General features: G+C 42.0%; 14 protein-coding genes across 22 annotated transcripts; 9 read left to right on the top strand and 5 right to left on the bottom strand.

The window, feature by feature from the left end:
• Positions 1 to 9,703: 9,703 nt before the first annotated feature.
• c1ql4b (complement component 1, q subcomponent-like 4b) lies at positions 9,704 to 25,232 on the bottom strand. The gene is made up of 3 exons (XM_084023786.1): positions 25,041 to 25,232; positions 23,134 to 24,534; positions 9,704 to 10,846 (listed from the first exon to the last, which is right to left on the bottom strand). Exons 2-3 carry the CDS (start codon positions 23,671 to 23,673, stop codon positions 10,667 to 10,669), a joined length of 720 nt encoding a protein of 239 aa, XP_083879912.1. The 5' UTR covers positions 23,674 to 24,534; positions 25,041 to 25,232; the 3' UTR covers positions 9,704 to 10,666.
• A 35,183-nt stretch (positions 25,233 to 60,415) lies between these two features.
• Positions 60,416 to 67,261, top strand: pfkmb (phosphofructokinase, muscle b). The gene is made up of 22 exons (XM_084020669.1): positions 60,416 to 60,602; positions 61,769 to 61,842; positions 62,310 to 62,387; positions 62,685 to 62,874; positions 63,218 to 63,383; positions 63,466 to 63,510; positions 63,761 to 63,869; positions 63,969 to 64,064; positions 64,148 to 64,240; positions 64,333 to 64,458; positions 64,598 to 64,662; positions 64,750 to 64,813; positions 64,928 to 65,074; positions 65,157 to 65,227; positions 65,350 to 65,437; positions 65,532 to 65,684; positions 65,789 to 65,953; positions 66,031 to 66,092; positions 66,198 to 66,309; positions 66,404 to 66,503; positions 66,589 to 66,694; positions 67,024 to 67,261. The coding sequence occupies exons 1-22, from the start codon at positions 60,518 to 60,520 to the stop codon at positions 67,163 to 67,165; spliced, it is 2,337 nt and encodes a 778-aa protein (XP_083876795.1). The 5' UTR covers positions 60,416 to 60,517; the 3' UTR covers positions 67,166 to 67,261.
• Positions 67,262 to 67,952: 691 nt separating this feature from the next.
• Positions 67,953 to 81,394, top strand: espl1 (extra spindle pole bodies like 1, separase). Its single transcript, XM_084024404.1, has 32 exons — positions 67,953 to 68,090; positions 68,243 to 68,331; positions 68,554 to 68,856; positions 68,974 to 69,723; positions 69,889 to 69,990; positions 70,092 to 70,203; positions 70,353 to 70,480; positions 70,586 to 70,779; positions 70,894 to 71,136; positions 71,330 to 71,474; positions 71,724 to 71,883; positions 72,030 to 72,169; positions 72,302 to 72,436; positions 72,523 to 72,639; positions 72,744 to 72,915; positions 73,033 to 73,164; positions 73,281 to 73,437; positions 73,940 to 74,049; positions 74,325 to 75,466; positions 75,564 to 75,966; positions 76,090 to 76,215; positions 76,532 to 76,745; positions 76,845 to 77,050; positions 77,391 to 77,518; positions 77,633 to 77,755; positions 77,929 to 78,078; positions 78,196 to 78,363; positions 78,532 to 78,636; positions 78,741 to 78,856; positions 78,959 to 79,042; positions 80,654 to 80,818; positions 80,902 to 81,394. The coding sequence occupies exons 2-32, from the start codon at positions 68,251 to 68,253 to the stop codon at positions 81,101 to 81,103; spliced, it is 6,513 nt and encodes a 2,170-aa protein (XP_083880530.1). The 5' UTR covers positions 67,953 to 68,090; positions 68,243 to 68,250; the 3' UTR covers positions 81,104 to 81,394.
• Positions 81,395 to 82,465: 1,071 nt separating this feature from the next.
• On the top strand, positions 82,466 to 84,372 carry pfdn5 (prefoldin 5). The gene is made up of 6 exons (XM_084024297.1): positions 82,466 to 82,573; positions 82,907 to 83,009; positions 83,206 to 83,237; positions 83,328 to 83,402; positions 83,513 to 83,618; positions 83,996 to 84,372. The coding sequence occupies exons 1-6, from the start codon at positions 82,508 to 82,510 to the stop codon at positions 84,079 to 84,081; spliced, it is 468 nt and encodes a 155-aa protein (XP_083880423.1). The 5' UTR covers positions 82,466 to 82,507; the 3' UTR covers positions 84,082 to 84,372.
• An 855-nt stretch (positions 84,373 to 85,227) lies between these two features.
• On the top strand, positions 85,228 to 96,830 carry larp4ab (La ribonucleoprotein 4Ab; the record flags this gene model as incomplete). 3 transcript variants are annotated; one of them, XM_084023713.1, is made up of 15 exons in its annotated part: positions 85,228 to 85,614; positions 87,497 to 87,635; positions 87,943 to 88,189; positions 88,431 to 88,567; positions 88,903 to 89,006; positions 89,342 to 89,452; positions 89,814 to 89,867; positions 90,652 to 90,861; positions 91,026 to 91,132; positions 91,712 to 91,927; positions 92,129 to 92,180; positions 92,349 to 92,513; positions 92,622 to 92,755; positions 92,847 to 93,348; positions 94,115 to 96,830. In XM_084023713.1, 15 exons carry the CDS (start codon positions 85,612 to 85,614, stop codon positions 94,472 to 94,474), a joined length of 2,541 nt encoding a protein of 846 aa, XP_083879839.1. In that variant the 3' UTR covers positions 94,475 to 96,830. The 3 variants fall into 3 exon arrangements, with proteins under 3 accessions (XP_083879839.1, XP_083879840.1, XP_083879838.1); XM_084023714.1 differs by lacking the exon at positions 85,228 to 85,614 and having other exon boundaries at positions 87,491 to 87,635; positions 94,118 to 96,830; XM_084023712.1 differs by lacking the exon at positions 85,228 to 85,614 and having other exon boundaries at positions 87,491 to 87,635.
• Positions 96,831 to 97,289: 459 nt separating this feature from the next.
• atf7b (activating transcription factor 7b) lies at positions 97,290 to 106,598 on the top strand. 5 transcript variants are annotated; one of them, XM_084023742.1, is made up of 12 exons: positions 97,290 to 97,401; positions 98,406 to 98,467; positions 98,986 to 99,082; positions 99,233 to 99,357; positions 99,494 to 99,619; positions 101,151 to 101,305; positions 102,289 to 102,382; positions 102,518 to 102,637; positions 102,807 to 102,956; positions 104,277 to 104,465; positions 104,569 to 104,674; positions 106,011 to 106,598. In XM_084023742.1, the coding sequence occupies exons 2-12, from the start codon at positions 98,420 to 98,422 to the stop codon at positions 106,244 to 106,246; spliced, it is 1,446 nt and encodes a 481-aa protein (XP_083879868.1). In that variant the 5' UTR covers positions 97,290 to 97,401; positions 98,406 to 98,419; the 3' UTR covers positions 106,247 to 106,598. The 5 variants fall into 5 exon arrangements, with proteins under 5 accessions (XP_083879868.1, XP_083879866.1, XP_083879870.1 ...); XM_084023740.1 differs by having other exon boundaries at positions 99,494 to 99,631; XM_084023744.1 differs by having other exon boundaries at positions 99,494 to 99,631; positions 105,984 to 106,212.
• A 2,028-nt stretch (positions 106,599 to 108,626) lies between these two features.
• On the top strand, positions 108,627 to 140,788 carry dip2bb (disco-interacting protein 2 homolog Bb). Of its 2 annotated transcripts, XM_084023693.1 has the most exons (39): positions 108,627 to 108,863; positions 120,823 to 120,894; positions 121,546 to 121,698; positions 123,611 to 123,736; positions 123,819 to 124,184; positions 124,386 to 124,532; positions 125,143 to 125,262; positions 125,927 to 126,124; positions 126,282 to 126,373; positions 126,476 to 126,586; positions 126,674 to 126,797; positions 126,945 to 127,054; positions 127,191 to 127,293; positions 127,399 to 127,463; positions 127,704 to 127,797; positions 127,918 to 128,037; positions 128,129 to 128,243; positions 128,565 to 128,704; positions 129,314 to 129,450; positions 129,557 to 129,637; positions 129,752 to 129,879; positions 130,081 to 130,195; positions 130,505 to 130,706; positions 130,836 to 130,948; positions 131,214 to 131,237; positions 131,754 to 131,834; positions 131,973 to 132,096; positions 132,179 to 132,300; positions 133,042 to 133,153; positions 134,067 to 134,176; positions 134,850 to 134,980; positions 135,090 to 135,258; positions 135,451 to 135,621; positions 135,727 to 135,788; positions 135,913 to 135,970; positions 136,068 to 136,142; positions 136,251 to 136,425; positions 136,569 to 136,692; positions 136,881 to 140,788. In XM_084023693.1, the coding sequence occupies exons 1-39, from the start codon at positions 108,779 to 108,781 to the stop codon at positions 137,131 to 137,133; spliced, it is 4,908 nt and encodes a 1,635-aa protein (XP_083879819.1). In that variant the 5' UTR covers positions 108,627 to 108,778; the 3' UTR covers positions 137,134 to 140,788. The 2 variants fall into 2 exon arrangements, with proteins under 2 accessions (XP_083879819.1, XP_083879820.1); XM_084023694.1 differs by lacking the exon at positions 131,214 to 131,237 and having other exon boundaries at positions 108,628 to 108,863.
• A 444-nt stretch (positions 140,789 to 141,232) lies between these two features.
• On the top strand, positions 141,233 to 147,688 carry atf1 (activating transcription factor 1). Of its 2 annotated transcripts, none has more exons than XM_084030621.1 (8): positions 141,233 to 141,422; positions 142,221 to 142,324; positions 143,774 to 143,899; positions 144,053 to 144,150; positions 144,234 to 144,358; positions 144,763 to 144,942; positions 146,449 to 146,606; positions 146,878 to 147,688. In XM_084030621.1, the coding sequence occupies exons 2-8, from the start codon at positions 142,226 to 142,228 to the stop codon at positions 147,016 to 147,018; spliced, it is 927 nt and encodes a 308-aa protein (XP_083886747.1). In that variant the 5' UTR covers positions 141,233 to 141,422; positions 142,221 to 142,225; the 3' UTR covers positions 147,019 to 147,688. The 2 variants fall into 2 exon arrangements, with proteins under 2 accessions (XP_083886747.1, XP_083886746.1); XM_084030620.1 differs by having other exon boundaries at positions 141,234 to 141,422; positions 146,449 to 146,602; positions 146,874 to 147,688.
• On the bottom strand, positions 147,332 to 151,188 carry LOC311027610 (uncharacterized protein). Its single transcript, XM_084031700.1, has 4 exons — positions 150,637 to 151,188; positions 149,820 to 150,051; positions 148,535 to 149,073; positions 147,332 to 148,076 (listed from the first exon to the last, which is right to left on the bottom strand). The coding sequence occupies exons 1-4, from the start codon at positions 151,165 to 151,167 to the stop codon at positions 147,840 to 147,842; spliced, it is 1,539 nt and encodes a 512-aa protein (XP_083887826.1). The 5' UTR covers positions 151,168 to 151,188; the 3' UTR covers positions 147,332 to 147,839.
• Positions 151,189 to 158,975: 7,787 nt separating this feature from the next.
• Positions 158,976 to 209,460, top strand: scn8ab (sodium channel, voltage gated, type VIII, alpha subunit b). Its single transcript, XM_084023798.1, has 28 exons — positions 158,976 to 159,106; positions 162,994 to 163,331; positions 172,430 to 172,548; positions 172,732 to 172,821; positions 172,907 to 173,035; positions 174,215 to 174,306; positions 178,600 to 178,818; positions 179,019 to 179,082; positions 179,681 to 179,822; positions 180,845 to 181,051; positions 181,133 to 181,417; positions 183,275 to 183,631; positions 184,925 to 185,057; positions 185,538 to 185,776; positions 191,072 to 191,245; positions 191,412 to 191,768; positions 191,878 to 192,051; positions 192,202 to 192,495; positions 193,790 to 193,907; positions 194,087 to 194,241; positions 194,914 to 195,087; positions 199,743 to 199,865; positions 201,786 to 202,070; positions 202,159 to 202,212; positions 202,305 to 202,442; positions 202,905 to 203,009; positions 203,104 to 203,374; positions 203,882 to 209,460. The coding sequence occupies exons 2-28, from the start codon at positions 163,050 to 163,052 to the stop codon at positions 205,045 to 205,047; spliced, it is 5,946 nt and encodes a 1,981-aa protein (XP_083879924.1). The 5' UTR covers positions 158,976 to 159,106; positions 162,994 to 163,049; the 3' UTR covers positions 205,048 to 209,460.
• A 7,944-nt stretch (positions 209,461 to 217,404) lies between these two features.
• Positions 217,405 to 230,311, bottom strand: LOC311029841 (fidgetin-like protein 2). Its single transcript, XM_084035238.1, has 3 exons — positions 230,107 to 230,311; positions 229,126 to 229,355; positions 217,405 to 221,339 (listed from the first exon to the last, which is right to left on the bottom strand). Exons 2-3 carry the CDS (start codon positions 229,148 to 229,150, stop codon positions 220,171 to 220,173), a joined length of 1,194 nt encoding a protein of 397 aa, XP_083891364.1. The 5' UTR covers positions 229,151 to 229,355; positions 230,107 to 230,311; the 3' UTR covers positions 217,405 to 220,170.
• Positions 230,312 to 239,287: 8,976 nt separating this feature from the next.
• On the bottom strand, positions 239,288 to 262,221 carry slc4a8 (solute carrier family 4 member 8). The gene is made up of 25 exons (XM_084020026.1): positions 262,085 to 262,221; positions 251,351 to 251,432; positions 249,819 to 249,971; positions 249,126 to 249,261; positions 248,493 to 248,653; positions 246,526 to 246,702; positions 245,861 to 245,940; positions 245,212 to 245,369; positions 245,030 to 245,117; positions 244,763 to 244,909; positions 244,524 to 244,624; positions 243,890 to 244,064; positions 243,651 to 243,784; positions 243,300 to 243,545; positions 242,946 to 243,051; positions 242,465 to 242,626; positions 242,235 to 242,348; positions 241,978 to 242,139; positions 241,374 to 241,625; positions 241,202 to 241,270; positions 240,639 to 240,812; positions 240,432 to 240,563; positions 240,241 to 240,341; positions 239,849 to 239,954; positions 239,288 to 239,675 (listed from the first exon to the last, which is right to left on the bottom strand). Exons 1-25 carry the CDS (start codon positions 262,151 to 262,153, stop codon positions 239,670 to 239,672), a joined length of 3,291 nt encoding a protein of 1,096 aa, XP_083876152.1. The 5' UTR covers positions 262,154 to 262,221; the 3' UTR covers positions 239,288 to 239,669.
• Positions 262,222 to 263,819: 1,598 nt separating this feature from the next.
• On the top strand, positions 263,820 to 269,009 carry ttll3 (tubulin tyrosine ligase-like family, member 3). Its single transcript, XM_084030061.1, has 13 exons — positions 263,820 to 264,075; positions 264,158 to 264,217; positions 264,293 to 264,411; positions 264,496 to 264,664; positions 264,955 to 265,010; positions 265,162 to 265,290; positions 265,411 to 265,525; positions 265,725 to 265,805; positions 265,871 to 266,051; positions 266,748 to 266,896; positions 267,206 to 267,449; positions 267,620 to 268,055; positions 268,164 to 269,009. The coding sequence occupies exons 2-13, from the start codon at positions 264,202 to 264,204 to the stop codon at positions 268,947 to 268,949; spliced, it is 2,481 nt and encodes an 826-aa protein (XP_083886187.1). The 5' UTR covers positions 263,820 to 264,075; positions 264,158 to 264,201; the 3' UTR covers positions 268,950 to 269,009.
• A 1,793-nt stretch (positions 269,010 to 270,802) lies between these two features.
• LOC311020293 (class E basic helix-loop-helix protein 40-like) lies at positions 270,803 to 274,281 on the bottom strand. The gene is made up of 5 exons (XM_084020262.1): positions 273,905 to 274,281; positions 273,733 to 273,796; positions 273,375 to 273,482; positions 272,813 to 272,936; positions 270,803 to 272,640 (listed from the first exon to the last, which is right to left on the bottom strand). Exons 1-5 carry the CDS (start codon positions 273,973 to 273,975, stop codon positions 271,733 to 271,735), a joined length of 1,275 nt encoding a protein of 424 aa, XP_083876388.1. The 5' UTR covers positions 273,976 to 274,281; the 3' UTR covers positions 270,803 to 271,732.
• Between the last annotated feature and the right edge of the window lie 1,675 nt (positions 274,282 to 275,956).

Below are 275,956 nucleotides of genomic sequence, written 5' to 3'. Positions count from 1 at the left end.
CAACAACAACAACTAAATTGCAAGTTAAAATCGGGCATCAAAGATTTCAGTCAGTTCATCACAGTCATGGCTTTCACTTTAACAGATACCACATATTCTAATAATACAATGCAATTGTGAGCAAAATCTTTTGGAGCCAAACAAATATTATATTGGACCACAAAAGTGGGGAACAGCAATACACACTGTTTGTGGTCCATATGTGTAAATTATTAAATGTATTTTTTTGTTGCTATACTCTGCAATAGGTCCGTTGCGTAAACAGTGACTTATTTTAACTTATAAGAAAATACATATAAGCTGCTTATAATACACATAGCAGCTCGTCAGAGCTTGCTGCATCTGTACCCACTTGAAAAAATGAAATGCTTTTCAGAATCAACAGGTAGTTTAATTGTTTACTAGTGCACAGTGAGTAGCAACTGAGAGAAACGTTTCTATTTTGAGTATAACGCAGAACGAGTATGATGAGAAGTATTAGCAGCGATCAAAGTTTCAATCTGTCATATGCTTCCTTGAGTGATGGTTGATTTATTGTCAATTCCTGGAAAATACCACACAATTTAAATAATCAAATAAAGCACTTAGTTGTTAATCTTGAAAAAAGTAAAAGAAAACATATTTTCTGCACTACAGCAGGCAGACCCATTTAATTCATTCTGCACCCACATATTGTATTTGCTAAAATGTGTATATATATATGCATGCTTTTTCAGACTTAAAAAATAGAATGATATATAATGACAATAATATTTGTTTGTTATTAAGAAATAATTGGGGGGATTATATTCCGGAAATTATAAGACTACAGCAAGTTTTTGTTATCCATACACCCAAATCAAGCAGACATGGGAGTACAGACAAAAAGAGCAAAATATAAACCATCAGACATATTTTATGTCCCTGACCTTTTTATTGGTTCTCAGTTAGTCAGAGGCTCAAATTAACCTTCATTAACAGAGAATAGGTGTGTGTGTGTGTGTGTGTGTGTGTGTGTGTGTGTGTGTGTGTGTGAATGTTACATGACCCAAGCTAATTTGTGAAACTCCAGCGACAACATTGAAGAGAGTACACAGCAAATGTGCCAGTGTTATTTTTTTAGTGTTGGTGTAAATTAATATATAATGTGTCATTCCATGTGAAAACAGCCAATGTCGGGGGACCATGTACATGGTACCTTTCAGATTTTGCCGAAAAGTGGTGAAAATATGCCTTATGTTACCAAAGGAGGGAATCTTCAGGTCAATATCTCAAACGGTTTGCCCGTGGCGTCCATTTCAAGTGCCACACCCCTTTTTGACACATTGGAATTTCAAAATGTTGGCATTTTTGGAGGCCCATAACTTCTGTTCTAATAGTGATAGAAGGCTGAAAATTGATGTGTTAGTTCAATGTAGTTTCTACTCCACAATTCTGAAGGCAGAATCAACATCCTTACTGTTTGGGTAAGAGGTGGGTTACCAAAATCAAATTTTTTTTGATGGCCAAAATTATTTAAAATTTTTTGGGTGCCCCTAGCACCATGATTAATGATCATATTTATTCTAAACAGGATTATTTGTTATATTTGGGAACTTTACTCTTGCCAAAATGAATTTGAAGGGTATGGTACCACTGGTGGGGGTTTTATGGGGGTCCAAAAACCCTTTCGGTCAGAGGTGACTCTTTTGGAACCCCATATTAGGACCCCCGAATGACCATGTGGACATTTGATGATCCTAATGGGATTTATACCAGATAAAGATACATATTTGTTCTTTCTTCTAATGAAATAAAACCTTTGACTATGAAGCTTCATCATATAAATTCTTCATAATGCACCATTTTGGACATTTTTCCAGAAGTCTGGAATGAAGATCAGGGAGAATTTAGTGATGATAAAGCATGAAAATAGGATCATATCATTGCTTGATACCAATTTCCCCAAATAAGATGAAAACATTATCACAGGATACAATATTCACAGATGTCGATGAAGGACAACAACCGGATTCAGAACACTTGGATACAGAACACTCGCAGTCAGATCAGCCACAAAACTCAATTTTCCAGCCGGGAAAATACATAGCCTGGATCTATGATGATGACTGGTTCATTGGAAACATTGTTGAATGTCCAGATGAACATGGTGACGTTTTTGTGAAATTCATGAAGTGTGTCAACAACATCCTCACATGGCCATCGGACCAAAGACAGATCCCCTGTTGGGTACCATTCCAACATATAATTTCTTGTGTCAGTGTGTCAGACATCTATGGACGCAGTGCTCGCCAATACAAACTGGACCAAAAGTACCATGACAAAATTTTGTCACTGCTTCCACAATTTCTTGGATAATAGTTCAAGACACTATTATCTATTATCCAAGAAATTGTGGAAGCAGTGACATAATTTTGTCATGGTCTTTTTGGACAATAATAAAATTGAGTTGAAATGAAAAACAGTAAGGAATAGTGAGCCTGCCTTCAGAATTGTGTAGTACAAACTACAATGAACTAACAGATCAGCCTTCTATCACTATTAGAACAGAAATTATGGGCCTCCAAAAATGCTAACAAATTAAATGTGAAATTCCAATGTGTCAAAAAGGGGTGTGGCACTTGAAATTCAAACCGTTTGAGATATTGACCTAAACTTCAGATTACTTTGTTTGGTAACATAAGGCATATTTTCACCGCTTCTCAGCAAAATCGTCTCACGCCCTCCACTTCAAGGGCTAGATAGTGGCACCCTCTTTCCTTTTTCTTTTTCCTCCTCCTCTTTCCTCTCTCTCTCTCTCTCTCTAGCAGGCGGAGGCGTGTTGCGGGCTCCAGGTGGACAGGTGCAGCCACTTCGTAATCAGCGGATTGATCCGTGCGGCGGGGAGGGGAGCGAGCTCATTCATTCACCTGCCGCCATAAAGCCAGACGCCTTCCACTACCCTACGCCGGACCGTAACTCGATAATCAGTCAATATTGAGATACCTCTTTCACATGTTTCTTGATCAACAATTACTGATCCCTGTCTCCGTCTCTGCCTCCAGTTTCCTTTCTCCGCCCATGCTCTCGGACCCGCCAGCTCTCCAGTTGCTTCCGCCGTGGTTACACCCAGCTCTTCGGATCCTCATTCCGGCTCTATCCAGAACGCTGCACCTGTCCGCCGTTCTCCGCCTGGCCGCACCACGCCATCGCCACCTGCCTCTCCCCCTCCAAGCCAGTTACCAAAAACTGCCCGGCTCACTCTCTCTCTCGCCCATTCTGGTAGTAGTAAATTCCAGCACCTGTCGCGCGCTTTTGCCGACAGCGCTTTGTGTTAATTGTTTGCTGCCTTAGTTCCCGGTTTGCCTGTGTTCACCTGTCTCGCGTTTTTTGCAGACAGCGCCTTTTGTTAATTATTGGCTGTCCCCCTTAGTTCCCCTCTTTAGCCTGTGTCTGCTTTGCATTTTTGGGGTTTAAATAAATACCTTGTGTTGAAACTGCTCTGGCCTGTCTCTTTGCCTGCACTTGAGCCTTGGGTTCTGTACCGTGACAAATCTGAGAGGTGTCATGTACATGGGTGGCTGAGTTGGCATGGAATGACCCTAATATATTTTCAGAAATGTGAGGGGTGTACTCACCAGGAGAAGGAAGCATGGTCAGGTAGATGGATGAAGGGTGTTTTTTTTATAAATATATACATACATACATTTGTATGTACTGTATATATTGTGGGAGAAACCTGAGCACCAGGCGAAAACCCTTTTACGTTGGCGGTGAGGAAGGACAGAGTGGAGGGAGATGGAGGTGACGTAGATGGATGAAGGGTGTTTTTTTACATACATAATATATATGTATATATTGTGGGCGAAACCTGAGCACCAGTAGAAAACCCTTTTACGTTTGAGGTGAGGAAGGACAGAGTGGAGGGAGATGGAGGTGACGTAGTTGGATGAAGGGTGTTTTTTTATATACATAATATATATGTATATATTGTGGGCGAAAACTGAGCACCAGTAGAAAACCCTTTTACGTTGCAGGTGAGGAAGGACAGAGTGGAGGGAGATGGAGGTGAGGTAGATGGATGAAGGGTGTTTTTTTATATATACATAATATATATGTATATATTGTGGGAGAAACCTGAGCACCAGTAGAAAACCCTTTTACGTTGGAGGTGAGGAAGGACAGAGTGGAGGTGGGGTAGATGGATGAAGGGTGTTTTTTTATATATACATAATATATATGTATATATTGTGGGAGAAACCTGAGCACCAGTAGAAAACCCTTTTACGTTGGAGGTGAGGAAGGACAGATTGGAGGTGGGGTAGATGGATGAAGGGTGTTTTTTTATATATACATAATATATATGTATATATTGTGGGAGAAACCTGAGCACCAGGCGAAAACCCTTTTACGTTGGAGGTGAGGAAGGACAGAGTGGAGGGAGATGGAGGTGGGGTAGATGGATGAAGGGTGTTTTTTTATATATACATAATATATATGTATATATTGTGGGAGAAACCTGAGCACCAGTAGAAAACCCTTTTACGTTGGAGGTGAGGAAGGACAGAGTGGAGGGAGATGGAGGTGAGGTAGATGGATGAAGGGTGTTTTTTATATATATACATAATATATATGTATATATTGTGGGCAAAACCTGAGCACCAGTAGAAAACCCTTTTACGTTTGAGGTGAGGAAGGACAGAGTGGAGGGAGATGGAGGTGACGTAGTTGGATGAAGGGTGTTTTTTTATATACATAATATATATGTATATATTGTGGGCGAAAACTGAGCACCAGTAGAAAACCCTTTTACGTTGCAGGTGAGGAAGGACAGAGTGGAGGGAGATGGAGGTGAGGTAGATGGATGAAGGGTGTTTTTTTATATATACATAATATATATGTATATATATATGTATAAAACACATCTTTATAGAAAGGCCTTTTAGCTAAACTATTTTTATCTGTTTTAATATGTTGGTTTTAATTATTTTTAATATGCTAGTATTCAATTATTTTACAATGTTTTTATCCTTCTTTTTGTGCACTGTAGCACTTTGAGGTCATTGAGTTGATGTAAAGTGCATTATAAATTACATGTATTATTATTATTATTATTATTATTATTATTATTATTATTATCAATTAAGGGAAAAAATAGAGAATAGGGAAAGAACATGGAATATGTGTTTGTTTGTGTGATTCCACTCTCATGGATATAAATGTGTTGGACAAAAAAAATAACAAATATTTGTGATGATTCAAATGTATATCTTTTTATCAAGATCTCTGAAATAAGCCTTAATTAATAAGTAATATGCCCCTCTGCTCCTTGAACTAGTATTCCTCAGGCTGTGTTTGTATTTGCTCTCTCTCTCTCTCTCTCTCTCTCTCTCTCTCTCTCTCTCTCTCTCTCTCTCTCTCCCTGTGTGTGTGTGTGTGTGTGTGTGTGCGTGCTGAAGGAGAGAGAGTGAAGCCTATTGATTATTTTAATCCTCCTATTTGTGAGTCTGTGATCCTCTCAGCTCAGCCTTCCACAGGGGGATTGCTAATGGGGCTGAACGCTTCCCTCCTCAGCCCTCTCTCCCTGTCCAATTAACTTAACACTGGAATCTGTAGGGAAGGAGCCCTGGGACTCAGAGGGTGGCTGTAGCGGTGGTGGGGGTGAGACTCAACCCCACAAACGCCACCCAGTCCAACATCTCACAACCTCTCGTTTGCACCAGCAAGAACTCCCTGTTCCAGAATAGCATTAGCTCTCACCTTTAATTAAAGATCCATCTGCTTGTTTTATTCTGGCGAGGTGAGAATTCCAGTCAACCTTCATGTTTCATTTTCACAGGGTGGCTTTGCAGAGGGCAGTGGTAGCAGCAGGTGAAGAATTACATTTTATAATGGGAACGCTACCTTCAAACAAGTCTGTCAGATCGCAGACATTTCAATACGCATTTGTCCAATTAGTGTATGTGTTCAACTCTCACTTGAAGCTAATTCAGGGACCAAACCTTTAATTATGGACCCGCTAATAAAGGAGTTTCTTGATTTCACAAAACTGATAATAAACCTGAGAAAGAGAGGTGGTGTCGATGTCCACAAAGTCACGTTGTTTCATCCCAGATGTCGGCAACCTTTTGTGATTTGATGTGCCATTTGAAAATGCCCTTGTTAATCAGAATCTCCAACGGACCTGCAATTTTATTCCATCTATGTAGGTAACTGCATAGCAACACAAAAAACTACATTTTTCTCCCATAATCAGAACATTGTAATTATATATGAGAGCACAAGACAAGAAGGCTGCCGTCCTTACGAAAATCCACATCTGACGTGAAATTGTTAACCCTACCAATTTTCCACCACTCTTGTTCATCGGCAATAAACTCATCAAGTTCTCCAAAACAGGCAGAGTACGGTGCATCTTCGCAGAATGCAGACGTGAGGAAAAATCAATCAAAGCACTGTGAAGAACAGGCAACTTCCAGTGAACGTGAAAACGCTTATTTGGCATGCAGAAGGGGCACGTTTAAAAAAACTCCCATGCACACTTATTGCTATTGTGTCATTGGTTAAAGGTAATATGCTATAAATTCCTAAAACACTGTATAGAAATCCCTGTCAATAATAACTTATGATCAACTAGTGTGTGGCGGTGTCTATCTGCAGAGATCCTGCCCTCTGCCTGTATTTTCTCGTTTCCTCTTGTTTTGCTGTGTTCAGGAACTTTCTCTGTCAGCATTTAAATCCCACTTGGGGTGTAACCCTCCAGCCAATTTGCAGGGTCCCTAAGGTTGCCTACCACTGTTTTATGCTGTTTAAGATTAAACGACTCCACTTCTCGAAGCAACATCAGATCTATCTAAATCCCAAACGGATGAAGCCACCCTCTTCCAAAATATGTATGTTTTGTCTGAAGTGTTATTCACATTAATAAAAAACATTCTGTCAACAATTATTTTGAAGGCATCTGAAGAACTTTACAGACTCTGCCAAGTCCCCCAAATATGTAATGATTGTCTCATCACCGCAAACATTTTCTGTTAACAATGTGGCAAAATGAAAGAAGTTCCAGAGCTGTAGAGCAAATGTACTATCTGTAAATCTGTTCATTTTAAGGAAATCTCTGTATTGTAATGTGTTTTCTGATTTTGGGGGCCTGTACAAGAAGTTAATTTTCAGTGTTTACTGATTCTCCACAAAATATACATAATAACATAATTATGGCATGTAAATTAATCAAATTAAAAAATGCATGATTATTTGAACACCAACATAAAAGAAAAAAAAAAAAAAAGTATAAATAAAAGCTTGAATGCCTCAGGTGGAAATGAATAAAGGAAATTTAACCAGAAGTTCTAGTTGCATTTGGCAATATTGCACCACCCCCTCTTAAAATTCAAGAAGAAATAAATAATAATACTGTACTAATAAAAATACAACTATTAAAAAAGGGTTATCAAGATTCAATGCTGCATATTGCATAATTACGAAAAAAGGAGGTTGCATGCAAGAGAAGGTTCAGGTGAAAATGAATTTAACTACTATTTTACTTTATTTTATAGCAGCACTCTGTTAGACATAAAAATAAAAAAAGTCAGCACAAATCAGGTAAAGCATCTCTGTTTCACCAGGATGGCCCTGAAGTGATGAACTAATCGCTCACTGTATCGTGATTATGTGTTGGAGATGTGTTTGTATTTACTATGTATTGAAATAATCTATCAATATGGCAGGTAAATCTACTACAGCATCGGTAAGGGAATTCTTAATTGTGTTTATTGTGCTCAGATGAGTCCATACAAATACCTCAAAGAGTTGTAAACTTGAGCACCTTGATGAAAATAACAATAATCAAGAAATAATTTTCAGGAGACAGATATTTTACTGCATTATACTTTATGTGCGAAACAAAGATATGGCAGGGTTATTGTTGGCTCTTGTTTGAAGTACTGGGACATATTATTTTCATATCTGAACCTCACTCAATGATATGTTTGGCAAATTCAGATCAGATCTTGGGATCTTTGCAATAATAAAATAAAACACCCTGAGCAGTCAGAATTGATCACAACATTTCAACGCCTGCTGACCTCTTGATTTCTCTGTAAAGTAAAAGGAGAGAATAAAGAATAAAGAAAGCATTGGTTTTGCTCTAACGCATTGATGGCAAAACCATCCTGAATATTTTTTTTTTTATTGTGTTTCATGGTCTTCAAGGGCAGAGAAAAATCTACGCTGATTTCATACATAACAAATACACACAACTCAGCCTGCAAAATACAGCGACAACAACGTATCCACACGGACCGTGAACAAAGGTAACAGTGCCAGAAAACACACAGCAGGATGCAGCATGACATGGAGGTTAGGTCAGCCACTCAGGAGGAACGTCTGTGTACAGTTACAAAAAAAACGTTGGGACCCTATTTCAATCACAGCACAAGAATGATCAGAAAAGTTCACATCCAAATCTCATCACGATCATGCTGTCGGGCTTCAAAGCCGGATCTCTTCTTCCACGGCACTACAACTACAACAGCTGTGCTCAAAAACAGTATTGTTTTGTACCCGTAATTAAATGTTAAATGTAATAATTTGGTTATAATGACATATTTATAATATTTCTGGATGCAGCTTTTTGAACAACACATGCTTTTTTGCCGTTAGTTCCCCACGTTTCCCACCGCACTGAATGAACCTTGGGCTCCATTTTGAGGGCTTTTATTTACAGCTGTGAGTTACATTCAGTTACATACAAAGATTCACAACCAATGTCCTCAGTTAGCATCTGCGTTTCTTTTAAGTGGTCGTCGGGTCGCCGTCCGTATCAGCTTATCACTTGGATTCAAGTGTCTCATGCATAAAAATGAAAAAAGATTGTGTAAGGCACAGAAAACCTATAGGTGTGGCATGTGGCAGTAACACATGAACAGTCATCTGCATATGAAAAACATCTTCACATGAGTATATTCACAGTAAAATGAAAGGAATACACTAATTTGAGTTAAATAGAACAATTGACACCACTCTCATATCCTTTCAGATATTATGCAGCTACAGTTAGCTTAGCTTAGGACAGAGACTGGAAATGGGGATCGAGCTACTGAAGCCTTCCTCTGTCCATAATATACCAACCAGCAAAACCACCTTGTTTTTACAGTAAAGTCTTTATATTAGTTAAACAGATGAGGTATAACATGTTATTTAGTGAGTTTTAAAGGTTCTGGCAGGTGGATTGTCTTACCTTTCGACAGGGCCAGGCTAGCTTACTCCCCCATTTCCAATGCTGTGTTAGCATTACAGCAAGCTACCAGTACGCCTCTTCAAAAGTGCTTGTCGGGCTTCCAAATAGCTTTAGAAGCCCCCTCCTTCCACATCTTTCTGGCCTCAGATCAGGGAGGCTGTGTTTTTAACATTTCTCTCCCATCTGTCTCCTATCTCCCATCTGACATTCATCCCCGTGACTGATTAGCTGTGCAAAAGAAAAATCTTTCATTTGATGCACAACTATTTCTGTCATGTTTAGACAGGCTATGAATGTCTCCCAGGAGAGACATGAAAATAAATATGTTCCCATAACCCCATATTTGAACATAATCACGTAGCCATCCCCTCTTTCTATGATTGGTGATTTTTCACTTGGTCTTCCAGCGTAACTGTTGATTGGTAACAATATTATTTTCTTGTGTAATCCAGCTCTTATGCTGTGCTGTGCTATTCTATGCTATGCTATGCTATGCTGTGCTATGCTATGCTAAACTAAGCTATGCTGTGCTATGCTATGCTAAGCTAAGCTATGGTGTTTTAGTGAATGCACGGATACGAGCGCGGCATCAATCTTCTCACCTAACTCGGCCAGAAAGCAAACAAGCGTACATACAGATGAGGTTGTAGAGAAAGTCTCAAGCTCATTAGCAGGACATGATGAGGCTCTGCCACGAGCTCAGGCTCAGGGAAAATTTGAAAGTTAAACCTCTGTATCGATGTACTGTGTGTGTTAAGGGACTGTTACCGACAACTTGACACAGAATGTGCAAGTCAAATTAACAGCGACGCGATGCTTTTTACTCCTCAACTCAAACTGAAAGTGTAGCACGCACATATGCTCGCACACTGCCATGAACACGGACATACAACACACTGGATTATGTTCATGGTGTTTGGCTGTATTATCAGCTGTGATCAATATATTCATGACTTTTCTTCATTTGGAAATCCATCTCACAGTGGAGGCGAGAGGCTGTAGCCAAGTGCACACGCTTCGATTTACAGTCGACATTCAGAGATCATTTCAGTCGATTTCAGACCAGTGTCTGAAATGGTCGTCTTGTCTCCGCGTGTCAGATTATACACGACGTTCACGTGAGCGCGCCTTTTGTGTGTTTATACAAGCCAATGTGTGCATGTGCAACAGATGTGAATCATGTGTTTTAGTCATGCATACACATACTGTACATGGCACAGAATATTGATAACACAGGTGTGTGTATCAGAAGTGAATGTTAACCGGTAATATGTACAATACTATATTCATTTTTACACTATCTCTCTATTTGTTAACTGTTATCTGGTTGTGTTATTACATTATTTGTGTACTGAATGCCATTGAAATGACAAATTACATGATGGAGGCTTGGTGGTGTTAAATGAAGAAAGGAGAGGAGATTTTTTTTGCTTGATAACAGAGAGAGAGTATATAAATGTGAGTATACTGTCAGTCAGGGTAGATGAGGAAGCCAGAGAAGGTGCTGTATTTGTTGGTGTTGCCGCCGTGTACTTTGCCCCCGTCTAGCTGTACACACACTTCGTCCCCCACGTCCAGGTGCAGGATGACACTGTTGGAGGCGTAGTCGTAGTTCTGATCCGCATCCTGAGCGATCGCACTGGCTCTCACCTGAGACAGAGACAGAAACAAGATGTTGATTAGTAACAAAGATGGAAAGAAATGGCTCTTTGCTTCAAAACAACGTCAACCATTAGACATGCTCACATGCCCATACATTCACTAAACGCATACATGGTTGGCCCAGTTATGTCACCAAAAAGGGAGAATTTCGGATAACAACACACACAGAGGGAGAGAGACTTCTCTGCTGTGGTAGACAGCACGTAGTTGTTTGCTGCTATATTAATGCTCTGAATAGTGAACCTCATTACATATCTTTACATTTTAGTTTTGAGGTGGTGAAAAATACATTCAACAATACTGAACTTGATGTGAAAATGCCCTCCGCCTGATATTATGCAGTTGTTTTAGGCTTAGCAGCTTTTTGAAGGTCATCCAGTTAGAATCTCTGGACATTCGACAAAAATGCAGGACGAGGAGAGAGAAGGTCCTTGGATTAAGTCGAACAGAGGAGGAATGTGGGGCTGTGTTCCAAATTTTGAATTTGGGGTGGTGATATGATTTTTCCAAATAGAATATTTTTAGATAAGCCGACAAAAATCATTCAAACTGACGCCACTGACACATTTTAGTCAACTATAAAAAAGGTGTTGTTGACACATGACACACTGTACAAACACTATTGGGCAATTTAATATTAAATTACGTTTGTGTTACTTTTGACATTGTTTTAGAATGTTAATGTCAAAAGAGCTCATTGAAAACAAAATGTGAATTATCGGTTTTTCGGATTGCTATCATGTATCTGTGATCATGGATGTATGGACGTCCCTTATTGTGTGTTGAAGATGAATGATTTGCACCTTCCAGGTTCCAATCTTTCATTAAGGGAAACCAATTTATTAATCTCATCCATGCGTCTCTACAAGCCTCTGCTCCTACAATCCTCTCAGCTCTTATTTGAATCACTGCTCCTCTCCTGTAGCCCCAAAACACTAATCATCACCTGCAACGGAGACATGTCCACTGCAGCCATCTAAATGTTAATGAAAATGTATTCATTTCTAAGTTCGACATGAAGAAAGCAAAAATGATATAATCCAGTGATCAAATCCAGATTTATTAATATGAATAATTCTCTAATCGTAACTGGACATTGCTTTCAAACCCAGTGTTTCATATTCAAGGCTGATGATTTTAATGAATGTATCACAGTTTTCACCAGTAATACTGGATGCAATCGGTGCCATTTGATTTCCAGTTTCATTCCGTCAACATAACAGATGCCTTCCTGTCCACTGGGTAGATGGATGGGATGTGCAGTGATCTTTGATCTAAAACCTCCATCTGAGAGCGCCACCTTTCTTAGCCGCTATCAATTTTTCCAGAGGATTGTTGCGCCTGATTCACCTGTTGCATAGAGGCTGATGGGGATTGCAAGGGTGGCATCAGGAAGGACATCAGTTCATTTGTCGAGCAATCACAGCAAACACAATGAACGTGCAGGCACAGACATACAGGCTGCTGATATGTGGACAGTTTTTGCAGCAGAACAATAACGATTGTTATTAGCAGATATTATGTGGCATTAAAGGTGGCATATTTCCACCTTTAAAGTTGGTATGTGAATTCATCCAGTAGATACCCAACATTAGGATTCATTCATATTTACGCAAAATAAATGTGAGACCAACATTCACTCTCCTCCCTTTTGGTCTCCACCAACTTCCGGGAAAAAATATCAGTCTCTCCAGCTGCTAAATGTTTCACAACGTTGACTCGCTGGTTGGCAATATTGGCTGGCTGCTGCAGCCCAAACTATATTGGTGAGAGTGAACCAAAAATGTTCTGGACACTAAAACCAAAACAACGAGATAAAACAAACTAAAATGTTCTGTAGAGAAGAAAATAACTGCAGTCAGGTGATAATTATCCACAGTGTGTTCTCCACTAATTATTGTTGTTATTGTTGTTTGCTTCGTATTTATTGGCATCTTGTGGATTTTCAGCAGTCGTGGTTGTTTTAATTTTGCTATACAAATCAAATTTGACTTGACTACTAGCAACCTGCAAAGTAATTTGATCAGTTGTTATTTTAAGGATATTGATCGTTGCAGCTTTGAGTGAGTCAGGGCAAAAATACATGACCCCGGAGAATGAAAATTGCCAAACAATGCTATCGACACTCCTATAACACCATTACAACAAGAGCTGGACATTATGAGCTTCATAAAACTTGCATTAATGTCTGTCACCCAGCAATTGCTGGTATTCAAAACCAACACTTTAAAGATATATTATCTGGTGTGAAGACCACAGAACGTGGAGCCTGACACAATTTAGAAAAGTAATACAGTCTGGTGAGTCATTCGTCACTCTTTTATCGACATCTGGACGGGTTTATGTGTGTGAATGTCTGATTAAACATGATGCTGGGTCTGTAATGGTATGGCCAGTCACTGAAGAGGAAGTCGTTACAGCTGACGATTACTGTACATGTTAGCAGTTAACACAAACAGTTAACAATACCTGCATATATATATATATATATATATATATATATATATATTACTATTGCTACTATACATGTTGCCATTAAGAAAAGAGTTTGTAATGTTTCAAACATTACAAACAGAAAGAGCTGTTTTTATGGCAAACATTATTCATTATCGAGGTGTTTTTGTTCAGTTCCAAGTTGTTTTTCCCCCCAGTAGGCAAATCTGCTTATAATAAATTGCGCTATCTTTGGGTAAGTAACCAACTATTCAAGCAGAAGATCCATTTAATAGTGGAAAATAAAGTACACAGGCACATACATATTAATGAATGCAAATATGATACCCTCACTCCATCCTTGTCGCCGGCTCTGGGTCTGACTGGTCCATCATCTCCACCCATCATCAAGCTTCCCCGACTCTTGGGATCACTAAGACAAATCAAGTAAGACTAAACTTCCCATTTCTCCTCATCTTCCATCAAACGATGAGATTTCCAACCCTCCCTCCCCCCCACCCATTTCATCAATCCAACTCAATATATTTCTCCATATGAGCTTTTCTTCCATGTAGGGAAGGTGAACATTTTTATTCCCGTCATCAAGATGGAAATTAATCGATACATTTCCTTTGTTTTAATTCTACTCACATCACTCCATTAATTGTTGTCTCTCCCTACACCTCACGCCCCTTCCATCACCTCGCACCCATTCGCTAGCCCATCGCTAGCCCATCGCTATCTCTTCATTCTGGACCCATCTATCCATCTTTTTGTTCCCTTACACTCCTATTAGATGCAGGTCACGCACACATTTTCTCTCCCCCGCCATGGCAGTGTTGGCGGGAGCAGCGACTAAGTGTGTCCCTGTCCAGTCTAAATCGGATTGATTAACGGCGTGCTGCTGTGGCAGGTCTCCTGAGGACCCCCCCCCCCTCCTCCATCCCTTCCCTCCGCCTCCATCCCATCCCCCATCGCAGCATCCCTCACCCCTCCCTGCCTCCAGATGCGTCAGGGTGGGCTATACATGGCTGCAGGCTACACTAATTGGTAGTCGGATAGCCATGGCAGCTCCCTGCCTAATAGGTCCAACTCCTCAATAACTCCATACAATCACAATAAATGGGGGCACAGGGTAGGCTACAGTGGTCAAATGGGCCCATGAAACACTAGCAGGAGGTCAGGATAAGAACCCCCCCCCCCCCCCCCCCCCCACACACACACATACACACACACACACATCTCGCTCTCTCTCCCTCTACATCAGAGGGGTTCTCTTTGTTTTTTATGAATCTCAAGCGAACACCTGAGAAAATCCATGCAGCATGCGAGACGTTTTGTTATTTTATACTGTTGGACTGTTTTGCTCTGAAGGGACTGAACGACTCCCCTGAGGAGACGTAATAGGTTTTAGGAAAAATATAACAGTAAAGTGATTCTGACATGTTGTACATCCAACATCTGTCTACATGGTTGAACGGCAGGATTCCCTTGACAGTATTGTCAACTGAGTTAGAGGCTGCACTTCGCTGCGAATAGAATATAAGAATGCCGTTAAGACTGGCGTACATCTCTGCGTGTGCATGGACAACATTATTACAATCTCTTCTATTAAAGTATGTGATCAAACTGCACGCAGCACATTTAAGACAGACTGCTGGATTCCGCCTGTGTGATATTCACACCACCTCACTGAGATGCCCGTGAAACATGAAAATCAGCTAATTACATTATCCAGCCAAAAGGCCACGAAGTTATTTATATTGTCTTTATGAATGACTTCCTTGTGAGACACGTAGGTTTACTTAGCCTCGACTCCACTAAACTGTAGAGATGCTGACATTTAATGTGCTATGTTTATGATTAATTCATGGATGCATTCTCCTCCAAATAGTTACCCAGTGGACACGTTTCCATATTGTATGCACATATTTTTAGTAGTGTGGCATTTAAAATATTATCACAGGCAACATCAATATTATGGCCCCAAAAGAATATGAGTTTCAGTCAACCGTCATACTGAAAGAACACATATTATATTAAATATGAATTAAAATATATTTTGATTGTATGCTACTTTATATACTTTTTCAGATTAAGATTTAATATTAAAATATATAATGCATTTATAAATAATGGTGCTTTTATATAATTAAACTACCCTCAGCAAATAAAGTAAAACTAGCTCCACCTCAAGCTACAACATTTAAATGCTTCTTATGAAATTATGCATCAGCATTGAGACTCTAATTCTTATTATAATAACATCATTCACAGGGGCTATTTTTGGAGGTATAATGTACACTGTAGGTATTCTATATAATCTGACAAACTGATCTTCTTTAAAATAAAAAAGGAAACCGGTTACCTTGAAACAAGTTAAATATAACAAATATTTTAATAGTGATTACTTTAAGGACGTACTTGTTCTTTCTACGTGTGCAACATATCTGTGATTTTATTCAAGATTTGGAGAGAAAGACTTTAACTTGTGATTTAATTTTTTTTTATTGTTATATTGCTTTTTTTTCTTCTTTTTTCTAAATACTTCCGTCACCACTTGTATATATTTTCTTGGACCAAGCCCGAGCTGGTGTCATTGCAGAGCTCTGTGACATTGAAACCAGCACAGATGAATCTGCAGGTTCGGCTGTCACTAACAATCACAGTGAAACCCTGTTTTCTTAAAGGCGGTGGGGGCTTGGGAGTGAAAACAAGAGGGAAAGGCAAATCAGGATTATTGTCAACAGCGGCGGAGATTGATAGCGACAAGGGAGTGAATTTCTGTCTGTTGGCTCAACGCTGTTCTGACTTGATCTGCTGCTGTTGGGGAAAAGAAAGACCCGCGGGGCAATAGAGAAGATTACACTGCCTCCACTTTTCATTAAGGGGCAACATTAAATGGAGAGGGAGACTGAAAAAGGGTGGAAGAGAGAGGGAGAAAGAGGAAATTGACGGCATAGAAATAATTCACAAACACTGCAATAAAATCTACATTTTCAACTGTGAACCACTGATTTGTGTGACATATTTAAGGGCTGACATACTGTATTTAAAATGTTTTTTTAGCAAAGGACTTTCATCATTTTTATGTGTATCGACCCAATATCAAAGAGCATGTTCATAATGTTTATGTCTGAGCTTTGTCTCAGAGAAAAATTATGTGAGGAGGGCGTCGGGTAAGGAGAAAAAAGAAGGGTAAGTAAAAAAGGAGGGTGTGATAGCAAAAACTTGGATAAGGACATACGGACGGTTGAGCAGCTGCATGCACTTTAACAGTCTGAGCACAGGATTCGGGAAGCTAAAGTAGAGGAGGGGCTTTGAGTGATGGGGGGGGGGGGGGGACTGTTGGATAACAAACTGATCAAGCATGCCTGCTTCAGAGGAAGGGGGGTATAAATGAGTTTGGGGTAGCGGGCTGTCCATGTAGTGTGTTATTTTTTCAGTTTTGTTTTGCAGGGGTGCCTTGATCCTCTGGTAATAAAACTGACAGGATTCATTCACTGTGATGTACAGACCTCTCAGAGCGGAGCGAGGCGATTGAGACGGGGTCTCTTAAACTTACCTGAGGGACCTCTGAGGGTGAACTGGGAGAGAGAGGAAGGGCAATTGAAATGGCCTCCTTTTTTTTGTAAAAGCCGCTGTGTTTTCTCTGCCTCCGCCCATGTGTACCAGGTATCTTGTTTCTATTATGCAGGTTGAAATGTAACCCTTCTCCTGCATTGCAGACTCACACACTAATTGGCACACTAAATGTTAATATTTTGCCATGACACTGCCAAGACCCAAACTGTCAAGATATAGATTAAAAAAAAATCTCTAATTGGCTGTAGACTGATACCTTTGAGGGTAGGAGATGCCTTAATTGGATATGAATGGGTTCTGTGGTACCGCCTACCTGCAGAGCACCAGCTAGACACAAAGCCTCAGCCCTGGAGTTAAATTCTATTCCTCGTCTCATCGTTACTCTGTGTATGTTTTACAAAGATATGTGCAGAGGGACACAAACAATAGACATTAATCATATAAAACCTGCCCCACTATAGAAGCGGAGCAACACTACTCTATGTGAAAGAGATCAAAACCCTACTTCTCTGATGAGGAGAAATAATGACATAATGGTGAGGCAAAAGGAAAGCACAACAAAGCCACGACAAAACACAGTAACAACCAGCCAAGTCGTTTTAGTTGGCAGAATATAATGGTCTCAGCCATTATAACAGAAACATATAGTCAAATAATGGCTGTGTGCATGAACACACTCTTAAATGTGTGCATGTGTGTGTGTGAGTGTGTGTGTGTGTGTGTTCCCATAGAAAAAGACAAGAAGAGAAAACAAGGACATGCTGCAGGGCATGAGAGGACCTATTATGTTGCCATCTGAAATGGTTGACTTTTATCCCTTAACAGAAGATTTTCCCCATTATAATTATGTCTGACACTAAACCAATAAACCACTGAGAAAATTAGTCATGATTATTAAATATACATCCAACACACACAACCAGAAAAAAAACATGATTTCCAAAAGGCCAAAAAATAAAAATAATTTGAAATTGCCTAATGAAGTGCCATACTGACACCTAATCTGACGTACTGTAATCAGCAGCTTCCACCTCCCACAGAGGCCACATCACACCTACCTCACAGACAGGAGGCAAGTTATTCCTTTTCCTCTAATTAAGTACACGCTTATCATCGCCATCTTGTTTTTTTGTAACCACAAGTGACCCCAGAGGATGGAGTACAACCGAACGCTAAGACATGTTTAGGGGGAACCTAAAATGTTAAAATTTTATTCTTCGGCTGAAAACACACTGTGAAAGGGTTAAAGTTGTAAGACGAAAAGATGGACAGACCAAACAAAGCCATGGTTACCTCCCAATCACAATGTAGTCACACCCTGAAGCACCCCACCTCCTAATTTTCCACATTGGCTTCATACTCCAGAACTACTCAATCCAAACCCTTATTTCTAAGAAGAAGACATTCACCCATGCACAATGGTTAAAAAAAATGCACCTTTACTCCGAAGTTTAATAGGCTACTCCACTTTTAATTCTTCTCTCCTTCAAACACCTCACACCTTACATTGTTAAAGCTGAGCAAAACAGTTTCCTCCTCCAACAAGTCAAATCCGACCTAATTCCACTGACGCATGAGGTCACCACGTGTCCGTAACAGGTGTGATGCTGGTGTGCTATTATCATGGTAATGGTAATCTCACCAAAACTATTGTGTATACAGTGTGTGTGTGTGTGTGTGTGTGTGTGTGTGTGTGTGTGTGCGTGCACGCGTATGCAGGCCCAACAGACCAACTGACCAGCTCGGTTTCTCCCATATTGGACCGACTATAAATATGCATACTCCCTCTCCATGCTCATCACTGTAAAGGGCAAAGTACATATTGGTGGTGAATTATATATCCATTGAAAAGGTCATCGACGCCAACACCAATCTTTTGATGAGTTATGGGACACGATGAGTAAAGAGGATTCATTACATTGAGTGATTCATCTCTGCAAACTTGGTGCAAACTTGCACATCAACTACACATTTCGTTAGCCAACAGCTGGCAACGTGAGTCGGATTTGTTTCATATGTCTTAGATATCTCCTCAACTCCTCCCTCCACCAGAGAACAGAGGCTGCTCTCATGTTGCCTTTTCTATCATCCTCCTCTGTCCACTCTCCGGTGAATATCTATCCATCCATCTCTCTGTCGGCCCACTTGTCTCTATCCTGCCTGTCCCTGCAGTGATCTGTCCTCAGGATGTGTCTTATTCTCAACTCCCTTTGACAAGACATCGATTAACACGATGCATATCAGTCTGACAATTGTTGTAAACACACACAGACACACACACACACACACACACGCTGCAAAATACCCCATCAATAGGTTTTAAAGTACTTGTATTTCATTTTGAATTTTAAGGTTGTAGGGTAAATATGTCGGCCTAGCTTAAGGCAGCAGCATAACAGTTTGGCAAATACCCTCGTTCACAGAAAAGCCAATTGTGATCTTTACAATACATTTTTGTACAAATGAAGCAAACCAGATAAAATTTTACAACAGTTTATAATTTGAAATGTAATGGCCTGTCTCTCACTCTTACTGATTCCAGAACGCCCGTGGAGAAATGCACTTCCCAATAACTCCACAACTGCTTCACTTACAGGCTGTGTGTCTTCTTAGTTTGCTCACACAACACACTGTGAGTCTCGAAGCTTCACAGAAAATGGGACTGTAGGAGTGCTAATGCTTGTAGTCAACAAGGCTAACTTTAAGCTAGCTGTTTACAGTCATTAAAAATATAAGCCGGATGCTACCAAGATGTGTATATGTGGGGGTAGAGGCTTTTGGAGTCGTTTTAGACACCTTCGTAATGGAAGTTTAATGTATGTTTCTGAGCAATTACTAATAATTACAAATTACTTTCACTTGTTTACATTTTCAGGGATCTTGCCCAGTGTTTATAAGAGGTGCTTCTAGGTGGGTTTTGTTGCCTTCGAATAGAGCCTCCCCCTGTTTCCAGTTTGTATGTTAAGCTCAACCAACTACTGACGTCTGTATTTAACTGTCCAGATGTGAGCGTGGTATAAATCTTTTCATCTAACTTTTCGTAAGAATGTCAATAAGTGAATTTCACAAAATGTTCTCACTTACAAGCTGTATGTATAATCTCACAGGGGGACAAAGTTGTCTTATAATGATAACGTTAAAATCTGCACGAACAAAACACCCATTTCTTACAAATAAAACTTCTTACAAATAATGACACAAGTAATGTCTTCATGAGTCTCTAAATCGACAAACTTTTTCAGTGTTATCCTCAAGGTTTCTCTCATTGACCTAGCTAGTTCACTCTGCTACGAGAGCAATTGTTTATTCAGAGAAAAAATATCAGGTGCAATGAAACTGCGAGGGCAAGATCAGCACTGAATTGGGTTAAATAATTTAGTTGATGGAAAAGATAATTAATGGGGAAGGAGTCAATAGCCAGTGTGGGCAGTAAAAGTGTGTGTGTGTGTGTGTGTGTGTGTGTGTGTGTGTGTGTGTGTGTGTGTGTGTGTGTGTGTGTGTGTGTGTGTGTGTGTAAAAGGAGGGGCACAGGTGGAGTGGAGAAGATCTCATCTAAAGGCTATGAAATATTAAACAGCAAGAGAAGACAGGAATGACAATGCCTGTGAAGGCATGCAAAAAAACACGTCCTCCAATTATATTTGGCATTTAGCTGCCTGTCCTCTTTACTCTGCACTTTATGTACATCCCGTAAAATCGATGAAACAGGAAATAACTGTTTTTATGGACTTGATCAGTCACAAAGAAGATCTATAACATAATGATGTGTGTATTTGGGGAGTCTATGAAACCAAACTAGTACAAAGAGAATATAATTTGGGACCTGACATTTTATTGATTTTACCATAGCTGCTCATGCATAATATCTCAAAATGTAAAATATGTCAGTTGGATCTGTTGCAGTCTACGGGACAATGGACGTGTGATGCTTTTGGTGCAGATTCGGGAATCTATCATTGCAAAATAAAGCATAGGGGAACATCTTGTCATGAACTATTGCACTTATTTTAATTCTAAGTTTGCACATCTATATGTGATTTGGTGCAGATCTAGATGCAGTGGATTGTGCAGACTTGTTAGTAATCCCAAATTTAAACAACTTTGGAAAATCGATTTCTCTGTATTGTGTCACTGTAAACTAAATATATTTGGGTTTTGGACAGTCAGTGAGGCAATATGAGAAATAACAACATCCAGATCTGCCCAATTGTGATATAATGTAATGCATGTGCCAGTAATGTTCTATTAAAAAAAATTAAAAACAAAATCATCTTGCTACCTTGCAATGTTAAGGAATTAAAACAACCCCCCAAAAAACTGTATAGGCCCATGCCCTGATTTTGACAAAATTTCAATTCAATGAGGTGATGTTTATTTGAGACATCGTGCTAACTAACAAATTGACCAGGGACCATGTGGTCCAGGGGTAAACCTGCAGTAAACCACTGCACCAAACACAGGTTTGATTCCCAGCAGCAGGCCCCATGTTCTCAGTGACGTCATAGCGCTGTTTTTAATTGCAATGATGGGAAAGCTAACAAGGGCAGCTGCATGTCCTTGTTGCTGCACTCGAGGCTCCTAACTGTGCTGAAGTGTAGCTGTGAAGCTCATCGATGGCAGGTGATAAGAACTGGCAGGTGATGCCATGTGTTCGGCTGCAGCTTTCAATTTGCCAACACTAGAGTTAGCAAGAGTGAGTGATTAGGACTGCAGGAAAATATGTATTGAAAAATTGAAGTTGACGCTGTTTTTTACTCAAACAGGGACCAGAGCACTCAATGTCCAGCGTTTGATTCAAGCTGTGGACCTTTGTTCAGTGTTTTATGCCTTCTGTCTATCTCTGCATCACAAAGACCTTAACTTAAAACTATAATGACAATTTTGCATGTTCACATAATATGGACCAACATGAAACTGGGCGTTTAGTGAGGAGTTTCAATGCAAACCGCAGGATCCTGTTTAATTCTAACTGGCCCACTTGCTGTGTCTAAAGTCTTTTAAGATGTAAAAAGAATCAGGGAACAGCAGCCCAGCGGTGCGGTGGTCTGCTCAGCAGCAAATTGCTGTGCGTTCATGTACCGTGTAAATTATGTGTTGAGAAACCGCTGCCGTACCATCAAACACTCTGACTTGAAACAATGCAAAGCATGTTCGTTCTTCTCTGGTAATCCCCAGGACGTCACTCTTCTGTTCTGCAGCACACATGTCAGAATTAGGGCCCCTCAACAGAGTGAGGGCTTAGTACTTCAAGCTTGTCACAGATCTCCAGATGGAAGCATTTGCGGCTTTTTGCCAGGCAGTTTGTACTTGTTTATTTATTAGTGTTAAAGTCAGAGTTCCTCAGAGGACAGTAGCCAGCTGTTGCATTTTGGCTTTGTTCCACCGAGACATGGAGGATTGTCATCCTCGTGATCGCTTGGCTGTCATTCTCTCTCTCTCTCTCTCTCTCTCTCTCTCTCTCTCTCTCTCTCTCTCTCTCTCTCTCTCTCTCTCTGTGTGTGTGTGTGTGTGTGCGCAAGTTATACAATTCATTACAGTTTTTCTTTTCCGTGTAAAGCTGTTCTTATGCCCACCTTTACCTCTACTTCTACTTTTGTTTCTTTTCTCTTCTTTTTTGTCCTCCAGAGAAAATCTACAACTTTTGGCAAACCTTTTAAATGTTTCTGAATAAGAATTATTAAACGGATGGTTGATTCTTCTTGGAGAGTTTTTCTTCACACAAGAGCTGAATTACAGCACCAGTAATTGTATTTGTATTTTAATAAGTATACCTTTTTGGGATATTTTGTGGAAACCTTTCCTAAACTTTTTATTGAGGCTCTCAAAGCTCAACTAAGAAACAATTCAACATGGTAAAAAACTGCTTCACCACTCCTCCTAATGCTTATGGGTTAAATGCAGCGGTCGGATTTCATTATGTAATAATGTGCCAATTGAAATTACGTTGTTTTTTAAAGATAAATGTTCTTTTTGTATTGTCCCAATTCAAATAAAGAACTGTGCCATGGTGTCGAGTCAGAAAACTATTTTATTTTGTCAGTGTTTGTGTTTTAGGATCTGTTCAGAAGACTTTGATATGTTTCGCTGTTATTATGTCCCCTGCTGTTGGTGGATTAGAGGGATAGTTAATCAAACTCTGTACATGACAGTAGAAAAGATGTTCTCTAACTTTGGTTGAGAGAGTTTGTTTCAAAAGATGGAGCTTTTAGATCACAATATAAGAGGGATATCACACACAAACACACAAACACACTCACCTGTCCGTTCTTCTTCAGGTCAGCCCACATGCTCGTCCCATCACCTCCTCTCATCAGTACGTGGTAGGTGAAGTAGTAGATGCCAGGCAGAGGGCAGGTGAACTTGCCGGTGCTCGGTTCATAGTAGTTCCCCACATTGGTCACCACGTCATCAAACTTGAGTATTTCACTCCCTTCGTGTTGTTTCCGGAGGCCCGCGTAGAAGGCGATTTTAGGACTGTAGAAGGATTGGCCGTAGCCACCGGGTCCAGGCCCTGGTGGACCAGGTGGGCCGGGCTTGCCGGGCTCACCGGGAGGTCCTTTTGGACCCTGAGGACCAGGAAGTCCAGGGCTCCCTCTGAACCCCTGTTTACCCCTGCGGTTCGATAAGTCCGGGGGCTGAGGGGAGACGGCTGTCAGCTCTCCCTGTGGGGGGGTGAAAGTGTCACACACCATCTTGCAGCTCCCAAGCATCTCGTAATGCGTGCCCCCTCCTCCGGACCCTCCCCCCTTGGTGGTGTGGACCAATAGGGGAATGGCCACCAGCAGGACCAGGACCATGGCCACGCCGACTCCAGCCCCGATGACACGTTTCTTGCGGCTGAGGCGGGAGGCGGCCAGCGTGAGGAAGTCCTCCTCCCCCTTAGCTGGAATGGTTGTCCCGGCCAGACTGAAAGCTGAAGAAAGTAACTACTGGATTGAGAAGGTGGTGGAGGGAAATATGGGATTGGGTGGGGCAGACAAAGGAAATGGAGGGCTATTCTAAGACCGGGACAGGCAAGTCTCAGAGAGAATCAGAAGTCGGGGGGTGAATAACAAATAGGTTTTTCCATTTCTTTGTTTTGTATCCTTTTATTTTTCAGTTTGTTCTGGTTGACAATGGCGGAGGGCTGTCAACCTATCTAAAGATAAATCATTATTTTGCAAGACAAAAATAACATAGATATTTTATATCTCTTTGTCAAAAATGAGCATCACTGTTGAGATGTTGGATTTCATGCAACAGCTTTTTCTTTTCTTTTCTTTTTTCAATCCAGCTCTTGCGAAGACTCCAATGAAAAGCTTTCAGTTGCTCAGGCGGAGAGCTGTCAGGTGGGGTCTACAGTATTCCCACTGGAGTTCATCTCACCCACCACATATGGGGAAAGGTGCTTCACTCGTCTGTCGAGGAATGAGGAGAGGACGGGAACGAGGAAACTGCTAAATCTCTGTTCTTTTCTCCCTCCTTGTTTTTGTTGATGGAGCCTGGATTAGATTTATCTCAGCAGTCTACTCCTCCGTTCAAAGTACAGATTTGCTACAGGTCATAAAAAGGCAAATTCTGAGGGAAGGGGCAGGTCAGACTGCAATGAAACTTGTTTTAATGACCGCTTGGATGAAGCAGAGAACATTTTAACGCAGAATCGAAGGAGACCACTGAATCTAGAAGGAAAAGAACACACACACACACACACACACACACACACGCACACACGCACAGACAATTAAATAGGAACCAGCAAAATCATTAACTTTTAACTGAAAAAGCACACGCAATTAAAAAAATGAAACGCCTCATTTTGTAATGAATTAATTTCAATTTGCATTCAGCAATTTAAACAATAATCAAATATTATCATACAGGATGCAGGGAGATTAAAATGCCTTTCTGTGAGTTAAACAGGTGTGTCATTTCTGATTTAAAATAAATCAAGTCTTGGGTAACCCCAGTAATAATCTAACAAACTGTGGGGTCACAGCCACATGTTGATATTATTACAGGCCTACATTTATTATGGTCTACAAACTATAAACAAATATTCTAATTGTATTATAGGATAAATCCTTATTCATAAAAAAGGTCACTTCAATTTTAAATTATTATTAATAAAAAAAATAAGAAATATGGGTTTCACCAGTAAACTTTTGAGCAACTCAGTTCAACTTACCCCGTTCTTTTCTCCTTTCTAACCGTCTCTCAGTGTTTTTTCATGCTGCGGGTTGAGGTGGAAACAGCGCAGGAGACGTGGTCCAGGACACCGGATGAAATCCTTCCAAGACTTCCTCTGTCGCATCGGATGAAGTTGCGCTCCGCTGGAAACTCACAGTAAAGTCATATTTAAACTTGCAGCATCGGATCCAGGATCCCGTTCAAAACCCTCGAAGCAGCGCTGACGGGCAGTCCGAGCCGACACGGGAGTGAATAAAAAAAAATAAAAGGAAGAAAGGAATAATACTATTAGGCTACAATTCAAATAAAATCACACGTTACTTTCACAGACTTTCGCCCTGCAGAAATCCCGCTGCAGAGCGACTTTATTTGCAGAGCAACAGTTCACTCACTTGTTGTATTTTCCGTCCTGCGTCTCTCTCCTCAGCATCTGCCTACTACCGCTCCCCCGCCCTCTCTCCGTATCACACACACACACACACACACACACACACACACACACACACACACACACACACACACACACACACACACACACACACACACACTGAGATTCACCCTCCCATCCTGCTTGTGACCTTTTCACAAATCAAAATGACTACATCTGTTTAATAGTTTAATCAAAGATTGTCATTTTCTCTTCACATATTGAATATGTATTTGTTCAAACCAAAATCATATTTATAGTGTAAATGTTTGATATTAATCTGGCCAATTACTATATATATATATATATATATATATATATATATATATATATATACTTTTTTTCTGATGTAATATTCCCCTCAATTTCTTTCTTAAACTTATATTCAGATTTTTAAATCAATATTTCACGAAGGCCATATTACTGCCTTCCTTGGCCAAATACAGTTTTTTCCCCGTAAGGTGTAAGTTGTGGAGCTATGTTTGGCTGAACAGCAGGTGTTAAGAGATTGGAGTGCGAGTACGAAACGTGGGCTGCAGATGTGAGACTGACACACATCACGCAGGATACTCAGTGAAAAGGATGATGTGAAAGGAGGAGAGTGGTGTTCTCAGGGTTGTTGTCGATGTCTGTGTTTCTGTAGCTTTCAGACCTCGTTAGAGATGAAAGATGTATCGCTGCTGACAACCCCCCTCCTCCTCCTCCTCCTCCTCCATCTCCTCCTGATCTCTTTCTTTTCCTTTCTCTCTCCCCGACTTTACATTTATATCATTTATAAATTAATTCATTCTTAATTGCTGTTTGTTTTTATGATATTAAGGGGTTCCTCTCAAATATTTTTGCCGGGTGTTTTATTTCTGTTGGACCACACTCAGTTGTATCATAAAACACAAACCTGACATTATAAACACTTGCGTCCTGAAATGCAGTATTTTTGCTTACATTTTTATCAAGACATATTGGTCCCGGGGCATTTACACAAGACAGTAAACCATTTTGGCAACCCCCCCGGTCCTCTAAGCCACAAGTGTAGTTGTATGTACTGTCAGTCTTGCTCCTTGTGTATTCATCTCCCAACTTTACTGAGCAGGAGAGCGAAGCAGATATTGAATATGGATCAATAGATCACTCCCCAGAATGCATACTGTCAGCCGACTGAGCCCTCAGGCAGATGCCAAGCCTCTGGTCACATTTGCATTTGGAAGATAGAAAATAACAGCTTGTCAGAAAGTGGGAAAACTGTAGTTTCTACAATTTAAAAAATGGCAAATCACATATAGAGGCGAAGGAATTGTCTGCGTTCATGGACATGTGCTTCTACAGTATACTCTCTGCCTACTATATCTACTGCATGCCCGGCCGCGCTTCTTTATGTGCCTTAATGGCATGTGTGTGAGTGCCTATATGCATACATATGTGCACACATACACATATCATTTACATGTGAGCTCTGACACACTGGTGGCACACTCAGAGGCTCCCTGCATTTAAATTATTATTGCCAAGAAGGGAGGACAATTTAGAGAGAATGAGGTTTTTAGAGCCCTATGAAATATTAACTAAGCCGATGAATATATCAGCTGTGAAGCGATAATGTCTGTCTCTGACTCTGTTTTCTCGTGATATATGATATTATGTTCTTGTCTCTAATATATCATCCTCTCTGTGTTTAATTAAAGCTCAAGATTACAGGAAGAAACACTTTGATCTTTTCCTTTGATTTGTACAATTCTGAATGTTATCTGACAAAATATTACTTTGTAACTGGTTATCAACACAGTTATGTGTCACAGCTTCTTCCTTGTCCTTGACTCTGACATCCCTTTTCTGACCTTCAGGTGTCTGAGCTGTAGAAATGGGATTGCTATAAAGGCTTTATAGCAACAACAGGCTGGAAGATCTGAAGACCGGAGGTTTACAGGGTTAAGTCTCAGGTGGGACATGGCTGCTTTTGTTAACACAAAGGTCTGCTGACTCAACTCTGTCAATAAGCCAGAAGCCAGGAAAAGAAAAGTCAAATGCTGGAACAGAAGATGCTTTTTTTCACGTGAGTAAAACTTGGTATGCCTGCGTGATAATTTGTCATTAAAATCAAAGAGTGGCCTTGAAGTCGAGTTAAATTAATTAAAAATGTTTTTAATCAGATTAATCACAGGGAAGCTATGGATTAATCACGATTATTTACCATTTGTATTTTTGTGTATTGTTGTGGGAACAGAAACACCAGAATTTGAAGCCTCTGGATGCACCAATACCACTTATTTTACTTTAAGTACGTACATTTCAGTACTTGCCGGTACCAAGTACTAATATGAGTACTTAATAATACCATTACAGTTCTGACAATAACTTTGAAAACACTAAAATTAATATTTTCCTGATACAGACAGAGCAGTGTTTGCAGTAGGGATATTAATAATAAACTGTTTCACCTGCTATCACTTAAACAGTTAAAAGAAAAGATGAAAAAGCTAAGAGACTCAGAGGAGCAGCTTGGCACTTTAAGGAGAGTAGTGCTGGTCCACCTTAACGGTCAGCCCACCTTATGTATTCCTGAGTTGTCACTAACTTCAGGGCTAACCCCCTTCATCTACAATATCAGCTGGATGAAAACAGCACGTTAGCTTGTGTCTAGTTGTAGCATTTATTCACCGACAGATAAGAGGACTGCACTATGTTCACGCTGTTATGTTACCGATGACTACTCAACATCACTCTCTCATTTCACAATTATGGATTATTGTAAACATAATACATCCTCTTAGGATATTTACAGCGTGTCTTGCTGAAGCTTCCCAACAACACAGTTGGGTGAACTCAGGTTTCTGCAGGCCAATAGGCTACTATGTTACTGGATGTGTGGTCATTTAAACAGGTTCCACATGTTGGAATGAGTCATTCCAGCTGATAAACTCCGGTTTTCCAGACAGCATAGATGACATGGATAAGGTTAGATGGATGTGATTTACCAGCAGGACAGTCATTCTCTCTGTTCAGAACAATCAGGAAAACCGATCAGGACATGAGCAGAGAGTCAGCATGTGATCAGAGAGGTTACCATGGTATTAACCAGCCCGTTCAAGGTGGGGGCCCAACACAGCGAGACAAGCCAAGTAAGTGGCTGCGGACAGGGCTTAACCTGACCTGCAATCTCACAGGTCAGAGAGCGAGGGACAAGGAGAGAGCGAGAGCATGGGAAGGATGGAGAATGGAGAGGCAGGATAATGGAAATGTAGGGGTCATAGCATCACATTGTATACAATAACATTGGATTGTTTGGTGTGTGTGTGTGTGTGTGTGTGTACATCTACCCAGTGTAAAGTGTTGTTTTAATTTTTTTCTGCATGGGTAGGCAAGGCTGTCCTCACCAGAAGTTATTTCTTCAAATACAACCATTAGGTTTACCTGTCAAGGACCCTTTGTGGCTGTGCAAATAATAACTCTAGCTGTGCATCAGGAAAGTAAAGGGATGTTGTTACAACATCTCTTATGAGGAAGACCAATGGCAGTTTGTTAGTGGAGTCAGTGTGGACCATGAAATAGTTCTTGGCAGACTGGAAAAGTGGGTGGGATTATGTGATACAGTCTTGAATTGGCTCAGATGATAAATGATACATCTGAGCAGATCACCATGACATGTGGAATCCTCTGGTGTTCGATTCTTGGGTCAAATCATTGCCTCACATATGAAGTAACTATGGTTCTTTAGACTAATTTTATACATGCCTAGAACACATAAGTCAATCCTCAGGCTTTTCTGCATTTCCTCATCATTTAAAAAGTGTGTTCTTGGTTTTAAATGTTCCATTATGGACATTTCTACAATCACACAGCATTTTGAGAATCCTATCCTCCTTAAAGTGTCCTTTTAGAGTTCAGTTTAAGGTTAAGAGCATAATAGTGATTGGGTTATGGTCAGGGTTAAATGTTCAGAATAGTTTAGGCCGGGGGGTTGAATGCTACTGTCGGTGTTCCTCGTAAGTGTGTGTTCATGTGTACTTGCATGAATCCCCTCCTCTCGTACATCTACCTCTGTCTGTGTGCAGATCTGATTATGGTCCTTGATTGCGAGTGACAGTGTGCAGATTGAGTTGCACAGCCTCTCTAATTCTCTCTATTAATGAGTTGCGCTCCACACTGCTGCCCCGGACCCCATCTATTAATCACAATTTGTCATCTGTCTTGTGCTCTCCACACCCTCCCTCCCCCCTTCTCGCCTCCGTCCTCCCCCCCAAACCACACTCTGCCTCCTCTACCTGTCCCTAACCTCCCAGCTGCTGATTCCATCTCATCCCTTTATCTCCTCCTGACTAACTTGTCCACACATTCCCCGCATAACACTCGCCTTTCAACTTGATGTCTTTCTGGGCGTTGTTCTGTGCTCTGCACCTGTTCCCTTTCCTGCCGTTTTTTACTTGCATCTCCATCTTCAGCTCTTGTGCTCCTTTTTCCCCCTCTTGCACTTGCGCCTTGCTCTCTTTCCACAGCATGGTCGAGCATACTGAGTGGGTTTCCCCCTGAAAATACCCATTTTAATTCTGCCAGCACTCCAAGGTTAAGTAAGCCCTCTCACATCGGTAAATAATGATTTATCACTCCAATTCATATCTGTATTGCCACTCTGTAATTAGATATTTTGCCATAGACATATGGCTGTTGAAAAATACTGAACAGCTTATTTAAAAGCCACCTCAGTTATGTTTGTATAACTGTATAACTGGTCTAGTTTTGATGAGGCTACATTTGAAAGCATGACTAACACAGCTTTGCAGTTTATGTTATGAAGTTGAATGATATCGATAAGAGAGGCAGAATAAGAGTACCATGTACAGTTCATTACTCGTGGATCAACAGTAGCACCCGAATCCCTACTGAGCAACTGTGTCAGAAATCCACCCCACACTGTTAACGTTAATTAAAGCTCGTCTGTCCCAAAAACCTGCTGCTTCCACCAGGAAACTGTGTCCTGCATCTCTTCAACATAGGAAACACAGAGAGAGACCGCACTGGGGTTCACACACGAGATTTGACCAGATGTGAAGCAATATTGAATGTTGAAACTGGGACACTTTTATACAAACAACAGAAGACAGTTTTGTTTATATATATATATATATATATATATATATATATATATATATATATATATATATATATATATATGATTATCTCAGTTTGGGTTTGGGATTGTTGTAATTACATTAAGATGTTTGCTAAATGCATTTGAACAAATCCTAACTCAAATAGGAATTCAGCTTCCATAGAAACACCCTTAGTGACGTTAGCATCATTTTGCTCAGGGTGACTTCCAGACTGAGGTTCCAGTACCTCTGCCGTTGGCTGCCATACCATTCTCAATCATTCTCCATCATTCTCAACCCTCCCCATATGATATAATTTTCCTTTTTTTGTGTTTTTCTTGCGTAGCAAAATAGGCCTATAGATTGATACAACTATGTTGAGATTTTTGTTGCACAATCCAGTGTTGTACAATGATAATATATGAAACCTTGAACCTTGACAGAATGAGTGCCAATTAAAGAAACACATTTACAGACATAGTTACGAGAGGATAGGGTACAGTAATTAATTTAGGAATTGCCTCTAATGGGAAGATATGATTTTTCCTATTTTGAAGCTGAAGTGAAAGCTGCATAATATGACATTGGGAGCATTTAATTGCCTCTCAACAGCTGTCAACATGGCGACACCACAGCCGGTGGCTGGTAGCCGACAGAACGGTGCTAACCCTGTTTATCTGAAGAGGAACTGGAGGTGGGTGGTAAGCTTCCACAACAAAGCTGTTGGTCATGGCAGCAAAAGGCGTGTTTCCAATCATGCATGCGCATGCATTTGCCTCGCATAACCAGGCATTCTGGGATAAAAACGTCAGAAATGCTGGTGATAACTTCCCTTTGCGACATGTCACATGGCTTTAAAAACTCGGGGTATCTCCAGGGTACGTCCCTCCGCATGCTTTTCTGTGCAGATGGTCTCAAATAAGTGCGGACATAAGACACTCCCCTCAACGTTGCCCTAGTTGGTTAGAATTACCACGTGAGAAAATTCCTCACCTTTGCTCCTCAGCCTCCATCAACAAGGGGAGTTCCAATGCCTCGAAATTCGTCCGCGACAAAAAAAGCCAGCGCCACTGGGTAGGCCATATTCTTTGTGCAAAGTCCGTGAAGTGCACCTGTGTGGTGCACTTGACGTGGTGGGAACTTGACGTGTTTATGACGAGTTCCGGCGGATCCTCTTAAGTCTCGTGCATGCATAGGCGCAAATGCATGCGATCCGAAATGCAGCCTTTATCGGCAGTATCCTCAAGCGCAGTACAGATTGGTGGCCCAGCTATCAATCAGTCAATCAATCAATCAATCAATCAATCAATCAATCAATCAATCAATCAATCAATCAATCAATCAATCAATCAATCAAAATGTATTTATAAAGCACGTTTAAAAACAACAACAGTTGACCAAAGTGCTGTACAATAAAACTGAAATGGCTAACAGTCTAAAGAGACAGCCTTAATGAATTATAAGCCAAAGAATACAAATTAGTTTTTAAAAACAGGAAGTGTGGGGACCTGCCGAACATCTAGAGGCAGCTTGTTTTAGCTATGTCAACAAAGCAAGGAGAAGCATAGATGGATGATAGAACAAGCAGTTATGCTATTCTGCTGTAATGAGGCCCCAGGACGTCTGAAGAGATTCATACATGCTGTTAAAACCCTGAAGTAGATCTACTAATCTCAACAGTTGCAAAAAGCACAAAAATCAATAATTGCTAATGCAAATGCATGAAACCTTTCGTTTTGATTTTGACATTGACCCTCTTTGTTCAAATTGTCCTTTTTTCTAATACAAAGTGTTTTGTAAGAAATCAAACCCTAATTTGTAATGCAACACATTTTACATAGAAAGTACAATAACCAACACTGTTGATTAGGTGGATACAATTAGAGCCTGATACCAGAGGTGTGTGTGCAGTGTTAGCAGGTTTGACACATAACTGAAAAATGACACCCTATTAGGTGTCATTCCAACTCATATGTGCAAAAACCAACATGACAGTGTTACAAAATTACATGGAACTTGTAGAAACGTTAGAAAAAAGACACACACAACAAATATTCCTCACAGCTGACGATGCTTGATTATATTGGCTGATTTAGATAATTATATGATTTTAATTTCTGATTTCTCCCAAAAAAGGATACCTGCATTTAGTTAATTTTCATCAGTGCCCGTACCTGTGAATATATAGAGTATAAATGTATTATTTACTTGTTACACAACTCATTTGCAGGTAGTCTGGCCTGATGCAGGACTCTGTGGCTGAGTACAGCCTCGGCAGAGCTGCTAGTGTGACTGAGGGCTCTAAAGTTCATGGACATTTACAGGGTCACATTCTTTTACAGAACATTGACTCGCCATATCGTTTCAGATAAGTGAACTGCACACCCAACCTTGCCCTGTATTACACCCAGCTACAGTACATAGATGTAGTATTATGGTATATAAGATGTCCGGAGGTGATATAGTGGAATTTAATCTGATATTCATTTGCGAGAGCCTGTCAGGAGATGCAGCCATTCTGTCACCAGAGATAGCAGCTGGGAAAACAGTCAACAGTTCATTTAAACCCATCAAATTGTCCAGACACCTCCCCACACCCTCACATTTCCACAATTTAAAAAAAAGAAAAGAGTTGTGAATAATTTAGGAGCAGTGATCCTCTCGCTGCTCGGAGGTCACAGCCTCTCTTAACGATGACAGGCGATGGATCCGGCAACTCCAAGCATGTCTTTTTTTTCCCTGGGACTGAATGACAAACCTGGACTGGTCTGGGACCCTTGTCGTTCTCGCACCGTAGCTGTCTCGCTGCCTTTACTTTCACAGTTTACAAACACTTCCTTCCGTGGACCGTGAATCCCGCACAAATAAAACCAGTCCAGAGGAGTTGAGTTCAACACGGAGCAGGAGAGGAGTGAGAGAGAAAAAAAAAAGAAAAAGAAGAAATGGAACACAGCAACCCGTGACGAAGGACAGAAAGACAGCCGGGGTGGAAGAGAGAGCGAGGGATCATCCAGCAGGGATGACAGGGGCAACAGAGAGAGGAGAGGAAAGGAGGGAGAGATAGTGAAGCGAGACATCGATGACCTTCTTTTAGCTCTTAAACCATGCTGTTCATGCCATCGCATCACTCAGAGACAAGAACACCTCCTATACCCTGCTGCTGCGACATGAACATGACAGGGGCTGTCTAATATACTGGACAATGCAGTCCAACACACACACACACACACACACACACACACACACACACACACACACAATTTTATTTTTGAGCTTTTGTGTGATTACATCTACAGTAAAACATCAGATGTTCATGTATTCCTAATTTGACTTGCCTTATTAGAACAAGTTATATGCTATAACCCCTAAATCATGTTACACACATTACTGTGGCTCGTCTTGCTTCAATTTGTCTACTATTCTTGAAAAATACCCCTACAGACATACTGCTGTATTATTTATTCTTTAATCAAATTTATTTATTGACGATCAAATTAACTCCACATCTTTTCAGTGCCCTTCAGAGGTTCTCTTTATTTAGAATGGCTGTATAGTTGTTGTTTTTTCTTATAGAGCTCGATAGTCTTTTTAACCACCGTCTGATGGTTTACTTTTGCAGGGTTTTCCAGATTCCAGTTTCTAAAAGTCCTTTTTTACACTCGCTTGAGGTGGTTTTTTTCCTTCGCCTTGTCAAAAAAGAGTTGATGTGCAAAAATGGATTATAGAAACCCCTTTAGCCGAGTAAATCATGGTGTAGTGAACATTTAACTCACATCACTGATCAGCTGTTTCCACGGTCGGCATCTTCTCGGATATTCTCTTGACATAACTTGACATAAAAGAACAATGTTGAAAGATCCCTCTCCATTTTCTCTTGTAGATGAGTTAGATGGCCGAGCCAACTTGTTTTTTTTCCTGTTAGCAATTTCTTTTTTTCTTTGTTTTTTGAGCGAATTTCAGCAAATTTGGTACCATCGTCGTCTTGCACTCAGAGTTGAAATAATTTGGTGATTTTTTTGCTTTGACTGAAAATGTTATATGCTAACTATGATAATTTCACACAAATGTCTAATAGGTTTAAGTTCTAATCAGTTATTAATACTAGCTTACTAGCCTCTACCTGTCTTCTTCGTTGCTCCAGACCCCCCCTCCCCCCCTCCACACACACACACACACACACACACACACACAATTTCTATTTTCCTCCCACACTCATTCGTCCTCCTTTCAAGCTTTGCTCTTGCTCGCTCGCTCGCTGTCTCTCTCTCTCTCTCTCTCTCTCTCTCTCTCTCTCTCTCTCTCTCTCTCTCCCTCTCTCTCCCAAACGTAAAGGCCTCATTTATTTTGATCCTGAGGTTAACAAGGTTTCATTTAGCCTGTGTTTGGATAAACTGGACCTCAACATCTCTCTCTGTAAGAAAAAACTTGTGCAGGAAATTCTCACAGCTGGAGCGTTGGTCGTTCAGATTTTAAAAGCATTACTTTTTTCAGCACTCTCAGCTTAATTGTGTGATTTAATCTCAGAGCTTTTGGGATAAATGGCTCCTGTGAGTTTATGACTGGTCATTGATCTTTTCAGATAATGAGTGGATGATGCCATCAGGCATTCTCATCAACTATCTAATGGTGCATTTTACTGTAGATAATGCGTTGCTGAGGCTTGTTTAATAGACTTATTGATGCCCTTATTGAAAAAGTTGGACAAACAGATGTCGATTCTTCACCCATGAATACTCACCAGGCTGATGAGACTCGCCATGTGAAGACTCCACTCACGTTCCCATAAAAGTACCCACGGAAATACAAATGACATACAATGTACAGGCAAATTAGTGATATCCCTACAGTAGTGGGCTTCAACATTCTTCAAATAAAATCTTGAGTAAGTCCTTCAAAAAGTGAGACCGATCTTGTCCAAAATTAACTTTAAGCATAAAATGTCCAAAACGAGGCATATTTGGTTGTTGACTCCTCCTAATACCTATTCATTTATCTAATCAATCTCATATCTGAATGAATTGCATTTCTGTCGTTTTTTTTTTATCAGGCTGAGGTGCAATATTTTTAGATTTTGTTCTGTCCCCCCCCCCATTTCTATGTAGTCTACCATTTGGTAATACACATCATATTAACATTTCCTCTGGTTCTATAAGTTGCTCCATTACTTGTTGCATTGGATCCTAATTTCGTAAAAACTACGGCTCAGTTTCTGAAAACAGTTTTGTTTTTTGTTTTTCCTAAATATTCTCATAAGGTACAGTTCCAAATACCCCCTTTGGCATGTTTTCCTAATTGTGAATAATTTTGAGGTCCATTTTCAAAACACAGTTATTTTTCAAATGTATTTACAAAGCAGGACGAGATGAGAAGATGTGGGTATAATCCTCATGGTTTCTCTGCAGCCCCTCAAGCATTTTGGTGTTATTGACTGATAGAATTTAGCTTGCTGAATCTTTTGAGTTGATATGCCAAACTTTGTTTGCAAACAGTTGATGTGTTCGCCCACCTGATGAATTCAAGTCTTAACTTTAACTTTGTTTTTGGTACCGTCTTTGTTTCTCAATTCCCCACCCTACGACTTACTGGTCAATGTTGTATCGTATACCGTGCATTTAAACATTTTCACTGACGACCTGTACCTTTCTGTGAGCTAAGCGCACTTTATCTAAGGAGGGAACAGGGGTTGAGTGATGTGTTGGAAAAGCAGAGACAAGATGGCCAGGGATTGTAAGAATATATCAAAGCTGCTTAGCTGGTGACTTATTATTTGCTGCATTCACAGCCGTGACAGTAAATCTCAGCTGACCAAACTCACTCCCTCTCTCTTTTTCTGTTCATCTATCTTTTTTTTTCCAGAGGCAGTCTCCCAACATTTCTCTCGCGCCCCTCTTTGTCTTCTTCTCTTTTTGCTTAATAATGACTATGCATCACAATTGCTTCATTCCAGCAAATTGCCTTAGTCATTATCTATTTAACCCCTCTCTTTGCGTTCTACAGATTTTGTGATCTATTGCAAAACATTAATTGTTTGCTCTTTATCAACAGGCTGGCTAGATGCTAACAGCCTGAAATTCAGCTCTGTCTTTGCTCAGTGTGAGTGAAAAGTGGCGCTGGGTACCGTAGGACCTGAATAATTCATGCCCGGCTCCAGCCATGTATTTTAAATACTGACTATAGACCAGGAAGCTATGAATCATTCATCAGAGGCGATTAAAGTCTGCTGTTAATTAACCCGTATCCTTTCACAGTAGTATGGAGGGGGTCAGTGACCGGCCCCTGCCCTGACCTCTCAGACCACCTGCTCCCTCACTCTCTCACTCCAGATTTCTACTATCTGTCTTGCTGGTGGCAGTGTGCCAATGTTCGCCTTTCCTTGGATAGGAAAGGTTGATGCAATTGAGACACGAGGAGTTGGTCCCATTCTGAATCACCCCAAAAATTCAGAGTATACTGTATTGTTCATTATAAAAGACAATCTGTATACATGTTTCAAGCGAGTAGCCTATGTTAACTGTTAAACGTGTGTACACGTGGGCGTGTGTGTGTATGTGGGTGTCTGTGTGTGAGGGAGTGTATGTGTGTGTGTAATTGCCGTGACGAGACAAGATGCTGAGAACTCAGCGATGCATGTCGTCAGAGCGCTTGAACGCTCCAAGGACGGCCCACAGAGAGGAGGCATGAAGGAGAGACAGAAGGGGGTAGAGGGATGAGAGGAAAAGAGAAGGAGAGACTGATAAATGAATAAACAATATTTATTGTTTAAACAACAGTGAACTTCACAGAGATATCAGAGGGAGTAGCTGTGATACTCTATGTTGGTTTAAGACATTGTGTGTGTTTAAGCACTCAGGTCAGACTCATTTCATTGGACCCAGCTCAAAATGTCATTCCAAATGTTAATTACCATACCATTTTTTTTCCAGTATACATAGGATATATAAGCTGTGTGTGTGTGTGTGTGTGTGAGTGTTTGTGTAATACGTGTATTGGAATCTGCATTAAGATTTGGATGAATTTATTGGCCTGTGAATGTGGCAAAGGCATTAACTTTATTTATTCTGTCTCTCTTCATTTTTCAATATATAACTAAATAAACAACTAAATGCAAGATTGTGACAACATGACTGGAGACGATGGAGTGAGTAAAGGGAGAAAGGAGATTTTAAAGTACAACAACTTCTTTCTCAGTTATTATTAGGCAGTCCAGTATATGGCTGGTGTAGTTAACATGATCAAATAAAGTGGAGGGGGTGTCAAATTGTTACTAGAGGCTCCTCAGAGATATTGACAGTGTGTCATATCATTCAGATTCTAGTTATGAGCAACTGAGTGAAACAGAGTTAAAACTCTTGGAAATTTAAGTACAAAAGTGGCAGTTCCATCTGAATAAATCTGATATACACACTAATAAAGTTTGTTAAGCTTATTCAAAATTAGCAATGCACTGTTTGTTTGAATCAGGTTTCACTTGGAAACAAACCGTAAAGGCAGAAAGGGTAATTTGGAAAAACCACAGACTTTGAACATTGCCAACTGAAAAAAGTCCTGCCCCCTTCGTTCAGATCTCTGTTCAAAGACGCTCCTCCAGAACGCCAAATGAGTGTTTGAGACTTGTTTGATTGGACGGGGTTTTCACAGTCCTGCCACGGCCACAGATGACATCTTTGTTGTGTCAGCGCATTTCATTTATTCATTCCTATCGGTATGTTACGAGGATTTTAAGTAATATAACAGAAGGTGTTTCTGAATAGAATCGCCTACTCAACATTTAATATGTTACCATTGGAAATTAGCTAATTTAAGGCATTTAAATATTTCCTCTATAGTGGAATTAAACATCTTTGATTAATCCGTAAATGTTCAGAAATTGGAATAACAGGAGTTTTTTCTTGTTAATTCCAGTTCTGCCCATGTTACATGAATGCAGCAGTCAAGGATGAAATGCCTTGCAGTGAATAAGCTAGTGAGTCTCACAGGAACTGAGGAAATATCTTCAGGATACAAACCAGTAAAGCAAGAGAGGCTCAAACAATGTCAACAATTTTAGTTCTAATTCGGCATCTAAACAAACTGTCAAAATAGATCTGTCATCAGTCTTTCATTTGATGATTTAATTATATGAAGATATTATATATATCTTCTGACTGTTGAACGTTATGTTCCTCTTCTTGTCTTACCCCTTTTGCCTCACCAAACACTCCCTTCAGCTCATTTTGCACAAGATTCATCTTTGAGAAAGAAAGGAAGGAGTAGTGTTGGAAAAGGGGAGTGGGAAGGAGATGAGGCCCCTGAGGACCCTGTTGATTTCTGTCAAGTGAGCAGCATTTTAATTCCTTGTTCCAAGGCCAGCAGACTGCAGATGGACATACACAAGCATAGTCTCATGTTTTTTTATGCACATTCCATTGGTCTCTCTCTCTGTACGGTGTTTCTCTCTTACACTCTCAATATACACCGCTCCAAAACATTAAAGGAATACTTAATCATCCCAGTACAACACAGTATAACAAGTCAGTTAAACTTCAAGGATATCAATCTGTCCACGTAGGAAGCACAAGTAATTGCAAATCAATGCCACGTGCTTTGGAGAACATTAAAGTGCAAGTGCCCAATGCTTACAATTACAAGTGCAACGGAGAGGCAAAAACAAGACAATCCCAAAAAGGGAATGGTTTTGATGTGGTGGCCACAGACTATTATTCTCTTCTTATCCTGCCTGACTGATTCTTCTCTAGTTTTGTGTTCTGCAAGTGCCCTTGTCACTACTTGCAGCATGAGGCAGGATCTGCAGCCCAATCAGGTTCACAGGTAGTCCGGCTCCTCCAGAATGGCACATACATGATGTCACATGAAGTTTTGTTGTGTCTCCTGCACAATTTCAAGAGTGTGGAGGAGATACCAGGAGACCGGCGGTTGCACCAGGAGAGTAGGGCTGTAGAAGGGCATCAACCCAGCAGCAGGAGTGGTATCTGCTCCTTTGTGTGAGGAGGAGCAGGGGGAGCACTGCCTTGTGTGGCAGTCCTGGATGCCATTGACTGGCCCTCATGTTCCCCTGACTTAAATCCAATTAAGCACCTATGGAAAGTTATGTATCGGTGCAACTGATGTTGCCAAGTACCACCACAGACTGTCCAGGAGCTCACGAATTCCCTGATCCAGGTCTGGGAGGTTGTTGGGAGGCTATACAGGCAGGCGGGGGCCATACACACTACTGAGTCACATTATGAGTTGATGTGCTGAAAGTCATGCACATTTGATCAGCTTGTGATTACATTTTTTTACTTGGATTTTCAGTGTGATTTTTGAATCCAGCTCTCAATTGGTTGAGGATTGGTTTCCATTGACCATTGTTACATTGTGTTCTCAACAAATTACCTATACAATGTACATCAGTTAAGATTTTCAACTTGAATATTCCTTCATCAAGATCTGACGTGTGCTTGAAGTGATCCCTTAATTTTTGGAGCAGTGTATCAAACACTCCACCTACTACATCACCAGTGCTGTTAACCTGCAACCTGTCCAGTTTCTATTCACCACAACAACCTTTTTGCAAAGGCATATAGCAGGTAGATTGGTGATTCTATGGACAGTATATCATTGACAGGGCCTGGGACTGATGGAGTGTGTGTGGGTGTGTGGGGGTGTGTGTGTTTGACTGTGTGTAGCTGGTGGTGGTGGGAGAGTGACAGGCAGTGACGGTGGGTACACAGCATAACCTTTAGAGGAGAGCCACAGGAGCATGACGGCCTGACTCTAAGGTAACAGTGAGAGACAACGAGAGGTGTGCGAAGTTGTTGGGAGGAGAGGCAGAAAGTCGACAGGTAGGGTGATAGAAACTTCAAGGTATTTGTGTCATCTGCTCTTTTGTCTGTTTGCTTTGCGCCGTCCCACTGCAAAACTGCTAGCAGCCAACAAGTTGCATTAAAAAAATGTCTGTCTTAATGCAATTCTCACATTTGTTAATGTGTTCACTTTTCTGTAATCATTTAATTCTATACACTGACCAAAAAGTGATCCTTTCCTAAAACAAATGCACTGTAAATGTAAATGATGATGGCAAAATCCACAGTCCTTGTTCTGTGCAAAATGCATGCTAAAGTTTAGCAGACGCTAATGCAGCACACAAATGCAACTGCTGCCCAACACCCACACATCTGATCCCACTCCTGTAGTCAGACATAGAGAGAGTGAGAAAGAGCTGCAGAGGGTGTGACAGAATTTCCTGGATTCCATTTTGCAAGGAGGAGTCTTAGAATGCCTTCCTGTCCAGGGGTGTATCTGAGTACAGGGGCACATTGGTGATTAGCATGTCTCTGCATCTTGGTGGAGGTGTGGTGAAAAGCAGGCCTGGCTCGTCACCAAATCCAAAAGCGACCACGCATATGGACTTGGACTGAGGGGACTGCCAACTCTTGATCCTGTGCAGGAAACAATGGGGGTTGGTGATCAAGAGAGCAAAGAAAAGGAGACAACAGGAGTCATTGGGCAAGGTGTAATTAACATATTCCACACAGGGAAGCGGGAACTTTGATTAGAAAGAGGTGAGACAGGGGAGCGCAGCCTCCATCTCCTGATTCATTCTCTCAGCCATTGGGGATGATACCCCAAAGAAAGACTGTTTGTGACCACTAGGGCAGCACAAAAGACTCTCCAGCATGATGTCATCCAAATATACAAACATGAACTTGTTAAGCATGGCACAGAGTATATCATTCACTAGCAACTGGAAACCAAAGTCAAACCAAAAGGTCTTACCAGGTATTCAAAGTGTCCCAGAAGAGTATTGAATCCTGTCTTCCATGCGTCACCCTCACGGATGCTGACGAGATGGTAGCCGTTAAGCAGGTCCAGTTTGGTAAAAATATTGGCTCCCTGGAGAGGGGCAAAAGCAGATCTGATTAAGGGTAGATGATAACGGCATAACTGGAGGGTTAGTCTGTGGACCGGCAGGCTGACCAGGACTTCCACAAGAGGGAAGCATGGAGCTGAAGACGATGGGGAGGAAGACTTGGCTGACCAATATTTCTCCGATTATAAGCAAGACAACACTTTTACTGGGCATGTGGAACAGGTGGCGATGATGTGGCCAGACTGGCCCCAGTAGAGGCACATCTTGGCCTAAGACAAGCCGGGCTCGCTCTTCACCAAGTGTTTGGCGGTTGTTGCAGATGGCTTAGTGGTGGTTAACTGATTGAAGTTTCAAGGCATTTTGAAAAGCTCCCTACTCAGCCTCATGATTCCACCCATTCACTGCAGCCAGGGGTCTGGAAGTCAACTACCAGCTCAGCAACACTGTAGGAGCCGTGCAGGAGGATTGGATTTGGAATGGCTGAAGGCTGAATGGGAAAAATCGGCTGGGTTGTGGCTGCATAAGTACGTTAGGCTATGAGAGTAGAGACTTGATTGGCAAGGCGACCGATTTGAATCATGCATGACCTGATTGATTTCAGTGAGGGCTTTTAAAACCTGCTCATGTTTGCCCAGGAGTTTTCCCAGGTTGGAGAGGGCATTGTGAATAAGAGACATGCCAGGGGTTTCCTCGGATTCTGGTTCTGCTGGGTCCATCTCATCAGATTAAGGGGTTAGTTATGTGTACTCAAGTGCAGACACAACTACTCAGAAAGGTGGCTGAGTAAAATGAAGGATTTATTTAACAAAAACTCTAAATTATTAATTGAGTCCTTAGTCAGGGGAGGGCAGGGACAGAACCGGGGAAATGGAGCAGGACAAGGAAGTTGATGCGGCGGGGGAAGAAGACAGGCAGAGTGAGCCCAGAAGATCCAGGAAAGGGAGAGTTGATGCAGAGAGGTCCAGAGATTCAGGAGTGGGTCAATGGCAGGTATTGGGCTGAACACGTGAGTAGCTGAGTCCATGATCTGGCAGTAAGTAGTAAAGTAAAGTTTCAGTCATGTTCTCTGTGTTGTTCTCTCTTGTTGATGACTTTGAGACGGCGCTTCTTAAAACAACGTAAAGCCATCTGGTGTTGCATTACGACATGATGATGTATATACAAGAGGCAATCGGGCCGTGGCTCATTTGGGCTGGAGCAGTGTGAGTGTAAACCAGCGGGGGACTGGAAAGGGGTGACGGATCAGTGGGAGTGGCCTGCGGAGCTGTGCATTGTGGGAGTTGTTGTCTTCCCTCCACATGTGCCAAAAAGTCACTGTGTGCCTTTTCTCAGTCAAGAGGGCATCAAATTCTAAAGTTATTTTAATTTTCGACTACATATATGATTCACTCTCAATACAGAATCATGTTTCCAACATTGAAGTATTCCTTTAAGCATGAGTGTGGATGTGTTTAGCCTGGCTTAGCATATAAATAACTAATGCAATAATGCATCCATTGATGCATACTTTATTGTAGCATCTCCAGTTATATCTGCCCTGTAAAGCCTGCAAGTGTGATAGAGCTGAGTGCGTTTCCCCTATTCCACCATGACTTAATTACACAGAGACTTAATCATTCCTCTTGTCCGGCGGCACTGATGCTAATTAGTTTCTCTGTATACACCCTGCACACACATGCATTTCAAGCACACACCCCCTACATATGTAATGACATGATGCCTATTTACACTTTACACACTCTGATGTGCACGCACTGACACGGCTGGGTGTCTCCCTGCAACATATTCTCATTAGGAACTCTGTCCCGTCAATCGCGGCTTGGTGAATAATTTATAGATATTGGAGAGAAGATAGTCTGCGGAGGATGTGAGTGTCCAGCCCAAGTCCCTGGTGTGAGTTTTTAAGCTTCCACAAGTCACGGGAGTCTTTGAGCCAATACTGTCCGCCAGCTAAGAACTCCTGTTCATTCACACCTGTTCATTCAGGCACACACACACACACACACACACACACACACACACACACACACACAAACACACACACACACACACACACACACACACACACACACACACACACACACACACACACACACACACACACGCACACTCGCATTCACCTTGCCTTTCTGCTGCATAATATTCCTGTTCTGTGTGAAAATATTCATTACAAAAAAAAATAGAATCAAATATTGATGTGCAAATTAATCAATAGTCAATCAATCAATAATTGACAAATACAAAAAATTGGGCATAGTTGCTACAGATGGACATTGCACCGCAAGAGTGAATATTATAAGAAAATAAATGAAATATTGGTGAATATTTAGCAGGCATGTTATATGAACATATTGCAACTTGCTGGAAACATTGTCAACAATATTTCCTTGCTATTTGAAGAAGTTGTGGGTCTATGTCTTGTTTGTTTCTGGTACGTTTGGTCGTGGTTGGTTTATTTTAAGGTGATTTTTGAGTCAGTTACAGTTTTATCAGATTGCTAAACGACAGCCGGCACAACTGGAGCCGCATGTGCAAAACTCTAACTACAGCATTACCAACAGTTCATGTGCAGGCCTACCAAACGCTAGCTTGTTTTTCATTGCTTGAACACAACAGTTTTCAAAACTCTTCACACTTCTCTCCCAACTTTAACCACAACCTGCACAACACTAAGGATTAACAGCACTTTGTTCTAAACAAACTGCTGTCAAAACTGTAAACCACACATTCAAACCAGAATGATTTCAGCCCGATGCATTTCCAAACACTGATAATTGTAATTTTAGCTTTGACAGTTTTAGACTTGTGAACACATATAGATATAGGGAAAGAGACGAAATGGACCAAGGATGATGGGTTGGTTGAGGGAGAAGAGTGGCAGGGAGTGTGCTACATGGAGGAAGACCTAGAAGAAGACAAAGAGCTGTAATCTTCAATGAAATAAGGGCCACAAAGACCATGTTGTAGTTTCTAGTTGTGGATCCTGGACTCTCATAGAGAGACTGGGGTTCAGGGTACAACCCAATCTGCAACAACAACAGTTTTTCCACCAAACAAACAGGTGAAAGTTGCATCCTTACAGTAAATGAAAACATTACAGGAACTGAATTCTGTATTGCAATTATAGAATATTTACACAGATGGTTTTTACTGTAAAATATATTTTTACAATTAAGGCTGCCCCTAACAGGAGGTAGAGAAAGGATCTGTTCAAATGAGCAGGAAAATGCTATTGTTAAGTGTTTCGCTGCACTGAGCCAGTTTTGTGTAAAGAGTTGTGTTGTTTGGAGTGAGTTTTTGTAGCTGATGTGAACTGTTTAGCTCAGGTGACTGTTGGTAATGCAGACTGTTAGAGTTTTGCACATGTAGCTGCAATTGTGCCCACTGTTTAGCAATCGAAAAAAACAAAAACCCAGATATGTCCACTTGTTATCATTTCCAATTACAAATAATTATGGGATTCCAGAAAACCGGCTTCTTATGCAGGCGTGCATAAAGAAATTGATACATTATACATGCATGTTCAAGCACATTCATATACAGTATATATTCATATGCACCTACCTCACACACACACACACACACACACACACACACACACACACACACACACACACACACACACACACACACACACACACTGCTTGGACCTAGGCCTGTGACTATGACAAGCCCTGCTGTCTGCCTCAGTCCTCTCCCAGGCTTTGGAAGAGGATGGGGAGGAATGCTAAAGAAACCAGGAGAAGCCAAGCATACAGTTCTACCATGGGGGTGGAGGGAGTTGGAGGCTTGAAGTAAGGGAGGAGGGGTGAGGATGCCGCTCACCACACCACACAGCTCCCTTTCTCTCTTTCCCCTTCCTCTCTGAGCATCCTCTCAGTCTGCAGAGACCCCATGTGTGTCAGCCAAGCAGTGGAGCATCCCTTCTGTCTATTTTACCTATTGTTCTTCTTGCTGTCTCTCTCTCTGTCTCTCTCTTTCTGTCTCTCTCTCTCTCTCTCTCTCTCTCTCTCTCTCTCTCTCTCTCTCTCTCTCTCTCTCTCTCTCTCTCTCTCTCTCTCTCTCTCTCTCGCTCTCTCTCTCTCATCCCCCTATTCTTGTGATCCCCTTAATATTTTTCACATGTACTTTTTTGTTGGCTAAGGACGGTGCAGAAGAAGAGGGAGAATGCAAGGAAAAATGAATGTCCTCTTCTCTTAAATATACTAAAAAATATATATCGTTCAAGACCATGATTGATTATTGGGTTTATTGCTTTAATGTACGAAAAAAAGAACACAATTGCAAAGAAAGAAAAGAAACATTGGTTCGAGAGAGGCAGCTCAAGTCATTGTCAGTGTGTGTGTGTGTCAGTGTGTTTCCTGTTAAACTTCTCCACAGCAGGTGTCAGCTGAAGAAGGAGGCTTAGAGGCGGAGACATGGAGGAAGAAGGCAATTACTGTTGTGGAGCGTTTTTGTTTTGTTTGTGGAAGCAGCATTGTTTGGCCTGCTGCTAATGAGGCACAGCGAGCTTGATAATAATGAATTGGGGAAAAAGGTGACGTGTGTGTGTGTTTGTGTGTGTGTGTGTGTGTGTGTGTGTGTGTGTGTGTGTGTGTGTGTGTGTGTGTGTGTGTGTGTGTGTGTGTGTGTGTGTGACCAAATCAATAACAAACAGCGCTGTGATACCACATTCAGCTGGGGGCCTATCAGAGAGAATGTCAACATTCTCTGGTGAGAGATCACACCAACATCGTCACCAACCCTCTATCTCTCTTTCTCTCTCTCTCTGTCTCACACACACACACGCACACACACACACACACACACACACACACACACACACACACACACTCACCTGTCCATGTCAACTGTGTTTCCTGAGATTTCCCTGTTTATTGAAAATGTTAGTATCGTGGGCGTGATTGGAACCTCCAGCATTGTTTTGAGGCAATGGAAAACAGCTAAAGCTCAAGATTTTAGTTGGAGCAAATGCAATTGGAAGCATCCTATATGAGTCAGTGATTAAAAGGTAGTTTGGAAGATAGGAGGTTCCCATGAGGACCTATGTAAAAATTGACACAGTGCCTGTATATATATCAAGCAGGCTCCTGTGATTGTGACAAGCTTTCTTTTCATTGAATTTAATTGTTGGGTCTCTGTATGATGCTACTTAGTATTTCATGTATTTTTGTGTTGAAATGTTGGTCGATCGATCAGTCCACCGCTATAGTCCTGACTGAAATATCTCAACAACTATTGGATGGATTGCAATAAAAATGTTACACAGACATTCAGGGTCCCCTGAATTTTCCTCAAGTGCCACCATGAGGCTGCAAAATGACATTCCCATCACTTGTATCCCCCATAATTTAATTCATCATTCCAGGCGACATTTTATCCATTACAGGATAGGTCTGTAATAGACATCTCACAGGACAAGCCAAATGAAGGATATGTCATTTGAAAAATACTGTGTGAGGTCAATTTGAGACAAAACCCCCTTTTCTGTATCCTCACATCTAAATACACAGACACGATACATACGTCATTCAGTGTCAACGAAGCGATTGAGGTGCCCTGTTTTACACCGAGCTTCACCATGTTTTAGACGATCAACGCTTTAAATATGTGCAAAACATGACAGGGGATGTGATCTAAAAGGGCATTCCTCATTTCATCTCAACTTTAAGAGCCACTACTATTTTTGGTAATTGTTAGACAGTGTTGAGCACCTGACGCTAGCTTTTGAAAAGCCTCCTTTCAAGAGCTCACATATCTTTGACTTTGTCATTTTGAACCTGTTAGCATGCTGAAGTTAGCCTGTAGCTCAAACCACCTCAGTGCCTATTCACAGCCTCACAATGCTACCAGCATGGCTGCAGACTATTTTGTGATGTTTACTCCTGTCTACTCGCTGTCATGTAACAACCTTTTCTTTAAAAATCAATACTTATGTTGTTGTTGTTTTTTATGCCCGTTTGTAACTGACCTCTAATCTTTCCCTGTTTTAAAACATTATTCCTCCTCATAGCAGTGGTGTTCGTCAACTCTGGGTAACCGTGAAGAGCAGAGGGATTTGGGCTGGATCTGGGATGAGAGCTGACCACTATGATAACAACACTCATTGCTACACACTCACCTGTTCTGTATTGAATGAAACAGTCACCTCTGCGTAGGTGTGTGTGTGTGTGTGTGTGTGTGTGTGTGTGTGTGTTTCAGCTGGGAGGTTGTGTCTACGTTGAGTGGGGGGTGGCGGGTGGTGGGGTTATTACTCCCTTCACTTTGGCGTCCAAACGAAGGCCCTTAGATTCCTCCAGACTAACACCTCCCTGAGGAGAGAGGATCAGACGGTCTGCAAAAGGAATGAATCTGTGTGTGTGTGTGTGTGTCTGTGTGTGTGTGTGTGTGTGTGTGTGTGTGTGTGTGTGTGTGTGTGTGTGTGTGTGTGTGTGTGTGTGTGTGTGTGTGTGTGTGCGCGTGCGTGTGCGTGTGCGTGTGCATGTCATGTTCGAAGGTTTGGTTAGCATGGACTGAAGACCACTGACAGCTTGGCTACCTCTCCTCCATTACATTTCCTCGCCTCTCTTTGCACTCCAGCTCCTCATTGTCCCTCTCCATCTTCATTGTGAATACAGCCTGATCCTTCCATTCCTCCTTTGAGTCTTTCAGTGTACCGTCCGACTGTTAATAGCCTATGTCAACACCAGCAGTCTTTTCTCCGGCTGTCTACTTTTCTCTCTCTCTCTCTCTCTTTACCCTTCCACATTAAAAGGTGAATACTTTCAGCACCCTGTCTGTTTTTGACACTTTCTCCCACTGCTTTATAAACCCTCTCTCTCTCTCTTTCCCCCCATGTCTTTCTTCCTCCCACCTCTGCGGAGACGGCGACCAAAATATACACTCTGGGTTTTAAAAAGCACACTTGTGTGTCTTCTCCCAGCTTTTCTCTCGTCTCATGTCTCCTTTCATTTCTCTCCCGTTCTTTTACTCATTTGTATCCGGCTGGCGAGAGCGGGGACATGAGGTGCATTCTCCTCCTAATTTATTACTTAATGTATTTGGCTCTTCCCATCGCCTTCTTCCCCTCTCTTATCTTGTTTCCACCTGACTAATGGACAGACGGATATTTTAGACCATCTTTGAGTGGAATGAATGTGTTCATTGTTCACATTCATGCGTATCTATGACTGTGACTGTGTGCTGTAACTGAGTCGAACATGGTGGTCTCTTGTCGAACATGAACCAACCCGAGGGGCTTCTTATTCTCTCTCTCTCTCTCTCTCTCTCTCTCTCTCTCTCTCTCTCTCTCTGGTCCCCAGACCAGCCTGTCCCTCTAGGGTGGGGCAGAGGAGAATCAAGTGGACCATTGCGGACCTTGTCTATTTTCCATCCCCCTCTCACCCGGTCCCTCTCTGACAACACAGACGGCCCCCCGATACCACGACTGACCCATCGGTCAGCTCTCATCAGCCGGATTGACAGCTGTCAATCAATTGTTTGGGCTGTGTTGTGACAGGGTGAAGCACTGACAGACAGGCGCTATGTTTGTACGTGAGTTTACACTCATCAATGGTATGCTTATTTAATATCATCTGCCATTCAGTAAAGTGAAAGTAAAATGTGTGATTATAAAAGTAATTATGCTATAGGGCTCATTACTGGGGCTTGTAGGAATTCAGCCTCTTTAAAAATAAAATCAATCTGATGTAAAAGATCTCCTCGGCTGAATTAAGCTTGTTTGATTTAATATTATAATGACTGAATAGTCATTAAAGTCAGTCAGGTCAGATTCAGCTTAGGAGTTTTTATTCAAACATGCCTCAGTAAGACACACATTTCCAGACGTTTGAATGTTTTGTAGCCGGTGGCAAAAAGCAAAGCCGTGAGGATTTCTCAGCTCGCCTCTCTTTGTTGTGTGGGAGTAGAAACATCCATTGTTTATCTGCATTATTATTCTCCATTGCCACCAAATCACTAATGACAGGGCATTCAGATCAAAACCCCTCTATGTATGGCAGCCAGGATGGAACGCAAGCTATATCCTGCAACTGTTTCAAATTAATGGCTGAACTGTGTGACCCTGTCACGTAAGGCAGGAGGAAAAAAATCCAAACCCTATTATCGTATTTTTCTACTACAACATTTTTCTTCTAACACCTGGAGGTGGATGAGAAGTCTGCGCCTTTACTTGAGAAGTTAAAACACTTTTTTTGCATATACAATGTCAGCTCTTTGTCAATCTTTTTTTATCGTCTCTGTAATATCAATGTCTCTATTGTGTTATTATAATGTTTCATTATAAAACTACACTTTATACAAATAAAATGTCTCTATAAATTACACCAGTGCAAAAAATGCCCTCAATCTTAGGTGAAATGCAGGAAGAAATAGTAATTATCACAATGGAAAAACCCTGCATTAAAAATTTCACTCAAGTAAAATTACATGCATATAATGAGCAAAATGTATTCAAAGAAAACGTCCTCATAATGCAAAATGCCCCCTTTCAAGAGAGTTGGCAGAGAAGGACCTCTATGGGCGACCACGGCATTACAATCTTGCCTTTTCCTGCTACCTGTGAACCTGAAGCATCAAAATCTAATTTCACACAAATTATTCTCTTTTTTTCCATTGACTGTTAAACATCTCTTTCCAGCCTCACATTTGGATGTGCTTTCCAATCCTGGCACGGCTGTGACTCGGTTTTCTTTGCTGACTTATTTTACGAAGATACATTATCATGTATATTTCTAGGCTTTTGCCTTAAATACTTCTCATCCTACCCTAAATTCCACTACCTGACACACATCATTCTTAAACTCAATCCAGATAACAAATGATTAATTTCTAAGGTGTACACTTTGATACAGGACTATGTTCCTTCTCATGGAACTACACCAGGGTTGCTTGGGAATCAGACATAAGTGAGGACATCACATATGAAGTATGGAACACCATCCTGAAATCAATCCCCCATCTTTCTGTGTATTATTTGATAAGTTGGCCAAAAAGTGTCCTTCAATTCACCCCGACTGTTCTAGATGCCACCATGCCCCATCTCAACATGTCCTGTCCCATCTCTGGCTGGCTCTGTCCACCATTTTTGATTCATTAATATGTACTAAACTGAACCCACTTACTTCCATCTTAAAGGAGTAGTCTGAATGGAGGTCGGCCTTTCAGGTCAACTGAGAAGTGCTATCTGGTTTGCCTCCTTGCTGGCAGGAAAATATTTATTTTATGTAATTGGAAGGCCTTTACTCTGTGGATCCAGGAGGTGATGTCAATTTTGAAGGTAGAAAAGATCAGGTATGTTATATGTAGATGAAGCAAAAGATTTTACTGTGTTTTTGTTTAGGTAGTTTTTTCTCGCCACTGTCACGCTGTCAATGCTTGCTCCTGGGTGATGTTGGGACTTTAAAAAAATTAGCATGTTATAGTCCTGGTCGATGTGTAAAATGTCCTAAGATAACTTTTGTTGTGATATGACACTATAAATACAATTTTATTAAATTGAATTGACAAAACCTTGTTTCTGTATGTTGAGGGCTTTTAACGGAATAAGTTATAAATGCTACAGTAGATATTCATACTGGGCCACTGAATGTAAATATTAAGTCTGGCAACATCTTGCATTGCATTATTTTATTGTTAATTAAGACGTAACAATTGATTGACAGGAAAAATGTCACCAAATATTTTGACATTCAATTGATCATGAAAGTAATTTTGTATATAATAATAAAAAAAAACTATAATGTCAAAGGATGCTGCTTTTAACCCTATTAGATGTTGAGATTGATTTCTGCCTAATTATTACATTTATTCATTTTGTATTATTAATATTATAATACTGTCACTCACCTAATTTTTTAACAAAGAAATAATAATATAGAAATGTTTGTGTTTCAATGATCTCTAAGTAGCTACTTGTATAGAAAATTACATTAAATCTGACATGGTCTTGTACTAATGTCCCTTATGTGCCACTAGAGGACTGTAAAAGCACAATTATCATGCATTACTGACAGCTGTCACCCTCAAGCTTTTGTCCACACATTCCTCATATTTAACATATAGGGAAGCAGTTAAAGATGTCAGTTCCCAGTTCAGGATCATCTGGGAAAATGAGGATGGGAAAGATAATTCCCAGCACCCCTTCTTGATGGCTACTGTGGAATCCCACTTGAACCAAAAACACCTAAATCCAGCAGCAGAAACCATCCAAAACCACCCAGGTGTGAATGGAATTGAAGAAGTATTGAGTTTAGTTTTAGCTCATTTAGTTGCACAAATATTAAAAACACAATAAAACAATAACCTCAAAAAAAGAAAAACTCTCAATCAACCTCTCAGTTGGTTTAACAATTCATCATTATGTGTAATGAAAATCTTATTATCTGAAGGCAGTACAATTAAGACTGTGATTTATATGACTGCAAATTAACATTTCAATAAGCCTTATAGGAAATGTCTCATTAATTAGTCATCCTTTAATTAGTCCTGAATGCCATTAGCACACTGTGTGTGTTAACCATTAATAATATTACCGCGCGACCCGGACCTGCATGACCAAGCTAAGATTAGTTTAACTATTGTTGCCATTTTAGCTGCTGCATGGTAATGTGTGTGTGTGTGTGTGTGTGTGTGTGGGTTATACAGTGTGTACGTGTTAAGTGCCTCCCATGCCCATGCTGATGCACAGGCTGGTTCTGCTTTGATCAATGGCGCCTGGTATTGGGGTGTGGGGGGGGGCTCGAGGTGAGTTGGGGGTTGAGGGGGGGTCTGAACCTCCCACTGGTGCTGATGAAGACGAATGAGCTAACAAGACATGACGGAATTGCTTTTGCAAAGAGGGGGGCTGAATGGTTTATCGTGATATTGTGTTGAGGGCGGCTAAAGGGGCAGGTTGATTTATTGTTTCAGCAGCAGATAGCCACCGTTTTACCTCCCCTCCCTCCCTACTTATTCACAGAGACCCTTCGGTCTTTAATTACAGCCCCCAACATCCTCCATTCTCTCATCCATGTCATTATGAGAAGAGTCATACCACACATCATACATCCACGCTGGCAGAGGACAACAATAAATACGAGACAAAGCCTGAGGGAGGACGGGAGGATCGGTGCCCCTAAATGTCATGGCCATGTTGATTTTGCATTCCGGCGCTTGTGGTCGGGAAAACAGGGAAGAAAACACAGAAACTGGGGAAGAGCAATGAAGCCAGGGACTGAAGGTCAAAGAGGCAACTAGAAATAAAGAAGGAGGTGGAAACAACGGGACTGGATGAAAATGGACCGATTAAGATATGTACATAATGGGGAAGAGGGATGGGGGGATGACAAATAGAGAAATAGAGCAATCCTCAGAGAGAGGAGGGGGAGTAAAGGTATGTTAGATTGTGCGGGAGGCCTGTGAGTAAGGTGGAGCATGGCGGTCCAACCTGATGAATTCATAAAAGGCCTTTGGAAAAAAGAGGACAGCAAAACAATACGAAAATGCAGTCTTGAAATAACAAAAAGAGAAGAGTTGGAGCATTATCAGTGAGAAAAAGCAGAATCAGCTGCAATGATTGCTTTGCTAGCAAATTACAGATTAGTCTGTTTGTACTGAAATTAATATTAATAATCTAATTATATAGCATAAGACTCCCCTGCACCAATAAGTGGACAAATAGCTGTACAGGTCTACATTAGTGATTCTCTGCAGCGAAAAGTCAAGAGACGGGGAGAGATAAGGTGTTGGTGGGGCGGAGGGGGGGGATGGGGACGGCTCAGCCCACACAATTTATCACTGCATTGCCATTCGCTCTCTGAAATATCAGCCTATTAAAACATTCATTGAGATGATTAAACTGCAATAAAATCTAAGAAAATTTGCACTGACACTTTCAGTGCATGATTTATTAGGCCAAGGCTTTGCATGTGCTTCTCCAGCCCCGATAAACACAGAGATGGGAAAGATCAGATGCTGCTGCCACCTGTTGGCTGACTGCGAGCTGAAGGAGCTCAGTCAGGTTGTCAAGCAGAATGTTTACTGAGGTAGAGCAAATGATTGACTTCAAAATGAATCTTTGATTACCTTTTAACAGTAACTTGAGTCCTTGTTTGGTCTGCTGACATATTCAAACTGCTTGTTTGAAGGCGTTAACCTTACTGTCATAGAGATGGCAAATGTTCATGTTTGAGAAGCTGGAAACAGTGATTTATTGTTCTTGAAAAATGGCAAAAATAATACATACAATATAATACATACATTTTTTTTTTATCTACAAATTGATTAATCTACTAATTAATCTCGTAGACCGAGATCCAGACTGGATTTGGAGAACCGAGAGCAGAGTCTTTTGTCATCCCCAAGATATTAGGTCGCATCTGTTGCAGCTACAGTATGTAACTCTAACAAGTTGTATGTGTGTGAGCCGATCCCAGCTGACATTGGGTGAAGGCGGGGTACACCCTGGACAGGTCGCCAGTCCATCGCAGGGCCAACATTCACACCTACGGGACATTTAGAGTCATCAATGAACCTATCACAAACCTGCAAACCCCCCTGGACTGTGGGAGGAAGCTGGAGAACCCAGAGAGAACCCACGCTTACACGGGGAGAACATGCAAACGCCACACAGAAGGAACCCGAATCCGACCCGGGAATCGAACCCACGACCCTCTCACTGTGAGGCGACAGCGCTACACATAACAGCCCTATCAGCTACTTGGCAAATATATTTACAAAGAAAGAAAGAAAGAAAGAAAGTGTAGAAGGCACAATGTATCATAATATAATGTTAGATATGCAGCTTCATATTTCTAAATGTCTCTTTTGCAAAACTATTTTCCAGTCATTGAGAACCGTGTTGCCATAATAGAAGTCATTATCTAACACCCCATTCACACAGTATGGTCTCATATCACTGACTGTATGGTTCACATAACTGGAGATTTGTTGGGGGGTCAGACTGTAACAATATCCAGTCCACATTTCACTGCATTAGCTGAGGTGGAAGTGTTTTGTGTTGAACTGGTGTCGTATTGATCCAAATGGTTTATTCCAGGCTGTGTTAGTGTTAATACTGTCCGGGAGGACAGGCTGAGGATTACCTGGAAATGGTGCTATTGATCGTGTTTGCCTCCAGAGAGAGCTAGACGTCGCTCAACCCACCAGAGGCACACAGTATTGGCAAAATGCTGCACAAACCAACACCACAGGAGACGTATGTTTATGCAGAGCTGTCTTTTGTCCACAGTCATGTATCTGCCTTAGAGGTCAGTTTGCGCGTGGGAAAGTGTGGCGTTAAAGGAGAGTCATGATGACCTTCACATATGATATGAGTTGATGAATCCCATCAAGAGCAAAGGCTTGTTTGTGAGTTTAGACTAGAATTAGGTCACAACCACATTGTTGCATAGCTCACTGTCTCGTGGCTGCAATGTTGAGCGGTGATTTAAATAACACTGGCGTCGGGCTGTTACCTCACACCATGGCTACATGAATGCTTTCATGTATAGTGTACCTGCACAGTAATGCAGTTCACCAAACGTTTCAACAAACTTTGTCAGTTTAATATAACTTGATTCGACTTTTCTCCCTCTGAGTGAGGCAAACCTGGAAGAGCATCAATGATTACTTTAAATGTCACGGGAAGTCTTAATATGGCATATTGTGGTGTATATGGGAGTAATACACGGACCACTCAACACAAATTTTGCCTGAACGGTATCTGAAGGATATCTTTATTTTTATCGAGCACAAAGACATCCATTATATATAATATAATAATATTGTGTTTTTAAGAATATAGAGTTGTTGATTCAATTGGGTTTTTAGAGTCGGTAGATTGTTATGTGGTTGCATTATGGTTAACAGAATACTTCACACTTAAAATATACCATATATATCAATTACTTGCCACGCTACCTTGAATGCTTCAAGCAATTCAAGGTACAAGGGTCAGTAATTGATGTACATGACATAGCTGAACATAAAATATAATGTTTATGTAATATACATGCAGAATGGCTATAATTTAGCATATAACATACAAAATGTAAAGGCACAATACTAACAATATAGTAAAATATTATTGTTTCATGGTGATGTTTCTCAAATGAAATAAGTACTTTTTCAATTGTAATTATAATTCTGGTGATTAAGGTCAAAGTGTTGAAAATTGATTGTTACAATGTGCCATAAGCCAAAAATCGGTACTATCTGAATATGTCAACATGCTCTTTATTATTCTGTATACAACAATGTGTTGTGTTACGGCGCCCTGCTCTACTGCCCTCCGATTATTACAGACACTGGTTGTATCTGATTACAAGCCATGCTTTAGTGATGAAGGTCTACTCCACAATGAAGTGGTGACATCAAAGCTATTAATACTGTTGGGATGTAGAATGGTTTCTCAAGAAGAGAGGTGCGGTGAGGATGTGGGACCCGGGCGTCCTCGCGGCCCAGTGGCTCCTCTCCGTCACACTGCTTGCCTGGCTGCTGTTCTGGCTCAGAAAGAAAAGTGGAGGTATGAGCACATCGTGGATTTGACTGTTTGTGTCTTTGTTTGTGTGTGATGGGTCATGTCAGTCTGTGCACCTATTTGAATGTGAACGTAATAGAGGCCTGTAGTTCATGAATTGCATTCCACAAGCTTATGGAAACATCCCGTCTTCTTTTGGTAAATATACATATTTAATACATATTTAACTGGTCGTGAATACACAGGCAGGACATGTTTCTGACATGTTCAGTTGTAGGGATGACTGTGCAGTTTCACAGTAATGGCGAAACAAGAGGGGAGGGGTTCCCGTGTGTTTTATAGATAGCCGCACGGTGTCTGCATCCAGACATTTTGTATCTATTTAAAGACAACTCCAGTAAACTGACAGCGAGAGACACACTTCTCACTCTCACTGATGTCGCATTGATTATTCCTTCTTTTTTTTGTAGGTGTGTAGTACTCATTTCCTATCTGAGCCATAATTCCAGGACAGGAATAATTTAATGTGGCTGCTTGTCGAAGAGGAGTCAATTCAAAAGTAAATGACAATTGTGTCCTGAATTGAATTCCCTCTCATATAGAAATGACCTACAGACACATTCAAATGTTCATGTGAATTATTGGCTTTGTGAGTAGGAACCATCTATTTATAATGCCCAGAGGTCTTGTTTGTGTGCAACCAATTTCATCTTCTAGCAAGAAATACAACATTAATCTTTATTGACCTGGACATATGCGATGCGCTGAATTCAGAGGAGACTTTTTGTTTCTTTGTTTTAATAAATGGAGATGTGTAAAATATGTGTATGTACTTATCTGGTCCCCATTCCCCAGTAACAAGCCTATCAGCTGCAACTCATAGCAAAAGACATGCTAAGGCCAGTGGGACTAAACTAACCTGCCTTTTCATCATATTGGACTTATTGTCATCACAAATGTGTGACATGAGAGAAAGGGCTGAGGAATCATTCTTAAGCATGCTGTCTTTTGTAGAAAAGGTCTATCATGTGAGTGAGTGGCTGCCTTGCACTCTGGTGCGCCTTAAGAAGAAGTTTTCTATAGCACCTCCACTTGAGTCTGGAGGCTGGTGTTTCATGTGTTACCATTCTCCCTCCTCAGTTGGTACTGACCTCTCAGCATCTGAATGTGACAGCAAGACGACCTTGAGCTCTCATCCTCCGGGAGATGCTGGTAAGCAGCCGCTAAGACAGTTAAAGAACTATCCCTGTCATTCTGATTACTTAGGCCTAAAGACTTAAACCTAATTGTCAGACCTTCAATGTCACTGTCATTTAATTAATGCTGTGACAGCAGATTGTAAATTATAGTATGATAGATACAACACTGAATCACAAGGGATGTTAATGGAACTTTTTGACGCCAATCACCAAACACCTACTTTAAAAAATGAAACAATTAAGAACTAAACTAGAACTAAATTAAGTGCCGGTGAAAAAACAAAGAATACACAATTTGTAGTCCCTGAATGGAGCTGCAATCAAGGTGACAAGTATTCAACATCCATCCATCCATCCATCCATTTTCTTCCGCTTTATCCGGGACCGGGTCGCGGGGGCAGCTGCCTGAGCAGGGACGCCCAGACTTCCCTCTCCCCGGACACTTCCCCCAGCTCCTCCGGGAGGACCCCAAGGCGTTCCCAGGCCAGCCGGGTGACATAGTCACTCCAGCGTGTCCTGGGTCTTCCTCGGGGTCTCCTCCCGGTGGGGCATGCCTGGAACACCTCCCGAGGGAGGCGTCCAGGGGGCATCCGGTACAGATGCCCGAGCCACCTCAACTGGCTCCTCTCGATGTGGAGGAGCAGCGCCTCTACTCCGAGCTCCTCCCGTGTGACGGAGCTCCTCACCCTATCTCTAAGGGAGCGCCCCGCCACCCTGCGGAGGAAGCTCATTTCGGCCGCTTGTATCCGGGATCTTATTCTTTCGGTCATGACCCAAAGTTCATGACCATAGGTGAGGGTAGGAACGTAGATTGACCGGTAAATTGAGAGCTTCGCCTTTCGGCTCAGCTCTCTCTTTACCACGACGGACCGATACAACGACCGCATTACTGCAGCCGCTGCACCGATCCGCCTGTCAATCTCACGTTCCATCCTTCCCTCACTCGTGAACAAGACCCCAAGATACTTAAACTCCTCCACTTGAGGCAGGAACTCCCCCCCGACCTGGAGGGAGCAAGCCACCTTTTTCCGGTCGAGAACCATGGCCTCAGATTTGGAGGTGCTAATCCTCATCCCGGCTGCTTCACACTCGGCTGCAAACCGCCCCAGGGCATGCTGGAGGTCCTGGCTCGAAGGAGCCAACAGGACCACATCGTCTGCAAAAAGCAGGGATGAAATCCAGTGGCTCCCGAACCAGATCCCCTCCGGCCCACGGCTGCGCCTAGAAATCCTGTCCATAAAAATAATGAACAGGACCGGTGACAAAGGGCAGCCCTGCCGGAGTCCAACATGCACCTGAAACAGGTCTGACTTACTGCCGGCAATGCGAACCAAGCTCCTGCTCCGGTCATACAGGGACCGAACAGCCCTTAGCAGAGGGCCCCCGACCCCGTACTCCCGAAGTACCTCCCACAGAATGCCACGAGGAACACGGTCGAATGCCTTCTCCAAGTCCACAAAACACATGTGGACTGGTTGGGCAAACTCCCATGAACCCTCGAGCACCCTGCAGAGGGTATAGAGCTGGTCCAGTGTTCCACGGCCAGGACGAAAACCGCATTGTTCCTCCTGAATCTGAGGTTCGACTATCGGCCGAATTTTCCTCTCCAGTACCCTGGAATAGACTTTCCCGGGGAGGCTGAGAAGTGTGATCCCCCGATAGTTGGAACACACCCTCCGGTCCCCCTTTTTGAATAGAGGGACCACCACCCCGGTCTGCCAGTCCAGAGGCACTGTCCCCGACTGCCACGCGATGTTGCAGAGACGTGTCAGCCACGACAGCCCCACAACATCCAGAGACTTGAGGTACTCAGGGTGGATCTCATCCACCCCCGGTGCCTTGCCACCGGGGAGCTTCTTTACTACCTCGGTGACTTCAGCCCGGGTAATGGGTGGATGAACCTCCGAGTCTCCAGCCTCTGCTTCCTCAATGGAAGACGTGTCAGTGGGGTTGAGGAGATCCTCGAAGTATTCCTTCCACCGCCCGACGATATCCCCAGTCGAAGTCAGCAGCTCCCCACCTCCACCGTAAACAGTGTTGGTGGAGGGCTGCTTCCCCTTCCTGAGGCGCCGGATGGTTTGCCAGAATTTCCTCGAGGCCGACCGATAGTCCTCCTCCATGGCCTCCCCGAACTCTTCCCAGACCCGAACCTTTGCTTCAGCGACTACCCGCGCTGCAGCACGCTTGGCCTGCCGGTACCCGTCAGCTGCCTCGGGAGTCCCCCGAGCCAACCAGGTTCGGTAGGACTCCTTCTTCAGCTTGACAGCATCCCTTACTTCCGGTGTCCACCACCGGGTTCGGGGATTGCCACCACGACAGGCACCGTAGTATTCAAGTATTCAACAACTTAATCTAAAAGGTCCAACAGCTACTTATTTCCAAAGATTGCATAATGAAGACAACAAATACTTTCAAACAAATCTAAGACATCATTTCTATGGCACTTTATATCTATCAGGGTACATATTTTTTAATAAATAAAAATATATAATATAGCAAAGTTGAATGTCCCTTCAGTTTAATGTAGTGAGTCAGTCTTACACCAAATCAAGGGACCCATCAGATTGACCACAGAGGTCACTCTGTGATCATTGGTGGATTGCATTCACAAATCCAAGAAGCATAGACTGTCTCCATGCTGACATTAATAATCCTCTGCCGTTTCATACGGGAAGAATATGTTCAGAAAATAAAATTATCATTGCGAACAAAATTACAATCCAAAGAAGTATCCCAGATAAAAGTAAGCAAAATATGCAAATACACGTTTTTAACATCATACATGTGAAAAAATTGACCAATAGTGGTCTCTGTGGTAACACAATCTGTGGAGTCACAGAATTTGATAAAACAAAAATGATTTAACGGATGTTGCAAAGGTCATAGAAAACCTGCTACCGAAAATGTAAAGCATATAAATGAACAGGGACTGATTAAAACAGCAAAACAATACCGCTGTTGGGACCAAAAGGCATGGGTTTTTTTTCAAAACATGTCCAAAATGACATCATATCTGACGATAAGACATTTTTTTTGACCAAGTAGAAGCTTTAAATTGTAACATTTCAACAAAATTACTTTTACTTATAAAATTACCAATTTTCTCATTTAAAATTTAGCAAAAAAACTAAAATGTTTGGGGGGGAAAAAGCCTAATGCTGCCTCTGATTCAAAGTTCAACAAGAAAATTTGAAAAAATGACAAATGGGGTGGGAGTTGAGGAGGGGGGTTGCATACTTTTAATAGGCACTGTGTACTTGTGCCCATCTAAATGCGTTTGTGAAACTATGTGTGTCTTGATGTCTGGCTGCCAAGAGGATAGTTAAGCTGAGCACTTTTGCAACTGGTATTACTTTACCTTCACCGTCAGGCTGAGAGGTTCCTTGTACTCCACACTGTACAGCAGGGACTCTTACACTCAAGGCCTCTCTTCCTCAGCCAGCTCCAGCTCCAGGACCATGGCAGAAACGGCTTCCATCGACCCTTCCAAGATGGGAGTGGGTCGGGCGATCGCCGTGCTGACCTCCGGAGGCGACGCCCAGGGTAAGAGAAGGGTTTTTTCAGGGTGGCATGAAATGTGGAGTGTCAATGCAAAGCATGTCTGCTGTGTGTTTGCCTCAACAGGCAGGTGAGATTAACTAGTGTGTGAAGTCACTACTTCACCAATCAACAACAGGTTTTCATCACAAAGAAGTATTTGAGCCCTAAAGTGATCATCCATCCATCCATCCATTGTCTACCGCTTATCCTGTATTCAGGGTCACGGGTAAAGTGATCAGAAACCTAGAAATATAGAATTTTGATTCCTCCTAATATGATTGCTTGTCTTTGACAAGCATTGCTGCTATGGCTCTGGTCTAATCAAGTCTAGCCCGTTTTAATGATCATGATGGCAGCTATCTGTTATATAAAATGTGACAACTCATATTGTTTTGTTATCACTAGTAATACTTTAGTGAGTCATGGAACTACCTTATGGAAAAGGGCAGCATGAATCCTTTACCGAAAGCTGCTATGACCACAGAGTGAGACAGCCTCTCCCCTGACCTTTAACTTGATGAGGAATATCGCCACTGTGACCTTTGGGAAGTGTGTCGGTGACCCCCACACAAGTCTGGGGTTTAAGTGTGTGAGACAGAGATCTTTTCTCTGTTTTTTCTGCCGATCGGAACTTTATAAGGCTTTGGTGTGTGTCTAAATGCAAAACTGCATAACGTGTTAACCCTGTTTTTAGTCACCATGATATCCTCAAGTATCCAGGTGTCTTGCTCTGATCCTTCTTCCTCTCTCTAACACTGTATGGGTGCTAATTTTAGAGGCATGACCTCCTTGCCATGCGTCTGTAAAGTGGTGAGTTGAATTGAGACGGCCGTCTTTTGCTCCGTTTCTCTCCTCTCCTCCTTGACACTGTAAGTGGAGATGATCTTGGCACCCTTGAAGCGAATCTATCCACATCGTGTCCTTTAAGCGACCCCCTGAATGTTGAAAGTCACCCACTTGCCTTTCCTGCAATACAAGCTTTTCACTATCACTGACTATTTAACTGCTGTCCACAGTGTCCAATAAAATTGTAGTATTATTTTTTAAAGGTTTTCTTTTCACCACCGTTTTCCCATAATTCCATTCAGTCATTCTTTCCTCCTGAGTTTAAATGAAATCACAAGGTCCTCATATAATAATATGGGCTAATGTGCACGCTGTGCTTACAGGTATGAATGCAGCTGTGAGGGCCACAGTCCGAGTGGGAATTTACACTGGAGCCAAGGTGTATTTTGTCCATGAGGTAAATACTGCTTTTGAAAGGTTTTTATTGTTCAATGAATAATTTGATCTGTCAAAACAAATACAAATGATAATGGCCAAAACCTCCACCATCAAGTTCCCTATGTGTCAGGTTCTATTTTCAGTTTGCATGTACTATCATGACTATCCAACAATCCAAAACCACAAAAGTTGCAGTTAACAATCATATAAACAGAAAAAAAGAACATTACCTAAAAGTTTGAATGTTTGCATGTAGCGTGAGAAATTACATATTATTAATAGAATAAAAGATTTACTCTGATCTACATATTGTTATCAGCACTATTCCATTGTCCAACACACTGTCAACTGTATAAATAATCAGCAAATCCCAACATAATTAACCCAAAACTCGTTGGACTGAAATGCACGTGGCAGAGTGAATCCTTTAGCCTGAAGCTTCTTCCCTGCAATGACCCCTTTTCACAGTCTTCTTTTTGTTGACAGGGTTACCAGGGTCTGGTGGATGGAGGAGACAATATCCGTCTTGCTACTTGGGAGAGTGTGTCAATGATGCTTCAGCTGGTGAGAACAAGCCAAGGATGGGAAAGCATATTTGTGTGCATGCTCCTCATCTCCACACTGATGTTTAACTTGTGATCAGTTAGTGGGGTATGTGTAACTCTAGTAACTCCTTAGCCTTTACAGTGCAGCTCTGTAGGTCAAACGGTCACTTAGCCTAAATGCCAAGGTTCATTAAATAGCATTAGATTTAATGGACCTTAGACATGACACGCGTAGGTTTCCGATTACCTAACCCCTGCTCCTAATCTGTCTCTGTCTAATTATTGTTTGAAACCCTTCCACCTTTCATAATGTCAGGGTGGGACTGTGATTGGAAGCGCCCGCTGTCAGGATTTCCGCACCAAAGAGGGACGCACCAAGGCCGCCTGTAACCTGGTGAAGCTGGGAATCACCAACCTGTGTGTGATTGGTGGTGACGGCAGTCTGACGGGTGCCAATCAGTTCAGAAAAGAGTGGAGTGAACTGCTGGTAGACCTGGTCAAAACTGGTGAGAGTCCAAAAACCACTCTAAGGGACCGTTCGTTATTTATTTTAAGACCCACCGGAGAGATTTTCAGGCCTCTGATCACTTTATGCATAACCCCCCCCCCCCCCCCCCCCCCGGCGATATATTTACTTTAACATGACCTGCAATCGACAACTCAGACTAACCCCCCCCCCTCCATTTTCCTCCGGTGGTCCATTCCATAAATACTGAACGGTCCCTAAGCAACAAGAATAAATGTCTACTTGCACATATGTGTGCCTTTAGTTAGCCATGTTGGTAATTTAGGCCCCAGCCACTGAGATTCAACAGTAGTATCTGATAGCGTTGTCACCTGTGGTCTCAGGTAAGATCACGTCAGCTGAGGCCAAGGGTTCCTCCCATCTCAATATCGTTGGTATGGTGGGCTCCATCGACAACGACTTCTGTGGCACCGACATGACCATCGGCACAGACTCGGCCCTGCATCGCATCATCGAGATAGTGGATGCCATCACCACCACGGCACAGAGGTATGGACGTCACCATTTATGCATTTATTTAACGGGCAGACCTGCCATATGTCATTTGACGTGCTTTGTGTTTGTTCTGCAGTCACCAGAGAACCTTCATCCTGGAGGTTATGGGCAGACACTGTGGGTGAGTACGGCCTGTGTGTGGGCATGGGGGTTTATGGGGGTTTACAAGTGATGCAGCTCACGTGCTCTCAATGACAATGCTATCATGGTGACGTTTTGCTGGTTAAGTTGTTAGCATGCTTAACAGCTGTACCACAGGGAACAGCTGAGGCTATGACAGAAGTCAAATTTATGATATGAAGCATCATCATCTTAGCTTCACAGTTTTAGAAAAGACTCTTGAACCGTAGCACATGACTCTTTACCTACAGCTACCTGGCTTTGGTGACAGCTCTGGCCTGCGGTGCTGACTGGGTGTTCATCCCAGAGATGCCACCAGAGGATGGATGGGAGGATCATCTGTGCAGGAGATTGACAGACGTAAATGTCTTGTGCTGCATCATCATCAATGACTAATTCTAATCTAGTTATTTAAAAGTCTGCTTGCTGATCTTAAAGATTTTTCTCTTTCTCTCTCAGCAAAGAAGTCGCGGCTCCCGTTTGAATATTATCATTGTTGCAGAGGGAGCGATGAACCGCAGTGGTACAGCTATCACATGTGACACCATCAAAGAGGTCTGTAATGGCAGATCACCAAATATACCAGCACACACACAGTGTCTTCATATGGGAATTAAAATCACAATCCCTCTGTGCAGCTGATTACAAAGAAGCTAGGCTTTGACACCCGCACCACCATCTTGGGCCACGTGCAGAGAGGAGGAACGCCTTCTGCCTTTGATAGAATCCTGGTAATACAAACACTGTCTCATCTATAAACTGGTCAAATATGCGTACATGTGTACATGCTCTAACTGTCTGCTGTTCAATCTTGATGATTCAGGCCAGCAGGATGGGGGTGGAGGCTGTGATGGCGCTGCTGGAGGCGACACCAGACACTCCCGCGTGTGTGGTCAGCTTGTCTGGAAACATGGCCGTCAGGCTACCTCTCATGGAGTGCGTCCAAGTGGTGAGTCAAATCTGTTTAATATCTAAATTAAATCACCTTTCTTTGGTTTGTGCAAAACATTTCTGATCCCCCCTCCCCCCCTCCCAGATCTGATTCAATTCTGAGTTTCCCTTGTGTTTTTGAACTTCTGTCCCATCAGACTAAAGATGTCACTATAGCCATGGGCGAAGGGAGGTTTGACGATGCCGTGAAGCTCAGGGGAAAGTGAGGCATGCGCCTCTCTGCATTATCTTTTAAAAATTCACAAGAGAGGTGTTGCTTTTTAAATGTCTGTACATTTCTGCACGCTAGGAGTTTTGAGAACAACTGGAACACTTACAAAATGCTGGCTCACGTGCGACCCCCAGACACAAAGGTCAGGAACCAAGTTGAACCATCTTTAGTGTGCATCCACCGTCTCTTAGTCGATAAGTCTCAGTGGAAAATGCATTTATCCTGACAAATGTCTCTGTGAATGTGCGCGTGCCAGAGTAATATCAACATTGCCATATTGAATGTGGGAGCTCCGTGTGCTGGAATGAACGCCACAGTCCGTTCGACTGTCAGGACCGGGCTCCTTCAGGGCCACCAGATGTTGGCCGTGCACGACGGCTTCGATGGCTTGGCCCACGGAATGGTAAAATTACACAAAATTAAACAAAAACAATAAAGCTTTTACTTTCAGAGCGTGATAGAGCATGCACTCTGTCCCTGCACAGATTGAGCCTATCGGTTGGTCTGGGGTAGCAGGATGGACTGGAAAGGGGGGCTCCCTGCTGGGCACGAAGAGGTGAGATATTTTTGACAAACCAATCCTGTCCATTGGGATAACAGTGCATGTTTCACTGTTATTAAAAGTGCTTTTACCTTAACATTTGGCAACAATTCTGTGTTTTTTCCCCCTTTTGAAAGGTCCCTGCCGAGTGAATTCATGGAGGAGATCAGTCTGAACATCGCTAAATTTAACATTCATGCTTTAGTCATTATCGGAGGCTTTGAGGTGAGTATTGGGAATACAGTTGATGCACTAACACTATAACTCAGCATGTAAATTACATTTGACTTCCTTTTGACTTCCTTCCTGTCTTCGCTAGGCATTTGTTGGGGGTCTGGAGTTGGTGCAGGCGAGAGAGAAGTATGAGGAACTTTGTCTTCCCATTGTGGTTATTCCTGCAACCGTCTCCAACAATGTTCCTGGATCTGACTTCAGTGTTGGCACTGACACCGCACTTAACACTATAACCATGGTAAACAAAAAAAGAAAAGGAAAGATTATAGAGCTCAAACACCAGACAAATCAAAAACTGAATCATAATCATTATATTCCTCCTTCTCTCTTTCTCTTTGTCAGACATGCGACAGGATCAAACAATCTGCTGCCGGCACCAAGAGAAGAGTCTTCATTGTTGAGACAATGGGAGGATACTGTGGCTACCTGGCAACCATGGCTGGATTGGCATCTGGAGCTGATGCCGCTTATATTTACGAAGAGAAGTTCAACATTCATGACTTAGAGGTCTGTCCTTTTGAGTATACAAAAGAGAGGCTAAGTGATGACATGCTTCAGTGGTCTGAAAAATTATTCGTTTCTAGATAAATGTGGAACATCTGGTGGAGAAGATGAAGACCACAGTGAAGAGAGGACTGATTCTGAGGTTTGTGGGTATTCATGTCATTTCTGTTCCTTTCTAGAATCTAATTTACACTCTACACCCTCACTGTGGCTCCATATCTCACCCAATATTCTTCTTTTGTTTCAGAAATGAGAATAGTAATGTCAACTACACCACTGATTTCATCTTCAACCTGTACACCGAGGAGGGCAAGGGTGTGTTTGACTGCAGGAAGAATGTCCTCGGACACATGCAGCAGGTGAGACGGCAAGATGCACATCTTCTGTTTGGAGTACGCAAACATATATTTGCCAGATTTGATAAACATGGGGAAATCTATCTTCTGTTATTAGGGTGGAACACCCAGTCCCTTCGACAGGAACTTTGGCACCAAGATGGGCATCAAGTCTGTGTTATGGCTGACTGACAAGCTGAAGGATTGCTACAGACACGGTGAGGACATGTTGCATACAATCGTGGTGTAAGAAACCCCTTCCTCCCTGTGCTAATTGTACTTTGTTTAATCCCAAACCTCTAGGTCGTATTTTTGCCAACACCCCGGATTCAGCCTGTGTGCTGGGCATGAAGAGGAGAGCCTTGGTCTTCCAGCCTCTGGCAGAACTTAAAGATCAAACTGACTTTAAGTAAGACTTTGATGCTATTCGGTCAATCTATTTCCTTGTCATTTGTGCTCTTTGGCTTTGTTTGTGAGTAAGTGGAACAGCAACAGGGTTAAGTCTTGCACACGAGTTTATAGCGAGGAAGAGGACTCCAATGTCACTATGGTTGTGCTACATGAGCATATAGGCAGTTGATTAAAGCTTAGTTGGCTTTGGAGTCGTTCTGCCCCCTAGTGGTCAGAAATCACTTATTACAGCTTTAATTGAATGTCTTGCAAACATTATTTGGCTGCCTAGTGTTTTGAGAGCGGTGTTGCGTTCCTCTTTGTACTAACAAATGTTGTACTCCACAGACACCGTATTCCAAAGGTACAGTGGTGGCTAAAACTGAGGCCCATCCTGAAAATCCTGGCCAAGTACAACATCGATCTGGACACAAGTGAAAAGGCTGCAATGGAACACGTCATCAAGAAGAGAGGCGTAGTTCCTCAGTAATCTTTGGATGTCTGACCATCTTCTTTTAAAAGCACTTTGTAAACTCTGCCTCTGATAAGTGTAATAGAAATAAAGATGATGATTATATTGCAGAGCCACACACCTCATTTTGCTGTCTTCATTCACAGAAGCTCTTTATCCATTGCAGCTATTGTGGTTTTGGTCTGTCTTTTGATCACGGGGTCTGTCTTGTGCTTCCCAGCCCCTCTATTTTTTTAACTTAATTGAATTAAATACTGCTATTCAGTCATTTCCAATTCAAGCTTCAATTAATCAGAATAAATATAATAATAATACAAAAAACAGTAGGTACATTTTGATGTGATTATGACTACCGGTAATACGTATTAAAATTAAGTGTAAGAGGGAGAATATCATTTATAATTAAAAATATAATAAATATAATAATTATTAATGTCTCCAAACCTCCATGTACCACCACTTTGTTACAAATTCAAATCCGTTTCAATCCATCTAAAAAAGACCAAATACAAGAAATGAAAAAATTATTGTATTTGAATTGGTTTACTGTTATTTCCGGGAGATTTTTAGTGTAGCCCGCTGGAGCCAATACAAATGCAGACAGATGCTTAAAACGTGTTTTTATTTCATGGACAACTCATTGATTTGACAGTTCATTGTCAAACTAATTACGCTTCTTGATTTTACGTGCGAGTGTGCGTGTATCAGCAGTTTGAGCATGATTATAAAACTACAATACCCATAAATCCTTGTATTTCCGGGTGAAAGCGGATGTGCTGTCGGATTGGTTAGCAATCGTCTTTCAAATACAATGCGCGCGGCTACAGTTTCCGTGAGTGTTTAGCAGCAACATTACCGCTGCTTGGTTGTGTTATTATGGACAACACGTCTGGTTTGTGTCCGCTGTGAACACAAGTGTATCCACAAGTGTCTTCTCTTTAAAGTAAGTCACCCTTTGTTCTCTGGAGTAAGCTAGCAAACGTTGGTTGAACAGTGTCATGTTGTGGCTGACGTTGACGCAGACGTTAGCTTAAGCTAGGCTCCGCGTTTTATTGACGTTTGGATTTAAACGCACTAACAATGTGTTTTCCACAGCTGCCGACATGAAGTGCTTGAAAGTGGACGAATACATCAAGCGGACCTCCTCCGTGAAAGACACGGAGCTTTTACTTCAAGAGCTCGAGGTTAGCATAGTCGTGATTTAAATGGTTCCAAACCACTTATTTATAGTTACGTCACACGTCATTATTTCACTTGTCCAGGATAACTTCTTCAAAGCACTGGCTTAATCCATAAAAACCTTCAAAATGATCAATATGCTGTGTTAAAATTAGGCAGGTTTTCATATATACACAACACATTACAGTCATCTATAAATCATTTTTTTTAATATTTATGTTTTGCAGAATTATGTGAAGAGTCGATCAGGCCTTCAGGGTCGGACACTGTGTGACAGGGTCATCAGAGCCTGTAACCATCAACTTGGAGTTGGATCACCTACATTGGACCATGTCAGTCAGTTGGTCCGGCTGGTAGAGCTTTCCCTTCAGGGCTATGATATTTCTGCAGCACTTGTTGCTCAGAGCAGTCCACTGTACATGGAAAAGATAATTTTCCATATTGTCAAGAAGCTAAGCTCCCTAGAAGCTCACAGTCTATGTAGCCATGTAGCTGGGTTGCTTTACATCAGGCTTTTCCCAGCCCAACAGGTATGTGTCAATATTTTTTTTAGTTTATTTACATTGGCTGTATATGCCACATTGCATTGCATGATTGCCTTTTCAGTGTCGGCATTAACAAGGTGACCACTGTTGTATGGTCTCTAGGCAGAGGACTACTGCGTTCTTGTACGGAGCTGCTTCTCGGTGCTTTGGAACGGACTATCTACGACCAAAGACGGGGAAATCCTGAATCCCCGTGACAAACTCCACTGCCAGATGCGAGCTCTGAGCTTCCTGATGTTGTTGGACACAGAAAGTGCAACCCCCTCTTTCTCCAAAGCCCCCATATACGCAGAGGTTGCCATCACTGCATTTGAGAGTAGCTGTGAAGCTCTGACCACGGACGATGCTTCTTTTCTTCTCCAGGAAATGCACACATTGTTCAACAGCTGTTGGACTGGCGTTCAAGGCTGTGAGGAGGACGTGTCCAAGCAGTCTACTAAGACATCAAGTCTATATACGCTTTCTGAAATAGTGATTATTATAGTGAAGGTGCTTTGTAAGTTTGGCCACTACGGTCTGGTCTCCACCTTTCTGAATGACACTGAGAGAAAGGTAAGAGACTGTGACTGTCGGTGTACAGCTGCAGTGCTTGCCAGATGGGCAGTAAAGATTCACTCTACAATGAAAGCTGGCGGGGAGTGTGCCCAAGCTTTGATAGAGTGTGCCAGAGCCTTGAGGTCTCTTTCAGCTGACCTGGGGGACAGAGAAGCTCATGCAGTCCTGGAAGGTTGTGGAATAGTGGTGTGGGCTGTTGAAAGTGGTTACAGCAAGGGATTAAGTGGACCTGGGCTCCTGGCTTGGTTTTCTTTTAGTGAGGAGCATCAAGACCTGATGGTAAAGATGCTAAAGAAGGTGAGTGTAATTACTGGCCTTATTCAGTTTTTTTGTGTGTGCGCTAATCGGGGAACAGTCTGTGAAATTAGAGCACTGTTGGGTCCATTTAAAAAGGAATATGAAAGCCACTTTTATTTTCTTGAGAATTCAAACAGATTTCTCACCTGCTTGCTTTATTAACAGGATTCGACATGCCAGCCTGAGGGCAGCAAGCTGCAACAGGCCCTTTGCTTCAGTATTTACCAAGGCTTCGTATATGCTTATGAGAGCATGCTTACATCACAGGTGAGGCTGCTTCTATAGTAACCGAAAAATAAGAGTCACCAAGCTACACAATGTTGCCATTGTTCTAGGTTTTAGTACTGATTGTGATTTGTTGTTCTCAGCTGGAGAACAGTGACACACTGAACAGAGTGCTGCTGTACTGCCAAGCCACAGCTGGACAGATGATGACTGAGCTGCATAAACTGACAAGTGAAAACCTTCTCATCAAAGCAGGTGATTATTGCACCTAGATCCTTAGTGTTCCCGGGTCTCTTGAGCGGTTCTGAAATGCTTACGTAAATGAGAATATGTAGACACTTAATATGTAATTGTTCTGGCATTTTGCTCATTTTAATATTACATTATGTCTGTGATATTTTCAGTGATTGCTTTGAGCAACTTGGCATGTGGATTTTTCAACCGGCGTCTCTATGACCAAGCCTTCACACTTGTTGAGATCCTCTGTAGGGATCTCTGTAAGAATTGCCCCGTCTCACTCTCTGCCGATAGGGTAAGCTCTCCAAGCGTGTTTTGTTTTATCAAACTAATTTCGGATCATTTAATTATACATTTTTTATACTAATCTGTATTATTAACATGGCTTTTGACTACCTAGTTGAGCCGGCCATTCATGCTGGCTGTACAGACGTCTCGGCGGTCTGGACTGCTTGAGCGAGCCCTGGACTGGGTGATCCTGTGGCTGAAGGCTCTGGGGGACAAGATCACCACTCATATGACTGAACCAGTCACTCTGTGGGTTAAAACGAAGACGGACGCTGCCCGTAACTCTGAGGAGGACATCCGTCTCAGGTATAGACAAATTCTAGTGAAGGGTTGTTTTTATTTTCTGACAACATTAAGATCTCTGAGAATGTATTTCATGGACTATAAATGGAAAAGAAAACATGTCTCATTCTGAAACAGGACATTACGTGATGGTTTTGGACCTGACTGCCCAGATGAGCAAGTAATGCTCTGCCTTCTGGAGGAAGAGTTGCGTGCCTATAAGGAGGTGACGGGAGACACGGCCCAGGAGCGTTACAACACACTCTGTGATCTGTTGGACATCTGCCATGAGGACAGCGCCCACACTCATCTGCGTGCTGTCTACCTCTGTGAAATGGCCCAAGTTGTCTGTTACCAGGACTTCAGTGAACAGACTGACTGGTAAGAACCTTTTTATTTGAATAATTTTAATCAGTGGGGCTCTTTGATCAATAAAAATACACCCTTTTTTATGTGGGTTCAAATTGTGTGCTATGGGCAAACAGTTGAAATTGCTAATCTGAAGCCCCGCTGGGTTGACATGGGCGGAAGCATACTCTGTCAGTGTTCATTATATTGATTTGTAACTTTACAGCACGGCAGTTGATTTTACGCATGAAGCTTTACGGCTACTTGAAGAAGAACCAGAGACTCCAGAGAACGCTGACAGACTGAAGGATGACAAGGCCAATACTTTACTTTGGCTCTACATCTGCACTCTTGAGAAGAATCTTCAGGAGGTGAGCTTTATTGTATCTGTCAGTATATCGTGTACTGTTTTAATTTTTTGGTTGTTGTTGTTGTTGTTGTTTTTTGTGAAACTGAAATGAGTAACAGTATGATGGTATTCATGTTTTTTTTTTCAACTGTAAGAAGTTATATTGGACTGTCTGACTGTTCATCATTTATTATCTGGATTTAAGTCTTAGTTTAGTACACTGACCCTTTGTCTTGTGATTAATTAATGGTGCCTGTGTGTTTTTGGACAGACCATTGAACGGGACAAAAAGATGCGGGAGTTGCGTGAGCAGACACAGTGTGTGGCTAATCCCATAGAAACCAATGATTTTGATTATGAAGACAAGCAAAAGACACAAGACAGCCTCCTCGTCTATGAAGGCCTGCATTTTAACTTGGCTGCAGAGAACAGTAAGAACCATTATTCATCTTTTAGACACCTGTATGATGATGGTTAAACTTCAACGATGACATGTTGTCCACCAAGTGCTATTGGTGGGTCCAAGTAACTTGCTGTCGTGAGATTAACAGACATTTTTTTTTTAAATTCCTTTTAGAGTTGTGCAAGCCTTTAGAAAGAGCACTCGATGAGTGGTCTGCTCTTCTGCAGAGTCAAGTCCTGCCTTCCGTCAGAAACCCCAAACAGACCTGTAGCTCCATTGCTGTGACTGCAGCTCTCTTTAAACTCAAAGGAAAGGTAATGACACAGAATGTGGTCAACGTCATTCTTTAGGGTGGTTTTTGAAGAGATTGCAGTTCGGGGTAACTAGTCTTCACATCATTGGTGATTAAATCATTAGTATTTATCAATTCTCTTTCTCTTATGTAGCCTCTAAAGGCTTTGGAAGCTTACCAACTTGCGATTGGACTTTCACGTCAACTTGCTGATGCACACGGATGTGCCAGCTCCCTCTGTCAATCAGCCAGCCTCCTCCTGGATGTGGGCACCCCTGAACTGGCTTTGGTAATGCACTTTTATAATCTGTATCTGTAGCAAACGTACACGATCTCATAACATTATCTAACTTTGATTATTGTGCTGTTTTTCAGGCCCAGCTAGAGCAAGCAGAAAAGTGTCTTCCTTCTGATATGACTGCTGACGGACCTTCTTCTCTGGCTATGCTGACCGTTCTGTTGAAAGCTCAGTACTGCTACACCACTGGGCAGGTAGGTGACTATCTACTAACTGTATTTTGTGCGTTATTTATTTATTTTTGGCTGGAATAGGTGATCCTATCAAATTGCCCCTTTCCTGTTTGACCATATGTCAGGTGGATCGTGGAGTATCTTATCTGTGTGAGGTGCTTAAGGAAGTGAACAAGCCGAGGCAGTCAAAGAGCTGGTACCTGCTTCGTGCTCGGATGCTCCAGACCTGCAGCTCCTACCTGAGTTTGGACACAGCTGCGCTGCCCCAAGCCCAGCGAGGCCGTATCACACAGAATGGTTCGATTAAAGCATTTGTTGCACTGAATATAACCAGATGGATTTCCGTTTTGATGTTGCATTATGAGAATGTAGAGTTTTGCATCTTCAACTAAGCAACCTATGATTGTGTTTCAGGTGTAAATAGTCCGGACACTTCCCTGTATGACAGTTTGAAGCTTCTCTGCAGTCTGCTGGTCACTTTAGTGGGGAAGGGCCTGTATGGGTCTAACAGCAGCAGCAGCTCAGACATGCACTTCATCGACCAAGGTACTTTTCTCCCACACATGAACTTACAATGAATAGATTCCGACACCTTATTGATGTCTCTTTTAATGCTGACTGCCATGTTGATTCTCTCACTCTCGCCCTTGATCTATGAGCAGGAGATAACTTGGTGCTGAAGTGGCAGCTGCTCTCAGAGCTGTTAAACTGCTCTATGAAGGTTGTGGCTGTGAGGAGCAGCTGCGGGGCCGTCAATGATGCCAGGCTCCAATGTCTAGAAGCTCTCAAACTGGCCATCAAGCTGCAAGCACTCAGCCGGTGTGTAAATATGCATGGTAGTGGATTAAAATGTAACTAGTGAAGCAGGGATTTTACTACAATCTATACAGTATAGTTTTCTTGCGTATTAATTAAAAAACGGTTGAGTTATAGTTCACCTATACAGCCCACTGCAATCCAATACAACAGTCAGTTGCCAGTTATAAGAAGCTTATTAGATACAATTTTTAGATGTGCTGATTCAACTAATAGGATATACTTTGTAGAAGTGTTCCTCACTGCTTTATATTTAAAGGTGCAAGGCTGTTAAATTTGCAGTGTTGGATTGTACATGTGCACCTTATTAAAACCGATATAATAACCATATTCATTTGTTCCTTTAGTACACGCTGAATAATGCTGTTCATATAATAGACCTTGAACACCGCACAGTATAGATATGCTGTACAATAGATACAGCTAATGTGGTCACATTACAAACTTTTGTAAACTTTTATGCAATTCACGGTTTTCTTTGCTATTGGTTTTGCCATTGTTTTAGATGTGCTGAGCTGCTGGTGATGAAAGCTGAGTTGGAGCTGATGCAGGGGGAGAGAGAGGAAACTCGAATTGATTTAGATAAAGTCAGAAACATTCTGGAACTCTGTACAGGTCTGTACAAAGCTCCACCAGTGAAATAAGGCTGGACATCTATTCAATACTAATTTTTTTTATTTTCAGTAAAATTGTTTCATCATTTAATCACACTGAGTTATTAGTTTTAAAAAATTGTGATTTAATTTCAAGTAACTTGTAACTTAAAAGAACACTTAAAATTATTTAAAAAATATTGCCATTTCTGTTTTATGTCTGGACTATTGTCTAATGTAATAGAGTACCATGTCCCTTGCCTTTATCTACTAAATGTACTTATTTCTTTTCCTCAGATTTTTCTGATCAGGTGCAAAAGGCAGAAGTGAAAATCAAACCTAGGAAAGGCCGACCGGCGCAGAAATGTCATACACCCCTTCCTGCCCCAGAGGATGATCTTAAGGACATCCTGAGCACTAGGTGGATTGGCAAAGAACCTGTGGTGAGAGATCTGTCCAGCTCCCCGCCCCTCAAAGCCCAGCCTCGCCGCTGGCTCTCCTCCCTGGCACATGAGTCTGACTGCCACTGCCCCTGCTGCTCTGAGCCCAGTCTGGGCCGTGCCACTGCGCGCTGGGCCACCACACAGGCTGATCTGGTGCTCCAACTGGATCCCAATGAAGCCAAAGTCAGTTTGAAACTTCAATCAGCAACATTAGCTCGCTGTAAGAGTATTGTTGCCAAACTTGGTGCTAAATTGGATAAACTCTTTCCTCCCTGTGGCCCTACCAAGAGCTCGTCTAATCCTGCATTGATGCAGGACATAGTGGGCCGCGTGTACCTTCGCATGGCCCTGTCTGGTCTGGAACCAAAGCTTAACAAGGTCTGTGGTATATGGAAAGTATTGGAAGCTGGCTTGGCATTTGTTGATTCCACACCCTCTCCTGTCCTAAGACCTGTTAGAGCAGGCCTAATGGCAACCAAAGCCATTGTGTCATTGGTTGCCTTGGCTGAGAAAAAGGGTTGCACCCCAGAGGAGCTCTTCTCAAATGCTTGGACTTGGAATGCACCAAAAGACGATGAAAAGCTGAAATCAGAAGAAAGATTGGTGCCTCCCTCATCCTCACTTAAGAATCCTAAAGAGTCCAAAGACCTAGATATTACTAGCAAAACGAAGGAGGCCAAGAAGGTCAAGGTTGTCAAGCCAAGGATTCAGGTGACAAGCTCCTCAGCCAAAGGAAAGAAACTAGTTCCCATGACACCAGTGATGGTGAAGCCAGAGAGATCCGTTAGGGACCTTGGCTCTTTTGACTTTAACACAGTGGTACCTACTTTGGCCTGTACTCCTGTTCAAAAGATGAAAGCCCCTCCCTCGGTGCAAAAAGCACCAAGGATCGCCCCTAAGCTACAGTTTCATGTGTATGAAGAGCTGTCGCCAGTTCAAGACAAAGCCCAACCGGTGCCTGCAGCCCCCAGACGCACAAAGAAATCCAAGTACATGGTATGCATCCAATCGCAGTAGAGGTTTTATTGTTGCAAAGAATAAATAGCTTTTTGTGTGTTAATTAAAAGAAAAATCTTCTAATATTTCAATACAGATGGAGTTTAGCGATGAGAGTGACACAGAAGACAACACCCAGGCGGAGGCCAAAGAAAAAACAACGGATGTCCCCAAAAAGCGATGCACCACAAGGAGAGCTGCACAGAACTGTAAAACAGCCCCAGATCCACCTGAAGAGAAGGTCCGACCCAAGAGGCCAACCAGGGGTACGAAGACCACAGCGATGCCTCGGACCAGTTCTGATGATGACGAGACTTTGTCAGTTCGTCCGTCAACAAGAAGAGGAAGATCCAGAAGGGAGCTATCCAGGACAGATGTAGATTCAGCGGAGGAGCCAGACAAGATGAGGACCATTGATGAGGAAACACAACAAGTTCTGGACATAAGCATTGAGCAGCTCAGGACATCAGACTATGAGACTGAAGACAATCCTGCTTCAGGTAAAATATACACACTTACCCGGCATTTGCACAAAATGATCTTTTTTTTCTTTTTTCTTTTTTTTTTGAATACATGAACATGATGATGAAATATGTTTTTATCCCTTTCCTAACTCTCTCTAGACATACATTTTGAGGTTTTACGGAGGGACATGTGTTGTGATTTTGAGAGAGACGACTTGTCTGAACTGAGGAGCAGAGGTCAGCTGACCCACCAGGCCCACCTCTCCCATTCATACGGCAGACCAGGTGAGGCTTTACACTACTACAGTTACATTATGACGCTTCATCTTTATGTCCTGTCGTTGGAGTTCAACTCACAATCTGATAATGATCTACAACATTTGTATGTATATGAGAAAAGTGAAACAGCAGTAATTAATCATAAACTTTATTTTCAGCGTGGTGACATAAAAATGCACCTTTTAATATAATAATACATGCTTTGATGCCTAAACTGTTAACCAAATAAAGATGTAAACAGCCTGAAACTCTTGGTGGTAAGTCTTTAACCTTCTTGGCTCATAATCACCATGTGTTTGTAATTTTTCTTATCTTTTCTCAGACAATCTTTCCCTGGAAGATGTTGAGTCATTGCTCCGCTCAGCATGGCTGGACCTCCACCACTTCCCCTCCCCCACTATCTACACCATCCTCTCTGGTCTTCTGGCCTTGACCAGCGGACAGCAGCATCCCATGACTACAGCAATGCTGCATGCCCACTCCTTGGGCATCACGAGTCGTCATCACACAATCAGGCATTTAGCCAGTTGTCTCAAGTAAGCATATGTCTTCAATGTATAGTGTCAAGTCGTGTTTTCCACCTCACCAACACGAGTATTTTTGATTCACATTGCTTTGACTTGTCATTCAAACAGAAAGCTGAGAAAGGCGTCCAATGAGCTAGCAGACAAGATGGATGCTCTGAGTCTAGACGAACCCACTACAAACGAGTCCAAGAACTCTACTGAACAGAGATTGTTGCAGTTGTCGGACATCTTCGCTTTCCCAACTGCTGACTCCTCTACTTTCCCCGAGAGCCACTGTCAAGAGTTTTTCCAACAAATTCAACAGCTTCCACCTGGTAAGATATTAATCTCTATATGTTTGATTCTGTCCAAATGGTGTTTTCCCATGTAAATAATGCATTATGAGAGGTTAAAGTAAACCTTTAGAAAGAAACTGGTGATTCAGTGGATTTTACTCTCAGAAAGTTTAGATTGTTAGTTGGTCAAACTCCCAGTACGTCGTACCTTTTGCTACTTGGTGGGGCCTAGCTCAGTGAGTGTGCAGTTTTTTTTGTTTTTTTTTGTCTCGTCCATGACCTGATTTAGTTCAGATTACTGGATGCCTCTGCTTGCGAGCTAAGCAAAAGGAGAATGTGAACTGCATTATGTGACCTATCCTTTCTCTGTGTTGTACAGGGGTGACGGTGTGTGTGATGTCTGTGCTTGGAGTAAAACCTGGGGAGATGGGTGACAGCATCATACTGACACGTCTTGAGAAGGGATGTTCCCCTGTCACTGTTCATACCCCCACCTATAAACAACAGGTGAGGATGGTAATTATGGTAGAACAGAATCATAGCCATTTTTTTTTTGTGTGTGTGTGGTTCTTCATTAACATCCCTGATTACTACTTTGCCGTTTGTGTCTTTGTTTTGCAGCACTCCATCAGTTGGCTAGTTCAGGAGATAGATGCTGTTCAGGTGGAGCAGAAGCTCGTGAGCTCCGTGTCTGAGAAAGCCAAGTGGTGGGAGGGCCGCAGGGCGCTTGACTCTCGAGTTGGGGTAAGTGGAGAAGACTTGCGGTCCTGCTGCGGAGATTCAGGCGCCTCACAATGCCTGCATTATTCACGTAGTTTCACTTTAAGTTCACAGTTAAGTTACTTGACTCGGTCAGATATAAAGACCAAAAAACAATAGAATGGTTTTGTCTAAACAACTGCCTGTCTTTCTTTCAGGGACTGTTGAAGGCGATGGAGGCATTGCTTGGATGCTGGGGGAGTTTCCTTCTACCCCCGTCATCAGATCCTGAGCTCTCCAAGCAGGCCAAGAACCTTTGCAAGTCTCTGTCTGCAAAGGGAGTGACGGTTGGTGAGGAAATATTGAAGGTGTGTTTTGTTTTTGTTTTTTCAATGGACCTTTAGCCTAAACGTGTAACTTTGGTCTCTGCTGGGAAAGGAACAGCAAAGCAACAACTGCTAAAGGTTTTAACTTTTGTGTTTCAGGTTGTGCTGTCTGCCTCTCCAGTGCTCTCACAAGAAGACCTTAAGAGATTCAGCCTGGGAATCTCTCCAAAGTGGGACATGGAGTGTGACCAGCTTCTCCATTCAGCTGTGTCCCAACTCACAGACAGAGATGAGCACCGCGGTCATGTGGTTCTCATCCTGGACAAAGTAGGCTTGATAAGCTATTAAATACTGCATTTTCCTATAGGCTGATTTGTACAGAAGGGGACTTTTTCCGAAGGGAAATTTCTCATAAATGAATGTTTCAATATGTCCTTTGTGAGGTTGGATAATGCTAAAATGTTGAGGTACCGTCTTGGTTTTGTTTTTTTGCAGTACCTTCAGAAGCTGCCATGGGAAAGCACCTCCATCCTCAGGTGTCACTCTGTCAGCCGGATGCCTTCTCTGCACTCTATAATTGGACTGAGCATTCAGAAAGAGGTCAGAATTAACTTCATTGCTGTGCCAATATGGCCTGTGGTGCAAATGTAATTAACATTCTGACAGTTAAGTTCAGAGGTAGTTATGGATATTCTTTATTCTAGACTGACACTCGGTCCATTCTGAAGCAAGGTGTGGATACAAGACAGGTCTTTTATGTGGTGGACCCTGATGCCAATTTGAGAAACTCTCAAGGGCAATTCAAGGAATGGTTTAGCAGGTGAGACCAGCACTCACAGTGGAAACCATTGGATTCGTCTGTATGTCTTCCTGTCACTGGTCTGTTTTCTTCTTGTTTACTACATTACCATTCTCATTCAAGTAAACTGGACTGGGACGGTGTGTGTGGAGTTGCTCCTGACTCGGGTCAGCTGGAAGAAGCTGTTGCTACCAAGGATCTGTACATGTGAGTTTGTGATCTTACGTATCCTCACAGACAGAGAGCGGAAATAATGGTTAAAGTTCACGACGACACTGCAAGATAATGAAAGTAATTTTGTTCAAATCACTCAGATGTTTGTACCAGATGAAAGCTGAAACAATTAGTCGATCGAAAGCTTTTTCTTTTTTCTTAATTGTTTTATTTATACAAGTATGGCTTGTTATTAGGCTCATTGATGTGACATCCTGTTGAGAGATGTTCCAATACCATTTTATCTTCCCGATACCGATTCCGATACTCGTGCTGTGGGTATCGGCCGAGTACCAGTTTGTTTGTTTGTTTTTTTTTTAAAGAAAAAGATCATACTACGCCTGCATGACTATGATATGATTATCATTGTGGTAAGGCCTGGCTCAGGAATGAATACAGCAAATGGAAGCCATTTATTTTTTGATTTCTTTTTAAATAGAACAGTATAAACAGTAGTGCAACAGCAAAATAAAGTCCCACTCGGCAACATGTTGTTTGATCATATTCACTGAAGCTGACACTATGCTCCGATAGAACAACATAAATCATCCGGTTTTAGAAAAAAACGCGCCTCTACGTCCCCGTAGAGCCTGTTTGTTTTGCAAAGATCGACAGCATCATCCTGTACACTCAGCACGCAGGGCTGTGTTTGTGCACACACAGAGCCCCTCCCCCCTCGGGCTCGTTACAATATCACAGGCACACGCATTGATATATATTGAAATTGTTTGTAGTGTGATGGTGGAGGGAAGTAGCAACACTAGCAAGCTTCCAATTCCTTGGTTAAAACCGAAGCTTGGAGGTCCAAAACAACCAAGAAAAAGAAAACACCGGTGGAAAAGCAGGGAAAAAAGAGAGAATACGACTGTGCCCCTGATAAAACCAATTCAACATTGGACCCGCGTTTCAAAGGTGGCGTGATCTAAAGGATTTCAAGGCTTCAAGCTTGATGCAGAGGTTGCTACATTCCTTTACTTTATTCTGTATAATCCATCTCGTTGATAGACGCTGAAGTGACTGGTGCGTTCAGGGAAATCTGGTGACGGGCACAAAGTCGAGGGGAGGGTGGAAGTGGGGGAGGAGCGTGAGAGTTGTAAACATTCAAAATGTGACAGAGTGCCCTCGATCTGCCGGACTTGCCGACTGCAGCTTTAACTAAATAAATATAGGAATAATTATTTAAAAAAATGAAAGTACAGCCACAATATTGTAAAGCAAAAAGGCCAGACTTTGCTGCTGCAGTACGTCCTTCTTTTTCCCCCTTAGCTTTGGTAAATTTGTCGTGCTCTTTAGCGTGACACGTCTTCAAATGTTTGATTAGGTTGCTGGTGTTGAAATTTGCAACGCTCGTGCAAATTGAGTTTTTGCATATGTTGCATGTCGCCGTCTTACCGGTGGGAACATCCACTGTGAAGTACTGCCAAACCGCCGACATGATGAGAGAACATTAGCTCCTTTTAACAGGTGTCAGGTGATCAATTCTTCTTCGTCCCTCTAAAACAGCAGCTGCCGATGGCAGCACAGCACAACTGTTTTAAGAGCAGTGAAGATGAACTGTGTCAAAGCTAACGGAGCTAACCAGTCAATAAATTCCTCTCTTTTTAGTTACGTGGGTCACGGTGCAGGCGCACGGTTCTTCGATGGCCAGGCAGTCCTGAAACGGCAGATGAGAGCAGCTTCTCTCATCTTTGGTTGCAGTAGTGCCGCTCTAGCTGTGCGCGGTGATCAGGAAGGACAAGGCATTGTCCTCAACTACCTCATAGCAGGCTGGTGAGATATGTCTTTACTTGCAGTTGAATAAGGATCGGTTAATACTGTCCTATTAATACATTTCTTTTCTTTTTTCTCCTTAGCCCCCTTTTTTTGGGAAACCTATGGGATGTTACAGATAGGGATATTGATCGCTTCACCAAGGTCTTGTTGGAGTCCTGGTTATCTGCTGGGTCTGGAGCTTCCCTCCTGGATTATATGGGCCCATCACGTCAGATCACACATATGAAACACCTTGTAGGAGCTGCACCTGTGGTCTATGGCTTACCAATTCACCTGCAGTAGATGGGTTGGTAAACCAAAATTCTAAAAACAGGATGTACACAGTCTACGCAGTATCTAAATGTTATGGTTTCAGCACATAAGCTTGAGGACATGACTTTAACTTAATCTTTGGTTTTGCACATTTTGGCAAGATTAAAGTACTTTTCTTTTGTTTTAATCAATGCTTCAAATTTTAAACAAATGTTACTATAGTGTGACTGATTTTAGATATATATTTTAAATTTTTTTATGAAGTGTTTGAATGCAATGTGTTAATTGAAAATGTTTTTAATAAATGTGTTCTTGCAAACAGTCAGTGTCTGCATTGTGAAAATTATGCTGGAATTGGTCACATTTTCGCGAAGAGTTGGGGGAAACCTGAAAAACAGTATTTACAGTATTATCTTCTATGACCAAGAAATATGTTGTATGTGAGCAAGTTACTATCATTCAGAACTTTGGGGACAAATCAGTACATATAATTAGATCTAGTTCTTACAACACTAATTTATATTTCCTTGTGACACTGTCTTCTCATTGCAGTTAAAAGTTGTACTTATGATTCCTAATGGGGAATTCATTTTCTCATATTTTACTCTGTATATACTTCGCTCTAGAAGCATATAATCCAGAGTTTGTAAGTGTCAGCTGTAATTTTGAGGTTGTTTGAAGGCTATAGCACAAATGCTGAATAATATCAGGGCTAGCAACATTATACGGTCATTTAATGTTGAAACTTTCAGTTGAATGTACTTAATATCTGACAAAATTAAGAAAAAAAAAAACCCTGCCAAATGAAAATTAAAAATGATTGTCACTCCCGCATACAACTTATGTTATTGAAGTTTCATGTGAAATTTACTGTGGGTTGTCTGACCTGAACTTCAATTATATTGTGATTTTTGACTCATGAAATGATACCAGTTTGCAATGAGCCAGTGTTTTTGTAATGTGCCAAATTGACATTGAATGGGGATGACTGAATTTGCCTTTTTCAAGTTTAGGTAGAGGCTTGAAAATATGGATGACAATGACAGAGGCGTTTTGGGACATACCAAAAATGACTATTGAATTATTTGTCCCCTCTATTTTAATGAGGAATCAAAAACAACAATTGTGTATTGTATTACATTGTATTATGTCCACAAAAATGAGAACAGATATGTCAACTCTACACTTCAATATAATATCACCTTTACGCATGCAATGAGAAAGTAATACTATTATAACTATGGCGTTATATTAACAAGAACAGTGTAAGCGCATTTTAGTTGAAACCGTATTGGTAAGCAAGGAGAGTCTTCATGAAAGAAGCGGGTGCATTTCACGTCTTGTCCACAGAGGGGCGATGTTTCAGACTAATGACCGCCCACCTCCATCACCCGGAAACTGTCGCGCAGGGTCATTTGGCATAGCGATTCCAACATGGCAGTGAATCTCACAGACCTCTCCCTGCCTCAATTAGAGGGATTGAAATCCCAAATAGACCAGGTAATGTAAAAAAGTTGAGTTTACTTAAATTGTGAGTGCGTTATTCGTTGTCGAAGTTATTTGGTCGATAGTCTGAATGAAAACGGGAGGTTGGTGTAGCTAGCTAGCTAGCACATCCCAAGCTATCGGTACAAATATCCCGTCAGGCAGCGGTGTGACACATTAATGTCAGTGTTATGGGCATCGTCGTTTCGGTCATTTCCACAGCACTAAACTTGTTATGAGATGTGTGTAAAGCTGTCGTTGCTATGCAATGCATTGTTGGATTTAACCGGACGAGGCCGCTTTGACTTTATGAACGTCGGTTGTTTTGTCCATTTTAATGTTTTGCAGGAGATAGAGTTCCTGACGTCTTCAATAGCTCAGCTCAAGGTTGTCCAGACGAAATATGTCGAAGCAAAAGAAAGTATGAACGTCCTGAACAAAAAAAATAAAGGTGAGTTACTACTGCAGTGGGTGATTTAACAGCACAGCAGAGCAGTAGGCTCAGTCTACATCCGTGCACAAAATATGCTTTAAGTATGCTTTTTTTTTTTAAGCTGTTATATTGAAAGTTTGTGAAACCCCCTATGCATCTGCAGCTGAAGTTGATTCATTGTTAATTCCTCCCCCCCTTTCTCTCTGTCACACAGGGAAAGAATTGCTCGTGCCACTTACCAGCTCTGTATCCTTCCTTTGCTGTTTTGTGTGATAATGTTAAGTGGATCATGTTTCTTGAGAACCGCAAACTTGTCCTTGACAATTTTCTTCCCAGATGTATGTCCCTGGAACATTAAATGACGTGGAAAACGTTTTCGTGGATGTGGGGACAGGATACTATGTTGAAAAGGCAAATACATTATTTATGTATTTTCAAATGAAAATGTATTTTTACCAAATGTTTTATTCAAATAATACATACTCTTCAATAATACGTACTCTGTATGTCTTTCTCTGTAGAATGTGGAAGATTCAAAGACTTTCTTCAGACGCAAAATAGAATTCCTCACCAAGCAGATAGAGAAAATTCAGCCTGCTCTTCAGGAAAAACATGCCATGAAACAAGGTAATGTTCTCACTACATTTTTCAAAATAAAAGCTGGATATTTTGTTTTCTTTTTACTAATATGATGCATATGACAAGGTAAGACAAATATTTAAAAATGTAATACTGTTAGTTTGCATAGGGGTTTGTAAATTAATTACAAAGTTATATTCAGTTAACTTTGCTAGCCTTTCACTAAAATGTAGAAAGTAATTGTTTTAAAGTTAACATAACATATACTATTTTATACCACTAAAAATAAAATGAATTTACCAATATACATGCTACAACAAAACATGATAAATAACAAACCACCTCAGTCAGATTTATTATGGTGGCAACCATACCCTTACATATAACACACACATTTAATTTCCACGTTGTCATCTTTCTTACAGCTGTGATTGAAGTCATGAATGTGAAGATCCAGCAGCTACAACAGAGCCAGCAGGCATCCCAGGTTGCTGTTCCCACAAAGGCATAATGAGAACATCTGTTTGGGTTCTTCGTGATAATGGGGGTGGGGGATTTTTGAGTTTGTGCACAAATAACTGAAATCTGATGTTGTAGGACAAGCAAATGCCCTCCATTGATCTTATGAAATAATGGTATTTGTGTCTTATTTGAAGCAAGTGCACAAACCAGTCACCAGTAAATGATTAGTACCCTATTCTCACGATAAGGAAATCATTTGTACTCTTGTCAATTTTAAGTCCATTTAAGTAAGTGTTGGATTAGTTTGCATAATTAAAGAGGTCACTGTGCATACAATGAATATTGTGTCTTTTTAATTGTGTATTCATGAGTTGGGTCACTACCAAGACCTCTTTGTACATCCACACCAGTGACAGCTGTGACTAGAGCAACACCCACATTTGAAGCATTGTCTACTGTCGTGGCTACAACTTTGTTGTATCAGAATGGGCTTTATTGGCTGAGCATATGCACACATGCAAGAAATGTCACTGTTTTTTATTGATTTGGATGCCAAGGTACTTGAGTCCACTCTTGACATCCTCTCCGTTGATGGCAACCAGGGTAGGGGGGCTCCTGTTACCAATTATCCCCCCAATTCTTTCTCCCCTGATCTTTAAATTGACATCTGGTAGATGACGTAATTCTCTATGGCTTATTTTAACATTGAACACTTTAAAAATTCACTTGAATATCAGGCAAGTACTGTTTCGCTCTCAGAGTGTGAGCAAATGCATGGATGTAAAATATATATATTTTTCTAATAACGCCATCAATTTTATTTATATTACACAACCAATGTTTCCCACACGGTGTCCATCTGAGAACAACAATATAATGATATTGCTATAATTCAATGGCAGCACATCTCACATTTTAATGTGTATCGCTTTAGTGGAAAAGAGTGGAAAAGATAAGTACATCAAGCTGCAGTTGAAGGACGGGATCCGTTCCAATCTTCATATCGAGTCGTGTCCTATCAGGTAGTCGTGAATACCTGACGTTAACGATTATCAGCCAGTAAATACTCGTTTTGTTTGCTTTGTATGGGGAAATACAGATCGGTAAACACGGTATACATGAACCAGGCTTGCGTAGTCACCGTAGTCCCCCCTCGGAGGAGTCACTCAGCGCTGGCGTTTAGCGGCATGTGCAGCCTGTTGCGACGGACCGTGACAGACAGAGGACGCAGCTGTCACATGCTGGAGGAGCGGTGGTGCATCGAAGCTGACCTGCCAGATGAGGAATTGATCTTCAAGAACACCTTGTCAAATGGAAACGCCTTTTTAAACACGAAAACGGTGGTTAATGTTATAAGTTGGACGCTTTTCGAAGTTCCGCGCGGACGCACCGGTTGGGGCTGGAGTGCGTTCGGTCGTTTGAATTAGCGTTACCGGGGAGACGGTAGTTGCGAAGACTGGGACGCTAATACGTACGAAGGCTTTCAATTAGTTAAAAGCTAAGACACCCAGCCGGGTTATTAACGATAAATCTACCGGAGCCGAGTAGGACCCGAAAGGAAGGCGAGCACCGAAGCAGCATGGTGAGTTCTGGGGCCTGGGAGAGGGCAAACTAGCTAACACGAGACAACCTGTTTGCGTCCTTTCCGTTTGACTCGTGCTGTCTGAAGCTCGATCCAACTGCTTAGCTCCGTCGTAACTTTACACTTTTAGCGGTTGGTAATGTTCATGCTACAGAACCGTGACTTTTATCATTGTAAACGCACAGTTAATCACATGTTAATGTCAACCTTTAAAACAAATTGGCTTTGGTTATGAGTGTAAACTAAGGCTGGTTCGAACTGGTCTCCGCTCGTAAACTTAAGCTAGTTAGCTAAAGGCAAGTATTTGTGGAGTCGCTAGTCACAATATGGTAGACTGCGAAACGTCAAACTGGCTTAACGTTACGGCACCAACACGTGTTTACAAAACAATGAATTGGAGGGATTACAAATAGCTTCATTACACATTCTAGATTAATCGCGTAGTTTAATTATTTTACGTGCCATGTGTAGCGCCTAACGTTATGCTCGGTTGTGTCTAACGTTAGCTGTTAAACCACTGTAGCTAAACTGCTACAGTCGGAGTCCCGTCTCTTCGCCGTCGAGACTTTGAAAGGGGAACAATGCGGTTTTGTTTAATCAATTAACCGCACACGTTTTGTATTTAGTATCTCCTCTACTTAATCGGACTTATACAGATAAACCATCTTGAATACTGTCGCATATGGCATGGGCACGCTGGCACCATGTGCTCTTTCTTCCCAACCCCCCAAAAGCAACGCTACTTGGTTTCACTGCAGACCCCGGAGCCGCTAAATTCTAAGCACATTTTGGATATCGAACAGGTTTCCCCTAAGTCTTACGATACTCGAGAGTCACGTATTTGGGGTTTTGCATCAATGACTGGAGCACAGTCGGTGTTTTGCAACTGATGACAGGTCAAAATGCCTCGCTTGTTGCGAGTCACGCTAGAGCTCAGAGGCGGATTTACGCCTTGTATGGTAACGTGATCGTTTGAGAGGCGGGGTCAAAGGGACGAGGAAGTCAATGGAACTTGTCAGTTTGTCCGTGTGTGTGAAGAACAAACACTGAGAACTGGTTTATGGAATATGTGATCGATTAAGTCCATTCATGTGATTGGCTATGAAGTTAGGGAGTCAGAAATGAATGTTGTCGGTGCCACGGTTCAATGCTAATCTTATTTTTTGGGTGGACTAGGAAGTGGTTGCCACTACTGGCAACCAAAGTCAATGGTTGCCAGTGGCAACCTGACATTCTTTTAATTGTTGCGCCCTAGGTTTGTGTATTTAAAGCGTTGGTTCTGAGTAAAATACACCCTAGGTAATTTACACCATGACGTCCAGCCAAACATCGCGCTAGTACTAAGCCATTCGGCTGAAAGCCCTATCTTGACCAATGTTGACCATTGCTAAAAATGCTTCTGAGGGGGTATTTGGCTGGATGTCATGGTGGAAATTACCTAGGGTGCATTTTACTCCGAACCATTGCTTTAATAATTGTTCGTTTTAATAGAAAGATGGTTTGTATGCCTTTTACATAGTTTAAGACATCAATTCACAATTTCACACTACAAAACTGATGATCCACATTTAAAAATGTCCAACAGACATGCTCTTCCACATTTCCATCACTTTAGCCTCAAAGTCCTGGTTCCACTTCTGGATTCTGAAAGCAGTTTGAATACCTCTTCTTTTTTTCATGCATGTATGAAATCAGTAGTTGTGTTGAAGAGAACTCCACTCATCTGAGTGTCTGACTTAACAGATTACATCCCATCATATAAAGCCACTGCTTCAAAATACCCAAATGCTTATAGCTGCAATATTGTGCTTCTTGTAACGCACTGTAAAGTGAACCCAAGAATATTTTCTGTAACTGACCGTATATTCTTATGAACATGCAGGTTACCACAAAGGGAGCAGGTCTGAACCCCAATGCTAAAGTGTGGCAGGAGATCCCTGCCCATCAGAATGGCATCCCGGAGGGGACTGAGGATGCCACTTGGCTGCAGACCTACCCCCCTCCCGCTGAGATGACTGATGGTATGACCTTATTCAGTTATGTGTGCATTCAGTTTCTCTCCATCCTCCCCTCACTTATAATAATCATTAATTTAAAACAAAACGCTGCACTGGTACATCATTCAAGTTTGGGGGTTAGACATCCGTATATTAACTTATTGATCATTATCAAGATGATCATAGACATTTTATTTGAGGAAACTGTTAACGTTTATCATCATGGTTATGCAACTAAGACGAGGCATGACAACTTTGATGAGACCGTTAGATTTTGTGTTTGAACATTGTTTCACAACCATTTTGTTCCTGCTTGCCTCTTCTATCTTAGGTGACTCTGATGTTCCCTCTTCAAGGGGAAAAGGATATGATGCCGAATATCCTGACAGCAGTGTTGACTGTGCCTCTGTACCCACAGAGGGCATTGTTAATGGCACAGACCACCCTGACGTGGGGTATTTAGTCTTTGACCCACAATGCAAATTAGCCATAGATGGCAAAGATTCTGAGGAGCAACCAATGTCGGAGGAGAGCCTAAGGGAATCTTTGAAGAAACAGCTGGAGTTCTGCTTTTCTAGGTTAGTAGTGAAGAAATGTACAAATCCTTTTTCATGCTACATGTTTCAACTATTTCCAGTGTGCATACAGCTACAAGAACAACATCAGTAATGAACAATTTAATTGCCTTTTGGATGCTTTTCGTATATGCAAATAACCAGCTATTTCCACAATGTAGTATATGTATAACTGAAGTGCTTCTCCAATTATTATGACATTTTGACTGATGTTTTTATCCAATGTTCTTTTGGGTGTTTGCAGAGAGAACTTATCTAAGGACCTGTATCTGATATCCCAGATGGACAGTGATCACTTTGTTCCCATCTGGACCATTGCGTGCATGGAGGACATCAAAGCCCTTACCACTGACATGACCCTTATTCTGGATGTGCTGCGAGGTACCAGTTCCACCTGGTTTCACCTGGGGGGGACATATGTTGTTCAATAGGTGCAAAATATGTCCAGGGTTATGATCTAAAAGGGTTAAAAACCATTTTCTTTTAATCTCGACTTTAACTAAGAGTAAACATAAATGAAACACTGAACAACATTTCAAACCACAAAGTTTCACACTCAGATGCATACTCGTACTCCTGAACAGGGTTTGGTCGTGTTTTTGTTTAAGAACACTGAAACAACTTGCCAGAAGTGTTTATTTAAAAAAATATAAACCAAAATAAAAATGTTACTTCAGGTGGTGAAAACACATATTTATGCTGTGTTTTTGTTACAGCCTCTCCTATGGTGCAAGTTGATGAAAGTGGAGAGAAGGTTCGGCCAAATCACAGTCGATGCATCATTATTCTGAGAGAGGTGCCAGAGACTACACCAGTTGAGGTAAAGAAAGTTCCATGCTGCATGCTAAGCACAATCTTCCACGACTGCCAGCCAACTAACTGCAGTAAACCCTATGAACAGGAGGCTCCCACATGCTCGTGCTTGCTCACATCGTGAGCACACTAAACTACTGACCATCATGAAATTTAAAACATTGCTGTGCAATACTTGCCTCGCTGCATTTCGATGTTAACATTTTGTGAATGAATATGTTGTGGCGGGTATATCGTTGCTCATTCAAAATGTATTATTACAGAGCTTGCAGTGGGAGATGTTGTGTGAGTTCAGTTTTGGAGGGAGTAATGTATAATCCGTGCTTTGTATGTCTTACACAGGAAGTGGAGGCTCTTTTTAAGAATGAAAACTGTCCAAAAGTGTTAAGTGCCGAGTTTGCCCACAACAGCAATTGGTACATAACATTTCAGTCAGATATGGATGCACAACAGGTATGTCTCCACATTAGTAAACACATTTTAAACTTATATTTGGCTGATTTTTGACCACCTTGTGGTCTCATCATAAAGTTGCAATAGTTTTTAGGTGTTGTTATTTTTTTTTTGTAAGTATGTGGTGTATATAATTTTCTATTAACATTTACAATAGAAGTATTCATGAGATGAGGCTGTCATTTTGCTGTCCTATTATTTATTTGAAACCCCAGGGTGACTTCTTTGACCTTGGTGCAGGTGCAAGATGTGGATTTGATCATTCTTTAGTTACAGTTATCAGACTAGTGCTCCCGAAGTGAAGGAGAACAACACAGAATTTACGGTATTGTGAACATTATTTGTGTTTTTTTGTTCTCAGGCTTACAGATACCTTAGAGAGGAAGTGAAAACATTCCAAGGAAAACAGATCATGGTGAGTTCTGTCCCAGAAATGCATCACCAGTAGCCTAATTGACTTTATTTTGTACGCTACTAAAGTTACGTTTTTATTTCAGGCTGGAACACTGCTTATTATTGGTTCTCTTTTAGAGAGTAAAATGGAACCAAGCAAGCTGTGTGTGTTACACAACACAAGTGGTTTTGTCAGCTGTCACGTCACCCCTCAGTGGCTAGGCTATAGCCTCATGAATGACCTTGGGATTTGTGTACAATCTGTCTTGATAAGCACAGAGGTGCTTTTTCAGAACTGTTGCGCACCTACACCTATATCTCCAGACACTTTTATATCCCTTCTTATCACAATGTGCCATTTACCTTTGCATTTAGGGTTTCTGATACATCCTTTTTTCAGCTGGACTTTGGTTTGACCTTGTGTGTGCCCCTGATAAAACGGAGGCTATGACGTATTAAACCCCAGTGATGATCAGTATCGCGCTTGGAAGGACCCATATGCACTGTGGCTGGCTGGGAGGAATTTTTCATCTGTAGCTCCTTATCAACCTGCTGTAAATCTTCTTCTACGCTATACCTCTACTCTCCCCTCATCCTCTTTTACTCTCTCCCTCACTCCCTCTTCTTCCTGCTGTTTTTCCCCTAGTCAGTGCAGTGCTGTATGGCCTAATGACCGTGAGATTATGAGATCTGAGGGGACTGAATGACGACAGACAGACCTACAATGCTACACATCACAGACACAGTGACATCTTTACTCTTAGCAAACATACCTGATTGTCTTCCATCTGTCTCCTTCCTCTCAGGCACGCATTAAGGCTATTAACACATTCTTTGGTAAGAACGGCTTCCGTACTGTGGACTCGGCGTTCGGTCAGCATGCTCAACAACGGGCTCAGTATGGCTCCCCAGTCTACATGCAGCAGCCATACAGCCCTCGGCAGCAGTACCCCGTTTACCCTCTGGTGTCCCCCTCCTGGAACCCTTCAGTCGTGCCTTACTTTGAAACACCAGTGGTGAGAACCTGAATTTGTTGTTGAGAATGCCTAAAAATTGAGATTTCTAATTTCTTTTAATTATTTTTTTCTTTTGGCAAATCGTGTCGGGCTGCAGCACTGTCTTTTGCAGTTAATGTGATAATCACAGCTTCATTCCTTACTTATTTGATCTCCATTACCAGGCACCTTTCCTGCACAGTGGATTCATGAATGATTACAGCAGTTCTGGGAACTGCGATGCAAACTCAAGCTCCATCAACAACACCCATCGACCCATGAGCAAGAACCGGTATGTGCAAGTCATGATGATATGATAACTTTCTCATTCACTGTAATGCTGTCCAGTTTTGATTAACTTGTCTTTCATGCCATATATATCAGGGGTCAACCGATGTGGCTTTTTCAGGGCCGATACCGATTATTACTAATCTAGGAGACTGATAACCAAGATAGAAAAAGATATGTCTGCAGTAAAAAGGGTGAATAGGTGTTGAAATTTAGAATATCACAAATTCTTAACACAAAACTTTGTTGAAATTCCTTAAAGCATATGTTTAAAAACAAATAAATAAAATGGTTCTCTGAAGTTTTATAAAGTTAAAATTAAGACCAGAGAGTAGTCGGAGCCAAAGTATCACCTTTTTAAAATTCAATTATTTTATCTCCAAATCGGCTTTAAAAATTACTGATACCGATTAACCATGAAAACGCTGGTAGGTGCTGATAATTGGCCGGTCTGATAATTGGACAACCCCTGATAAAATTTTAAGCACATTTAAAACATATCAATATGCATAGAGTATCAAAATGTGTTTTTCCATGGTAGTATTCAATAGTAAGAAATGTTCGTCCTTTTGCGTACACCTAGAAACCATATTAAGGGTCACCCTCGGCCTGAAAGCATGCCCTCTGCTTCGACTCCGGTGCCCCTGATGGAAGGGCATTCTGGTCCATGGTCACTCCAGACATCAGGGACTCAGACTGGTACCACTTCAGCAGCAGCCTCTCTGTCCTCATTGAGCCTTAAAGACACTTCACCACAGGACACCATACCCAACCACATGAGTGGGGCTGCACGGGGCAGGTCAGTGAATACAACCAGAATGTCAGACTAATGCACCTTGAGGTGTGTTCTATGTGCTGTGAATACTTTTCTGTCTATACCCTGCTGTCACGTTTTGTTCACCTCTCAATATTAACACTTAGTTAATGGAAATGCATCCAATGTAAATGTTACTTTCACATGTAAAATCTTCAAATGTCAAATGATCTGTCTTCGTTGTAGGAGAGGTAGCAACAGAGGCATGAGGAGGAAAAGAGAAGATGAACATGCCACGGTCAGCATATTTCTTCTTTAAAAATAAACATTAATTGTGATTTTGTCCTGTGTAGACGGAGGAGATTCTGATGGTATCTCCTGAATAAGTTGTTAGTATAGTATTTTTGTGGCAAGATTCACATCGTTCTTCTCTTACATTTGACTTCAACTGTAATTAAAATTACAGAGGCCTGTCCCTCTGATGGAGGCAAAGGTACCCCCTCAACCAAAGTTTGACCTGGCATCCTCCAGTTTTCCTCCTTTGCCGGGATCTGTGGTCAGTATGCGGGGAGAATCTAGGCCAGAGATGCGCCTTTCTGATGTTGTGCGTGGCCTTAAGGTCACCAGCAAGGTAAAACTCTTGTCCCCTTTGGTACCTTTCTACTGTGGAACCTGTGTAAGCATCATTTAAGTTACAGTTGTATAAATGCTCCTATTTTTAAATTCTTGATTATTTCAGCCTGTGAACCGAGAGGTTAATGAGAGCCATCAAAAAAAAACCTCTGAAGATGCTGTAAGCAAACCAGCTTCTGAGACGCCGGTTGCTAAACTTGCTCCAGTGACACCCCTCAAAGTGTTCCCACTAGTCTTGAGGTAAAGTTTACTTCAAGCTAATAAAATATCTTTGAATACAAAGGGCATATGCATAGAAAATATCTCATTTTACTTTTTGTGTCCATTTTAGTGGTTCTCCTCCAGTAAAGAACGATCATAAAGATGGACCTTGTATTCCAAAGGAACAAATCTTGTCATCCTCACCGGATGCCTCCCCAACAACCTCTGACCCTGCTGCCTCCCCAACAACCTCCGACCCTGCTGCCTCCCCAAAAGCCTCCGACCCTGCTGCCTCCCCAAAAGCCTCTGACCCTGCTGCCTCCCCAGCAGCCTCTGACCCTGCTGCCTCCCCAACAACCTCTGACCCTGCTGCCTCCCAAAAAGCCTCTGACCCTGCTGCCTCCCCAGCAGCCTCTGACCCTGCTGCCTCCCCAGCAGCCTCTGACCCTGCTGCCTCCCCAACAGCCTCTGACCCTGCTGCCTCCCCAGCAGCCTCTGACCCTGCTGCCTCCCCAACAGCCTCTGACCCTGCTGCCTCCCCAACAGCCTCTGAAACTTCTCCTTCCACCTGCAGCCGATCTGATTCTACAGAAGCGCCTTCCTCATCTCCCCCAACTCCAACATCAGAGCTGGTAAGGCCTGCCTTCTGATCACAAGTGCCACATTAGCTCACAGCGTCATCAGCTTATAGCTCCTCATTGAGGTCATATGTCATTAGACCTGCTTGGACTATGCTTTGTTGCATTGCAGCGCGTGACTGCTATTGATCTCACTGTGCGTGCATGCATGTGTCATCTTGGAAAAATACCTGTGAGACACCAACTATAATAGGAACTAAAACAGAAGTTGTTTTGAGTTCTTTGCCAGCTGTTTATAGGTCTGTATGTGGACAGATCTTGTCGCTACAAATGCATTAAGTTGATAAAAGGTCCCGCCCTAAGGTCCCGCCCTGAGGACAGCAAGACCACATCCTCCTTTGCCTCCCACCACCACCACTTTCTTGCCTCTCCTACAGGTGTCGCTGTTGAAATATTTTAATCAGAATTTTAATACTGGACTGTGTGCAATGAGGACAGGAAAACTAATTTTTATGAATGATACTGAGTTCTTTAACGGTTTAATTTGACCTTGAATTCACCTGTTTTTATATTGATCTCAAAATTAGAGGAGCAACCTTCTCTACCTCTATGAACCAACCTCCTCTGACATACAGATATTTGTGTTATTCTTCTAAAATGTAGCTTGATGGGTCTGCATGTCTGATTTAGAATTCATCTCAAGCAACATGCCTCACTATCATAATCAACTTTAGGCTTTAAGTGTTTTTTTTTATGTTTATTAATTGTAAATTTATTTTTGTTTCTTGATCATTTATTTTGCATATGATTCTTCTCATACCAGGGGGAAAGAAAGCTCAGCTATGCAGAGGTGTGCCAGAGGCTGGCCAAGGATCCGCCACCAGCACCGACACCCTCTCCTCCTGCTTCCTCAGCCAGCCAACCTCTGCAAGAGCTCAGGGTCAACAGGGTTGGAGAGCCTCAGCCCAACTCCAGGCACGTGACAGAAAAACCTGGAGACAGCCGCCCTCCTCGTCAACCATTACGCTCCTTCAGAGGGGCAAATGGCCAAGTCAGATCCGGAGGGCTAAAGACTCGGGAGCATCAAAGAGGCCTGAATACTGGCAAACCATTTTCCCCCCACCGGGGTCCCAGACACACTGGTAAAGAACAGAACATTCCCCCAAGGTCACCAAAATGACTAAAGAAAAAGTAACCTATCAAACGTGAAATTAAATAATACATATGTAAATATATGTAAATAGACAGATGAATATATTTCATTTGACAGACTTCAGAATCTTTATTGTTGCAGGCCTGAAATTATTTAGAAAGACTAAATAGATTTATCTTCCCCCCTTTTTTTAAAATAGGAACATGCATGTCTGTTGACAGGACTTCCCAAAAAGATGCCTCCATAAGTGGACTAGATTGCGTATGTTTCAGCATGAAGGGGAGAAATATGCATCTTGTTACTTTTAAATATAAGGTAGTCTGACTGTATTTAGCAAATATGTTGTCAATATCCAAAATGAATGAGGCACATATGGTTTCTTTCTGAGTGATTATTGTTTCATGTTGAGCTTTTAAAAAAAAAAAAAAGGATTTACATATGATTCCATATGCAATCAATGGCAGAATAATGGAAACGGTGTAAAGTGTGATTAACTACAGAAGGTAGTTAATCACAGGAACAGTCTACTGGGAACCATAAAGTTGTAACATATGGTTACTTTGTTTTCAAGTTGAGCTTTAAAATTCACCCACTGATTAAGTTGGGAAAACATCTCATTACAGTAAGATGCTCAATATTTTTCAGGCAATTTCAAAGAATTGTCAAAAAATGTTTCATTTTATAACAATTCTTGTAAGTTTTTGCATTGCTACTTGAGTAGCAGTGTTTGAACTAATTATTATTTATTAGAGCCCTGTGATAGACTGGCGACCTGTACAGGGTGTACCCTGCCTTCGCCCAATGATAGCTGGGATCGGCTCCAGCCCCCCCCGTGACCCTGAATACAGGATAAGCGGTAGACGATGGATGGATGGATTATTTATTAGATTTATTATTCATACATTGATTACAATGCTTTGGAAAAGTATTTACTTCTTGCAGTTTTCCTATTTAGTTCCATGACGACCTGGATTTTATTTATTTTTTTGATAGTTTTACTTAATCAATTTTGACTATTTTGTGTAGTTCCATTACTTAAAAGCCAGATAATAATTTGATCCTGGTTTGCAATGCAACAATTAGGGAAAACTCCAAGTAGAATGCAAGGAACTGCATGTAGAAATTATCTACAAATGAGTGATGGATTCAGAGCATTGTGTTGCATAATGATCCTAATCCTTCAATGTCTTTGCAGTAGTTGTCGTTGTGATGCAGATGTTGGATCAATACTGTGGCCTCGTCTGATTAACAGCTCTTTTATGTTTGATGCCATGGCCAGCCTCTAAACTTGATTTGGGGACATTGATTGCTTGCATTATGTTTTGTTTTAATTCATGAAGCTTCATACGAATGTATTCCTTTTAGCATAATACCTTTTTGAGCTTTGGTTTGTACATTTCCAAATGTTGTAACTTTCCTTGAGAGCGTTTGTATATACAGATTCATTTTTGATCTGATTTCTTAAATGTACTTGTTGTTCTTGCTAAAATAGTTTTTCTTCTCATGGTTTTAAATGTTTGTGTAATATTAACAACTTAGTGTGTAGACTGATCTAAGAGAGTTTTCTTGACAGCTGAATTGGATCGATTGGATCAGCCACTCACTGCTCGGCAATGAGCAGAACATGCCTGTACCTTTTAGTGGGGTGAATTGAAATGCACCATCCTTTTGATCTCAAGGCTTTCGGAGAAGTTAGAAATGGAAAGCTGTTACAGAGAACGGCTTAAATGCGATTAATTTTTGTGTAAATTCATCAGAGTAGTCTGTAATGTTACAAAAGACGAGCGAGGAGATAAAGACTTTTTCAGTATTTCAGGATTAGAGGGATAAAACAGTTTGCCTTAGAAAAGAGTTTTGAGTCTGCCACTTGTAGAGACTTGTCTGCAGTGAACAGTATTGTGTGTCTTGTAATCAGTAGTTCAGTTGTGTTGTAGGCCGTGTTGTGTTTGTGTAGAAGTGTGTGTAAGATGTGATTGCTTCTGCTTCAGACTGCATGGAATGCTTTTCTCAAACCAATCCTTCAGTGCCTTGAACAGGGTTTCATTTCTGTATAAAAAGTGCAAGAATTGTGAGCATATCAATTTGTTACACTTAACAAGGCTGGTTAATTGGTTTTCAAAATGTAAAACATGGTTTATGACACTCAAAGACACTAGATCCTGCCCAATGTTTAGCTTTAGTGTATTGTAAGTGCAGCTGCAGGGCGTGCGCGTGTGTGAGAGAGAGTTTTATTTTGTTAGCTTGTCAATCAATGTCAGTCTTATTTCAAAATCCTGCTTTTAACTCGCGATCAATCATGGGATTGCACATTTTCAGGCAAATACACACTGGCTTATGAAGTGATTATGTTGTTGCTGAACCTGAGGTATGAAAATAAAGATTTATTTTCAAACTGCTGTGTCAAATACTTTGTATGTTTGCATCACATGTTAATGCATCCGATCCAATACTGCAGATGTGAATACGATTGATTCTCTTTTTTTCGTTTTTTGTTGTTCTATTAAGCCAAACTGACCGGATAGAGTTGACCGGACAGCGACAGATGTGTGCACTGCCAATATCCTGTTTTTTTGTCGTCTACCATGTATCCGGAAGTAACTTAAAGCATTATGTAACTATTGTATGCCTATTTAGCTTTAGTGAGTTCTGGGTGTCTCCGACCAACATAACGGTACGACATTTCTATTAGATGTGAAACAAAGATGAAGTGGTCTATTGACGGGGGGTCGCAGGGTATGCCAAGATTCAGTTAAAAAAAAACGATCAATATGGAAATTCACGTTTCCCCCGACGTCAATCCTGTTGCGTAATGTTAATACCGTAATACTCCGCCGTGATCCAGCTCTCGCGGTGTTGCTAATGGAAGTGTCAGAGTGTCAACAACGGGTAGCCAGCAGAGCAGCAGCACTGTCCGGATCAGGGAGGGGGGAGTCAAGAGGCTGTTTAAACGTCGGGTGAGTTTAGTCACATCTCGGATCATCTAACGCAAAAAAAAAAAAGTGATATTTTGCTTAGTGTGTCCAGTCAACGTTCGCGAAACATGATGTTTTTATGCGTACGGCTGCACCTTTCTTTAGCAATAGCGTGCTAGCGTTTGGCTAACGTTACTAACTTGGCGGACCACACAAGGTAACGCTAAGCTAAGTGACGCTTCGGTTAGCCGTTAGCGTTAGCTAGCTGTGTTGTGACTGGTAGCTGCACTGCAAATGTCGCTTTGCCGGGTGTATCCGGTCGTCCTTTATCTGCTATTACTATCAGCGACGTTAGCTTCCATGACCATTATCATGACATGGCTGTCGCGTTTCACAATAAAAATATGTTTGCGTGGTTAGCAGTGAGGTTATGCTAGTTTAAGGCCCATCTCCTATAAAGGCAACTGGCCTGAGAATTGACACTTCAGGTTAACCTATACTATTACTAGCTACTTAGCCGTACGACCTCGATGGTAGCCAGCTAGCGAACACGACTTGATGACACTGGAGTGTGGATTTCATGGTAGCTTTGGCTCTGCTGTCTCATCATTCCCGTGTAACGCTAGTACCAGATTTTCCGAGCCCGAAGCAAATGTTTGAAACAGGGCGACGGTCTCCGGCCTGTTTACCTCCCAACCAGTTGTCACCAGGATGTTTTCTACGTTTTTGTTGTGAGGTGAGCACATGTAGGTGTGATGGCGCTAAACTGATTGTATTTCTCAAATATGCATAGTGATAAGTCATGGTATAACTGTATAGAATGATGCTGCCGGCTGGTACATTAGCCAGTTAAAACACAAGCTAACATACACGAATAATAGACATTTAATTATCTTCTGGTCAGCCAGTTGCTTCTGGGAAATCACTGCCAATGGTCTCAATTGTATTGAAACAGTCCTTAGTATTCAACCACAATCAGTAGTGATTGGTGTCTAATGATCTCAAGTATCAGCTGTTTGATTTTTATTTTTTGCTCTCTTTTGCAGAACATTTGTCTGAGATGGGGGATGATCGACCTTTTGTATGTACTGCGCCCGGATGTGGGCAGGTATGATTTCTGAATGCATTAATTCATATGCATATCTCTATGACACCCCATTTCACTCTCTTTACATTTCACACATCTGATCATCCAGCCCAGAAATCTGAAACAAATGCATGCGTTGTTGCATTTTACTGTTACCACATGAGCTTAATGCAATTTAACTTACAGCCAACCTTGCTGTTAAAGTTGGAGTCACTGTTTCAAATCCATTACGCTTTTTGTCAAATTCAGCAAATATGTCCTCACACCCCCGTTCGCTGTCAATTCTGTGTGCTCATATTACATTTTAATTATATACACTAATATCACAAATTCACCTCAGCAGGCTTTACAATCTGTATTACATACAGCATCCTCTGTACTCCTCATACATTCATGGAAAACATCCAACATGTTTCAGACTGAAGCACACAACACTATTCCAGACATTACAGGGGAAAAGTCCATGGAGGTATAATGAGAAAGGCAGTGGGTGTCAAAGGGACACTGTGTTAGCTGATGTGTTTTTTTTTTTTTTGCAGAGATTCACGAATGAAGACCACTTGTCAGTCCACAAGCACAAGCATGAAATGACATTAAAATTTGGTCCTGCCAGAACAGACTCGGTTATCATTGCAGGTAATGACATTACCGTTTACATTAGTATTAATTAAATGAAGCTGAAGGTTAATCAAGTTGCCAATGCTCTGAACATGTTTATTGATATACTACTGGGATATCTGTTGCCCTCTCGACTAATGTTATATGTTGGGTTTTTTTTTCTTGCAGACCAGACACCCACACCCACACGTTTCCTGAAGAACTGTGAGGAGGTTGGGCTATTCAATGAGCTAGCCAGCTCCTTTGAACATGAGTTTTCAAAAGCACACGATGACGAGAGGACAAAACACCCGGTGAGGAAAAATTGTTAATGTACTTGTTAAATGAATGGCACGCTGTTTCATGAGGTTTTCAATAATAGAATAACCTTTACATTTTATTATTTTTAAATATCTGAAAGGGCATATTCATCTTCTGCTCTCTGCCCAGGCTGCGCCTTTACAAACACCGTCTGAAGTCAAAGTTGAGGATGAGGGTCCTTTACAAGTGGATTCTTCCTCTCCTGGAAGTCCGGATTCCTCCTCCAGCATGTCAGATAACAGCAGAGACTCAAGGGTGAGAGGCAAGGTACACTGCACTGCCACAAACTGTACCTACGTGTGGCTGTTTACAGATTTAATCTCGTTTAAGGGGCTGATCGATGCATTAGTAGACCAGGCATTCCCATTTTCTGCAAGGTAAACTTACTGTTTTTGTCAAAGCAGCGTGGTGGCTTTGAAGATGGAGATGTAACTGCTTTAGTTCCCTGTCAGAATGGGCTGCCTGATGGCCAAGCAAAGCAGTGAATAGTATAAATATAGCATACACTAGGGTTGGGCTGATATCCGGTTTCACCGGTTCTGTACGGGCTTAACCGGTTTAATTTATGCACAAACCGGTTGAACCGGCATTTGTCCTTATCACACGTTCTGGGAATTAAAAATGTTAGACCTGTGCCGATGGCGTCACGGCACTAAATCCAACATGCTTTTCATTAGTAATAAGCAGTAATAATAACAAGTGATTACAATAATATTGTGTTTATTTAGAAACAGATCGGTGAGTGTCCAGTCGGACGGTGCGGAGCATTTAACAAACTCAGAACGTAGATGAAGAAGATAAAAAGACACTGGTTGCTCGCACGAGGCCGCCGTTGTATCAGCAACACGTATATGATGCACAGCAACTTCACTTGCGGTTGGAGACTCGTGTAAATATACAAGACAAGCTAATTGGTCCCATTTTAGAGTAAAATAGGCTGTAAAGCAGGGTATGCTTTAGGGCGTGGCTACTTGTGATTGACCAGTCGCTACCATGGCCTCACCGCCTCGCTACTGTCACTCGGCTGTCAAGTTTACCTCGAATTCTAGAAGGTAACTGTTGACAGCTTCACACCAGAAGCCAGATGTAGCCAGATGCAGTAAGGTTGCAGTTTGAGGTGCCGCTCTGTGGCTTGTGTTCGTGACATCCACCCGCCGCTTCTCCACAGTCCAAATATATGGTCACTTCTATTCAAATCAGATATAAATCTGGACTCATCAGACCACTTGACCTTTTTGCATTTGACCATGGCTTGATGCAGGCCAATAATTTGACTCTTCTGAAACCGAGGAACGTCTTTTCCACGACCACATGATATGACTTCCAACATGGTTGTTTAAGAAATGAGAAGCTACTCACTGCATCACTTACGGTTAAATAACTTGTTGCCAGCTCAAACATATGAATCACTACAGTGATTATCCAATAGACTGCTCTTACCTATTTGCTTAGGTAAATCCAGGTGGTGGCTCTTTTTTTTTTTGCCAGACAGTGAACAATCTGGCCATGGATTTTCTGCTGCTTCCAGTAATTTTACATTGCAGAACAGGGGAGTACACGTACAACACCAAATCTGAAATAGTGCTAGCGTTCACATCATTCATAACCTTATTGATCAACTCAATTTGGTAACCTGTGTCGCTGCTTTTTGCTAGCCGCTCAGTGGGGTGAAAATCCTGGAAAGAACGCAGATGGAGTCAACCTTAAAGACTTGCTACTTGAACATTAATAGAATACGTTGGTGAATGGAAAATATATTGTATTCTTATTGATGGTTTGTTAACAGGAGATTCTCACAAAGCCTGTGGCAAGCTCGGCCCCCACTCCAACCATTGTGCGTCCAGGTTCTCTTCCCCTTCACCTGAGCAATGACACACTTCACCCAACTCTGCCATCTCCAACATCTGTCATCACGCAAACGCCGCCCTCCAACAGACTCAGGTAAACTACAGTTTGTTCCTGTTGTTTGCATTTCTTGAGTCCTGGGGGGTTATTTGCAAAATATCTTCAACTGAAGTACTTCTGGAAATGTAAAAAAAAAAAAGTCAGCCTTGCACAGTCCTGCTTGGTTAAATAACGGCACTAACTTGACGAATAATGGACCTTTTTAGTTAATAACACTATGTCTAAGGGGCCTATGACTAATGACGTCTTTTTAAATCAAAGCAAATATATAATTCTAAATACAATGAATAACTTCCTAATAATGTGAATTGTGTGGTTTTTATGCAAATAATCACCATAGATGACAATAATAAGGGAAAAGGATAACATTTAGAATTTGACAACTTACACTGACTTCGGAAGGGTTGAAAGTGTTTTTCAGGACAGTGATGTTATGTAATATGCATGTCATGCACCACATCCTAGGCTGTCGGATTGAGCTGTGACAAGCTCATCCATAAAAGTATGAGGATAAATATCCTCTTCAAACAATGTTGAAGAAAATGGTAATATCCCAAATAAACAATAAAAAGCAATGGAGGGATGCTAATCTGTCATACATCACCAGTTAGAGCGGTGACATGCTGTCAGGATATTGTTGTCATAGAAACAACACCCATGTGCAGCACTGTGATGAAGCATTCTCCAGCGCCCTGCCAGCACTCTTCTGCCAGAGAAAAAATAATAATCACTATATGGACAGACGACCTCTTGCAATATTGGCCACTGATTTTGTTTGTAATGAACTACGTTTAACCTGAGCTTCTGACTCGATAAGTTATGCCTACTTTTGAGAGATCAAATCCCTTTTAAGTTGATACCTCATCTGCATATTCTGTTGCTCCAACTGCCGTATCACTGGTTTTGAGACGCTAGGTACAGATAGCAAAATAAAGAACTTGTGTTTGTAAACCTGTCTTTTGTCGATGGGCACAGAATGGAGGAGCAGCCATTTACAAGTATGTGATTTTTTTCAACAGCTCCCCAACAAGCGCTTATCCACTGGTGAGACTTCCCAATGTGCAGACAATTCCTCTCCTGCCCAGTCCTGTGCAGATGACCTCAGTTATATCTGTAAGTTATGTCAAAACATCGAGAGTATATGGCAAATTCTACCTTAAAAAAAAAAAAAAAAAATTCTCTAAACGTACCATATCCCGCCTCTCTCTCCCCCCCCACCCCCCGTCCCTGTACTTTTTGAATGTGGAGCTTGCGAGGCCAGTGAACTCAGTGCCTAACATCCCTGGGATTCCAGGACCTCCAGTTGGCGGGGCCAGCAGTGGGTCTTCCTCTCCATCTGGGTACAGTCTGCACTCTGACACAAAGATGGTGAGATGATGATTCATATTGGCATCAGTTGTGTAGGTGTATTGTTTTACATTTGTAAAAAAAAAAAGCGAATACACTCACATGACATCTGCATCACTATTTTAACAGTGCTTTTAGTGATCTTAAAGTTAAATTACCCACACTGAGCGTTGTTTGCGCGTCTTTGTAGCGGCTTAAGGCAGCTCTAACTCATCAGGGCCCAGCAGCACAAGAAGGGGCCAGTGGGGGGACAGGATCCTTCCCTGCTGTCCCCCAGCGACAGGAACAGAGCCAACAACCCACTCAAAACTCTGATGCACCATCACCTGCCCAACCCCAGGTAATTCACATGCCCCATAGCCTATATACAGATCCTAACAAGGGTTAGACACAAATGCCTACGGAGAACTTTTTAATTATCATGAATGAACACAGTGACATGGGTACATGTAATAATAATACACCCAAAATCTGTCTTGGATAACATACATTCAAGCCCCAGTTAATTGAGTAGATTGTGCCTTTGGGGAAGCCAGCTAGAAGAGTGCATTCAGTAGAGATCTCCACCAGGTGTGTCTGGGGGCATGTGAGTGGGAGGGAGAGCAGGGCAGGCTGTGTGTCCAGTGTGGTTGCATGACAGTAGCGGAATGAAGGGAGACAACATGGAGGTTAATTATTTAGCTAGCCCTCTACCCTTCATTATCAGCATACAAATACCTCAGCCGCGTACTTCGGATCGGGTCAGGTTGGCCCACAGTGCTCAGTCGCAGCGGCTCAGGACTAACCCCCCATCTGACCATCGAAATTTCGTTGTATAATGACAATAAAAGCACCTTTTACCTTTTAACTTCAGTGAAGAAGAGGAGTAAATGTATCTGGTGTCTTTCATCTCTGACAGAAGTTTGTTAATGTGTTACACTGATGGCCGTAACTCCAAACTCAAAGTACTTCCCTCCAACTGTACTCGGATGAAGTACTTTTATTGACTGTAAACTTGTTGTGTGTTTAGCTCTATTAGCTCCAGACGTCCTTCGCCTTGAGCCCTGTTTTAAACTAATACTGCTGTAATGTTTGAGTGAATACAAACAACAATTGTCTTACCTAGGCATGCAAATCTGGACAGGAACAATTCCTAATCCCTAGCAGAGACAAGATTCCAATCCAAAGTGAAGCACCTGTTGATCACTTGCGGGCCCAACCAGCTGGTTAAGAGGAGTTGGGAGGCAGCAGTCAATCACGGTATAAAACAGTCAATAAAATATTTATTTAGAAAAATTGTTTATCATCGCAACCACGAAGTCCTTGAGCATACAGTCATAATCATGCCCAAAAAACCTATTAGGCTGATGGATCCATTAGTATGTGAGATTAGCTGTGGACAGACAGATGCACACACAAACAAAAGCACAACTTAAGCCTCACAGAGATTATGGATGAACGTTATTAACTTGATATTTCAATGTCAAATGAGCATAACAGTGTTTTAGTCTTGGATGCTACAATAATACAGATAAGGTGTATGTCACTTCTGAATGAAAGCTTTCATTTCAGCCCCTACATGGTGTCTCAAAGCACCGTTGAAACGTAATACGGTACATCACATTGTGTACTGCTTGTGCCTCAAAAGCAAAAACTCGCGAGCATGCACCTCTTTCCCCAGGTGTCCCCTGCTCAGCCAACAGGAGGTCGGCGGCGTCGAGCGTCAGAGATGGACCCCGACGAGAGGAGGGAGCGCTTCCTGGAGAGAAACCGAGCGGCCGCCTCTCGCTGCAGGCAAAAACGAAAACTGTGGGTAAACTCGTTGGAGAAGAAGGCGGATGATCTTGCCAACATGAATGTGTCCCTTTCGGTGAGTCTTCCATTTCCCCGTCACTCCGGGATTGTATTGATAATTTAAACATGTGCAGAGATTGATTATGCTGGGAATGATTTGTTTTTTTTGTTGCTACCAGAATGAAGTAAGTCTACTGAGGAATGAGGTGGCTCAGCTGAAGCAGCTCCTTCTGGCCCACAAAGACTGCCCGGTCACTGCCATGCAGAAGAAGGCAGCTTTCTTAGGTAACCACTGAGGTGACAAGTAAGGCTGTTGGAATGAACTTCGGGAATCGAATATAATTTGAATAGTAAAATAATCAGTACTATTCGAAAGCTGAAATTAGTATTCGATTTATAACGGTAAGCACAGGAGAATGGCAATGTGGTTGTTTTACTTTCTTAATGATTACAGAAGCTGTCAACTGTTGGTAATTCAGCATGTTTATTGGTCATATTTTTGGAACGCCCTCTAGTGGACAGGAAGTAAAACAACCACATTGCAGATAATGGCATTGGCAACATATGAAAATGAACTGTTTTGTGTAGTTCATTTTAATAAGAGGCTGAATTTGAGTTTGAATTCGAAAATTGAAAAAATATGGAATGAAATTTACATAGTATTATAGAGAAACATTGACAGCTCTAGTGTCCAGTAGAGTTGTTTAGATATATTACTAGTTTTGTAAATGCCTCCCATGAAGCATAAAAATGCAGGTTAGTGTATCCGCGATGCACCAATCCGATATCATGACATTTATCAGCTCATTTACGCGTCACTCGCTACTAGTGGTGGATATTGTCAGTCACCTCACCATTCGATCCAAGGTCACGATTAGATTATTAAACTGTTCTCAATGTATCTCTTTGCATCACAATGCATCTTTATTTTTAATTTAAATAAATGGTTAATTTCTACCCATTAATACAAACAATCGGGTGAATTAAAACCCTTTTATTTATAAAATTCTCAGCTGTTAGAAAAGCCGGACGGTGGTTTTATTTCTTTTCTCAGTCGCAGCTTCTCCGCCATTTGTTGAATGTAAACACTGTGCATGAATTTTACTTAGCAGTCACTCCCCTAACTAAGTTGGGCGGTCTGTTGTATTAATAATCGATTATGGACTTTCCTGCATTGATGCACAATCGTTCTACAAAGCATCGCGATGCATCATACAATCTATTATTTTCCCACCTCTTCTCACCAATCTGTATATCCTGCCTGAACGGTGCATGATAGAAGTAGTTAATAAGTTAGCCGTCTTATTTTTTTCTCATCTCTGGTGAGAGTTGCACATGTGCAGTACCGGTGGGGCAGGTGCTAGCGGGGAGTGCAAAGTTAACCACAGCTAGCATGATGTCAGGAATTTGGAAATATTTAACACCGGAACTCTGTCTAACTAGACGATTAAAAAAAGAAAGGCATAAATCATTCATGCTCTTTATGCATTTGTTAATATTTTCCAAGAGGTTTAACCTGTGCCCAGCCATACAACAATGATCCATCTATCATCTCATTCATCTAATGTCTTTTTACTCGCTCACCTCTCTTAAGGGTGAATGTTTCTTTCTCTGTCTCTAGCTGCAGGAGGAGAGGAAACCTCCAAAGATGCTTCCAGTGAACCCATCAGCTCCCCAGCGGCAGTTATCCAGCATAGACCGTCACCACCCGCCTCGGCCTCCAGTCCAGGGGCCACCATCAACGGGCTGAGCGTCCGTGCTGCAGAGGCGGTGGCTATGTCGGTCTTGGCCGGCATGGGATCGGGCCAGCCGGGAGGGGTCGTCATGGGGACGCAGTCACAGTCAACCCCGAGATGATGTGCAGACGCAGATAGCCAGTATGAACTTGAGTGGCATTTGGAGGCTGGGGCTGGTGCAAAGCATTTTGAAAAGAGGGACCCGCCCTCGGACCCCCGCCCCAGACTGCAACACTCTCGACCCCTCACAGCCAATGATAATCACACAAAGACACGGCACAGTGCCTCCGTCAACCCTCCAGTCCCAACAGGCTCCCTGTTCAGAGACGCTTTGTCACTCTGTGTTTGTAAATATGAAAAGCACGTCGGATACACACGCAGTCATGACGGTTGGAAAAAGTTTTAGATTGGGATGAACTGTATGAATGACTTTTTAAATGTCAGATTCTTCAATTCATTTGCATTTCCCCCCCCCCAAAAAATGCAGCTTCTGTTCAACTTCAGTTCCACACACTGGCTGTGATGAGGTTGGATGCTTTCCAGGCTGCAATATTACTTGTATCTTTCATTTGTATGAAAAGATTTTTATGCCTGATACTGGTCGTCGACATAATGTTTGCTGATGCAGTGAAAGTACGGGGAGAGATTGGCTGGCTGATTTCAGGAGAAGGCAGCCTGGAAAGTTTCTCCTATGCTCTTTTAATGTTTACTTTTCTGTCTTTTTAGTGTTCTGTCCGTGTGTTTTTTTTTAGTTAATTCACCTTGAATACATGTGGTCAGCAAAGTGCATAACAAACCAAATTATCGATGTGCGTTTCATAGTTGATGTTGAATGTATGCCTGACTTTTTTTTACCATCGGTTTTATCCCATTTGGCGTGTTTGTCATTACATTCATCGTGTATTTATCAAACCCCTATGACTGCATGGATTACTCAAGGCTGAAGAATACCACTGTTCGTTTGTACATCATCATACTATCACCTTTTTATTGATCTGCTTTTATTCTGTTTTAAAATATGAAATTACTGATGCAAGTTCCTTGTTATGTAAGGATTACATCCTCAGTCCTAATGTCACTCTTGAAATGGTTAGCTTGAGAAGGCCTTTAAATGATAATCAAACTTAATAGATTTTAAATCATTTACCCTGGCATTTCAGTTGAGGAAAAGAGTAGTGCAATATATTTTTCTATTGAATATCAATCTTGCATTTATCTGTCATGTGCAGCCCAGCCACTGAGGGGGGATCTTGCCTATTTCAGTTGTTACGAGGAGACTAGAGAATATGTGAATGAGTTTCTTGAGTGAATGAGATCCATGACAAGTGCACATCTGTAGAGAGGTGCATTCCAACAATTGAAAAGCTGTCTTTGTGTCATGAAGTAGACTTAATAGTTGTGCAAGGTGCTTTGAAATTTTAAGTTTTGAAATGCAGATTTTATACCGCAGTGTACTTCCAAGAATATCATGGTTTATTTCCTTTTTATTGCTCTCTTGTTTTGCCTTTTTTTTTTTATAACATCATTGTTTTTCCTCTGTGGGCATGTCAGGCTCCCCCCCTCCATCATGTGATTAGTATGTCCCTTTATTTTGTGAAAGAGCATAGATGTCTTATGTGTTAACGCAGGTTGAACCACATGAAAAACATGTCTGATATCTGTATGGAGAGAGTGTGTCAAATACTCAGGCTTCAAGATGGGGAAAAAAATACTTGTGTATGTATAGTCTCAACAAATGAGTAAGTTGTCTCGGGCAAATAAAATAAATTAATGAGAATGAGAAGAAACTCATTAGCATGTTTCCACCCACTTTGTGCCCTCATACATATCCATTACATTGAAGTCATAAGAACATAAATAAGTTCATATGAATATGAGAAAGAATTAGCAAACAGTGATGAGCTCTATTTGAGAAGAAGCATGTTTCAGAGCAGCCATTTTGACATGTCATTGCAGGGCAAATTAATAACATTCGTTGTGGCCCTGTTCCATTTAGGTTGGTCTGGGACCTGGTATCCTGTATGGTGGCTCACTGCCAGGGTGGTGACACTAAATGCATATCTTCTAACATGTGGACGAAGTGAATTAAGTCTGCTGCATGATTGAGATACTAAGTCATTATTTTTGACATATTAAGTCATTATTTTTGACATATTAAGTATTTTTTTTGACATACTGAGTCATTAGTTTTAGATACTAAGTCGTTGTTGTGATAAAGTGTCTCTTCTTTGCTGATGTGGCGTGAATGGGCTTCCACAGTGGGCTCTGTCGGGGTCGATGATCATGCATGAGAGGCACGAAGTGGGCCTGGCCTCCTCCACCTGAGGGCGGAGGTTGGAGGGTGGAGGGTGGAGGAAGGCAGGGAGGCAGCCAGGTGAGTCGGATCCGGAGCAGCGCTGTAGAAACACAACAGCAGAGGGAGCAGAGAGTCTGTCACAGCGATCGCCGTCATCCCGGGTCACGTGACTGGAGGACTCCTCTGGCGAGTTGTTCCCATCTCCCACAGTCATGGCGGTGTCGGGGAGTCGCGGAGATGGAGTAATCGCCACCTCCAGTACATCCTGATCCGTTCCCGTTGTCGGCTCCGCGCTGGACCGGACCTGCCCTCGTCAGAGATATCGCAAACATCCCGCGAGCCGCCGCGCCGCCGACGATGGCCGACCGCGGCGTCGACCCGTCGGCTCTGCCTAAAGAGGTCAGGGACCAGCTGGCGGAGTTGGATCTGGAGCTATCCGAAGGTAAGGCTGCCGCACAGCGGGCGTTCTCGTGGGAGCCGCGGCGGTAATGAAAGCAGACGGAAGTTGAAGTGTGCACCTCGAGCGTGTTTACGTGCATCCGACAGTCCTCCCGTGTCGGCGGAGTGAGACTCCGAGCTGCTGCAGTGGATCCGGGCACGACTACAACAAACAACACACACACACTGACCTCCTTTTCAAGCTGTCATCTCTCCATCTACAACCATTGTTGCTTTTATCGTACGTAGAGGCATTTGCGTGTTGTTGTTGTTGTGAATAAATGTGTTTATGTAAGTAATGCGGCATGTTTTAGACCCCCCCCCCCCCCCTCCATGTTCTTATGATCCACATTATCTGCCTGCATTTATGTCATGCATTGCTCAACACCACAGCCATATAAGCACATATAGAAATGGGTCAAGTTTGTCATCCCTTAGGCCCTGTGTGTGTGTGTGTGTGTGTGTGTGTGTGTGTGTGTGTGTGTGTGTGTGTGTGTGTGTGTGTGTGTGTGTGTGTGTGTGTGTGTGTTTTGCAACCTCAGACATTAGTGGACACTAAATCATGCTGTGCCGTCCGACACTTGGCTGCACTCGGAGCCTGAACCCCTGAAACTGCTGCAAACACGGGAGGGGTATTTGTTTTATAAGAATGACTGTGGGGAATGGGAATATGGCTGTTATGTAAGTCTCCTCCTCACACTGTGAATCACAGTGCAGCAGCTTGATTGGTGCTGTGCAGCTCCCAGGTGCATGGTGGGGGTATGAGTAATGTTGTGTTTCACATGGAAAGGCAGACAGGCAGGGGGGGACAAAACTAGGAGGGGGGGCAAACAAGCTGCTGTGGATCTTGATGATATTCCTCACTCGTCCCACTTCAGTATCTCAAAGTGCAACCAAGCTCAGGGCTTATATGACACAAACTCATTTGGTTAATGGCTGCATGTTGTTTGGGGGTATCAGTTTACCTTGACAGTATGTCATTCATTATACAGGGTGGGGCGCTTTGACCTGAGCTACTGTAGTGTTCAGTCTGTGTCCTGGTTAATAATAGACACCAATTAAGTGCGTGATAATGAGGCTGGATAATGGAGGAGGGGATGTTCACCCTGCGTTCAACTGACTTCACACGGGTGAGAGGCGGTGCATGATGGAAAATCACTGTGTAATCAAGTGTACGATATGCCGATTGTTATTTGAGCACAGTGGCACGTTTGCAAAAGTTCGGTAGAACCGTATTTAATGTAAGTGCCATAGAGGAAAAACATAACTCACGTTTGTTCCACGTCTGAAGGCGAAGTTTTGAATCAAGTCTATTGTGAAAATGTGGAATAACAGACATGAGATAAAAAAATGAAAACGGTCCAGAGACAATTTATAATATCTGGAATAAAACGAGTCGATGCGCTTTTCAGTTGAAGCTTATGTTAAAAGACTGAAGACTAACTGTATTCAATTGCATTATAACACAGGTTGTTAACTGAATTATAGAGCTGCAAACTATGATTAGTGTTGTTCATCACAAGTTTAAAGACCCAAAGGTGCCGTGTCCAAATTGCTTGTTTTGTCCAACCCTTCAAAACACAAATATAGTTTATAATAACATAAAACCAAAATGATTAATAAAAATTGTCGACAGTTAATTTGTCAATCGTCTAATCATTTCAACTACTGGTTATATATGCAAAGTAAAAGTCAATTCTTGAATTCATTCTTAGGGATTCAACTAACGATTATTTGCATCGTCGATTAATCCGTCGAATAGTTTATGATAAATCTGTTTGGTCCAGGATCTAGCTCTAGTAATTCTCTTAACGTGTCCATCAGATCTCCAGATAATAACTTGACTAGAGTCAGGAATGAGTTGAAGTCCTCTCTTCTGTGTTTCTGCTGCAAAGTGAGAGTCATCTGTGATGATCTTTAGTTTTTTAAGGCTAAAGTTTTAAGAGTGGTAAGGTGACACACTCAGAGTGGCTGAGCCTCAGAGGATAACGGCTCCATCGTTTGTAACTTTAGATCAGAGGCGGCTCTTTCGCTAATAAAAAGGCCCGGTGCTACCCAGATGCCCCGCTCCTGTATCCGCGTCATCCAGCCCGATTAAGTGCGTTCGCCATCTGCTCAACACCGACGGGACAGGAGAGCAGCAGCTGGCCGCCCCGACCAGTCTGAAACCTTCTCATGGATATCTCTTACATGGCAACAATCACCCCATTGTTATCGCAATGCATGGGACTCCCCTAGCAACAAACGGAGGAAAATATGCATCAGCAGTTTTTTGTTTTTTTTCTTCACAGCAATAGTTGTTGGCTGCTGTGCGTGTGCGAGAGAGAGGAGAGAGAGAGACTCCACCTACTTTAACCTCAGTGACTGTAAGGACACAAAGAAAGCCATTGAGGGGATCAAAGACTTGGTGATTGAGCCAGACTGGAATTTAGAGCACTGAACTCCAAGTGTTTAAGCTGCTCAGCGCAGAAGTGTGTGGCCATTATAGTGTCTGCCGCTCTTGTGTTTATATGGAGTGTGTGACTGACCGGCGACAACAGTCAGTGAATAGCATCAATCATCATAGGTCATACAGAGTATTGAAAAAGTGCCTGGTACCCAAAGTTGGCATTAAATGTATTTTATTCTGGCAAAGTTACGTGGCTGCTTGTATTTAGACAGGATTTAATATTTGAGAAGTTTAGAGTATTTTGTTGAATGGGGGTGAAACGCATCTTGTACATATATAAGGTGTGGACCAACCTCGACTTTTGCTGCAACACGACGTCATCCAACAAGCCACGAAAGTCACCTGAAAACCATTGTGACAAAGGATAATATAGCTGCCACTGTGATAATCCAAAAAAACCTAAAATAACCAGCAATGCAGCACCAGAAACACAAAGTAGAGCCGAGGCTGATGGGAATTCCATTAATTTGGTCATAAAGCAATGCATTGGACACATAATACGTGTTGAGCCGATCACCAAAGTTATTCTAATTAATGCTGGTGGGAACACGGATGTCTATTTCAAGGCGATCCATCCAGACGGTCATAGCGGTCGCTTGCGTGGCTGAAACACATTGGTGCTGAAACTGGAACGTTGCCACGCTTATCGACACATTTGACTCACAGTTCTGCTCATAAACTCTGGTGCACGCCATCTTATATAAACAACTATATGTGACACATGTCCAGTAAAGCGGGCGGCTCTGCACAGGTCACAGAAGTTCAAGCTTTACTCCTTAATAAATCGCCGTCCCGTTCTGTGCTGGGACCGCCCGGGCTGATAAGTGGATGTGTGGATTTTCTAGCGACTAGCGTCCATCCCGCCGCCTGCCTGTGATGTTGCTGTGAAGAGGCAGGTTTTCATCTTGGCAGCATGTTCCATACTGAGAGAGAGCTGCAGAGAAACGAGAGATTACGCTCCTGCCTGTGTCTCTCGATCTAGGTCACAGAGCATCAGGGGGCAACAGGCCTGGCTCATTTAGCCTGTGAGTCACACTGGGCCAGGCCCGCTGCTGGGGATCTCTCACCCACCCTGACACCACCACTGTCTTCTTCCTAACTGTGAGGCCGCCGCTATTCAATGACCAAAGCCAACAATGCAACTGTCTTTCTATACATTTCAGCTTCACAACCTCGTCTTAGGCACTCTGCCTCAAGGTCGTTCCTTCCTAAGATGTTATGTTTTACCAGTGGATCACAAATATATTCGTTCCTTTTTTAAATGTCCTAAAACGGCTGGGCATGGAAGTTTCTAGCAAACATTACTGAAGAGGAGTAAACGGTGCATTTGTTGGGGATTTTGAGCCGTGGATTAATATACAGCTATAGCGCTAGTGAGTATTTATGGAAGCTGGATGATAGATGTGTGGGACGATAAGTCGATAGTTTCTGAGTTGGACATATTTAGCTTTTCCTTGTCATGGTAAACTCAACAGTATTGCAGGGATGACTCATTTTTTAAGATAACCAGGCCTAAAACCTCATTGCTGAGTTTCATGACTGCAGCATTGTATATGTTTTTATGCATTTGTTTTTGAAAATATACAAAAATTACAATCAATTGAGAAGTGGCAGAAGAATTGATGTAGCTTTAATGGGAAATCAACTATATTGCCTATGGATACGTTTATTGCTGGTTTTGATCTTTCCATGGGATTTGATTAAATATTACCAGATGTCTCCTTTAGTCTGATGGGCTGGAAAACATGGGCTGTGTGTGTGTTTGCAAATGTGTCACCACGCTTACACAAGCAGTAATTCATGCATGTGTTCACGCAGCATTGACAGGCTAAATCACCTTCCTGTCCCTGTCTATTTAAAAGCTCATTAGCTGTTGCAGAAGAGGTGTATGTTGATCTCCAGCCAGCGCCGCCAACCATGTTACACAAAAACACGACAGGAATGCATGTTTTTGGGTTATGTTTTTGGAGTATTATATAACATCTTGTGTGTCAAGACCTGAGGATCTATTGAAGCCCTGTGTACAAAAAAGACTGAATAATTTAGAACAGACTTGAGCACAGGCCTCTGCACAGACACGCAGACCAGCATCAGCTGACTCGCTGAACCGCCCACTTTCAAGTCCAACGTGTAGTGTAGGTGCATGGCTCTCAACCAGTCTGATTTTAAAGCTTCACTAAACCTTCTGGTCATTTGAAACTGTTTTTTAGGATTTTCTGCTTTCCTCTGTTTTATAAATGTAATTATTTGGGGGTTTTAGATTGCTGGTTGAACAAAATGACACATTTGAAGACGTTGGCTCACACTCAGTGAACTTTTTTTCTGATTTGAATAATAGGCATGAACAGCTTCCTTCTGTATATGTATTTACTTCCGAATGCATGTGATCGCCCTCATCATACGGTGCTGGCCTGTATCATCACTATGGTGTTATGTAGAGGTGTAACGATTCATTCGATGAATCGATGAATCGATTGTCAGTCCTATAGATTCTACTAAATCAATCTGCTACAATAAATAAATAGAATGAATCGTTTTGGCTTCACCAATAATCGATATAAATGCATTTAATCGGATTAATCGTGATTCTTACTTATGATTAATGTTTTAATACGTTTAAGACACTCTCTCCCCTGCCAGCATGTAGTCTACTGAAAATGTAAAAAATAACCAAGCATATTTTAATTACATTTTTGTATTCAGCATAAAATATTATGCAGGTTTACTTTTTTATAGAATAAATATGTTATTTTTTCACCTTTCAGAAGAATACAGATAGTCTCACTCGCATTATTGCATGTTTATTTAATGGATATAGAACTTTGGTTACAAGTTACTGAATCGAATCGTGGTTTAGAGAATGGAATGGAATGGAATCGTTACAAAAAAGAAAAATCGTCCTTGAATCGAATCGCAAAATACTGTATCGTTAATCGAATCGAATCGCTGTGAAGCCAAAGATTCACACCCCTAGTGTTATGTGTTATGTTCCCTCGTGCAGCGCCACATGGACCTGATTCCTATGGACACGGCGGTGCCCGAGCCCCCCTGCTTACACACACACAAACACAGTTTAACTTCATCAATTCTCCATAAAGCTTTTCCAGATTAGAACGTCCATATGTTGGAATCTCACATACAGTAACACAATCGAATGCTCCGCTAAGCTGTTAAAACCGTTACAGAGGAAACACAAGCTTTCTGCCGCTCCATCAAAACTCGTCGACAAGCTGTGTTCTTCCAAAGGCTGCTCAGAACCTGACAGAGAATGTAGATCTCTCTTTGGCTGATTCTGGAGGATAATTCATCCTGTGTATCATTAGCAGCCCTCACTGTCACATAAAGCATAGCATAGCATGGCTATCCAGGCAATCCTCATCAACCCATGAAGTCAGCAAATACGTGACCATGTGGTATTTCCTGGTATCTCAGCTCAATAGTCATTCATTGAATTAGTCATCATAAAAGCCACTGATGGTATCCGTCCTTGTGATATACTTGGATGATCTATGATTTTATGAGTTGATAAGGTGGACTGCTGTCGTTTTGATGGTGATCCAACCAGAGATCCTAATCCAGGCCCTCCTGACCCCTCAGACCTGGAATAAGAACTCATTCCACTTTTTATCAGCCTCTTGTTGGATTATTATCCAGGTTTTGTCTTTTGTTTTTGTACTAAGTGTAAAAACTGCCTTCCCCCCATTTATAGCCCCTGTCCTAGCTAATTCCCCCAGTTTTTTTTTTTAAGAACAATCTCCCCTTTAAATTTCCTCTCTTGGTGTTTCTTCCATTTTTTTCATTATTTGCTGTGGTGTTTTTGAAGTTGTTTTTCTCTTCTTTATAGAGTGGTTGGGCTGGAAGCGTGGGTATTGTGGGCCTGTAAAGCGCACTGAGACACTGTATGTAGAAGTGGGCTGTGTAAATAAACTTGACTGCAGCATATGCTCACCAGATCACCTCCAGTGACGGCAACAAAGAATAAAGTCTTTTGAGTTTAACAGGCAGCATTAAACGCCATTTCCCCACACATATACAACCGTTTAATTGCTATAATGGAGGGGGAAAAGTTCCACAGAATGTTTCTCTGCTTCAGAGACTCCCGTATCACTGGGATTACATCATTCCCATGAACTACTCAGGGCTTCATACCAGGGAGTAAATCCCACAGGAGAATATGCTCTTGTAGGTGTTATGTTGCATTTGTAACAGCTTTCCACTAAGTGTTGAAGTGTGTGTGAAGTGTAGTATGTCAAGTGTGTGAGCCGCGCCCTCTTTCCTTCTGTTTGCTCTGCACAGACGGAGAAGAAACGTTTGACAACGGGGGGTGGGGGGGTGGGGGGGGGGGGGGGGGTGGTGGTGGAAGGGAGTCACTGTCTAAGTCACCGCTTTTCAGTTATCTTATTTATGACGTGCGTGTGTGTGTGTGTGTAGGTGTGTGTGTGTGTGTGTGTGTATGTGTGTGTCGTCATTCCCTGTTGGAGTTGAGTTTAACGAATGTGTGGCGTGAAACATGAATCACTCTGTTACCTGAGGTGGCCGCACCCTGCCTGCTTTTCCAGAGGGAGAGAATCACTTGAGACCTGCAGAGAAGTGTGTGTGTGTGTGTGTGTGTGTGTGTGTGTGTGTGTGTGTGTGTGTGTGTGTGTGTGTGTGTGTGTGTGTGTGTGTGTGTGTGTGTGTGTGTGTGTGTGTGTGTGTGTGTGTGTGTGTGTGTGTGTGTGTGTGTGTGTGTGTGTCAGGGATTTAGGCGTTTATAAAGCACTTCTTTCACTCACCAATCCCGTCATACCAGTTGTCTGAGTCAACATATGTACCTGTATATCTTCTCCTTACGAACTTGTGAAAGAATAGTATAGTTGAAAGAATAGAGTACACTTAGCCAGAACCAGAAGTGCAAAAAGTATTGTAAATACTAAATGAGTATATAAATATTGTAAATATATTGTGGTAATCCATCCATCATCTACCGCTTATCCAGTATTCACGGTTGGAGGGGGGCTGGAGCCGATCCCAGCTGTCATTGGGCGAAGGCGGGGTTCACCAAGGACAGGTGGCAGGGCCGACATGTAGAGACAGACAACCATTCACACTCACATTCATACCTACGGGCAATTTAGAGTCATCAATGAACCTATCCCCATCCTGCATGTCTTTGGACTGTGGGAGGAAGCCGGAGAACCTGGAGAGAACCCACGCTTACACGGGGAGAACAGGCAAACTCCACACAGAAGGAATCGAACCCGCCACCCTCTCGCTGTGAGGCGACCCTGCTACCCACTACACCACCCTGTATGTCTCCTCAGACACAAGTGGCTCGACCTTCTCCCTGTAGGCAAAACCACCGTTGTCATCTGTGTGTGTTGGAGACATGTACAGGCGTGCAGTCGTAGATGAAACGGGAGTAGAGGACAGGACACAGTGTGGCACGTTGATATTCAGAGTGAGAATTGAGGAGTAGTACTTCCTAACCCAACAGAGCTGAGTCTGTTGGGTTAGGAAGTCCAGTATCCAGTTGCAGAGGGGGGTGCTGATGTCTAGATCATAGAGTTTGATGATCAGTTTGGAGATGGTGATGGTGTTGAATGCTGAGCTGAAGTGAATGAAGAGCGCTCTCACATCAATGTTGTTGTTGTTGTTGTTCAGGCAGCTGGCCCCCCTCGCACATTGCATTTGCATAATATAGGAGGCCTCTGTGTGGTGGTTTCGGACTGGAGTAGGCTTTTGTTCCTTACAAGCAGTTAGCTCCTCCAAATTAAAGCTGTAAATGTGTCTTTTTACACATGTGTATATACAGATACAACGCTTAACAACAGGATTGTTGTGGAACTCAAATTGTTAACTGGACTGGTATTATTTTATCAAATTAGGAAATACACATTAATGTAAAATAATTAACCAAAGTACATCATATTGACCAATATCCCACAATAGAATAGAATACAATATAGAATAGTAATATCATTGATATTTATATAATTCCTGAAATTCAGTTATGGCTTTGGTGTGCCTCCTCAAGATTGTAAGTGGCCCCAGTGACCACCCCAATGAAAAAAGACCTGCGCCACTGCAGGTGGGAGAGGGTGTGGCAGGGTGATGAAGTCCTCTGTACTCCTGTTCTGGTCTTCGGCAAATCGGAGGGGTCCACTGTGGGTGGTCTGCTGGTATTGATGTGAGCCAGGACCATGTTGGTGGGAGTGAATGCAACAGGATGGAATTCATTAAGGCAGATGTGTGTTTAGGCACCTGCACAATGGCGGTGGTTTTAAAGCACGTGGTCACAGCTGCTCTGGCCGCGACGGGTTGAAGATATCTATCAGGACCTCGGTCAGCTGCCCAGCACAGACCCTGAACACGCACCAAGGAATGCTATCAGGGCCAGTAGCCTTACGTGCTTTTATCCTGCCGAGTGCAGCCCACACATTGGTGGGGGAGCTTGTGAGGTCTGCTGGAAGCACAGCTTCGATGGCTGCCTCGTGGTTATCCATGTCAATACTGTTGTGCTCATCAGGGAAGGAGCTGTCATTGGTTGGGTGGGTGGCGTTGGAGGGTTTGTATAGTCCATGCTAGCCTGGATGTCCCAACCCAGCTTGTGGCTGTGTGTGGCACTCTTGATGACCCTCTTCCGGTTAGTTCTGGGGGAACTGGACCAGAGGATCACCTGATCTGAAAGTGGTGCTGTACCCCTTCAGCAGGAGGTTAGGAGGTTTTGGAGGTCTTGGGATGTGTTTGGTTACTTTCCAGTTTTATTTTGAAGTTCCCCGCCTGTCTTTGTGGCTGTTCCCTTTAGTTTCCACCAATCAGGTTTTGGCCCTCATGTCTTCCCACCTGTGTCTTGTTGTCTGCTTCTTGTGTATTTTTTCCGTGTCTTTCTGTCCCGGTCAGGTCGTCTGCCTTATACCTGCATCCATGTTCCTGGTGTTTCTGTGTGTTCCTCATTTGTTTTTGTTTTTAGTTCTATCCCTTTTGGTGTTTTTTACTTTGTATTTCCTCCCTAATGTTATGCGTACTAACTCATTATCTTTAAGTTCAAAACACAACCAAAGAGATTGTAACTAACTTATTACATTTGGAAGATCCTAAATTGGAGCCTAAAGGGATGTTGTGTGGCATCTTATCTTCAAACCTTGTTGAGAGTTTTCTGTGAGATACCGGTAACCCCCTAAGTCCCCGTTTTCCCCATATTTTAATGTGCTTGGATCATTGTCGGTGAGCAGGTGTCGACATGTGTTCAAACTGTTATCATGAGAGAGCTGCTGCCTGAAATGTGATGAGGGAGAGGGAAAAACAGGGGAAAGGAATAGAGGTCAGTAGCTAATTACTATTCAGATGAAGTGCCTGTGGGGTAGAAGGAGAGCAGTCTTGCTGCAATTCAAATAATCCGAGGCGAGCGAGTTTAAGAGCGTATACGGAGCTTTGATGTTTCTCTCTACAGCGTCGTGGAAAAACAAAACGGAGCGAGGTGTTCTTCTTCCCCAACGCAACAGTCAAACAGACGAAAGAGGGGAGCTGTGGCAGCGTTGTGTGTTAGGTTCCTCACTGAAATGGATTGTGACCTCCAGCATCAGGACAGACGCGGCGGGGTCACTGTGGGAAAGTCGGTTAACGAGAGGCCCTCGTCACCTCAGCAGAGCTATGCTCTGCCTCTTAAGCAGATTGTTTATTTGAGCGTCAACTGGGAGCAGACAGGAACACATTCTCGTTTTAGGCTTGAAATGAGTTACTGCAAATTATGTTACTTGTGAAGCAGTTTTCACACATGCATTACGGCACTAAGAAACTGATGAGGTCACATTTTTATATATATTGGATATTCCAGTTGCCAGTTTTGCCACATTTACATTTACTGTCTGATATTATTCACCAGCACTTTCACTGATTGGATGCACCGCTTCAAGGGTTTTACCTCTTCTTCCACTGTTGGAGCCTGGATCTGATGATTCAACCATAAAAATAAAAACAGATGCATTTCAAATCATCCAGATGGAAGAGTGATTACATTGGGACGCCAGCCCCTCCCCCATCACCCACTCCTCTCTTTCTCCCTCCCCTCCCTGTGTGGGTCTTTCTGCAGAGAAACTGCCTGTTCACATGAGCTAAAAATAAATCATGTGACTGAGCGCGGCCAACTGTACCGTTCATGCATTACTTATGGAAGTGTTTTCTTTTCTTCCTTTTTTTTTTTTTATTTCCCCTCGAGAAAAGTCCCCGAGTAGATATTGTGTTGCAGTGGACTCGCAGGCAATGCCTCAGTTTGTGTCAGCGTGGAGCGTGTCAGCCTCGTGGTGGTTTAATTGAGGGGATGTTGTAACTGTGACAGACAGCCAAAAACTACAAAAGAAAAGACAGAAGTTGTAATAAAGCGGAAGTATCCTTTTAGTATTGTGATGTATTCTTCTTAATACCACGATTGAATTTGACGATATTGCCCCAGGCGTGTACTGTATGAGGCTGTGTGTCTCAGCAGCCTCATTTCTTAAATGGGGGATTAACTCTCCAGGAGATGAAATAATACAGTAGAGTCACTGGTGGTCACAAAATGGGATCACTTGTCCGATCGGCCGATACCATACAGAGTGGAAGTGAAGCAGGGTTATTACACAGACTTTTTAAACAGGATTGTTATTCTTATATATACTGTAAATCACTGTGTCTTCATGATGAAGAGGAAGTTTGAGAGCGGCTGGACACACTGAGCTCCTCATCGCTTCTAAACAGTAACTAGATAAGTGAATGCAGGCTCTCCAGCTGGATATTTAGTATCTGACAGATTTCCTCACAGAGGAATTTGGCCGTCAGTGCTGGGCTGTCGACAGGGGGCACAGGAGGGACATTTGGCTCTACTGCGTTAGGAGATCTTCTGTCTCCTGGATGTGCCGTCACTCACCTCGATCACTCCTTCCACTGTGCCGCTGGCCTGTTTTATATTCGCACGTCCCCCCCCTCATGTCTTATCCTCGGCGTTCATGCCTCTCTGTTTTCTCTCCGCATCTCTGAATCATCCCATCTCCTACCCACGCTTCCTTACGTTTCCAAATTTAGTCCTGTTTTGTTTTCTCCCTCCGTGTGTCATACTTGAGGCTGGAAGAGAGCCACAGCTTTGATGCCTTCAGCCATCTCCGGAGATTTACTGCAACAACTGTGTGGACCCATCTGTGTTTCCATCGAAGTTTTACTTTGTCTCTGTTGCTCTATCGCCATTGTTCTGCTTAAAGATGTGGTGATAGACCGCATTCGGACCAGTTCATCGTATTATCAAACCAAGAAAACTGTCATTTGGTCCTTACCAAAGCATAAGTCATATTTAGATGGGTCTATTTTACTTTCAAAATGACTCATTTTATCAAGCATGTAGAAATATCTGTTATGTAACGCAGAATGGAAAAGACTAGAGCTGAATATTAAGGCTACTGACAATATGAGTGAAGTGATGTTTATTCTAATCCTATGAAATATAAGTTATAAAATATATAAGTTAATTTGACTTGGTCTGTACGTTTTTTTCTCTGTTTTACAGGCGATATTACACAGAAGGGTTATGAGAAGAAAAGGATCAAACTCCTGGCCCCCTACATCATCCACACTCCAGGTAAAAACCCACCACCGCTCATTCCTGGTTAGCATAACCATGTATACACTATTATGGTTATAAACAAAAGTAATCATATTTCTCTTTTTAGTAAATGTATCTAGTATGACTTTAAATTGATGACTTTGCCATTACTCACAGAATAAATGCTCTGCATAAATTGTTAATGTAAATGTATTTCTTTAATTTTTTTTTTTTTTAATCAAATGGATGGTTTACCAGGTAGCTGATGGAATTTACTAAAATGTTGGTTGATGGATAGAACATGTTTCCTGTTGCTTATCAGGCTACCTGATCAAGTAGACTGAAATGGGTGTGTATATATAATATATAGGATTTTTTTGTAATATAATTATAATAATCTTGATCCATGAGATAAATATGGAATAAGGGAAAGAAAAAATATATATACAAAATGATGATGATGATAATAATAATAATAATGATAATAATAGCTTAAATAAAATATTTAAAAAATCAAATTTTATAATAATTCAAATCAAAGCATTATTCCCGTCCCTAAACTATATCAGATATCCTGTAAAAGTAGTTGAGAGAAATGGTGGCTGATTCCGTTATCAGAGAAGTAAGACTATAAGCAAGATGTGTTAATAATACACTTAATTAATGTTTGTTGTGTTTATTTGACAGTGGAACCACCCCGTCAGAATGAAAGGCAGCCTCCTGCTCCCAGTTCCTCCTCCAGCCATGCCCCTCCCCCCTCCAGCTCGTCCCGTTACCGAGAACGGCGCTCCCGCAGGACACATCGCAGCGGAGGAACAAGGGATGACCGCTACAGATCAGGTCAGAACATTAAAAACAAACTATGTTCAGCTTCCCTTTTTTCTCCAAATGTAAAACACCCCTGAGGGCAGTAGTTTGCTCTGATAAGCTTACAGCGTTCACTTTAGCCGACGTCAGTTTAACTTGTTGTGCAGGCCCGCTTTGCCGCTCAGACACTGGGCTGTTTCAAAGGGACCAATTAAAGAAGTGCAGCCCTGCAGCTGGGGAGCCTCTCAGTGAGGACCCCCCGTCTGTGAAAACAGAGTGATGTCACTGCCTGGCTATGTGTGAGGAGAACAGGAGGGATACTGATCTGCAGGGGAAAACCTGATGCTGACAGAGATAAAGGAAAACAGAGCAGTAATGTGGAGGTGAAAGAGCACAGCGCATGTGAGGAGGGTGTCTGAGTGTCTGTTAGATCAGACTGTAAAAGCATCCTCCCTCCAGGCCCACACCCTGCTGTTTCACTCTTCAATTCTTCCTGTTTCCCCTCTCATACTCCAGCAAGCTAAACACCAGGCTGACAAGTCTAGAGTCTGCTAGGCCGGAAATGTATGGCTGTCATAGACAATCTGACATAAGTAACAGACTATGTATCATCTGATTGGAGGATTCAGAGGGACATTGAGGAGCAGGATTCAGCACAAAGAGGATTGGAGCTGAGAAGATAGAGGCAAAATTAAAATTGGTGCAATATATCAAGTCTGGACTGAGGGGAAGTGGTGCTGTTTGGCTTGGAGGAGTTGGCGTTTTGACTGATGGGTTGAAAGAGACGGCTTTGAGGAGGAGGATGAGAGGGATGATGAGCCTTTTGCCATATAACGAGCCGTCCGTTTGCTCTGTTTGCTGTGTAGTAAGGTTTCAGGTGCAGTAAACGTGTTTTATAGGCTGCTTTCCAAGGAAACAGGAAGGCCTGTCTCCTATCAACCCCCAGTTATTACTCTTCTTAGCCAGCAGTGTAACAACAGAGTATCCAAAAATACTGGTGTGAGGCTGCTGCCGCTACAGTTACACATGTATAAAAATGATTCCAGTACGTCAAATGTGTACTTCTACAATATGAAAGGCCAATATATAAAATACACCACACACCCTTAATGTGCTGATCGCCACGGAGACAGCCATCATCCTCCCAGACATGTGTAAGGAGTCATCCTCTCCTCATGCACCTGTGTGAGGGTGGACGAAGATGATCCACTGATTTGTGATGAGCTAGCACTCAATGGTTTACTTAAATGTGTTGAATTGGAAATTGTGTCTCATAAATAAATAGATGTGGGATTTGGCAACGACATTCGTTGCACTGGTTTTGTTATGTGAACGCGTGGCTGTTCACGGGTCGATGTGCCTGTGGGTGTCATCAAAGTATATCTGCATTTTTTACAGAGTGTGTGGGCTAATGCACAGCTTTGCTCTCTCCTCCTGTCGTGGTTCACTGTTTCAGTGGGAAAACACAGTCTGAGGAGTATCTCCTGTTATGTTGATTCGCTGTTTCTTCGTCAACACTGAGACAAACCTGAAATGTTGCTGACCTTTTATCATTTGATGACATTTTCATCTTTCAGATTTTGTACACTGAACAAAGTGTACAAACGCTTGACTCCTTTTTACCGTTTTCCACAAAAGGAACTTTTCCCCGAATGTTTTAAAGAAAGCAGGATGACCTTTACCTGTCTTTAGACTTGAGGGACCAGTACCTCACCTTAGTTCCCAGGTTGTGCTTTTCCTTATTTTGGAGGCTTTCAGGATGGTAGATCCCCTTTGTTGGGCCCTGCTGCTCGAGAAGACTCACAACACAATTAAAATGAAATAATAACATCAATCAAGGCGCAGAAATGATAAAGCTGTTTTTATTCTTTCCTTCATTGTTCCTTTGCTGTGAATCAGATCCAAAGCTGCCGTTCAAAGTGTGTATTGTCGTCTGTCTGTGCAGATATCCATTCTGAGGCAGTACAAGCCGCACTGGCTAAACACAAGGAGGAGAAGATGGCACTGCCCATGCCGACCAAACGACGCTCCACTTATGTCCAGTCTCCCATCGAAACCCGCACACCACCAGGTAGGACGGGAGGAAGGAGAGCCCTCCCGCTCCGTCGTAACAGTAATTCAAACTCAATGCTCTCTCTCTCTCCTGCTCGCAGACTCCTCATCAGGTTCTGAGGATGAGACGTCTGCGCGCAGGCAGTCGTTGCTGGTCGCCGCTCCGCCTATGCTCAATCCCAACCTGCAGAGCCCGGACTCTTGGATCAACCGCACCGTCCAGGGCTCCTCCACCTCCTCCTCTGCCTCCTCCACCTTGTCTCACGGGGAGGCCAAGCCACAGCCTCAGAGCCAGCCTAAGCCTCAGCCTCAGCCACAGTACAAGCCGCAGTACCAACCTCTGTATCAGCCTCACTACCAACCACAGCACCAGCACCAGCACCAGCACCAGCCTCAGCCTCAGCCTCAGCCTCAGCCCTCAGCCAACACTGCAGCTGTGACGGACATGTTGGCTCACAGTCGCATTGGTGAGACACTAGGCTCATTTATGATTTGATATTCATAGACACCACCTATCTTATTCTTATCTTATATCTTATTACCTGCTGTATGGTAGGTCCTTATTACGTGCACGCTTGTCAATATCCAACACCTGGTATTGTAATTAGAAAGCCAGCTGAAACTTCAGGATTGGCTTCATTCAGACGGTCCTCTCTCTTTACCTGCAGCCCCCCCAGAGAACAGCGCCCCCCCTCCAGATGTGACGGCTATGGCCCCCCCATCCAGAGGGCCGCGGGTCGACCTCACTAACAACGCCATAGTCCGAGGGATGAGCCGCGGGCAGAGCCGCTCCAGCATGATGGAGACTGCGGACGGTAAACGACCAACGCTGCATAAAACTTTAATCTGTTTGTGTGTCTTTGAGGAATCTCACAAATCTCCTCTCTCTTCTAAATAAGCGCTGACCACCAACCATGACATACTATTAATCAGACTGTACTGCTTTCTTTTCTTCTTGATCTTTCTCTACCCTGTCGCATGTTTATTTGACTGGCTGATAGGAAGAGGTAATGTCCAGAGTAAGGAAACCCCTTAATGTATAATGTCTGTAGCCTCCGTTGTTTGCTGTTGTGCCCTTACTCTCCCCCCGTTTTTAATGGATGATTCTTAAAAATAAAATACCACAAAAACAACCTCCACGCACAGAATGAATCCTCACGTGTGATCCCAAACCAAAAAAAACAACAACCCCAGCTCTCGCTGTGTTTTCCTCATGTCGTTGGCACCTATGTGTGCTGCTTTTCATTCCCAAAAGGTATCAATTATCAGTCTGAAATAAAGAATGCCATCTGTTGTGTTATGGGATGAAGAGCAGCAGACTATGAGACGTTTTAGTCGTATCGTGTTTTTGTCACCGGTTGTTCAAGCCACCATGTGTGTGTGTGACTGTGTGTTTGCCCTTGTCCACCTTCATCCACCTTGTAGGAGTTCCTGTGAACAGCAGAGTGTCCACTAAGATCCAGCAGCTGCTCAACACTCTGAAGAGGCCCAAGAGGCCTCCGCTCAGCGAGTTCTTCACCGACGACGCAGAGGAGATCGTAGAAGGTACGCCGCGTCAAGAAAAACTTGACTTTGAGTGTTCCCAAGAGGCTGTATTACATCATATTACAATCTGAGTTTGTGCAGATTTTATATTTCTTATGTATATGTGAATAATATACAGTATTTTACAAATACATATTGGGTACCACTGATAAGTAAGCATTTATTAAATCTGTATTAAATGTCACTGACAGCTTTATCCATGGTTAATAAATCATTAACTAATGCTTTATAGATAAATTATAAGCGATTAATTAGGGCAACATCTGGGTTGTCAGTTTGTAGCAATCGATTTAGGTCCAGCCAAGTAGAAAAAAGTACACCTGTCATTTTAATGGCTTATAACTGATCTGTAAAGCATTATTATTAACTGAATAGCCTTACTTATAAGAAGGTTGCACCCATATGTGGGTACAACATTTTCTATAATTCCCATGTGCAAATTAAAAAAACATACTTAACGTGTGTTATCATCCGTTAATTATAGTTATAATTACTCTTAAATATATATAACAATAATCAGAACACATTATAAAGCATGTTATACTGCCTCATAAGGTCCATTATCATAATACTTCATAAATGCTGGAGATGATGTATGGACTGCATTTAATCCCGGTGGCCTCCATAACGAAACTCATTCATCTGTGTTGTGTTGTCCCTACAGTTCCCCAGCCAGACCCCAACACACCCAAGCCGGAGGGCCGTCAGATCATCCCGGTGAAAGGGGAGCCTTTGGGAGTAGTTAGTAACTGGCCCCCAGCCCTGCAGGCAGCGTTGGCCCGTTGGGGGGCCACTCAGGCGAAGAGCCCCGCCCTCACTGCACTCGACATCACAGGCAAACCTCTCTATACACTGACTTACGGTGAGACACACGACTTCTAATGAGTTCCTGTTCAGACTTCCTTCAGATGATAGAGTGATGGGTGTACTCTGTGACATAGGTTTTTTTTTGGCAGTGGAAAGACAGATAAGCTACCCTCCTGACTAACCTCCCCCCCGCTCTGCCTTCTGTCCGTTAGGGAAGCTGTGGAGTCGCAGCGTGAAGCTGGCGTACACCCTCCTGAACAAGCTGGGCACCAAGAACGAGCAAATCCTCAAACCTGGTGACAAGGTTAGAGAGCAAGCACCAACCCGCCATATGAATATAGCCAAGAGCAATGCAACATTTGTTGCGGCAATGAGGTGCTGAATGTAAAGTTGAATGTCTTGGTAGGTGGCGCTGGTGTACCCCAACAGTGACCCCGGTATGTTCTGGGTGGCCTTCTACGGCTGCCTCCTGGCTGAAGTTATACCTGTACCTATTGAAGTACCACTGTCTCGCAAAGTAAGAAAACCATCAAACATGTACATTTTTTGAGTACAGTTTGTTTCTGTTAAATTGTTAACGTGTGTGTGTGGGGGGGTCTATCAGGACGCAGGTATCAGCCAGGTGGGTTTTCTGCTCGGGAGCTGTGGCGTTGGTCTGGCTCTGACCAGTGAGATCTGTCTGAAGGGTTTACCGAAAACACCCACTGGGGAAATACTGCAGTTTAAAGGTCAGCTCTTTGTTTCGGCTAAATCTCAGGTCACATTCAGGCTGTATGAATTATAGGCATCAATGTTCCCAAAATGGTTGTATAACTTACTTTTCTATAAATAGCAGTGTGATTATTTTACCTTTTACGCATGGCTTTCTCTGATAGGCTGGCCTCGACTAAAGTGGGTGGTGACGGACACTAAATACCTGACCAAGCCTTCCAAAGACTGGCAGCCGCACATCCCCACTGCTAACACGGACCCTGCGTATATAGAGGTAATAGAGCTGCTGATATAGAGCCACTGGTTTTATGGAGACTACACTGTATAACTGACTGACCTGCATGTTAAGTAAGTTAATATGAAAAGCAAAGCACATTGAGGTGATCCTCGTCTTCTCCCTCTCTGTGTAGTACAAGGCAAGCAAGGACGGCACGGTGGTGGGTGTGGCTGTGTCCAAAGTAGCCATGTTGACCCACTGCCAAGCACTGACCCAGGCCTGCAACTACTGCGAGGGTGAGTGGAGATGTGGCACGTCCTCATTATCCATCGCCTGAAGCTTTCTCCATCATCATAGTGGTTGTGAGTCTGACCTCACTTGTGTCTTTCTTCACTTTAAAGGGGAAACTCTAGTGAATGTCCTGGACTTTAAAAAGGATATGGGCCTGTGGCATGGAGTTCTCACGGTAAGTGTGTGTGTGTGTGTGTGTGTGTGTGTGTGTGTGTGTGTGTGTGTGTGTGTGTGTGTGTGTGTGTGTGTGTGTGTGTGTGTGTGTGTGTGTGTGTGTGTGTGTGTGTGTGTGTGTGTGTGTGTGTGTGTGTGTGTGTGTGTGTGTGTGTGTGTGGACTGTTTTAAAAACTACATTTAGTAGAATGTACCAATATGGGTTTTTTGTTGTGATGTAAAAAACGGTTTGTGTTTCCAGGCTGTGATGAACAGGATACACAGTATCAGTGTTCCCTATGCAGTCATGAAGGCGTGTCCTCTCTCCTGGGTACAGAGGGTCCACATCCACAAAGGTATTACTTATCTATAAGCTTGAGTGAGGCCATATGAATCTAATATAAATGATTAAATAAATAATAACATAATATAATAGATTTAGCGTTTAGTGACATGCCACTCTTGTTCCTGTGCAGCTCGTATAGCTTTGGTGAAGTGTCGTGATCTACACTGGGCCATGATGGCTCACCGGGAGCAGAGAGACACCAGTCTGGCTTCACTACGTATGCTGGTTGTTGCCGATGGTGCTAACCCCTGTGAGTACGCCGTGACCCCCCTCAGCTTCGTGAAATTATGTCTTTTCAAACGACATAAATTAGATGTAATCTCTTGAATGCCTTTTCAAAGGGTCGGTTTCTTCCTGCGATGCCTTCCTGAACGTGTTTCAGTCCCACGGGCTGAAACCTGAGGTCATCTGTCCCTGTGCCACCTCCCCCGAGGCAATGACGGTAGCTATACGCAGGTATGTCACCGACTCGATGTTGTGATGGATTACTTTAGCATTATATGAGAGGAAAAAGACAAACACAAGAAAGGATAGCAACCCCTTCCTCCTTCTAATCCACCAGTCTCAGCTGCCTTCCTCCCACCCTCACACTCTCCATTTCCAATCCACCGCTTCACTTGATTTGTAGTTTTTATTGGTGGAGGCAGGGCGGATGAAGATGTAGTCTGCTGTGTGTGTCTATAATGCTGTACATGGGTGGGTGGGCAGATGGCTGACTGTAAGAACAGATGGAATGGATGGAAATGCTCACATTTGATCGAACTCTTCCCTGTGCAGACCGGGAGTACCGGGCACACCCCTCCCGGCCCGTGCTATTCTTTCCCTTGGCGGCCTGAGCCACGGTGTCATCAGGGTCAACACAGAGGACAAGAACTCCGCCCTGACTGTACAAGACGTGGGTCATGTCATGCCTGGAGGTGAGGGCAGAAGGAAAGATAAATTAGTCAAAAAGGATGACATGGATGTAAACCAATTGCAACATAGTGGCAAAATGATTGTATGCTTGTGTGTAAACGATTCAAAATCAATGTAAAATGAACAAGAATCCTATGATGGTGATGACGTTTATAATTAGTTTGTTTTATTACCGTGTTTTTATGACTGTGGTCCAGGCACTTACTTCAGTCAGTACAGCCAACACAACACGGATCACATAGAAGTTAATAGAGCCATCTGCTATAAGAATGAAGCAGGCCAGGTTTGCTTACATGCATGCAAACCATTTCATGAAGTAGTGTCATTATTACATAATTGTATTATGTGTATATATGATACAGACAAACATATTTCCACCTCTCCAAAGTTACACCTCTCAGACAATATATTCTCCTCATGAATACATTTTTGTTGGCAATCTTCAATAGTAAGAGGAGGAGTCCCTGTTTTTAAATGTGCAACTGAAGATCTTTGACATTGCAAAAAAAGATGAAACTTTATCATCCAGGAGGAAAATGTCATGTGGTGTAATGTGCAAAATCCTCGTTTGATTCCTTCCATTTATGACTGTTGCCTTCGTGTGTCTCCAGCTCTGATGTGCATCGTTAGGCCAGATGGGCCTCCTCAGTTGTGTAAAACAGACGAGATAGGTGAGATAATCATCAACTCCCGTGCTGGAGGCAACATGTACTACGGCCTGCCCGGAGTCACCAAAAACACCTTTGAGGTATCAAAGTACAATCACACCCACAACCCACCTGTGGTGACAATCAAACAATGAATTGCTTTCTGTCTGTGGTGTAACTCCATCCTTCCCGCCCGGCCGTGTTCAGGTGATACCGGTAAACGCCAACGGCGTTCCCATTGGAGAGATTCCATTTGTGCGGTCGGGACTCCTGGGATTCGTTGGCCCAGTAAGTCACAGTATAACACCAGTGGTAACTTGAGCTATCCTGGAAACCATCCGTCTCCCTCTGCCTCTCAGCACGGGACTTACAGTATAATGTGTGCGCTCCGGCTCCGTACAGGGCAGCCTGATCTTTGTGGTGGGGAAGATCGAGGGTCTGCTGATGGTGAGCGGGCGGAGACACAACGCTGACGACCTGGTGGCTACCGCTCTCGCCGTGGAGCCGGTCAAGACCGTGTACCGTGGGAGGTGAGGAGACCACGAAACTATATTGTGTAGAACGATTGGCGAGCGCAGTAAAGTGTGAATCCTAATTGACCACTACTGACATCTGGTGGTACAACACTGGGCATGCTGGATGTCATTTTGGTGCTGTGTATAATAGATGTCTGACTTGCACACCCTCTGAATAATCTTTAATATATTTGTGTGTGTTTTTCTGTGCGTCAGGATCGCTGTGTTTTCAATCACAGTGTTTTATGATGAGAGGGTGGTGATTGTGGCGGAGCAGAGGCCGGACGCCAGCGAGGAGGACAGCTTCCAGTGGATGAGCCGAGTGCTTCAGGTAAATCACCTCATCATCTTCTTTCTAACGCTTTTATTGTGAAGCAGCTTTTGCACAAGTGACAGGAAACCATATACAAAATGTAGCTCCGTTTTGTATACAAACATTGTAGGAGGTACTTCATTAGTATGATTATTTTATTATTTATTTATTTTTGACACTAGGGGGCACCCGGTAAAATGATAACGGTGGGAATGTCTGGTTATGTGTCAGGGAATTTTTTTATTTATTTTTTTTGACCAGAGAAAGCAGCAAGTGTGTTTGCTTTGGAGCTGTACATTAGTACATGACTCTTGTTTCCCTCTGCAGGCTATCGACAGCATCCACCAGGTGGGCCTCTACTGTCTCGCTCTGGTCCCAGCCAACACCTTACCGAAAACACCCCTGGGCGGGATCCACATCTCTGACACCAAGCAGTTCTTCTTAGACGGCAACCTGCACCCCTGCAACATCCTAATGTGTCCTCATACATGTGTCACCAACCTGCCCAAGCCCCGCCAGAAGCAGCCCGGTAGGCAATGTTCATCTGCAGACAGTATCCCTAAAGAAAAGACACGTGGAGGATTGTCCTGCATGTTAGAGAGAGTCAGTCAATAGTTTGTCTGCCTTTTCCGTCTCTGATCCTCTTCCTCTCTTGTAGTTGGTGTCGGTCCTGCATCCGTGATGGTGGGCAACCTGGTGGCAGGGAAGAGGATTGCCCAGGCTTCAGGCAGGGACCTCGGCATGATCGAAGACCAGGATCTCGTACGGAAGGTAGCATGACCGTGAACGCTGTTGGGCTCGCTAACTTTGTATCTGATAGCTTTTGAAATCTCCATGTTCAAAAGAACCCGCATGCATGTCCTTCTATGAGCAGGAAACACACGATCAGTACCGATGCCCACACTGTTTTAGCATAGCGAGGTCTGAAGGCTTCCCCCTGCCTCTGTAACAGTGGTCCATGCTCAGCCACAGCTCACTTTTATAGATGTAAGAACAAACCTGGACTCTTCTCTCTTTGTGCTTTCCTTGGATGTAGCTCTGTATGTGGCCCACTGTGATGGTAAGAACGACGGCCCCCTCTTCTGGAATCTTCCCCCCCCATTTTTGTTGATTCTTGTCATGCTCTTAATTTATATTCTATTGTGGTCTTATTTTGTGCGCTTGTGTTAAAATGTGACACAAGCTAAAGTTTGCATGTATTTTTCCTTTTTTCTTTTTTTTTTATATCCGTGTTACAAAATATGCACCTTCTGTTATTTCCCTTGTTTTATTGCAATGGTTCCCTTCACATCCTAAGTTATTGTTCATTATTTTAAAAGCTGTACTGGCACACAGCATGTGGTGTAAATAGTTTGAACGTTGGCAAGAGATAATTTATGCAAGACAGCTGTGTACTGGGGTATGTAGTCTTTGAGCCCCATCTTATTTTGTTTAATTTAGTATTAAATTAAGTCCTTCCATCAGCACATTTTCCTCTGTATAAGCCCTCCGTGGTTGTTTTGTAATAACGTACAAATACTAGCAAAGCACACCGTCGGATATCAGTACATCTAATTATTTTAATTGTTTATTTCAGCATCAGTATTTGACAGAGGCTCTACAGTGGAGGGCACAGACAGATGCAGACCACGTCCTCTTTGTTCTTCTCAATGCCAAGGTATCAGACTGATCTATTCATACGCTGAGAAATATAGTATGTTTTGACTTTAATGCACAAGATTAAAGATGTGCCTTACCCCTTGGGTTTTTGCTAACCTTGTATTTATCCCCTCTGTGTATCACCCCTGGCCTTCAGGGTGTAACGGTGAGCACAGCGACCTGCGTCCAGCTTCACAAGCGTGCGGAGAAGATAGCTGCAGCACTCTGTGAGAAAGGCTGCATCAACACCGGAGAGAACGTAGTTCTGCTTTATCCTCCTGGTGGGTTCTGCCTCTGGTTTATTGAGATTGATTATTGAGGTTTTTGTTTTTACTTCACCTTTATCCTCCATCTTTCTCTCAGGCATTGATTTGATCGCCGCCTTCTACGGCTGTCTCTACGCTGGATGTGTTCCCGTAAATGTCAGACCTCCACACCCTCAGAACCTGGCAGCCACGTTGCCTACAGTCCGCATGATTATTGATGTAAGTGTGTATGCTCCGGTCTTATTGCATGCTCATACATGTGTGTTCATTCATTCCTAATCAGCTATTTGTAGTGGCTCATTTGTAGATGTTATCATTTATAACCAAGAAATATTGAACCTACCTACCTAAAATAACTTGACTGTTCTGTCCCATTTTGTTATTTAATTTGTTTCTGCTAAGTTAGACCTAAATCCCAACCCAAAAAAGTGCACCTGGGTGCACAGAAGGGAGTTATTTGGCTTGTTATACCCAGCCAAATTGAATATGCTACTTAATTAAGCAATAGTTAGCTAGTGGAAAGGCTTTCTGGCAGAAAGTAAAAGCAATCGTAGCATAAAGAGTGGTACTTTTAGGGAGTATTTTCTGTGTCTGCAAATAAATGTTGGCTTCTGACGCCTGGGTGCAAATATCATCTCACATAGAAAAAAAAACAACTGCAGTTGCACCAAAAATCAATAACTTTAACTGAAAAAAAGGGCCGCTAGTGTGCCTGAAATGTTTCTCATTTTATAATTCCATAATTTCTCAAGGCAATCTTGCTTACACAGTAGGTGTGTCCCATTTTAAGTTGGGTTTAGTATTTTTCTCAAATCAATATTTTATCGTCCTCAAAAATCCAAGATCACTTGGTAGATCATGTTGTGTGCATCTGTTTGTGTGCTTTTGGTTGTTTTCATTTTCAGTCATGTGCAGCAGATTTTCCCGTTTAAATGAATCCTGCTTTTGTTATGTTTCCAGGTCAGTAAAGCTGCGTGTATCCTTACCACTCAAACCCTCATGAGGACTCTGCGCTCCAAAGAGGCTGCTGCTTCTGTAAACATTAAAACGTGGCCAACAATCATTGACACAGGTAAGATGCCAAAAGATAGGACTTTTTCCCCGACAACACTTTGACTTGTCATAGCAGGAAAAGCACTTGTGTTACTTATAACGTTAAAGATGGCTCCGGGTTAGAATGATCCCAGTAAGCTGTAACGGAGTGAAGCACCAACCGCTGAGGCAGCTACATGGAAATTCTTTTTAATGGTATTATTTGCACCCGTTTGTGTCCAAGCGTCTTCTGTGAGAAAGGCCTGTTCTCATGCAGAAGCATTAATCATATGCCAATATATTATGTTGAGGTCGTTTTTCATTTCAACACAAAGTGTTGCAAATGAATTTGAAAAGGGAAAATAACATCCCTCTGTCGCCACTATCAGTCCAAAGTTCAATTTGAATACATACTTACATACCACATTAGATATGGAGAGTTTCTTGACAGATGGTTTACTTAGTACAAAGTATTCGTTAAAAAAAATGAATATATTGCTAAATTTAGAATACAAGTTTAAGGATGTTGACCTCATGAAATTCAAAACATCCCATGAAGTCGTTCTGTCAGAAGTGCTCGTGTCAGTTGTTGTGGACCATTTGCAGCATTACGACAAACAGGAAGTGGGACATTTCTCTGCAGTTCTTGCTCTAGTTATTACAAACATTGCTCAGTGGGTTTACAAACTTGTGAGTAGATAAGTGCTTGGTGCAGACTATGTGTCTACTTTGTTCTACTTTTAGTGTGTGGGTATTATATTCTGTCAACCTCTTCGTAACAGCATAAGAATTGATATCTGATTCTAGTACTATCTGAGCACGATAGTATCATAGTGTATGATAGAGAGTATAAAAGCATCTGTTTATTTTTTATTGTGTCATTATTGCTCAATATATTTAATATCTGTTCTCTGTAAAACATGCGCTGTTTTTTTTTCTTTTTTTTTTTGCAGATGACCTTCCTCGCCGCCGGCCTCCACAGATCTATAAGCCGCCCACAGCAGAGATGATTGCTTATCTGGACTTCAGTGTGTCCACTACAGGCATGCTCACTGGGGTCAAGGTGAGACAGACGACCTTCATTGCCAAACGCTGCAGTGTTTGCCCTGGATCCCAATCCAATAAACACTTGCTGTGACTCACGGCTGCTGAGCTCCTATGTGTCTTCCTCCCTCATTTGCCATCTCAAAGTGGCTATAATTGACATATTTATTATTAAAATGGTCAAATGATAATGTGTCATAAAGTATCAGCGGCAGTGATGGACATACAAGTGAATCTGCAGCTCCCCTCAGCTTTACAGAGCTTTATAGTGAGTTTCAGGTCATTGTTTAGCTGTCCGGCCCACAACTTTACTGTTATGGTTCACTCTCACTGCTTCCAGAGCGTCTATTTCATCAGCAGCAGCTGTCGTTGGTGAAAAAGCTCTAAAAAGCACAATGAGTGAAGTGAAAATTGTGGATTGACAGCCTCAAATCAATAGCAGCTTAATAATGCTGCCGTTCTAGGCCGTTATTCAAAACAAGCATAAAATCAATCACAGAAGAGATACATACCTGTAAGCTGGAATATTATATAATGCAGCCCTGTTGCGGTTGAGGTATTCTATGTGAAGGATATTTCAAAGTAGAAGGAGGCAAGCCCGCTTGACAGAAATAGAACATTAGAAAATCATTCCCGGATATGCTATGATATTTCCCTTTGAGTTTCTAAATGTGTCTCGCTGTTTGTCGCAGATCTCTCACGCGGCGGTCAGTGCACTTTGTCGCTCCATAAAGCTGCAGTGTGAACTGTACTCCTCTCGCCAAATAGCCATCTGCCTGGATCCCTACTGTGGCCTCGGCTTTGTCTTGTGGTGCCTCGCAAGGTGCAGTAAACCTACAACACACACACACGCAATGCAGCGTGGGTTTTTTCCCCGTTGTGTTGTTCCCCCTCCATTCATCCGTCTTTTCTCCCTCATTTTCCTTTTTTAGTGTTTACTCAGGTCACCAGTCCGTCCTGATTCCTCCCTTCGAGCTGGAGACCTCCTTGTCTCTGTGGCTGAGCACGCTCAGTCAGTACCGTATCAGGGACACCTTCTGCTCCTACTCCGTCATGGAGCTCTGCACTAAAGGACTGGGTACCCAGACTGAGTTACTCAAGGTGAGGGCCAAGTACACAGAGATTCATGAATGATAGAGGTGGAATATTTCTGAAGGATTTGATCATTTTGTGTGTGTGTGTGTGTGTGTGTGTGTGTGTGTGTGTGTGTGTGTGTGTGTGTGTGTGTGTGTGTGTGTGTGTGTGTGTGTGTGTGTGTGTGTGTGTGTGTGTGTGTGTGTGTGTGTGTTTCAGGCCCGTGGTGTGAGCCTGTCATGTGTGCGGAGCTGCGTGGTGATAGCAGAGGAACGCCCTCGACTAGCCTTGTCGCACTCCTTCTCCAAGCTCTTTAAGGACATCGGGCTCTCGTCTAGAGCCGTCAGCACCGCGTTTGGTTCCAGGGTTAACCTGGCCGTCTGCTTGCAAGTACACAAACCCACTTAACCTTGCTTCACATAGAAGCACACTTTGAATTATGCCGTGATGAGAACCAGTGGGACCTGTATGTACCTGCTCTTTTGTATGTTAAAGGGCACCACCGGTCCGGATCCCTGTACAGTCTACGTGGACATGAAGTCTCTCCGACATGACCGGTAAGAACACATCATTTCAACCAAACGAACACAAATGTGTCCTTAAAGAGTTTAGGTCTTAGATGATATTCCAGAACTGTTAGATATTCTTGTACGCGTCTGCTTACGTATGCGACTTCTGCAGAGTGAGGCTGGTGGAGAGGGGAGCACCTCAGAGTCTTCCTCTGATGGAGTCTGGCAAGGTGAGGCGCTGCATGTGTAATCCCATTGTACAGATTCAGTCAATGAATTGTGACGTTAAAAATGGTGCATGTTGATAATGTATGTTTTCTTCTACAGATACTGCCAGGCGTCCGGGTGATCATTGTAAATCCAGAGACCAGAGGTCCACTTGGAGATTCTCATCTGGGAGAGGTGAGATGTGTTTACTGCACAACATGACCCTGTCTTAAGGTAATGGCGGGAAAAGCCTCACTCCTTCTGTGTCCGAGCTGTCACCCGGTGTGTTCCTCTCTCGCTCAGGTCTGGGTGCACAGCCCTCACAACGCCAGCGGGTACTACACCATCTACGGAGAGGAGAGTCTTCAAGCCAATCACTTCAACACCAAGCTCAGCTTTGGAGACCCACAGACCTTATGGGCCAGGACGGGATACTTGGGTTTTGTGAAGAGAACTGAGCTGTTGGAGGCCAATGGGGGTGAGTAGAGCGTGATGGAGTCTGGATTTGAGACGGTCAGTCTTGATGAGTTTATTTTGAAATAGGTTGTAGATGAGTAACACTTTTAACGCTCATAGCATACATGTCTGGGTGGATTACGTTGCCTGTATTTCTGTGCTCAGATCGGCACGACGCCCTCTTTATTGTTGGCTCACTGGATGAGACCTTGGAGCTTCGGGGGCTGCGCTATCACCCGATTGACATAGAAACCTCTGTGTCCCGGGCTCACCGCAGTATAGCTGAGAGGTGAGACTGGTCTTGAATGGTCTTCCTGACACGCTTCATTAATGTTCTTAGGAAACAACATTTTGACCATTAATATCTACTTCTAAAAAGCAAACTGCTTACATTCAATTACACTGTGACGAAAGCGAATATGTGTATTTCTGAAAACTCTTCCTTTAACATTGCTTTTGGGCTCTCCCTCCACACAGTGCTGTGTTTACGTGGACCAACCTACTGGTGGTGGTGTCCGAGTTGTGTGGTTCGGAGCAGGATGCGCTGGACTTGGTGCCTCTGATAACCAACGTGGTGCTGGAGGAGCACCACCTCATCGTGGGTGTAGTGGTTATTGTGGACCCCGGGGTGATACCCATCAACTCCAGGGGAGAGAAGCAACGCATGCACCTTCGTGACTCTTTCCTCGCTGACCAGCTGGATCCCATCTACGTTGCTTACAACATGTAAGGGGTTGTGGTGATTGGGGCTTTTTTTGGCCATCATCCACAGTCTGGATGCTTCTGCATCATCATCATCACCCCAGCACTTGACTACGGCTTTGGCAGAGGGTGAAAAGTAAAGGCATTATTGCTACCCAGCCCTGTGTGACACCAGCATATCTTGGCCACTGCATGTCTGTGATTGGACCTGCCATGTTGGGAGTTCTTCACTGTGTTTTATAGATAGAATTTTGCAAATAGGACTTAACTTATGGAGCCATAGGAGTGCCATAATAAATAATACAGCTGTAGACGCATGAGCAAATAAATGTGGAAATATGAAGAGGAATACATGAAAGACTATATATGTAAGTAAATATAAAACATGGAAACATGTAGAAAATTAAATAAAATCATTTATAAATTAAATGTGGAAATATAAAGAGAAAATAATTATTATAATTATAAGCATTTTCATTTATTTTCACCTTCATTTGTTAATTTATTTCTGTATATATGTATTTATATATTTTAAATACAATTATTTATCTATTACGGAAGAGCATTAGATTTGAACTCAGAACTTGAAATGTTTCACACGTGGCCCTAATACTCTTCCGTAAAAAATGTTTGTATATATATTTATATATATATATATCTCTTTTTATGTATCGACCTGGTTTGGGCTAAAATATGGGAATCCCAGATGTTATCTCAGGGGGCGTGTTATGTAATAAAGTGGGCATAGCGTGTAGCCTGCAGGACTGCAGATAAACTTCTTATAGCATCACTTCATATGTGCAGGATAGTAATAAATATACATCTAAAACAATCCATAGATGAAAAAATAGAGATACATGAAAATGCTTAAAATTATTCTTTCATATTTAATTATTTGTCTTTATATGTTTCCTTACTCTTAGATTAATTTCTCTTTATATTTCCAATGTTTTTATTTATGTATTTATTCTTTTATCCGTTTATTTAATAGTGCCGTATTTTTTAATTTGCGTATTTATTCCTCTTTATATTCCCATATTTATTTTTCTTATTCACTTACAGATGTATTATTTATTGCGTCACTCCACAATAAGCAACATTTACTGCATATGGCAAAGACTAAAAGCCCTGTGATGCAATTTGTTAAGGGAAGGGTGAAACACATTTAACAGGGCCACTCTTGAAATTAATTCTATATAAAAACGTGCTGTCTTATTCTGTGCTGACCACAAACCCCACGCAAAAATACTTTCCCTTATGTCTCAACACAAATTCCAAGAGCTATTAAAATATTTTTTTATGTGCACACTTGAACGCATGTGCTGAACCCTTATTTTTAACATGGATAAAAAAAAAAGAGGGCGGATAAAAACAAACCATTAAAAAAGTAGTCAGTGCGCGTGCATTATTTAGAAAGACCCCCCCCCCCCCCCCCCCATAATAATGATGCCAAATACAACGTTGCAACTTTCCTGCCCTAATACATTTCCTGCCTTATAAAACTTCAGCCATACATTCCTATCTTCATTTTTAATGAGTCTGTTATTAATGGCTGTTTACTCTTCTTTGGTTTTGACTAGTAGTGGAAATCAGACAGATATCCAAAGGGATCAAAATAAAAGAGGACAGACGCCATATTCAGTACTGTACCTAAAAAGGTGTGTTGTATTTTAGATACTGTACTTTACTGTATAGATATTTTTAATTGTATAAATGTATAAATGATTGACTTGTCTGTCTCAGTTGATGGTTTATGGATAGATAACCCAGCTGAGGGGGGATATTTGTAGCAGATTGTGGATTGTAAATAAGATTTAACAGTTTTGACAGTACTTTTGAAATTGAATAATGGTTGTATAATGGAGGGTAAAGATAATTCACTTTAAAGCATCGTTAGTCATAATATAGATATAACATTGCACTTTCTCAAAAAATGTCTATTTTATTATAACAATGAGGCATTATAGCAAATGGTGCAGGAGCATATATTGAGGAGTCTTGCTTGAGGAGCTTCGAGTTTACCAGGAGGGCTATCACTGTTAATGCCAGGGAACTTTCCTGTTGGCCAGAGAAAGAAAAAATAAAAGGAAAAAACTTGGCCAAAAATCAATATCATGGCTATTTTCAGGCTTCCGGGTTATTTTGTTTAAAACCTAAAATAAAATAGGCCCACAACTGTCCATCTAATATCCTTTGCCATCGTACTTTGTACTACTAAACAGTTACACCCTTCTCACGTTTGTATTGCATAATAGAGCAAGTGTTTGAGAGTTTCTCCCTTTCCTTTCCCTCTTCACACTCTAAGCTCGTTCAAACTGTATTTTGTCATTGTGCAACTTTGTAGAGGGTTACTTTGAATTTCAACAGGATTGTTGTTGGTACTTTAAGTCAATAGAAGTCATCATGTATCTGGATTATTTTCTGTGTTCAGTCACTGGATTTAAAAGCACTTGTGAATGCAGTTGCAAAGCTGAGCCACGTATGAAACATCATTGCATCAAGATGTATTTTGCAAAAATGTATTTGTTTTCCTGTAATGATTTCCTTGTGCTTCTTACCATTATTTATCGGTTCTTTGTACTGGGTTATACTGTATTTCAGTGATGAACACTTAATGTCGACATGTAAATAGTTTTTGTTAATTTTTGGACATTTGCAATTGTCCCATTATAACATTCAATCACACCAATAACACATTATTAGACAGGTGTGTAATCATGTAAAGGTAAACAGGAATATGATCATTGAATTACACTACACTTTGCACTGGTGGTATCACAGTAGGTGTCTACTGTGTGGACTTACTATCCCCATGTCGTGTTGCATTAAATGTGTTACTAATTTTAGAAATATAATGCTTGGCATTTGCTCTTGCAGAGTTGAAGTCCACCTAGAATAAAAACTAATAGCACTTAATGTTAGCTTTAACATTGCATCCTTCATTTGCAGCAGAATGTTTGCATGACTCAGCCAAGCACAAGAAGAAAATCTGCTGGAGGCACATCTCATCTTGAGGCACAAGCGGGGGAGATATATATATGTATGAAATTGTATATTCAGGGAACACAACTCATAACACAGGGATGGACCAGGCGGTCCCTTGGTGCAATCTGACTAATGCCCATAAAATGTAGACAACAGAAATCTCCTTGTAATTAATGCAGAGCTTATGGGCAAAAAGAGGGGTTACTGACGACCAGTGTCCACCGACCATCTACCTGCTTTGGAAGTCTACAAGGGCTTCTTTTGGTTCCCGCTCTTTTTCTCCATCAGAGTTCTTACACACTATGCAATCCAAATGACAGTGCAATTTAATTTCAATGCTTGCACAGTCAGGTGAAATAACGTGATGCTTAAACATTTTGTAATAACTAACAGAGGACTGATTCAATTTAACCAGTAGTGTACTTAAGACTGTGCTCTCTTGAGTTGTTCTATCGATATTTTGTGTATGCACTCTTGGTATGTTGTATATTAATTATTTAGTGAATTCTAAACTGCTCCGTGAGGGTGTGATCCACTGATGAATCTGTCATGTTGGGGGGGGTTAACTGGTATAGTTAAGAAATCAAAGTCATCCCCTTCCCATTTTTCTCACTTATTTTCTATTTTGGTTTGTTGTACTGTGTTTTATACTTTATGGAAAAGTAATACCGAATAAACAAAAGCATTTAATCATTTCAGATGCCCTGATGCCCTGTGTTTCTAATGATGTAACAATCATTTAAATTGTCCTTAAAGCATAGACTCTTTGGATTATTACACTTCCATCCGTATAGTGAAGGCATCTTTAGAATTCATTATAATGAAGGGAAATATTTTTGTGGCAACACACATGTGTGTGGCTTGCAGAAGTATTATTAGCCACATATTCTTCCTAAGGTTAGTTGAATGCTCTATACAGAATGTACAATTTCAGTGTTATTGAATAGTTATTGCTGTTGCATCACTGTGTAAGCAGCATTTTAATGTTCAAGCACCTGAAATTAGTATATTCTTCTACTAAATAAGGTATATAGTAGCGCCAAATGAGAGGGACTTTCCCACTCTGTTCTTCTGCATCTACCAGTTGCTCAAACTCTTCACCAATCACAACGCCTAAAGAAACTATTACGTAATGCGTCTTTGCCAGACAGCTCCGCCCATTTCCTTTGGGAAAAAGTGGTCAGCTATTTTTTTTAGCTGACATCTTTGTATTTTTAGCTGTTAGCCACTTCTGCTAAGTAACTTTTCAAGGTATTGCTTGTGTCAAAGTATACACACGAATTGCACGAAGTCCACGCTGTGAGCAAGAGCAGTTACGCGGCCCTTGGAAAGGTAATTTTTGTCTGGTCGAGCGGTAATTTTGTGCTCGTCTAGCTCTCTACTCCGCTGTGGCGGTAATGGCGGCTGTTGCTTCGTCAACTCCTCGCCGTTTTACGAAAAGGGAAGGTGTAGTTAGCTTAATGGCTCCCCGTATCGCTGACGTCTATTGACGCGGTAACTTGCGTGCCAGTGACAGAGTTACACATATTTGCTCAATGAGACAAAAGCTCATCCATCCCGTGAACCATAGTAACAAAACTTGTCCCGCGTTTAGCTCGAAAACTGTTGTTTTTTAAACGTTTTAAATCGGTTAACATCCGTTTAACTGAACGTTAGCTCCCGTTAACTAGCAACGGTAATGTTGGGGTCGGAACATTCTAGGAGTTATGACTGAAAGCGTATCTTAACATTTAGGTTGTAGACGTTTGTTTGCATGACGTCGCCCATTCAATTTACATTAAAAATGTATTAAATTCATGAGAGTGGAAAGTTAACAGTATTGACGGTCGGGCCTAGCATTGTTCCGTATCTCCATGTTAAATTTGGTTGCAATGGCTAACGATTGAACCAAAGAAGTTAATATTTTTTAAATCTAAATGAAAAGCACCAGTTCAAATTTAGAAGAAAGGTTTAGCCTAAATAGTATGCAACTGATTGTGATTTCGCTCTGACCTGTTTTCGGGAAGAGTTGTTTAGCACTTAGGCCACAGCGGAGTATAACAAATTACAGACAGACATCCCCGCCACAGACTGTTGTTGTGTTACGTTAGTGCCATTGTAAAACGATAATATTGATTTATTTCTTCCCAGTTACTATGGAAGAAGTTCAGCAGGGCAGCAATGGCACTGAGTTACAGGCTGCCACCATTCCCACCACCATCACAGCCTCTCAGTTCTCACAGATAGCCCAACAGGTAACTAGTAGACCCCTTCAAAATACAGTACCGTTTTAAAAAAAGATTATAAAACTGCTTTATTGCAATGTAGCGTTTGCACTGCTATTACAACAAGTCCACTTTGTTTATGGTTGCCATTGCTGAAGGCACACGTTAAGGTCTTGAAGTTGGCTTATAAATACAGCTACATTTTCCGGTTTGTTTATTTAAAAAGTTTGTTTGAACTAATGTGTACGGTGATCAAAGAAGGAAGTCACTTAAATATGAATGCTTCCATGTAGCTCTTATTTGTTCAGCCTTTATCATCTAAGTTAAGAGAAAGTTATTAATCTACCCAATGGCATTTCAAGTAGTAACCACCAAGTATAAATGAAGTTACTACTTATCTGCACAGTCTTATCTGTACATTTTGTAATTCAGTAAGGGATGACTGAATCTGGGATTTAGTCTGACCAGTCTGTCTGATGGCGTCTCGCTCCTCTGTAGCCGTCTTATTTGTTGATGTATCGGAGTATGTTACAATTCATATCTTTACAGTCAAAACATATGTTCCTGAAGTAACTTAGGTTACTGTCTGAGTTCATAGCATCTGATGATACATTGGTCCTTAACCAATGAGCAGAGTCCGCTGAGGTCCTGACCGATGCAGATTGCTAACTGGCCTGACGCTGGAATATTGTAGCTCCACCTGCTACTACTGCTTTTTGGTCTACAGCGACATGGTTGGGATGGATCCATCACAGCGTGGCTGTGCCTGCTGCCATAGACTACTATTGCTTCTGTTAATGCCACCACTACCAAATGCAGTTGGAACCCAAGGGTCTGGGCTGCATGAAATTTCTACCTAAAGCCTTAAGGCAGTTTTTTCTCGCCGCTGTTGCTGTAACGCTTGCCCCTGGGTGATATTGGGACTTTGAAATTTGAAAAAGCCTATTCTAGTCCTGCTCAATGTGTTAAGTGTCCTGAGATTACTTCTGTTGTGATATGACACTTTAACTAAAATTGATTTGAATAGAATTAACGTTTATGAGGATAAATAAACACATAAGTAATCATGTTGCAACAAGACCTATTATGTGTTCACTTGGATGAAATGGTGTAGTAAGTAAGTTTCTTAAAGTATATCTTAAATGATAATTTCACCCAAATAGCACATTTTCCTCTAATCCCTTGTGATATCATACAGATAGTTTGGTTTTGTGGCATATCTATCTCGAAGATTTCAACCCATAACATTTTTGTTCACATTTATTATATAAGAGTGGTGGCAGATAGATCTCAATCCTAGGCACATCAAATTGTCTCCATGGCTTGATGTCACTTGAGGTAAATGAGTTTACAAAACATTTGGATGAAATTATTGCAGTTTTTAAACAAGTGTCAATGAGCTTCTGAACTCACTTTTTGAGCACACAAATTAATGACAATTGCCATCATAATTATGTTGTTGTGTTTGTTTTTTTGCAGATGTCACTGCACGGGGGTGGTTCTGTGGCCGTTGTGCAGCTGCCAGGGGGTCAGTTTCAGGTTCAAGGGGTGATCCAGTCTGCCCAGTCGTCAGTCATTCAAGCCCCTCAGATGCACACTGTGCAGGTGAGACCACCTGCTTTCCTTGACACTGTAATAATTGTTTCTAAATGAAAGCCTATATTTTATTCATCTCCTAAGTTTCTTTTTACAAACTGTAAATATGCCATTTTATCCAATTGCTCCTATGCACTTCTTAATCCACTTCCCTCTTTCAAGGCCCTGGGTTCAGATAGTGACGATTCACAAGACTCCTCAGACAGTGGAGCTGCATCCCATAAGACCAGAGAAATACTGGCAAGACGGCCTTCATACAGGTAAAAACAAAAAAAAAACACAAGAAGCAAAGACAACACACTAAAAAATGAGACTAATACTTATTCATCCTTTCACCTTGTAGAAAAATCCTAAATGAACTATCATCTGAGGAAGTGACACACATCGAGGGAAAGGATAATAACCAGGTATCCACAGGAGTGGCAGTACCCACCACCCAAATCTACCAGACCAGCACCGGCCAGTACAGTATGAACTTTTCCCTTCATTAGTAATAGCATAAAGAGGAGTCAACCCCAAAATTGATTCAATTGACTGCTGAAATTGAGAATTTGTTTTTAAATGTCTATAAATCTTTTCACCTCAGAATTTATTTAAAAAATGGTGAATTCTGGATAAAAACGATTGTGGTTTAATATTACTTACTTACATATGCTCTCATGTTAGTATGCTTACCAGACAGAGCTGTATATCAGAAACTAAACTTCTTGTAAGCTAATGGGTAACATTTAAAAAAAACCTGTATGGTTTTTGAAAAGTCTATACAAACAGAAGAGTACTCTGCAGTACCCAGAATGGTAACCTAGCCAGTGGAAATGGGAATTTTACTCGTGCTTTACCCAATTCTGATGCCATCTGTGTGATTATTCTAGTAACTATAGCAGCTAATGGCACAATCCAGCTAGCCACTACTGGGTCTGAAGGCATTCAGGGGCTACAGGCTGTCACCATGGCCAACTCTGGAGCCCAGCAAAACACGACCATCCTTCAGTATGCCCACACACCTGACGGACAGCAGATACTGGTGCCTAGCAACCAGGTTGTTGTACAAGGTAAGCAAAAAATGCCTTATTTTAAGAAAATGTATCTGAATTTCTAACATTTTCAAGTCAGTTCGATCTGCTCACATAGCGTTTGTTCTGAGATTCCAGCAGGTGACTAATTTTACTGCTGGGCAGATGCTAAATGTGTTAGGTGTTGAGACAGACAATAAGGGAGTTTTCACATATAGTACTTTTTTAAACGAACCAAACTTAGTCTTCTTAAAGTGGACTGAAAAGTGGACCAACACTAAAGGGACACATTCTATTTGTGTTAACATTGTCAGATCATTTGAAAGAGGACTCAGTTCTGTTTAGGGTCCATCTCAGCTCTGATGGGCCCTCAGTCCTGTTCCTGTTCACACTATAGTTCATTAAGGTTTATGCTTTTCCCTTCAATGATGTGATGTTTAGTGTCGCTTTCACACAGAATGAACTCTGAGCTTTTTCTTATTAATTCCCTCTAAAATATCAATTTTATATTTATGTGAATATAGTTTGGTTTGTTTAAGGAGCACTACATTTGAAAACACTAACACTATTGTCAAACATTACATTGTCCAAAGTCTGTCCTCAGGTAAACTAGTTAATGTATTTTCATTAGCACAAGTTTGAAAAAGTCTCAGTATTGACAATAGAACAGTAGTAGTTTAAATAACTTGCAAATCCAATACAAATCTCCTGACAAAGCCATTAGTGTGTTAATGTTCACTTAAAGCGGTGGTTCGGAGTGAAATACACCCTAGGTAATTTCCACCATGACATCCAGCCAAATACCCCCTCAGAAGCATTTTTAGTGATGGTCAACATTGGTCAAGATAGGGCTATCAGCTGAATGGCTTAGTACTGGCGCTATAGTACATTTTGTATATCTCGTAAATTACCCCACTAATAATGCATGGAATGTTACCAAACTTCTGCAGTAGTACACATAGGGTCTGTACTCACAAAACGAGGCATTTGAAAGTTTGTAAGTACATCAGGAGTTTATTTAAAAGAACACTTGCCTGATAGCTTCTATCCTCTGCTGCTAACGCTAGCGCTGCGTCGACGCCACTTCCATGTTTACCCAGCCGATGCCGTCACGTGAGTTTCACGCGAGAGTATGAAAAAGTTTCGCTGCATTTTTATAAATGCTTGTATTATCAGGTCAACAAGTGTTGACAAGTGTTGACCTGATAATACAAGCATTTATAAAAATGTGTTGACCTCATAATACAAGCATTTATAAAAATTCAGCAAAACTTTTTCATACTCTCGCGTGAAACTCATGTGACGGCAAGAGGGGGTATTTGGCTGGATGTCATGGTGGAAATGACCTAGGGTGCACGTCACTCCGAACCATCGCTTTAAAAATGATTGGTATTTTTCAAGTGAAATAACTTTTCTTCTGATGGGATCTAATGTTATGTTTGTTTATGGTTAACAAATTACTATCTAAATTTCACAATTGGGATTGTTTCAAGGGACGCATGCATTGTGGCTGAGTTGTTATGATCTCTGTCATGTTTCCCTCAGGTGCAGGAGGAGAAGTGCAAACATACCAGATCCGCACAGCACCCACATCCAGTTCACTGCCTCAGACTGTAGTTATGACCTCTCCTATGGGACTATCTCAGGGAAAGAGTGATGACCCAACAATGAAAAGGGAAATCAGGCTTGCAAAAAACAGGCAAGTGTGCATATTATTTTGGCATTTTGTATAAAACAGTGAAAGCAAGAAAAATGTCATATCTCCCACATATACTGAACTAAGAAAATCAAGCGGGGGAAAAAGGTTTTGTGGTGTTGCAATGCCTCCATTACAGGAATGATGTCGTGCTGTTGCTTTGATATATTTTTATGCCACAATTGTGACAATACTGTGCATTGTGATTTGCTGACAGGGCATTAATTGCATTATCTTTCAGTTGGACTTATTGCATATTTTGTTCCTCTTTCAGAGAGGCAGCCCGTGAATGTCGAAGGAAGAAAAAGGAATATGTTAAATGCCTCGAAAACCGTGTAGCTGTTCTTGAAAACCAAAACAAGACGCTGATTGAAGAACTCAAAACATTAAAGGACCTTTATTGTGTTAAAACAGGTTAACCTGTTTGAATAGAGGTTGAGGATTGGGACATGATGTGGGAGCGGCACAGCTCAGCCATTTGGACATGAACGGGGTTTCTGGGAACACTTCATTTCAGGCTGAGGTCCTCCAGTTTTTTTTACTCTGTTTGATATAAAAGTGACTTGTGCTGGCAGTAAGATATACTCGTCAAACAATGTTTTTCCACCAGCTGTTTTTTTTTTAAATTGCTAATGTGATAACATTTATAGTTGTGTACATTTTTCATACTGGGAAGTTTGAAATGGTGAGCTTTAACTTTGAGTCTCAGTTTGTAAATGCATTGTTTTTAAAAAAAATGTTGCTGTTTTTTAATCTTCTAACAACGTCTGCAGAATTTTGACTATAATTACCACACATACCTAATTCCTGTTTATATTGTGGACCAGCAATTCCCCTCATTTCTCTATAAGGAGAAGTTACAATTGTCATTCCTTATTTTGTGCAATGGAATATAAAGGGTAACAAGTGATGACATAGTGTGGTTTGTTTGGTTGTTTCTTGGCAGTTACTTAGACAATCAGGGAAAAAAAGCACAGTGTCCAGGTAATATTTATTATGTACATCTTGGGAGGGGTGGGAAAGAAGAACAAACGGTGTATCAAATGTTGCTGATTCTGTAAGTAAATAAATATATTTTCACTCAATAAATGCATTAATAAATGCAGTGGCCATTGTATTCTTTTTCACTGTAAATTAAAATATACAGATTAACTGCTTTTGATAATAGCAAACCTGCAGACTTAATTTGAACCCAGTGTTTTCTTATGAAATTTAGACTGCTGCCCATTCTCCCATGTAGTCATTTAATGCAATATCCCATGATATGTGGCCTTATCATCCGAGTAACCTCTAGAGCCTCAGCATGTTTTAGGTGAAGTTCAGAGAATCCAGCTGCCTCTAGATCTTTCCATGTTGCTCTGGTGATCTTGCATCCATCTCCTAGGTAGTACCACAGAGGCTCAAACACATGCTGGAAGAAGTATGTCCAGGAGGCGGGATCTGAGACCACATGCTCCAAAAAGTAGAAGGCTCCACCCTGCAAGAAAGAGTCACCAGATTGTTGTCTACATGTTTTAACAAATCTAGACAGATCTGGCTGCAATATCATTGTTCGAACTGTAAAGCAGAAAGGCAGATTATGTGGGGACCCAGAAGTGAATGCAATAGATGCAAATTCATTTGTACCAATGTGTGTAGTGTGGACAAAATAAGACCAGCTCAAACTTGTAATATCCAGGAATAATGCAAATTATTTTTTTTATCAGAACTTGACATATTCTACTGCCTCGTGTGTCATGTGGTAAATATAGCTTTACATTTGCATGTTACGTGTGCACCAGAGGACACTGTTGGCTTTGTTTTGTGGTCTGGCCCCTTTAACAGATTATTCTCTATACTCCAGCCAAATATCATATTATTAGACGCAGTGTTCGTGAGGTGAGTCACCAATGCAATATTTCCTACGGCATTTGAACGCAGCCTGGTGAGACTCACCCTTTTAAGGATGCGCCGGACCTCCCGCAGTACACGCTGCACGTCGCTGACGGAACAGAGCACCAAGGTGCAAACAACCACGTCGACCGACTCGTCCTTCACCCCGTCCATGTCCTCTCCGGACACGACCAGGAACGTGTCGTACGTCAAATGCGTGTTCGCGCCCATGCTGATCCGCAGGAACTTCTCGAAGTGCGGGTTGGGGTCTGTGCAGATCACCGTGCAGCCGTAGGGGTAGAACTTGAAGTTCGCCCCGCTGCCACAGCCGATCTCCAGCAGGCGAAGGGTGCCGTCTGTATTCGCAAATTTGCCTACATTTCGGAACAGGTTCCTCTTCGTCTCGTGCATTTTATCGTTGTATGAAAACGTTATGTTGTAGGCAAGCCAGGGGAACACGCGTTTGTACATACCGTACAGGCCCGTGATCTCCATTAGATGCAACGGTAGAGCCAAGGCAAAACAAAGCAGCCTGCATAGTTTCATGAGACAAGACTTCATTTTATTCTGAGCTACACGAAGCCTTGCTTCCCGAGAGCGACCTACAAGATCAAAAGATTACATTCTTAATACCTGAGCGAGAATGTCTGTGTTGCACGTTCACCACAAGATGGCGCAAATATACCGTAGTGCGCTTGAGGGGCAACTGAGAAGTCCAAATCCCCCTACCTTTTTTGAGATCATATCAACACTCGCATAAGAAAAACAATTATCATTCAGCAGGGATAAACTCTTTAATCACAAACATTGACACACAACCCCACCAGCCAAAAATATGTTTTTTAGTCATGTCACAAAAGGTAGCCTAGAAATGACTTCAGCAGTAGCGCACACTAACAGTTAGATACTCTCTTTGGCAGCATCATGTTGATTTATCATCAAGGAACTTCAACAAAGGAAATGACACAGAAAATCAGACAAATATTGTGCAGGAACTAGAACGAGGACTGCGTGGGGTTAGACTGGCCTGCCCTGCTGCAGTAAAGCGAAGTTTTCTCAAAAGGGACTGTGGACTTTGTCCACAAGGGGGCAGCAAAAACAACCCTAAATTAGAGTTACTCATAGTAACTTTAACATATAAAATTAGTATTGTGGCCTGTCTTTGTAATCTTTACAAAACACAAAACCTTCTTCCACTCCTTTATTAAAAATAGTGTTAGCATTAAAGTGATTATCATTAGTCCTTCACTGGTGGTCTAGCATATCACTAACAAGACGGGAGGCATTGAGGGTTTGGCATATTCTGGCACTGGTTAGGCAGGTTTACCATGAAGCTACGTCATCATTTATTTTATAGCACAACCTATGATGTGTGGTCTGATTAGGAACATGAGTGGGGATTCGATGTGTCTCAGTTTGAGTTCAGAGAATCCGGCTGCCTCCAGATGTTTCCAGGTATCCCGGATGACCTCACATCCATCACCAAAGTAGTACCAAAAAGGCTGCAGGACATGCTGGAAGAAGTAGGTCCAAGATGAGGGATCTGCAACAACATGCTCCAGGAAAAGGAAGGCTCCACCCTGCAAAACATATATTTGTCATGTGTATACTGTGCAATTTCAAAAAGTAAAAGGTTCAACCTCATGCATGTCAGTTATTATTCTCGCCAGAAGAAATGGGTTTCCATACTTTCCTCATGTTTTTACAATAAATACATTTTCAAAAATACATCTCCGTTTTCTGTAAAGCCATAATGGAACTGTCCTTTCAAATACAAATACTTCTCACATATGTTGAATAGTGAATAGTGAAAGTCTGAGCAAATTATACCTCATCGATGGCACCATTTCTCGGTTCAGATATGTCATGCTGAAGATGGCAACAGTGTGGTTGGTTGGTAGTCATTGGAGTTGCAACAATTTAAAGATTTAAACATTAGTACTTTGGCTGGTGCACTTGTGGGGGTATCATTTCTCTGCTTTCACGTTTTGCTTAGTAGATTATGTGAAATAAATACAAATAACTTAACTTTCAGTGGGCGCACTGCCTACTGTTAGCAGTTTGATTAGAATAATCCAGGCCACGGTTGTAAATCAGACATTGTATTATTGTGCCTGAACGGACTTTAGACGAACGGTTACTTCGGGAGTCAGCAACCCACTTACTGGTCTCAGCATGCGGCGAACTTCCCGCAGAGTTTGCGGCACGCTGTTGACAGAGCACAGCACCAGGGTGCAGACAACAACGTCCACCGACTCGCTCGCCACGGCTCCCATGTCCTCCGCCGATGCCATCACAAATCTCTCATACGTCAGGTGGTCATTCTGGCTCATTGCCTCCGTCAGATACCGCTGGAAATGAGGATTCGGGTCGGTGCAGGTCACCTTGCAACCAGGTGGATAAAACTCAAAATTGGTGCCGGTGCCGCAGCCGATCTCCAGGAGCGTGAGCTGCCCCGTAGGCTTGTTGAATTCGGAGAGATCCCTGAACAGCTCCTTCTTCTTGTCGTACATTTTCTTGTTGTACATTATAGAGCACCGGTAGAGACAAAACGGGAAAACACGCCGGTATAGTTTATACAGGCCGACCGCTTTGATCAGATGAAGGGGCAGGCATAACACGTTGGTAATTAAAGTGCAAACTTTCATGAGGAAAGCCATTTCTGCTGCGACACCCTCAGTAGCGCACAGTCGCATACAGCGAACCTTGCTCACATAATAAATAGAACGGTCTTCTTCTTCTTTGGTGTTTATTGGCGATTGAAGTTAAAGGCGCATTACCGCCACCAGCTGGACTGGAGTGCGGAACTGGCGATTGGACAGGAAATAAATAAAACAATTACAACAACGAAAAAACTCTATTCGTTGGGCTATTCCATCTGATTTTAAGAATTTAATTATCTCCCTGTATTTCTTCCCTGCTGCTCTCATGATCCATGACATTGTTAAGTCACGATGTTGATTCCAAAAGACAGTTTATCTTATTATTATGTTGCCTACAATGAAATAGAACATCTAGACTGTCTCTGGTTGGTTGCAGTGTACAGTTCCCAGTAGGGTGCTTTATGTTACGTGTGATTGAGACTTGGGTGACCTACTCTCAGACGAGTTGTGTCCTAGTGTTCTTGCCACACAATTGTGTATATTTCCTGATGAATCTGTTGGCTTCAGGTTTATGTTATGTTTAGGTTTATTTAATTTTACCTGTTTGTTTCGCCAGAATATCCACTTGCTCATTTCCCTCCAATCCAACATGGGCAGGATCCCAGGAAGCATGGTCACACACTTAATTTTCGCCCTGGATATTATCAGGTATATCTTGCTGGTAACGTCTGTTATGGTTGGTGAATTGCTGGATTTTATGCTTGATAGTGCTGAGAAGCTGTCAGATGTGATAACTGTGTTTTTGATGTCTTTCTCCTCTATCCACTGCAGGGCCAACATTATAGTAATTCAGTTTGTGTACACCGATGAATGGTTTCAGATGGTTTGATTTGTCGACCCACCCAAAGTGGATAGATTGAATCCCCATTTCATTGCCCCTTTTTTCAACTTTATTTATTGCATTTTGTATTTTCTTATTGCTGTGTGTCACAGAACAGCCTTTTATCCACAGAGCCCCATCATCCGCATAAACAGACTTCCCTATGCTTTGCTCAACCCTCAAACTGCAGTCACTACCTCGGGGAGTTCAATTCTCCTCTGTCTGAACGCTGCAACATTCTTCACCTACTTTTACATCACTGCTGTGGCCCGATCCTGCAGATTTGCCCTCTACAATATCCGCAGGATTCGGACCTTCCTCACAAAGGATGCAACGCAACTCTTGGTCCAAGCGCTGGTCATCTCCCGCCTTGACTACTGCAACTCTCTCCTGGCCGGACTCCCGGCCTCTGCGATTAAACCATTGCAGCGTATCCAGAACGCTGCAGCACGCCTTATCTTCAATCTACCCAAATTCTCCCATGTGAGCCCCCTCCTCCGTGACCTCCACTGGCTCCCTGTTGCAGCACGCATCCAATTCAAGACGATGACACTGGCCTTTAGAGCCATCAATGGAACGGCACCCATCTACCTTCAAACACTGGTCAAACCTCATGCCCCGAAGCGAGCACTTCGCTCCTCTACTTCAGCTGGCCGGCTGGTACCACCATCGCTGAAATCAAACAAATGTCGCTCAGCAAAGTCCAGACTCTTCTCTGTTCTGGCGCCTCAGTGGTGGAACGAACTCCCGACTAATGTCAGGACAGCAGAGTCATTTGCCATTTTCCGAAAAAGGCTCAAGACTCACCTGTTCAGACTTCACCTCGACTCTACATAGCATGACCCACCCACTAACACCCCCCCCCCCCCCCCCAAAAAAAACCCCTTACCTATAGCACTCTGATCGTAGCACTGTTGCTCTTGAAGTACTAGTTTACTCAGATGAGGACCTAACACTTGTTCTATTTTTAGCTCTTACTTTATCAGCAATGATACATTGTGGTTTCTTTGTTTCCTTCTTTTGACAAATGTACTTAGCGTCTGCTAAATGACCTAAATGTAAATGTAAATGTACTTTTACTTGTATAGTTCTTTCAAATAAAAAGTTCAGAACCTAGTTGAATGCTCAACCAACAATTTCCTATTTCTCCAGTTTTATTAGAAGTCCTTCTTAGAGCATGCTTTCTCCACATCAAAGAAAACAGCTGCAACAACTTCTTCATTATTCTATGCTTTCCTGATGTCTGCTTGGAGACATATTAATGAATCTGTTGTACTCTGACCCCTACGGAATCCACTCTGATGGCGACACAGAATAGCTTTACAATATGTAATACATTAACCTCTCAGTAGAGGTGTAACGATTCATTCGATTAATCGATGAATCGATTGTCAGTCCTATAGATTCTACTAAATCGATCTGCTAAAATAAATAAATAGAATGAATCGTTTTGGCTTCACCAATAATCGATATAAATGCATTTAATCGGATGAATCGTGATTATGATTAATGTTTTAATACGTTTAAGACACACTCTCCCCTGCCAGCATGTTCAAAATAACTGAGCAATGTTTAATTACATTTTTGTATTCAGCATAAAATATTATGCAGGTTTACTTTTTTCTAGAATAAATATGTTATTTTTCACCTTTCAGAAGAATACAGATAGTCTCAATTGCATTATTGCATGTTTATTTCATGGATATAGAATTTTGGTTACAAGTTACTGAATCGAATCGTGGTTTACAGAATCGAATCAAATCGTTACAAAAAAAAAATCGTCCTTGAATCGAATCGCCAACTACTGTATCGTTAATCGAATCGCTGTGAAGCCAAAGATTCACACCCCTACCTCTCAGTGATCATTTGTTCCATCCTTTGCTGTCTTCTCTCAAAAAGGTCCAAATAAATAACTGCTTAGATGTATTCTTATGGCATATGACAATATCAGCCTCATTCTTTCAGCTGCAATCCCGGCGGTGTAAAATAAACATAACCTGCTCTGGAGCAGGTTAGCTCTGCAGCATAAGTTACCATGGTGAGTTGAGTTGACCCTAAAGTTACCCAAATCCTACTTCAGGCCTGTGGTTTTAGAATTGGCACCGTTAATACTAGTTTCCAGTCTGAGGGAAGTTGGCCGACATATCCCAGTGTGACATCTGTCATCTTTGCCAACATTTTGTAACAAACCCCATCTTTCCCAGGAGTTCTCTTTCGAGCACATATTGCTCTTTTCAACTCAAACACAGTGAAAGGCAGAACTGAGGATCGCCTGATCTCCTTTTTCTCTTTTACTTTGGGGTTTTCTGTTGAAATGCTGTTTCTACACTGTCTGGCCTTTTCAACCTACTCTCACCCAACTCAAAAAGCCCATCTCTGACTCTAAAATAGAACATCCGGTTGAGTTTTCGAAATAAAGGTCCGTCGATATAAACAGGCGAGTGTAACATTAAACCAAGTTATTTATTTGCCTTGTCGTCGAAAATACGTTAGCGTTATTGTAAAGGTAAATCCTACTGTCATTAACGTTTCAATAGGCATGATGCTATCAAAATTCATGACCAGCGTCAACGTTCACCTACAGCCGTTGTGGACCAAACTTCGAAGGGTAGGTTTTTTTTTATTATTTTAGGACAATTTCTATGTTTAAATAACTTCCATAAGCGTTTAGCTAACATAGTGTTTTAACTAAGCTAGCTGCTTGAATTTAACATGCAGTATGTTGCATTAAGGTTAACATCTAGTTAGCTAACGTTAGCTGTAAACACTTATAATGTGTTATCTCTCTAATCCAGTGCATTGCATTTTGAATTCAACGGTAATTGTGACGTTTCACGGTCCTTAAGTTCATTAGTGTGTTTTTGACACTTGCAATACTCAACCTTAAAGGTGCGATGTGTAAGATCTGGTCTGAATGTTAGCTTAAAACATAACAAAACATGAACTAACATTATCAATGTATCAGTGTTGACGTTTTATCAAAGACGTCAGACCTCTTAATAATGTTATGGTGCAAGGATGATGTATTTTTGTAGGCCAACCCTGGAAGTTAGCATCACACTGGTTCCCTTGACAAAAAGCCACATGGGTATTGCAGAAAACTAGCTGTGTGGTTCAGCAAGATGTTTTTTGAAGTGTGACTGCAACAGCCAGAAGTAAAAAGCTAACGTTAGGCCATAAACCAACTACACCATAGGCGAGTATACACAGAGGTGTTGATGTGTGATGGTCTTTTGTCGTCTCATTTAGCCACTTGTTAGCAATAGCCTTTTTTAAAGATGCATAAGAGTCTTAAAAGTCACGAAAGGTCCTATTTCATAGTAGGATAAAATGTTGAAAATCTTTCTCTTGAGCTTGTATTAACTACACACCGTATTTCATTAATCTAATCAAAAACCAAATAATTTCCAAATAATTTCTGAGTTTTTGTGACTCATTCCTGCTTGCACCACATATAGAGATAGCTACTGAAGTGTAGAGATGACGGTCTGTCTGAAGAGCTGGTTCTTTGAACCTGGTTAATTATAAAGGTTTACTTTTGTCCTCTGTTACAGTACCAGAAATACATTACCTGCACTCTTACCAAAGCTAAAGCTTTGGCAGGAAGTCCATTTTGTTCTATGGTGTTTAGTCTCCTGGTCCACTAGCGCCTCTACTGCCTATGTGGTAGCTCTACATACTGTGAGTATGACTGATTACACTCACACAGAACCGCCAACCGTGAGAACTGCAATGAGACCACAGCTACAGCTGTGTCTATACTGCCTTACAAAGGCAAAGTGCAGTAACGTTTGGTCAAAATTGAGTTAAGACTGGAATCGGACCTTGTGACATTTGTTTATTTTGTGACAAAGTTTCCTGACTCAATTGTGCTCCATTTTTGAAAAAAACAATGTCAAATTTGCAGTTACTACAAAATCCAGGGAAAAAAACAAGGCGAGTGAAGTATGGGCTTTGGTTTTGTTTGATTGACTTTGACTGTAGATACTTAGATACTTAAGTCTTTATATTATCCCAGGCTAGCAAACAGTGCTTCTAGTCAATTACACACAGACACAGACTGTTTTGTCAGTGGTTATGGTTCTTAACCATAAAAATGTCCTTCCAACAAGACATTACCACTAATCTACCTATAACACATTTGGCTGGACAGTTGAAAAACTTTAAAGGCATTTGTATGCTATGCTTTGCTAGTATAGCTCACTTGCTGAAAACAAAGACTGGTACTGGCAGATTTTTAACCAATCCCACTCAGTTGGCCTACTCTTTTGCTGCGGCTGCTCAGACCATAATATTAACCAATCCCTTAAACTCTTGCGACTACTCAGTTCTTGTTGACTGAATGCTGCAATCAATGGATCCCAGAGGCCATTGCAAGGTTTTAGAGCAGTTAATGAAGTGGTGAATATTACTTTATAATGCATAAGTAAACTTTTTTTGTATAGCACATTGTAAAAAAACAGGAGTTATACCAAAGGGACTTGTCAGCTGCTATACAGGTAAAAATTTGACTGCAGATGCAATTTTTATTCCATATTCTGGTCACTCAGTACTCTCAGGCCGACCGTATAGGCCAATGAACTACCGGCGATCCCAATTGCAAGGTTTTGGTGCACAGTTTGACAATGAAGTGGTGGATATGAAATTGTAACGCAGAGTCAAGTCAAATTAAGTCAACTTCATTTGTACAGCACATTTAAAAACAACAGGAGGTACAAACAAAGTGGCTTGTCATCGTATTTGGTTGAACAGAGAGACAAAGTCCCGCCCCTTTCGGTGAACCACCATGGGACGTTATTTTGGAAAAAATATGTACAGTAGTCAATGGCAACTGGCAATAACCTTTTTGATCCCATTTGAACCCAGCCATGAATTAGATATAAGATGTTTGTCAAGTCAAAAGATAATTTTGCATTGTATTAATTGCATTTGTGACATAACCGTTGAAGATAAGAGTGTGAAAATACTACACACCCAAAAATTGTGTGAGTGAAAACTATATGTAAATTGATGAATATCACATGGGAAATTCATGGCACTTTTCAAACGGGATCAAAAAAGCATTAGTCTTTAAATTTCTTCTGAAATAAGGACCCCTGGAGGACAATGGTAGGAGTGTTATTTAGCCTCTCTACGAAGGCAAAATCCACCTTATACAAATTGGAAGTGAAGCAGGCTGCAGTGTCGGCCTGTCTGTTGGTTGTATGCTTAACACAGTCACTTACTTCATAGTTACTGCTTCGTTTCAAACAGTCAAACAAGAAAAAACTGCTCTATTGAGTGCTCAGTAACTCCCCTATAACCGAGATATTTGTGTAGTGACTGTGAACTACTCTTTAATCGTAGTGAGAACGATTTTTTGAGATACATTTGACAAATAATTAAACATAGGCCTTGATCCCATTGTTTTGTAAAGGTAAATCATGTTGTGTCAGAATACTTTCTATCCATTTTCAATCACCTATCTGGGTCAAGGCTGTGTGGGTGCAATGCTATAGGATGATGGAAATCACAACTGAAACCCCCTTTCCCTATAGTTGATGGCTATTTTTTAAGTATTTACATTGCTCACTATATTGAAATGCACTGAAATGCAAAGTAGCTGAATGAATGAAAATGCATGCCAGCCTTTTAATTTCCAGTAGACCTCAATCTGCAGTTCTTCAAAACCCCACCAGATAGAGACATTGTTAGGTCAAATTCAAAACACCTCCTTTATACAAGCCTGTTTTTTCCAGGTTGAAGGCTTTGGTTAAAGGGTCACAATATAATGAAAGTTATTTATTTCACTAACCACTGTGCAAACAACAAAAGCTTCACCCTGCTGCAGACATTAAAAATACTAAAATACTAAACATTCAGATACAGTGATACACAGTCTGCTGAATGAGCCTGACAATAGTCTGTATAAGAAATGGAGTTGTCTAGGAATCAAGGTTTGAAGCCCGAGTTGTGTAGGACATGCATTTAATGGGGCTCACAACCTCTATATCCATTGTTTTGCGTTGCATTTTGTGTGTTACATCAGGGAACTTATGCTGAAGGGAAATACCAGAATATGGATGGAGGATTTAGTCTGTTATCAGGAGGGGTTTATGTGGTTTCACAGACAGTGCTTTGAATATGCATGCAGAATAATTGGACATTTTGGACATATGCATCTCAGTAACATTAATAGGCTAATTTTAAAGACTGTATTTTAAAATGTCACAGTAAAGAACTATCATAATGAACAGTGAGTGAATTCCATTTAGCTGATTCTGTTTCAGGGTCCTGGTCATTTTCATGCTGGCACACTGTCAAGGCATATCGGCACAATTGAATAGAACAAAGCCATTATGAATGAAACCTGCTTTTCTTCTATGGCAAGTCAAAATGTCTGCTGAAATAAATTTGTATTTACAATCTATTTGATTTTAAAAACAAAACAAATTTGTGTAACAAACAAAGCCATTGGAGTTAAGGCAACATATGCCGCCACATTGTTCCCATACTTAAAATTAACCATTTGTCAGCGATTGGATTTTTGGGTCCACCTTCTGGTGTTAATTAAGAATAAACAACGCAACATGATTTAACTGCATCTCTGGTTTGTATTAGACATAACAATAACTTTTAAATTCTAAATTTTTGGTCACGCAGCTCTGAAGTCAAATTAGTCCCATTTATTACCAAAATTGTCAGGTATTTTGTGTAAAACTTTAACCTGTAAAATAATTGGAAGAATGGGTCAAGATGTTTAGGTAGGCTAGATAAACTCCATTATAAACTCAGGGTTAATATATAATGACACATTTAAGTGATTTCCATAGCGGATGAAGATTAAAACAAATGTGCTGCCAATGGCAATAACAACCCCAAACAGAACACCAATGACTGTTGTTACATTAACAGTGAACAGTGTTTTTTTTTTTTTGTATGTGTTTTTTTTTCTGCTTACGATGCTGCGGTTTCTTGTCCGTTATTGAAACTAAAGGCATTTACCGACACTCCCTAACAATTTGCTGAGAGTCATCAATTATGCAGGGTAGCCGCACGCACTGGGAAGGAAGATAGCAGCAACAATATGGCGACAGCCGCAGTTACTCTCGACTGTTTTCTATATCTGCAGTTCAGTGACAGCTGTCAGGATTTCTGTTAATGCGAGAAAAAGTAAGTAGACTGTGTTTTCTGCTTTGCCCGGTGTGCCGTGTCGCGGGATGGATGCAGTCCCACTTTGTCGACTGACTGCATCCCAGTGCCGCAGAGCGGTCCCTCTCTCTCAGCATCTTTTTCCTGGTGTCTGTGGAAGGTTCCTCGCCAGTACATTGGGAGAACATGTATGCGAGCTAGCAGTTGGGAGAAGGGCAATGTGCGATTTTTTTTTCTCCCTCCCGAAAAGGGAGAACGAGGATTTGCGACGCGACGCGGATAGAAAACAAGGGGAGACGGCGGGTTATTTGGGGTGTTGGCCTGCCGCTGGATGGAATGACATTTCACTGTGTCAGAATGTGAAACATACGCATATGGGATGTAGAAGTGAGATCACGTCAAACTTCTCCGAGTGGCGACAGTCACCCGTCTGCATGCTCCGAGTGCACCATTAATGCGTCGCTTGCAAAACATTTTTACGGATCAATTTTCATCGCTACCATTATTTTATAACTATGATAGTTTTGCGCCCCCCCCCCCCCCCCCCCCACACACACACACACACACTCTGCGCCCCCTCCTTCTCGCAATTTCGTTGGAGACTGTATTGCGTGAGGAGGTAGGTGCGTCTTTAGTTTGGCAGTCCTCAAAGGGGCCGCGGCACCGTTTTCTGCTATTTTCACGCTGTCTCATCCATTAAAAACATGTCCCCCATCACGGTATTACTCAATCAACCTGCACCACACGAGTCTCTGGGTCTATGTCGCCCAGACTGTCTATACGGGTGTGGTGTAGCCTTGAGGCTCTTTTACTTTCTCTCTTTTTTTTGTTGTTGTTTTTTTTTGGTTGTTGCTGTAAATAATTACAATTTGTTCTATGCGTGCAATTTAGGCGGTGCGGGTGTGCTGTGGGTTGCTTTGATATGAGGCCACAGGGTGTGTTGTTCGGACATGGCTCGTACGTTCAACTGACCTATATGAGTTTGTTAGTTCGAGCATATAGCAGCAATAAACCACACTGCAGTATTCTAGGCTTTGGCCCTATAGGGCAGCGGCGCGCCTCGCTGTTAAACAGTGGACTTCGCTGGGGGGCTACACGGGCTGCAGATCTCTCTCATGTAACGAACCGCACTGGCATGACGAGAAAACGCAACGCGGTGCGGAGGGGAGCGGCGGTGAACGGGGTAGAAAGTTCTCCGGGAAATAGGAGGAGGTTTTCTTTATTTGTCTCTACAGTGGTCTTGGTGTCCCATGCTTCACAATGTCCGCCTCCCCTCCTCGTCCCTCATATGTCCTTTGAAGATAAATAAAATAAATAACGCGTTAAACTGAATTAGCATCACTCATCGACGTTTCCAGTCAGGACGTCATAACTTTACCTGAAATCGACTCCACTCATGGCACCCACACCCCGTATAGCCGACAGGATGTGAGAGGCCTCTTAAATATTTGGCTGCCACAGTTATTCACTCGGTGATGTTAGACTTGGCCCTACCTATTCTCGGTGATGCTGTGAATTTGGACTGAGGTGACATCTAATGCCGGGCAACATTAATACGGCACCCCTGAATGAAGGAGGTGTAAGTTATTTGCCCGCCCACGTGACTCAGACGCGAGTGCCCCGTACACCTCCTCCTCCTCCTCACCCGGCACCGTGTCGTAGCGGCGTCCGGTCAGCCCCATCGGGTGTCAGGTCGTCATCATCATCATCACGGTGACTATAGAAAGACGAGAGAACATCTTTCCAAGCTGACGGGACGGAGGCCGCGGTGCGTTTGGGTGTCTTTTCTCCGCGCAGAGGACGCAGCGTAGGAGCGTTTCTGCTAAATACCGCACGGCGTTCAGGCTGTCTGTTCCCTGGGAGGGAATTGCGGGATTGCCGAGGTTGTCAGTTCCCGCTGTCGTCCATCTGTTTCTAGTTCAGGACTCACTTGGCTCATAACGGATTTCACGGAGCCGAGAGACGTGATGGGGTCGTGCGCTTCTAGAATCCACCGGCTAACGGACGTAAGAGCGAATTCCGACTAGCGTTTCTAAATTAACATGCATCGGTCGGATTGTTGCGTTCAATGTCCTGTTACTGACACGCTGGGGATCGGACGCATTGGGAAGCATACGTAACATTTCAGTCCGGTCGCCGTGCAGTTTAGCTGCCTGGTTTTAGGAATGCCCCGGCGCTGTGTGTACAGTGTAGGCTCCACGCACTGCTGGTCATGCTATTGCATCCTGGTTTGAATCACCTTGACGGTAGATCAATCGATGTAGCTCTGGTTGAAAGAGACTTTGAGGTTGGGTTACTTGAATCGGACTTCATCCCTCTCCTGTTGGTTGTGCTTTTTTCCTCGAAGATACGCTGCTGTTGGATCTTAATCTGACTGTGGATTTTTTTTTTTCCCTCCTGATTTCTTTCTGATTGCTTTCCAGGTCTGTACCCTTGTCATTGTCTCCATGAATGTTGCGGACACGGTCCGTCTAATATTTGACAGTCTTAACTGTGAATTAACAGCATGGCCATTAGCCAACATGGGGAGAGAAATCCATCTAGGAGGCTGAGAGATGCAGTTGATAATGTTATTACAACCTTACTGTTTAAACAATGAGTCAGAGCCGCAGAGGTTGAATCATTTCTTTTGATTCATTTTAGTTACTGCATTTTTGTATGCTTGATTACCAGTCAGTCAAGTACAATACATAAGAATGCACACTTCGTGGCCACTGTTGGGTTCACGTATACAACTCTAGGCCAGGTGACAATTAATTTAATAGGTTTTCATTTTTTTTCAAGCAAAAAAAAGGGGCAGGTGGATGTGTTCTAAAAACAACAACAAATGTTTACAATGTATTTAAAAGACAACCCAATATGATCCTCCAACAAATTAATTGCCAACATCTCAATCATTATCATGCAATAAACCCCACCTAACCATTGTTTCTTTACCACAAATCCCAGTTCCATTAACTTATATCTGTATACCTATATCTGGACAAAGTAAACTCCAAAACAAATTCACAGTCAGGGGCCTTGATACAATATCAACTCATTAAGTTCTTACAGTGAACAAGTAGCACTCGACTCTTTGCTAACTCATATGTCTGTTTTACTTGGCTTCGCTTAAGATTATGTGACACCTTTTCATTATGCACAGGACAGATATCATGTCATATCCTGTATCCTGGGAGCCACTTTTTCAATTATTTTATATCCATCGTGAGTGAGAGCTGTTTGGACTTCACTAGCGAGACCTCCAAGCTAAAATAACGTTCTTAAAGTGCAGTGACTACTGCAGCTGCAGACCTGCTGTCTATTCTCAGTGAGACCAGCGGTGCTATCAACACATTAATATCCCATGTAGGCTTTTATTGTTAACATCAATACTATGGACTCAATGCTGCATTTGGGCATGGATAGATGCAAAGGAAGTGTCCTGAGAAAAGGATGAAGCGTTTATAATTTGTGAGCATAAACACAGCAGGACTAAAGTCAACTTGTCTCCTTGAGAAGCAAAAGGGAATTCAACACTGTCGCCTGTATGTGCTGGGTACTTGAGTTTAGCATTTGTGGATAGTCATTAGGGTTGATGGAGAGAGCAGAGATAGTGCCTATTGGCCCATGTTCCAAATGTTTGCATTTTTTTCAGCTTTATTTTGCTTTGTTGGCGTTCCCTGCCAACACTAGAACATTCCATCTGTGAGGCTTTGTGCAAAACTGATAAGGGATGCAAAGCAACTGGTCTATACTATATAGCCCCCATCAGTGTTATTAATACAATGGGACTGGCAATTAAAACACTAGATGAAATTATTTTAAAGGATGCAATGATTTTTTTTCTTCATTTATCTGTCACTCTTCCATTTGATCAGTGCCTTATGCTCACACTTTCTCCCTCTGTGTCCCTCTCGTACTGTCAGAGCTGTAAGTCTGGGATGGAAAACAAATAAAGAAGAAATAGCTGCAGGATGAAAACATGGCCGCACCCATTATGGCAACCCCAGGCCCTCACAGCTTCAAGAAATTCACTCCGGAGTCTCTTATTAACATCGAGAAGCGCATCAATGAAGAGAAGAACAAGAAGCCACCCAAGCCCAGATCGGACAGTAGTCACCGGGACACGTCTGATGAGAATGATCCCAAGCCCAACAGGGACCTGGAGGCTGGGAAGAGCCTGCCGTTCATCTACGGCGATGTTCCTCCTGGAATGTCGGGCACACCGCTGGAAGATTTGGATCCCTATTATCTGAACATGAAAGTAAGTAAGACACACGGGCCAAATGCACTACCCATGGTTTCCCCCAAACACTCAAATCAAGAAACATTTGTTTTTTTGTAGTGGAGAGGTTTATGGATAGTGAAAAGTTTTACTGATTGTGTTGTTATTCAGCTGTGGTGCTGAACCTTCAAATTGGCTTTGTTTTTTCCTTTTCCTCATGTGAAATACATGAGTAACAGACTCAGGTTTCATATACATTTATTAAAAATAGAAGTTATTATATTCACCAGAGAGATATGGATATAATCATGCAAAGATGACCTTGAGACAATTAAGAGCTTTTGAGGTTTTTAGTCACTGCTACTGGGTTTCTTTTTAATTATTTGATCATACAAGGCCTGCGGTGAGTTTTGTTTAGTACACTTGTACAGTCCAAACAGAGGCAGAGGGACGTAGTGGCTCTGATCCTGCAACACTGCAGGCTCGATGTGGAATGTAGTTCTCACCCAGTGGTAATTCTCATAAAGGTTTCTGCAGTGAAACAGCAGAAACACTTTGAACAATCGTCATGGCGACAACACACGCTGTCACTCAGAACACACTGAGAGGAAAAATACTACCATCAAATACCAATACACAAGTTAGACACTTTTCATCTTAACAGTTTGAATAATTGGAGTGACTTCACACAAATCAATATTTTCTTTAAAGAAAAGAGTGATATTGTTATGTTTATTTTATAACATACCAGTTTTTTAGGTAAACAAGAAGGAATGAAAATCAGCAGTTTGCTTCAATAGATATATATTTCTCAACAGTTTCTTCGGTGGAAAATTCACATTACAGATGCAACTGTATAGGTCTTTGCAGATTGGGTTGCACCCTCAACCCGGCCTCTCTCAATGAGAGACCAGGATCCACAACATGGTCTAGAAGTGTGGCCCTTATTTCATTGAAGGTTACAGGTTTTCCTCCATGTAGAACTCTCCCTGCCACTCTTCTCCCTCCAACCCATCATCTTTGGTCCATTTCCTAAAAATGGCTTGCTGAGCTTTCCCTATATCTATATGTGTTCACTACCAAGTCTAAAAGAAGACACCAGCTTAGGCTTTCAGCTAAAATTACAATTATCAGTGTTTGAAATGCATCGGGCTGAAATCATTCTGGTTTGAATGTGTGGTTTACAGTTTTGACAGCAGTGTGTTTAGAACAAAGTGCTGCTAATCCATAGTGTTGTGCAGGTTGTGGTTAAAGCCAGGAGAGAAGTGTGGAGAGTTTTGAAAACTGTGTTCAAGCAATGAAAAACAAGCTAGCGTTTGGTCCACATGAACTGTTGGTAATGCAGACTGTAGTTAGAGTTTTGCACATGCAGCTTGTAGCCGCTGTCGTTAAGCAATTGAAAAAAACTGTAATTATCTGTGTTGCATGGAAGGTGATGTCATATCATTTATGTTTATGTGCCATCAATACTGTAGCTAATTAAATTATTTTGTGTCAAAATACACTTAGTTGACAAATGACAAGAGCTCTGTCCAAAAGTAGGTGTGACTGATAGCTTCCCAGCATGCACAGGGGCAGTGGGATTATTATAATTGTATCTAAATTGCTGTGCTATGAGTGGTCTTTCCACAATGTTGTACGATGAATTCAATACGAGCGAATAGGATTACGCCACAAGTTATGTTATGCACTATCGTATGACCATATGATGCACTGTCATACGATTCTTTGAATTTCACTGAGTTGGAAGCAGTGGGAACTATTTCCAAAATCCTGTCTCTTGTATCAAAAATAAAATGAATTGGGATGAAGTAACATATTTGAATTGTAATTAAGTGTAAAAGATTTAACTCAAATTATCTGAGCTGGCTATAGCTGGCTATATATAAATATAGACTGAAGATATTCAGTCTATATTTCTTTGCGTTTGTTTTGTTTACAATTTACAGAACCCATGACTTTTTATAGACATTGTATTTTCTTCTTTATATTATCATAGCTGTCTCTTCTATTTCTATTAAATACATTGTGAGAAATGCAAAAAAAAAAAAAAAAGACTTGTATGTTAACACATACTTGGCTAAAGAAAAGGCTGATTCTGACAAAACGGCTTTAAACCCATCCTAAACCTTAAACCACAGCGAAGCATAAGAGCGGCATTCCTTATGTTTGCATGTGTATGTTGACACATTTATAGCAACATGGGCATCTGTAGTTTTTCTCTCAGCTTTTTTTAATAAACATTGCAACTACGTTTAATAATAACAACGTTGAAGCTTGTTTCGGTGTTATTGTTAAAATAATCTCCTCATCTAAGGAACACCAACTACTGAATTAATGTGATACAAACTCAAATCCTCGTATTTTCTCTCCAAATCATGCAATTCTTATTAATGAGAGACGAGATTTCAAGGCATTTTAGGCTTGTGTCCCATTCAACCTCTAGCTTGGCTGTGCTCTCACTGTACTCTCCACTAGTGAAAGAGGAGTGAGGAGTGAAGGCAGAAGATGGCAGGGGAGGACAGGAAGTGGATAAAAAGGAGCAGGAGTATGCTGTAGTGCCTTCAGCTGTGTAAACATGTGGACTAGCCAGTCTCCTGTGTGGTGACAGTGATAATGTGTAAGAGAATCTGCGGCCTGTACAGCAGCAAGAAGCCCAGTCAGCAGGACTGGCAGTCTCAGCCAGCAGCACTGGGGCGGATGAAATTATCAAGTGTATGTGCCTTTTGTGATCTATTGATCCACAGCCCTAGTTCAGCGGTGGCCACAGGAAGGGTTACGTTCTTGTCTTATTATCCTTCCCCACTTTGCTAATTGTCCAGCGCATGCTTCTTTAACTCTTCTTACTTTCCTCTGTGGCATCTCACTTTGGTGCTCAAAGCAAAGTTGCTGTGGTGTTCGGAGCTTTTTGTCTCAGCCGTGTGACGGTTTGTGTGCACAAGAGACTGCATTGAGAAGTAATAACAATACAAGATCATTTCAAAAAGGTGTTTTTTGATTGTAGATTAGAGCAGAACTTAGGCTCTATGTTGAAAAGCTTGCATGAAAACTCACCCAGATGAGTAAGCAATGGTTAAGAGTCTCAAAGATTTCCAACGCACCGTAGTTAAAATATGTTCCTCTGAACAGTTTGATTTCCAAATTGTGATATATATTATTTGTTTTTGAAATATGAATTTGATAATAAACTCAGTCATATATATGCATTTGTATGGCCCCAACCACAAAAATACCAATTCATCTTTTTCTCAAATTTTCATTGGCAATAGTTGTGAAATATGTCTTACATTACACTCCAAAGCAAAAGATGGTTAATCTACAGAATTAATCTTATTTCCAAATGGTTGTTGGTCTGAATTGTGCACCATTAGAAAGATTAGTGAATACTTTGTTAGCTGATGTAATATCCAACAGAATTATTGTTTGGTAATGGATGATTGCTACAGATGCATGCAGGGATGTTGTGCCTGTATAATGAGTGTTAAGATGAGATCCATTAGAATAAAAGTGTGTTTGTGATCGTTAACACATCACTTTGTTTGCTGGGTCTTGAGCAGCTCCACTGGTGCAGTCATGGCTACGGTGCCTTGCTGAAGGGTACACCTTTAGGGAATTTTAAAGGGGAGGGATGGTTTTGTGGGCTTTCAGACTGCCAGCTATTATGTGTATCTAGGGTATTGCTTATACCACATGTGTATCAGTAGAGGTTCTGGCTTCTCTTCATTTTGCTTAGTCAACATCTGCTAACCTCATCATACGCATCCATGTGTTGTGTCAGCAAGTTCCCTAAGAGTCATAGGTTAGGACCTCGCTGTCCCTCTCCATCTTACTATCATTCACGTCGAACATTTTCCCAATCCATTAATGTATTTGTCCTTTATCATAACTGAGGAAGTACCTCCAAATGTGTTCAGCGTTAGCATCCATTTTTCCTCCGCTGTTCTTGACCTCACCTTTCCAGGTTGCCCGTCTCCTCTACTCGACCGACAGTCATCCTATCGCTCACCATTGCACTGTATGTCAATGAGTGTGTCAGCTGCAGGAAACCTGATCACAGCACTCATGCATCAAAGAGAGGAAGAGGGGGCACTGGTGAGGAAGAGAAATGCAGCGTTGCAGTTCTTGTTTTCCCTTGTGATGGGGAGAGGACTGCCTGGGCTTTTCAAATGTCTAATGTGATTAGGCAATGTTAAAGCTGCCGTGGTCATACAGGAAGAGCAGGACAGGATGGATGATGGGCATACTTGTGTTTTAGCTTGCACTGTGTACATGCACACATCTGTGTGTGTGTGTGTGTGTGTGTGTGTGCATACATGGAAATGCAGCCATATGATTTAGCTTGAATTGGCGGCTATGGACAAAATGCCGTTTGAACAGCTTTCAGGTTTTATTGATGCAGAGGCTTTCCTCTCCTCCTTAATGTGGCATTTAGGACTTTCATATTACAGGAGGGTGCAGCAGACCAGTCATTTCTGTTCAGACTTCTGTAGGGCTGCAGCTACTCGTGAGCACACAAAGGGAGCTCACGGCTAAAGCACCAGCAGCCTCTGAATCTCAGCACTGTACGGTAGTACTGTACACACCATTACATTATGTTCCTGTCCCACCATATCTGTCTCTGTGTGCATTTCTGTCCATTCCCCTGCTTTCCCCCCTCTCCCAACCGCCGCCTCCTCTCTGGCGTTTTTTTTTCCAGGGTGTAGTGTAGTAAATTAGAGGGATGGCCAGGCTTTAGTGCTCTGTCTGAGTCCTTAGTCTCTGATGACACAGCATCCTCCTGTACTGGGATGAGTGTGGAAGGGATGGGTTGGGGGTGGGGGGTAGAGTGTGTGTGTGCTTCCACTGCTGGCTAGGTTGGTATTAAGAAGCAGGGTGGGGTAAGGAGGGGGAAGTGGGGTTTTGCAGCACAGCATACAGGTAAAGAAGTGGGATGATGCATTTTTTTGATTGCAGTCATACATATTTTGGTGAGACATTACTGGTGAGTCCTCACTGCAGTGGGCTCAGTCAGAAGCACATGAGTTATGTTTTCCGGCTATAATGCAGTTTTCCGGTAAAAGTTGCTTGTGAGATCTGTGCAATTTTTGTCACAAAGTATCAAAATGTCATAGATGGACAATGTGAAGGCTGTTGATATTTTTGGGTCTTTGTAAATTGAATCAAGATGCACTTAGTAAATTCAAGGTGCGTGTTACAGAATGGGCATAAAGTCCAGATAATAATTTATGTGTGTCATGTTTTCTCTTTCCAATCTGCAAAGAGGCTTGTGAATCCAGATCCATTTCTTAAAATATCTTTTACGCTCTGATATGCACTATGTTTCTGAAGGTCATTTAGGGCTCCAAATATCAATTTATTGAATTATTTTTTGCAATAAATTGATGAATAGTGTATTAAATATGTAGTGGTTATTACAGTTTCCCTGTGCCATGGATTGTGTTCTTGTTGAAAAAAGACAATCTCAAAGAAAAACCTGAAAACCCTAGGTTACTACTTTATTTGAGTTGATATATTAAACATGGAAAAGAATCAAATTCACACAATGTTGGCGATTACAAGTTGTCTATTCGATGTTGTTTTTATCAATATTTTTGGCCTCAAGTTTATTGCCATAATCGCATAGTTGTACAGTCCAAATCTGCAGTCAGGTTTGTGATGTAGGCCAGTTCAAGTCAGGCAGGGGTCCTGGGATGTTTAAGAGAAGTGCAACACCCCCTCCTCATGATTTAGTCTCCATTGTTTCCCTGCTTATATCTCACTCAGCTCTCTCTCTCTCTCTCTCTCTCTCTCTCTCTCTCTCTCTCTCTCTCTCTCTCTCTCTCTCTCTCTCTCTCTCTGTCTATCTATCTATGTCTCTGTCTCATCCTCCTTTATCCTCAGTTTCTGTCTCTGCTGCATGCCTACCCAGTCCTCCTCCTCCCTCCGTCTACCCATCCATCTTAGGTTTGGCTGTCTCTCCTCTGCAGCTCTCTGGCTTTCTGTTCTGCATCACTCCCCCTCCACCCCTCATCTCTCTCTCTTTCTGTCTCTCACTCACTCTCTCTCTCTCTCTCTCTCTCTCTCTCTCTCTCTCTCTCTCTCTCTCTCTCTCTCTCTCTCTCTCTCTCTGGCTCTCTTTGCTGCTGTCCCATACCCTGCAAGCCCCTTCCATAGTGCTGTTCCAGTATTCCTCCTCCTCCACACACTCACGCACACACACACACACACACACACACACACACACACACACACACACACACACACACACACACACACACACACACACACACACACAACACACACACACACACACACACACACACTGTCCTTGCAGCTGCATTCTGCCTCCTGATTCTTGCATTATGTGCGTTTTGCCTTGAGTGCTCTGTGGAGAATTATGAACATTTCACCAGCGCTGCAGCAAATAAGTGTTCCTTACAGTAGAGCACAGAGCATATTGTATACAAGTATGGATGTATATTATGTAGGCAGATCAGTGTTATAGTGATGTGTGTGTGTGTGTGTGTGTGTGTTTGACTTCAACAAAGATTGTGTTACATGGATATTGTTTTATGATCCATAGTACCTGTCCACTACTAGTCACTCAATATTTAATGTGAATAGATGCAATTATTCCTCATTTTGCTACCTATTGCAACCAATAAATCAATCAGTGCTAAGAATTTAAACAATCAAGAATATATCAACCAACAGTATGGTGTATGCATTGTTTCAGTGGTTGGACAATAATTCCATACTACAGTGAACTGTAATCAGAGCCCATGATGTGTGGACAGAATGGTTTCCTATACAGCAGGAACAGCACTATATATAATATAGAATAATAGATTTTCATCCATCAAATTCACAGTATCTTCTTCCTCTTGTGCAGAATTAACTGACTTCTCTGACAACTAATCTCTGACTGCATAGTTTTGCTCATATTTGTGAATTGAAATAAGTTGTCTGATCTCATCAGAGCAGTCTATTTTATTTTTAGGCTACAGCCCTTTTTTAATACAAGAATGTGACAAGAGCTTTTATGTTTAATCACATACATTTTGGCATCATTTCATCCTCGTCCATTCACGATTCAAATAATTGACTTATATTTGTTTAGCTTGTGCTGTGAAAATAGCCCATCACAATGAAGAAAAGAGACGAAAAAGCTGATTTTCTGCCTAAATTGAATTGTACATTTTTCTGAACATTTCTAAATTTCCATATGCTGTAGCCTATGACCAACATTGAAACCTAGACTCAATAAGGACAAAGCAGACAAGGACAAACCAAGTCTTTTTGGAAGGTTTCTATAAGATGTGTGTGTCTGTATATCTATGCATGCTGTAAAGCACTATATCGCTCATTTTACATCCTCTCCTTCCATCCACATACTGTATTTGCTTGGTCAGCATAACACTTGACCTGTAAGAGAAAGATTTACACTTCCCACAGGACTGGTTGTCCTGTGTGTTCCTGATTGTATTGTGTTGATTGAGTAGATATCATTATTTTATTGACAGGGAAGATAGTGATATGATATTTTAAGAAGTGCAGAGGCTCTATAAGCAAAAAAAGAACAGGAAACGGAAAGTGAGGTAGAGAGGGGAGTCTTCTAATGCAGAGAATACATTTTGTCTTTCCCCAGACTGCAGACGCTATTTTTAATTTAATTAGATTTCAGGACACCACTCGTCTCAGGACCACCCCCCCACCCCCCCCCCCCCCCCCCCCACACACACACACACACACACACACACACACACTCCTTCTAGTGTTTCCCATGCTGTGGACCAGAAACGTGTGCTGTTGTGTGTGTTTTGCTAGTTGCTGGTGCTATAAACACACTGAAGACCTTCTATTATACATGCATGCTCATGCTATTATCGATATCACTGTGAGTGCAGTGATCATTATATCCAAACATAAATGGCAAGCAATATAGAGTGGGCTTTTTGATCTGCTGTTATTGAATGCATGTTCTCTGGTGCGTACTGTGACAACATTATTATTTGTAAATTGAAGTGGAGTTTTTCAAAAACCCTAACCCTTAAAATATTTGAAATATTACTGTATTTTTTATAAAAATGTTTATAACTTCATTTTGAATGTAATGGACATTAATATCTTAAATTCAAAGTGAAGAAAGCTTCTGATATTATTTGATATTTTCATTGTTCTCTAATACTGGTTACATACAGGACAATGCAATGCCTGTATGTAACCTGTAAATATTGACAGGCAACATTGTCAGCGGTGTCATAAATACACTTGAGGGGATGTGGTGAAGCGGGGGAAAAATACCAGTACTCTAGGCATTCATGACAAATATGTCAATGACAATCTGTGAGTTTAGTATCCCAGATGTCCATTTGTTTACAAATAATGCTAATACTTCTTTCTCAGACCCCATATTCTCTTTGTCCAAAATTGGGCACAAACATTCACAAACAACACACACAGGCAGGCACTAACAAACAAACAAACACACAGTGCTGAAATGCACACTGCTGCCTCACCCCAGTGCACAGCCCCACTTGGCCCAGTGATGTTTATGGATAGGGAGTGGTTGTTGAGAGCCTAGAGTCAGCAGATCTGCCCCTGATCGATGACAGCATTTGCGGTTCTCTTCCAGTTAAAGCTTTAAACTTGGGGCGAAGAGAATCGCTTGGCCACGAAGAGGGAAGAGCTTCCCATGCACCCGTCTGCTGATCAAAGAGCAGCTGTCATGGTAGAAAGCTCGCCAGGACAGAGACTCGATCCGACACAACTCGGACGGTCCCAGGTGACAGGCCGCATCCATCACTGGAGTAAACCTTGCGTCCCCATCCTCCTGACTACCTGCCCCTTTCCATGGCTTTATAACCTAACCTATACTGTTTTAATCCTGTGTGCTTTGTACGGTGTAAGGATTGTATTACCCAAAGTACTTGGGTAGTAGATTTCAGTATGATGGCAATCAGCCCTGTAGTGTAGAGTACACCACGACTCCGAGGGGAGCTAAGGACTTCTAGGTCAAGCTACATTCATCTCTTTCTTTTTTAGATTAGCAAATGTTTTCAGCCCATTTACTATGATGCATGTGACATATAATATGTCCTCGAGATGTTCTAACTGTCTTGTTATCTCTCTCTGTCTCTCTCTCTCTCTCTCCACAGACATTTATAGTCATCAACAAAGGGAAAACACTCTTCCGCTTCAGTGCCACGCCCTCCATGTACATCTTAAGTCCTTTTAATCTACTTAGGCGAATAGCTATTAAGATTTTGATACATTCATATCCTTTCAAGTGATTCATTTTGCCGTGTGTTGCAGTGAATGAAAACAAGACCTTTCAGTATTTCCAACATGTTTCCATTTATCAGGAAAGCGAATGCACTGTAATCCGTAAATCACCGTCTTCAGATTTCAGTTGTGTCATGGGCAGCACTGTTCAAACTTTCCTTAACTGTTTCCTCACGTTATTCAGCATGATCATCATGTGTACGATTTTGACCAACTGTATATTTATGACATTTAGTGACCCCCCAGAGTGGTCCAAACAAGTAGAGTAAGTACACTTCCATATTACTTCTTTATTTCTATGCGTTTCATGTGTCACCGTTGTGTCACTCTCTCCTCTCTTTATATTCAAGGTATACCTTCACAGGTATCTACACGTTTGAGTCGCTCACAAAAATGGTTGCTCGAGGCTTTGCTATAGATGGATTCACATTTCTCAGAGACCCATGGAACTGGTTGGATTTCATGGTCATCTCAATGGCGTAAGTATTTTAACTCCTAATTATTAACAATAAAAACCTTCAATAATGTGAATGATAAACAACTATGTTCAAATGTAACAGGAAATATCACCAAAAAGAGGATAGAACAAAAAGTTGTGAGACGTGATTTTTTTTATAAGACGTACTAGTTTGAAGATAACAGCAGGTTAAATCCCAAATGGACAACACAAGGCATGATATCAGTGGAACAGAGCAATCAATCAAGTTAGTGGTGGGAGTCAAATGACTGAGCCGTTTAAATTTCCGTTAAAAAATGTTACATACCGGTACACATTTTCGTATTAGTTAGAATTTGACTTACAGATTCCATCATTGTGGGGGCATAACAATTTCAATCCCGACAAACTCTTGTTTTTGCAATCTGCTGGAGACACGAGAACGAACCGGTAAACATAAACCTGAAGAAAATGTTTTTGTCAAAACATTTGGGTTGGGTCTTTCCAAACATATCATATTCCTTATCTATATGTGTTTCAGGGATAGTATTTTGGTTCACATCACCTCGACTGTGGACTTCGATTCGTTTCCAGGCTTGTAAAGGCCAGACTGACTTTTACATGCGTGAAAACCTGATTTGTTGTTGTTTAATGATTTATGGTGGGATTTAAGGTAAATTTGCTAGATATTGCAAAACAAATTCTAAAGACAATTGCCCACAGCACCTTCAATCCACATCAGTCCATCATACCGCGTTGATATGCTTATTAAAATACAATGTAACAATCTATTATTTCTCTCCTGTGTTTGGGATGGCTGCTGAATAATTGTATCTGATCCACCTTGCAGGTATATAACAGAGTTTGTAAACCTAGGCAATGTGTCAGCTCTGCGTACGTTCAGGGTTCTGAGGGCTTTGAAAACAATTTCAGTTATCCCAGGTAAGACAGTCCAGGTGTGTGTGTTTGCGGGTGGGCGAGTCACGGGGGTTGATGTTAGGTGTGGTTTTGTTTCAGTCCCTCTCCTCTCCTCTTCCTCCTTCGTTCTCTTCCCGCTGGTCGGACAGGCGATCTCTCTCTCACCGTGGTGTCCCCTCCCGGTCTTCGATGGTGGTGCTGGTGTCGTGCTCTTGCGCGTACATGCGTGCGTGCGTGTGTGTTGTTATCGTGTGTGTTGTGTGTCATGGGGTTCTGTTCTGTGTGTCATCCTACCTTGTTACAGATATATAACAGAGTTTGTGGACCTTGGAAATGTCTCGGCGCTGAGAACGTTCAGGGTTCTCCGAGCCTTGAAAACAATTTCTGTCATTCCAGGTGAGACTCCCATTTAAACACTAAGGCTGAGCTTATTTTATCTATTCCCTGTCTTTATTTCTACTTAGTTTTTCTTATTAAAAAGAGGATGTTTTAGAATTTTCACCATTTCTTGCTTTACTTTTACTTTTTTATGATGATCAAAAATGGTAGCAATACATTTTTGATAGGCTTAGCAGTCTACTGGCAGTCTTGTGGGCTCACGTGTCCCCTATGGACAGCTGGGCTTGTACAGCACATCAGGATGTCTGTATTTCTAACCCACGTTAAATAGAAGTTAATGTTCAAAACAATATATGTGATAATATGTGATAATGTAGGGGCAGTGTTTAGATATGACTTCAAAGTAGTTGACTTTCAGGATGTTATTATGAGGGGTTAGACGTACAAACTATTTAAGGAACAAACATAATCATAAGTAGTTTAAATCTGTCACCTCTTTGCACATTTTGTTTGTGTTCAGTTTTATTTCATACTTTGATCCAAATTCTTACATTCTACGACATCGCCTTCTTGTTCCTAAAGACCATTTGATTCCCTAAGACTGCCAAGCCTAATTTGACAACACATTGATGCTGCATGAAGCTTTGAGACACATGCTTTTCAGAGTTTGGCTTTAAGAGGCTTTTCTTTTGGATTTTGTTGTCTTTTATTTATAAGAGTTATTTGATTCAGGGTTCAGACTTTTTTCTTTTGAAGAGCTTTGTCCATCCTGGGAGTTAAAGGCAAACATAAAAAATAAATAAGGAACATTTTGTCTATGTGTCAAATTCCACACAGTAAACATTTTCTTATACACAATATCCACTCAAAATTATAGTTCAATAATATGACACTATGACGCTACTGTATCTCAGCAGATATACACCCACATGCACATATAGCGCACATGCACACACACACACACACACACCCACACACTACAGTACAGTACAATAAGCTCAGCCTCCAGCATACAGCACTCAGTTGTGCTCTGAGGGCTTGATCAGCACTGCAAGAGTGGGAGAAAGAGGTGCCTGGGATGGGAACGGTTCTTCAGTTAAGGCAAGGTGACCATCACAGTTTACAGACAGGTGATGCTAACACCAAGTCAATTCCTTCAGCCTTGGCGTTTAAATGACCTGCATGCCACCTCTCATTGCCCCTCCCCCCAGCCACCAACTCTTCCTCGCCTGTCCTTTCTTTCTCCTCTTCACTTCCTGCTTTCTTAACTGAGCCTGGTCCTGTGCGCTGTTTGTGGTGCTGCTGCGTTCAGTTGATTTGTTGGATGCAGTATCATAATTAACTGCAGCTAGTCAGGGATGTTCCCATAGATGGACACAAGAAGTAAAGGGAATTGTCATTTCAAACTGCCCTTGAGCCAGACACACCACATTTCTCCCTGGACAGCAGCCCACTGCTCCTAAATGCTTAGGATGGGTAAAATATAGGGGTCATATGTGTATGATGATTGGAAAATACAGTTTAAAGTTTATACTCCCATGATACAATTTCTCTTCTCCAGATAGATCCTAAATCCAGTTGCACTCTTAGAAATAAAGGAAGGACGTTTTTTTCAAGGGTCCTTTGTAAGACTAAGGACTCAAACCCTTTTATCGAAAGTACCCATATTGGAAGAAAGAGTTCTCCACGTTTTTTTGAAAGCATGGGCATTAAAACATCCTTCCAGCCCACATCCCAAAAACTGTGATTATGAACCATCCTTGTTGTGGGTTGCCCTGCACCACATCAGCCTCGGCCCTTCAGTTGCCTTATGGCGTGGCTCTCATGTCCCCAGACTTAGCTGTAAAATTAAGACCAGTTATAATGGAGAATGATCTGTTATATGCAAAAGGGATCTTGGTAGAACCGGATGGGTGGGTTCTAGATAAAACCCTTGGAATGTAAAACTGTTCTCGATATAACCCCCTGGTTGGATTCTTGGAAGCACCCTAAGAAGGTGGAATGTTTCTGGATAGAACCTCCAGAGAGGGTTCTGAGTGGAACTATTACACCATAAAATGGTTCTCTGTAGGACCTCTAATAGGGGGTTCTTGGTGGAGCCGTTCACATATATAATAAAAGTTCTACCAGTAACCAAAAAGGGTTCTCAAATGAAGACAAGCCAAGGAACCCTTTATTGTTCTAGTTAGCACATTTTATTTCTAAGAGTGCAGTGCTGTCTGTTCCTAATGAATGGAGAGCTTTTCTGCTGTTTCAGCTGCTATCAAGTATTTACTGTAAAGTGAAATTGTGTCTTTCTGATGGAAACATCCCATACAGCTGCAGTGTTTGTTGTGGTTATTTGTTTAGGAAAAAAATAAAATTGATTGCGTCTATGCACTATTGTAGTCAAATCAGTGTGCAGTCATTAAGAAATAGATAATCATGTCTTTAATTTTATTGAATGTTTGTTGAAGTATCTCTATTTGTTAACGATATAGCCATTAAAATCTGGCTAACCTCCTCTTATCACTGTTGTATAATATACAAGCTTTGCCCCTTTGCTTTTGTAATGTATTTGGGCTACATATGTATTTTTCTGTTATTGTTTATTTAACTCTGAGCACCAACTAGAGGATGCTTGTATGGATGTAGTTATAATAACACGTTTGGTGATATAAGAACATAACACTCACCGGCAACGTTCTAGTGTTCGCCTGACCGATCTGTTCCCACAAATGGGCTTTTCAGTCTTTGTTATAATAATGTACGTCTGACAGACGAAAAGTTCAGGGATTTTCAACTTGAAGCGATTAGAGCGACTGCACAAAAAAGAGGCTGCCACTCAGAAAAAAGACGCTATGTGGACCATTATTTTTTTTTATTTATACAGGCATTATTTATTAATCAAGTTGAAGAGTCCAACAGTTTCTGGTTTGATCAACTATGATTGACAGTGGCTGGGAACATGAGCAAACTCCCCACACTCATCAGATTCAGGTTCAATGTTGGTAAATCATGATTGGTACAGGGAAGTATGTGACAGTGACATCACGTGTTGCAACTGAGCCCTGCCCACTTTCAACCAGAGAGCACAAATAAAGATACAAATGAAAATTTAATTTCTACATTGCAAAAACCAAAAGCTTCGCAATATTGGCAGAAAATGATTTGCTTATGTCGGACCTGTTAATTTATAGTTAGAAGCTGATTGAGAAAAAAAAATCTGGTTATCAGTTAATATGCATCTACTCTTAAAAGAAGGTGCTGAGTATAATGGTGCAATATTTAGGATAATGATAATACTGAAAATTGTCAAGTAGAGCTTCGAAAGAATGTAACGGATAAAGCAAAGGAATAGAACACATAGTGTAATGGTTCTATATTATCAACATATCCTATTTGTCCTTTTTTAACAAATTCATGAACTTTATCTTTTATTTGATATTCTTGACTTTCCAATGACAAAAACATAAAGCCACATTTCTTAAATTATATCACACAGCTTATTAAACCTGTAAAAGAAAAGGCATCCAGTTAGTAACATGATATGGGAAATTATTGTGCAAGATATTGGGCACATATATAACGCAAACAAGTGGGGCATACATAGAAAAAGAGGACAGAAGACATTCAACTCCTCAGATATCTCGACTTAAACCTGCAAAATAGAGAGCTACGTTTAACACTTGAACAATAAACGTATTCTCTTCAAACAATCAACTTACTATAATTCTATATATTTTTTGCATATTGCAAATATAACCATATCTGTAAGAATCCACTATCTTTTATGTCAAACACAGCCGTTTGCCAATTGTGACCATGGAGGTGTTGACATTTCTGTCTCTGTATATGATTAAGTCATAGGCCAAGTAAGTTAATATGTACAACATGGCTAGCAACTATCTGAATAATTGAACAACAAAAAGGCGCGAATGACGAGAAGAACAACAACAAGCTCTGTCAACACACTGGTTTTATACTAAAAAAATCCACATGGCACACTGAGTCAATTTCTGGTGTTGAGGCTTGGCAGCCTGAGCGTAGGTGCTTGAGAGATAATTCCAATGTCTGCCAAGTTTTTTATGTAATAGTTAAATGCAGGATTAGATATACGTTACCTAACTTAACATTTTCTGTGCCTTTTCTGTGAGTCAGTTCTCAATTGCAGCTTAAAAAAGAAAAGAAAACTCGGCTTGTGCGCTGTTGTAATGCCAAAATGTTCAATTATTTGTTTGTGTGTGTGTGTGTGTGTGTGTGTGCATTTTAATTTGTTTGCTGATGCGAATGTGTATTTGAGTTTGTCTGTTTTCATGTTTGTGTGTGTGTGTGTGTGTGTGTGTGTGTTTATTGTACATTAATTGACAGGCCTGAAGACCATTGTGGGTGCTCTGATCCAGTCTGTGAAGAAGCTGTCGGATGTGATGATCCTGACCGTCTTCTGTCTCAGCGTCTTTGCTCTGATTGGACTGCAGCTCTTCATGGGGAACCTGCGGCAGAAGTGTGTGATCTGGCCAATCAACATGACTGAGCAGTATCCGAATGGCAGCAGGGCATTTGTCTGGATGGAATACATCATGAATGACAGTGAGAGTTTACTTTGACACTTGATTTTACTAGTTGCACATGATTACATAAATGGGACTTCAAAGAAAGTGAGTGCATCCTAGCAGTTCTCTCTTCTTCCTATTGTTTTGCAGTTAATAAATAACAGTGTATACTTATAATGCGTACATTTTCCCCAAAGATAAATATATTTGACTGTTTTCTGTTTTTTTTTCTTATAGCTAATTTCTACACCCTCCCTGGTCAGCTTGATGCTCTCTTATGTGGAAATAGTAGTGACTCAGGGTAAGTTAGTGCTTCACTCATGAAATGCATGCCTCCATATTTATACTTTAATGTTGTTAGCAGGTGTCTCCCATTTTTCTGTAGTTCTTTTGCACATTGCACATGCAATCAATGATGGAACCAGGTGCTTATGCCACCCTCAAGCATCTAATTTTGGCCGGATCTTCAGGCCACATTGTTTTTTGCAAACTTTACCGTACACAAAACAGGACAGGTGAATTCCAATTAAGAAAACTTGGAATTTTGCTGTTTGTTTTTGGCTGTGGCACACCGTTGACTTCTCTTAAGGGAAATAGTGTGGACACCCTGATTTAGACAGCCTAAACAGTCTAAACATGTATTCATAATTCATGAGCCAAGGTTTACTGATGCTGTGAAATATTACGGTAAATCATATCAATATTCTACTGCTAACAGTTTCATGTAAGTATGCGTGCACAAGCAAACAACAAAACACACTTATCAAGACTTTTCTTCAGGCCCGTTTTCATGTCCCTGTTGTATCTTAGTGTATGTGATCCCAAGTGTGTTGGTGCTCAAGTGGCACATTTCAGTCATTTGTTAAGCCAGTTTTTGTATTCCTGTGTGTTCCTTTCAGACGATGTCCAGAGGGCTATATGTGTATGAAAGCTGGAAGGAACCCCAACTATGGTTACACCAGCTTTGACAGCTTTGGTTGGGCTTTCCTCACTCTCTTTCGTCTCATGACCCAAGACTTCTGGGAAAATCTCTACATGCTGGTAATGCAGTGGTTTCTGATATCCTTTTCTCTTATCCTTACATTAAAATTGGTAGGATGTAGATATAGAGTACTTTATAATATAATAAATAATAAATATTTATATATATATATATATATATATATATATAATAAATATAATAGTACCAGACAGTCGAAATATGGAATATAGCCTATAACCTTAACTCTGACTATTTTTTATTTAGGAAGAAAACCTGCCATGCAGGTGGCAGTTGCTAATTTCATTCCCTTGATGAAGCCTTTGAATGAAGCTGATTTAGAGATCTATAAAGCCTCATTTCATCATAAACATTTTACATCACCATCGTAATACCTGGATGAATCCGCAATGGTGGCTCTGGAGCTCTCAACTATCACATTATTTGCCCTCTGAATAAAAGGAAAGGGAGGACAGCTGATCAGAAATATTCTGGTTAGGAGTGTGTGACTAGCAACTACAATAGTACAGGAAGAAAATCATCAAGTTAATTATTTTGTTCTGAAATTACCTTTAGAACAGTCATGATCTCTGCCAGAGACAACTCAACCAGTATTACACCTTTGCCTTCTTTCGCTCTCACCTTCTGTTACTTTTAAGGACACACATGCATGTACAAAATATATAACATGTGTATAAATCTGTAATGTTAAACTACACTTCCATGACGCTGCATTTGCATTGTTCTCCTCCTTCAGACCTACACCACTGCAGCCATAAGAGACTTTCACTGTGTGTGTGTGTGTGTGTGTGTGTGTGTGTGTGTGTGTGTGTGTGTGTGTGTGTGTGTGTGTGTGTGTGTGTGTGTGTGTGTGTGTGTGTAGGTTTAAATCTGGGACTTCCTGCACTCTTAGGCTTCTCTCCTGTCTGGAGGTTTTAGGAGAAAGTCAGGAACCAAATATAGAAGCACCAGCAATGCTGCTTTATATGTTGGGAAGAGGACAACATGTCTGTCTATTTTTCCATGTTAAATGACTCTAAATCCCTGATTTGTTCTCATTGCTTTCTCTGTGTGTATCTGTCAGACGCTGCGAGCCGCTGGGAAGACCTACATGATCTTCTTTGTGCTGGTCATCTTTGTGGGCTCCTTCTACCTGGTGAATCTCATCTTGGCTGTGGTGGCCATGGCTTATGAGGAGCAGAACCAGGCCACTATTGAGGAGGCAGAGCAGAAAGAGGCTGAATTTAAGGCCATGCTGGAGCAGCTCAAGAGGCAGCAAGAGGAAACACAGGTTGGTTTCATTCTCTCTCACACACACCTTAACCTGTGTTTCCTAGTTATGGTTATCATGCGTCTTTTCTTTCCCTCTCAGGCTGCTGCCATGGCGACATCTGCAGGCACGGTGTCAGAGGCTGCATTAGAGGATGAAGGAGGAGGGCACTTGTCACGCAGCTCCTCCAATGCCTCCAAGCTAAGCTCCAAGAGTGCCAAGGAGCGTCGCAATCGCAAGAAGAAATCGCGTCAGAAAGAGCAAGACAAAGAGAAGGGGGACAGTGAGAAGGTTGTAAAGTCTGAATCCGATGATGGCAGCAAGAAAAGCACCATTCGTTTCCCAGGAAGCCGGCTGGGGGGGAGGAAGACATCCATTATGAACCAGGTAAAGTTAGCAAAAAGGAATTATTGGATGGTAGACTAGGCCTCAGCATGTGTCCATAAGGAAAGTAAGCTTTATCCTCCTCTCTTGAGCCACATCCATCTTGAGGCTCTTTTTGCTTCTTCAATGAACTTGCTGATGACTCGTCTTCACCACTTTCTCTTAATGTTTAGTGTATTGCAAGGTCTGAGCAGAGATTGAGATTGCATTCAAAAGTCAGACCTTGCTTTCCAACCACCAAAATATCTGCTCCAGCAAATGATTTGTTGACTGGTCAGACCAAAAAACAATATTTGGTGTGATCTGAGTAGTTGCAATGTGCTGGGCGATCTTCAACTGCCCCTTCGGGTCTACAGTAAGGGTTTTATATTAAGGTTTTTTAAGTAAGTGGGTCACATTGCCGTGTTGGGATTGGGTTGGGATTGGGTTGTATTGTATCGGAGTAGTTCTACAAGTACGGATACCTGCCTGCACAGTATCGGACCTGATGACCAATATTGGGATTGGTAATGGTCCTTACTAACAACGCCTCTACACTAAACTCCTTTTCCCAGAATAATTTAAATGCTCAGCAGCCATTTTCTCACAAGATCAGTTTTGAAGTGCACATGTACAACTCTCAACGAAGATGAGAAGGAAGCAAGCTGGAAAAAACAATGTGTTCAATATTTTTTTTCGGTAAGTGAGTTGCTAAATTTACTAGCCCAGCGTGGCGTTTTACTTGCCAAAGAAAATCCTTATTGTTGAACCCTTCCAGTCCAGGCCAGGATTCTGGTTGAAGTCTCTGCTATGGGTAACCACTCTTACTGGCCTTGACTCCACTTGCTTAACCATCTCCTCTGCTTGACACTTTCCCTGCAGAATCCAACCATAGCCTAGTATGGGATGTGATCTGATGGTCAGGTCGTCCATAAGAGCCCTATCGGTGTTTGACTACAGTCAGATTTGGTCTTTGGGCCTTCCAATTCTGGCTCTGCTGAGTTGGAGATAATCTTCATCACCAGAGAAAACAAGATGACAGAGATATGTGTTGTGTTCCTCCTGCTCCCGCCAGAAACGTAATTCTTGTCTGGTGGAACTTCGAACCTTGTTCAAGTAAATTTTGGCACTAGATTTTCCATTCTTACTCATCAGGCTCCCCTGGGATTATGTTCCCATGAGATTCTCTGTAGCTTGGTTTTGGGCTCCTCCTCGCAGATGCTGCTTGCCAACCTGTTCTACCCCGCTAAGCGACACTGTCACTGTCATGGTTGATAACCTGTCTTCCCTAGTCACCACTGAATGGTCAGCTTTGCTTTCTACAAAAAAAACTTGTAGGCTTCTAAACACATCATCAGGGATGTTCCTGAATTCGTAGGATGTTTTAGGTATTTTTGCATCGTACACCTTCCATTTGACTCAGGTGGGGTTGATCAGGCATGAGCTTGTGTCTAGATGTTAGCTAGCCTACGTCCCCCCTTTGGCTCTGCTCTCTTGAGCCACAGCCTTCTTGAGGCTCTTTCTGCCATTTCAGTTCCTCCTCTCTCACTCAATGCCCAGCATTTTATACCTATCTGGCTGGATATCAGGCTGTATGTTCTTCAACTGCCTCGCCTACATTCACTGACCAGTCCCTCTTCCTACTCAAATGTTCGTCTGAACAATCCTCCCTGGGCACTGTTGGCTCCACAGAGATTTTTCTTTCTTTCTTTGGATTAAGAAACAATTGCACACAAGGAAGTTAATAAAGCATTTGTTGTAATGAATACTTTCTGTAGAAAGTCAAATAGGACAAGCGTTTAACAAAACTAAACTGCACTATAATATTACTTATAATAATAACAAAACTCTCCCCCTCTGCATCTGTTTCTCCATCTCCAGTCACTACTCAGCATCCCAGGCTCTCCCTTCATGTCCCGCCACAACAGCCGCAGCAGCATCTTCAGCTTCAAAGGCCGTTCCAAGGACATGGGCTCAGAGAATGAGTTTGCAGACGACGAGCACAGTACAGTAGAAGAGAGCGAAGACCGCCGAGGCTCACTATTCATCCCTTACCGCCGCAACAGCTACAGTGGCTACAGCCAAGGCTCATCCCGCATCCACCCGCTGGCACCCCACTCTGGAGGGAAGAGGAACAGCACAGTGGACTGCAATGGCGTGGTGTCTCTCATCGGCCCTGGGCCCGGCAGACGACTTCTGCCTGAGGTGAAAATAGATAAGGCAGCCACTGATGACAGTGTAAGGACGTCCATGGGACACCAATACAGTTTAGGCATGATGGTGGTGGCCCCGGTCTCTGCAGCTTCACAACCTCTTCCCCTTGGCTCTTGATCCTTTTTCCCTAAACTCAGTAGATCCCTTTTCCTCCCCTGAATATCTAGATTATGTCTTATTATTTCATCTTACACTAACATTTACATTCTCACATTTACCTAATGCCCCTTTTCCACTGCTCATTTTTAACAGCTCTTGAAGGCACTAACCAGCTGAAACAGTATCCCCATGCCTTACCAGCATCATGAAAATCATTTCATTGATTAAAATCTAACAATAATGCAATATGATATCAGCCATCCACTAACTTCCCCTAACAACTCTGTCACTAAGCTCATGCATATACACTCATTGTCATTCATAAAAACAAAACCGACAAAACATTTTACAAAAAAAAACTCACTCCCTAATTCTACTTCTTTCATTATTAGGGGATTTCCACAACCAGGCCCACACTGTTTTAACCCCTGCTTGTATCTATTCCTCTATTTCTTTCTGTCTCTTTCTGCCTTCCTCTCTTACCTTCTTGTTCTCATTTATCCTCCGCTCCTGATCCGCTGGATGGTGCAAGAACAAATCTGAAACCTTTTTTCTATAACAATATTTCTCCTCATTCTAGCTAGCATGGTAGACCCCTCTTTTATTCTCAACCAATCTACCTGCTTTTACCTTTTTACCTTTCTTAAAATGGAGCATGGTGTAGCAACAATTGAGGTCTTGAATTCCCATCTGTTCTTGACATGCATGTGACTGCATGCAGTTTAATGTTGTTTACTTAGGGACTGACGCTATGTTATGCACAGTAAACGATGAAAGGGTTAGAAACTGTACCGTAAATTCTCAAATAAAAGCCAGTACTTCAATACTGGCCACTTACTAAAAATGTAATAAATGGAATACCATTATCTCAAGTAATAGTGTGATAGTTTGAAAGTCCTGGTACTCTTCTCAGTTGTGGTAAATTAAAGCAACTATTTGAGAATTGGCAGCATGAATTTGAAATGTGTTCTATGATATGTTGCAGAAAATGCTTAAACTAAACAAATCAGGTATTTTTGGGGAAACGTGAAAAAGATTTGAATGATCTGAGGTGAAAAGCTACATTCATCATTAGTTTTTTCATCTTCTGAGCAGACATATGGCATCATTCATAATTTATTTAGCTTCAGAGCATGAGTTTCAATGTGTGATGTTTTCGCTTGTGCATTAATTTTAGTACTATCTCTGACTGGTCATTGTGTCTTTCTGTGAGTACAGACTACGGACATGGAGATTAAGAAGAAACACTCTGGTTCTCTCATGGTGTCTGTGGATCAGCTCAACTCCTCCTTCAAAGGAAAGGACCGAGCCAATAGTCAGATGAGCGTAGTCACCAACACACTCTTGGAGGGTACAGACAGTGAACATGTTTCCTTTTTTTATTTACACCTTTTACCAAAATATGATCTGTATTATTCAGATGAAAAAATCCAAATGAACGTTGCATTTACACCTGTAGTTAAATATAGGTTCTTGTTAAACATATGCATGCTGTCTGCAGTAGATCTGGATATAGAAATTGCAAGTATGAAGGCAGTCTGATGTTCACAAAACAGATGTCAGCTGTATTCTACAATCAGTGAGCAGATTCCTACTCACCAAAAAAATACTGATGGAGATGTGTTGACAATTCGAGCCAGCCATGTTGCACTAGATACTTTTTCGTTCATGCCACAAATTTTAATTATTTTCTTGATGCATACAAGGCATCCAGATACAGATGAAGTCTGTTACTCAACATTTTTTGAAAAAAAAAATTTGAAAACAAAAAGTTTTTTTCTTCTGTCACTTCTCACCTTCTTGGTTTCTTCTTCTTGTTGTCCTCCTGCAGAGTTGGAGGAGTCTCAGAGGAAGTGTCCTCCCTGTTGGTACAAGTTTGCCAATGTCTTCCTCATCTGGGAATGCTTTCCCATGTGGCTGAAGATCAAGCACGTAGTCTACTTGATTGTCATGGACCCATTTGTTGACCTGGCCATCACCATTTGTATCGTCCTCAACACCCTTTTCATGGCCATGGAGCACTACCCGATGACCCCCCATTTTGAGGGAGTCCTGGCTGTTGGCAACCTGGTGAGAAACTGTAGTTCTTACATTGGCCTTTCTGATACCACTGACATTTGCCTTTGAAACTGTTTATGCCTGCATGGACCTCATTATCTCTCTCAGGAGTTACAGAAGCATGTTTGCCCCACCTACCTGCCTTAACCTCAATCCAATACATCAGTGCATCATTTGGTATGCGCACTTAAGAATACACACACGCATAGTGAATATAGGACTCTGATGGGGTCTCATTAAAGATTTAGTTCCATTTTAATGTAGCCAGCCAGCCTGCTCCCCAAACTCTCATCACCCCCACTCAGGTCACTCTCCTGCTTCCGTTGCATCCTGCTTACCTCAACTCTACTGAACTCTGTCAAACTCTCTCTCTCTCTCTCTCTCTCTCTCTCTCTCTCTCTCTCTCTCTCTCTCTCTCTCTCTCACTCTCTCTCTCTCTCTCTCTCTCTCTCTCTCTCTCTCTCTCTCTCTCTCTCTCTCTCTCTCTCTCTCTCACACACACACACACAAAATACCAGATCTAGTAATAAGTGCTGCCACTCATCTGTCCAGGAGTGGTGTGGCAGAGGACATATTAACCAAATGTACAGCAGACATTTTGATTTGTCTGTCAGATATCACAGGGCACAGCTGTCTGTAGACAACAGTATTGGCACAGTGTTGTTACTAAGACAGGAAATGAAGTCAGAGAGTTTGGCATGCTGTCAAAAGTGAAACAGGAACAGAAGTCAGAGGAATCTACGTGATGGATCATGGTGCGGTATGAATCATTGGATGTTCTCTGCAACACTGATTGGGCACATGATTAGCTGTTTGCTGGACGATATGGGACAGGCTAAAATACTACAGCCCCATACTAGTTCTGCTTGAATATGATTCTTTCCCCCAATTGATTTCAAGCGCCCCAAAGACGGTGTAAACAAATTTGGAATGTTATCCTTTTACTTTGTTAAAGTTATCTATAGAAGTTATTTAAATGATAAATTCTTGTTATTATTATGTTATTATCTGATCTGACGCCGCATGTTTTGGGTGCTGTTCCATTGATGGCCTTGAAGGCCAGTGCCATCATCTTGAATTGGATGCGTGCTGCAACAGGGAGCCAGTGGAGGTCACGGAGGAGGGGGGTCACATGGGAGAATTTGGGTAGATTGAAGACAAGACGTGCAGCATTCTGGATACGCTGCAATGGTTTAGTCGCCGAGGCCGGGAGTCCAGCAAGGAGAGTGTTGCAGTAGTCAAGGCAGGAGATGACCAGTGCTTAGACCAGGAGTTGCGTGCATCCTTTGTGAGGAAAGTCCAAATCCTGCGGATATTGTAGAGGGCAAATCTGCAGGATCGGGCCACAGCAGTGATGTTGGGGGTGCAGGATAGTTGGTCATCAAGGATTACACCCAGGTTCCTCGCAGTTGACGACGGCAATACTGTGATGCCCTCGACAGTGACCGACAGGTCCATGCGAGGGCAGTCTTTCCCCGGGATGAAGAGGAGTTCGGTTTTATTCGGGTTAAACTTCAGGTGATGCGTGGTTGTCCAGACAGAGATGTCTGCCAGACATTCCGAGATGTGAGCTGCAATGTGAGTGTCGGAGGTTTGGGGGAAAAGAGAGGAATAGCTGGGTGTCATCTGCGTAACAATGGTAAGAGAACCCATGTGATGTGATTACAGAGCCCAGTGATCTGGTGTGTAATGAGAACAGAAGCGGTCCTAATACTGAGCCTTGAGGGACACCTGTGTCCAGAGAACAGGGTTGGGACATAGAGCCATTCCATGTGACCTGAAGAGAGGGGCGGAGCTGTCAACTAATGACCACCTGGTGGTGAGTTAGGTCAGAGGATGGGGGAAACATTTGGACAGACCTGTTAAGCCCAAATGGGTAGTGCAGATGAACTGGGAATGGCTGGAGGAGCCCCCTGTCCGAGAGATCTTCAACTCACACCTCCGGCTGAGCCTTTCTGGCACCCCTATGGATGTTGGGTGCATCGAACCTGAGTGGGCGACGTTCAAAACTTCCATTGCCGAAGCTGCGGCAGTGAGCTGTTGTCTAAAGGTCTTAGGTGCCTCAAGGGGCAGTAACCCTCAAACACCATGGTGGACACCAGTGGTCAGGGAAGCCGTGCAACTGAAGAAGAAGGAAGACGCCGGAGGCAGTTGCAGGGTACCGACAGGCCCGAAGGGCTGCAGCCTCTGCCGTGAGGGAGGCAAAGCAGCGGGTGTGGGAGGAATTCGGAGTAGCCATGGAGAAGGACATTCGGTCAGCACAAAGGTGCTTCTGAAAAACCATCCGGCACCTCAGAAGGTGGAAACGGGAACCATCCAAGGTGTATACAGTAAGGATGGGACACTGTTGACCTCAACTGAGGAGGTAACTGGGTGGTGGATGGAGCACTTTGAGGAACTCCTGAATCTGACTGATACGCCCTCTATTGTAGAGGCAGAGTTGGAAGCTGATGGAGGATCATCGTTAATTTCCCAGGTGGAAGTCAGTGAGGTAGTCAAACAACTCTTCAGTGGGAAAGCCCCGGGGATTGATGAGATCCGTCCAGAAATGCTGAAGGCTTTGGTTGTGGAGGGGCTGTCTTGGATAACACGTCTCTTCAACATTGCGTGGAAGTCAGGCGGTCCCCCTTTTTGAACAGGAGGGGTGTGTACCAACTACAGGGGTATCACACTACTCCCTCCTTACCTCCCTGCTATACTCCAAGGTGCTGGAAAGGAAGGTTCGGCCGATAGTCGAACTTCTGATTGAAGAGGAACAATGCGGGTTCCGTCCTGGCCGTGGAACAATGGACCAACTCTTTACTCTCGCAAGGATCCTGGAGCGCCCCCTGGGAGATTTTGTGGGAGGTGCTGCGGGAGTAGGGGGTGAGGGGGTCACTTTTTTGGTCCATCCAATCTCTGTACTCCCAAAGTGAGAGCTAATCGGGTACTCGGCAGTAGTGTTGTTTTTGGCGTCCTGTTTTACTTTTAGTTTTAGTCTAGTCTTTGTCTCAAGCTATCATTTTAGTTTTTATCAGTTTTAGTCATGTTCATCCTATTTAGTCTAGTCTAGTCAAGTTTCAGTCGACTACAAGTCTGATCATTTTAGTCTTATTTTAGTCAGAATTGTCCATGACTATTTTAGTCTAGTTTTAGTCGAAGAAAACTGATGACATTCTAGTCTAGTTTTAGTCAAAGATTGTATTTAGCCAAACCCATTTCACAATTCAAACAAGGTTATCTTATAATTATATTATTATTACCTTATACACTCAAGAATACATCCATTCCAGACACAGAAGACGCTCTGATTTGAATTTACAACATATTATTTTACTAACCAAAAATGTTATCGTCACATGACCAGCATTTTCGCATCACGTCTTGTTTGTTGACGACAATATTTAGTCATAATTTTCATTAACGAAAGCAACACTACCCAGATACACATTTAATACAGTATAACTGTCAAAAAATAATGCCAATAAATATGACTCATATTTATTGGCATTATTTTCTACTTTATATTTTTACACTTATTTGACTCTCTTTCTTCTCTTTCTCTTATAACTGCAGCTGTATAACTTCCCGAGGGATTACTTAAGTATTCTGATTTCCACAGATATTTATGAACAAATATAAATAAATGCGAATGAGGTCGCAAACTACAAATAGCCTACAGATCGCGTCTAACAGTCTCGTCTCGTTTTCCTCACGTGATAAAGCTTCGTTGACGACGATATTTCGTCATCATTTTCGTTAACGAAAGCAACACTACTCGGCAGTAAGTTGAACTTGTTTCCAGTGGGGATTGGCCAGGGCTGTGCTTTGTCACCAATCTTGTTTGTGATATTCATGGACAGGATATCGAGGCGTAGTCGGGGGAGGGGGGTTTGCAGTTCGGTGGGCTGTGGATCTCATCGCTGCTTTTTGCAGATGATGGTTCTGATGGCATCATCGGTCTGTGACCTCCACCACTCACTGGATCGGTTCGTAGTCGAATATGAAGCGGTCGGGATGAGGATCAGCACCTCTAAATCTGAGGCCATGGTTCTCAGCAGGAAACCGGTGGATTGCCTGCTCCTGGTAGGGAATGAGTCCTTACCCCAAGTGAAGGAGTTCACGTACCTCGGGGTCTTGTTCGCAAGCAATGGGACAATGGAACATGAGATTGACTGGAGAATCGGTGTAGCGGGGGCAGTATTGCATTTGCTGTATCGCACCATTGTGACGAAAAGAGAGCTGAGCCGGAAGGCAAACCTCCTACCCTCACCTATGGTCATGAGGAATGGGTCATGACTGAAAGAACTAGATCCTGGGTACAAGTGGCCGAAATGAGTTTTCTCAGGAGGGTGGCTGGTGTCTCCCTTAGAGATAGGGGGAAAAGCGCATTCATCTGTGAGGGAATCAGAGTAGAGCCTCCTTTGTGTCGAAAGGAGACAGCTGAGGTGGTTCGGGCATCTGGTCAGGATGCGCCCTGGGTGTCTCCCTTGGGAGTTGTGTTTCAGGTGTGACCAGCTGGGAGGAGGCCACAGGGAAGACCCAGGACTAGGTGGAGAGATTACATCTCCTAACTGGCCTGGGAACACCTCTGGATCCACCAGTCACAGTTGGCTGATGTGGCTCGGGAGGGAAGGGAAGTTTGGGGTCCCCTGCTGAAGCTGTTGCCCCGGGACCCGACACCGGATAAGATGTTTAAGATTAGAGATGAGAGATTCAAATTATTAGGCATAATAACAACAATAAAACTTTTATTTCGCACTATGATGGTTTAACCTTGTAATTAATCCATCATTCACATGCCTGCCGAATAGTGCTAGAGGGGGGATCTGTACAGATCAGAGATCAACAGTCCATTACACCACTACCATGCTCTGTCAGAAGAATCCTCACTCTCAAATCCCAACACATTTTTACATTTAACTTGAAAGATTTTTCAAGTAAAAATATATTTTTTTTATATCATTTTTTGACGTTAGATTGTACAAAGTCAATCCTATAAACTAAATTGCAGTCATCTGTTACTGCTACTGCTACATTCTGGGAACCAGAATCCTCAATGAAGTCATGCTGCACTAGTGAGTGTAGCTAAAAAAAAACTAACAAATACATAAGAAGTAAACATAAGTACAGGAATCCCACTGAAATCACATTCTTGGATCGGCCGGTATTGTTATCGGCCGATACTAAAAGCTATATCGGATCGGAAGTGCAAAAAGCTGGATCGGGACATCATTTTACATCTAGTAAAAATTCTATTTTCCATTTCCTTTTTAATGAGAAAAAAGACATTGTGGGCTTAATGTAGTATTCTGTGTGGGTCCACAGGTTTTCACAGGCATCTTTGCTGGGGAGATGTTTGCCAAGCTGATTGCCATGGATCCCTATTACTACTTCCAGGAAGGTTGGAACTGCTTTGATGGCTTCATCGTGACTCTGAGTTTAGTTGAGCTGGGACTGGCTGATGTGGAAGGACTATCAGTGCTCAGGTCATTCCGATTGGTAAGTGGAAGAGAGTAGAGACAAGGATGTCATTGTATGTTTACCTCGTCTTGTGCTTGTAATGGATCAAATTAAGTTAAAAAGTCAGTTCAAAACCAAGTGCTTTTCAATCATCATCCTAATATGAATAACTGAGGAATAACTCTGTGTTGTGTTTCTCTTGTAGTTAAGAGTGTTCAAACTAGCCAAATCGTGGCCCACACTCAACATGCTGATCAAGATCATTGGTAACTCAGTCGGAGCTCTGGGTAATCTAACCCTGGTGCTGGCCATCATCGTCTTCATCTTTGCCGTGGTGGGCATGCAGCTGTTTGGCAAAAACTACAAGGACTGTGTGTGTAAGATCGCCCTGACCTGTGAACTGCCTCGCTGGCACATGCATGACTTCTTCCACTCCTTCCTGATTGTATTCAGAGTGTTGTGTGGGGAGTGGATTGAGACCATGTGGGACTGTATGGAGGTGGCAGGACAGACTATGTGCCTCACCGTCTTCATGATGGTCATGGTCATCGGAAACCTGGTGGTAAGCAAAGACAAAGATAGCCTAGTGTAGAGGCTGTTGATAATAGCCCACTGTAGATTCCCAGTTGTGAGTTGCATGGGTTCCATATTTTGTGGTGTTTGTTTTTGAGGTGCTGAACCTGTTCCTGGCCTTGTTGCTGAGCTCATTCAGTGCAGACAACCTCGCTGCCACAGATGACGATGGGGAGCCTAACAACCTCCAGCTTGCGGTTGCCCGCATAAAGATAGGAATTGCCTGGATAAAGGCTCACTCGCGGGTCGTTGTAGCAACAGTGCTCAAGAAGGTACCATCTAAACATATATATGCATGAACAATTCATAGTTGTTTAATAACTTGAACTATAATTGTGTTTTTTAAGACAAAACTCCATGATGCCATTCTTGGTTTCTAGTAACCTTGTTTGTTTGTTCTGTTTTCTCACTCCGGCAAGCAGCCTGAAGAGGACGAACAGAAGCCTCTGGATGACATGTACGAGAAGAAGCTCAACTGCATTGCAAACCACACAGTAGACATCAACCGTGAACTGGACTATGCTAAAAATGGCAATGGCACTACCAGCGGCATTGGGAGCAGTGTGGGAAAGTACATGATTGATGAGGACTACATGTCCTTCATCCACAACCCCAACCTCACTGTCTGCGTTCCTATCGCTGTTGGCGAGTCGGACTTTGAAAACCTTAACACGGAAGACTTCAGCAGTGAATCTGACGTGGAGAACAGTAAAGATGTGAGTAGGAAGGACTGATAATATGAGAATGGAGAGTTGTTAGCAGGGAGATGGCAGTGGTGTTAATTATTGCTTGACAGAGGGAGAGAGGTATACCACACCTGTGATAATCATTCTGTTAATACTCTATTTACAAGTCTAGCTTTTAGGTCAATTAATCATGTCACATTAGGTGATGTAATAAGTCACAGAGCAGGTGTGTAAATGGGTGTGTTTGTTTGGGCTTGTGCCCATGTGGCATCTTTTGATCCATTAAGCATAACTGGTCTGAGCCGCCACGCTGAAGACGTTTAGTTAACTTGACATTTCAGAACATCTATTTAGACAGAAGAGCTGTAACACTGAGCCTGATTGCTGACCCCGTAGACAGACAGAGACAAAAAGGAAGTCCTGATGAGATGCGTGGGTCACCTTGACCTGGTTTGTAGTAGGAAGAAATAAGATAATGCGGCAGCATCACTACTGTACCTGCACCAGGTTCATATTCCACTGGGCTTCCTCAGCCAACCACATAACAATCTACCTTGCACCACAGCCAGCCACAGGGAACACTGCAGGGAGTAGACACAGACAGAGCTGTTAACAGCCAATCAGAAAACCAGGGATCCATCTGGCTGTTTGGTAGATAGAAACAACAAATGTGGTCCTCTGCTGACGACTTAACATTATAAAGTGCAGTATCATTCTCTAGTGAATTGACTTGGCTGAGTGCCTGCATGTGCACGAGTGTGTACATACTTTATTGCAATAAGACTGCTGTTATACAGTGCTAGTTTGCCCTGGCTCACCTTGACCTATTGTTAACATATGACATGATTTATTGGTGCAGGTGAACTTCATCAAGCCATGGTTTTAATGTTTAAATATGACAGTTTCACATTCCTCTTTACTATACTTTTAAATGTTTATGTATCAGACTGACTTTTACATGCATTTCTTGAATTCTTTCATCAAAATAAATAACTGAATAATCTATATGTATGCATGTATAACAATGACCATCACAACAAGCACAATCAATCACTGGTCAAGTTTAATTACTTTCTTGTGAATCTATTAATACCTGCAAAACAGGTGGTGGCAGAGGGAGACTTAGCTACATTACATGGCTACAACATGTATACCTCGAGCAATAAATCATGTCATGCATATAAACCCATAGGGGATTAATGTAATAGCTGTATTGGCACTGTGCCCTTAGCCATATGCTCTCAGCATCTCGCTGCTGAGCCTGTAATGTTCAGAGAGAAAGTCAGAGGATGAACTGATCCCTTTGGTCCTCTGTTTGTCCTAGCTGGATGACACCAGTTCGTCTGAAGGCAGCACAATAGACATCAAGCCGGATGTGGAGGAGGTTGCAGTGGTGGAGGTAGTGGAGGAGTATGTTGATCCAGAAGCCTGCTGGACAGACGGTAGGTGGTGTTTATTATCTGAGTTTGTGTCAATGATAACAATGAACAGACAGAAATTATTATTGACAGCATGCATACTATCAATGCCACTGTGATGCATTTTGCATCGTGTCCTCGGAAGTATAATGTGTCTGTCTATTCTGTGTATATCAGCAGTTCTGTTTGTATTTGTCATACAGAGTGTGTGGCCAAATACAAGTGCTGTGACGTCCCCATCACTCACGGCTGGGGGAAACACTGGTGGTTCCTGAGGAAGACCTGCTACCTGATCGTAGAACACAACTGGTTTGAAACCCTCATCATCTTCATGATCTTGCTCAGCAGTGGGGCCCTGGTAGGAGCGCACACACACACACACACACACACACACACACACACACACACACACACACACACACACACACACACACACACACACACACACACACACACACACACACACACACACACACACATTGTTCATTTAGAGGCAAGCAAGCAAGATCATCTGCTGCTTTTCTCCTTGCAACTGCTCTTGATATGATCGTTGCTAATTGACAGCAAAGTGCTGTAATGCACCAGCCTTTCAACCGGCAGAATTCAGCTTAGGTTTGCAGCTTTGTGGAGGGGGAAGGCCTGTGGCCAAATCACAACACTTATGTGCTGGAGAATGGCTGCAGTCAATGGAGAATGGAAGAGCTGTGGAGGAATGATCAGTTTAGTTTGACATGAAAATCTCCTTCATCAACTTGATTTACTTTGGTATGTACACAACTCATTCTCCACAAAGGTAAAAAAAAGTATGACACAAGTAAAGACGTTTTAGAACATTAACAGATCTGCCATTCAGTGAAATTCAAAAACGCCCCGTATAGATAATAGTATTGATTTCACGCCATTTTTCTTTTTTCCATCAGTTTTCTCAAAATCAAAGATAAATCAAAATGTTGTAAGGTGTGGCTTATTTGTAATGTTTTAATGGTAAATGCTGAAGGAGATCAGTTGATGATTCTCTGCTGCTCCTTAGGCCTTTGAGGATGTGTACATTGAGCAGAGGAAGACAGTCAAGATCATTCTGGAGTATGCTGATCGGGTTTTCACCTATATCTTCATCCTTGAGATGTTGCTGAAGTGGGTGGCCTACGGCTTTGTCAAGTACTTCACTAATGCCTGGTGTTGGTTGGACTTCTTCATTGTGGATGTAAGTACATTTGCATACCATTTTGTTGTTGTTTACTAAACTCAAAGTACAAAAAACACAAGTGATTTGGTTCCACCATTCATGATAATATTTTAAGATTGTACCATCAAAAGAGATGCATGTATTTGAGAGCTTTTCAAGCTGCACTTCACTACAAGTCATAACAGAGCTCTTTTTTTAATCCACAGGTTACATAATAGTGTTAACACTAACAATGTTTCTACATTTTGGATAATCTCTACAATATTAGCCTGACTCTACAGAGTAAATGCTATATTGGGAAGATTTTCTGTTGTTGAGTAAATGGCCCAGGGTCTCAAAAACATGGTCTTTTTCTTGAACTGAACTTTGGAGATCTAAGCACAAAGCAGTTCTCATAACCTAGAGTGTATTGTTTTGAGTACCCTTTGAGTCAATAGTAGCCTAAAATGTTAATGTATCTTACGTAACAAAGTATTAATAGGTCACAGCTTGAGAGACACATTTCATTTATTCCCTGGTGATATCTAGGCTTTGCTGCAGTGCTTTAAGGCCACATTAAAAGTCCTAAAATGCTGCAACTTTAAATGTTATTGTGTAAGGAGGTAGTATGGTGGAGACATATCAGTGCTCACAGAAATGTAGACATTGAAAGTGGACATATAATGTGATATTACTGCCAAATTGATAAGGGTTATGTTTTCCTTACACCGCTCTGTTTCAGAGTGCCTGTCTAGCACTGGACCGCTGAGTCATTCAGTGTTTTCCCACCTGAAAATTACTATTGCACACATATGGTTTAACCTTTTCTTTAATTTCATGTGATGAGTTTCCCACTTGAATTTCTTCCCGCGTCTGGTTTGCTTAAAGCAAGCATGAAATATGGTCCTTAATTCCTTAAATACAGCCAGACCGAACAAGCAAGCTAGGCAAATTGCAGGAAACTGCAGCAAATTGCATGGGATGGGGTAGAAAAAAGTGTCTGATTATGGGAGATGTTTGTGGCGCCTGCCAGGTTTGCCATGTTCTGTCTGGCTGTACCTTTTAATGTATTTCCTGTGGAAACAGGAAGTTAAGATGGGACATAAAACAGCACAAGTTAATTGTTAAAGCGAGATACCAGGGACATCAGTTAAGAAGAGAAAGCCAGTTGATGAGCACCGGGACAGAATTTATTATTCATACCTACCAGTGCACAATGAGGTCAGCATGAAATATTCGCTGCTTTCAGGAAGGTCGCACTTTTCCAGTGAAAAAGTCCAGAGACTTATCTCAGAATTCTGAAAAAAAGTCAGAGTAAGTAACGATTGACTATTGAATTCATAGTATGGACCACTATTTTGTAAGTCTGCCATTTTGTAGTGTTGTCTAAATTCCCAAGTGAAAATCCATGTGGCCTATGTAGTGGGCTACAATCACCTCTTAAAAAGTAAAATGTGGTGAACAATTAGTGGTTGCTATCCTGCATCGTGCATGACCGAAACAATATCCAAATCGTTTTTTGACATACAATTTCCCTACAGTTTAAGACTACGACTAGACAACAATTTCAAATACAGCCTCTGACTTTTTTTCTTATACTTTATTTTATATTCTTTTCTTAAAATCGAAATTGAAATTAAACTGAGAACTCATATTTTCTTGTTGTCCTAATCCTCTTACTTGTATTTGATGATGTGTTTTATGGTGTGCTTAGTCATGGATAGGTTGTTAAGTCGTCCATTATCTCTAGACCACCAGTTTTCCACTGTCTGTGACTGCAAGGCTCCAGTCTTTCGGTGATTCAATATTAACATCCTTCGTCACATGATATGGATGCACTAATGTATGCTGTTTTTCCTGTTGGTTTTCTAAACTTGTGTTTGGGTCTGTCCAAATGCCCACACTTGCAGTATTTAGTAGTCAAGTCAGTAGTCAAGTGCCTATTTGTGTAAGGTGTTTCCGGTGACTGTTTCAGTGCCCGTTAAGAGTTTATCAGAGCTCACTGGGACATACTTGATTAATGAAGACATCCTGTGGCTTGCGCACTTAAAAGATATATAACATGATATTATTTTGAATGGGTGAATACTTTTACATTAGTCAAAAAAATATTGATAAAAGGACATGATATCCGATTTAATTATTCAATATTATTTTTTATCAGTCTCATTATGAAAAACAGACTGGTCAAAGTAATAAGCGAAGATAAATTATGTTTCTGCCATCATTTTTGCAGTATTTGGCTATGAATAATAATATGTAGCATGTTGCAAACTTCTACTTCCTCATGTCTGCTGACTATTGTCTGTCCTAAGTCAATCTTATAAGTGCATTACTGCCAACAACTGGGTACAAGTTTTCAAACATGGGGGCAATACTCGCCGTCTAGGCTGAAGTTTGTCCTGAGGCACTTTAAAAATGACATTGGATAATTAATATTAAAAAGGATTTATCGCCTTTCGTGTGTTCAGAAAATGTAATGAAAATGTCAAATGCAATATCAAGTTCAAGAGGAGTCTCAATTCGGCGTACGCTGACCTCAATAACAAGCACACTCTTTCGACGTAAGGAACACATGTTCCCTTGGCTGCATCCCATTGGTCAAAAGTTCTCTGGCTGACTTTGATTGGACTTTTTTTAACCAGGAAGCGATTAAAAAATAAACACTGCTTGTATGAGATCCCGCTCAACGTTGGTTTACGATCCACAATTCAATGTATTATAGAAGATTCTGGTCAGAACTTCCCAACATGTCCCAATATGAATTTGAGGAAGACCTACTGGGAGAAGTTGAAAATCATTCATTTATGGCGCCACTGTTGAGTCGTATCAGTACAAGCCTGAATTTCACAGTCCGATGTGTACTTTTCAGCCAATCGTTGACCTTCTTTATACTTTGGCCCCGCCCTCTGAGCTGTCATCACAACAGAGCCAAGACAGCCGTTGAGCCGGATGTTTCGACCTTGAGTTTGAGCTAGAAGGAGGATTTTAATGATGATGTGAGTTTTAACTAACATTGACCAACATTTATGGTACATTCTGAAACATTTATTGAAAACCGACAAAACGTAAGCAAACAAACGATCTCACAATATCTAAAAATACAGCAATTTTGGTAAACATGGTGAAGGTTTATGTAAACTAGGTGGCCGATGTTGTCAATGGACAATGACATGTATTAACACTGGTATGGTCCTTTAAAGCCGGATTGAAGAAAAAAAAGGTAAATAAAAAGCAGAAAATATAAACTGGGCTGTAAATATGTGTCAGGCTACTGTTAGCTGTAATGACCAAAATAAATTGTGATTCCAAATTTAATGTATTCAGGATCATATATTTCCAAACACTTTGCTGGTATTACTGGTACAGGGTGGCTTCCTACATCTCTTATTTGCTTAAAAAAAATCAATACATTTTGTGTCGCTGCATCACAGGGAATGTTGGCGTGTAGCTGCTGAGACTTCAAAAGAGGTGTTGATCCAACTCTATGCTAATTCCTTACATTTTAGTCGATGGTCTTGTCGTATTGGAACGCATTATATTGTACAGTGCTTCGGATTATTTGTCCACCCAGAAGAAAAATAATACTATATATATATTGTCATCAGAATGATTTATTCCCAAATATATGTATTGGCCCACGACAGTCAATTAGTTGGTTTCCAATTGTCATGAAAGTAGTGAGAACTCACAGCACATGAAGTAATCAAACTTCTACCAGTGTGAGATGGCTCCTCTTCTAAAATAGAAATAAAAAAAACATTTTATTTCTCCCCCTTTTTGTTAGAAGCCTAGAGTATGGATATAGCTTGTGATAGAGGAGAGCTGAGTTAGGTCCCCCGGGTTATGTGGTGAGATCCAGTGTTGGTTCTGATTGCAGAAATGTCATTACAATCTACAGTAAAGTGACCTGTGTGTTTTGCAGAATACTTATCCTGACTCTCCATGCAAATCTCTACCCTAATATTGACCTGTCCTCTCTCTCACAGCAGGTGCCTATAACTGTGTCTCTCTTTTAGTTAAGAGAGACATTGTGCAGCTGTCGAGAGGGACTGAGGGGTCGGTGTATGAGGGTCCAGGGTAAGGTTTATGTGCTGTGTTGGGACTCGTACTTTCACAGGTTACCCTCTCTCTTCTAACCCTGAAAGTTGTCCTCAACCTTCTGCGTTTTCTCTCCCCCTCTATAAGTGCGATGCTCACTGGTGTGAAAACTATACTGTTTTGTACTGTGTACCGTGTGTATATTATCGTGTCACATTGATTTAGTGTTTGTGAATACATCTCTCCTCTAATTTTTTCCCTTCGTTTGACTCTTTATCTTCTCTCCCTCTCACTGTGTCAACCACAAGTTTCTTTCCAGGTGTTAAGCTGGTTATCAACCTAGACTGGCTTGCCAAACTAAACCAAACACAAACACAAGCAAACAAACACATAAAAAAGAAAACTTGTACACTTTATTGACCTTTGTCTATTGTAATAACTCATGTTTAACCTTATCTTGTATAGATACATATACTTGACATATATAAACAATATATGTTATTATATATATAAATATATATGTCTGTATATAACCATTCAGCCATCCTTAAAGTATACAGGGCCCACCTTTCTCTCTATATCCCCTCTAACTATGTGGGTCCTCTCTTCCTTTCACTTTGTCTTTCCCTCTCCTTCTGTCCCTATCTGTGTAGGTATCTATAGTCAGCCTTATAGCTAATGCGTTGGGCTACTCCGATCTAGGCCCGATTAAATCACTCAGGACATTGAGGGCCTTGAGACCCCTCAGGGCCCTGTCACGTTTTGAAGGGATGAGGGTAAGACCTAAGACACCAGACAGCTGGTCCTTCTGCATGCCAATTAAATAAAAGCATCAACGCATGCTAGAGATGGCAATATAGATCATTTCAAATTAAAAGTTTTTAGGTAAAAGCTTTTATCAATTAGAAGCTTTTTGCATGCGTCTCAGATGAGCATAATACATCTGATTTGATTTATCATATTTCATTTCATATATTAGAAGTTAAGTGCTATGTTATGGCAATTTACAGTGATTTGTCCATTAAGTATTAATAAAACGCCTCAAAAATCTGTACTATGCGTTAGGTAGCCCTAGACCATAACAGAGATTTTGACCTGAATGATGCAACACATTTGAATAATTACTCAACTCTGATGTGTTCAGTACCAGCTAAGAAGAGCAACCAGAGGTTGGTATGAGCCATCACACGGAATGTGTTTAAAAAGAGTCACAGGACTGGATTCATGTAGACTAAAGTTGTGCAATCTGAGCAAGCAAACTGATACCTTAGAGTGTTTCTGAGCTAAAGAGCCCACCAGTTGGCATTTGAATGACAAACAAATTGATGAAGACATTTGTGCAGATGGTCAAATAAACTGTGTCTACATGTTTACTTTACAGTTTTACAGTATGCACACATTTGATTAATCATTGACCGTGTGTACAGTTTCAATGTCGCTCATTTTGATACCAGGCGACCCTTGGAGGATCGCTATACTGAGCATCGTCTTTCTACAATGATAGTTGGGTTCTTCTGATCAATTCAATTTTCAATTCAATTTTATTTATAGTGTCATATCACAACAGAAGTTGTCTCAGGACACTTAACACAGTGAGCAGGACTAGAATACACTCATGATGTTCAGAGTTAATACATTATCAAAATCCCAACATCACCCAGGAGCAAGCGTGACAGCGACAGTGGTCATTAAGTGAATGTGTGATTGGTTGGATCAGCCTCTGGTTGTTGCTGAGCAGAAAGTCTCTAAGCTCAGCATCCTCTGACTGTTGCTCTGCCTCAAGTGTCCTGTTATCTGATATTCTCACAGTTTGGCTTTGGCATTATCACACTGGAAGATCAACAAACTTCTGGTTGCATATCTCCCCCTCCCCTCGCCATCCTCGCTCACCACTCCTCAGTGAATGTCATCACCATGATTTTCATGATCACCATTTTGCAGTAGTTATGTTAAATAATCATAGGGATGCTTTGTCTTCATATTATTAGGCCAAATTCTAAAATAAGAGAGTTACCGTAGATTGTTTTGGTTTATTTGGCTTTCTGTTACCATGGCACCTCTGTGTTTGGAAATGCACATTCATATGGTATCCTCCTTGCTAATAGCTTTATCTCCTCCAACATGCACACACAGCTTCAGTGCAAAAAAGGTTTACATAAGTCACACTCATATGCTCAATTGGCTATATTTTTAACCCTGTAGCAGTTATAAACAGTCACTGTTTAGAGATAGTCTGCAGTGTGTGTTTTCTTTAAGTTGGGATGGCACAATATGAATGTGGAGCAGAAAACCGATTGTATTTATTAGTTACAACCGCATGAACACACTGTTAACTCAACATTTTTATTTTTCAGTTCCATTCATTTATACTATTTTGTTATAGATGATTCTATTATTGAAATTTTGAGACCAAAACTGAGTAACAGTTGGATGCTCACATTTGGTTTTCATTCCAAACTATGACTCTGAATTGGGTCACACTAAACAATGGGCTGACGGTCCTGTTATCCCCCTAGTATTCTGTTGTGATGGGCTTCATATTGTGCCAAAAAATCAGATAACACATCTAGAGCCTCTAATGGAGGGAATAATGTGCATTTCTATGTGTGTATGTCCATGTTCTTATGTGTGAACATCTCCTTTCAGTTGCTATGTGATTGCCAACAGCAGCTCTGTCTCCTTGCTGTTCTCTTCAGGTTGTGGTGAACGCCTTGGTGGGTGCAATTCCCTCCATCATGAATGTGCTGCTGGTGTGTCTCATCTTCTGGCTCATCTTCAGCATCATGGGCGTCAATCTGTTTGCTGGAAAATATTACTACTGTTTCAATGAGACATCTGAGGAGTACATGTCTGCTAATATCGTCAACAACAAATCGGATTGTTTCAATCTCATTAACTCAAACTACAGTGAAGTCCGATGGAAAAACGTCAAGATCAATTTTGACAATGTGGGCGCAGGATACCTGGCACTCCTGCAAGTGGTGAGAAACCTTACCTGTCACATTGCTTTTGTTTGTATCCTCTGAGTGTTTAAACTGTTTTCTCATGCAGTTTCTGCCCACTTAACAGGCAACATTCAAAGGCTGGATGGACATTATGTATGCAGCAATCGATTCAAGAAGGGTACACTTTTTGCAGTTTTAAAATCTTGATTTCCAAGTCAACATGTAGTCGCGCAGTTTTGCACATACATTTCCACTTTTTCCACTTTACAGGTGGGGGACCAGCCTATCTATGAGGACAACTTGTACATGTACATCTACTTTGTCATCTTCATCATCTTCGGCTCGTTCTTCACCCTAAACCTCTTCATTGGTGTCATCATTGATAACTTCAACCAACAAAAGAAAAAGATAAGATTTATTTTCCTATTTTAATTTTACCATCTGAGAACAAGCTGCTGTGTAGTTTATTTAAAGGAATAGCTTTTGGAAAATGTGCTTATTCACTAGGTGTCAGTTAGGTGAAAAGGTCAAAACCACTCTTATTTCTGTCAATTAAACAGGAAACTTTGCCAACAGCCAGGTAGCTTAGCTTAGCATAAAGACTGGCAACAGAGCCAGGCTAGCTATTTCCCTGTCTCCTGTCTTTGTGCTAAACTAAGATACCTGGCCACTGGTAGTAGCTTCTCATTTACTGTTCAGTTGTCAATGTATTACTTTAAGCTTAGAATATAACATGGTAAACACATCAGTTTTCAGTATTGCACTTGTCAAAACACAGTCACATGAAATGGTTAACTGTATCTGGATTAGTACTGGAACTGAACGAGAGGTTTAAGTCAAATTGTAACCAAATTGTTTTTCTCACTTTACTTTGGAGGTCAGGATATCTTCATGACAGAGGAGCAGAAGAAATACTACAATGCCATGAAGAAACTAGGGTCAAAGAAACCACAAAAACCAATACCAAGGCCTCAGGTAAATATGGTTATTATATTTCCTACCAAACAGGTGTGTATTTGTACTTTCTGAAGATTAAGAACATGACTCATCCCTCCGTTTACTCCCTCAGAACAACATCCAGGGCATGGTGTTTGACTTTGTGACGCAGCAGGTGTTCGACATTTCCATCATGATCCTCATCTGCCTCAACATGGTAACCATGATGGTGGAGACAGATGATCAGACAGATGATACAGAGGTTGTGCTTTACTGGGTCAACTTCATCTTCATTGTGGTCTTCACTTGTGAGTTCGTATTGAAGCTCTTTGCGCTGCGCCACTACTACTTTACCAACGGCTGGAACATCTTCGATGTGGTTGTGGTCATCCTTTCAATTGTGGGCAAGTATTTAAAAAGTGTTATTTATGAACATCAGAATAAGTGCGAAGCTGCTTAATTGGATCCAATCAACACTATGGAGCTCCAAACATTTTTTTATCAGATGAGTTCAAACGTCTTACAGAAAAATAAAAGGATAAATCAGTAAGCTGGATTAGAGTCTAAGGGAAATATACAAAGCTGTTTTTATTTATTTTACACCTCATTATAGTTATTAAACAGACAATAATATTCATGGATGTATTCAATTATATTTTTGACTTACTGATATTTTGGGGCTCCTTGAACAGCTAGGTGTTTATCCAGAAACAATGTCCTCCATTGCTCTGGATAATAATATATTACATATACCTGAAAGTTTTTTTTTTTTATTGATACTACTTCTTCCACAATTTGCACGAAACTGTGAATGTGCAGTTCTTGTGTGTATGAAGTAAAGCAGTCAGTGTTTCAGTGATAGAATCCCTACGTTTTAACCACATGGATGTTTTGCTCCCTTTCAACTTCAGGAATGTTTCTGGCTGACCTGATTGAGAAGTACTTTGTGTCACCAACGCTCTTCAGGGTGATCCGTTTGGCTCGTATCGGCAGGATCTTGCGTCTCATCAAGGGGGCCAAAGGAATAAGAACTCTACTGTTTGCTCTCATGATGTCACTTCCTGCCTTGTTCAACATTGGCCTCCTACTTTTCTTGGTTATGTTCATTTTCTCCATCTTTGGCATGTCCAACTTTGGCTATGTGAAACACGGAGCTGGAATCGATGACATGTACAACTTTGAGACCTTTGGCAACAGCATGATCATCCTGTTTATGATCACCACGTCGGCCGGCTGGGATGGACTGCTGCTGCCCATCCTGAACTACCCTCCGGACTGCGACCCCTTACTGGAGAATTCCGGTACCCCCGCCACAGGAGACTGTGGCAACCCTTCTGTGGGCATCTTCTTTTTTGTTATGTACATCATCATTTCCTTCCTCATTGTGGTCAACATGTACATCGCCATCATCCTGGAGAACTTCAGCGTGGCCACAGAGGAGAGTGCCGACCCACTCAGTGAGGACGACTTTGAGACCTTTTATGAGATTTGGGAAAAGTTCGACCCTGACGCATCCCAGTTCATCACCTATGCCAAACTTTCTGACTTTGCTGATGCACTTGAACACCCACTCCGAGTCCCCAAGCCCAACACTATTGAACTGATCGCCATGGACATGCCTATGGTGAGCGGCGACCGCATCCACTGCCTGGACATCCTGTTTGCCTTCACTAAGCGTGTGCTGGGTGACAGTGGCGAGTTGGACATGTTGAGGCAACAAATGGAGGAGCGTTTTGTGGCAGCCAATCCTTCCAAGGTCTCTTATGAGCCAATCACCACCACTCTGAGGCGCAAGCAGGAGGATGTGTCATCCAGAATCATTCAAAGGGCCTACCGTTCCTACCTGGCTAGGAGGGGCTTTGTCTGTAAGCGCAAACCAGCCAATAACAAAGTGGAGAATGGTGGGAACAATCCGGAACAGGAAAAGAAAGAGGGCACTCCCTCAACTGCCTCCCTGCCCTCTTATGACAGTGTAACCAAACCTGATAAGGAGAAAGAGGATGACAACAATGAGGGCAAGGGAGGGAGGAAAGAGAAAGGAAGAAACCAAAAAGACATAAGGGAATCTAAATGTTAGAGCGTTGGAATAATAATCACAGTAATAACATTAAAAATTATAATAATGTAACTTCAAGCAAAGCGAGAGGAAACTCACCCACACAGATGTACAGATTATTTCATTTGCAAGTCAGAAAAAAATAATACCCAATAATTTTGTTTACAGACTTCATTCTTATATTGATGCAGAGGGGAGCAGCTTGGTCTGTTACAGCTTGAAGACTCTTGAACTTCAGTCAAACCAAACATAATCAGCATACTGTGTGACATTGTTGTATCTAGACTACTGATCTTAACAAAAGGGAATGAAAAACAGACTAGGAAATGTCTGTGTCTGCTAAAAGGCAGATTGCTCACTTAACCACTGGTCTACAGATAAGACAAGTAACTCTACACCAAGAGGAAGAATGGAAAAACTCAAAAGGAATTATGCGCCTGGACGCGATTCACAGATTTCTATGGATGACAGTGTTGTGAAGGAAAAAACAAGGATGCTGCTTGATGCTGAAGAATTGTCCTCCTAAAGCAACCAATGAGTGCTTCTGTGTCATTTAGTACAGAATTGTATAGAGGAGAAAAATGATCCACTCACTCTATAAGAGCAAACAGAAGGATGACTGGTGAGTGAAAGACACAAATGACAGAGAGCGTCGGAAGTACTTCTCTGTTTTATTAAAGCTAGAAATTGTTCATTTGAGCAGCAAAAATGCAAACAGACAAAAAAAAGAGAACAATATTCAACATTTTGCCCATGTCACTTAACTCTTCTACTCATTTTATCTTTGTTATACCCACATCAAAATGCTTTTTTTTACATGGGCTTTCACAAAAATTGGTTAAGGGTCTGTTTATTATGGGGTCAACTCGGGCCAAGGGCTTACATTTACTCAGAAAGATTTCCAAACAAATACATAAATAATTGTGCTTGTTCAATGCATAGAAATGACTTGCATGATGGCATGTTTTGAACAGAAATCTTGCATGAATTATCATAGTCCACAAGACACTAATACTCAGACCACAACAGTGGCTTGACTGTAAGATTGAGACATTGTCAAAATTTGAAAGCTTAGAGTTTGGAGTAATTTGTTTAGCAAAGATAAGTGATATTGGGGTTGATAATCTTAAAATGGATCAGAATTTGTATCTCATTACTCAACACATTTCTAATGTTTAAATTGTAGCCTCTATAGACAGAAGAATGGAATGTGTTGGTGAATAATACCAACAAAGTGGATCAGTGGGTGAAATCCAAACTATTTATTTGCTGCTCTGGAGATTTTGAGTGTGTAAGATGTGGAAACGGATGTCTGTGTGTTTCATGGGACTGAAATGTTTGTTAATTTGGACTGAAGTGTTTTCAAGGGCACAACACTTTGAAACAAAATGCTTATATTTATAATTTGTATGCACCTATGTAATGTTTCATACCATCTGCCTTTAGTTTTGTGTGAGCGGGCATTTTGGGAGTCCTGTAAGTGGTTTGTGGGGATTTCACAGGTATGGCAAACTCCTTTCTATTTCTGATGTTTCTCTATCGGCGGTTAGCCCTTTCTGGAAGGACTGAGAAGAGTTTTGATTATTGTTCGGTTTACATCGTTTTATGTCATGTAGCTTATTTACATGCATGTGTGTGTTGCTTAATTTTAAATTAATTTATTCCCTGATGTAATTTTCATGTTTTGGTGGATAATGAGTCTTATTTTACACACTTTATGAGCCACATCTAAGATGATGTCAAGGAAAGTCTTTTGCGGGAACGTATTTGTCGGGCGTTAGTAATATCCTATTTTAATGAGAAACAGAAAATGATGAATGGGTAATGACAACATTGTGTGTGGAGAAGCCAAAGAGATCTGCCTTGTTATCCCTTGTTGCCCTTTGTCCATGGAGTGGGATTGGGTGAAGTATGCCCTGCCCATTCAGTTTTTTCGCTGTCATTATTAGACAGAGAGACCCTAGAAATGTATGCAATGCTTGAAAAATTCATCCCTTTTTCTCAGGAGATATTATAGATGTACTATTATGAGCTCTGCAACAAAATGCAAGTGAATGTGATGGGAGTATTTATGAAATCATGTTTTACACTTTTTATGTTTTGTGCCATGTTGATGGACAATGATCTCGGCGGGCTGCCTTAACTCGGCAGCCGCCTGGTCAGGGGCCAGTTTGGTGCTTCCAGCTTATGACGCTTAGAAATATAGGGCTAGAAGCATCTCAGTGAAAAAGCAACATTTCGCTCGCTTATAATGGCGCCGTTTATATTGATAGCAGATTACCATTGTGGTCAAGTCATTATGGACTGTAGTCTGGTCTCAATTAATTTCGATTAACAAAATAATAATGCCCCCCCCCTCCCCCCGGATAGCAATCACAGATATAGGAAACACTGTGAGGAGATGTCATGAGAGTGAATTGGGATACGTTGGTTTGAGCAGCACACTAGATCCTTTCCGAAGCAGAAGTGGCATGCTCAGAGGATGTGGCCCCGAGTGCTCTGAGCCTCTCATTTGCCATTTTTTTGTCATATTGCTCTATTGCATTACAAATACCAAATAACCAACAGAGCACTGGATGCATTCTAATGGTACTGTGAGCCTAAGCACCACACCACAGCTTTTGCACTTCCTGTTGTGCAGTGATGTCACCTCCTGTTAATGAATACCGCCCTCATTCGTTCTCAAGTCCTTGCTGCATGAGATCTCCAAAATCAGTGTGGGTGTTACCTTGAACCAAATAAAACTGAATGATAAGCATAAAAGCAACCGCTGTCCATTTTCTCCAAGATCACCACGAGTACACAGATGCGTTTTACAGAAAGAAACCTAAAAAAAAAAAGAGACACACATACATCCATTCGGGGAAAAAAAGAAATAAATACAGTTCAGGCTATGTTCTATACGGCACAAACTGCAAAAGCAAAGAATGGACTTTTTAAGAAAACTATAAATAATGTAATATATTATTTTATTTTAACGGCATGTGTAGTTTTTTGTAAATACAGGATTACTTAAAAAACTACAGCTATTAATCTAACACTAAATATTAATAACCGTAAATAGAATGGCTTCCAGCTGACACCCCTTGTCACACTTGTTAGGCTGTGACACATTTGTTAGATGGAGTAGATTTTTTTCAGTCACTTTTCACACAAAAAAAGAGGAGTAAGCTAAAATCTATATTAAAAAGCAGAATTGTATTTAAAAAAAATGTATAAATCAATACACACATACAGAGCTATATTACATATATATTATATATATATATATTGTATATATATATATATATATATATATATATAGTATAAATATACTCTCCTGTCCACTCCTTGCATTGAGGTGATACCAGAACCACAGAGTGTAACTGATCATGCTTCTTTCTTTGTGTGGTATGTTCAGAGAATAACCAAAACTCTGGCCTGCCCAGGACTTCTGCATACTGGGTACCAGCGTACAATGCATGGTGTTGTACTGGCTGCTTGCTGAGAATTGTGGAGCCTGCCTTGGGGAGAGGATTGCACTACCAGCATACCCTTTTGTACATGTGTGAAGATGTCTTGCCCCTAGTTTCCTATATTGTACACACAAAGATAACACAGATGCAGACAGACACACGCACACACACTTACATGCACACACACACACTCACTCAAAGCCTTTTACAGGCGATCGCTGGCTAACCAGTGTGCCCCAGTACGAGCCACAGCTCACTTTGTGTGACAATTTTTTATTTTGCTCGTTTCAGCTCTAACCCTCTTCCATGTTTCCCCTCAACACACTGCTGCAGTTTGGAGTTGATCTTTAATTTTCGCTGTCACTTTCAATAACGATATATCAAATGATTTAAGGGTTAGTTGTCTTAACTGTCTGTGTGTTTGTTTATGGTGCAATATCTCTTAACGGCACGTGCCTTTTTAGCTTCCTATTTAGTCTGTCAATAAAATCAGCAATGAGGATCTCAAAAACCCATGGGAGTGAATCAAAACGGAGCACGATAGAAACGATGTATTGAGTTGAAAATCAACTTGTAAACTGAAAACTCACCACCTAGAATAGACTGTCTGGACTAACATCTTGTAGAGTCATGTAGTACAAGTGCTCTCTCTGTGTGTTCTGTTTACCAGCTCTTGGGCTGGTAAAGGGAACAGCTTACCTTCTGTTTTACACTTCTGTTTATTTCCAAAATGTTGGTTTACCAATCGGTATATGAGGCCATTCTTTTGTAGCATGACTGAGATAAATTTGTTTTCTTTCCTGAAAATAGGCTAACTGAAAAAAAAATCTTTTGACTGTCATTATCTCTTGCCACTAATACAGTCAGAGAGAGGACGTGTGTTACACAACCACATGGGACAATTAAATGAGAATCAGTGAAAGAATATCTTCATTTGAGCACGAATCTATTTCCAAACAATAAAGCAGCCTTCCAGTTACACCTCTGGCTGGTGTCGTTTTTGGATATAATATTAATGACTGTCACATTATCATGCATGTTATGTTTCCACTTTGTCTGGCAACGGATGCTTTTGTTTCTCCCCATTGACTGTAATAACTGCGAATTTAAATGCTTCAGATTTTTAAGTGATGTGGTACACTATGACATGTTTTTTTTTTGTGTGTGTTTTCTTTTTTTCTTTTTTTTTTGCAAAGAAATCACTAAAATTCCATGTGTACATTGCAGACATGGAGACAAGGAAAATATTTGAGAGCTACACAGAACAGGGCGGGACACAGACAGAGCAGCAAGAGGAAACTACGCTCTGTTTTCGGTTTGGAAACAACAACACAGTAGAAATGCCACAGTCACATTGTCTCTGTTCATTTCTTAATAATACTAAATAATAATAATAATAATAGGATTGCTATTTGAGTTGATGTGGTTGGGTCTGCCATCGTGCGACGGCGTTGAAATGACCATAAAAAAGGTGTGTGTGTGTGTGTGCGCGCATGTGTGTGTGTGTATAAGGTGGCGCACTGAATGAGGGAAGGAGCAGGGAAGGGAGGGGGGGAGTAAGCAGAGACAGCACTGCAGTGCAGATAGATGAATGCAGTGGCCTGGGCTGAGTCAGCAGCCTGTTCCCAATAGGCTCAGACTGTACAGTGCACTGTATAGCAGCTCCTTAGCCACAGCAAGCAAGCAGAGGGAGAGTGAGCTACAGCAGGAAGATGAAAAGTAAATGAGAACAATGAATAGAGGCACACACACACAGTAGCAAGCGAGGCTGTTGCTACGGATTCATCCTTCACATCCTACCTGCAGTGCTGCATGCATTTAGAGCGCAGCAGAATATTTAGTACAGCTCGATGCTCTATTTTACACCAGATCTGTGGTCTAAAATACTGATAAATGCAAATGTTCATTACAAGTGCTCTGAAATGATGATAATGAAAACATGTAACCGTTTATTTGATTTATGTGTAAGAATCGTTGATATACTCTACATTTCTTTTGAAGAGAGACACACAATCAAAATGTCACACATACCTATACTGTGCTACACACATGCTTTGTCCTCCCCCCCTTTAGGTTTCTGCCCTGCATCCATCTGAACAGCAGGACTTGGCTGCAGAGGTGGGATGTGGATTAGGTAGGACGTTGGTGTGATCTGTCGGGCTGTCTGAGCAAGTTTGTGTGAAGGAGGGAGGGAGCCAGAGGGAAGGAAGTGTGTGTCAGGGATACAGAGAGAGGGAGACTATGTCTTTAAGGAATCAATAACATGAAACCGGCTCTATTGTTGCGCTAAAGTATCTCGGTGAGGTGGTTGTTGTTCTCTCGTAGTTTCTATATGTCTGTGTTGGCATATAAAGACCCAGTTTCACTCACTGTGTAAAGAGGAAGTGTATAAGGGACATTATTGTCTTTAATTCAACAGTTTCCACATGATTTATATTGCCTAGCTGAGAAAGGAATTTAAATGAATTGCATTTAGCCAGACTAGAATAAAAGATGCGATTGATTTATGCCAATGTTTCCCTGGTTTGGCCACCTATGCCTCCACTGCTCATCCATTATAGAGCATGGCCCTCTCTGACCCCTGTGTAAAAGTGACTGCAGAGATCATTGCCTTTATCTATGGTGTTTATTGATGTACCCCCCCAGAAAACATTGGTTAAGTGTCTCAAATGACTTCTTACAGCTATCTAACTCCCTCTAGTGGGACATGAAGGACATAACTCCAGGCAATGTTGTCACTTCCAAAGGTTATGGGTTAGGTCATATTTGTAGACGTAATGCTCCCTGGTATGATGTATATTGGCTGTAGGTCCCATTAACAGTTATTTAATGATGCAAATAGCGTACCTTTAAATGGATAGAAGTTGAATTTCATTACTCTACTCTCACAGCTAACCTGCTGGTCGGTGAAGCACATTCACAGCCATCTTCCAGTCCTCGAGTACCCCTCACTGGCCTTGGTTTGAAATGCTTAGTATATTCTGATAGCTGGGGGGTTATGAGGACATGTATTGGTCAGATACCGGGAGTCTAGCCTTGCCAAGAGGAACATTTTAGCTAGGATGTCACCCTTTTTTTCGTATTGATCACCTTCACAACATACTTTTTTTTGTTGCTTGCTGCATACTTTAATGTACTCAAGTGTTTTGAAAGCTTTGAAAATGTGATACATCATTATTAATTAAAATATCAAACAGTTTTACATTTTTAACCAGGTTGGAAATAAGTAGCCTATATTCCCACCAAATGCTGGTAAAATACATGCATTTTCCTTTATAAATTTGCTTCACTCGCCAGCAAATGAAAACATCAACAAATACAACAAATGAATTGTGGTAATCTAGTCAGTGACTGGTAACATTTGAATATTCATACAAATATATCAACCTGGTCTCACAGACATCCGTGAAATGGCCACGGCCCCTCCGTGAAATAGCCACGGATCCTTAAGTCAAAATCTGTGACAATATAACGGAAACACCCGAAATTCCGTGAAATGACCACGCAAATCACGGTAACAAAAACAATGCCACGGACCTCCCGTGGTCTACACACGGAATGCCCCGTACAGATCTCACTCGATGGACGTGCTTTCTGACTTGGAAACGCAACATTTGAAGCAATATTTAGTTCATTTTCAACACCAAATATATCACCCTGACCCTCACAGTTGCTGAAGGTTCAGGTTGTTGTCCTGTCATCAGTTCAATTCTGTTCCCATAGCGAGATTCTGTGACATACACACGGACAGCGAGATTCGTGATATAGACACAGACGGCGAGATTCCGTGATGTAGACACGGACGGCGAGGTTCCGTGATATAGACACGGAAAAAGAATAGCCTACTTGTATTAATCTTTAATCTGAATACTGATTAAGTTGTGACATTACTTATAGACTGCAGATTTTTTTATATCTGGGCCATCCTCAACCTTTTTTGGGCTCGCTAAATTAACCCTCTGAGACCCATTGTAGCGTATACGCTACAAAAGATCATGTTGTCTTTAGAGCGTCATAACTCCGTAATGGTTTGCGCTAGAAACATGTGGTTTGTTTCCTCTTAAACTAGAGAAACGGGGCTAAATAACGGTACTGTCTCCTCGTCTCCGTGGCGCATTTCTTCGTTTTGTTTAAGTATAGCGATCATTATTTTTCATCCGCCATCTTGCTAGTGACGTATAGAGTCACGTTTATGCATCGGACATTCGTATTGGCTCCCGTAGCGGCTTTTACAGCCAATCGGAAAGCCTGATCTACGCTTGCCCGTTGTGTTTGCCCAAACGGCAGACACAGAGGAGGTCAAAGCAGAGAAAAGGACGGTCAAAAAGTTACTGTAGTGCAAGAGAAAGTTAAATAAATAAATGGCACAGAAGAAGTACACTATATACACACATATATTAAGGGCAGGGAGAGGAAAGGACCATTCCTGACAAAAAAAACAAAACAAAAAACGCCCATTGACACTACCCAAAATAATATCCATATTTCTAAGACAGAAGGAGCTAGAAGCTTCAAATAACTTCTAGAACAATCCAAACAAGTGTGTGAAACTTTCTATGTTGAGCTTTTCTTTCATTATAATGGTTTGCAGTGGGTTTTTTTTTTTTTTAATAAAATGTGTAAAAATTCAAGGTGCGTTTTTATTTATTTTTAATTTGTGGGCTATAATCCCCTATTATAGTGTATATAAGTATTTATTGAGTGATACACACAGTTAGCTGAGGTTGTGCTGATTCTGGGGATGTGTATAAGTTGATGATACTCTATATTGTCTGGCCTAAAATAACCTATTTATGCTAATTGTGCAAATTGCAACTTTAGGCAACCAAGTTAAATTTCATCCAGTAGGCCTATAGATGACATTTCTGCAATAAAACTTTACAGTACTCAACATTTCTGGGTTTACTATTGGGCCTATGGGGATTACGACTAGACTAATAGGGCAATACACAAAAGTATGACAAGACGGAAAGTTCTCTATGTGGGTCTCAGAGTTAAATACATTGTTACCACTGACATTTCCGTGGAACACACACAGATTTTATACCAATGCAAGTTGCAGACGCTCATCCTGTGGCCCACACACGGATCCCCGTTTCAACCTGCAGATTTCGCTCAACGGATGATCTTATGATATTGGTAAACACTCTTTTGATACATTCAGTGTTGTTGTTGTTTTGTTTTTTTTCTACATCATGTCTGTGTAATTTAGCCTGTCAGGCGTTGCATTTCATTGCATGTATGACTATGTAGTAGCCTATGTACGCATTGCATTTAAAAACATCACTTCCCATAATGCCTTGCTAGTTGAAATGACATCACTTCCCATAATGCCTTTCTAGTTGAAATGGATGAGAACAATATAGATGTATGGCTACAAATACCCTAATTCCTTCACTCTGAGATTTACGCTAATTATTTTAATTAAAAAAAAAAAAAAAATACTAAGATTGTACTTTTTCATTGCCATTGATATTTTTTTTTAATTTAAGTTTGTGCGTCACTCATGCGAAGATCCCAGAAACCATTGCCTGGCGCGATACAAAATTCAAAGGTCATATATCTGAAAAATAAGCCTTGTGGCACATGAGGGACATCCATCTGAATGTTTCAGAGTTGGTTTGATGACTTGAGGTCAAAAGGTCAAGGAGAATAATACGTTTATAATACATTTATTAACTTATTTTAATCGTGCAAAAATTGCCAAAATGACATATCTGAAAAAGAAGCCTTGTGGGATATTCATCTGTATGTTTTATATGAAACCAATGAAATCATGAATTAAAGATCAACATAGAAAGTTTCACACACTTGTTTGGATTGTTCTAGAAGTAATTTGAAGCTTCTAGCTCCTTCTGTCTTTGAAATATGGATATTATTTTTGGGTAGTGTCCATGGGCGTTTTTTTTTTTTTTTTTTTTTGCTTTCCGATTGGCTGTAAAAGCCGCTACGGGAGCCAATACGAATGTCCGATGCATAAACGTGACTCTATACGTCACTAGCAAGATGGCGGATGACGTCACTAGCAAGATGGCGGATGAAAAATAATGATCGCTATACTTAAACAAAACGGAGAAATGCGTCACGGAGACGTCACTAGCAAGATGGCGGATGACGTCACTAGCAAGATGGCGGATGAAAAATAATGATCGCTATACTTAAACAAAACGGAGAAATGCGTCACGGAGACGAGGAGACAGTACCATTGTTTAGCCCCATTTCTCTAGTTTAAGAGTAAAACAAACCGCATGTTTCTAGCGCAAACCATTACGGAGTTATGACACTCTAAAGACATGATATTTTGTAGCGTATACGCTACAATGGGTCTCAGAGGGTTAATTTAGCGAGCCCAAAAAAGGTTGAGGATGGCCCAGAACAATTATATAAAAAATCTGCAGTCTATTAGTAATGTCACAACTTAATCAGTATTCAGATTAAAGATTAAGACAAGTAGGCTATTATTTTTCAATTGGGCATTCTCTGGGGCAACCTAACAACGGTTGTTGTGTTGGAGGAGGACGTCCAAGATCCGTGTTCATATGACAGAATTGGCTAATCCGTGTTTATTTCACAGAATTGAGTTCGGGCTATCCTACCGAGCTGTAAAACGCGATCAAACTGCGGTCCATGTCTGTCACGGAACCGGGACCTCGCCATCCGTGTCTATATCACGGAACATCGCCGCCCTTGTCTATATCACGGAACCTCGCCGCCCGTGTGTATATCACAGAACCTCGCCGTCCGTGTGTATATCACAGAACCTCGCCGTCCGTGTGTATGTCACGGAATCTCGCTGTCCGTGTGTATGTCACGGAATCTCGCTGTCCGTGTGTATGTCACAGAATCTCGCTAAGGGAACAGAATTGAACTGACGTTTTATGATGACAGGACAACAAGCTGAGCCTTCAACAACTGTGAGGGTCAGGGTGATATATTTGGTGTCGAAAATGAACTAAATATTGTTTTAAATGTTGCGTTTCCAAGTCAGAAAGCACGTCCATCGAGTGAGATCTGTACGGGGCATTCCGTGTGTAGACCACGGGAGGTCCGTGGCATTGTTTTTGTTACCGTGATTTGCGTGGTCATTTCACGGAATTTCGGGTGTTTCCGTTATATTGCCACAGATTTTGAGTTAAGGGTCCGTGGCTATTTCACGGATGCCTGTGAGACCAGGTTGAAATATATGCACATGTATGGCTGAGAGAGAGAGGACATCAATATATTTTTTTCATGATTTACCCTATGCAATAAAATAGCTGCTTGAATATTGCAGATCTTGTTTCATTATTTCCATATGTTTCACACTGCTGGTTCAAACAAGAGAGTGGCTGGTGAAAAAATAGCAACCAACTAAACTGTCGTGTTCATGTTAATACATAAGTCACGATACCTCTAATGTAGTAAATGTGAAAGGCAGAAAATAACAGTGATGGGGCCATTTGCTTTGCCAAACCACTACCTTTATTTTCAATGCCATGAATCTATGTGCTGATAATAATTATGTTATACAGCAACTTCTAGTGCGTTTTACTTTGGACTTTGTGGTACATTCACTCCTTGTGCAGGACACACTGACGTTCCCCCTCAGCCTGAATGCCTTTAGCAGAGCAGTCAGCAACAACAGCCTGAGAGCTGAAAGTCTCATTCATTTCCTTAGAAAGTCTATTAACCAGCATCTGTACTGTTTGAAAATCATACTCCATCAATAGGTCCTTAAATATAAGCTCATGTGTTCATATGTATATCATCTTCACGATATTTTGTGAGTGACTTTGTTTCAACAAGGCACTTCTTACCAAGACCCTGTAGGTGTCACTGTTATACTTCAACTCACACAAGGAATAGCATGAACTGGAGAAGAAATGTATATCATTGTTAGAAAGGCAGAGCCACTGCATTTTAACCCTGCAAAAGGGACCATATTTTCATGGGTCAAATGTACCTGTATGATTCATAAATTGTAGATAAACGTTGAACATTGAACACAGTTAGTTTGCTGAGCTGATTGCTCAAAATGAAAATGAAAAGTGAGCCTGACTGAGGATCATATGGGAATAGAGGCTGAGTGAAAGCTTTGAAGGAAGATGACTGGTTCAATGCCTGCAGCCAGTGACAGGAATGTCGTTTGAGGTTTGTTGATGCTAATGATCATTATTTTTAAAGATAAGTTTCATATGAAACAGATTTGGACAAAGGCGAGTTTGCTGCGAAAATGCATTGATGCTTCAGCAGGGTTAGATTCACTGTGGATGAAAGGACAAAAGTTTTGGACATCTGTCACACGCCAGCGCATGCCCTCCGCCCTCCAGACAATAAAGCTGTGGATAGGGGGTGGTGTCCAGGGGGAGAGGGTCAGGATCCTCTCCAATCTTCCTGTCCTTTCATTCTATACTCTCTTCAGCTTCTTATGCAGTCTTTAGATGACACAAACCTCTGCGGTTCCTCACCACTTCCTTTGCTACTTGGACTAAAAATACTGATTTAACAAAATTTCTCTCAAGAGAAATACAAATTTGTGTAACACTTGATTTTACTGGTTGTTTATTTCTTAATCATTTACTTGAAATGATTTGAGTTTAAAAATATGCACTCTGAATGTATACTCTTGGTTAATTCATCGGAATTAATCTGAATATATTTCAAATTAAATGGGTTTTTCTTCAGGAAATGTCCTCGGAATTGATTAGGACATTAGGACATTGATATGAATATGAATAGCAGTAAAATAAAGCTTTATCAAGAATTTAATTTAGCTGTATAAGATTGTTTGTGTGTGTGTGTGTGTGTGTGTGTGTGTGTGTGTGTGTGTGTGTGTGTGTGTGTGTGTGTGTGTGTGTATTTTAGTAAGTGACTGAATGACACTCAAACCTCAAACACTCACAGACAAAAAGACAAAGTCAAGGATTTTTTTTTTTTTTGGTGTGGTATCTTCATTTCCATGACACAACAGTCTTTAGTGAGGTAGACTATAACAGGTCAAGAGTTAGAAACATTGCTCCTTAAACTGACATGTTAAATGACATGAAATAAATATTTCCATGTACAATGTCTTCAAAATGAGGTAGAAATGGTTACAGAGAATGTACAAGATACAACAAACTTACAACTGAATTACAAAGATAACACTGAAATGCCATTTTTCCATCAGTTGGACAAATTCAACTACACTTACTTCAATGATGAGACGCAGCAAATATTGTTATTTGCTGCAGAGTGTAGGTTAATAACGATCACATTCTTTGTGTGGCATTGAAGAGCATTCAATTGTTGTAGCTAAGCGCTTAAATACTTTTAAAATCTGGTGGAAAGAGTACATTATACTTTGTGTAACACCTTTTTATCAATCTGTATTTTTTCCCCCTCCAGCATAATTTGGAGCTAAATCTTTGTGTGACAAGGTTTATTTCCCCCTCAGAAAGTTCAATTTTATGAATGTGCTTATATTTCCAAATTCAAATATATTTTCAGACAAAATCTGAAGCTGCATTTCAGCCTAAATCTTTCTATTAAGGGATCCACTTGCCATGCATGCTTTTAGGCAAGACTATTGTTGTTTAATTTTGCAAAAGATATATTTGTATGGCACAACTTATGAGGGGTTGGCACAGTGGAGCAACAAAGCTACAACTCTGAAAAAAAGTGGTACATATTTTCTGACAGTGCACATACTTGGTAAATATTTAACTTCTCCCTTCTTCATGGTCTCAATTCATGTTAGAGCTCAAATCAAGCTAGTTGACTGATGACACTGTGTCAAACGGTTTTGAAAATACTGATAAATGAGATTGGACACTTTATTAAGATATTTAATAAACATACCTATTATAGAGCATGTACTGTAATATGTGTACGTCTTGATATGCCAACAGTTGTTAATCAGGAGTGCTTTATTTCGACAGTTTGTCCACTAAACCTTTTCCCCCACTGCTAACTACACTAACACTTAACATTCATTTCTCCACCAAAACCTATAAGAGAATTACATCTATACATGAAGAAAATATGTTTCATATATCTAAAAACATCATGGCATGTATTGTCCTTAAAAAAAAATATCTGAATTACATTCATCATTTCAGGCCTTGGTACAAAAACCTCAAGTTTAATTTCCAGAGCTAAGAAGCTGTGTGTGTGTGTGTGTGTGTGTGTGTGTGTGTGTGTGTGTGTGTGTGTGTGTGTGTGTGTGTGTGTGTGTGTGTGTGTGTGTGTGTGTGTGTGTGTGTGTGTTTCCTGTTTGTATCAAAGGCCTTGTAAGTTCATTGTTTCCCTGAAGTGTTCAGATTATGTTCTGCTCTCAATAAAAGCCATGGCTCCATTTTCATCTTGCTCCATAAAGCTCCCTACAAACACATAACGGTAATAACATACATTCTTATTTAATCATTCTGAGGTAACAATATTCTTCCTGAGTATTCAATAACATGACTATAAATCATCCTTTTGAGAGGCAAAAGCAAAGAGAATGCATATATTTAAAAAAAAAAAAAAAAAAAAAGAGTAAATCCTAAGCAGGTAGATCTTCATAGAGAATGTAAATTTAAAAATTGTCCGTGGAGAAGCATTTAGCCTCCACTGAGACTTGAATCCCTCAGTCTGGGCTGTGCATCCAAACACAAGTGATAAACAGGCTTATGCACCGTTGGCACTGAGTGAATTTTATGCAGACTTAAGCATGGTTGTTTTTTTGGTAGTTTCATAGATTTATATAGTCATTGTTTCTTGTAATAGTGTGAATATTAAAGGCGTACGTTGCACTGTTATTCTCAAAAATATACCTGTTAGTTTTAGGATCAGGATCAAATAAACAACACGCTTCAGGGCGATATGCATATACACGTCATTGTGTGAATGCTTAATACAAACATTAAAATGTTAGATTATTTCCCCACTCTTTCTTTACATCAAAACTATTTCAAAAAGGGCGGCTTCATGTATACTATGTAGAAATTTGATACGCAGCTTGTTATGTATAAAACTGGACAAAAACAAAGGTTGTTCAGCAATGAAATAGGGTGAGAACAAGAAGCGGGACGCCGGATAGGATAAAGTAAAGAACACGAAAAGAAGGGTTAAAGAAACTGGGGGAGAAAAGAATTAGGGGGGAAGCGAGGGATGAGCAGGGAAAACATTCATTTCTCGAGGCCAGGTTACACACCGAGCCTTGGAGTCAGCTGTGTAAAGTAGCAGTGATTGTGCTGAAGTACTATGGCAATTTCACCATTTAAGTTATTGCTCTCTTTACTTTTTGGTCGGTACTGATTTTTGTGGTGTGGTACAACGTATTGCAGTCAAAGGCCTTTTACATACATAATGGCCACAAATAATTACACCCACTTTTAAAACGGCAACGTTGCAGGTGCAGTGCTGCCGCCGCAGTAGCCAAAGGAAATAAATAGGATCCTGAGAGAAACAGACACTCATACATTTAGACTGTCTTAAAGCTAACTTTGTAGAGAATGCCTTAACCTCGCCCCTTAGACTTACCTCAACCTTAGAGAGCCTCTGTGAATCTTTGGAAAAACATGAATAATGAAAATGTTGAAGATGCACAAGAAATACCAGTCTTGTGCCCTCTTGTTGTTCACTAGAGAAATTAAACCTTTCATTGACAAATCCAATTTTGTTCCCCCAAGTCTGTCAGGTTGGTTTCAAAGAGTGAGCAAATCCTCTCAAATGCAGACCGGTGTTGTCAGCGCCCTGCGGTGGGGTCCTCGGCCCTTGTGTGCGATCCAGGTATCTTCATAGACATTCTCTGTTGCTGAGGAAAGTTGTGCTCCCCTGATCCACTCTCTCCTGGGAGGCCTGATGGTGGGCTGTAGTCCCCCGCCCCGCCATAAGGGGGTGACATCATGGGCTTTCCAGATTTGTAGGCCTGTGGCTCTGAGGCTGAGCCGCTCATGTCGTAGCCGTTGCCGTGCCCGTTGCCGTGACCCTTGCTATGACTGCTTCCATGGCCGTTGCCATACTTTCTGTAGCGTGAGCCTTCAACCTCTGCTCCCTCCTGTCCATCCTCTGCCATCTCAAAGGCCTTGCGTTTCAGTGGTGGTACCCCTCCCTCGGAGCTCCCTCCAAGGCTGTGAGATGGGTAGCTGTAACTGCCCCCCACCATGGTGGGCCGAGGGGCCAGAGGAGTTGGGGCACTGATCCCAGGGGGCAGATAGGAGGCACTGGGGTGGCTGTATCCAGAGGACAGGCTGGTTTGGGGGTAGCATCCTGGAGGGTAATTGTAGATAGCAGTGCTGGTGCTGTAGCTGGGCACTAGAGTGGGTGCGGCCTGCAAAGAGTGTAGAGGGGCAGGCGGAAGTGCTGCGCTTGGCTGAGGGCAGTATCCTGAAGACAGGTAGGTGCTGTTGTAGGCAGGAGGGTATTCCTGAGATGACGGGGCGCTGCAGGAGCCAGCACCACTGTAGCCTGGCTCAGAGGCCAAGTTACTGCTCACTACTGTCACACTTCCTGTGGATGGGATGCCCACAGATGCCGAGCCCACCTTGGTGCCAGTTAAGGCCTCCAGTCCAGGGTAAGACTCCATGCCCTGACCCAGAGCCCATGGCTCAGATTCAGTTTTCAAGAAAGTTCCAGGCTCTGGGTAGGCCCCTGCAGGAGGGCGTTCATAGGACAGCTCCAACCCTGAGTACTTCTCTGCATAGCGTTTGAGCAGAGACGAGGCGGTAAGGGCCGAGATGTCATCGCTGGCCCACGGGTAACCTGTCGGGGCAAAGCCGCGGCGACCAGCTGTAGCGTAGGGGTCGTGTTTGTGGGCAGATGGCGGCGAGGTGGTAGAGGTGACATCTAGGTGCTGCTCAGGCCACTGAGATAAAGGGGCGGCGTGCTCCGGGGACCAGTGCATCTTCAACAGACCTGACAGAAACAGAGCCAAATTAGTCCACACAATTGTTAAATAATGTATCACATGTTTTAAATTTTCTTTTTTCTTCACCAGATATATCATGAATATCTAATCATAACAATTATCATCATATCTGCCCTCATAATCACAAAGGCTAGCTCCCCCTTTACCAGAATCATGTCAATGCTTAGCCTCTGCTCTTCTACACGGTCTCATCCAGGCAGGGGACAACTGCTCTAATCTTTATGTGAAGTCGGCAACATAACCCCCAGCCTGGTCTCCACGGCGATAAGCCTCTATCAGCCCACGAGCTGCTCTCTGCCTTTGCCTCTCTCACATTAGGGCCATTGTTGTCTCTCTGTGACTCTCTTAGTCCACAAAGCCACCCCCACCGGGCGTGTGATCTAATTCGGCCCAAACCTCAGGGGTTTGCTGGACAGGGGGGACAGGAGGTAGGGGGGGGTGGTGGTATAGAGGGGCTTTTCATCGTACTACACAGAGAAACTGGACCAGTATATCTATGAACACTATTACAAGCAAACCGACGGGTTGAGAAGTCAAAAGATTCTGATTTTCATGTGCCATGTGTGATTATACATGCACATTTACACAAACAAGGAACCCACTGGTTTAGTGGTCGTGGGCTTTGATTGGCTTTTGCAGGCCTTGTCTTTTTGAACTGGCATTAGGCTGACATTCCAGGCATTGCAAGGTATTATTAAACTGTCCTGACCCCAGGACGGAGCCAGAGGGGCTTCCCTACAACAGTACTCAACAGAGGAAGAAGTTACTACTGCAGTTAATTTAACATGAGTTCTAAAAAGAACTCTGATCAATACATTGCCACCAATATTTTAATATGTTCTCTTGCAATATTTGGGCATACATGTTCTGTTCTGATTACTGGCCTTTATATATATATATATATATAATTATGTACCATAGATGATTGTCTTAGAATTTTGGTTTATGAGTTATGCATTGATTTAAGACGTTGCAACTAATGATTATTTTGATTCTTGATTCTTTAGACTAATTAATCAATATCTTTCTAAATTAACTGAGATACAAATGTGGAAACATTACAGTCTGAAAACAAAAGGAAAGGAAAAGGGGGAATCAGAAAACTCTCATTGGCGAAGTTTTAACCAGAAATGTTTGGTATTTTTGCTTCAAAAATGAGAACGATCAAAATAATTGCTGATTAAATTATATCTCAATCAAAGAACCAGCTCTATTTAAGCTACTGTTATTCTAGATGTTCTACATAATAGGAAACATCTCTTTTCAATTATTTTCTTCTGAAAAATACAAAAACAGGCAGCTAATTTTAGCATTAGTGGCATGCTTTTATACACACACACACACACACACACACACACACACAGACACACACACACACACACACACACATACACGTATACACACACTTACTCACTGCCATGTCTGGTCTGAAACTGTCTACATCTGGATTATGGCCGGTTGTGTCACATGTCCACTTGGACCACCAGATGGGATACAAACAGTCCACATGTTGATCCCTAAATTAAATGATCCTTCAGACCAATAATCCCACTCATCCAATCCAGGGATCGCAGCGCTCTCCACCAGTACAAGCTCCACCCTGTGCTCCTGGGAACTCTGACTGGCGATGGTGCTCATCCCAGGCACAAAAACATTATTGCTATACGGCGTTAAAAGGCTTATATTCCCACCAACATGCATACATGGCTGGAGGAATATACTTAACTGGGGGTGCTGATTCATCGTATGTCACAGTAATCTGCAGATCATGGCTGCATTACCCAAATGGGTCTCCTGGGTGCAGGGTTAGGGGACCCCTAAGCTCAGACCAGTGCAGCGACTGCTCTGTCATTACAGGCAAAGCCAAAGGGTTCAGTCATTCTTGTCAATGTGCGAGCCCCCAAAAGTCATTCTTAAAAACCTTTAGGTCTGTGTGAAGGGGCCATCACAACATATTCAGAGGGAGTGTTTACCCCCTCACGCTTTTCCCTCTGTATTGATACCAGCATCACTTCCTTAAGATATTTATTGGGATAATTGTTCTTTGAGGCAAAAGTTTGATTTGTGATTTAGGTCTCTAAACACAACACCAGAATTTAACTGGGGGAATGGCAAAGACCTTGTTATCACCCCAGTTTCCGGCTATACACAGTATAGTGTTTCTACATTCAGTTTGAGGTACTCTGGTGATGTATCTGAGAGTATCCTTCTAAGTCCAAGAAACAAGTTTGTTCATTTAAAAATTGAAAGCGATGCTAAATACATTGTAGTCATTTATTAGAAATGCTTTAATCAATAAAACAGAACATGAATTCTTCGATGTGAAATCCATCAGTATATGAACAATAAAGTGAAAAAACATCTGTGGCCTTGTTGGACTTTTTTACACTCATGCAAATTCTGACATCATGCATACAGACGGACACACATACACGGCCATCAGACTGATACTCACTGGTCATGCTGATTGCAGGCATGAGCCAAACGTTTGCCGCTTTGCCTTCAATCTACTCCTTTCCCCCGCATCTCTTCGCCCGTTGGTTTACAAACTATCTGAGACCTATAAGACCACAGTAATCTAAGGTGTCCTCATCAAAACGCAGTAGAGGAATGTGAAAACTGAGGATCCCTCTGAGATCAGACGACGGAAGAGTGAACTGGAGGGTCTGGATGGGTTAAGGACCAGACTGAGGAAACCAGACTAATGAAGGATTAGTACTTATGAGGCTTAAGCTAGTGTCAGTGCTCTGTGACAATTGTGGACAATAATTAAAGATGCAACTCCACTGGTGAGCTTATTCCTCATGTTGGCTGTAAGCCTGTAACATCCCTGAAGGCTTTATTGCAAAGCGTTGCAACAAAACGGATATTTTACTTGATCTTTATTGTGTGAAATGACACCTGATTTTAAAGAAATTGCATAGACATTATTTAGGCCGTTGCAAATTTATGGCTACAAAAAAGGCTGTCAGGATTACATTTTTTTAAAGAGAGAAAAATGTTTATTTCTTATATGTTTGCAGATGCCACTGTAGATACAAAGACATACTGTAGAGCTACTTCAGATTATGTGTAATTATTATACTGTTATACTATGTTATAATTACTGTTATATAATTATTATATTAAAGCACACATTAGTAAATTACCGTAACTGCTCTCTTTATCAGCTGATAAATATTATGAATTCAGTTAGTTATGTACACCTATATTCCCAATAGTAGATTCTCATTCTTTATACACAGAAGGATAGTCTTAGTTCTGAGACTAAAACGGCTTCGCAATAAGGCATTATTTACATATTGACACTGCCACGCTTGCCAGGAAATGTGAATTTCTCTGACAGATTAAAACCTCTTACTGGTAACAGGCGCTGTACCATTGGACATCTATGTTAAAGTGTGGATATTAGGGAGCAGGGTTTGGGTATTAGGGGGGATGAGTGAGGGAGCCCCTAACCCTAATCTAGCACCTCATGTTGGACCGGGGCTTAGAAACACCCCTCCATTCTTGGTCATGCTTGGCTTACCAAGAAACAAAGATGATCACTAAGCCGGCTTGGTACTATGACAGCTTTCCTTAATCATTGTGATCACCATACTGTCGCCCAACACCCGTGTTTCCTCTTTGTCCTGCAGCAGTTTGGTTACTGGACACGTCAGATGAGAAAATCATAGAAATAGGAAGATGAAATATCTATCTATCTATCTATCTATCTATCTATCTATCTATCTATCTATCTATCTATCTATCTATCTATCTATCTATCTATCTATCTATCTATCTAAAAACAGTTCAGTAAGTTGACAATTCAACAATTTGAGACCAATGAAAAATAAGATATGAATATTAATAATGTGAAGATGCAGGGAAAATGTAATTATTCGAAGTCTAATAAAATGTCTATAAACCATTCTGAATCAAAGGCCTGGTTGTTTTAAGTTTATGTTTAAAGACTTCAACACTTCCAGCAGCTCTCAGATCCTGGTTGTTCCTGTTCCAGCGGCTCGGAGCATTACGCTAAAAGCTGCTCGACCAGAGGTTTTACTCCTGCACTTTGGGACAACGAATAGACCCAAGAGGACCTGAAGGGCTGCATGTCAGACATATATACAAGACCATGTGGTGCTTTAAAAGGATTTAAAAAAAGGTATAATTGTCTTCTTCTGGTCCTGGTCAGCACTCGGGTCGCAGAGTTCTGAATCAGCTGCTGAGTCATTGAAATGAATGAGAATGCCTCCTTTGTACCTTTGCAGAGGACTTGAACACCTGACCTCTTTGTCGAGGTGACACATTGACAGGAGACGTATTAATAGTCATAAGTCTCTGTTTAATTCTCCAAGTTACTAACTAAAAGAAGGAGCAAACGGAGTTATGTCAACATACTCATACTCATTCATTTCTTCACATGCACCGGTAACACTTAGGTGGACAGAATGTTGACGCTTCAAAATGGCTTCGCTGGATGAAAATTCAGATTCACGTCTGCATCTTTGAGAAGAGCGAGAATACATCAGAAGAGGAGATGGCCTGTGAGAGCACTGAACGTGTCGAGGCAGGAGGGAATAAAGCGTGACGAGTGAGAGGGAAACACCTCACAAGCAGACCAATCCTGCACACGTGTGGTCAGAGGCATATGTGCTCTGCAGTGAAATCCTCTGGGAACCAAAAGAAACACCACAGTCCCCCTCATAGCTGCCATGACACTTTTAACTCTTCGTCTTTGCTCATCATCAAGACCTAAAATGTGGTTGTAGCGGGGCTTCGGGTTTCACCAAACAGCAAAACATGCAGTGTGTGTGTAAGGTAGGGACTGTGGTGTTTGTATACAGCAGCCTGATCTGTCCAATAAGGAGATGGACTGAGTTGTCCAAGCTCTCCATCGAGCCGTCAACAACCTCCACTTAAACCACTTTTTTTTCTTTTTCTTCTTGCCGCCATCGACAAGATGCAACAAATTCACTAAATGATATTCTCCTACGAGGACACGCACTTATGCAAGTCATGCATGTTTTCAGTGCGTCAGTGGCTTGACTCGTGGTCTACTGCATGGTCAGTATGAGTAATTAGGGGTTAATTAGATGAAAGTACATGTGGGGGAAGGGGCTGACTGGAAGGGGGATTTGGGGGTTGTGAGGCATCAGAGGCGGCTTGCTGGTTGGCTCCAACACTCCTCTGTAAGTGCTTCTTTACTCTACTCACAATAAACAAAGACTTACATTTCCTGAGGATGGACAGACACAGAAGCATACACGCCAAGATGCACACACACAGGATCAAGCAAGCAGTGTTGAGTTCCAGCTGGCCAACAGGCAGAGGAGCTCTTGGTCACCTATCGGCTGAGTCAGGCCGCTGGAATGCCAGGAATCTAACCTGAGATCTATTTACAAAGCACATAATATCCTCTCCATGCGCTCAACATGCACTGTCCACTCTCGGGCTTGTAAGGGAGAGAGGGAGAGAACATGCTTACTTGCAGCGCTGATAAATGACCTTATCAGCTGTTTGCACATTATTGGGCGATTTGTATTAGTTAGAGTTAATTCACACCATTGCCAGTGAGATCAATACAGAAGCCATCAGGAGGAGAATGGGATATGAATATACATGGGAGCATGTCAACATTCTTGTGGCAATGGACTGCACACATCACACCACTCTTCTGTCTTCCTGGCTTACGGTTTAAATGTGGGTTAGATTGTTATGTAAGCAGTGACCATAGTCTAAATGCTGAAGCCAGAGTGAAGGAGGATCTGCTGAGGGAAAAACCCTCCCTCTCCCACGTCTCCCCCCCCCCCCCCCCCCTTTTTTTCTCCAGCCCTGCACAGTCTCTCGGACAATCCACTACTGTAATATATCTGATTCAAGTTTTTCACATCTCTAACCCACATGTTATTTCTAACTAGGAATCACGTGACAATTTAAGTCAGAATGTGGCTTTTCCTGCTCAAACAGACCCATCACACATATTTATGTCAAAGCGACTGAGAAACTATTACTTTGGAATCATTTAGCCCTCTTTTTCCTCTCATTTGATTTTTAACTTAAACACTCTTTATTTTGTCCTGAAACATTCCTTTCTTGAGCCTCACTCTTTCTCTCTGTGCCGTAGGAAAAACAGGACCGTGTGTCCGAGCCTGTGTGGTCAGTTTCCCCCTCCCCCGCTCTTTTAGCTCATGCACACACACACACACACACACACACACACACACACACACACACACACACACGTAGTAGAGGCTTGCCTGGCCCCTCTTTGCTTATTGTGTCCACTCATATATCAGGCTGCAGCTGACCAGTCCCTCCTTGCGTCCCCTCCATCTGCCCTTCACTTTTCTCTGTCATTTTACCAGCAGCAGCATGGCTCTTTACTATAACACCTCTAAGGTGTGCTACAATTTGCTTAACAAGCTGTCATGATTACTATGGAGGACTACTGTGTGTGTGTGTGTGTGTGTGTGTGTGTGTGTGTGTGTGTGTGTGTGTGTGTGTGTGTGTGTGTGTGTGTGTGTGTGTGTGTGTGTGAATGGAGGGTGATGTTTATTTGTCCCTCTATACAGGACTAATGAGAAGCTGCTGACACCAGGTTACTAACGATCTGGCTTTCATTTACAGAATCATTTCACCCGGGTGACTGGCAGCTAAAAGGGCTAAAACTGCTAATCATCATTACGGACAGAGCCCATAATGAGGTGTAGGTGATTGTGATTTAATGTTTACTTGTGTGAGCCTGTGAGATTTAGTGGTTGTAAAAATAAATGTCTCATAGGATTGTGTGTATTTTGAAGTTTCTACGGTGGGAAAAAAAAAATCTAACCTTACTCTGTGAGTCTTTTTGAAGGTGGAATGTGACAGACGTACGTTACTAAAACGTCAGTCCACTCAGAAAACGCCCTCCTCCTCTGAGTTTTTCTTTTTCTGTAGTGTCTCTGTGCATCTGTATAGCTCTTAAGAATAATAAAAACCTTTAAGTTATTTCCTGTTGTGCTACTCCAATCAGGTTAGCGTTGTAATCCTGTTAAGGCTTAGCCTAATCAATAACCCAGTCAATCAATATAAGCATATTCATCAGCCTGGATAGCAACCTTCTCATGATTAGCACATATACAAGTGAGGCCTATACTGTGACATGTCACAGAGATCTAATTTAATCTGCTTTCACATACTAATAGGACGCGCATAGAAAACAGATATGTGACACTGGAAACTAAATGTTGCAACCCAACACTGGGTGTCCCCAGAATTTCAAGGTGTTTTACTATTGTTAAAAAGTATAACCAACATTGTATGTATTTTACATTCTTATAGAAAAGCATGTGAATTCAGTCGACCGCTCCGCTGCCCTCCTTCAAACGTCCACGCTTGTGAGAAAAGACTGCAGTGCTTTAGCTGCTGCATGTTAAAACTAATTCTCACTATACTAGAGTCTCATGGAGGGGCTGAGAAAACAGCGACTGGACACTTTCTGTGAAATTCCTCAATGCAAAGCCTGAGAGACTCAGCTGTTAAAGCCATTAGCATATCTGCAAAATGACTTCTCGCAGACCCCCAGCCCCTCTCTTCCCTCTACTGAGCCACGGGAGATGAGCTCTGGACAAAAGAGGAGCCAAAAGATGAAGTTGTCAGAAACTTCATCTTCAAAACAGACCCAACCCAATCTAGGTGGCATTGTTAACATACAACATGCCAAACCCACCCATCATTGGACATGACCATATTGATCCAAGTACAGGCTGTGTACACACATGGATTTAGAAAGTTGTGCAGACTTACTGTATGGGGTGACAGGACTGAGCATTCTGCAGCCCTGGCCCCAGGTGAAGAGGAGAGGACCAGGTCCACTTGGTGCTAGTAAGGGCCCAGCTGCATGCTGCGGGGCCTCCCTGGGCTACTGCTTCTCCTGCTGCTGCTGGCTGTGCGGCTGTTGGCTCGGCTAGGGACCGGCCTCTTGGACCCCTCCATGGGTCATTTCACAGTTCAACACAGCTCCGACACGCTGCCAACTGAAGAGCACACACATGCCAGTGTCAGAGCCACGAGACACGGCCAATAAGACGAGGATGTTTACTCAAAGCAAGACATAGGGACATTTTGACACAGGTTGACATATTTATTTAAAGCCCTAATTTGCTTGCCTTTAGTACATTTAATTCACTTAATTCAAGACTCCTATTAAAAAGACTATTATGAACACTTTCAGGAAAAACTTGCAGGAAGCGACTAATATTGACAAAAAGAAAGTAAGCACTCACGTTTGCTTTCCTCTGTTTTTCTGTTTATGTGCATGCACGTGCGAGCGACTGATCAAGGCAGAGCTAAATGTCCTGAAAGAGAGGGGGCTTTTACCCTCTGACCACAAAACCGCACGGCCAGTGGAGACAAGTTTCTAATTGTTTGAAGCCACCCACGTTTCAACACGAACACTGCGAACCGCAACAGCAAGAGGAACTTTGTACTCTGTGCAGAGCAAGGAAGCCACCGTGTCTAACATGGAATACATGAGGGGGGGCTGAAGAATGAGTGTAGAATAGGAGAGTGCATTTACATGTATTCTGGTTTGACATATAGAGGACAAACTACGGCATGTACGCCGGAGTAAGCAGCACATAAAAACAGGGGCATACCACATGGAGAGAGAGAAGAGAGCATTGGAAATCACAGGAATGTGCAAGAAGCAGCAGAGACATTGTCATTACTGCTGAAAGGAGATAAAAGCAAGATTATTTCTCAACAAGTGAGCAAATGGTTACTGACCTGATCATGCCCGGATTTGCTCGATGGATGGTTCAATTTGGGAAGTAATCCACTATTCCTACAACAGGGGAGCTGACATAAATGTGTGTGTGTGTGTGTGAGTGAGTGTGTGTGTGTGTGTGTGAGAGAGAGAGAGAGAGGCTTGTACTCTCTTCTGGGACCCTATCCTTCTCTCCTACACTCCCTCGCTCGCCCTCTAGCTCCCTTCTCCCTCCCCCCTCTTGCTCTCCCCCGCCCAGTGACAACAGAGCAGCACATACATCCCCTCCCCCAACCACGCCACCCCTCCCCCTCCTCCTTCTCCCTGTCTTTTGTTAAAACTATTTCAGCAGGAAGGGAGAGAGAGGGAAAAAGTGACCAATCATGCAGTGTCAGAGAAGAGCCTGTTTCCCCCTGCTGTGTGTGTGTGTGTGTGTGTGCGCGTGTGTGTGTGTGCATGAATTTCCGCTTGTGTGCATTTATTAATTATTATTTGACTTATTTGCAAGTATGTGTGCATGTGTTTTAGTGTGGTCCTTCAGTGATAGATGAGCATGTGGGACACGCTACTGAAAAATAGAGAATTTTCTCCTTCACTGATCACATGAGAAGTTCAGTTATTGTCAATGACTATTGATCTGGTACATTGATCCTAGTAGTGTTGGGAGGGCGGGGTTGAAACAACCATGTCAATATTACCTAATTCCTGTGGTACCCCATCCCCCACTTACACACACACACACACACACACACACACACTAGCCTGCACACATGCATGGGCAACAGTAAATGACCTCCACATTGGCCTCAAACCTTTGAGTAAGAAGTGGGTAAATTTCTTCACCTATGATTTATCAATATCTGATACTCCAGTGCATATACTCACACTGCTTTTATATAATTTTATTTCCAGGGACTCATTTAGCTCTTTCCTTTTAGTCCCTACTTTGCACTCCAATCCCTCATACATAGAAACCACAGCTGTGGTTCTGCATTTAGAGTTATGGAGTAGGCGGGACAAGCTGGTCCACTCCTCATGTTACTCTGCTGTAAACACTCAAGGCCCTGCAGGACACACTCCTTCTACTTTGGGCCCTGTTCCACACACACACACACACACACACAGGCACATGTTTGACATGTGTGAGCTGTGTTTTAGAAGGTGATCGTTCAAAGCTCAAATTGTAACTTTGGTTTTTTTTATTGGACCGCAATCACCTCGCCATGATTTAAAAGCAGCTCACCGCCTTTCGCTGTTCCACCAACCTGACAATAGTTGGTGATTGCAGTCCTTCTGTTATTTTGGAGATAAAGCCAGTGCCGCGAGCTAGATTTTATTTTTTAAATAATGGAGGTGGAGGCTTGTTACAAGACCTTTCATCAGGTGAGGAGTAATGACTAGTGCAGCGCTCAGCTCTTTCTCCCTTACCTGCTTTGCTGACGGACACTGAAAAAAAAAGAAAAAAAAGCCACGCTGTTATTTTGCAGGCTAGGAAACAATACATCTAAACAATCCCCAATGTGCTGCGGGGGCTTTTCTTTTCATCGTAGATAAGGCCAGGCTGTTTGATACATTCTCACTGCCGAGGCGAAGCCCCCCAGATGTGGTCTCTCTTCCCCACGTAGCCGCGCTGCCCTGAGCAGGTCACTGAGACAAGCACAGGGACAAAGGGCTCCGAGTGTGTGCTAATAACAGGTGAACAGAAAGGTGCCGCCATCAGCAGGTTAGAGAGCAAGTTTACTGAGAGAGAGGACAGAAATTCCCCTTACAACTCAACTACTGGAGCAGTTATAACACACACTGATTTACACACACACACACACACACACACACACACACACACACACACACACACACACACACGGCTATGCTGGAAATTGGACATTGTAACTCTAAACGTGGGTCCCGTTGGCCCTCTGGGTGGGATAGGTCACATGATAGCACCCCAGAGAAGCTCAGCTGTTTGCCACTCTAATTCCGTCTCGAGCAGCTGAGCACTGGCCTACTGCTCCACTGAACTGTCCCAGTAATGATCACTGTGAGTGTGTGTTCATGTGTACGAGTGTGTACAGGAAGAGGGAGTGGGCTTTAATAAGGTGAATAAGACCTACCTCCAAAAAACCAACCGCTGTTGTAGCTGCAGAGTTCAAAAGTTGGAATATAACTCTCTTTCCCATGTGACCAAGCAATTTCACATGTACAGAAACGATGTGAAGGGTGAATGATGAGGCAGAGAGGGAGAGGGCAAAACAGGAACAGGAAATCTTTGGGAAAAGAACAGGAAATGTGTGTATTGTCTCCCAGAAGCAATGTCACTGTCAGCGAAGTGCTGGCCTTGTACTTAACGGATAATATCTGGTGATGTTTTATATTTTTCTGACAACAAATCCGAAACTAACAATGAATCGACCCTTTTAATATTCCCTGTGTGTTACTCTGTGCTGTAGAGTTCCACGGTTAGTGGAAAACGAAAAGTGAGTCACACTGAATGAGGAGATGAAAAAAAATATATATAAACTACATGCGTGAGCTGATTTTTAAGATTTCTGTCTTCAGGGACAAATGAGCTGGGTTCTGAGTGTGACACGGTAGGAAGGTCAGAGCATTGAGAGAGGGACCAATGCCTTGTTGGCTTTTGGCTTCTCATGGGATTTGTTAAAAGTCATACATGTGTTGTATGTAATGCAAACATGCACAGCGGAGTATACACTCATCATGTTATTAATATTCCGCTCGCTGATGTTTTCGTTGTCAGCTTCTCTGGAAAACGCCTTATTAACTCTAATCCATATCCTTTAGAAAATATATAAGACAGAGCTGAAAAACACACGCAAGTCATCATGTGTCGTCTCTGCTCATCAAGTGCAGAATGTCAATTAGCCTGCTTCACAATGATCATACTGCAGGCTGTGTCTCTTCAAGGTTAAATGGCAGCTCAAGAAGCACAACTGTTGTCATTTTCTTTAAAAAGACAATTATTATAAAGAATAATGCAGAGCAGGACAATATTTAAGAAGATTTGGATTTGATGGATTTTTGGTTTTATATGTAATCAACAAACTTAAGCCTGCATGCATGCACACACACACACACACACACACACACACACACACACACACACACACACACACGCACACACGATTGCACAGATGCAATGCAATGCTCCATTTTAGAGTGGCTTATTGTTCTCTGGTATAGAGAACACACAATATCCAAGTCTAGTAATAGAGGTTAGATTAATTGCTGACAAATCTGTATTCAGCAGTTCCCTTTCTCTCCACTTGACAGATTTATGACAGAGATTGATGGAGGGGAGTGCCGAGCCGAGAGCCGCCCCCCTTCAGAGAGAAAAGAGGACAACAGCTCAGTGAGTCAAATAGAAACTGAGAAGAAAAAAACCAACAGGATTGTTTTGGTTGGATTTTACACATGACCAACAATTGTGTCTTTGTAGTTTGTAGGAATACGCTGTCGTATCTGTTGTAACCATACAAGTTACCTCCAAAAATATTGTTTTATCATTTTATTCATCTCACACTCCATATGAAACGTTCAAATTCCTCTTTAAGTAAAACCAAACAGATTATGTCTTTTTCACAGCAGACAGTTTGACTGGTGATGGTAGAAAAAGCACAGGTTATAATGATATTATTAACAATGGCTCTAGTCTATTCAAGAGTCCCATGACAGCCAGCATGAACACCAGGACCCTGAAACTGAAGCAGCATTATAAAATTCAACCAAAATCTATTTAATTATTACACCCATCCAAACATCTTTAAAATGGACAGGTTCACTTAGAAAGCACAAGTTGGTCTCTTATTTGATTTAAATTTAAAAAACAATGAAAAGGAAAACAATTAGCAAAATGAAGATTTTTTTTCAAGGAACACCTCCACACTTTGGAAAATATGCTCATTCATTTTCTAGCGAAGAGTATGATGAAAAGATCCAATCTCCAGTTTGTAAAAGTGCTAATAATCTTTTCATTTAACTCTTGTCAAGAAAGCAAATAGCTTTCGATCCCAACTCGCTCCTTAGGAACTACTCACAATTTAGAGTCCAGTATTACAAAGAGAATATACATGTTTTCTAAAATGACAAACTGCATCTTTAACCTTTAATGGTAGAGAACATTATGGGTCACCATGGCTTATTAAATGTGTTGAACTTAACTGAACCTGATCTGACCGCTTGGTTTATGTATTTTTTCGGCTAAACAAAATCCACTAGATGCCTCCTTAAACTGTATTCCTTTCATTTTACCTCCAGGCACCTTAAAGGAAGTTAGCGATACAAAACAACTCACACCACACATGAGGACTCTGTTAGGTCTCACTATAAGCACATTCTTTGAACATCTAGTTAGGTACTGAACACAGCGGCGGAAGTTTTTATTTTAAAGGTGACAAATTACATTTTCTGACATACTATACTATGACTTATTTGTGACATTTTTATTGCATACTATACTATGATTTATTTGTGACATTTCAATGACATTATATTTAATGGCATTCTCTACAGTTCCATTTTTATGGCATATTATACTATGACTAAACAAAAAAAGATTCTTTACAACCGATTTTAATGACATTTGATTGCATTCTATATAATAACATTTTTATGGCATTTAATGTCATACTATACTATGGCATATTTATGACTATTTTATGGAATACTCTAATATGACAATTGTGACATTTATTATTACAACAATATATTTTTATGATGTAATGATTTCTTGACATCCTACACAATTATATTTTCAAGGCATACTTTAAAATATTTTATGGCATAAAAACGTGATAAAATAATCATAACAAACAAAAACAACGACACATTTTTTTCCCCCACCTCCATCCTTCCACCTGATGTCAGAGCCAACAGCTCACCTGATTGGTCGAGGCCACAGCCCGCCAGCTGTTTGTAATCAGGAGCATTTGAGAGTCTGGATCACATGACACCCTCAAGGCACACATGCACACATAGATATATACATACAGGGTCCTTTGCAGTCAGGATCACCTCCAGATGTGCACACTGTTTTCTCACCTCAACATAAAAATACAAAATAAAGAACGGGGGAGGGGTGCAGCACAGGGAGAGGACAGGCCAATGAAAATGGAAACAGCTCAAAAGGTTGGGAGGCAGGTAAAAGAAAGAGGAAGTCTCGACTTATCATGTTGGTACCCTGTGGGACCGGTATCTGTCTTTTTAAAATGAACATCTTGAAATAAATATTAGGATTGTAAAGTCCTCATAGGCCAGTCTACCTGAAAGGAGTGTGACTCTGCTGCCTCCCGGTGGGAGAAGTCATTAAATAAATTATAATCAAAGCTCGAAACACATCTCTTGTCTGATCAAAATGTTTAAGCAAAAAGACACGATGCAATAAGAACAACACAAGTTAATTTTGTTTCAACTGTAATCATTTATTTTTCATTTGTCTATAATCAAAAATTAAAATACATATACATATAAAACATTACTTTGCTCAAGACTTGTCATTCAGTGGCCGAAGAGACAAGGCATTGCTCTTTCTATGGCTCCAAGACTATGAGATTAATGTCACTGTAGTATAGGTGTTCTTGCCCCTGAACGCCTCTCTCTCTCTCTCTCTCTCTCTCTCTCTCTCTCTCTCTCTCTCTCTCTCTCTCTCTCTCTCTCACCCTTTTCTTCTTCTGTCACCCGACTTTGTCCTTGAAACAGTCTTATATTTATCAGAAGGACATATAGGTTCACACAGTGCACAGTTTTCACTTTTATCTCCACATAAAAATAAAGCAGGGATTTCTTTTCGCAGGAGATCATTTTAAACTTGAGTCTCTTGCTGTAAGACAAAGACATTTTTACAAAATGGGACACAGTGATGATGGAATGTTCTCAACAGCCTGTACCTCACCAATGGCTTTGAAACGGTCTGTTTTTGATGTTAGGTGGTAAAAGGTACAAAACAGCACAACAAAGTGGTTATGTATTCTATGACAGGCACACATACTGCACGTATATTTATACTCACATCCAACCAAATGTGTGACCCCTCCAGGTCACATGTATAAGCAGTCAACCGACAGTATACTGAAGGCATTTAGCTGCTTACCATACATTCACATTTACATCGATGACTTGAAAATCAAGTTTAAGACACATGATTCGTATTAAAACTACTTAAACAATTGTATTTAATCATATTTGGCCTAGTCTTTTCTCAATATATATGTATATAATCACACAATGAATAATATTTAGTCATGCCATTTGTTAGTTTACTAATGGGTCCTCAGACGCACAAAGATTATTCACATTCAAAGGTCAAAGCAAGAACATGACAGCAAACACAATGTACAGAACATGTCTTGGAGGAGGTATTACTGCATGTGATGCTACAGTGATTGATTTCTGTAGTTGTGCACTTCGATTGAAAGTCACTTGAATAGAAATGATGACGACTATGGGAGAAGAAGCCCTGAAAATGGTAATAAAACTCCAGAATGAAGGAGTTTATAGATTTTAAGCATGACCATATTAATCCATCAAGTGATGGATCAAATATTCTAAATGGATCATTTTTTAATATATCATTAATTAAATATTAAACTTTAAAGTAAAGCTCCACCTTCAAATAAATGGTGATTCCAGGACCTTTGTTGCATCTCCTCTCTATAATAATAATAATAATAATAATAATAATAATAATAATAATAATAATAATAATACATTCCTGTTATTGTTCAATTAATTATCAATCAATAATTGATTTACAAGCAGTTTCAAGGATCTCTGTGTCCTCCATGGAGGACAACATTCACGGTGATGTCTTCCATCAGCGCTCTTCGCTCTCTTATTACATTATATACAGAAAGCATAGAGAACACACGGTAATTTTTATCTAAATATATAACTGTAATAGAGTTTTGTAAATTAATTTGATTGCTTAATAGACCCATTCAAAATAAAATATGTATCAAATGATTTATCTACAGGAAGTGCAACTACAAATAAAGTATTATTGAAGGTAATTTTTTCACACCAGACTCTCTCTCCAAACGGTGAAACTCAAAAAGAAGTCCTATCCAACATTATTAAAGACAACTCCCAGATTTGATCATGATCAATAAAAATGAGGTTGAGCGCATCACAGTTTATCCAGACTGACATGTCTCAGACATGTGCTCAAGACATGTTCCTCATAATGAAAATATATCCTTTTAATTGTGTGTGAGATTTTCCTTTTGGCACATCAAGCGTTATAGGCTTCAAATGTTACATTTTCCTGAACTGCCTTTCTTCCACATGAGGATGAATACAAATAATAATGTTGCACTGGCAATACAAACTCAAAGTTGTGTTAAGGTTAATTTGGGTTGGATTTGGGGTTTATATTATTGCTTAAAAGAAAGTCCTGCAGCCTGTCACAAAAAATAACACAATAATAATTATTTTCCTGATACTCAAAGGGACACACTCCCTCTTTCTCTCTCTTTCTATCTATCTATCTATCTCTCTTCCCCCCCCCCCCCCCCCCCCCCCCACACACACACACACACACACACACGCACGTAAACTGTTTCTCTGTTCTGGTTTTTACCAGAACAGAACCAAAACCGTCAACCAAAGTGCCTTGCGTGAGCTTTCATGAACTCATCTGAGGTAAAGAAATAAGACACTGTACTAACACATGACAAATATAAGAACGACCTCTATCGTAACAATCATTAGTTCAAAGACAAACAGCCATAAAGAGAAAAAAGATTACAGCTTAAAAAACATGTTATTGACGCTGCTGCTTCAACTGACGTGGGTCTTATCACATTTACAATGTTCAGTTTACGTCATCACACAAAACTGACACAAAGTTTTATGCTCCAAAGGAGGCTTTGTTTATGTATTACCGATACCTGCAAAGTTTTTTTTTTTTTTTTTAAATCTACCAAATAATCAACCATATCATCACTTTTAGGAGAGTTACACACTCATTGCACATGAAAGAAAAAGACACTCTAGATTTAAGGAACGATGACTGAGAAACGTACTTCGATTACTAAAAAGAACCTGGTTTGTTTTTTAAAGGAGCATTTCGTCTCCATCCTTTAGCCTAGTTAAGTGTGCAGTGGAGTGGGGATAGTCTACCTTGTTGTTACTGATCAATGATGGTAGTGGAGAGGTCATCATCGTTGTTGTTACGTGTGTGTGAGTGTTCTTCTATCTTTGTAAGGACCAAATGTCTTTAAAGCAACATTTTTGTACTAAATCTGGATCCGGTGACTACTTTTATTTGAAAGGAGTCATTTGTAGTGATGAAACAAGAATAAATGATCATTCAACTCAATTGTTTTGATTGTTTCAGCCCACACCTTCACTACTTGAGTATTTATTTTTCGGACAACTTCAAGCAGTCGAATCAGGCTTCTTATTGGGGTCACCCTTAATAAGAATTATTATTATAAGCTGATAATATGTCCATGTGACTTTACATCTTGTTTTTGGTTCCCCCAAGTGGTAAAAAATATATATAAATTATTGCAGATTTAAAACAGTATGACAATAACACATTTACATTGAAACTAATGTAGTCAGTTTAAGGTAAATCAACACTTTTCTGAAACAGTTTCAAGAAAAACTGAACATTATTAGTTGGATTTATTGTCGGTTTGTTGTATTAGAAAGAATTTGTTTCATATGCTTAAATGGAATAGAAGACAGCTGCACATATTCCTGGTCTATTGTTGAGTTTATGGCTAGTTAGTACAGAATTAAAAATACACCCTAGAAGCAGCAGCTGCGTCACCATGAGTTAATAAACCATCCGGACCTTTTGGCTGACAGACAGGCAGTCTCAATTCAGTGTCATTGGTCTAAATGTCATGTTGTGAGGCGGTTTGAGATTTTACATCCAAACTAGTTTTCAGCAAAGGTCCCATATCTCAGTGAAATCACCATGGCTGCCAGCAGCTGACACAGTGTCCTCCATTAGTGTCACTGTGAATGGAGTAGCTCCAGGATGCGTCTCCAGGTCAAATGATCAGACACAAATAAATTCAAAGTTAGCTATTCAGTAATCACGAGTGAATGCTGCTGTAAGAGAGAATGCCTTACAGTGGCATCCTTTACATCATCCTACAACCTCACAACTGAGACAGGAAGTCGAAGGCAGCAAACAGGCCAGAACTTATCAGTACGGGCGTTCTCCCCTGTCTGGTGTAGTAGAAGATGATGGTTGAGATCATGGTTTTCTTAACTGTTTAGTCAACTGGTTAAGATGGATTGCTGAGGTTGGCGTTAGTTCGAGTACCTTGGCTTTATTTTTTAGGGAACAAGCTTTTAAAATATTTCCAGTCCTCACAAAGATAGATGTGCATGTGTATGTCTGTCTATGTACAAGAGTGTGTACTACCTTCTCTTTGCCTGTATGCTTGAGGACAGGATTATGTGTTTGCATGTAGCTGGTGGAAATCATCGAGATGTGTGTTTCATTGAAGTAGCCGACGGTCGAATCAGCCAGATGGCAATGTCCTGCGGTCCAGAACTACAGTCTGTCAGGGTTGTGGACATCCTTTACTCGTCTATGAACGTGATCCCTTCAATCCTGCAGAGTAAAACAAACAACCATTAGCACGGCGCGGAGCACAGTTTGTCTGCCCTCGATTTGCAATTACCGGTTGGAGCAACGATTACAAAGCATGACAGAAGAGAGTGACAATGTGCAGCGGGATTATTTCCAGATGACAGGGGTGAGGAAAAAAAAGGGCCTGGCCTTGCCTTCTTAGGAGCCACAGGACGAGTGTCCTTTTGGTTGGAGTTGAGGGATTTCCACACGGTGGTTTTAGACATTTCATCAGATATATTAATATCAGAGGGGTCACACCTGAGGAGTAGGGAGAGGAAAAGGAGGGCAAGAGCAGAAAGCAGATAGTATGGGAGTGAGTTGGCGCTCAGGGAGAGGTGTGTTAGTGTTCACAGGGTACACTTGAGAGCAGAACACCACCAGACAAGCGTGCATAGTGATGGACAGAAAGGTGAAGCTTTGTCTCACATGATCTTGCCACTCCAGTCATCTGATGCCCATCCTGTCCATTTGTGTGTGTGTGTGTGTGTGTGTGTGTGTGTGTGTGTGTGTGTGTGTGTGTGTGTGTGTGCGTGTGTGTGCTCACCTGGGGTCATGTGCTTTGGGGGTCTGAACAGGTTTGCTGCTCTCCATGGGAATCTGAACAGCGTCTTCTTCCTTCTTTGTACTGAGCATAACCTGTGTTTCCTACAAGACACATCATCGCCCCAAACGTGTGTCAGTACTCGCACGGTAAGTCATTTTCATTTGTGTATTTTGAGATCCCATTCAGACTACCTCTTCTACTGTTTTGGAGGCATCATCAAGGTTTTTTTTCTTCCACTCGGGCATTAAATCATCCAGGTAACTTAGCTCTCGGTTGGAGAAACACCAGTCCAGCAGTTTGCGGATAAAAACCAGAGCCAGCACCTTCAGGCACAGGAGGAGACATTTAGAGACTAGCAAAGAGAGAGAGAGGGGGGATGTTATTGGTGCTCAACTCACCATCATGGGGAAGACGATAGCAGCGGGGGAGGTCTTAATGACCCAGAGCAGCACAAGACAGGTAAGCTGTGTCAGAGTGAACAGGTGCACCTTCCTCAAGGGGACGTGGCGCAGGTAGATGAAGTCCGGCTGGTGCTTTGCCGGCATGCCGAACAACTTCAGCCGGTCGAAGAACTGAGCAGTGATGGCAGGTGGTGGGGAATCAAAGACAGACACGGGTGAATAATGAGAGCAAAGCAGGGAGACAAATGATGAATGTGGCAAGAGAGAGGAAGTGATTATGAGTGACACATTTAGGTAGATCAGGCTGACTATTAACTGTCACACATCACTGAATTGTTACAGAATTAAGGACATAAGTATGAATAAAGTAAGTTGAATTCATATCTGCATGTCGCAACTTATTCACGTTTTCAAATCAAAATAAATAAATAGGTGCTCCCATTGACACTAGGGGGTGCCAAAGTCAGGCATTTCAAATTGTCAAACGCTAGTACTAGTGGGTTTGCTGTTAATCATCCTTATCACATGTTATAATGTTGCTGTTTCACATTTCACATTACCTGGATGCCTTTTAATGAAGAGACTCCCATATAAAGGAACACGCCATAAAGCACTGGCATAGGAATGAACTGGGGAGGAAAAACAAACAAACATCAATGAGCTTTGATGAGTAACATTTTAAAAATAATCCCAGCCAGAGGGGGGCAGCATTGCACGGCTTGTCCGACTAACCTGCAGGGCTCCAGTCATGAATACAGAGCAGCCCATGAGCAGGAAGATGACCAGGCCTGTGAGCCTCTGTTCTCTGATCCCCAGGAAGCGAGGCTGCTCTCCCGGAGCCGAGCTCTCTGATTCCAGCTTCAGGCTGTTCACGTGAGAGATGGACAGCACTGTGGCTGCTACGAACCACGGCAGCCCCATGATGGAGCACACCGCCAGCATCACCCCAACCATGAGCAGGTCCAGGTGGTACCCACAGCCCTTCTGCACAACAGAGAAGAGGACACAGAGGTTTGAGTACAACTGAGCTAGAGACTGCACCAAACAGTGCAGAGGTGTAAAGTAAAGGTACAACTCTAAATTGTGCGAAATTACAGAATCATATAGTAGTCAGACAGTAAACCTGGGTAGAAAGGGGGGAGAACAAGAGGAGAGGGGAGAAGAAAAAAATGGCAGCTCCCAGACCGGGAAAAAAACCTCAGCGACAAAGCGACATATGAGCACACTTAACATGAGAACTCAAAAAACAACAACAACCTGCATCGGGGGAGGGGGAAAAGGGGAAGGAGGTGTACCAACGCAGACAGGCGGCCAGAGGTACATTAATATTTCTTACTAGCAGTTTGTGCTCTTTGCGGTTGATGATGACAGCAGTTATCTGTTGGTCCATGAAGATGAGGATGGTGCAGAGAAGAGCAGGAATAGTTGCAGCCAGGACTGTCCACCATGGGTTGCGTCCTATCGGATTGATTAACCACCCTCGGTCATCTCTGGTAGGCTGTAGGATCCCATGAAAGAGGAGTGAGTCCATGATTCAACCATAACCACGTGGCGGGTCATACCAAGGTCATGTAAGCATTAACTCCTCTATACCTGGAATTTGCTGGGCACCTTCAACTTCTGGGAGGGCACGCCAATGACATAATCAAGCAGAACCATGATGGCGATGGTCAGGAACACTGCAAAGTCACTGATCATTGACCGCACCTGGACAGGGGAAACAACAACAACCAGAGATGACCAGTGGCTACTAATGGTGCACGTCAGGTTTGTCAAGGTCTGGTGGCACCTCTGCTTAGTGAGCGGTCATATACGTCAATTACCTTGGTGGGGAAATAACGGCTTGTCTTGAATTGTTTTAGGAAGGCGGACAGGAAGAAGGTGGAAAAGAACAAGATGGTGGACCAGAAGAGAACATCTGGGGTGTAGGGGCCATGGTGGCCACATGCTGTCCCGATAAAGTGGCCTTGCAGACCGATGCACTCCTGAAGAGAGTCACAGATTGTTTTAGAACAAAATTGCCTCAGATGACTCAAGAGAAAACAGATCGAAAGACGTATTTATCTTAATGATTTGACCAACAGGAAGGAGTCTACAAAGTGTTAAAGAATACAGAAGAAACAGGACAAGGCTTGGGTGTTCAGTTACACACACAGCAGTGGAAGGTTAATCGATGGAATGTGTGTTTGCAAAGGTCTTTAAGAGAGGTTAACTGCTCCGGGGGAGGTGAAAGGGTTAGTTGGATGTCAACAAAAGTAAACATGTCTGACCAAAAGCAGTTTTGTTTCCACATATTTAGATTACCTTGACAGTAAGATTGGTCCAGGGTACAGCAGAGGCTGTGATGTTTCTCTCACTCCACAGCTCTAAGGTTTTATTACTGGGATTATCAGGCTCTGCACACCTACAGCTAAGGAGAGAGAGAGGCAGCACAACGGAGGGAAGTCGGACTGTTTTTCCTGACAGAAAATGATGGGCTTGCATGCTTTTATCACATAAATGAGGACGAGACAAAACAGGTGAATCGCGATGAGGAGATTCTTACAGGAGGGAGAACGAAAGCTATACATTCTCAGAGAAAAGCAATGCACAGAAAAGAGAGAAAGAAAGTGAAAAATCTACAGGGCGAGACAACAGAGTGAACACTTTGCTACTCACTATGCCAGAGTGAGTTTGTCCAGCTCGCTGTGTGCGTTGAAGGGGTACACTTCCCCCAGGTGGAAGAGTTTCTCCAAGGCCTCGTAGATGAAGATGAGGCAGATCAGAGCGGCGAAGGCCTCCTCTGTGAACCTCGTGATGTAGCACACCAGAGAGCTGGCATCAGTGGCCACCAGCACCAAACACAGCAGGGACGTCCACAGGCCGATGCAAGTCCTCAGGGACAGGTAGGACAGGTCGTAGTCCCTGATGTACAAGGAGAGGAGGAGCAAGGGGGATGACAGGGAATACACAGTTCATTAGCAGAAGACCGGCGATAATGCAAACGTCACAGGTTACCTCGATACATACTTGCAGAATTTGAAGAGGATTTTCTCAAAAACCAGCACAGGGCCCGTGCTGCCGAGAATGGTGAGAGGCTGACCAGCAAACACGGAGTAGGCAATTCCTGTCATAGACGCACCGAGTAAGGACTCTATGGCACTCTACAACGCACGGTGGAGACAGAGAGTTCTGCATTCAGTAGCACGTACGCCGTCTATGCTGTATTCATAATCTTCTACTGCATCACGTTTCTGAATAAGTCTTACGATGCGTCCCTCTGTCGCCTCCCCCAGCAGTCCTCCAAAGGTGATGACGGGAGACATGCAGGCGCAGTAGAGGAAGAGGAAGGAGGCCACACACTGGAGGCTCATACCGTCCTTGAAGTCACTCAGATAGAATGGAGCTTTCCTCTTGATATCCAGTATCAGACCACCAAACAGTCTGATCAGGACGCACAACAAAAGCAGAGAGGTTTGGGATTTTAGAGCACAATCTGGTGAAGAGGCGATCGGTGATGTCACACAAGAACACACACAAGAAATAAAAAGGAGGAATGTGTTGGTGCGTGTTTGTCTTTTAGGCTATCGCACTTGGGTTGTCATTTGCTTGTCCCTCATCAGCTCCTCACAAATCTAAATTTAGATTTGGTGGCCCGAGCAACTGACAAAACATCGTGGAGAGTGCTAACTCAGCCCCAGGAGTCCACACATCCCTTTGGAAAACATCAGAGGTGCTCCATCCATTTCCTCCACTGTGTTTTATCCTGATACATAATTGTGGGGTATAACATATTTCTCCTTGACACCTGCTTTTGGTTTTTCTATATCTATGTTATATCTACAATATATTAGAAGCTGTTTCTGAAGCAACACGCCTGCGTGTGTGCAAATGGCAGCTTACTTTCCAGTTCTCTGCAGCTCCGGCCCGTGGTGCTCGGCATGGGGCTCTTCCTCTACCTGGCAGGCTGAGCCATTAGCGACTCCTGGCATCTTTCTCTTCTCCTACAGGCAGCCAATAACAATCCAGGAACAGACACATTGACATATGTAGACACACACATTATTTTATTGCACTTATCAAAAGCTGCCTGGCTAAAATTCAAACCTCCAAGTAACATCTCTGTCATCAGAGCTGTTTACCTGAGAGGGGACACTCTTTGGGGGCTCAATGCGGATGGAGGGGTCCCACTCTCCTGGTGGCAGGACCGTCACCTGGTCCAGAAATTCATCTATCCCAGCCAGCAGGTCACTTCTGTCCTTTGCCTTGTAGGCTACATCATGGAAGATCTGGAGCAGACAACAAGTGAAGCACAGAGGAAACTCAGCCGCCTGCCTTTGCATGACAGATGTGGTGATTTGATTGGTTCTGTGAATGTTTCCTGAATTTATATATTTTCAAAATTTTACTTCATCTGTCATGATGGTCGCCATGGAGCGCCCGATTTCGTGGTATTGCTGAGCCTTTCCATCCGGGCCCAGGAGAATGAAGAGGAACCTGATATTTGTCGGCAGATGGTTTTGAGAATGTCCTGCATTAATGAATTTACATTTGAATGTATGAATAAACCACCGTTTATGTGGCTGTCTACCTGGTGGGTATAGGGACCTCAGTGAGTCCCGTGAGCAGCACAGCAGGGGAGAGGCGGACAAAGGCCACGACGGGCCTCTCCAGGAATTCCAGTTCTCCAACCAGGACATTGGAGGCCTCTGCACCCTCTGGGATCTTCTTCATGAAGTGCATGTCCACCTGAAACAAGGCAGAAGTTAGGAATCTGTTCGACAGAACACACACAAAACATAATAGCAACAGTGGTACAGCGATGTCCTTGAATCAAGTAACTTTAGAAATTAGAGTGCAAACAGAAATAAGAGTCATTATACATACAGCTGTCCAACCACAGGTGCAGCCTAATACCAGAGAACCTTACAAGCATCTAAATGGTAGGGATATTAAATTATACAGATATGCACTTAAATCCCAGGTGGAAATGAATGGCTAAATAGCAGCTGCACTGGATGCACTTTGAACAAATCTAGTTTTCCTGTGATTCCCTAGGGGGGCACCATGTGACCTAGTTGTTGTCAGCACAGTAGACCAAACATCGATTACAGATCTTAGCATGATGCTACAGAACATGCATTTTTCTAAACTCATGTTCACCATAATGACATGCACCTACAGACACAAACCGTGTGGACTGAGAAACTAAACACACGTATGAGTGCCTGCTCGTTTACCTTGCTGAGGTCCACTTGGGTGCTCTCCTGTCCACCGCCGTTCTTAGGCTCCGACGGAGGCTGAGGAGATGTGGCTGACCCTGATAAACAGTATGGGTGTGTGTCAGTGCATATAAGTGTGTATGGGAGAGAGAGAGAGAGAGAGAGAGAGAGAGAGAGAGAGAGAGAGAGAGAGAGAGAGAGAGAGAGAGTACAAAAATCTACTGATCCGCCAAGTGCAAAGTGAAAAAAAACTAAGAGGGCAGTAATGCTTAGCTGCCAATATATCGTCCATTTCCTCAGCAACAGGTTTAAGCAGTCTGTCCCTGAAAGACTTAAATTTAACTGTTTAGAGATCAAGCTGTTCTATGTGTCTGTCTGGTTGTTTTTAGTCTTCTCGCGTCAACTTTTATTCCCTGCTAGTTCTTCGCACTTTGAGTCTGCCTTGTGTATGAAATGTGCTATACAAATAAAGTTGCCTTGCCTTGCCTTGCCTTCTCGGTCCATCATTCTGATTAAAACAATCTTATGTAATCTTAGCGTATCAAACAGATGTCATTATTATATATATTATTAGTCAACTCAATATTTCTAAGACTTTATACAGATTCTGAAGCCAGAAAAAAGTTGATTACTTTCTTTGATTCATACCAAGAAAAGAGCTGCGATAGATAAATGTCACCCACCTGTCAGATGGGTCTCTGACTGTTTGCGGGTCCCCTCAGCGATGGAGCGCACGATGGGCATCAGGTTCTTCTTCTTCTCGTTCTGGTGATGGTGTCTCTTCAGCAGCGCCTCGCGCACCTTCACTCTCATACTGTCGTCCAGCTCATGGGATGCCTCCTGGTGGTCCAGCACCATGTCTGCAGCACACGGGCAAAGAGACACGCACATGCTAGCGTTAGTGAAATCAGATTTTCAAACGACAGCTTTTATGTGTAACTTTTATTGTAAACTTAAATCCAATTTTCTGGAGTTAAAACGGAATAATCTGTCAACATGTAAAGGCATGCTGCTGACTAGAAAGCGTGTGTCGGAAGTGGTCAATATGTTGTCAATATGTGGTCAATATGTGTCCAACATATGTCAAGTGGGATTGCATCTCTCTCACCCTGCTCCCCTCCCCCTCTTTTACTTTTTCATACTGACTTGCTGAGTCAGCATGGGATTTATATTTCTTCCGTCTTTCCTTCCTTTCTCCACAGTCAATCAAGTGTCTGCACACGCACACACACACACACACACACACACACACACACACGCACACACACACACGCACACACACACACACACCCACACACACACACACACACACACACGCGCGCACACACGCGCGCACACACACACACACACACACACACACACACACACACACACACTGCAGTGACTGCATTAATTCTGAGCACACTTCAAGGCCAGTGCTAATGTGTCAAGCTTGTGCCGGTATAATAAACCATGTTTATAAGGACAGTGACGAGAGGCGTGCCTGAATTTAAATCAAACCCACATCTGGTGTCGCCTCCACACACACATAATGTACTTGAGATGGATCATGTTCCTTCTAATTTAGGACTACAGCGACAGCTCTGCCTCCTCCGGTGTACCACTCGACTGGTGGCCAACAGCTACTCACAATGACAATGACATCTCGTGTTCAAAGAACTGGTGTATGGATTAGATCTGCAGTCTGCCTCACGACTGAAAATATACAAGTAAAGACATAAAGAGCCTTTTTGTCTCGTCTACCATCTTGGCTACTGTCAGGAGTCCAGGTGCTGCTGGCAGGAGTCACATGGACAAAGGAGGGAAGTGAGAAGAGCAGCAAAGAGCTGGAGAAGAAGAATGATTGCAGGCAACAAGGCAGTCCAGGGTGTAAACCTGTCATAATACGACCATGAGGAAGACAGACTGATGGGGTGCCTTGAACCCTGCAACCCTGTGTGTGTGTGTGTGTGTGTGTGTGTGTGTGTGTGTGTGTGGATGGATGGACAGGAACATGAAACATAATTGACCTTACTTTAACGGCGTACTTGCTCACAAATGAGCTTGAACTGCGACAGCAGCTTTATGCAATCATGCAAAATGAGGTTCAACAGAAGTTTGGCTGAAATGTTCCAGGACAACACATAGTATCACACTTAGTGATACTAACGTGGCTTTTACAGCCGCTGGTGTGCTCTAGTTACGAACTGGACACTGGGCTTGTTTATCTTTACATCCCATAATGTAGAAAAAGTCTCAAGACTTTCTATGAGTGACTACTAGAGCCAGTGCGTGTCTGTTTATGTTTGATATCTGCATTGAGCCTGATCATGCTCTCCGCAGGCCTGTCCTGTGTGTCTCAGTTAGGAGGATAAATTGATTTATAGAAGACAACCAGCGGGCATCTCAGCTGAGAGATGGAGCCTGTTTTATATCGATGAATGTAATATTTACTCCAGGGCAGGAGCAAGACGTGACTTTGGAGAGCAGGAAAGAGAAAGGCAGGAAAACAAATCATATATCAATTTGAAGGTAACCAGTCACTTACACCAATTAAAACAATACTTTTACAATATCCTCACAATATCCTTACGCAACATTGTTCAGACAGAGCTCACTTTTTTCTCTCCGAATAGTTTTTGCATGTCGTGTGTGTTGGAAAAGTTCCCACCTGCGATCTCTTCAATGCTGTCAGCGTGCATGTCTAGCAGCACGCTGCCATTGATGATGCAGCTACGGAGCTCAAACAGGCTGTGGAGGGACAGAGTAGCGACGTAGGGCTTGCTCCACCTCTCCCCTCCATCCTCCACATCTTCCTCAAACTTCAGCCACCTGCAAGGCACATTTAAGAGACAGACATACTTGAAACATTTGGAGGGATTGTACGATGACTACTATCTAAAGCAATATAATTCATTCAGCAGCTATGTAGATTTAGCCTATTATTGCAATGCATTTGAACATTTCATAGGTACATCATTATGGTACAAAGTTGTCCTTGTTATATAAAGTATTTTGTCTAGGGAAGCCATCAAAGGCAAAATATTCTGGGATTCCTTTTTCTATTTATGATGTAAATTCAGGATTATTTTGACGTTTTTGTTGTTGTTTTACTCAATTCGGGCCTAAGAGACTGAAGAGCCTTCCTAACTTTCTAACTTGGCACAATTCAAGAAGATTTTTTGAGTTAAAAGAGCATGTTTTTTATTTGAGCTTGACTTGGATGTAACTATGAGAGCTGCTGGGCTGCCAGAAGCTTTAATGCCTAGCATTGTCTCCAACAGCTCCGAGGGGAGAGGCTGACCTGGCTGTTTCCTTCCACTCAGCATCCTTGCCATCCCTCACACAGATCTCATCCAGTTCAGTGAACAGCTCGTGGGCCACATGTTCAGCATCCTCCTCTGTGCCCAGAATGAACTGGACCCGCTGGGACGGCGTGTCTGACGAAGCGAGATTATGTGAGGAAGGAACGAGAGGTTCTCAAAAGACTTTTACAATCACACACAACACTGTTTAGTTTGTCATAACACACACACACACACACACACACACACACACACACACACACACACACACACACACACACACAATATACCCAAGCACATGCTCACACACATGCAGTATGCTGACTAGTCCCGTCTCTTTGGTAGCACATTAGTGGGCTTGTCAATTTCAGCCTGGGGTGCTGTGTGTGTGTGTGTGTGTGTGTGTGTGTGTGTGTGTGTGTGTGTGTGTGTGTGTGTGTGTGTGTGTGTGTGTGTGTGTGTGTGTGTGTGTGTGTGAAGTGTCCACAGTATTGATAGGTGTTGTTTCCTCTGGGAGGTTGCGGATGTGGAAGTCATAATGCTGCCATGACAACATGACCTATATTGATATCTCTGATTGATACATTGACTTGCATGCATCTAAAAAATATACCCTAAAATAAATCATAAATAAAACCCTAAAATAGACCCTGTCAAAAAAGGAGAAGCAATAACAGGTTTTGTGCAGTTACCATGACTGGAGGTGGCTGTCTCACTCTCCTCACTTTGCTGTGTCGCCATGCTTCCCGCCCTCCTGTCTCTCTTACGATGGCGAGAGCCGTGTGCCTTGTGGTGGCGATGGCTCTGCCTGGGCATCCGAACCCCCACAAACAGAGCCCTGTGGCCTGAAAGAGGGGCGAGAAGACATTTTACTTTTATGACTGAGTAATGCTTTTATACACAAACTTAGTGTCATGACTTATTGTGCAATAAATATGTAAACATTTGAGTCACTTAATTGGAACTAAGGTTTATTTGACAGAAATACTGTTTAACAGAGCATTGTAACCATAAAACATCATCATAGAGATATTAATGACTAATGATTCTGGAGAAGGACTGCAGTTTAGTGAACTACAGGGGTGGTTCAGGTTATGCTGTATATGAATGCCAATCTTATAAAGATGTTTGATGTCTTCAGATGAGCTTCAGGGCTTCCTGAAGAAGTCTCACAATGAACAAGTTATCTGATGAACATCATGCTGTCATTTATACTTTTTATACTTTTTTTTTTTTTTTATCAGATCAGTTCTTCAATTTTGGACAGCACCTTTACCACATTTTGTCTGTGAATACTGGCTTGACATTTTATCTGCTGTCTGTGTATTTGTACTTAACCTTCTGATAATTCAGCAGGTTTTATAAAATGTGCAGTTTGTTCCATATTCTTTCAAAGATGTTTGTCTGATTAACTCACTTTTCAGCTGCTACGTATACTCTTTATTTACACCGGTCCTACAGAACTCCTTGGGTTGTGGTGTTTGTGTAATTTTGTCCACTTTCCATACATAAATATATACATAAGTTCATTTCGTTTCAGGCTTTCTGATGAGATAATCAGAAAAAATCAGAATTAGGATAAACCCAGCATCCTCCTGCATTCCTGATGGAATAACTGCTAAAGGAGGACAGCAGATTTGATCCACGTTACAGCTCAGATGGTCAAAGTGACTGAAAGTGAAAGCCATTAACTGACAGTAAGGTGTTGAGCTCTCTGTGTCTCTGTCATCTCTAATTACCATCAAGGCTTCCAGTGTTGAAACATGCTGTGATAACAGCAAGAGACTGCATGCACACAATGCTGAAAATAATGGACTTTTGTTTGAATATTAAAGATTGAAAAGAATGAACAGATGGAATTAATAACAACAAATGACAAATGTGTTTGTTATGAAAGAACAGCCGTCTTTATCAGTTGAAGGTGTAAGGTGAGCGGCTTGGTGAGTGTCAGAAAACAATAAAAAAAATACATTTAAAAAAGAGGGAAAATGTGCAAAAGTGCGTTCTATTTAATTATGGCCTATAATGCACAATAACATGAATCATTCTGCATAAATGATAATCTTAATTTGTGGTGCCAGACAGCATTTGTCCCAGTTACCCAGGGCAACTGCAAGAAACAAAAAAGATTATCCCATCGGAACCATTTGAAACGACAACATAAATACACATATGGACTAATTCAAGAGTTTGACCATGTTTCCCACCTGGACGTGTTACTCACCTTCTAGCTCCTCCTTCTCATAATGGATGTTCAGCACTGAGCTGGTCCCTCCCTGGTCCACCACCACCTCCTCATCTGGCCTCTGATGGACACGGACACAACACATGTAAGAATAATGTAACTGTACTTTTCAGTGGCATTTCGTGCAGATGAGACGTTTCTTTACAGCCGCCTTTATCTCAGGCAGCCATATCGTTCTTATGGGAAAGTTCAACTTAGTAAAACACCTTCAACCTTTTAAGATCAGAACTGAAAAGGTCATTATGTCCTGTTAAAGATGAACTACTCACACTGCAACAAGTCACTAATTGGCCAAACCGGCAACAGCTTCAACAACGTGCATCAAATTCCAGACAATCTATTCTCAGACTGTCTGGCACAAACACACAGGGAAGGAATGGTGGGTGGCATGCACACACACACACACACACACACACACACACACACACAGCATGAGTCAGTTGGAAAATGCGCTAGGCTTCAATATCGAGGAGAAATCAAATCAAATTAGCAGAGTGCCACATCCATCAGGGTTGCTGCTGTGGGCAGAGTGCCGCAGGATGTTGCTGTGTTTAATGTCCTAGTGACGAGGCGATCTCTGGAACGGTGGCGTTCGCTCAAGTGCGTGGTCGTGTATCTATGATGGTAGGGCAGAGTGCTGCAGGAGCCTGAACTGTGGCTCCAGGGTGTCTCGCTTTCAGGATCTCTCTTCATCTCTAAAGTGCATGCAACAGTAAACAGTGAATTTCTAATCTCTACATCTCCAACATGAGTGTGTACCAGTGCACCCTTGTTTTTCCTGCCATAAATGTAAACTTTGACACAGGTTGCATGACAGACACATACCTGGATGCCACATTACGCCCGTGAACATCCAGTGTGTGAGCCTATGTCAGAGCTACAGTCGTTAGGATCAATACAATCTATAAATAAATGCAGATTAAGGGAGGCACACAAAGGCAGGCCGATAAATGCAGCTCTCTACATAGACATAATACATAATAGATGCTTCCGCCCACTCCTTATGAACACATGATATGTACGTACTGCATCCCTTCAAAGAGTGTGTGAGGGTGACGAATGTAGGATTTGTTCCAGATGATTGAAATATCTGCCATTTGGCAACCCTGTCACCCACATTGGAGTGTCGAACTCCTCGGGGGGGAAAGGAATCAATTTGGAAATGAATGATTAAATGAAAAGAGACAGAGAAATGTCACAGAAGAGTCCAACATCCAGCGAGCAGCGAACGCAGCACAGACTGTGGCAACACGACGTCCACACAAGTCAAAATAATTGCAAATTGTCTTCCTGAAGTGCTTTAGGAGAGAGCTGTGAGATTGTATTAGTGGAGCGGAAAATGAAAATGTTTTGGTTCAAGAATTGTATTGATTATATGTTTGGTTTATGAAAATATATATATACCTTATCCTATTAACGAGAGCGGTGGTCCAGTTTCCCAGGACATAAAACTACCTTTTCACTCAAGTACCCTGTATGATTGCATGTATTACTGTATCTGTGTGCACGGAGCGAGAGTGAGCAGTGATTTTTCTTAGTTCTCCTGGGGTTTGGATGATAAAACACTGTGCACAGTTTATTGACAAAAAAAAAAAACGCTTGAAACTGCTTGCAGTTATGAGACGTGATGAATTTCAGACTGTGTTCCACACACACTGAAGTCTCTTAGCTGCTTTTTTCTTAGCGATCTTATTCCTTTAGCGTCTCCGTGCAGCTAAGCATATCGACACAAGATAGTGAAATTAAAAAGAATTAACACGCAGTACAGACAGATAAACGTCTTACCTGATTAGAAGGGAAATTCAGAGCCAAAAAGCTTTCTGTGATGGTTTTTGTGTTCCACTATCAGCGCAGACGGCCACTTAGTTCCCACAACAGTTCAAAGCAGCTTTGGGATCCCTAGACATCCACTTAATCTACAGGTGTGGGTGGCCCGGCGCTGCCTTCCTGCCTGCTTTCTCCACCACATCAGAGTTGTGGGATTTCTTTCTCTTTCCATGACTGAGCGCTTCCTTGTCCCGAGACAATTCTGTCCTTGTACAGAATAAGGCCACTTAATTAAGAAGTCACGCTTGGGCCAAACACCAAATGTGAGTCACAGTTTTATAATTATGCTTATGCAAGGGATGGTAATGCGTTTGAATGTGTGACAGGATTCTCCTGTTCCCGCCAAAGTGCCTCTTTGGCCTCCGCAAGGGTCTAAACCAAGCTTGGTTTGGTGGAGATGCTCGTTCACTTTATACTGAAATGACATGGATGCTGGATAAAATGTCATTTAACTCATCGTTAACGTGAGTCGATAGCCAACTGGAAACTCCATCCAACCTGAGTGTATTTCACAACTTGATGATCTTTTTCCTCATGTGAGTAAAACTGTGTTCTCCCATTTTAAGACTTGATACGAACTCAACATCAATAATGTCCCCGCCAGAAAGATAGGGTCGCTAATTAAATCAATGCTCTACTTTATAACAAGCGACCCCTCTGCTAAGGGGCAGATTTTTTCATTTGGGGGCCCCTGGCAAAACCTTTCATCTTTTTACTTATCTTGGTCTGGGCAGTGGTAGAAGAAGTATTCTTTTATGCTTTTACATGTTATTTTTTTTATCATAAAGCTCATTTTTAGGGCCTTATCGCCTTCTATTAGAGCAGCTATGACAGGAAGGGGAGAGAGGGGGGAAGACACCCAGCTAAGGCCTCAGGTCTTTCATCACACACAGTTAGTCGTAACATCATTTTATATTTTTCACATCTAAACATTATAAATCCATAGCTGTTTTGGGGCATTTCTAGTTGAGGTCCCCAGGCAGCTGCAGAGTGAGAACCAGAGTGTATTCTGCAGAGTGTGTTTCTGACCGTGAGTAGCCTTGACATGTCATGGCAGGTGTACTGTTGAGGACCCGAAGAAGGGCAGTGTGGAGTGTGAAGTTGTTTGTAAGCAGCAACACCAGGCCCACCATATGACCTGTTCTGAACAGCTCTGTTCTCTGTAAATAACAATGATTACCCATTCAGTCTCCCTGGTTAAAGTAAAGCTGCTCATCAATGAGCTAAGATTCACTATAACGGTCCGTAAAGTCAAGGGGAGGCTCAGTTCAGCAGGTTCATCACTATGAGTGATGCCTCTAAAAGCATTTATTATAGCTTTTTAAAGAAAACCATCTTGTGCATGCAAACCTCCACTTGGCGAATCTCCCTCTGCTCTCACATGATTCCCACACACACACACACACACACACACACACACACACACACAGATAGCGTTATCAGTGAGTGCAGCTGTGGCTGGTGAATTAGGGCTGTGGGTTTGGGCTCAGGCTGGAGGCAGTCGGGTCCATTACAACTGGAGCTTTACCAAACATATAGGCACACAGCAAAGAGAATGGATTAGAGAGAGGGGGAGAGAGAGGGGGAGAGAGAGAGAGAGGGAGGGAGGAAGGGAGAGAGAGAGAGAGAGAGAGAGAGAGAGAGAGAGAGAGAGAGAGAGAGAGAGAGAGAGAGAGAGAGAGAGAGAGAGAGAGACTCCAAAAGCTCTTTGTCCCAGAAAGAATGGTAGAACATCAGACCATCAATTAGTTTGTCTGGATCCATTTGGTGCACACACACACACACACACACACACACACACACACACACACACACACACTCACTCTCACACACACACACACAAACACACACACACACACACACACACACACACACACACACACACAAGGAGCAGCACAGATTTGGTTCCATTTTTTTCAGAGAACATCGAAGATAAGAAACAACCTTGAGGTCATCTTTTGTGGGTGACCTCTGATTACACTGCTGTACGTCCTTGCCATGATCATGATGTTCCTTCTCCATAACACAATACGCCTCAAAGCCTGTAGCACAGTTCCCTTTCTCCTTAATGGCAAACGCATGCAGGTATGTGTTTTTTCAACAGGTTAATGGTTCCCTATCATTCACAGCTCACCTCCCTTGTGTCACATTATGTGCTTCAGCTAATTAAAAGCTCACATGCCACTCTACGTTTTGTTTGCTCTCTCTGTCTCTGGGGGCGAACACATCTGTGACCCTCAGAGCATGCACGTGTGCGTGATTATCCACTGACTGGGCCCATCATTTGTGTGTTGCTGCCTGTAAATCTCCTGGCAACCGTCCCTTCTTCTCCACTCTCGTCCTCCATAGCTTTGGCTCAGTCGCAGTGCCGGTGAGGGTTTATGACTCAAATATAATTCGCCACACAGATAACTGCCACTGCACCACAGAGGCGATTCACAGCCAGCTCCAAAATGGCTGCCTGTCCTTGAGTTTCCGTACTTTACGAGCATAACCGTGGTAACCGCCCATGGGAAACAGACCCTAGAGCTGCCTTCTTGTTATGACAAAAGAAGCACATGATAAAAGAAACAGCAGCTAAAAAGCACTGCATTCTAACTCTTTGACATTTTTTGCTTTGGTTACATTTTGTTATAGTGGCACCTAACAAGTATTCAGGGCCCAAAAGATTCAGTTTGGCCCTTCAGATTGTTCCACTCCACAGTAACGTAATGGATAGGTTTCAAATGTTGCATGTCTTGCTTAAAACACTAAGTGCCTTTATGAGCATTGAAACGTTTTTTGCTTGCTGGACTAATTCCTCCTGATTGTAGTGTTTACATGTTGAGCTGCGGTGGAGAAACAGTAACACAAAGAGGGAAATTGGTGCTAAAAATAAGCAAACTTCGAGAGAAATTCAGTTGATTTGTCTAAATCAGAATGCTGACGCTTCATAATATCTTTACATAAACTTTGGAATGTGTGAGGAAAGGATCTTTTATGGACAGGAGGGAAGATTTGACCACAGCAAGCAACATCGTTTCCATGTTTATGGGCACCTATTGTTTTAATCTTTCAACCTTGAATTGTGTTTTTTTTTCTATAAAGTAATTTAACACAAACTGATCCTTCTATGAATGCATGCAGATTTGAAGCGCCCCAAAGTGTCTCAGCATGTAAAAGCCAAAAATAGAGAGATGCTATCACTCGCCCACGTTTGATAACGAAACAAAAACAAGATTAATTTTCTGGCAGGCCAGATTGTCCCAGAAAGATGTTAGATTCCCAGAGTAGACTATGATACTGCAGTGTCCTACTTCTGACGCTGATGAACCTCCAATTGACGGCGAAAAATGACGGTGGGCATACACAAACACATGTCCGTACGTTGTATGTGCATTGTGTAAACTGTCAGTTAAGAATTACCTGTAGCACATAAAGTTGTTTTGAATTGAATAATTTTTTCCTGAGTTCTGGTGTTTGCTGGGAAACCCATCGAGGCTGCGTTGGCAGTGAGCAGTTAGAGTTCTCATTTCTCTACTTTCTCGGGGAGTAAAGTTTTTTTGATGGTAACAACTTCTGTCAAAATCAGAAGGAAATGTCAATGTGCATTACAGTGAAACGAATTGAACTGATCATTGCTCCGGACGAAATAGAGCAGCAATGATTTGCGTCTCGAACTGAGAGGGGCTAATCGATATGCTGCGCCAAAATGTTCTTTCACCCCAGCAGGACTGAGAGAGGAGCTTCAGAGAGCTGCTGTGATGGAGGCTTGAAACTCAGAGGGACGACAAAACTACATCAGCAGTGAGCAAACAGTGAACAGTCTTTCTCTCCAACAAAACATTTCTACTGAGACGATGTTCTAGATCATGTTTCCACCACCCTCTTTGGATGCCGACCCCCTCGCTCCTCCCTGAACAGGAGCACACTGAACTGACAGCAGAGACACAGATCTTGACTCTGACAACTGGGCCTGTCACTTCCAGACGAGGCTTCGTGTTTGAGAGCCAGGGTCGGCGCTCACCACCAAAGCCGCAGCCTCCCGCTGCAGGGACACATGAGGCAGAGCTTCGCTCGGAAAGGGGTTACCATGAATGGATGAAAGGACCGGGGAAACGGTGAAAAAGACAAAATAGAGAAGAGAGCTGCAGGAGATGAGATGAAAGAACTGTTGTTTTGACTGCTCCAGCCCACGAGTTGCATGAATCACACACACCTTCTTTAGTGCCAGAACAATTCTGCCGTTTCCACAGCCCTCGCCCTCTAATTGTTTTCTTCACAGGAAGATTACTGCAGCCTTAGTTGGTTGGGTGTAGTGTAATTAAAACTCTACCTTGCAATGACCATAAGGGCTTAAGGACTATTCTAAAACCAAAATAATGGAATGGAAATGGAAATTGAAAATATATCAATTATTTTTGTTGTCAATCTAACTTGTTTAACTTGACTCTTGAAGTAGAGATCACTCAAATGTTGAACTGATTATAGAAATCTTAGTACTTAAGTTTTGTGTAAAAAGGAAAATATGAAATGCTTATTGAACTACCAAGTCAGATATCTGTCTTAATTCTCATTTCCTCTTCTTTTTTTTCTTTTTCCAGGTCTACATGCTGACAATTTAAACCTATGTTGTTGTTCTTTTGTAAATAGCTTTGAGGAAAATAATAAAATGCTCATTGAAGTAACATCCATCCATCCATCGTTTACCGCTTTATCCTGTATTCAGGGTCGCGGGGGGCTGGAGCCGATCCCAGCTGTCATTGGGCGAAGGCAGGGTACACCCTGGACAGGTCACCAGTCTATCACAAACCTTACATGTCTTTGGGAGGAAGCCGGAGAACCCGAGAGAACCCATGCTTACACGGGGAGAACATGCAAACTCCACACAGAAGGAGGAACCCAAACCTGAACCAGGAATCAACCAGGGACCCTCTTGCTGTGAGGCGACAGTGCTGCCCTCTAAACCACTGTTATCTGTTCTAATTATCTTTTTTGTCCTTGAGGAAGAAATCACCATTCCATACCTCAGTGATTTTCCATCAGCTGTGGCAATGCTGCTCTTTACACTCAACATTGACTATCCTAGAGGCCTTCCTCATTAAGTTATTCAGAAGGTGCTCGTGGACATTGGTGGAGAGCAATCCTCTGCATTGGTTCATGGCTTGGGAAACAGACTCTTGAAGAAGAACATGTAGAGTTGAAGCATTGATCTGACCTAAAATATATTCTGAACCAAATGTGAACATTATTGAGTTGTGAACTGAGAAATGGTTTTATATCCAAGCTAAAGTATTTGAAATCTGCACACAGCAATAGTCTGCATTGGTTCATGGAGAAAGTGACTAGTTGAAAACCATGCATGTTTATGAGTTAAAGCGTGTATTATGTGTTGTGCATGTATGTGCTCTGGTTACAAAACCAATTTTCAACCATTTTCAGTAAAAAAAAAAAAAAAAATACATAAAATAAAAATGTTGGTCAGTGACTGCCAAAATGTCTGGTGATAGTTGGTCATTTATTCTGTTGAAAACATCCTTAGCCAGTATTAAATGTGACGTATTGAGCAAACTGAAATGGATTTACAGGTTAAAACGTAAAATATTAAGTACAAAAATGAAACATTGATAAAGTATTAATTTAAGCAACTTGTAAATTTAAGTACAACTCACTCGTTTTACAGTTAAATGAACTTATAAATGTAAGTAATCTTGATTGGGGGTTATATTCAAGCAGTTGGTAAATTTAAGTACAACTAACTAATTTTCTAGTTACATCAACAACAACAAAATGTCAGTACTTATAATGCCATTGAAGTTTAATCAACTATCGACTTTAAGTAGTATTGACTTAAGGTTAAGTTATATCAACTAAAGGTTTCAAGTAACATGGACTGAAGTTGGAGTTGAGTCAAATAGCAATATGTATTTGAGTGAACTAATTGTCTTTGTTGTCTTGACATTAACTTTTAAGGCAGCCTGGTCACTCAAATGTTTACGTTGAAACAACAAGTTGGGGGTTTGTGCACATATCAGTTTTACTGATTGGTGTTGAGTTTAAACCTTAAAATCTCATTAAATTGTGGCTTTGGGCAAATATGCTTTAATAGTTTTCATCATGTGGTGTATTAAGTGGTGTAAAATATTAAATAGAGAGTTTTAAGACACTTCACAGATGAAAAACTCAGATTATTTACAGAACTCTTGTTGCTCTTAAAAATACACAATCATTCATCAGATAGAAGACTTTGGATCACTCTAAAAAATTAACTGAGAACTGATTAAAATGAAAGTGTGGGAGGAATGCCAAATAGCGACTCTAGTAGGACTGAAAAATGGAACAATCTTGGGGGGGGGGGGGGGTGTACGATGTGGAGCGTAGTAAATTATTAGAAAACTGGAACTGGACTCACAGTCTTACACTATTGTCTGATAGTGACTCATCAAAAACTGTAGCATGTGATTGTCCTTGTTGTCTGTCTCACTAATTGATGTCCAAGAATCTCTGTGTTTCTAAAAAATACAGAGAATCAGTGGCAAAGTCGTCTTCCATCACCACAGTGCCCATCTACGGTGCAGGCAAACGTTGTGGATCGATGCGGCACTGAAAAGTACTCAATTCAAACAATGAAGAGGCCGTTCTAACTGTGAACCTGCACTTGAGGACAGTGTTAGAGAGAGCAGCGACAAGTACCTGTTTGGTGGAGAACAGGCTCATAATGTAATTCAAATATGGATGTGATCAAAGGGGTTAAAAAGACTTTCTTTTTTTCAGCTTAATAATAAAAAAATATGTTTATAAACTAGGTGTATAGAAATTCTATAAAAAAATATTTCTTTGGTATTTTAATCATGTACAGATATTCATTAATGATTGCTGGGTAATATATGTGGATGTTGTCCATTTGATTTGATCATGTGATCAGCGGTGTCTATCAGACAGAGGCAGTAAGAAACAGATGAGAGTGAAAAGAACAGGATGTGAAGGTAGCAAAGCTCCCTAAATTATATTCCTTTTGGCTTTTAATTAACAGTCGCAAGCTTCATAATTAACTGCCGTGCACCGGAGCCCATCATAAATACCTTATGCAACCCTATATCGTCATACCAGAAGGGGAGTTATTGTTTGTGGCCCATTCCTCTTGTGCCCAGAAAATATTTTTAAGCATATAATATAAATGAATCATCACATAAATGTATTGAGCTGTACTATTTGGGTACGAAATTTAATTTTGAAAAATCTGTTCTCGAAATGTCCAATAGCAATCTCAGAAATGAGGCATACATAAGTCCAATGTCTTCTTGTGCAGTTTTATAACTCTACTTCTTTAGAAACGTGTAAACAACAAATATTTGGACAGTTGGTCAAACAGGAATACAGGAAAACAGGGATTTGAAGGCAGGAGATTGTGATGGGAATCTCATTTCTCACATAGCATACTCAGATGAATCAATAATGGTTTCCTGCTGTCTTAAATTATAATGAAGCTTGTATTGCCAGCAACATTCAACATAATGTAACACTGTGTGTAAGTGCTCTTCTGCAGTGACGCCTTAAGTGGATTTTGGAACACACATCTGTTACTTGTAGCTGATTATTTTTACATCTGCACATTGCTGTTATTACTGAAGCAAATGGCTGTAATACCTTTCTCACTACACTTCAAACAATTAAACTTCCTTCAGGCGGGGACGGCAAAGATCCCAGTCCATGCTGACTGATGAGACACGGAAATCTCGGACAAACTTACAAGTTTTCTGCAGAGACAGTGTTTGAGGAGAGAGGCTCTCAGGCTTCCCTCCTCTCTGTCTGACGGATAATCATAGGAGAGACTTCCCAGCTCACCTCTGGTGCTTCTCATCTGTCTCCTGCCCTCTGACCGGATGTTATTATAAATGTGATGACATGACTCTGTTGAGGTGGGCTACATTGATTCCTTTAAGCTGTGATGCTGCATAGTTATAATCACCTATACAAGCATTGGGTATAATAAGGAATATAATATAATGTATTTGCCAACACATGTCACATGTCATGCAAATAAAGCCTTGTGAATTGAATTGATAATAAACACTGTAACCCATTTGTCCTTCCTCTACCTCAATCTCCTCATCTGATAATGAACCACACATCATCAAGACATCGAGGATGATGCCATTTCCCCCTTCAAACCTCACTTATAATCTGTCCTCGCGCTGGCTAACGACGCACGTGTACGGAAGCAGAAGCTCAGCAAACCTGGATTGTGGTTGGACGGTGCGAGGATGGCGTCAAGGTCATTTGAGGGTAACTGAGAAAACAACACGCCGTCAAAGCAAAGAGGCATCTGAAAGCGCCAGTATACTGTCCCGCTGTTACCCGTCTCACACACACGCCGCGACTTCGGCGCGAGCAGCTGACGTATTAACGTGTCTAAAATGCATACATTCATCGGTATCTGATCAAGAATCGGATGCGGTTACTGTGGCCAGGACACATGTATGCGTGCTTGAGGAACAGCCAGAAATAACTCGGTTCATCGCAATGTCACACACTCATAACACAATTAGTGCACGTGTTGGCAGCCCGGAATAACAAGAACAGCAGCATCCTCCGCATTCTGCAGAATAAGGGACTAATACATAGGCGAACATTGATTGGATTCCGCTTTAAACAGAAAATGTGCAACAACAACAAAAAATGTTTTTAATTATTCCCGCAAACTAGAGAATACAAAGGGAAATACAACAGTGGCAAAGACACCCGATGTGAACATTTAGCTCATTAAATAGTTCCTGAAATATGACACAGTCCTGCATTCCGCCTGCAGATGATGGATTTCTATCGGAGAATTTCAAACTGAGGGCTACAGTTGTTTAGCGTGTGAACAGTACAACGGTGCATTAGTCATTTAAAGGGCACTTTTACCTGGTAGCTCAGCATGCTCTCAGGGTCGTTGACGGGCATGCTCGTCGGGTTAACCTGCTCGGTGTTCATGGAGTGTCCAGGTGAGACTTCCACAGGGGGCGAACCAGCCTCTCGGCGCTGTCTTCAGGACGCGTTCAAGAAGCAGAGTTGGCAACAGCAGCTCCTGTTTCCGCAGACATGGTGAGTGAAAACATCTCTTCCAGATGAGGAAAAATGATGATAAGGGTAATTTTGCCCCCCTTGTTATGATGATTTCCCGGCCGCGCTTCCAGCTGTCCCTCCCTCCCTCCCTCCCTCCCGTCCTGGCGGTGGGAGCAGGATGCAGGGAGCATCGCCGCAGCCTCAGCCAATCAGAGCGCAGAGCCGCAGAGCGGGCTGCGACGCACTGCTGCTACCCAACACAATCAAACCAAGACTGTCAAACGCGTATACGTCACCCTACACAATGTCCAGTTTGGCAGCTTCTCACATTTCTGTTGCTAAGAGCTGCTGGATTGTGACCACGCACGGCCATCGTTGTTGTTGCTTTACTTTGACTAAGAGATTGCATCTATTCAAATCATTAGAACGGCGCTGACACAACTTTACATTAGCCTCTGTTTTCTTTGTTCGAAAGAAGAAGTGGTGGAAGAGGTGCTTGGATAATTTACGTAAGTGAGTAGCAATAAGTCAAAAATGCTGCATTACAAGTAGGCTACAGTCCTGTATTCTAACGTTTGCTCGAGTTAAAGTAGAGCGGAAATAGACTTCAACTTTATATCAAATAAAATGGTTTTAGATATTAATTTAATTATTATATCATATTTATAAATATAAGTTAAGAAAGTATTTACTAGGCCTGTGCAGTTATTTCCCACCACTTTAAAAGTCGGTGGGAGACAACCATGTAAGGGCAGCGATAATATAATCGATGTTCTCCATTTATCCTGTAAATCATCTTATAAATAATCTAATGGCGACATAGTCGTCGGTAACATTAATGCGAAAGTGAGTTATGAGCACATAAAATGAAAGAGACAACAGAGACAATGGAACACACGCGAACCCCACTAACGTACTAGAAAGCCTCGGACGCCCCCTTGTGGGAAGATGAAGCATTATGCAAAGTAGCCGTTATATGTTGTCTGTAATCTACTGGAAAAGTCGCGCGCACGTGTGCGGCAGACTGACGACTGTAGGCGTATTATTTAAGATGCAGGCGGGTACATCTGGTCAAATCTGCTTATGGTCGCCTATATTGATAAGGGAGCCATAACGGCCTCAGCATGAACTCTTCCACAAAACAAGATAAGTGTGACTCGCTGCCCACTTACACAATGTCAATAAAGTTGGCTGGGTTTAGTTCAGAAGCGGCTGATTTGAATGGTCCTTGCGCGTGAGGCCTGCACGCGCCCTCGCTGCAACTGATCGCGTCAGATGAGAGTATCCTTTCCTCAACGCATGGCTGCATCCGTCGTCGCCCTGCACGGCGCGTGTCTCCAGGGTAGTTGCGGTTGTTGTGGCAACTACAAACAGTCTGTTGGCGCGCGCGCGCGCGGTTGTTATGGGAACGATCTTCGGCAGCATGAAGGGAAGCAGGACGAGTGTGCGAGTCTATGGGCACAGTGGTCGGGTCACTGGGGAGGGGACAACATTAGGTTTGTGTATTAATGCTACAAATTAAAAATAATCCTAATCTCAGTTGTTTTTTTTTAGATGTATTTTAGGAGCAGAGAGCTGTCCCATACATCCATGTAGGCCTACTGCCGATGCGTTTTATTATTGTGTGCATGGCAGTGTGTACGGCATGTCTGCGCATGGGAGACGCTATGACAGCCTCTGTCAGCTCTGTCCAGATTTAGATTCCTGCTTGACCCAATTTACATCCTTCTTCTGCAGACACACAGTCAACGTCGGTGTCAGCTCATATCATATTTTCTCTGTTTATTCCTCAACAGCAGAGGAGACCAGTACTATCTACTCTTGGCAGTGAACAGCTTTATGTGGAAATGGTAAGAAACAATTCATCTGTATTATGATAAATAATAATACATCTGTATAATTGTATATCCTGAACATTGCTCCCCCCCACAGAACTGAACACTGATCAGCTGAAGAGAGAACAATAAAACAGTAACATGCAACACATGCCGGGTGAGTAAATAGATAAGCGCATGCTTTTGCACACAACAACTTTATGCTGAAATCTGACCAAGCAGTTTGTCTCAGTGTTCAAATCCTCGGTGGCTCCAGTGGAGGGGAGGTTACGTCACAGCGGGCCAAGCCTGCCCGTCATCAAGCCAGACAGGCTCAAAACAGCTAAAAGGCTGATGGAGAAAGCAGTGAAGGTGATTTAGTGTACAGGCCTGATGTCACCGTCACACCTCTGCATTCTCATGGGACTTTCTTACCTCTCTTCCACTCGTTCTCAGCGGAGGAAAGTGTTTTCAGTGCAGGGCCCCTACCCTGTGATCCGTGCAGCCTTATGGGCCAGAGGGTGGGTGGAACGTCGTTTGCCACATCCTGCCCAGAGACCACCCCATCGCCATGGCAATGATAAGGACGATGGCGACGACGGTGACGTCAGTGCGGATGTTACTGGTGAGACAATGGAGGACGATGCCCAGCAGCTATGAAATTAGACTATTAGAAAACAAGATGCAGGGTTGCAAATATCCTGAAATCTCACTAGTCTGACAAAAGAAATGGCTGTATGAAAGTGGTTGAGATATTTGGAAAATAATGGATGTGTATTTTAACACTAGAGTACTAGTACTAGAGTATTAGAAGGAAACCCCGACACCTTATAAATGATACATTGAGTCCCACATTGCATTCTACAGCCCTCTACACATGTAAACCCACATCACTCTTCTGTTATCTCCTTACAGAGAGAGTGGACGAAGGTGAGAAAGAGGAGAACCTCGGTGACATGTACGACCTCATGGTAAGAGATTGTTCTAGTGAACTAACGTGACGTTTTACACATTCTGGATTATTTTTTACTCACATCACTTCATTTCCACGTGTCCTTTTTTTTATATAATCATGCTGCGTATTTGAGCTCAGACAACTTAACTTTCCCAAACTGTTTCTAGTCTCGGCTGGTTCGAAATGAAACCACGTATTTCCACTGGACGACGCGGCGGGATTACGTAGACTGTCGCTCCTTACGGAACGACCAAATGACCAATCACTACGCAAATTCCTGGACGTTCACTACCAAGGTCTCATCTCTTTGGAGTTTTTAAATGATTGCCTGGCAAAAATGCAAAACTCAACTTTGGCAATGCGTCAGCAAGTGCTCTCTATCTCCCACAGTATGCATATAAGTCTGATGCTTTCAGGTGGGGCTCTGTGAGAACCTGCGTAACCTGCAGTGGTTCGATACAGCAGATCCTGACACCTTTTTCCCAAGATGCTACAGGCTCGGGGCAGAGGACGAAAAGCATGCATTCATAGGTCTGCTATATGGCTATATTATCACATTTGCTTTTGCATTATCAAAAATGCTAAACTGATGGACTTGTTTTAGTTAGTTTTGATACATTATATATGTATATATATATGTATAATTGATACATTATAAATAAAACAACATGCCCTTTCTCTCTCTCTCTCTGTCTCTCTCTCTCTGGTGCTGTTTTCTATGACAACGTAGAGGATTTCAGGAGGACAGCGTGCTCCAGCCTGATACAGCATGTCGTTGAGATGAGTACATGGAGGAGAGATGGTGATGAAGGTGAGGAACAAAAAGACCCAAAGCATTCGTGACTCGGTTGATCACAATCTCATTTCTCTTTACAGAGTTGGATAACGAGCTGCGTGGATTCGTCGGTCCGGGGATGATCGACATGGCTTTGCGAGTGTGTCAAGAGTTCCTCAGCGTTTTAGAGCACGGTGACATTGATGCAACTGTGAAAACGCCACCCTCGGTGGAGGAACAGCAGTGGGCAGAGTTTCTGCAAGACTACTACATGGTTGTTCAGTGAGTATGTTTCCTGCAGGATCTTTTGATAGAAATATCCTTATAGGTCACACCAAATGTATCTGCAGTGATGAAAATATTTCATTGACAAAAGTAAATCTCACCATAAAATGTATCTTACAGAAAAGTTCTTCTTGTGTGCAATGCAGAACAGATACTGTGTTGTTTTACATATATGGCTTTAAATAACACTATAGTTCATGTTAGGACTCAGCATGGGGTTAAACATAGACTCAGCTGGGTTTATGGTTCGGTTTAGAATAGAAACAGGATACAGCATGTTCACTTCAACACCACTGTATATGCAAAAACCTGAAAATATACATGATACCACATGATGATATATATAGTACATTATTTTTTGCTTGTAAACAGGAAATTGACCTGCTGTAAACTGATGGCTGGAGCTGTTGCTTCACAGTCAGACAATTTCTTTCTCAACTGCGAGTAGCTCGTCGATTTTCCTTGTGCGTTGTACTGGACAATAATCCATGATGTAGTTTTATTATTATTCATTGATATTTTTATTGTTCAATTTGATATTTTGCTTCCACTCTGAATATATAGCATGCCTACTTATATAATTGCTGTACAGCATGCAAGCAGACCTTTCCACTACTATTAAAGCATTATAGTCAGATTTAGTGAGTCGGTACATGAATAAAGTCAATCTGTGACTGTAATGTTTGCGTGTAGTGAAGGTGCATTGATCAGAGGGAGCGGTGTGTTTGTGGAGCACTGCCAAGCCATGTTGATCAGACTGCAGGAGGCGTGCCCTCAGCTGGAAACAGATGGACTGAATAACATCTGGATCATCAAACCAGGTGCCAAGTCAAGAGGACGAGGTGAGGTTAAAAGAAATAGATAAAGAAACATATACTTACTTCCTAATTTTACTTCCTCTTCATACAAACTGAAAACTTTTTTTAAAAGTCATACCACGCTGATTTGTGTTGCAACATGAACTCTGCCATACAGATGTCAAATTGTTTCATGTTTCTACATTGAATTGAAAAAAAATATATGATTACTACAGTTCCCCTCAGCTTCAGTATGAGGAGAGAATGTTTGTTTTTTGTTTGGAAGGTCATCAGAAACACCATGTCGTCTTAGTTTGATGTTATTTGCTTTTGTTCTTTTCCTCCACCCCCCAGGTATTATGTGTGTGAATCGCCTGGATGAGGTTTTGGCACTCGTGGATAGTGACAGAGCCCTGACTAAGGAGAGTAAGTGGGTCGTTCAGAAATACCTGGAACGTCCTTTGTTGGTCCACGGCACCAAGTTTGACCTCCGCCAGTGGTTCCTCGTCACTGACTGGAACCCCCTGACTGTGTGGTTCTATGGAGAGTGCTACCTTCGGTTCTCCACTCAGCCCTACTCGACAAAAACTCTGGACAGGTCAGACAGAAAGGACAAAGGATCGATTACATACTTGCACTTGACCGTTACTGTATCTTGTATCGTGCTTTGTGGAGGGATTGATTTAACACTTCAAGGAGACATCATGTACTCCTTTCATTCATAGCCCGTTCTACGCTTACCTTCATGGCCTTTGTTATGTCCCTCAGCTCAGTGCACCTGTGCAACAACTCCATCCAGAAGCACTTGCAGCCGTCCTGTGAGCGCCATCCAGCAGTGCCTGGGGACAATATGTGGTCCTGCTCTCAGTTTAGGGCTTTTCTGCAGCGGCAGGGCCGTGGGGCTGAGTGGGAGTCAGTGGTGGTCCCGGGAATGCAGCAAGCAGTGGTCCGTGTCCTGCAGACCGCCCAGGACCTGGTGGAGCCCCGCAAGGCGAGCTTTGAACTCTATGGAGCCGACTTTATGTTGGGCAGAGACCTGAGGCCTTGGCTTCTGGAGATTAATGCCAGTCCGACTATGGCCAGCTCCACCGCCGTGACAGCTCGCCTCTGCCCTGCTGTGCAGCTGGACACATTGAGGGTTGTGCTCGACTGGCGGACTGATCCTGGTGCTTACACGGGAGGCTTCCAGCTAATCTTCAAGCAGGTGGGAAATATCTCATGCCTAGAGGCAATAGGTATTCATTTCCAGGAGAATTCCGTTGAATAATAGAGGCTACACATTTATTTGTGTCTTACTCTTTCACCCTCCCAGGCTGCAGTTGAAGTTCCTCACTACGTGGGAGTGAACCTGCTTGTGGAAGGAACCACCATTAGGCAATCAAGACCTCCACGTCACAGACAAACCGTCACTTCTAACGCAACACTCGCCATCGAGTTCCCTCCAGACCAGTCGCCTTCAGAAAAGGTTGAAACGACACGTAAAGCATCAGGTCAGAAGTGCCATGCAGTCTACACTTCTCACCACACGAGCAAGGAGAACCGAGCTGCTGGAGAGAAGAACGGGCAGCTGACATCAACATCTCCTAAGAGGGATCCAAAGGGGAGGACAGATGTTCAAAATGCCTGCTGTCTTCACAGTTCCTCTCGCAGGCTGCCACGTGATCAGCCTCTGGTGGAACACACTGGACCTCAGAGGAAAGCACGGCGTTTGGGTTTGAGTCTTGGCGCCAACGGGGCGACTCTGGTCCCACGGAGCATTTCCTTTTCGCTCCACCCTCCTTACAGAATGTCAGACAGCAAATCTCAGGCCAACCCAGGCCAAGGAGCGCACAGCTCCAGATCGTCCCTTCCCAGGACAGCTTTTGAGCCTCAACACAGGACTCCTACGCGGGTCTTTCCTTTAATCCGGCGTCCCCTTCCTACCCTGGAGGCCTTCAGTTTACGACCAAACGTAGCTGGAACCCCTGCCTGTCCTAATCCAACATCATCCTCTCATCCCAGCGGCCACAGCCATCAGTTATTCCTCTGCTCTCGAAGGAAAGGCATGGCCAAAAGTAAACATGAGTCCACCGACGAGAATAATCACCAGTGGTATTAATTGCTAAAACAAACAGTAGGAACTGCTTAAGAGGTTTTGGTAGAAACAACATTGTTTTAAATGTATGTAAATGTATATTTAAATGAGCAGGGCTAATAAAGATTTCACAAATATTGTGTATGTAATATAATCTGTATATTTTGTTTGTAGAAACTGTAGACAGTCATGGTGAGTGGCTAAAATTAGACATTTTCTCATCATTCGGGGCTTCAAATTTACAAGACAGGACCGTTATCTGCTCATATAAGGAGCTAAGTGAGCATTAGATTTATGTTTTAGTTTGACAGACTGGAATGAATATGTTTTACAGTTATGTTATGACTGTAACACAATCAAAACGATGTTGAAGTGCATAAGTATTAATAAGAATTATCAAAAATAGTTATTATATTTAAGTGTCTCCAGTGTGATATTTCAAAGGTGACTTAATTAGACAAATACATAATGAAATGATCACTGGTTCAAGTGCAGAAAATAAGCAGATTTATCATAACAGGCTGTAGGTCTTTTAATGCCCAGCAGGTGGCAACAGAGGCTCAATGATCTAACTGCACTTTAATTCCAAACCGTTTCAAGGAGAGGGAATTCAAATAGAAAGCATCTTATCCAGATGTTGCCACATCTCCAGAAACCTCTCTTTAAACATTACGTCCAAATTAATTACTTAGACATCAACTTACATTTTAATTTAATGTCAACATTTTTAAAAAACTAGATAAGTCTGGGGGTTAGACTTAACTTTGTGACTAACAAACTAGTGAAAATGGCAAATTGATAGATATATTATCTTTGTGGCGTTTTTGCCCTGAATTGGATTGACGGAAATAAAAACAAGACAGGAAACAATGAGGGGGAGAGACAACGGTACGACATGAAACAAAGGTCAAAGATGAGATGAGAGATGTTGTGGTTTTATGGTGTGTGTCTTAACCACTATCCTTGCTAGACTCAGCTACTGAGATGAGTGCTGAAAGCATTATTTAAATATAGAAACTAATATGCTCACTACGCCTCGAAAATCAACTTGAAGAGAATTAGTTGCGAACAAAACTAGAGATGGAATTAAAAAAACACTCCTGCAGCTTATAAATCAGTGGAAACGAAGCAAAATATGTGGTTTAAGAGTTGGTGATATTGCTGTGTAGAAACAGTGTCAGATAAGTCTTGACATGCAAGCTCATTACTACAAAATAGTACAATACATGTTGTGGAGATGAGAAGTATTTGTGTAGTGTAAATACACAAATAGAATGTCATCTTGAATCACGCGGCTAATAAAAAATGTCTCCCCATCAAGGATGTTGAAAAGAAGCAGATGGAGCTCGATTAGTGCCTCAGGGAGCTGGACCGAAACTGTTGCATGTATTTACTTGTTGTTGTATTAGTCGGCACAGACGGTGAACCAGCAGGAGAGCTTGGCGACAGATCTGCCATTACATAAGTGTTCCCGTTGAATGTTGTGGCGGCGTAAAAGAACAGATTGCGTTTCACTGCGAGATGTTTCTCACACACGCACACACACACACGCACACACACACACGCACACACACACGCACACACACACGCGCACACACACACACGCACACACACGCACGCACAAACACGCACGCACAAACACACCTTGTCTTTCACATACAGTCCAAGCCATTTTCCACGGGAAAAAAAATACTTTATTAATACACTTATATAATGTATAACAACATTTATAGACAAAATATGTACATCAAAACATCTTTCATGTAGGTCCCAAAATATAAAATCCCAAGTACCTCTTTCTGTAGAAAACAAGTCTTCTGGTAAAACTTTTACATTCAACTTCTCCTCTCCTCGCTCCTTTAACTCCAGTTTTCATATGTTGTACAGAGAATGAACATCTGAGATTTATCAGCTTTTTCCTCAAGTAGAAAGGCAACAGCAAACACCAGGTTTGACTTGAGCGGAAACAGATGTTGAGTATGCAGACCAGGTCCAGCACAGTGCTACAGTATGTACACAGGTTTTTTTTTCTGAGTACACAACGTACAATTATGGGCACTCTGCCCACCTGCCGTCTCTCCGGGCGGACAGAGTGCCAGAGCAGGTATCAAAAATAGAAATGTACAAGAAGTCTATGAACAATAATTACAGGAAATCCATCTTAACCGTCTGTTTGTCAATGAAAAACGAGACTTCTCATTCACTGTGGTTGTGTGTTAGCCCACTCCTGCATCTACGCACGGGGCGTACCCTGACTCTCGTCTGTACACACCTGAGGAAAACCCTTGTGTCTTATGGTACCAGTCATCATAGCGTCTGGCTCCAAGGGCTTTCCCAGTGACCATAACGGTGACCTAAAGGACTTAGGCAACAAACTTTGGATGAACAATTACCACTAAGATTTGGTGCAGCACTTTCTAAAGTACAAAGATGGCGTGTCTCTATTGTAACAGCTACAAGTGAGATGCATCAGTGTCGTCGGCATTTAGACTTGAACAGCAGCATCTAAGACGTATCTTTCTTTACATTCAACCAAGTGTGTGTGTTGGTGTGTGTGTGTGTGTGTGTGTGTGTGTGTGTGTGCAGGGCAGGTCCAGCTTACATGACAAATTTGCACTGAGTAATACCACCGAGCATTTTACATTCGACACGAGCTCTCTCCTCCATCGTCACTTCTACGAGTCCTCTAGTTTGCTGTTTGACCTCCGAGCGGAGGAACAGAGGACTGGAACGAGGACGGATCATGGAAAGTCATATTTTCATTCCAACTGTCTTTACAACAGGATGACCTCTTCGCCCCGTCTCTCTCAGTCTTTGGTTTCCTGGTTGAGGGGTGGTACCTGTTTTAGTGCCTGAAGGAGGGCAGGCGAGTCCATGGCGCTCTGAGACACGGCTGGGGCTGGAGAGCCTCCCCTGGGAGACAACACTGACTGAGGTGGCGGCGGTGTTTCACTGCGCATGGCGGGTGCGGAGCCTCCCATTCCGGGGTAGAGCATGGGCATGGCCCCGGGGTACCAGCATTTCTCCAGCATTGGCAGGTAGGCAGCGGCGGAAGGTGGGATGAGGTAGAAAGGCATGCACAGGGGATGTGGAGGTGTAGGATGGCTCGGGGACACGTTCATGTAACTGCCATAACCGCTGGAGGACGATGACGTCGACGACTCTCCACCCGAGAGCAGCTCATCCTCGGACGACTCCACCCGAGGGCGTTTGCAGCGCAGCTCCTCGTCCTCCCGCTTGATGCCGGAGCTCTGCTTCTCGCCCAGCGCTCGCTTCAGGTGGCTCTCCTGACCGTAGTAACCCGGGCGTCCCTGTGGCGCCTTCTCCAGCTCCCCCCCATAGCCGCTGTCCGTATCCGTATCGCTGCCGCTCTGCTCGCTGCTCGTCGGAGCGTACGCCCGCTGGATGACGGGCACACAGTTCCTCCCATAGCCCTCGCTGGGTTTAGGGGGCGAGCTTGTTGGCGTCTCCTTGTGAGGCTGGCGCTGGTGGTAGGCAGGGATCTCCTCGGGTCGGGGGCTGAGAGGAGTGCGAGGTCGGACTGGACTCTGCAGCACCTCTGCGGCTAACTTGTGAAGGTGACTGATCATATGGGATGGCGTGAAGTCACCGTCCGTCTCGTGATTGCCCAGATACTGAAGCATTTCCTTGGCGCACATGTGGAAACCAGAGCGGAACATCTCCTCCGACTTCTCTTGGTTGACAGACGGCTGCTCTGTAAGGACAACAAGAAACCACGCGATCAGAAAGGCTGCAGTTTGACATCGATTTTTCCAACAACCATGTTTGAAGTCACGTATTTGCCTTGTAGCTCTGTCATGGTGTATTCATCTTGGTAACTCATTTGCTGCACGTGCATATTTGTGTGCGAGTGGTCTGCAGCTCACCAATTTGCATGCCATTCTGCAGAGCGAGGATCTTCTGCTGCTGCTGCTCCAGAAGAGAGGTGAGGGCCTTCACGTGTTTGAGCGTCAGCTCTAAAACCACAGCTTTCTCCAGATGGCCCAGAGTCTGTGGGAAAACACACAGTCAGCACATCCTCCCCTTTATATAACACACGGAGGAGACGACGCTTTACTGCTTGTGAGCTTATGATCTCGGCTGTTACGTCACCAAAAGACAACAGCGGCAACCATAAAGCAAACATAATCAATAGGAGTTATTAATGTGACATGGGATCCTGTGAATTGCGTAACTAATCTGCAGTATGGGGTGTTCATTATATTGCGATTACTTTAAAAAAAAAAAATGTTGTTGTATTCAATTGGATTGGATTTTTTAAATCCCTCAGTTTAAACAATTACACGACACGTCCTCTTTAGCCCGAGTGTCATTCACTGCTGACGCACTCGGCAGAGAGGGTGTATTACCACCGAACAGCCACTGGGGGGTGCATGCCACTTAATACAGTGAATCCCATTATCCCTCCCAACCACAGAGTGAACTTACCGTGAGTTTCAGGTGCTCTGGTAATAAATCTTTCAACTGAGCGATGCACTCGTTTATCCGGTCACGCCTTTTCTTCTCGATAAGTCTGTGAGGCAGCTTGTAGGTTTCCTGCAAGAATAAACGGCATTCTTTGGTTAAATTCTGCAGACCCGAGAGCACGCAGCAATGGCTGTTTATGATGAGAGGCACTCCGATAGGGAGGACTCCAGGAGTTATGTCATAGCACAAATTAGGACGACCATTTATGGTACTACAGGACTACTTCTAGACTAATTCCTCCTGTGTAGTTCACACCCTTTAATTAGAAGATTTGTGGTTGTAACTGAACAAGTCGGCAATAAGCAAAGTAATAACTGACCTTGCTCTCCTCTCCTCTCTTCATTCCTCGTCTGGGTTTATAAACATACATCGGGAAATCCATCCTGAAAAAAAAAAGACACAGATAGTGAGGCATGAACTGATGACGTATAAGATACAGAATAAATAGTAAAGTGTGAGGAAAGCATGTTTCTTTTTAAAGTAGAACTTACCCCTGCACGTCCGACAGGTCCGCCTGGTGTTTGGACAGAGGAGGTGGTTGCGCGCTTGGGATTCGCTCCATTCTTTTTACTCCAATTACGCAGTAAGGTCGAGGTACTTTTCAAATGCAGTCACAAATAAATACGCATTTATTTACCCGTAATGGAAAAAACAATAAAGTTGAAAAAAAAACAGCAGTCAGTGAAATGCACTAAAATGTTGTTTTTTTAAGGATCAATAATCAAAGCAATTTCGCATTATTTAATGCTAGTCGCACTGATGTGAAGGTTGTATTGCGTTCGTCAAGTTAGTCCTTGCGTTTTCTCCACGCGGTGGTCCTGTCGCAGAAGGAAGGCAACCCTCTTTGGTGGCGCGTTGGGAAAGTGTGGGAGGACAGAGCGACGAGTTAAATAAACCCTCTGACTCTCCGCTCCGCCTGACCTGCCTCCATCACATGAGCCTCACGTGTCACACGGCGCTGTATCCGAGGAGGAGGGACCGCCCACTTTCCCCCGATAAGGAGCCTGAGTGGGCGGACGGCGGCGCACGTCAGAGAGGAGGGCGGCGCGTGCCCCGTCTCGTGTACCACCATGCTGAAGTGTATTGAAACGAGGCTGTGAGCGCCAGGCAGTGAACGTGCTGGCAGGCAACCTGCTGTGTGTGTGTGTGTGTGTGTGTGTGTGTGTGTGTGTGTGTGTGTGTGTGTGTGTGTGTGTGTGTGTGTGTGTGTGTGTGTGTTGCCCAAGGCCAACGGAAATATACAACAACACAATTAAAATACTATAGTAGTCTATTAGACTATTAATACCCTGCAGGATTATCATACAGCAGCAACGCCACAAAATGTCAACAAGTGCAATGAAGCCACATTTAACTCCCTCCATCCATCCTCAACTATTTTCTTTTCAAGTAAGAGCAATAATAATATAAATATTAATAATAATTATAATAATAATAGCTCACACACACACACACACACACACACACACACACACACACACACACACACACACACACACACACACACACACACACACACACTCTCTGTATTCTATCGACCCGTCCCTGGCCTCTCCGGTATGAACTGCGGTCACAGTGGGAGCACCACGTGCACCTGTGCGTGGATGAGAGTGTGGACGGGGCTTGTTGTCATGAGGCGGTGCCGGCTGTCACGTTGGCTGTCCCATGGCCTCGGGAGCCCGCTGAGCGGGCAGGGCACAAGCAGCTCATCCAGCAGCTCATCCAGCAGCTCATCTAGCACACAGCAGCTGCTGCACCTGTCTGCTGCAGGCTGGAAGCACGGGTCACAAACAAGTGGGGCCTAAAGCCTTTGTTAAAAGTGCAGCTTTTCATGTCATTTTCTTTTTGCAATGTTAAAGGTAATGACATGATATTTACATTTAAATGATCACGATACCTCAATTATTTCCCTTTACTAGAAAATAGCACTAATAACCACAAAGTTGCCTTTAGTAACATACTCATTAACATGATCTCGGCAATAGAATATTTTGATTTAAGATACCTTTACTGGTCTATTACAGCCTCATGACCTATAATTAAGGATGATCATTTTAATACAACAACAATTTGTAGAAACAGGAAATGTCAATTATTATTATCATTAGAAACAATCAAATCCCTAATTTGTTCCTCTGCTACGACGATGTCAGAGGTTTAGTGAAGCTGTAAACATCTATCACGGTAGGAATTATAATGTAATTGGAGAAAAGCTGTAACATTTTCTCTTCCCTCAACTTCTTCTTTTTTTTTTCCATTTGACAATATCTTTCAGGATTTTTGCCTGGAAATCACGTTCAGCAAAATCCACACAGAAACCGAATCATATATTATGCTCTTGGTCATTTTGTGTTCATTTTGTTTCAAAACCATCTTTTCAAGAAAGAAAAACAAAATCCAGTCTTGCAAGTCAGATGAGGCTCAGGAGGCTGAACAAACTTCCCCGACACAGGATAGCTTGCAGCAATTTGGTTGTGTTTTTAATACAGCATTTTAAACCCAATTAAGTTTGATGAGCTATTTAGATATTTTGACTACTGACA

This window comes from Eutrigla gurnardus, assembly GCF_963514095.1.
Source record: "Eutrigla gurnardus genome assembly, chromosome: 2".
NCBI lineage: Eukaryota > Metazoa > Chordata > Actinopteri > Perciformes > Triglidae > Eutrigla > Eutrigla gurnardus.
The sequence above is the reverse complement of the archived record's forward strand: the minus strand, read 5'-3'. Positions and strand labels throughout refer to the sequence as shown.

Excerpts from the sequence above, each read along its gene's own strand:
- c1ql4b (XM_084023786.1), bottom strand. The coding sequence starts at position 23,673 with ATGGTCCTGGTCCTGCTGGTGGCCATTCCCCTATTGGTCCACACCACC. Across the intron at positions 10,847-23,133 it reads ACCTGAAGAAGAACGGACAG|GTGAGAGCCAGTGCGATCGC; the intron begins GTGAGTGTGTTT and ends TCTCTGTCTCAG.
- pfkmb (XM_084020669.1), top strand. The coding sequence starts at position 60,518 with ATGGCAGAAACGGCTTCCATCGACCCTTCCAAGATGGGAGTGGGTCGG. Across the intron at positions 64,065-64,147 it reads CATGTGACACCATCAAAGAG|CTGATTACAAAGAAGCTAGG; the intron begins GTCTGTAATGGC and ends CCCTCTGTGCAG. Across the intron at positions 64,241-64,332 it reads CTGCCTTTGATAGAATCCTG|GCCAGCAGGATGGGGGTGGA; the intron begins GTAATACAAACA and ends TTGATGATTCAG.
- espl1 (XM_084024404.1), top strand. The coding sequence starts at position 68,251 with ATGAAGTGCTTGAAAGTGGACGAATACATCAAGCGGACCTCCTCCGTG. Across the intron at positions 69,991-70,091 it reads AGAGCATGCTTACATCACAG|CTGGAGAACAGTGACACACT; the intron begins GTGAGGCTGCTT and ends TGTTGTTCTCAG. Across the intron at positions 71,884-72,029 it reads TAACTTGGCTGCAGAGAACA|AGTTGTGCAAGCCTTTAGAA; the intron begins GTAAGAACCATT and ends AATTCCTTTTAG.
- pfdn5 (XM_084024297.1), top strand. The coding sequence starts at position 82,508 with ATGGCAGTGAATCTCACAGACCTCTCCCTGCCTCAATTAGAGGGATTG. Across the intron at positions 83,010-83,205 it reads CCTGAACAAAAAAAATAAAG|GGAAAGAATTGCTCGTGCCA; the intron begins GTGAGTTACTAC and ends TCTGTCACACAG. Across the intron at positions 83,238-83,327 it reads TCGTGCCACTTACCAGCTCT|ATGTATGTCCCTGGAACATT; the intron begins GTATCCTTCCTT and ends TTTTCTTCCCAG.
- atf7b (XM_084023740.1), top strand. The coding sequence starts at position 98,420 with ATGGGGGATGATCGACCTTTTGTATGTACTGCGCCCGGATGTGGGCAG. Across the intron at positions 99,632-101,150 it reads ACTCAAGGGTGAGAGGCAAG|GAGATTCTCACAAAGCCTGT; the intron begins GTACACTGCACT and ends GTTTGTTAACAG. Across the intron at positions 104,466-104,568 it reads ACATGAATGTGTCCCTTTCG|AATGAAGTAAGTCTACTGAG; the intron begins GTGAGTCTTCCA and ends TGTTGCTACCAG.
- dip2bb (XM_084023693.1), top strand. The coding sequence starts at position 108,779 with ATGGCCGACCGCGGCGTCGACCCGTCGGCTCTGCCTAAAGAGGTCAGG. Across the intron at positions 127,294-127,398 it reads GGCCTGCAACTACTGCGAGG|GGGAAACTCTAGTGAATGTC; the intron begins GTGAGTGGAGAT and ends TTCACTTTAAAG. Across the intron at positions 132,097-132,178 it reads AGTTCTGCTTTATCCTCCTG|GCATTGATTTGATCGCCGCC; the intron begins GTGGGTTCTGCC and ends TCTTTCTCTCAG.
- atf1 (XM_084030621.1), top strand. The coding sequence starts at position 142,226 with ATGGAAGAAGTTCAGCAGGGCAGCAATGGCACTGAGTTACAGGCTGCC. Across the intron at positions 143,900-144,052 it reads CTCAGATGCACACTGTGCAG|GCCCTGGGTTCAGATAGTGA; the intron begins GTGAGACCACCT and ends CCCTCTTTCAAG. Across the intron at positions 144,151-144,233 it reads GCAAGACGGCCTTCATACAG|AAAAATCCTAAATGAACTAT; the intron begins GTAAAAACAAAA and ends TTCACCTTGTAG.
- LOC311027610 (XM_084031700.1), bottom strand. The coding sequence starts at position 151,167 with ATGCGACTGTGCGCTACTGAGGGTGTCGCAGCAGAAATGGCTTTCCTC. Across the intron at positions 149,074-149,819 it reads CATAGGTTGTGCTATAAAAT|GTCGCTCTCGGGAAGCAAGG; the intron begins AAATGATGACGT and ends TTGATCTTGTAG. Across the intron at positions 148,077-148,534 it reads TCCGGCGCATCCTTAAAAGG|GGTGGAGCCTTCTACTTTTT; the intron begins GTGAGTCTCACC and ends TCTTTCTTGCAG.
- scn8ab (XM_084023798.1), top strand. The coding sequence starts at position 163,050 with ATGGCCGCACCCATTATGGCAACCCCAGGCCCTCACAGCTTCAAGAAA. Across the intron at positions 174,307-178,599 it reads AACAATTTCTGTCATTCCAG|GCCTGAAGACCATTGTGGGT; the intron begins GTGAGACTCCCA and ends ATTAATTGACAG. Across the intron at positions 202,443-202,904 it reads TCAACCAACAAAAGAAAAAG|TTTGGAGGTCAGGATATCTT; the intron begins ATAAGATTTATT and ends TTCTCACTTTAC.
- LOC311029841 (XM_084035238.1), bottom strand. The coding sequence starts at position 229,150 with ATGCTCAGTCCTGTCACCCCATACA. Across the intron at positions 221,340-229,125 it reads CAGTCCTGTCACCCCATACA|GTCTGTTGAAGATGCACTGG; the intron begins GTAAGTCTGCAC and ends TGTTTCTGTCAG.
- slc4a8 (XM_084020026.1), bottom strand. The coding sequence starts at position 262,153 with ATGAACACCGAGCAGGTTAACCCGACGAGCATGCCCGTCAACGACCCT. Across the intron at positions 245,118-245,211 it reads GAGGTCCCTATACCCACCAG|GTTCCTCTTCATTCTCCTGG; the intron begins GTAGACAGCCAC and ends GACAAATATCAG. Across the intron at positions 241,626-241,977 it reads GCAAAGAGCACAAACTGCTA|AAGGGCTGTGGGTACCACCT; the intron begins GTAAGAAATATT and ends TCTGTTGTGCAG.
- ttll3 (XM_084030061.1), top strand. Across the intron at positions 265,526-265,724 it reads CGAAAAGCATGCATTCATAG|AGGATTTCAGGAGGACAGCG; the intron begins GTCTGCTATATG and ends ATGACAACGTAG. Across the intron at positions 268,056-268,163 it reads TCCAGCTAATCTTCAAGCAG|GCTGCAGTTGAAGTTCCTCA; the intron begins GTGGGAAATATC and ends TCACCCTCCCAG.
- LOC311020293 (XM_084020262.1), bottom strand. The coding sequence starts at position 273,975 with ATGGAGCGAATCCCAAGCGCGCAACCACCTCCTCTGTCCAAACACCAG. Across the intron at positions 272,937-273,374 it reads CAGAGCACCTGAAACTCACG|ACTCTGGGCCATCTGGAGAA; the intron begins GTAAGTTCACTC and ends GTTTTCCCACAG. Across the intron at positions 272,641-272,812 it reads GCAGAATGGCATGCAAATTG|AGCAGCCGTCTGTCAACCAA; the intron begins GTGAGCTGCAGA and ends TTGTCCTTACAG.